Source organism: Chenopodium quinoa, unplaced genomic scaffold (genome assembly GCF_001683475.1).
Source record: "Chenopodium quinoa cultivar QQ74 unplaced genomic scaffold, ASM168347v1, whole genome shotgun sequence".
In the NCBI taxonomy this organism is placed as follows: domain Eukaryota; kingdom Viridiplantae; phylum Streptophyta; class Magnoliopsida; order Caryophyllales; family Amaranthaceae; genus Chenopodium; species Chenopodium quinoa.
The window spans coordinates 1,212,665-1,483,311 of record NW_018744718.1 but is presented as its reverse complement, the minus strand read 5'-3'; the positions used below and the strand labels follow the sequence as shown (position 1 = coordinate 1,483,311).

Below are 270,647 nucleotides of genomic sequence, written 5' to 3'. Positions count from 1 at the left end.
TGTAAGCTGTAAGTAATTACAGATACATTATACGTTTATTTTTTGTCCAAATTCAATCAAACGTCGTATGAGTCATACCAACAAGAACAACATATGAATTGAAAATAGTCCTTACTTTCCCACCTTTTATGATCTTATTAATTACTGTACTTCGTATAAAACATGAATATGTATGAATGTCTGAAACAAGGGAACAATTAACAATGCAAATCTTAATGCTGACAAGTTACAATTCGAAAAGAAACACTTTCAAGGAAATAACTCAAACAAATATTACGGAGTAGTAGACAATTTGCTAAGTCTCTTTTTCCTTTCACATATGAAAACTAGGGTGAATTTGGAAATCATATATGCATACAACACATCCTACTTTTTGAGTTGCAATCCACTATATATATTTCAATAGTATGCATGATCATTATTTATGTCACAATTCAAGTCACAAAAGTTTGATTCAATTGTGTACTACTACTAGTATATTCCTCAATATATAACATCAATTATCAGGAACAAAGTATGATCCCAATGTATAACAACAATTATGGTAGAAGAACGATCATCTTAGGTAAATAGTCACATAGGTTCAACGTGCATAAGTTTTATTTTACCAATTAACATCATACAATAATGTTATCTTTTATTATCACATCTTCCTTGAAAAATCCACCAATAATCATTCTTATGTACGACTGTACTAGTATTAGGGCATGTTCTCATTGACTGAACTCAGCTGAATTGAACTGAACTGAAATGAATATTTTATAAGAGAAGGAAATTAGGAGCTGAACTGAACTGAACTGAATTTCAACGTATGAGAACATACCCTTATTTACCTCGAATAACAACTTATGTTGCTGTTTTACAACTTATTTATGCTAGTTAAAAGTTTAGATTAAGGGCCTGTTCTCATACGTTTATTTTCAGTTCAGTTTAGCTCAGCTCAGTTCAATTCAATTCAATTCAGCTCTTAATTTCCTTCTCTTATAAAATATTCATTTCAGTTCAATTCAGTTGATTTCAGTCTATTAGACAGTCCCTTAGTTTATTCAATACAACTCGTTACAATGTCATCACATGAATTATACGAAGTAGATATGCAAGAAATTCTTTTGCTTTTCAATTGACTTAATTGGTTATTTTAAAATTACTAGTCAAGTAATAATGATATAATCTCACCGTCCTTCCCATGTAAAGAAACATAAAGATTGAAAAACTAAAATAAAAAATAAAATTCTAAGTATCAATTAGTTCAAATGAGATACTATACTTTGGAAAGTGGACAAGTTGAGGTCAATTGGTCTATCTTGAGGGCCTGTTATGATTTACTGAAAATAACTGAACTGATTGAAGCTAAATTGAATAGAGCAGAAATGAATTGTTTACGAGAGAATGAAGTTAGGAACTGAACTGAAATGATTGGAGCTAAAATGAACTGAATTGAGCTGAAATTAAGCTGAAAAAAACAAACCCTGGCCTTAATCGAAGTTGGATATAATTACTTTTCCTTTTTTTTTGGTCAGTTGGTACTTGGTAGTCTCCATACGTTAGTCGAATTCCAATTTTATTGCTCACCAGCATTGAATTAAACTGGTACGTTACATGTTTTCTTACAATAAATTCAGACTTAAACATTTATGATTCACCATCACCGCAACCAAAAGAAAAGTAAAACTCTTTCTCCAAAAAAAAAAAAAAAAAAAAGAGAGGAAAAGTAAAACTAAAATATATGAAAAAAAAAATAAACAAGTGGAAATTAATGCATATTGATAGGTTTTTTTTGTTTTTTTTTAAGGAATATTGATAGATTATCTAATATTAAATATTTTTAGCATACAAGGAGTTAGGGCCTGTTCTGATTTACTGAGCTGAACTGGACTGGACTAGACTGAACTGATTAGAGCAGAACTAAACAGAGTTGAAATGAATTGTTTATGAGAGAAGGAAATTAGGAAATGAACTGATTGGAGCTGAATTGAATTGAACTGAATTAAGCTGAGCTTAAGCTGAAGAGAACATACCCCTAGTACTCCACAGTATTTCTATTACGATATCAATAATATCGTAAGGATATAGCGCTATTGTTTATTTTGTGAAAACAAAAATTTGTTATTCGAGTATGAGAGCATTATGAACAAACATTCAATATTTTTTTAGAAGATGAACAAACAGTTCATATGTATGTAGTATATTGTATGTATTAAATTAATTAGTGATACCGATTAATGAAATCAACTAGTCTATAACGTAAAGAAGCAAGCAATAATACAATAAATAGGCGTATTATATACGCTTGTTATAAATGGTAAACATGGTGTTTTATTTAAGTTCGTGTTCTTTAACACAAATTATTCGCATAAACTATAGCAATCATGTTGGGAAATCAGATAAGAGCAAGTGAGCAACCATTTTTACCAGCTAGCTAACTGAATGTCCCAAAAAATGTGATCGTCAATTAAATGGTATAATTGTTATAATCATATTCGGAATTATTCACTCATACAAGCAATATTATGATGACTGTGACCAGTAATAGCTGTATACTTAAACAAACAAGCAAACTCTATTAGTATATGAAAGTGCTTAGGGTGCCTAGCCCCCATTTTAGTAATGCTTTATGTTCGTATGCACATGACCTTATGTTGATTCTTGTATGTGTTGTATCATAACATTTTCAAACTTTAAGGGACCGTTCACTTCAGTTTATGGACTATTCCTTCAGCTTAATTTCAGTTTCAGTTCAGTTCAGTTCAGCTCCAATCAGTTCAGTTCAGCTCCTAATTTCCTTCTCTCATAAAATATTCATTTTAGCTTTGTTCAATTCAGTTCAGCTCCAATCAGTTTAGTTCAATAAACTTGAGCAGACCCTTAATTTCAGTTCAGTTCAGCTTCAATAAGTTCAGTTCAGCTTCTAATTTCCTTTTCTCATAAATATTTAGTTCATTTCAGCTCCAATAAATTTAGTTCAGTTCAGCTCACTTCAATAAATATAAACAGACCCTAAATGGCATCATTCCTTTATTCAGGATATTTTTACATTAGGACACCATCAACTTCAAATAATGGTACCCCTTACATTGTATGCACTTCCTCTTTTAGATTAGTTAAAATATTTTATATTTTTTTTTTCTATCACATATATTTGTAAATGCCGCATAAGTTTAATTATAAATATCTCTAATTATCATTTATCGAAAATTTTAAAAGTTGATATATTTTGAAAACACAAAAGGTGTCTAATAAGAAATCACGTCATCACTATTTGTTTGTCTATCCAAACATCACAAAAACTAGTGAAAAGGATGAAAGAAAAGAGAAGTTGCTAAGATGAATAACAATGCATGCATATACATGGAATAATGAATCTTCTGACAATTCTTCGATTGAGATAGAATTTTTACATAGAAAATTTCATGAAATTATTAAAATTAGCTAAAGCGACCCTTTTATTTATTTATATTTTTTTTATAAAAAAAAAAAAAAAAAAGGAAAGATACACTGCACGAGTGCTAATAATCTTCTTCATAACCAATGATAATTCCATAAAAAAAAAAAAAAAAAAAAAAAGAAATAAAAAGTGTGGTCACACATTTATAAACGTTGAGAATTTTATTTTACCGTCAACAACTTTTAGGTTGGTTATGCATATGATTTTCATTTCTCCAACTACTATAATTCTCTTCTCTTTTAACAAAATGCATGAATATGGAAAATTCCACTCAAGAAGTATTTACTACCAATTTCATGAATATGAAAATGACCATTTTCATTTCTGCACCATATAGTGTAGTATAGGCTGCTGATTTCAACACATTTAAACGTTTGGTAGATGCTAGAGTTGTAGCATTACATTCACAATCATGAGGTAGACGTGAAATTAAGTAGAATAATTCAAAACGATTACCCTCCTAAACAAATTCGTAGTATATAATTTTAATTGACTAAAGAAAAATCAAATGATGTAGTACAAATTAGTATAGGCTCTAAAAGAAATTAGTTTTGATCTTGCAATTTTCATAATTCGTCACTCTGCCCATCTTTATTGTTGTTTCGGGGTTTTTTGATGTGTCCTGCGGGAGAGTTACAATTCCAAGAATGCCCTTCGACGCTTGTGCCTGCAAAATCACGAAGACTCCTGGGGGTAGGAGCTCCGCCTCCGACGATCAAGTTAGTAAAGATACGGGAGGTAGAATGCACGTAATGTAGAAGTTACTTCTCGCGTAATGGGAGAATTCTGCAATTAATATTGCTCGGGGTAAGTGTTTTTCTTTTTGAGGAGTATTCAATGTGAACAACAAATGTTCCAGCCTCCCATTAATGAGGGTCCTTCCACTATTTATAGTGGGGAAGGGATGGTTTCCCTTTTAGGGTTTAGAGGACACGTGTCAGCAGAGGATTGGAGCCCTGCTGACCAACGGCTGGATGCCACGTGTCACTAGGCCATTGGGCCACGTGTTTAGGGTATTTTTACCCCAAACAATTGTTACAAATGCTTTTAACTTGAATTTTGGGGAATTAGGGCCTGTTCAGTCCTGTTCAGTGAGCTGAATAGAACTGAATTTATTAGAGTTGAACCGAACTAAACCGAACTGATGCGACATGCGAGGTCTGATTTTATAGGAGTAGAAAAAGTAGTAAGAAAAAATTATACAAAAGGGATAATGCATACAAATGGCCAACAAAATTAAAGGGTAGTCTAATTACTTTTTAAAAAGACCCTAGAAATAATTAATTTGTACGGATTTTAATATAAGTAGGGTGATTGAAGAGATACTTTCCATGACATTCCACTGGAGAGCAAAATGAAGGTATGAAGTTTGCGGTTTGGTTACAATTTTCCAATAAAATAGATAACATTGTAGATTTTTAACATTGATCATCTATCAGAGTTTTTAAAGGTTTATTATGAGATTTTTTGGGCGTGTTTGGCGCTAACTTTTGAGTAAATTTTAGGTAACTTTTAGTGGGTTGACCAAGTCAAGTCGTCAAACCACTACTTAACAAAAAATGTGAGTGTTTGATAAAGTAGTGGTTAAGTAGTTTTAAGTGGTGGAGGTAGCTTTTATGAAAAGTTAGAATTATTAGCTTTTGAAGTTAAAGGTAGATTTTGAGGTAGCTGTTGAAAATTTAATATATAGTTTTAAAAATAAAAATAAAATATTGATTCTTATATGTAACAGCTAGTCATCCACTACTTTATTGAACATTCATAACTAAAGGAAAATTTGCAAATTGCAGCCATTTAAAGTTTGTTTTTTGCAACTTTTCAAAAAAAAAAAAAAAGTTTATTTTTTGCAAATTGCAGCCATTTAAATTTATTTTTTTTACAAATTGCAGCCCAAAAGTTCTTATAAATTGTAAATTATTACAGCTCGATTCAACTTTTTCATCGGTTTACAAGTTGAAAAATCTTCGATTAAGGTTTTATGGGCCATTTTAATTCTTAAGGGACCGAATTGAGCTTGGAATTAGCAAAAAAATAACGCAAGTATCTCGTTTTGCGTTACAAAAATGTATCGATTTGTGGAAAACTGTAATATGAGACACTTATGTTATTTTTTTGCTAATTCCAAGCTCAATTCGGGTCCCTAAGAACTTAAAAGACCCCTAAAACCTTAACCGAAGATTTTTCAACATGTAAACAGATGAAAAAATTGAATCGGGCTGCAATTTACAATTTATACGGACTTTTGGGCTGCAATTTGCAAAATACGAACTTTAAATAGCTGCAATTTGCAAATTTTCTCATACCAAAATTATCTATTTTCACAGCTAACGGCTTGTTGATAGCTAACAACTATATACACAACTAACAGCTACCTACATAACTATATTTTACCAAAGACACCCTTAGTACCCTAACATTTAACAAGGTATAGGACTATCACTTTTATGTACTTGTAAATAATGGACTTGATAACAAGAAACATTGTGATAAACTGATAACTGTAAAACTAAGTGAACGATCGATCTAACAAGACTGAGCCATCGTCAAAATGTAGTATAACTACCACTTTCATGTACTTGTAAATAATGGACTCGATAACAAGAAACATTGTGATAACTATAAAACTAAGTGAACTATCGATCTAACAAGACCGAGCCATCGTCAAAATGTAGTATAACTACCACTTTCATGTACTTGTAAATAATGGACTCGATAACAAGAAACATTGTGATAACTATAAAACTAAGTGAACGATCGATCTAACAAGACCGAGCCATCGTCAAAATGTAGTATAACTACCACTTTCATGTACTTGTAAATAATGGACTCGATAACAAGAAACATTGTGATAACTATAAAACTAAGTGAACGATCGATCTAACAAGACCGAGCCATCGTCAAAATGAAATAATTGAATATGTATAAAAAGTTTAACCAATAGAATAGCCTAAATATAAACCAACAACTATCTCCATTCCTATCTATTGGGATACAAATTGGCGAACACCCCCCCCCCCCCCATCACCTTGATAAACACAATTGGTTTATTGAGTTAAAGCAATAAATGATTTTTTTTTTTTTTTTTTTTTTGAAACAGATACAGTATCATTTCTTATTGCACATTTAAAAATCCCATTCATCTTTCCATCTACTTTTACACAAAAACCATACAACAAATCCATAATTAGTCAAAAAAATACTCCAAATGACAGCTATTACTCACAAGTCATAACAAAATCACGGTAAGAATCTTCAAATCAAATTTTAATGAAAAAACATAAATTCCATTTCCAAGTACAATAACAATAAAAATAAAAATCTCCTATGAAATGAGAAATGGGCCCCACTTTGATACATAACACTAGCAGCGCGGGTCTTTTTAAACCTCCCTTCTCACTTCCTCCTACTCTTCAACTCTAACCTCTTTTCCACCACATTAACCGTCGTCCGACACTTTTTCCCGGCGAAACACTACGTCGTAAATTTCTCTATCTCTCTCCTCATCACATTGTTCGCATTCATTTATTATTATTATTATTATTTTCTTTTTAGTCATTTTTATTACTTTTAGGAGTAAATATTTTACAGCTAGCATGACTAGAATAATAAAGATTTCATCATGATTTTATTAAATGTCATTTTATTTCTTTTATTTACATTATTGTTAGTAGTTTAATATTTTGTAACCTGTTTTTTTAGGTCAAATTTTAGTAGCTTTTTCTTCGGAAAATTTATGGGTATCCTCTTTTTTCTTTAATTCTGTTTTTTCTTTAATTTTTTTTTTTCCTTCTGTTTGTGTCAAATTTTCTTATTGATTTTTGTTTTTAGTAGTAAATTTGTTTTTAGTATCTTGAAGAATATAGAAAAAACGCGTATTTGATTTTCACTGAATTTTTTTTTCTTGGAAAATGTTACTTTTTTGTTAAAGAAAAAAAAAAAAATTATTACCGTTTTTGGGGTTTAATTTCTGCAACCCTTGATTTTTACCTTCAATGTTGATAGGTTAGACGATTAACTAAGCAATTCCAGTTACATTGTTGAATTTTGGGTGGTTACAAATTTTTATTTTTATTTTTTTTATTTCACTTAAATTTGAATAATATTACTGGGAATAATAAATATATGAGATGAAATACACATACTTAGTAGCTTAATTGTAGTAATTTTGTTAAAATAAGGAAAATAAATGTTGAATATTAACGGTGTGAATTTTGTTTTTTAGGGAATATTTGATATTGGAATTGGTATAATGAAGCAGCCATTTTATGGGATTGTAAATGATTTCAGTGGAAGATGGGCATGTTACAAGCAAGATTGGAGTGGTGGAATTCGATCCGGTTTCGGGTAATTTTGGGTTGTTTCATGTTTATTTTCATTCAGATTCAATCTATATACATGAAAAATTGCAGTTTCACTTCAGATTTTTAGTAAATTGTTTTAAGAGTTTTTGTTCTGTTTTTTTTTTGGGTGAGGGTATAGGATATTGGCACCAACTACCTATATTTTCTTTGCTTCTGCTCTTCCTGTAATAGCTTTTGGGGAGCAACTCAGCAGAGATACAGGTGAGCGATCTTACCCAAGTACCCGTGTCTGATACTCGACACTTTAAAATACAGAAAATGTATTAACAATACTGGTCAAATGTACCTCATGTGTTTTTCCTGCTATTTGTAGATGGAAGTTTGAGCACAGTTGAAACATTAGCATCAACAGCAATATGTGGGATAATTCACTCAATAATTGGTGGGCAGCCTCTTTTGATAGTTGGGGTTGCAGAACCAACTGTGATCATGTACTCTTATCTTTATAACTTTGCGAAAGGGCGGTCAGGTTTGGGAAAGGAACTTTACCTTGCTTGGGCTGGATGGTATGTATATGATTGACATATATCAATTATGCCTAGAAAAGCATGATGAATTTGATATGTAGTTGCTGAAATTTTTATGTTGCTGTATGTCAGGGTTTGTGTGTGGACTGCCCTCATGTTGATCTTTCTTTCGATATTCAATGTTGCCACGATCATTAAACGGTTTACAAGGGTTGCTGGGGAGCTCTTTGGGATGTTGATTACAGTTCTTTTCTTCCAAGAAGCTATCAAAGTACTCTTAACAACTTGCTAATCTTGTTTGTTGCTGAAAAATTCTGCATTAGTACCCTGAAATATGTAAATTCTGCTTAAAATTTCTTATAATTATTGTAGGGAGTTGTAAGTGAATTTCATATTCCCAAAGATGAGGATCCACACCAAGAGAAGTATCTATTTCAGTGGCGATATGCCAATGGATTGCTTGGAATAATATTTACTGTTGGTGTTTTTGTAATGGCCTTAAAGAGCCGTAGAGCAAGGTCATGGCGCTATGGTACCGGTCGTATGAGGAGCTTCATTGCAGATTATGGAGTTCCATTGATGGTTGTGCTTTGGACTGCCTTGTCGTTCAGCGTTCCTTCTGGAGTTCCAAAGGGTGTACCTAGAAGGCTCTATAGTCCTCTGCCTTGGCAGTCCAAGTCTGTGTACCATTGGAGTGTAGTAAAGGTAATCATTCAATATGCAATCACTAAACTTTTGCTGTTATTTGTTGGATTTCTAAGTCTGTGTACCATGGGAGTTGGAATTGTTGGATTTCTGACAGAAGTGTTTTGTATTTGTATCACAATACGTGACAAATATATATACACAGCATTATATGTTTATATGTATCAAATAATCCTAACTGGCTACTTATATTGAACATCTTTGTTTCAATTTACTTGGAATTGTTTCCTTCTACCACTTATCTAAATGGATTTTAATAAACTTAAATGCAGGATTTGGTTAGGGTGCCAATAGCTTACATCTTTGCTGCCATCATTCCTGCTCTGATGGTTGCAGGACTGTACTTTTTCGACCATAGTGTCGCTTCACAACTAGCTCAGCAAAAGGAATTTAATCTGAAAAAACCTTCTGCCTACCACTATGACATTTTGGTGCTTGGATTTACGGTATGTTAACCAAGAAATGTAATCTGTAATTACATACAACCTTTCCATTACATTGAAATATTGAGGTGACCAATATTCGTGTCTAAACTATATTTTTGTTATTCCAGACTTTGCTTTGTGGACTACTCGGATTACCTCCATCAAATGGAGTTCTTCCTCAATCTCCTATGCATACAAAGAGCCTTGCTGTCCTCAAAAGGCAGGTGAGACTTGTGAGACAGTGAGAGTGTGGAATTTTACAGTGATTTATCGTATTGTTAGCAATTACATGATTCAGCAACTTGTATTTATCATGTGATTGTGTCTGATGACAGTTGATGGGTAGAAAAATGGTAAAATCTGCAAAGGAAAGCATACAGAAAAATGCTAGCAGCACTGAAGTATATGGTCAGATGCAGGATGTTTTCATCGAAATGGATCAGAATCCCAATGTATGAAGTTCTCAACATACTTGCTCATACATTATAGAAACTCATTAATTGAAAATAAGCTCTGTTGAGTGTAGTACATGAATAGGACCATGTTAATTCTTATTTTTCAGCCACATGAAGTTGTGAAGGAGTTGGAAGATTTGAAGCAGGCAGTTATGAATGGAGATAGCAAAGACGGAAAGGAACACAAAGCTTTTAAACTTGAACACATTGACTACTATTTACCTGTAAGAGTCAACGAGCAAAGAGTGAGCAACATCTTACAATCAGTCCTTGTAGCATGTGCTATGTTTGCTATGCCGGTGATCAAGCTAATACCCACCTCTGTCCTATGGGGATACTTTGCATATATGGCCATTGACAGTCTCCCGGGAAGCCAGTTCTGGGAGAGAATCCTCCTCCTCTTCATTAGACCAGCAAGACGATACAAGTAAGTTTTCCAACTACCTAAAAACTAGAGTAATTGCTTGTTTTGTATCTTCACAATTCATCAGTTTTGAGGTTACTTAAAAATAGAACAGGGTTTCAGAAACCACTTGTGGTTTTCCAGTTTAAGGCCTTGTTTTCAGAAACCTACATATGAACATTTTGGCTCTTGAAAACCACAATATAAAAACTTAAACTGATGCCAAATAAATTTTTATCATGCTGATTGTGATGCTTACAACCTTAATACCTGGTATGCTTGCCAATCTGATTAAGCCTATTGTTATCCATCCCATTGAATGCAGGGTTCTGGAAGAAGCTCATGCATCATATGTGGAATCAGTACCTTTCAAATCCATTGCTGCTTTCACAGTATTCCAAATCGTGTACTTGTTGATATGCTTTGGAGTTACTTGGATACCGATAGCAGGGATACTCTTCCCCTTGCCTTTTTTCATTCTCATAAGCATACGCCAACATATCCTCCCGAAGTTTTTTCACCCCTTTCATCTTCAAGAACTGGATGCGGCTGGCTATGAGGAGATTGCTGGTGCACCTAGACGCTCTCATAGCAAGTCTTTCAGGGTAAGTAAATGCTGTCAACTTTGTCATACATACTTACATAATTCTTGCATACTTTAAGCATATCTTGGTGACCTTTGGCTTATTTTGACGTCTGTAATCAGGAAGGAGAAACTCGTCATGATGATGAGGGAGATGATTCTGAGATACTAGATGAGTTGACGACTAGTCGAGGGGAGTTCAAGATCAGAGCTATGAGCTTTGATAATCCTCAGGTGAGAACTAAGAGTGCTGCTTTGTTTTTTTACTCTATCCTGTACTTTTAATAAGATTTCTTGTTCTTAAACTCTTATTCATTAATCCTTTTTTCTTGTGCTTATTCCAGATTCATCCTCAAGGGAATAGTACTAGTTCAGAATAAAAAAACACAAGCATAGTACAAGGCAGATGGAAAAGGCTAATGATGATGAAAGATAGCTTCTATACAAAAGACATTCAGAAATATTTTGCATAAGAAACGTCAAACCTTGAAAATTAACAAAGTTAATCGCATGCCTATGCAAGTAAGCATGCAGATTGGTAAGGAGGGGGATGTCACAATATTTTTTGGTCGAAATTCAGAAAGATGAGATGCACATACATTATAAACTCGAAAATTAACCAAGTTAGCAAGCTTTAGGAAGCATAAATTCATTGTAGAATATTGATAGGAAATTGTCAGTAAAAATTATGTTCAACTTTTTTGCTGCGAAAGGCAAGAATTTTGAAAGCTTCGTCCGTTTCGTTATCTGGAAAAAAAAAGAAAGTGTCCAATTACCATACATTGAAGTGTCCAATTACCAGAGTTAGTATATAGAGAAGATGAACAATCAATCAATAAATAACCCTAACCCTTGTTTAAAAATAACACTTTGAATGGGAATTACCCATCAAAAAAAATTGATATTTGATGATTACAAAAGGAAAACAGAGCTTACCACAAAAAGCAGCTTCAATGGAGGATAGAGATAGGAATATCAAAACACTGCTGTTCAATGGATTAGAGTTTCAGAGATCGTATAATAAACGGATCAGATATTGTAAAATAAACCTCAAGGTCTCAACTTCTCACTGATCTCTTTATCAGAATATATTTTTTTTTTTTTTGAGGGGGTTATCAGAATATATATACAAGGCTAAGCAACCTAATTCACGTAGGAATCTATAGCTTGGGGAATACTTTTTCCTTCAAAATTTAATTCTAATAATCCAATATTTGCTCAGTTATTAATAATCTTACCTTTGACCTATTATTTAATAATCCTACCTTTATAAGGCATCTTCTTCTATTAATATCTTATGACCGGTAACCTATACATTGGGTAATTTTAAATGTTAACCATAGTTAAATAATTAGATTAAATCATTATTAAGGTTACCAATTGATTAGTCATTCTATTTGGGGTTTACCATTGATAATAAATTTTAAGAATATTTACCACTTGTAAAATTAATTAATTGGAGTTCACCGGTGAGAATTTCCCTATAATATTTTATATAATATAAAAAAGTATATGTATATAATATAATATTTTATAACACGTGTCTTCCATATCAAGTGTTTGGTTGTTGGTGTAGTGGTGATTGAGACTACACTTGGTAGGGAGGACCTGTGTTCGCTCCCCTGCAACAACAATTGGAAGGGGAGTGGAACCTAATAGCCTAGAACAGATCCTCAAATCTGGATTAGCCCAAAGGGTGAACCGGATAGAACACCCAAAACTCAATGCATATATGACGGGAATTAACTTATCCTTAATCTATCTTATACAAAACTCCAAAGTCTAATTTTTTTTTCAAAATATAATAATAACATTTGTAAATTTTTGTTAATATGAAAGATATAAACCTATCAAAATGTATATATAGTTAAATTGTTTAATAACTTATATCGAATGCGTAGTTTTATTAAAATTATTTGCATGTAATCATTAAATGTGTTGGATGTTGTGTAGCTATGCAATGTCCAAAACTTTAGTTGAGCGACTTTGATTTAGTGATTGTACGGTAAAAAGATATTGACTTCGATCTTGAAACCTAATAGTCTAATAAATTCTAAATAGAAAAATTAAAACAAAAGGAAATGAAAATAGTAATTGAGGAGGTAAGTGTTTGATTGTTTATTTGAAATTGACAGTAACCCATTGAATGTATTTGAAATTCTATAAATTGATTGTATTTTGCAGGTATATTATGCAAGGATAATGGCTTAGGATGAAAAGGAATTGTGAATTGTGAGAGACATGTTTGTAAATCAATTCAGTATTATTGTAGAGTTGATAATGTATATGTCGATGTCACTTAAATTTGGCCATATAACGATTGATAATTATTGTAGAGGAATTCGCTACTGCTTCCATTATATATATATATAATTTTTTTTTATATAAATAAAACACTATTCGTAACCGGCGTTAGGCTATGCCAGTTACAAGTAATACTCTATTTGTAACCGGCATAACTTAATGCCTGTTACAAATAGTATGTTTTCTAAGTTGGAAAATAGACTATTTGTAACTGGCGCTAGGTTAAGCCAGTTACGAATAGTACATTATTTGTAACTAACATTAGCCGGTTACGAATAATTTTCACTAATTGTAACGGTGGCATTCGCAACCAACAATGCCAGTTACAAAAAGTCAATTTCGCTAGTTACAAATAGCATTTTTTCTACTAGTGAGAGTTTAGGACCATTCCTACTAGCATAAATCGGCTTCCAAAGATTGGCAATGATAGACTCTTCAATTAATTGATTCAACCTTTCCATACATATATAAGACAAAAATATATGGAGAGAGCGGATCACCTTGCCTAATACCACGACCCGGTTTGAACGTTTGAGTGGGCTCACCATTCCATAGAACTCGCATAGAGGAAGTAGTAACACATTCCATAATAAGATCGATAATAAGGAGAGGGGGGGGGGGGGAAATCGAATCTCATATAGAGTGTCACAAATGAAGTCCCATCGTAATCGATCATAACTTTCTTAAAGTCTATTTTAATAGCCATGAGTCCCTTCCCTCCTTACCAACATATGATCCCGACGGACTAAACTCAACTTCAAGCAAATCCATGTCTTCAACCCACTCATTGAAACAGTGCTGCTCGCCTAGATGTTTCGGGACAGGAAGTGCTACACTCATGGGAAAAGCGTGTATCATTAAAATCACTGGCAATTAATCAAGGCTTATTATGAGTTTTAGAAAAATCACCCAACTCACGCCACAAATCACTCCTATTCACAGAATCAGGGCTTGCATACATGGCCGTAAAATACCAAGGATCGCCTCCTACACGCCTAATATTCATAGTAATTAATTGATTATGCTGCATAATTGGTTCAACAGTGACAAGTTCGGGTTTCTAGTATACCTAAATCCCTCCACTAAAACCTTGAGCATCCACCCTAGTGTGACCCATGTACATACCCTAGAATGTTCGAGATACGCTCAGCTTGGTGTCCCCCCATATGAGTTTCAACTAGAGCTAACACATTAGGTTTATGGTTTTTAACAACTTCTTGAAGAGAGCTAATAAAAGCATTACTTCTAGCCCCTTGCACGTTCCATACCATGCAAGAAATTGGCAAAGAATTCGGAGCTAAGTTTGGTATAGTATCTTCCATTAAAACAGGAACAGAAGGTAAAGAACTTACATAAGCTTCGGAAAGAATTTGCATTAGGCGATTAACTTCATTGGGCCGGGGATCCTCAAAGTGACCATCAATTCCATCCATGATTCGATCCTCACTTCCAATACATTCCTCAGGGGGTCGGCTATGCCCAAATATGGTATCTCCATTGGTTGTCCCACGCAAAGAATTTTTTTCCGTCGGGATCATAAGTTGGACTACATCCGATGGTGGGGGAAACATGGGTGAGTTCCTTCTGTGACTCATTGTTCGAAATATTTGCTAGGACTTCAAGAATCTCCTCTGATTTCTTCTGAATTACAGTTTATGGCTTATAAAATTGTACGTTCTCTTTCCCAGGGTTATCTTTTGTAAAGGACTTTTGAGTTTCTTCTTTTTGCATGTTCAAGCTCGTACTAGGTACAAGTGGCTGAGTATTTTTTGTAGGAATTTTATTTGCTTTTGGAGTGTTTTTTTTCTTATTATTTTGTTTCCCTCCAAATCGGTTTTCCTGGCTGCTCTTCCCAAAATTTAAGGGGGTAGGATTAGGCACAATAACCAAAGAATCTTGTGATTGTTCCCCAAGAATAATTGTAGGGATAACGGAATTTCGTTATTAAATTTCGCTTTCAAAACTTTTATTTTATTTTACTACCTATCAAATCCTGTATTTTAAATTTCGCTACCAGATAACGGAATCCGTTAATAATTCCATTAGTGAGATCCAGCTACCCTCATTACCACCTTCCGGCCACCACTCCCTCCTTAGCCACCCTAAATGCCTCCCCTTCAGCCACCAAAAAAATAAAATAAAATAAAAATAAAAACAGCCACCAAGCCCAGCCCCTCCCGTTAGCAGCGCCCAGCTCCGTCAGCAACAGTCTCAAGCAGAGAGTACCGCAGCCAGGCTGCGGCAGATTGCCCCAAACCGCAGCCCAGCTGTGGACTCCCCTATTCAGCAGCGTGCTGGCTCGTCCAGCAGTTCGTGTGGGCAGCAGTTCAGCGCTGCCAGTGCTGGGCAGTCACCGTTGATGGTAATTCGTGGTGGTTTTTAGGTAACCCCTTCCCTTTCCCCGGTGGCCGGCGCCGGCGCGAATCCACCTCCTCCCTTTCCCCTACCCCTACGCAGCCAACGAACCCACCCCCTCCCGTTCTCGCTGCCCCGACCAACCTCCACAGCGAATTTAGGGTTCCGTAAAGAGCTAGGCCTGTAATGTTACGAATCCTTAAGGGTCATGCTGGAAAATTTATAAAGCCTTTTTCCTTGAAAATTTGATTCTAATAATCCAATTTTTACTCGGGTTGTTAGTAATAATCTTACCTTACTTAATAATCCCACTTTTATAGGGCATCTACATCTATTGGTCTCTTATTACCGGTAATATATACATTGGGTGAATTTATTTATTTAAGTGACATGTGTCACTAAGTAATTGATCAAAAAATAAATAAAAAACTCAAGCATAGTACGAGGCAAATGGAAAAGGCTAGTGATGACGAAGATGGTGATGAAAGATAGCTTCAATACAAAAGAAATTCAGAAAGATTTTGCATAAGAAAGTTCAAACCTTGAAAAAGAGGATCAAAGAAATATGTGAAATTTATTCGCATGTCAATGCAAGTAAACATGCAGATTGGTAAGGAGGGGGATGTCACAATATTTTTTGGTCGAAATTCAGAAAGACGACAAAATCCACATACACTATAAACTCGAAAATCAACCAAGTTAGCAAAGTTTAGGAATCATCTATCTTCTATAAGGGCTTATTCTCATTGCCTGGACTGAGCTGAGCTGAACTGAACTGAGCTGAGCTGAACTGAACTGAGCCGAGCTGAACTGAACTAAACTGAACTGATTTCAACTGAACTGAACTGAAATGAATATTTTATTAGAGAAGGAAATTAGGAGCTGAACTGAACTGAATCGAACTGAACTGAGCTGAACTGAACTTATGGTCTGTTCTCATACGTTGAAATTCAGTTCAGTTTAGTTCAGTTCAGCTCTTAATTTCCTTCTCTTATAAAATATTCAGTTTAGTTCAGTTCAGCTCATTCAGTTCAGTTCAGCAGAACAAGCCTTAACTATATACTAAAGGCGAAACCAAAGATGATACGTGTCAACTTTTCGTTAAAATTTTCCCGCCAAAACTTTTTATTTTTATTTTATTTTTTTGATTTTTGGATTTTTTGTCAAAAAATCTTCTTAGAAAAGATTTAAAATACGTAATACAAAGTATAATATTTTCATTCCTTTCTTACAAAAATAATACTTTTTCCTTCCAAAATAATCATTATGTTTCTTCCTTATATATTATACTCAAATATTAACTATTTCATTATTTGATATGTTAAGTATCTTTAATTATAATGGCTACCCAACTATTGTAGTTGGGTAAGTATCTTTAATTATATGTATAATTTTGGTTTTCTATATTTATCTAATAACTATATACTGTAACATTATGATGCAATCGATGTTTTATTTTATTAAGCATACAATATAATTTTTTAATTAAAGATTAAATTAACAAATCTGTCATATTTATATATACATTTATTTCTTTAGATAAAATAAAAAAAATACTAAGTATGTAGGTAATTTTAAACATATTATCATAATAACTTTTTAAGTATTTAAAATAGGAATTATATGGGTTAAGAAATTATTCTTTTTATATAATATTTTTGCATCAATACACCACGGGTTTTATGTTACACCACATGCCCAAATTATTACTATGGGAAATCTTATTGTGATATTATCTATGCGATAATATGGCCTTTCTTTTTTTTAATTACATTTTCACATTTTAAAATTGGTCAATTTTATATGGAAGAAGAAAAAAAAAAGCTACATATATATATATATATATATATATATATATATATATATATTTGTTTGTCAAAAAGAAAATTAGTACAGAGCATCACTTTGTTGTGAATTTTAAAATACTCATAGTCAAAGGAGTATTTTTACAAAACTTATTTTGTTAATAAGCTCTTTGTAATTTGTTTGATTTTTTGTATTTTGTTTTATTAGTAAATATTAGAAATAATAAGAAAATAAAAATATCGTAGTATGTGGTTTATAATACTTTTTGACAATTTTATTTTTGAAATTAAATACGAATTATTATGTTACAAGCACTAACGATAAATATAATTATAGTGTTACACCAATAATAGTCTGAAAGTTATCGTCCATAACACGGGAACTAACCTAGTTGTAGAATATTGATTGGAAATTGCGGTTGTTTCGGGTAAACAATGGGACCTTCGGCAAGGTCTTATGAAATGGGCTGAAGACTGAACTCGGTCCAAGTGATGCCGGGCCGAGGGTTTCCTACACAACAAACATATGTAAACTGGTCTCGGGGCTGTGTCAAGAAAGGCCCCTCCAATGCCGAAGTCAGTACAGTGCGTAAAGAAGAGAAAGCTATGCATGAAAGAGAATTAATTGCTTAAAGCTATATGTGAATGAATGTAAAATTGGACATTCATTCAACATTTTAGATATCACATCCACTTCCCTACGGAAATTGTGTTTAGCCGTGCCTAAGTATGATTATCCTACATCTACAGAAGTTCACAGGGCACATGGTGCTTATCAATGCTCCCAATCTGGAGTACCTTGACTACTGTGATGATTTAGCAAAATATTACTCGATCCCAATTATGCATTGTCTTGTTAAAGCACTTCTGGTGGTAATTCAGATGTTAGATTATGATGAGTCGTGGGTTCAAGTATCTTTTCAGCAAATAATTAACCTCATTAGACCCATGTCTTATGTTCAACATTTATCATTGCGCGGTAACTTAATGCAGGTATATATGTCTCAATCTCTATATTTGCCTGAAGCAAATTTATCTTTTTGGTTTTTTCTTCCTTTGGTAGTAAGAGGAATAATGTTTTATTTAACCTGTGGTTCGTTAAAGGTGTTCGACTACATTGATGAAAAGGTCTTAAAGGATCAACTACCGGTGTATAGATTCCAAAAAAAAAAAAAAAACGCGTAAAAATAGTGTATAGAAATAAAAAGAATATCTAGTTAAAATAAAATGAATATGTTATAGAATTGCAAACTACATAACCTGTTATTAAATAATGTTCTTTATCTACATGTTCTTTGATTGTCAGTATAATGTACTTTTATTTGTTACATAATTTTAATGGTTTATTTTGAAATGTTCTTTGAATTTTGTCTTTAAATTATGATGGTTGAATAAAAATAATGTTCATTTCATTATAATATAATGTTCTTTATTGATATAAAATAACTGAATGTTTTTTATAAAATAGTTATATGTTCTTTACAAAGCAACTATATGTTCATTATAAAATAACTATATGTAATATTCTTTATAAAATAGCTATATATTCATTATAGAACAATTATATGTTCATTATAGAACAACTATATGTTAATTCTGCATTTTTTTTAAAAATAATCCGAATGCACGGAGCATCATGCATGCGCCTCCAAGGAAAAAAAATCATATCTTTGCACTCACAATTGGACTCGTTTCAGATACATCACACAATATCTTCATTTATTTTTGGCTTCTTTTTTTAAACAATTGAAAAATTCAATTGTTCATATAAATTAGAGTTTATTTAGTATATACAGTAATTCAAAATCAACAATATAATGTAATAATAAAGTTGAGTTTTGAACAATAGTTTACTTATTTAGTATGGTCATCTTCAGTAGTTAGAGAAGAGACTTTCGATTTTCTACAAAAAAAAAATTAATAATAGAATTAAGTTCATGAAATTTGAACTTTGGTTTTATTCTACAAATTTCACAAATTATACCGAGTAAGTACAGTAACTAATCCAAGTAGTGTTCATTTTATTTTCCACAAATTTTCACATGTACGAGAAATTGAAATATATGTATTTTAAAATTTTACAAATTTTATTAGTGAATTTAACTAAATACTAGCAAATTCAAAGTAATAATCATACCTCCCTCCGTTTTTAAATACTTGCTTCATTTCTCCATGCGCGGAGTTTTAGGAGAAATTGGAGAAAGTTATAAAATATGGAGGTAGTGGGGGTTGGTGGAAGAATAAAGAATTGTAAAAAGCTAAAGTAGTGGAGAAATTGGAGGAGAGAGAAGATGAAATTAATAAAATATGATATTTGTTGGGTCTATTAGGTGAGAGAAATGAGTTAAATATTGTATAAGCTTTCCAAAGAAAGAAATGGAGCAAGTATTTAAAAACGGCCGAAAGAGGAAAGTGGAACAAGTATTTAAAAACGGCCGAAAGAGGAAAGTGGAACAAGTATTTAAAAACGGAGGGAGTTTAGGGGCGTGTTCGACGCTAGCTTTTGAGTAGCTTTTAGTGGTTTGGTCAAGTCAACCACTACCCAACAAAAAATGTGAGTGTTTGGCAAAATAATGGTTCAAGTAGCTTTTAGTGGTGGATGTAGCTTTTATTAAAAGCTAGGATCGATTATTAGCTTTTGAAGTTAGAGATAGCTTTTGAAGTAGCTTTTGAAAATTTAATGTATAGTTTTAAAAATAAAATATTGATTCTTAAATGTAGCAACTAGTCAACCACTACTTTACCGAACAATCATACCTAAATTATCTTTTTTCACAGCTAACAGCTATCTCCACAGCTCACAGCTATCTCCACAGCTACAGGTGCCTTCAAAGCTATATTTTGACGAACATGCCCTAATATAACCTTTGTGATGGAGCTATAGGATGTTCTTCGATGTCATCATGTTTATTCATGGTTGTGTTCAATTATTTTAAAGATAGAAAAATGGGAGATGAGAGAGGAAAGAGATTATGATTTATGAAACGGGTTAAATGCAAAAATTGGGAGAAGTTGTGTTTAATAAGAAATGAAATTTTTTTAAAAAGAAAAGTAAATAATAATATGGCAGTTTAAATAAAAGGAGGAAGGAGTACCTCATCACAAATTCTTAGCTACATACTCCTTCCGTTTTTAAATACTTGCTCTATTTTTTTTATTTGAAAAGCTTTTACAATATTAATTTAATTTCTTTCACATAATTGGGCCCACCATGATCATATTTTATTATTTTCATATTCTCTCTCTTCCAATTCTCTCCACTACTTTTGCTTTTTATAATTTTTTATTCTTCCACCTACCCCACTACCTCTATATTTTATTACTATTTCCAATTTTTCCTAAAACTCCGCGCATAGAGAAAGAGAGCTAGTATTTAAAAATGGAGGGAGTATTTGTGTAGTTAGGTTCAATAACCCTATATATGAACATGTAGTATTTCAAAAACAAACTTACATTTTTTTCTCATTTTTTTATATTTACCTTTTTTTCTCTTCTTCTTCTTTACCTTCATTAATTATCTCTCTATTTTTATTTCTCCCTTCTTCACATTTACCTCTCTCTCTCTCTCTCTCTCTCTCTCTCTCTCTCTCTCTCTCTCTCTCTCTCTCTCTCTCTCTCTCTCTCTCTCTCTCTCTTCTTCTTCTTCTTCTTCCTTACCTCCATTAATTTTCTCTCTATGTTTTCTTCTCCATTCAAAATTTTCTCTCCTCTTTTTTTCTTTCCTTATAAATAAATTTTCTTTCTTACCTCACTTTCCTTCAATCTTTAAACTTCTTTTATCCTCCTATTTTGAATATGCTCCACTTCCTCACCACTGTAGCATTCTCCATCATCTTCATCGCGATCGTCACCTTTTTTTTCCTCTGTTTTCTACAATATTACGGATTTGGTTGTTATTCAAAAGAGTTCATCAATGTAGGTTAGTTTTCGTGTAGTTGATTTTTAATTAGGTTAGAATTGGGCTAAATTTGTAATTGATTTTTTCTGATTTTGTAATTGGCTAATTTCAATTTGATGAATTCCAATTGACTTCTTGATGAATCTAGTGAATTAGACTATTTAAACTAAATTTTTGAATTTTTTATAAATGTTAATTTAATTAATGAGTTTTTGTGATAAATTATTGAATTTCAGCGTCCTTAATTTTTTGTTAAAATGAATTGCGGTTTTTAATTGTGTTGCTAATTGTATAATTTTTGGAAAAAAAATTAACACAGTGTACTTTAAAATTGAACATTTATTACAATAAAAATGAACATTTAGTATATAAAAACTGAATATATTTTAATGATTCATTTTATCTTTATTTTCCGTTAATAATAATATAAAATGAATTTGTATTTATATGAATATTAGAAAATCATGTTCATTTTTAATATACTAAATGTTCATAATTTTTTTTCAGGTGTTCATACTTTATATACTAAATGTTTATATTATTTTTAAAAAATTCATATATTTTTATAAAATGTTCAATTTATTTGGTGTGCTCCAGCTATTCTATTATTATATGATAAATGTTCATTTTCAATACGCTAATGTTCATAATTATTTTTAACATGTTCACTTTTTATTAATAAATTTTTTTTTACTTGTTCATAATTATTTTTACACTATAAAGTTGTGGCCCAGCTATTTTATGATTATCATGTTTATTTTTAATATTGAATTATCATTTTTTTAACATGTTCACTTTTTAGCATTACATGTTCATTTTGTTAATGTGTTCATTTTTTATTACTGAATGTTCATTTATTTTACGTGTTCATATTTTTTTTTACTACATGTTCATTTTATAGGTAGTGGTGCAACTATACTAGCTGCACTAGAGTGCAACTAAGACTTAGGCCCTGTTGTTGTTGTTGTTGTTGTTGTTATTATTATTATTATGATTAATAAATATTAATTATTATTATAATTATTCAAAATAATAAATTATTATCATTAATATAATATTAATTATTATTGAATATTAATTTTTATTGCTATTGTTAATATTACTTATTATTTGAAAATAGAGCAGAGCAGATTTCTTTTGAGCAGAGCAGAACAGATTTGATTTGGGCAGAGCAGAACTCAGCAAAGCAGAGTAAAGCAGAGCAAGGCAGAGCAGCTCTAAAGAACGGGGCCTTAATGATGTCTCATTTGATTTAATTTGGGTAAATATAATTTATTGGCTGTTATTTGGACCTTGTGTGCACCATGGTGCATGTCCACCCCCCTAGTTAATTTTGTATAGTCTATTGTTGATTTCCAGCTTTACCTATTCTTGCTTTGACACTTCTATAGAAAAAACCCGAAGATTGGTCTCCATACGCATCCCATTTTGACTTTGCTCGTTGTCTCCAATGGATTTCGGATCGGATATTGGATATCCGGGATCCACGATATCTGATATCCGAACCTTTTCGGATCGGATATCCGAAATATCCGATTATCCGAAATTTTTTTTAAATCTTTATATGTAAAAAAATACTCTTTTAGTACTATATATCGAATACGGATATCTGTTATCCGAAAAATATCCGAAAATTTTCAGATATCCGAATATCCGATCCGATATCCATATCCGATTCGGATATCCAAAATTGAAAATATAGCTATCCGAGTTGGTATCCGATACCCAACTATTCGGATAAGATATCCGATCCGAAATTCCTAATCGAATCGGATATCCTAAAAAGTCGGATCAAATTCGAAACGGATTTTAAGATTTTCGGATTTTCAGATAGTTTTGCTTAACCCTGCCTCTTCAATCTCCAATCTTTTTCCGGATCTCTATTGGGCCCAACATTCACTATTTCCTTGAGTTGTTGCCAGATCAGATTGGACCTCTTCCCAATTTAGGCCCAATTTTTCCTTGTGTTGTATACTCCAGGCCCTTAGTTCATTTGAGCACGCTTTGATTTTAGTCGTGGCTATATATTAAGAAGTCACATTTTACTGATTTTAGTCGTAAACAAATCCCCACAAATTTTGTTTAACGAACTTACAAACACTTGCTTCCCTCCTTTTTCAGAGAGTATCATCTCTTTCCCGACTCCTTTCTTGGAATTGACATGGCAAATAATCAAAACACACGTACCATAAGATTAGCTCCACCTGCCATTGAAAAAACCAACTTGAACATACATAAGACTATAAGAGTGTACATGAGGAATTCATCATCCCGGGCATGCTAGCTATGTGTCCGAAGAACTACGTCAGGCGAGCAAAACGTTTGACCCACAATAATCCTGTGAAAATACTGTGGTTTTTTTTAATTCTTTGTTATGGGTCCTTCGCCGCTTTTGTTGGGTTAGTGTGGCCCAAATTTCATAGCCCAACTCATTATATTTCAAGCTTCTCATAGTTTTTAAAAAATTCTAAAATAATCAAGAAATTAATGGCAAAATGTTGGAAGAATCTAAAAACAGTAAATGCTCATAAAGTTCTAGATTTATGTGGACAATTTGAAGAGCTTGTGTGTAGAAAATTCCACACACTTCCTCCATCTCCTTACATCACCTATAAATATAAGAAGTTGGGTATCATTTGGATTATGTATCCACCTACATATCCTCTAATACTTTAGTACTATTATTAAGTGTCTCTTCATGCTTAGAGAGAATTTACCTACAAATATAGCTCTCTAAGATATATATCAGGATCGAAGTTTCTACATACACATAATCTCCCTACTCCACTATTCTTAATTTGTATTACTCCTTTGTGAGTTCCTATAATGAGAGTTCTCTTGTAATACTCACCCTCTCAAGGGTTTTTTTTTACGTTCGTAAGTGGATTAATTTTCTACGTTCGTCGTTCGTAATTTTTTTTGATAATTTTTCCCACGTTAAATATTGTGTGTCCATTTTCACTACTTATCTTGCCTTTATTTTTTCCCTACTTATCTTATCAATCTCTACATCTTTAATTTGTTTCCGATGTGCTCTTCCCAACCCTAACAACTTTTTAGACGTTTCGACAGTAACGATTTGCCGCTTCGACGCCGTTGGAACATTGGTCAACATTGGATACTCATCATTGTGCCATGAAATGTAAATTTTATAATAATATAGTCGCAATTGTTGGCAGTGGTCGTCGACAAAATTGTCCCACCCGTGATGAAAATAATAGTAAATGGTTTATGATGGGAGATACATGCTACTCGAAGCGATACTGCCTGCAATCGGGTGTAGCGATGTTTATTGCTGGAACTATTAGGGTTCAGCAGTTACTCTATCCGCTCTATTAATTAGCATACCTCATGACAATATCTAAACATGCCTGGTTTGATAAATCTGATATGTTAGTTCAAGTTCTTATTCCATGTTAAAAAAGAGATTCAAAGATTGGATGGAAATTCAAAGAGTTTAAAGAAGATATTTATTAAAATAATTAAATGACGATTGAGTGTAAAAGAAAAGAGGAGGGAAAACAGAAAATATAACGCAACCAAGATAATGAAAAATAAAAAAGAAGATGGAGCCTTCTACACTGATGCAGACCTCTATGGCAAGAAGAAAGAGGCTGAGGGAATCTTGGCCCTTGCTCAAGCCCCAGGAGATCACCTTTGTACCCTTCTCAAGGCCCTAGATGGAAACTATGCAGCATTGAGGGACTACATTATGTTCAATTCTGGAACATTCCAAGTAATGGCTGAGATGAATGCTGACGCTGTGCAGGGTTTGCAACCAAAGATCAGCATCAACATCTGGTGGGGCTACATTGTGGAGTGGAAATGGGTATGGTGGATCCATGAGAGATGTGGCTGAGATCTACAGCATATTGCTGCCACTAGTGAAGACGGTCAACAAACAAACTTGGTTGTTGCCTCCTGCTTGGCTTGCCACTCTAACTGATGACACTGATTTTGTTGCTGCAGCTGCCAAGTGAGGTGACATTTGCATATACAAAACTTGATTCATTAGGGGACGAGTTATACTATATAGTCTTTGTCACTAATTAGATGTTAGGTCATTGGAACATCGTATTATGAATGCTTACATACCATACAATGATCATATGTTCTGTTAAATGAAATTTGTTTTCCTGAAAAACCAAGGTCTCATCACAGAAAATATGAACAAATCACCCAAGAATATATGTAATTTGCGCAAGCGCAAGTATCTAAATTTTGTGTCAAATTACCATATATGGGAGATACATTGGAGTCTTCTTTCCTCCATCACATGGACGTCCAGGCCACATAGATTTATATTGACAAAGCAAGACTCAATTTGCGACAAGGAAATCTCGGCCTTAGCACATCACACATCTTAAACGGCCTTAGCACATCGAACATCTTAAAAATTATCAATTATCATATTATCACCAGCATTGGTACCAGCTACAGCACCCTAATAGATAACACTTAAAGTCCACCCTATTGTTGCCGTTCTTTGAGGAACAATGGTACACTAGAAATTAAGTGAATGCCACCAAATTAAACTTCCTGTTTCACGATTCATCGCATACATTTAATCCATCACAAAGAGCCTAACTCTATATTTCATTCACATGTTTATTTCAGGAAGAGAAGATTTTACAAAGCTTGAAAATTTCCTTCCAACAATTAAAGTCTTAACCTATTACAAGATGCTATTCAAATTTCCGATGTGCTAGTTTCAACCAGACCTCACAAAGTTGTATAAAAACCAATCCTCAACAGTGGCGACTACACAAAATACAAAAATAAATCACATGTAAACAATTTAACTACATGCAAGAACAATCAAAGCATGTAATGAAAAAAAATCCATTAAAATGCTACGGTGCACAAGCAAAACCATATGACAAATGATGCCAAGATTGTGATTACATCAGACGACTTGGTAGTTTTCTGTGCAAAGCTGGGTTCTTTGTGAAAATTTGGGAGGAGGTCCACCTTTTAGTGGCAAAATGTTGGTAACCTGCACAATCACAAGAATATAAAAAACAAGAACTAACATAAACAAAACTAGAATAAGCAGCCCATAACATATAAGTAACTGATAAGAAAAGAAACCCAAATCAATGTTTACTCTTCCAAAAAATAACACAAATTCTCAAGTATTGACACAAATCATATATTTCAAGCCCAGCATCAACATTTTAAAAAAAAAAATAAATAAATAAAAGAAAAAAAGAAAAGAAAAGAAAAGGGAAGAACAAGTTATCAGGTACAACATTGACTATATACAATGGTGTTTGGTATTTATCAAAAAACCATACCTTTAAGTCACTGAACGTCTTTGTAGCAGTAAATCGCACAGAGATGGGAAAGAAAGCAGATGAGTCTGCTGCAGGCACAACAAACTCCAGAGCACCACTGCAACATCATAAAAGATCAGTATTCAATGTTTCAACTCTTTTTTCTACTAAAAAACATAATTTATAGTTGCTACATTATCTTTCATAAAGGAGATACTACTCCATAGTAAAATACTCACCTGCGATTAGAATCATCAATCAGAACAAGGGACCACTCCAATACAGAATTTCTGGGATCATATCTGTCAAAGAGATATATGCAAAAGCGTAAGTTTCCAGCACTTTAAACATATATTGGACCCCGACAGCATGAAAAAAAACTACAGCAATGCCAGCAGAAAGCCAAATCATCCATGAGTAGGAATACTGACTATTGATCTCATGCTTGACATCTTTAACCAAGATTATAAAAATTACTTTGTATGATATTAATCACTTTTACTCACCTCCAGTCCCCCTCAATTTGCGTTACATTTGGTGCCTCTCTAAGAGCAGGAAGGGGTACTGAGATAACAACATTTTGTAGATCAAACATTGTTGAAGCTTCATACTCAATGCTGACGTAAGTATCACTTCCAGAAATGGAAGGCCAGCAATTGACTGCCATAAAAGAGAAATCATGAGAAGATGAAAACCAACAAAATCAAAAAGCCCAAGTGTAGATATTATAGAGATAAGTATGCAAAGCAATAAACTCACTTGTCAAAGGAACAGCTGTTTCATCTGTACTCTGCATTCTCCACCTTAGAAGACCAACACCATCTCCTTGGCCAGTGGGAAAAGGTCTGTTAGGATCTTTAAGACCCAAAATACCCTCATTTGAATACAGCTCTTTGTTGATGTTAGGGTGCGTTTTGAACAAGACACTAGGATTGCCACCAGACTCAACCTGCATATTGCATAGCAGACAAACCATTTATAACAGAGAGCATGATATCTAGCATAAATAGTTTAGAATAAACGAAGCATATGCAACCTGAACTACTACTAAATACAATAAACCAGAACAAATCCTATTATGGGGTGTTCGCTTGGAGGCCTATAGGCTTGGTTTATTATTTTATTCCCAACCGCTGGCATGAGTCTTTTTGTTGGGAATGGGATGGGGATTAAACCCCACTATCCCAACAGATTAATATCTATGGAGGGGGACAGGGAGCATGTATTATGAGTGGGATAAGGGATTGGAAACAAATTAACCATGGAAGAAATCTTAAGGTATTATAGTAAATTTTATTACTTATTTCCTAACTTCATCACCTGCCAAATTATAGACTGGGAATTTATTTATGAGATATGGCCTTGAGAGGGAGGTTAAGACTTGGGAAGGCCACCAAGTAGAAAAGTAGGAGCAGAAAGAAGTACCTGAACTTGGATAAAAGCATCTTTCTCCTCAAGAATCTGAAGAGACAGAGTGCCTTGTACATCAAAGTTACTGAGACTTCCATCTTGTTTGAGCGTCACATTGAGCTTCTCCTCCACAGTCAATGTTAGAGGATCAGTAGGAGGTGGAGCAGCAGCCTTAGATTTGCTTAATGTTGGTGGGACATCCTCAACAATCATTTCACCTTCTGCTTTCAGGGATTCCAAGAATTTGTTTGTTCCTTGTGACTTACCAAGCTTCATACCAGAATTCTGTGGAGCAGAAACAGGAGCTGCTGGACGACCTGATACCACCAACCAAACAAAGAGAATCAGCAGTGGTAGAGTGAAAATCAGGTCACCACTTTACCAAGAATAACAGAACAAGCCAAAGAATGTATCATGTACAGAAAAAACATCATACAAGCAAGATCAACAGTTAAGACTGTGATTCATTTATGTCAACCTTTGATATGACAGAGACACGATATCAGACCCCAAACAACTAAACCTTAATTTATACAGTTGGCAGTACTTTCTAGATGTGTAACAATTGGATAGCCATATACTTCAAATGATGCAAGTATTGACAACAAACCAACAGAGTCAGAATTTATAAAGTCAGCTTTAAAAATATGAGAATATTGTGTAATCGCCCCTTCACATTATATATACTTCCTCCATTTCTTTTTAGTCAACACCTTTTGACTTTCAGCACTACTATTCACATATGTTAATTTGACGTCATTGCGTGGTTTATTCACAAGAAACAAACATAGTCGTGTGGATTCTTGTTTGATTTGTCTCAACGTCTATCCAAATATCAAAATTTTATATTTTTTGTTATACATAATCAAAGATATTAATATTTGAAAGTATGCATTGGCAAACATGTTACATGCCTAATGAAATATGTCAAATAATTATGAAATAGAGGAAGTACGAAATACTCATGCGTTATTATTTTTGTTCACTCTGGCTAGCTATCAATCAACATGAAAATCACCCCAAAGCTTCTAAAGAACCTCCTACCTTAATTACTAGAAGGAGTCAAATATTCACAAGGAATCACAACCTTACCCTTACCGTGATATTGTCAAAAGATGAATACTTGAGCCATCAAATAAAGCATCTGAATCATACCTTTTGGCTTGGTGGAGAATGAATCCAGATCAGTTGACGGTCCAAACCCAGAATTACTGCCAAATCCACTAGTGCTGCTAGATATACTCATGTCACTGAAAGTACTTTCCAGTCTTGAAGAACCCATGGACGACATGTAATTACCTTTGTCACCCCTGCTCTTTTCCATCTGCCAAGGTCAAACATCATTTTATTGATAAACCTCCATGTATACAACCACCCAGTTGCCCGTATATCACTGATAGAAATAGCAGAGGCAGGGAGAGAGGCAAAATAAAATGATACCTTGTTTTTCTCAATTTCATTAGCTTTGCGCTTCATTATATCCTTAGTTTCATTAATCTTACTTGCAATCACCAGCTTGTGCAACTTCTCTTCATGACTTTCCATCTCACAGTACTGTTTCACCTGTGCAACGGTAACAGTTTCTTTGTGCCCAAGGGCAATAATTTCATCAAAGGCGAATATGAGCTCAAATGCTGCTCTACATATTCCTTCTTCATCCAAAGAGTAAGCATATTCTGGTACCTTTGCATGCTTAAGGAATAACACTCATAAGACAGTAAGATTTGACTAAAATCACATCCAGCAACATGAAAGAGGAGGAGCTTTATAGTACTGAAGGAGCAATAGAACATACAAAAACAAGAATAACAGCAGCACGGACATGCACATAAGTAAGAAAGGAAATCAACCTAGTTTCCAGCAATTTAGTCAACAAAAATTGAAGTAAATTGTGAGCTCATAGTCTGAGGAAGCACATATGAAGGATACAAGTTTAGAAAGCATTCGTAAAGTCTCCAAGTCCTCCAAAATATTACTTTGCTTGTTAGTAACCACAAGCAAGAAAAGAGCTTCAATAGGTTGGTAAACGTATCGGACATTTTCAGTCTCAACATAAGTATGCTGCTTTCCAGTCCCAACCAGCTTAGGAAAGGCAGCAAGGAGGCCTTCAATTCTTATGCGACTCATGTCCACAAATTGCCTGGAGACAAGAGCTGCAAGGAAGTTGGAAAAAGAATTAATCCCACTACAACAAAAGTCAGACATAAACACAGAAACAAAGTTTCATCAAATATTCTAACTGCAAAAAATTATGCTTGCAACACCTATTTCCATGCTATCCACGAACCATGTCCTACGATACCTTCAATGAGCAAAGAACGGAAACTAAAGAGCCACAAGCATATTTTCAGCTATATGCAGGCACTAATGCTAATCTAGACTAAGCATCAATAGTGAGATTCCTCCAAATCTGCATTTATTTATAATTAAACTGAAACAAAACACAATGCAAAAACTTCAAAACTACAAAGGATCTATGGAACTGCATACATCATCAACATATAAATGAGCTCAAGGTGCACTAGAGCAATAAAGGTCCTTCTGTGCATAAGCGTGTTCCTTTATATAATATAAACTATAAAAAATTACTGAAGTGTGCCTCATGTGCTTTAAGCACGCCTCTTTGAATGCACCTTTCCTAGAGCAAAAAAAGCGCTCTACCCTAAACACCTATCACCTAAGGCACATTTTTTTTAACATGGTACATCAGATATATTTGAAGACACGTAAATGTTTATCCTGACAAGAATTAAAGAATCACAATATTGAACTGCATGGACTATGGTTAGAAGCAACAAGCAAAGTCAACTGAACCAAGAGTTGAAGAGTAGACAATCAAATTAGAACGTTGGAAATCCAGAATAAATGCACAAAAATAACAGCAAAAAAATTTGGCTGTTGTGTTATTCTTAGAGAGAAATTTGACAGTTCGATGGCAGGCTGGGTTAATATAACAAATTAAGAATGATGAAAAGAAGCAATAAAATTAGAGGAATAAGCTTAGATATGAATCATATAAGAATAGCTAATATGACTACTGACCAATGACCTGCAAACCAGTCAGGCACCATTAGAAACATGAGAATTGAGGAAAGCTCAAAGATATATAATTGAAAAACTAATAAAGAACTAGGGTATGAGAAGTCTGAAGACAATAGCTTATACTCCTTGTAAAAAAAAAAAAAAAAAAAAAAAAAAAAAAAAAAAAAAAAACATCAAAAAATGCAAACAAAAAAAGGCGCATGAGATTCAATGAGCGCATATTAATTGAACAGACATGTATCTTACCTTTGCCAGATTTACTGATGATGGAGGCGGCAAGAACAACCTGCATCATCAAGAATCATACAATCAACAATAATGCCAGATAAAATATGCAGAAAGAAACTTATAATTTGTCACATCATCTAACAAGCTAGCAAAATCCTGTTTGTTAATCACACAATCAGGCACTCTGATGGCCCCCAAAAAAACTCAACTTTTCTTCACTAAATAAATGATGTAAAGGTACTCGCTTAGTCGCTTCCATTTCATTTACCCCCCCCCCAAGATACCAAAACATCTTTAGAAGCTGGGCAAAGTGAAGGTCATGTGCTTAATATATAATGCTTCAACTTTCAACAAATTGAAAATCGAATGTGACAAAACAAAGAGAAAATAACTCCAATTCTAGTGCACCTCGTACAAGAAGGCAAAAGGTAAACAATTTAGCTAGAGATCCCAAACAACGGTCATTCTTGTCTAAAATACGTATAAAAGCAGTATTCCTTGCACAATAAAACCTTATCAGCAACAGAGCAGTATCGGACGTTTGACAGATTTAATGTGATGCAAAAGTAGAATTTATATGCTGTTCGGTTGAGTCAAACAGAAACAATCAAGATAATTCGGCTTAATACCATTTCATAAGCTTCATCCAAAATCACTTCGAAATCAAGCAAATTATAGATAAACGCAAAGCCACACAACATTGGCAATTTCATCCAATTAAAATGGAACTGCGAAGGAATTGACTTACCATGATTACGCCTCACAAAATCCAACAGCTCAAAATCAATTGAAAACGAAAGACAAATTCACGCAAACCTCCTGCAATACATACAATGTCATAAATTATTAAGCATAATTCAAAACCCTAACAGTTAGCAATGCAGAAGATCTATGGCTGTAATATCTAGATCACCAAAACAATTGACAAAAAAAAACACTATTATCCGATTAGAAATCACGAATGCGGTATAAAATTAACTGATTTACGATATATTCTCGAAATTTCTAATCCAAAAAACCCTAATCAAACAATTCTGATCAAATTAACACTAAATCAAACAAATTCATTCGAAAATCACAAAATTCAAACAATATAAATCACGAAAAATCAGATCCAATGAAACAATCATAAATATAATCAATCAAATCAACAATGATAGATCTCAAACTGAAATTAATTCGGCAAGAAAAAGAAAAGAGGAGAGAGAAAATGGCTTACTTGGGATGAATCGAATCGGAAGGTGGAGAAATGGTAGATCTCCGAGCAAAAGAGCGAGTGTGGAAGAAAGAGAGAGAGTTTGTTCAGAAGTGATTGTGAGATTTGGAGCTGCGCCTTTTAAATATTTTCATTTTCATTTCTATTTTATTACGAGTAATACTTTTATTGTATTAATTACTCCTTAATTGATTTGTTAACTTTGAATTGAAGGAAATTTTTCTTCAATTTGAGAATTTGATTGATTTTTGTTTGCAATATGTGACAGCAAATCTAACCAATGATAATTGAGAATTTAAATAAACTTTAAAGAATAAGATTAATCTTTGGATACTAGTAATTTAGTTTGAATATTTTACAAACAACACGTTTTTACGTGACATATCAGTATATCACACCATGTGGCTACTTGTAAAAAAATAGAGAGTAAAATAAATCCTATAACACTCACTAAGTAACCTATATAGTATTGATGAACTAACCTCTGTAATACTGATCAAGTGACTCTTATAACACTAACAAATTAAGGTAACCTATATGATTGTTCGCATAGTGTGGCCAACCACATACTACGTACATAAGTTGATAAGGAGCTTTTAAAGTTACTTTTTATAATAATGATGATTGTATACACGCTTTTCATTGTTAGATTAATGAATGTACTACTTTGTGATTAACGATAATTAACAACAATGAAAATAGGGGGAAAAAAAGCAATAAACAAGACAAGGAGAATTTACTATGGGCACCCAAGAACTGAGAGAAAAAAAACCCGCCTATCTATCCACTATAGAGTAATTTTTTGATGAAGAACAATGTAGTTTATATGCAAGCTTTCAAAGCACCATGAAAGTCCCCAACTCAAAATCACCTTTTGCACTCTTAAACCCTAAGAATTAGGGCAATTACATTTAAGGCGCTCTCTTCACTTCGTTCTCTTCATCTTACTCTAATACATGACTAACAAGTTGTTGGGTTTTAGGTATTCTGAGCGGAATTTCATGAATCTCATTCATATGCACCTAAACAGGATCTCATGCATATATAAATAAAGGATCACATAATAGTTTAGAATTACCCTTTGATGCGTGAATTCCCAAGCTTTCTTCTACCTTCTGGCAGAGATTAGAGCCTCAATTGTTGCTCCTCTAATATTGGTCCACAAGTGTAGATCGAACCTGCACCAATGCTAGTTGGACGGGAGAGATTAATCTCCTCTTCTATGAAGAGTTTCTAACCGATTGTAGAGAGAGAGGAAGGGAAAAATATTACGTTGTTTCTTTATGAGAGATGAACGTCGTTATATTTTTCCCCAAGCCCTTTGTTATATATAATCATATTATCTAATTAGGGCAAGACTTATTCCTATCTTACTCCTTATGGCCAGTCATTCACTAAGCCCAACTTTTGGACTCGGTATTCTTGTTCGACCTAACACTGTAATGTGTGATCTCATAGGATCCATTTAGTTGGCATTAGTTTAACCCAATGATCAATATTGGTCTCTAGCAAGGCGTGAAGACGACCCAACTCAACGAACTTATTATCTCCATAATACGATCCATATCATATTAGTAATTGCACGAGAGTCGAGGACACATTTCCTTCACAAGTAACAAGTGCACATGAACTAAACTGAACTTATTAGAGCTAAACTAAACTGAACTTAAAATAATCATATGAGAACATGCCCTCAGATTAAATTAGACCAATTTATAATAATTTATATCTAAAATATTTCATTAATTAAATAAATTTAAATTCTAAGCGTTTAATTTATTCCGAGATTATATAGTTAATTGAAGAAAACAGAGCCTTACTTAATGCGAAAGGAGAGGGAAGATGGGCTTTAGTTCGAGAATGGATATTGGACTATTTGTGTATTCGATTACCGGGGACCCTTTAAATAAATGGGCCATATGCCGGGGGTCTTGTAGCATAATCCTAATATATAGCCAAGTGCATGCATTTGACTCAAGATCTTGCTTAATTAGCGTAGCGTGTTTGCTACTTAAGATAATGGTGCTAGTCTGCTAGATGCCTCAATAGTCAATTTCCCTTTAGTTTTTTCTAACGTGAGGAATAGGGTGCACTTTCAGATGTACTAGTACTCGGTCTATAGGTATTAGGTTTTGTTAATTAATTAACTTCTAATTAGGTGAATTTGATAGATCAGATCAGAGTAAATTTATGGAACTACTCCACACGTATAATGTATATATGTGAGAGCAAAGCGATATAACTAGTTATATATAGCGCGAATTTTTTTTATTTTTTTATTTTTTAAAAGGACAAATCAAGAAAATAGAGTAAACAAAAAGAAGTGTTAAGCATATACGAGTACTTCATAGAATATCCACTATGTTTTTTATTTGCTACTTATCATGCAAATGTTGTGTTTCATGCTAAAAGGTGCAATATCATTTATTCATATAAGGCCTTAAATGCTCCGAATTTTGGCATGAATCGTAAAAACTTATATGAGGCATCTTATGCAATGATTTTTGGTTTGAACCGCAATATATGAACTACCAACTGCTATGATTTTGGGTTTGAACCAAAACATTTTGTGAAGGGTGTGAGTGTTGTGCTTGTCCTGCTTTGACTATTGGCTAAGTGGCTAACTGTATACATGGCACAAAAAATACAACATTAAGCTCATTTTTTACCGTATATATAAGGTCTTTTTCCACTAGTGTAAATGTGTAACTATTTGGTAAAACTACGATGCTTATTTTTTTTGGCTTTTTAATGGTAAAATTTATGAGATTACGGCTTTGACTGATTGAATGATAAAATTGTAGAGTCGTAGTTAGAAATTTAATTTGATTTGTATATTTCAAGCATGTCCCTATAATCAACCACTAGATGTTAATTAGTTTAGAAAATGTAAGACTTCCTTGTGTTTCTTTTTCTTCTTATTTTTTCAAGTTGTTGGTTGAAACATTCAATTGGATAACAGAGAAATATTGAGCATGAATAGAAGTCAATATACTTTGTTAATTCCTGAATTACTAACACAATCAAACATGACACATTTGTTAATGCACTACTTTGATACAAAATAATTATTATCATGATTGAATATTAGTACAAAAAAAAATTAAAATTGATTGTGAAACTTTATGTCAATTATTTTACACGATAACCTTGACTTTGGATACTCCATTAGGAAAAAAAAAACCCTATAATTAGAGTCGGTATATGAACAATGCAGAAAGTCAATCAAACCGTATTAGTAATTCTAAAATGTAGATACTATATATACAAATTAAAATACAATATTTCATATTTGTGTTGCCAAGATCTTGTTGGAATCACCTTAATGTTTATTTTTTAGTTCAAAATATAAATAATCATGTGGAATAAGCAAATTTGTTTGGAGAGCACATACTTGATATATGTTTGTACTTTTTACACTGACATTCTTATAAATAATACAAACTTTAATCATCCTACTTAATAATTTCGATTTAGTAAAATATGTTCTAATTCAATAAGAATAAGTTCTAGCTAATTAGTAAAATATAGTAATTTTAAAGAACAAATATAATAGAATTTGTAAAAATAATTTTTAATCAGTTTAAATTATTTAAGTTCAACAAAAACGTTTTCATTTAAACAAAAATAAGGTAAGGAGAACAAGAATTTAGTTATTTTCCGAGGCATATGAGCAAATACCAAAAATCAAGTAGATGATGTTACGATTAGAAGGTTTTATATACCCCATAAAGTGTAAATATGGTACGAATATGTAGAGGTGTTAGTTAAAATCACATCCAATTCGAAAAATATCCGATTCAGATTTCAACTCGCTTGAACATAATAATTTAACATGACTCAACTTTTAAAAATGAACCGAACCCGACCTCATCATACCCGATTCGAACATCCAAATTCAATAAGACAACTAATAAAGTTCTTTGTATAAAAACCGATTCTAAGCATTCCATCAAAAAAAAAAAAAAAAAAAAAAATCTAAACGGATGGTTGACATATGATTAGTTTTCATTGCAACCACAAGTCCATAAGTATAATAATCTAGGCCAATAATCTTCTTAACGGCAAATATTTACTTGTATCTCTTCTACACGGCTCTACCTTTTATTTTTTCTCCTAAATTACAATTATACCCTGTATATATATACTAACGGCTATTCCCGATTTGGAATAGAGCTATATAGTTGGAATTATTGCTAATTATAGTATAAAAGAGTTTGATAACTATCAACTTAATGTAAGTTCAACTACATAAAGTGACGGTTAATGAAACTAATTATTGAATTTTGTACAATAATGATTTTTCCCAAGAAGATGGATTTAGTCAGCTTTTTAACTTTGTAAAACTTCTATGCTTTTCGAGAACATATTTACTATTCAATATGTTTGGAAATTATATTTTTGCAAAGTAAAATTATACGAAGTAGTCAACTGTTTAACTTTCTATGCTTTCGAGGGCATATATACTTTTCAATAAACGAAATTATTTGATGTTATTTTTTATTCAATTGCCATTTCAAACTTGTCATATCGTTAATTCAAAGTACTCGTTTTGTAATGCTTTGTGAATGTCATACTATAATGAATTTTAATTTCCTAAATAATGTGAATATTTATATTTGGTCATTGCACATGTTATCATTTAGTATCTAAAGTCATTACATATTAGAAAAAAATTAGAAAAAAATTGATAATATTAATACACTCGTTGAGATAATTTAGGAAAACCCCACATAATTATGTAATTTCTAAACTATTGGAAATAAATTAAAAGATAATTCATGTTGTAAATAGTTCCAAACAAAAACATTATAAAGAATTACAGAGTAGATAGAATACGAATTTTCGATTCATATATGTAATATTGTCTCTTATTTTATTTTATGCAGTCGAAATGATAGTATAAAGAAATCGAGTATTTTTTGCGCTATGCAACTGACCATAATATGTAGCCACTTATAAAAACACAAATTAATAATCCTTATAACATTAATAGAGTATGTAGCCCCTATATATTAACACTGATGATAGAGTAATCCCTTATTATATATATTGAGCAACCCTTAAATAACAAAGTAAGACCTACAACAATACGTGATAGAGTCACCCCTATATTACCGAGTTACCCCTATAATTGTAAGAGAGTACATACCGGCATTATAGAGTTATAGGACTAACTGAGCAACCCCATTATACCTGGCCATACGGTGTGAACAGCCACGTACTTTTAAAGTTAGATAAAAATTACACACGGATCGGGTTAGTGGGCAGGACTCCTTAGAAGTAGGAGTAAATAATACCAAGTAATTATTAATAATGCCGTATGAGGATATAAATCTGTTTTTGTAAAAAAAAAAAAAAAAAAAAAAAAAAGTAGTAGAATTAGTCCATTAAAAGATTTTGCTAATAATAGTCCGCTATCAACCTGTTATCAGCAGTCTATATAAACCAATGTAAGATCCTTTGCATTCTTCACACTTTCACACCTTCAATTCGTTTATCTTCTCCTCAAAATTAACTCCCATCTTATCTATTTTCGTAGTCTTCAACCTAACTGTGAATAAGGTATGCATTATACGTAAGCTTTTAATTTTTTTTCTTGCCACTTTTATTTACAAGTATGACATAAGCTATGAAATTGTATGCTATATTATGACGTTGGTTCTCTCTAACATAAACTATACAATGATATGATAGTTGGTTATCTCTAGCATATAAGATATACAATCGTATGATATGACGTTGGTTGTCTCTATTGACTCTATATATGTATATGAGTATATGGAGCATACATATTGAAATCGTATGCTATGAAGTATTTGTTATCTTCTTGCATATTGACTATTGAGCAAGTTAGAGGTGCATACATGATACGTCACACGTGTTTTGTACACTTATTGGTTAATAATAAGGGTATTTGTTTGAACCAAACTTGTAAAGGCTATATGCTTCACATTGTATATATGCATGTATGTTATTGTAGATAGATTAATGGCAAGTTATAAGAAAATGGGTGTAGGTTCTGTATGATTTGACATAGTTTTCTAAGCTAGACAGTGATTGAAGGTTGCTTTTTTAATTAACATAATTCAACATATATAGAAATTTCATATTTTTTGTGAATTCAATACGAAGTATATATTAACATAATTTTAACGTTTTTATTGACATTTACAAATTAAATTTTGTCCTTTTTAGAAATGTTAATGTTTTATCATATTGCATCATTTCATGCATGTAATTTCGTTTATTTCTTTTTACATCAGCAATGACGGATCGATCTAGCTAGGATTGCATCATTGCATGCATGCATGCAATTTCTTTAATTTCTTTTTCCAACAACAAATAAAAGTACAAGTAACAAATAAAGTAAGAGAACAGATTAAATATAAAATAAAATTGGTATTTATGAAGATATAACCAACTCTACTATCTATTTTTTGTGTAATATATACAAAAGTTTAACATATAAACTAAAGATTAACTAAAAAATTATGATCGATGATGAGGTAAGTCATGACTAGGGTAAGCCCGCACCTAGATCTGTCCTTGTCCATAAGTCAAAGTCGAAAGACTATATTCTTCATATAATGTTTTGCATATAAACCGAGTATATATTCATTTACTTTTCTCTTTTTGCACAATTATCATAATTTAAAGGGTTTATATATTCAAATATATTGACTTTTCCCATATATAACATAGAATTTCAAGTTATATGTCTGTCTACACATATATATGTTTTGACACAATGTTTCATGATTGGAGTGTCGATCTATAGGATTTTTTACGAAAGTAAGCTTAATTAGCAAATAATTTACCAATCTAGACGCGTGGCCAAACTATTTACGAAACTGAGCTTCTGACATAAAACGCTGCCTCGGTCAGCGTTTTACCTTTGGTTATTATTTTTTTTTTACAAAATTTCGTATTATGTGAAATACAAATTTTAAAATTTTTTTTTTGGAAATACAGTAAAACGCTGACTCAGTCAGCGTTTTTCTTGTATCCATAACAGAGAAAAACGCTGACTGAGTCAGCGTTTTATCTGCTGGCTGAAGGCAGCAACAGCAGGCCCCCAACAGCAGCCAGTGCAGCCCCCTTCCACATCCACCAACACCACCACCCTCCTCCTCCACATCCTCCACCACCCTCCTCCTCCACATCCACCACCACCATCACCCTCCTCCTCCACATCCACCACCACCACCACCCTCCTCCTCCACATCCACCACCCTCCTCCTCCAAATCCACCACATCCACCACCCTCCTCCTCCACATCCACCACCACCATCACCCTCCTCCTCCACATCCACCACCACCACCACCATCCTCCTCCTCCATATCCACCACCCTCCTCCTCCAAATCCACCACATCCACCACCCTCCTCCTCCACATCCACCACCACCATCACCCTCCTCCTCCACATCCACCACCACCATCACCCTCCTCCTCCAACACCTCCACCACCCTCCTCCTCCACATCCACCACCTCCACCACCCATCCTCCTCCACATCCACCACCTCCACATCCACAATTTATTTTGAACGAAATGAGTCAAACGTGGACAAATAAGGAATTTGAAATTCAAACAAGACATAAATTCATTCAAATAATTATTAAAATAATAATGTAATGTAAGTGTTATGTACAAGTGACGGCAGAGCTTTGAGGAAGAGTGAATGCGTTGCGTGAGGAAGAGTGAGTTTGAGTTTTTAGTTTTGAGAAAGAGTGAATGCGTTGCGTCTGCCTGGAAGAATATACCAGGCAAAACCGCTGACTGAGGCAGCGTGTTTCTAGTATTAATGAAACGCTGCCTCAGTCAGCGTTTTAAGGCCTGTTATAGCCTAACACAAAAACGCTGACTGAGGCAGCGTTTTTGTGTATTTCATTTTTTTTTATTTTTAATTTTGTATTTCACAAAATACATAATTCAAAACAAATTAAATAAATAAAAATGAGGAAAAACGCTGACCGAGGCAGCGTTTTACCTCAGAAGCTCAGTTTCGTAAATAGTTTGGCCACGCGTCTATATTCGTAAATAGTTTACTAATAAGGCTTAGTTTCGTAAAAAATGTCGTGGTAGGCTGGTAGCATTGGGCGCACACAACTCTTGTGTGTTGACATATCTAACACTACCACCAAAAATAGTACGCAACTATGATTGCTACCCCAAACTTGAGACTTATAAAGTGCAACGCGTTATGATGCCATAAATAAGGCTATATATAAGGCCATAGGGGTGCTAATGAAACTGAGTAGCTTGATCGAGCTCAATTATTAACTCAACACGACTTAAACTCAAAAACTATTTTCTCTCTATTTAATTTCTCCAAATATTACAGGTGAAAGATGGATTATATAAAAGCTCCTTTCAAAGGTATACGAAGCGATGTAAGAGGAAGACTTGCATGTTACAAGCAGGATTGGGTGAATGGCTTCAAACATGGAATTGGGTATGTTCTTTTTTTTTTTTTTTGTTACGTTTTTTTTTTTTTTTTTTTTAATAAGGGTATGTATGTTCAATATATGTTGTATTATGAGCTTAAAAGTTACTATGTTGTATTATGAACTTAAATTTAATATCATTTTGAAAACTGATGACAACTAAAATATTTTACCTTTGTTCTATATTCTTGTTTTAACGCTGGATAAATCATTTTAAAAATTAATGTAACTTCTACAAACTTGTTCGGTTATTCTAATTATATATATATGTTTTCAAATGGCGTAGGATACTTGGCCCTGCTGCTTCTATCTTTTTTGCTTCGGCTCTTCCTGCTATAGCCTTTGGGGAGCTGTTGAACAAGAAAACAGGTTAGTTTGGTTTCTTTAAATATAATCTCTAATATATATATATATATATATATATATATATATATATATATATATATATATATTTACACCTAGCTACCATAAGCCATAAGGTTATATTATAAGGACCTAATATATTTATCAGTTATATATATTAAAACTAAAGTCTTGTGTACAATAGGTCACAGATTTAAATCGCACTGAGCTGAGCATCATTTCAAATTAAAGTCATATCAATCATATTTTCTAACAACAATAATATATTTATTTTTGTTTAATAACTTGACAGGAAGAAAAAACCTAAGTTCAGTGCAAACATTAACTTCAGCAGCAATTTGTGGGTTGATACACACAATATTTGGGGGACAACCACTTCTAATACAAGGAGTTGCAGAACCAACTGTTCTTATGTATACTTTCTTGTATAATTATGCTAAAAAAAAAAGATGATCTTAACCCTCTATTCTTGGCTTGGACAGCATGGTAATTTACATGACTTATCATATATACATATTTATACACTTCTACATTTATATTTCCATATTAATTTATACACATTTGAATAATTCAACTCAAATTAAATCCTATGAATGATTATGTGTTGCAGGGTTTGTGTATGGACCTCTCTTTTGTTGCTGCTCATGTCAATATTTAATTTGTGTGCTATCATTGATCGAATCACAAGGATAGCCGAAGAACTTATCGAGATGTTGATTTCTGTTCTCTTCATCCAAGAGGCTATCAGGGTATATATGTACTCTTAAATTTTTCGTCGTGACTAGATGGTCTGATGTCTTATTAGCATGACAATTGCACGTGCTTGTTATATTGTTGAGAGGTGATTTAATAATTGATACTCTCTTCACAGGGGATTGTAAGCGAGTTTCAAGTTCCCAAGGGAAAGGACGACGAGTCAAACCCGGCATATAATTTTGAGTGGCTGTACGCAAATGGATTGCTAGCAATTTTATTCTCTCTAGGTTTTATTTACACTGCATTTAAAACTAGAAAAGCAAGGTCATGGTTGTATGGAACAGGTTAGTTCACTAAGTAAATTTATATACAGTTTACATACTACCTCCGTTTTTTGTTATTTGCAACAAATGAATTTAATATATGTTTCTCAAATAATACCCTTTATTGTAAAATTTATGAAATGAGTTAAACACAATTATAAGGATTAATTTAATTAATTGTATTTGATGTGTTTGCATGCAGGTTTGATGAGAAGTTTCATAAAAAATTTTGGGGTTCCATTGATGATAATAATATGGGCTGGGTTATCATATGCTGTACCAAGCAAAGTTCCCTCTGGAATTCCTAGAATATTATTTAGTCCCCATCCTTGGGATTCTTGGGATACTTGGACTATTGCCAGTGTACGTAATCTCTTCCTCTTTCAATTCGTATATGTAACTTCATCACTGTAAACATTATCACGAGATATTCTAATATTTATATGAGTCACATCATTCATTTATTATCACCTATTAAATAAGCCGTTAATTAAATTTTCCAGTAAGTAATTTAGCTAGTCATATAACTAACTAAATGACCAAAATTAATAATTAGTGCTTATATTATGTGTTTTGATGACTAATAATCTCATAAATCAAGCTACTTGAAATTTTGCAGAAAATGGGGGATGTGCCTACAAAATACATCTTTGGGGCATTCATACCAGGATCAATGGTAGCAATTCTTTTCTTTTTCGAGCACAATGTCGCTTCGAAAATGGCACAACAAAAGGAATTCAATCTTAAGCACCCTTCTGCCTACCATTATGACCTCTTTCTACTTGGCTTAACGGTTAGTCACTCTTCTTAAGTAATCTAACACAAGCTAGGATAAGTGTTTTTTTTTAAAAAACAAAATCGCGCTTATTAGTACTAATAACGAAATCATAATGCTTAATACATGGTTATGATCAACAGACTTTGATTTGTGGGTTGCTTGGACTTCCTCCTTCCTATGCTCTCCTTCCTCATTCTCCTATGCACATCAAGAGCCTCGCCGTCCTCAAAAGACAGTTTATTCGAAAAAAGATGGTCGAAAGTGCCAAAGAAAGCATACATAAAAATGCTAGTACTTCTGAAATTTATGGCAATATGCAAGCTGTTTTCCTAGAAATGGAGAGGAACAAATCGGTAAGATTTCATTTGTATTAGTACTTATAAAAAAAAAGACTAATTTGGATTAAATTTTGTGATTAATAAAATGTTTTATTTGTCATCAATATTTTGTAGATGGATAGAGTGGTTAAAGAGCTAGAAAATTTAAAGGAAGTAGTGATGAAGGGAGAAAGTGATGGTAAAACAACATTTGACCCTGATAAGCACATTGAGAACCATATACCGGTTCGAGTAAATGAACAAAGATTGAGCAATCTATTGCAATCTCTTCTCCTTGGAGCTGCAGTTTTCGCGATGCCTGCTCTCAAGCGATTGCCATCTTCGCTTCTTTGGGGGTACATCGCGTATGTGGCTATTGATAGTCTCCCCGGAAACCAGTTTTGGGATAGAATCCGACTTATCTTTGTTAATAAAAGCAGATTACACAGGTGAGTTGTCCTACATTTTTTTTTCTTTCTTTTGGCGTTTGAACATGATAAATTTGTCTGACTAACCTTGTCTCAAAATAACGTGGTTAAAAATTATACGTGTCAATTAAGCTGGTCCGTGTGTACGACCAATAATGTTTAATTTGTAAATTTTGGCAGGATTTTGGCTAGGAATCATGCTTCGTACGTGGAAACAGTGCCATTTAGATGGATTTTGGCTTTTACACTGTTCCAATTGACGTACTTGCTCATTTGTTACGGCATGACTTGGATACCTTTAGTTGGAATAATCTTCCCCTTGCCTTTCGTTTTTCTTATCATAATAAGGCAGGTTTTGTTACCCAAATTTTTTGGGTCACACTACTTGCACGAACTTGATTCTCATGAGTATGAAGAAATCCTAGGCACTTCAAGGCGTATACCCCTCTCTTTCAAGGTATGTTCGTAATATTGTTAAATATAATAAATTACTTTAAAACACAGTTTTAATTAATACTCACTTTAATTTAATTTGTTCGCGCTTAAAAATAACATTAAAACTAATGATGGTTGTGAGTTGTGTTTAATCTAGTATCTGTTTGGCTTGGCTCATGACTTTAGTTTGCTATATGCCATGTTATGTTGATGTTTTCAAAAGGTTAGATTGGACGGCTCATGCACGGCCTAGGCCCAAGCATAAGCCTGGCTGGTGCGGCCATCTTTAAATGAAACTATTTTTTCACTAATAATGTTAAATGAAGTCTTGTTCTTTGTCCCCAATTTATATAATTAAAGGTTACAGATTATATATTTATTGAACTTACTATTTTTATGTTCCGAATTATCTCTTATGTTTTCTGTCATAAGAATTATCTCTTATGTTTTCTGTCATAAGAATTATCTCTTATGTTCCAAATTAATTTATTGAAAATGGATTTACAAATCAAAAAATTGAATTGATTTTGTTACATTATTAAAAGTTATCAACATTCAACACTCCATATACGTTTTGCTCACTATAATGCATGCTAAATACAATAAACAGGAAGATGTTAATACCAATAATGAAGCCAACAATGGCAATGAAGAAGAAGAAGAAGCAGAAGATGAAATTTCAGATTCTGAATTGTTAGATGAATTAACAACTCATAGAGGGGAGATAAAGATTAGAAGTGTAAGCCTTCGGCGTTTTCGTAGCGAAAGAAGGGCTCCAAGTACAAGTACAGAGATGAACAACCCTAGAGCTGCAAGCTTGAGACATGATTTCAAGGTAATGATCATCTACATATTTGTTATATCTCCTTATATTAATTTATAATTAACATTATAACCTAGCTAAGATATATTTATTATAATATAAATGTCACATAATATGTTTAGTTAATTACATATTCTTGTGGTAGATAGGTTGTTAATTAACACAACATTTTTGTACATGAGCAGATCTTTCCAGAAAATATTGTATAAAAGCCAAGGAGTGCATGCAAGACAGGAGATACCCTTGGGCCTTGGCAATGGATTATAACCAAAGTTACAATAAATTTTTAAACTCAGTTGAAGTTGTTAAGAGGAAAATGTAACGGTGTTTTAAAGTAACAATACACTCACCGTCTCATTTTACTCGCTCTATTTTCAGAAATTTTTGTTAGAGATATGATATATCACATATATTTTCCGATATATTATATCTCTAACAATTTTCATTATATAGTCCTATTTACTTGTTATACTACCTCGGATTTTTTTTTTTATGTGCAATTTAAAAAATAAAATAAAAAATCGGAGGTAGTATAATCTTCATCATATGTAGTACTTCTTTCTCTTGAGTTGGGGTCCACCTTAGCCCACTCATTTTTCTTTTAGTACTTTCATAAAATTTTATATGGAGTACAAATGACCATGTAACAAGTAAATCGAGAAAGAGTTGAATATATATGACTAAACAAAATATTATACAATTGGTTTTGATGATCCTATCTTTACGTGTAGGCTTGATTGTTGTTTTATAATTCATGTAATTCCAATAAAAAAAAATCCTATGTACAAAGTTTTTATTTTTATTTTTATTTTCCAAATTCCTCGCACGGAATTAGAAATAATTAAAATATGGCACCTTAGTTCGAATTTATTATCAACATGCTAATTTTAGGCAAAAGAATTACTTCAAATTTTGGGACATCTTTTTCACCAGGCTCCTTGCCATTTTATTAGGATGAGAGAGAGAGAGAGAGAGAGGATATAAGGTATTTCAAATTTTGGATCCATTTGGCTGAGTAGATAAACACATGTCAACAATTACTGCAAAATTGCTTGATTACCATTTTTTTTAATTGTATACTTCATTTCATTTGCTTGATTAATAAACTTATCTTTGTCTTCATGTTGGGCTATTATTACCATTTTCTTTGTCTGGCAATAGAGAGAGAGGAAAAAAAAAACCTAAATCAATAAGCTGCAAAAGCAACACAAATTACAAATTAAGGTATGAAAATATTAAACTTGTAGCCTATCGTATATAGATCCTTAGGGCTTGTTCTCTTACGTTGAAATTCAATTCAACTCAGTTCAGTTCAGCTCAGTTCAGTTCAGTTCAGTCCAGCTCCTAATTTCCTTCTCTTATAAAATATTTATTTCATTTCAGTTCAGTTCAGTACAGCTCAGTTCAGTTCAGTTCAGCTCAATTCAGTTCAGTTCAATTCAGTTCAGCTGAATTCAGTCAATGAGAACATGCCCTTACTCAGTTACTCTTAATCAAAATTAACTCAAGTCAAGACCTCATTGGTATATATAGCATATTTTGAGTTTAGGTGGGCACCACTTGGATCTTTAACAAAACGGCTAATTTGATAAAAATATTTACCAAAATGGTTAATTATAAAATTTAATTCTCAAACTAGCTAATTTATTAACTTAGAAGTAATTTATCTATACTATTTATTATTTTTCTTTGAACTTGTTTGGTTCACTTTATTATTTTTTAATTTTTTTTTAGTTTTTCTTAATTTTCAAAAAGATTTTTTAGATTGAAAAATTTAAGCAATATACAAAAATATTGAGTATGCAAACAGTGGCAGAACTCTAATTTCGATAAAAAAAAAAGCCCTAAATTTTCTTCTAGATCATATCAGTCACAAAAAGTTAAAATTAAATTTCAAGTAGCTAGTAATGTTCTATCAAGACTATCGCAAATTATACCACGATAAGGGAAATAAAGTATTCATATTAAGACTTGAATGTTCCTACTTGCTTTCTAAAATTTAGGCTTTTATCTTATTCCAATACACGTTTTCTCCCTCAAAGTTCATTAGAAATTTTGGGCCCTTAGACCTTAATATATTTCTATCTTTAAGTGTTTTTTTTTTTATTTTTTATTTTTAAAAAAAATTGTCGATTGGAAGTTTGGATCAATATTTTTAAAAATTGAGAATTGTTGCAAATATATTATGTTGAATGTTATTGTTCAAATTAATGGGATATTTTAAATTATGGCATAAGAATTTCCCTTAGAAATACAAAAATCCAATATTTTTTTTAAAAAAAAGGCATTTTTTTTAAATAAAAAAAAACATAATATGAACCAAACCGGTTCAAAGAAATATAAGAAATAGATAAACTCCTTCTAAGTTAATAAATTAGCTAGTTTGGAAATTTAAATTTATAATTAGCCGTTTTGATAAATACTTTTGTAAAATTAGCCATTTTGGTAAAAGATTCGCACCACTTCCACCCCTCTGGCCCTCTCTTTATTTATACAGTTATACATACTTTGTATTACACAGTTATTTCTAATTATTTGTTTATAAGTCAAAGAAGATAACTCTTCCATCCACCTTTTATATCATGCTAATTAGCTAGCTAGTTCCAACGTGTTGCGCAAAATTATATAAAATAATTATCAAGTTAATCAACAAGCTCATTTTTTTTTTGGTGTTTAGAGAGCCACAAGAGCAGGGGTGAGAATCGATCTCAGGATCTCCTGAAATCGAGAGGGAAGCTCTAACCACTTGAGCTAATTGTTAGAGATGAAGGTGGCTAAAATTTGAAATTAAGTTATCTCCGAAATTATTAATCATCAATTAATGTTTACCGTTAAACTTCCGCTCGCATTGCATCCATTTTGGACGGTCTTACTTAAAGAATAATAGTACAAATAAATAAAGCCAAAGGATTTACTTTATTTTATTACGAGTAATTCTTTCAAATATATATTAAAGTGATTAATAATTTGAAGTTGATAATTTGAATCTAGCTTTAGCTTGATTTTCTTTGACAATGTCAATATTTTCCCATGTACTTATACAACTAATATATGATATATAATCTAATATAGTACGTACGTAAATGACATCACATACATAAATAGCTTATGAATTTAATATCTTTGAATTGATAAGAGGTTTACCATTTCGAGATGACCATTGATAAGCATCTTATCACATATGTGAGTATGCAGTTGGATTTTATATGTGCACACTTTGCTTATCACATAAATTGGAAAAAATTAGTTATTGAATGCTACAATGTATGAACTCCCCATGCCAAAATGTTTAGCTCATCAAAGCATAAGAAATTATTGGGTTGCCATTACTTTATAACTAGTACCAAATTTCGTTACAGTAAAACAGGCTTGAGGTTGCACCCGTTAATGATATTGAAATTTGGAACACATACTCTCGTTGTATTTCTCTTCAACTTTTTCATGTGAGACAACTTAAACTTTTACATTCATTTGATTAAATGGGTTGTTCACGGGATCTCAGCATTTGGCTATTAGCCCTAGCTACAGGCTACATATATCAAAACCGTTGAAAATACAAACTATTGAGTCAATATCGATTAGCTTGCTTCTTATGAGTACAAAGTCAGTTTGGAATATGCAATATAATTTAATATCGAAGCCTACAATCTACTTAGCTTTATGATGACATGGTATAAAAATTTCAATAAGATCATACAAATTAGAAAGAACAAAAAGAATCCTTAGCTTGCTGTCTATATCAAGATGAAATATTCATTGAAATATTGAACTTTTGTAGGAACCTGGCTTCTACAAGAAACAAATTAACGGTATACAAAGTAGGCTGTCAATTTATTAAAAAAAAAAAATCTATTCATTTACATAATTAATTTAAGTCATCTTCTATTCATCTTATAAAAATAATATTTATTAAAAATAATTTTATTTCAGTAAAAATGATTTCGATTTCTTTCAAAAAAAAAAAAAAATTATGAAAAGTTGATATTTTGAAAGTATATAATGTGACGAATCTAACAAGATCCCACATGACTATATTTTTCATTACGTATAAAGCGCAAAATACGGTCAAAGGGAGGTATATAAATAGTGCTAAAGTCAAAATGTGTCAACTAAATAAAAACGGAGGTAGTATCTGCTTATTCTCTTTAAACTACTTTCGCTCAAACTTAACTATTAAAGTCAATGTGACAAGAAAATAAATTACAGGTTTCAAATCACGTTCATCCTTCACTTGTAAAGTAAGATTAGATATTCGTTGGGTATATATAGTGAGTCAATATATGTTGCATCCACTCTTTAAGTTTAAAGGTTTGTATGCGAGGGACTTATTAATATATAGAATATAAAATCAATTCTAAGTGTTTAATAACGTTTTGGTTGTTCTCTTCAACTTAATTTCAATTCAATTCAATTTAGTTAAATTAAGTTTAGTTCAGTTTAGTTCAATTCATTAAGTTCCTAATTTATTTTCTCTCATAAAATATTATGTTCAGTTTAGTTCAGCTCAATAAATCAGAATAGGCTCTTAGTTCATTGATAGTTTTATTATTACTACTTCTACAAGTAAAGTATGAATGAGAACAAGGTAATTGAAAAGAGATGATGGAGACCAAAATATAGCTAAATAGACAAAATAATCATGATTTTAATACATCTTGCAAAAGTTTGATGAATTAGATAATTGAAATTGTATTCTTCAAAAAAAAAAAAAAAACATGAAATTGTACATTACTCCATGAGTCTCCATCTTAGCATGACGATACAATATAATTAAGACAAATATGGTTGATTAAACTCACTATAATCGTGGTTCAATTTTAGGTGACTTTTATTATTAAGATTAAGAGGAAGAAACATTGGAGCTAATTTAGTTATTTGATGTCGGATGGTCTGTAATTTCTAATTATAAACGTTGACTTTTACTAAAAGAGGTGATGATATTATCATCTATACTTTGTATTAAAATATACTTTGATATTATCTAAATTTCTCTTTGATGATCAAAGACTTTGAATCCTATATATGAAGTTAGAATTTAAGAATTAGCTCGCTCCTTCACGCACACAATCTCTTACTCTCTGCTAGAGTAAGTAATTAGTTACTATCTCCCTATTACCTCCGTCCTATAATAAATTTGAAAGTATATGAATGAATTCTTATCTAATAAATAAACATTTATAACTCCGATCAGTACACGATAATGCCATGCATTGCTAAATTGATCAATATAGACATTATTTAATACGTAGTAATTAGGATTGTATATGTCACAATCATTATAGTAATTAAAACCATTATTTAAATGAATTGATGATTTACAAGAAATTATAGGTTATTCAAAAATTGTTAGATTGAACAATAGTATCTTGTAAACTAAAGCTTAGTAAAGCCTGGCCTTTATAAATTTTTCTCTATTGTGAGTGAATTATTTACTATAAGATCGAATTCCCATCCCTAAGAATTATTTAATTATTTTATACATAGCTAGATTCTCCAATCCCTGTATTTTTATTATGTGTACATATGTTGCGATGTGGCACAACATTAGAATATGTACTTGATAAATGTGATACATATCAATTATAAGGTAACTCGAGGTATAATCTTTATTCATATTGTAACGTCAAACTTTTCATAAAATTAAGATAAATTATATTATGGTTATTGGACATGGTAACCCAATGAAGGGATCAAATCAACTTATATACACTAAGGCAAATGACAAGAACTTTCTAATATATTTCACCAGTAACCTTTAAGATTACTCCTAGCCTCCTAGTATACTTCCAATGTATATATGGACAATAAAAATATGGTGATAGCAATTTTATTTAAAAACATAAATTACTATTCTTGTCGATTATCATACATTTCTTTATCTCATCAACGCTTTTATCTTACTATATATTTATCCATTACGCAGTATAAATATGCCGCCCACGTTTCATACAATTAAATAGGAAAAGAACCAGGCACCAAAAAACAAAAAAAATTGGAACATAAAAATGAATTAGCCAATTAGTGGCTTAACCTTGCAAAATAATACTTCCTCCGTTCTTTTTTATTTGACCCGCTTTGACTTTTACACTATTTATAACCTCTTTCTTTGACCGTCTTTTGTGAATAATATGTAAGGAAAAACAAATTCATGTTGGACCATTTTGAAGTCATCTTAATAAGTATTATCATAATATATTAATTTTATGATTTTTACTTATGGAGAATTAAAGTTATTGATCGTTAAAGTTTTACATTGACAATCGTGATAAAAGAAACAGGTCAAATACAAAAGAACCGAGGAAATACTTCCTTAATTAATTTAATTATAGAACTTATTAATTACGAGTAATTAATAAATTGCAAGTAGTTATCATTGACAAACAGCTAGAAAATCGTTCTGGTGTCCACTAGGTTGTTCGTCTTCACTATATAAAGCAATCTTTTGCATTCTTCATAGTAACTCACAATTAGTCCCTTAAACCTTTGCTAATCTTCCCAAAGTCCTCAAAAACTTTTGTTAAAATTTTTCATTCAATCCATAGATTATAGCCTTCAACTTCACTCCCAAAGGTACGCTAACTTCTTTAATATAATCACATGATCGAATGCAATCATCTCTTAGCAATGTAATCGATCAGAAATGTGTTTAAAATGAAATAATAAGTTATTAATTAATCGAAATTACACTAACTATATTTTCTTGCACTTGTACTTCTTGCTCAATGCTCATCATATATAATAACAAACACTATTTCCTCATCATATTTCATGAATAATAATACTACCTCCATTAACTATAGGGGTATTATTTGTGAGACATAAAATATTTCTTTTTTGCACATAATAATTAACGGAGGTAGTAATAATAATATTACAGGCGGAATATATATGGATGATATAAAGGCTCCATTTAGGGGAATTACAAGCGATATACGAGGAAGGCTATCATGTTATAAACAAGATTGGACCAATGGTTTCAAATATGGAGTTGGGTATGGTCTTGATTTGTCACAAATCTAACTTATTAATCTTGTTTAATATAAATTAACCTAGTTAATCTTTCTTCTAAATGTGATTATAGGATACTTACACCCGCTGCCTCCATCCTTTTTGCTTCGGCTCTTCCTGCTATAGCCTTTGGAGAGCTTTTGAAAAAGAAAACAGGTTTGTTTTCTTACATCTTACAATAAATTTGTGTAACAAATTAGGTCTAAATTCTTAGTATTATTATACGGAATAATATAAACGGAATAAGGCTTAGCTTAGCTTTACTATAATAATGCAAATTCAAGTGTCAGTTTGATGTTATTAAATGTTTAGTGTTCGTTTCTATATTGTCATAATAATACGAATGTGAATAATTTGATAGGCGGAAGCCTAGGCTCAGTGCAAACTATTTCATCGGCAGCAATTTGTGGTGTGTTACAATCATTAATTGGTGGACAACCACTTTTAATACAAGGAGTTGCAGAACCAACTGTTCTTATGTATACTTTCTTGTACAATTTTGCTAAACAAAAGGATGATCTAAGACCACTATTCTTGGCTTGGACAGCATGGTAATTTACTAATTTTACTTTTAATATTACACTGCTACATTTTTGTTAATGTCACGTGGAATTTATAATATGCATGCATAAAATAACATCAACTCTGTATCGTTTTTAGTTACACAATTTGACTTTCACGTTTATTAATGTAGAACTTTGACTAAGTATACATCTTTGATTATACTGCTATATAAGATAGAGTATATTGATCTAGTGTCAAAATGAACGGTGAGTTAATTTGTGTTAACATATCGACCTTTGATTATACGTTGCAGGGTTTGTGTATGGGCATCGGTTTTACTGGTGCTAATGGCAATTTTTAACGCGCGTGTTATCATTGACCGATTTACAAGAATAGCTGAAGAGTTTATTGAAATGTTAATAGCTGTTCTTTTCATCCAAGAGGCTATCAAGGTATTATACAAGTCAACAAACTACGTAATATAAATATTGTAAATTAATTAAGATTATACTCATATACTGATCATATATACTTAATTATTCATTCTTCATTAGCTTCTAAGCTTGATAGATCTAATTATCACAGGGGATCATAAGTGAGTTTCATGTACCCAAAGGGAAGGATTTAGATGATATTAACGCATATGAAAACGAGTGGCTTTACTCCAATGGATTGCTCGCGGTCATATTCTCTTTAGGGTTTATCTATACCGCCTTCAAAAGTAGAAATGCAAGATCATGGTGGTATGGAACAGGTTAGTTCACTGAAATCAATTAAGGGTCTTATCACATTTCCTGAATTGAGTTGAACTGAACTGAACTGATTTGAGCTGAATTGAACTGAACTGATTGGAGCTGAACTGAACTGAACTGAGCTGAAATTAAGTAAATGTGAACAAGCCCTAATTTTGGTACATCAATGTCATAAAGTTCAAATTAATAATTAATTGGCTGGTTTTTGTATAGGTTGTATTAGAAATTTTATCGCGAATTTTGAGGTTCCTTTGATAGTATTGGGATGGACATCATTGTCATATGGTGTACCTAGCAAAGTTCCTTCAGAAGTTCCTAGAAGGTTATTTAGTCCTCATCCTTGGGACACAGACTCGTTGCACCCTTGGACTATTGCTAAGGTAAACTTGTGTCTTACACCAATTCGAACCACGAATATTTAGCTTGGAGATTTATTTCAAGATAAACCTTTTTAAGTAGGCCTAATTTATAGAGAGTGCATATATTTTGCAGAAAATGGGGGATGTGCCTGGAAGATATATAGCAGGGGCCTTCATACCGGGATTAATGGTAGCAGGACTATTCTTTTTCGAGCAAAATGTAGCTTCAAAGATGACACAACAAAGAGATTTCAATCTTAAAAACCCTTCTACTTACCATTATGACATCTTTCTTCTTGGCTTAATGGTTTGTCATCACTAACCCATACAATTTTTCCTAAAATTTTTCCTAGAAGTGTAACGACATTTTTATAGTCTTCTTGATTAATTATTAATCACTAATATTAGTGTAATGTGTAAAACAGACTTTGGTTTGTGGGTTACTTGGACTTCCTCCTTCCTATGCTCTTATTCCACATTCTCCTATGCACACTAAGGCACTCGCCGTCCTCAAAAGACAGTTTCTTCGAAGAAAGATGGTTGAAAGTACCAAAGCGAGCATACATGAACGAGCTAGCAACAATGAAATATATGGCAATATGCAAGCAATTTTCCTTCAAATGGACATGAACAAGTTGGTAAGTTTTGCACTACTAAATTTTCATTAATTGCAATTTATACTGCTAGCTAGCTAGCATAGTGTATCATAATTCATACCAAAGAGTAGGTCTAAGATATACTGAGGAAGCCCCAATTAATCAATTTAATAAACAAAATTTATTTATCAAATGGCAAAATGGTAAATAAAACAACAAAAATGCCCAATCATCATGACATTTTCGTAAATATATCAACAACAGTGGAACCCATGTTTACTAAAAAGTTGTTGATTTATTTACAATTTTGCCATTTGATAAACAAATTTTGTTTATCATATTGATAAACTTGTATTTTCTCACATATACTAGTACCGTTAGTACGTATAAGAAAAGATTAAATGATTTAGAGCAATACAAAAATAAGGAAAGTTTGCGAGGAAGGTCCTTTTATGAGGTCGACCTTGTGTGGAAGGTCCTTTTATGAAAAAGATGGCACGAAAGGTCCTTATATGAACATTGGGTTGTGAGGAGGGTCCTTTGACCAAATTCCGGCATTGACCAATTTTTTCCGGTCGAAAATAATTATGTGATGTGCACGTGACCACTTAAATGAGTTTTTTTTTTCCTTTTTCCCTCTTTTCCCTTGATTTTCCTTTCCCCCTTTAAATTAAGCTCGGAAACAACAATTACAATTAGAATTATGGTTGTTAATTGTTATGGTGTTTGATTTCACCAGAACCAGAACCGGCCACCTACGAAAACCACCCATTAAAACCCACACCTCGAACATCCACCACCTAAAAAACCTCATTTAAGTGGTCACGTGCACATTACGTGATTATTTTTGGCTGGAAAATCTTGGTCAACGCCGGAATTTGGTCAAAGGACCCTCATCGCAACCCAATGTTCATATAAGGACCTTTCGTGCCACCTTTTTCATAAAAGGACCTTCCTCGCAAATTTTCCCAAAAATAATTATTCTGTTTCTTATTATTTGCAACAAAAGGTATTATTTGCGAAAAATAAAATAATCCTTTGTTGTAAATAATAATAAATGAAGATAGTGCATTAAAAATAATGGGTTTTGCTAGTGTAGTATACACGTGCATTTGAGAAACTCGCTAGCACGACACTATATCTTTTAGGTATTTCCAAGTGCATGTAGCAAATGAAAAATATTTAATGTCATCAATTTATCATTTGGTTTTATTTGTAGCCAAATGGAGTGGTTAAGGAGCTTGAAGACTTAAAACAAGTAGTAATGAAAGGAGAAATTGATGAGAAAAATGGGAGTGCAACATTTGACCCCGAGAAGCACATCGAGAACTACTTACCGGTGCGTGTTAACGAGCAAAGATTGAGCAATCTAATACAATCCCTTCTCCTTGCGATTTCTGTTTTCGCGATGCCTGCCCTAAAGCGAATTCCATCTTCACTTCTTTGGGGGTACTTAGCCTATATGGCCTTTGATAGTCTCCCTGGCAACCAGTTTTGGGAAAGAATCATACTACTACTTGTCAATAAAAGTAGATTACACAAGTAAGTCCTACATAGATTATAAAACCAATCAGTCAATTAATCAAAGTCATAATCCCATCATAAATGAGGTCGGTTACATGAATCAAAAGTGATTATTCCGTATAGTCATCCACAAAATTATTGCCTAATTAACGTCAAATTTGACTAGTGAACATGCTTAATTCTAAGATCTAGCACTTGTGCTAGAGAAATGTACAAGTAGGACGGGTTAAAGTTTATTTATTTCTCTGTTATCGTGTTATATTATGTGTTATTGATTTTATTTTGAAACGACGAGTACTGATTAGTGTGTTGTATGTGTTAATTGGCAGGGTTTTACAAAGGAATCACGCTTCGTATGTGGAAACCGTACCGTTCAAATGTATCGCGGCATTTACATTATTCCAATTAACATACTTGATCATTTGTTATGGCATGACATGGATACCCTTAGTAGGAATTATCTTCCCTTTGCCATTCTTTTTTCTTATAATTATAAGATTTCTTATATTACCAAGGTATTTTGAGCCACATTACTTGCATGAACTCGATGCTCACGAATATGAGGAAGTCCTAGGGAATTCTAGGCGTTCTTTCCGTCGCATGTCATTCTCTTTTAAGGTACGTACGTTCATATTGCTATCAAATGTTAAATGTACAACTTTATAGTCCGTGTTATCATACACACGTGTAGACGTACGAATATATATAATTTTTATAATTAAGCACGTTATAATAATGTTGCTTAATATTATGAACAGGAAAATGGGACCCTCAGCATTTTTGACAATGAAGAAGAAATGGAAGAAGAATTTTCTGATTCCGAAATTTTGGATGAGTTAACAACTCATAGAGGAGAGTTAAAGATTAGAACTATGAGCTTTCGTAGCGAAAAATGTGCTTTGAGTGGTAGAAAAGAAGTGAAGCCTCGAGCTATGAGACCTACCTTTTAAGGTATGTAAGAAGGAGTTAATTACTCTCTTTGTCTCTAAATAATAATACGAGTAACACTCTGTACGAACTTTGAATGGCTAATTGAATAATATTCGCGCACAGGTCCATCCAGAAGACATTGTATGATTGAAAGAAGAAGAATTTCTAGAAGTACAATCTCGACAAGGGTAAATAATATTGATGATCATGAAGACAATAAAAAGTTGAAAAAATTTGATAACCTAAGTTGATGTTCCGGGAAACTAATGAAATTTGTTATTTGTAGTACATGTAAATAAATTGTATCAATTCTTTTGGTTAGAAATAACACAAAATGTGTTACTGTACAATATTATTTAAAATCAGTATATCGGTAAATAGATTTCTTATTATTAATTTGTTAAATAAGAGATAGAATATAAAAAAATTAAATTAATATTTCCACGCTTTAAAGTGAAATTTCAATAAATCCATGAAAATGAGATATTGATTTGAGTATTTAGGATTAGATTTATTTTCAACTCTAGTTTTGATTGCGTAATTATGAATAATCTTTGATTTTGTTTGACATAGTCTAGTTTTAATTTTGTTAAGTCGACTCAGAGAATTTGAAATCGGATTTTTTTTGTCAAGTCTAGTTTTGATTGTGTAACTATGATTAGTCTTTGATTTCGTTTGACATAATCTAGTACTCTAGTTATGACTCTTGTGATTGTGTTATAAGTTGATGTATGTTCTCCAAAAAAAAGAGGTTAGATGTAAAATGAAACATCGATAGTGTCAGTTTTTTACTCGGGCCTGGATTTAAGATGGAAGTTGGGCTTAGGCGTCATAGACTTGGGCCAATAGTCATTAACTGCAACCCAAACTTTCGTATCTATAAAAACATTGCATCTATTAAAGCCCACTTTTGAGTATTATCGTTCTTAATTTAACACCAAACTAGTTGAGTAAACCTAACCAAACATTATTAAATCTCTAAAACTATAGTTTTCATCTGTCTAATGTTCAATGAATGATTTGCATTGTTGACTTGTTGTAGACAGTATGGATGTAGATAGTTACATATGGTCATATCAATATTAGTTGTAGTCGTACTATCTTGAACTACATTTAAGATTTAACTCGTTTTGTCACATCATTTCATCATTTTTGTTAAACAATTGTATATTAGCTAATTGTGTGTCTTCTGATGCCTCATTTATGTTACAAGCTTTTAGGCCTTCTCAGAAACGTGTACGTTTTTATTTGTCACAGTATGCGAATTATGTGTTCTTTAAGGCTTGCTCAATTGCAAATAAAACTATGGAAGGATTTCCAATCATTACAAAATATATTGATTTTTAAAAAAATGATTACGGAGTATAAAATAAATATGGTTATTATTAATCTATTTTCCCCTTTGATGTTGGAGACTAATCATAGTAGTATTGAATGTTTGTATCAATGCTTAAAAATCAATGATTGATTAAAATTTAACCGTGACTAAAAAAAATTGTTGTATTCATAACAAAACTATCCGTTTAGATCCATATTATTCTCTTGACCATATTGTTTTCTTTATTTTGATGATCACGGTTAGAAAATCATATAGACATGTAGTTTCACCATTATTGCCACTTAATAATACAAATTGCTTCTTAATTTTCCATTTATAAAGTACATTATTATATGAATAATAATTTTCATTATTGGTCAATAGCTAGTTGGGTACGTATCAAGAAAGAATAGTCTTACAACAGAAGGTTTTTTAGCATGTAATAATTGATTTAAATATCTTTGGTTATTTTCAAATTATTACAATTGCAATAATTATTGAGTGATGAGAAAATTTAAAAACTCCCATTTTAACGCTGATTTGCCAGGTGCTAAGACATATAAATAAAGTAATTGGTACATAAGACATTTTAATTTAAAGAGTTTTATTACTACGTAACTAGATTAATCCTGTGCGATGCACGGTTTTAAAATATGAATTGAATTATAGACTTTTAACACGTATTGAAAGAACATAACTTCTTCATTTTTCCTAACTAATTTTTATAATTAAATATGAATATACAATTCTCAAACGTGCATAATTTTCATATTTCAATTAAATTATATTATTAACAATCGTTAACAACTCATAAATAACTAAATAGCATAATATGTGTAGAAAACCCAAATTTTAAAATTTTAAAATTCAAATAGAATATATTTTCAAAGCTATGATAAATAGGGTAGCTTAAAAGGGATAAAAAAAATATATGACATCATCCTTGTATTTGGAGGGAAAAAATTAATTAAAAGAGTATAGCTGTGATTTCTATTCTATATATGTATTAGGGATCGGAAAATACAAGTTGATATTCAAAATAAACAACAATTCATCTAGTACTGATAATATTGTAAATAAGTACTCAAATTTTTTACTGCTCATTAATGAAATCGGGTTTTATCATTTAATAAACATAAATTGTTAATCAACAAGATCAATGGGGCTCCCTCGATCTATTCTTTAATACTTTGTATAAGAGTTGCTAAAGAAAATGGTTTTTTCTTTGTATATTTATATTATAACAGTCCCATATTTGAAATTAATTGTCACAACTGTGTTCTTATTTATAACGATATGCTATAATAGTATAATTTCTTTTGTTGCATATTACTCATCAGCCATCACTACTCCTAAGTTTTAAGTAGTTTAGTGAAGAGAATACTTTGAAAAACTATGACGGATTCAGAAATCCTTTGTTTTTTTTTTTTTTTTTTTGATATCCATTCAGAAATCCTTTGTTGTCTATTTTATATATTTATTTATTTACTATACAAAATATAGTACAAGCACATGTTCACTTAAGCCCACTAAACTCATACTGTCACACTAAATTTTCCACTAGAAAATATACGTGGTATATTGATTTTAATAACAAATTAAATGTCACAATTTTTATCAAAATCAGGGAAAATGTACTTAACTAGTAGGTGTCAAATGCATAATCGTAGTCCAAACTTCAAGCCGAGAAAATACTTTCTTCACAACTCAATCACCTCTAGCTAGAACATAACAATGCATGTACCTACGTATGGCACAAATTATAAATAAACCACCCATTAATACATTATTGCCGACCAGAAGGCAGAAAAACAATATGGAGAATAAATTTAAAGACATATAAAAAAAAAATACAATTAAAAAGAAATCTCAATCATTTTTACACCAAAAAAATTAATTAAAACTCAATAATAACTTCATGTATACACATATACATAAAAACCATGATCTAACACTCCAATGCACATGGAATGCTTAAGAGATTAAGGTCTCTAATTGATTAATTGATCTTTGTATTAATATTAATTATAATTTATAATATAATGTCTCAAAGTTGAATATTAGATAATACCTGGTTTATGTTTCGTTCGTATCTGATATATGTTGACCCCAATTTGATTTTTTCTGAATTAATTAATAAAATCATTTGTGAGATTGATTGATTCCTAAGTAATATTTAATTTAATAATTTTTAGGTTGAATCTATTGCAATTTCTTAGAGGGTTCACAAAAAAATCCAAATACTTCTGCAAATCTAAACTTCCATGTGCCTCATGCACGTGAAATAGTGACTTATGGATTATATCTTTTTCGGTGATTCATCAATTATATTGCATATTTTGTGGCTATTTTGACATCTCATTGGCTTTTATTTTCTCCTTCAATTATTTTAATTTGATTAGCAATGACAAATCCAAAAAAGGTAATAAAGAAAGTTTACCAATGATGCAGTCATACTTTGCTTAGAATTTACTCCAAGTAATCCTTCCTATAACGCTATATTAGTTATTGATATATGGTTAATTACAAAATCTTTTATTATAATGCTATATACATACAAAATATTTAGTTTCATCACTTTGACATGATGTGATTTCCGTACAACTAACTTAGGGTTTGTTCTCATACGTTTATTTTCACTTCACCTCAACTCAGCTCGGTTCAATTCAGTTCAACTCCTAATTTCCTTTTCTTATACTTTCTCCGTTCTTTTTTACTTGACCTGCTTTGACTTTTACACTATTCACCACTCCTTCTTTGACCGTCTTTTGTGAATAATTTATAAGGAAAAATATGTTCATGTTGGATATTTGAATTCGTCTCAAGAAGTACTATCATAATATATAACTTTTATAATTTTTACTTATGGAGAATTAAAGTTATTAATCGTTGAAGTTTTGCGTTGGCAAACGTGATAAAAGAAACAGGTCAAGTAAAAAAGAACAGAAGAAGTAAATATTTAGTTCATTTCAGTTCAGTCTATGAGAACAGACCCTAGTCCTATTCTTACATTAGCTACACACTTACACATACAATCGCCAAAAGTGTACCAAAGTCAATAAACATGTGGCATTTTGGACCACAAATAGTTAATGTTAAAAGATTGTCAATATGTAATTAGAAAATTAATGACAATGGTCAAACTTATAGAAGACAGATATGCTTAGAAGAGCAGAAGATAAGGATAATAACCTAGTCATAATGCATGTGATTGAGTTTTAATGGCGTTGTCCATTAATTAAATTTTCACCGGAGAAAACCCTGGTTTTACGCCTCTATTATGCAGGATTCCATGAATTATTTACCTTGAAATTCCCCCTTCTTCTTCTAGTCATTCCACTTAAGAAGTAATACAATTTAAGCAACGTTTTTTATAAAGAAATTGAGCTCAAATTAGACTTATCTTCTGTCTAAACATTTAATTCAACATTGTATATAATATCTTTGTTTGCTATCTAAGCTATGATATACTCCGTATATGATGTATATATATAACCGAGGAGGTTGGTTTCCTACATAGGCTATATCCAATTATATTCACTACCGACCTCATAATGTTATGACATCTAGAGTATATCACCACAGTTTTTACAACCGCAAAAGTTATTTTATGGTTACACCACGTCAACAAAGTAATCTTTTCTACAGGATGTAATATGTGGAGAATTTGAAAAGGTAAATATTTAAACTAAATAGAATATGTAATTTACTCATTGAATTTACATTTAGGCCTGTTCATATTTACTTAATTTCAGTTCAGTTCAGTTCAGTTCAGTTCAGCTTCAATCAGTTCAGTTCAGCTTCTAATTTGCCTCTCTCATAAAATATTCATTTCAGCTCAATTCAGTTCAGTTAAGCTCCAATCAGTTCAGTTCAGTTTAGTTCAGCTCCAATCAGTTCAGTTCAGTTCAGTTCAGCTCAGTTCAGTAAATGTGAACAGACCCTTAGTTCATGGTGCAATAGAAGATATACAACAATTGCACTGTTTTTGTATAGTCTCCCTTGTTTACAAAAACAATTATTTGAAAAGTATAACACATCTTGAATTGTTCATGTACATTAAAAATGACTTAATATATCATACAAACTTAAGCTATTTCACACTGATACAAAGAGCATGCAAATTAAAGTGTTGTATTTTAAAACTAAAACATTCTTATTTAAAGGACAATAACATTATATATGAAATCATTTAGCAAAAGTCAAGAACTCTATATTGATTATTTGATCTTAATTAGGACTACATATATCATAACCGTTAAAAGTCTCTCCAAAACTCGGGACTATAATCACTTCAAATTTCATCAATAATAGAAATAAATAAACTTGAACTCCCAAACATAAAACTGTACAATATATTCATAAAGATAAATGTTTACTAGAGCTGTTTTAGACCATGAACTGAGCATGTTCTATAAATTACCCGGTTTCATGTAATTAAGGAAAAATGGTGAGGTGTTTTTGCCTAACTTTCAACTAACACCAGTAACTGTCATCATCAATTCTGATTAACTTAACAGTTAACTAGTACTACTAACACTTAATTATTAATTAGCCATTTTTTTAATGAAAAACTACCACTTAATTATTACTGGTCTCAGTTGATTATTGTCAGTCCAAACCAATGGCATTTATGTAATATTCCAATAATATTAAGTCCTTTTTTATAACTCAAAACACATATAAACTCCATGCCACCCCCTCTTAATTTTTCACACTCTCAAATCAACTTTCTCTCTCTTCCTTCACGTCATCTCTTTCTCTCTCTAACATACAATGTCGAAGCTCAATGGGCTTATCGTGGTGCTACTTTTAGCCTCTAGCTTTTGTGTTACATTTGGAGGTATGTTTATATATTCATATTCCTAAGTTTTTATTTCATTTCAATTCATCATCAATGCTAAATTGATAGGGATGATATAATAGTCTATCATAGTTAATAATTAGTTAGATGATGATCTTAGCCCTTGTATTATGTTACAAAACAACATTAGTATAACGTATTCTTTTCAATGTACAAGTATAAATTTGTGTGACACCGTACAGAGTCTAGAACTTGGTATGTCGCATTTAATTGTAGTTTTAAGTTAAAATTAGGAGATAAAATCTTGGTTCATGTAGATAGTCGATTTCATATTTAAGAATAAAATATCGATTGTTGTTATGATAGCCGTTGCTAGTTTATATATATATATATATATATATATATATATATATATATATATATATATATATATATATATATATATATTCTAAGAAATCGATCATTGTGGCAAAACCTTTGTCCATATCATCTAGAAGCTTGGACTCTAGGTAACTACTACAATGTAATAACATTAGTTTAGAAATTTAGGCCGAGAAATATGCAACTACTACTACATGTTCATCATAGGAAGTTCCCGATGAAGTTAAGATTAATTATCATTTTTATTTGCAAAAAAGATTAGTCATCATTTTCTCTCTACTTTCGAGAAAGATTAGGTTGGTAAATGTGGTTGTAATACTACACCCTATTTTGAAACATTTTTTAATTAATTACACTACTAAATGGGGAGTATTATTGTTATTTTTTTTTTTAAAGACAAATGGGGAGTATTATGAATCTAATTACTAATTAGATCTCGATTATCAAGCTTTATGGGTGGATAGATCTAACTAGAGAGTTTAATATTACTGTTCAGTGATATAGTAGATAGTAACACTGTACTACACGTTTTCTTGCATACTCTTAAGTGAATTTTAATTAACCTAATGTGTGCAAGAGATATTTTATTATCTTGGAATAGTTTTATACACATCGCTTTACAATAAATTAGTGTGAAAGGGACTCGTTTTATTGATATTTAATATGAACTCTAATGAGTGATTGAGGGTTGGTTGAGAGAAGGGAAACCAAGCACATGGAGGATAGATACCTAATATAGTACGAAGTAATTTTATTTTTAGGAGGGAAATCTAAACAACCATTCAGCCGAAAATTTTATTTGGTTTATAAGTAGTATGAAGTATAGACTAATTTTAACATCATATAGTAGTTTTCGAATGTTAAAACTATTTTCATTTTCTCATTATATAGATACACAAATCATATACTTCGTATTACACAAGCCATTATACGAGTAGTAAAAACTTTAAAAAATAACATATAATAATATAATAAAGCATAAGAGTGGATATGATTCGATCTCAAGTTTCAAGTAGTACCACAACCATGCACCCTAAGCTAACAACCAAATTATTTAGGATCCAACCCAACAAATATGATTGATTAGCTTACAGTTGGAGCATGGTACCTTCTTATTAGTTAGGATGTTTTATATATGCAAGCCATGTTATTATTATGTGGGATGTCAGACAATTTAGATTTGAGTGGACGAATAATCTCTTTAATCACATGCTCACTTACATTTAATACTACTTTTGCTACGATTTTTAGATTTACTACTAATATACTTTGTCCAATGACTGTAATACACTTTAATTGAATCAAAAAATATAGATAGATACTAAATTATGGGTCATAAACTCATAATTAACTGGGTCATGGTTGTCAGTGGTCCGTTAACTTATAACTTATGTGATTCAATTTCATTTCATTAAGTAGATGATATTTACGTACGCTTAATAAATGCCTATTGAATTGGATTTCAACTATCCTTGATGTGTTGAGATTTAGATAACCCGTCTAAATGTCTACATTATTTGTTATTTGTGACTTTTTTTTTAAAGTGTTAACAACTAGTCCATCGTTCATATACTTTATAAACTTATTAGTGTAAAAATAATAAACGTTACTCATATTATTTTGATCAGCGTTGCTCCCAAATGGCGACTTTGAGACAAGGCCGAACCCAACTCAAATTAGCGGAACAAAAATAGAGGGCAAGTATGCAATCCCAAAATGGGAGGTAACAGGGTTTGTTGAGTACATAACATCAGGAACCAAGCAACAAGACATGGTCTTAATCGTACCAGAGGGCAAACACGCCGTAAGGCTAGGGTCCAATGCTTCTATTAAGCAAAAGGTGGCTACTCAAGCAGGCAAATTTTATGCCCTTACCTTCAGCTTTGGAAGGACTTGCTCACAAGAGGAAGTACTCAACGGTACGATCACCCCTAGCTCTAAGGGACATTCCGGGATCTTGCCCCTACAAACCGTGTACTCTAGTGTTGGGTTTGACTCCTATGCTTGGGGGTTCCGTGCTGAGGCCAATGCCGTCGAGGTCACCCTCCACAACCCTGGCCAGCCTGGTGAAGACCCTGCTTGTGGACCTCTTCTTGATATCATTGCTCTTACTATTTTGGATTCAGTCAAGCCTACCGGAGGTACTATTTTTATCACCTGATTTTTACTGAACTAAAATTAATTTTTTTTTATAACTGCCGCAATTCCACTACTGTTTAATGATGTAAAAGTTGGCTAGCTAAAAATACATGTGATTTGATGTCATGTGAGAAGATTTGATTGTTATTGTGTAAGCACATGCTTAAACAAAAAAGTGACCAAGCATCCTAAATTTTCCATGTGGAAGGGAAACTTCCACATTTTTGCCTTACTATGACAAAATGACTAATAATCATTGATCTATTGTAGGAAACTTGGTGAAGAATGGAGACTTTGGACAAGGGCCATATGTGTTCCATAGCTCATCATGGGGTGTCCTAATCCCTCCTAACATCGAGGACAGTCACTCTCCGCTACCAGCCTGGAGGATCGAGTCCTCTAAGGCCGTCAAGTACATTGATTCCCTTCATTTTTTCGTGCCAGAAGGCCAAAGAGCCGTTGAGCTCGTTGGAGGAAAAGAAAGTGCCATTGCTCAAACCATTAGGACCCAACCGGGCAGGTCATACGCCCTTACTTTCATGGTTGGTGATGGCAAAAATGGGTGTGTTGGTCCTTTGGCTATTGAGGCATTCGCTGAAAGGGCAACCACTAGGGTCACATATAACTCTAAGGGTACTGGTGGATTTACAAGAGGTAAACTTGTGTTTAAGGCCAACAAGGATAAAACGGTCATTAGGTTCTTGAGCACATTCTACACTATGACCATTGATGGTTCTATGTGTGGTCCTGTTCTCGACGATGTTAAGGTTCTTCATGCTCATTCATACCGTAACTCTCCCAATCATGTGTAATAGAATGGTTAAATAATTGGTTTATAACTTATTACGCGATACTAGTACTTAGTAGTACTTTTTATATGCCTATCATCAACCCCATCTAGGAGGTTTTTCAAGGTTTCTAGATGTTAATTTGGTTTAAGAGTTCATGAAGTGTATGTTTCAGGATCAATGTATCTATTTTTACAATTTTTTTAAAATTTATTGTTATAATAAAATTATTCATTTGTTCTTAATAAGGCTCAAATACCAACTCACAATATAGTTTTTCTTTTTTTAACATATATTTTGTGTCATTTTATTCTAACAGTATGAATTATGAGCATCAAGCAGGGTATAGAACAGAGGAGATCAATTGACAACATCCAGGACTAGCTTTCGAGACTTGTACACAGACCATTTTAGTCGTCTATAGTAAGCAGCTTGAAGTAGAGCAAGCGAAAGCACGAAAATCCACTTAAATCCCATCTGAAACAACCAATTATGCAACCATTTTAGAAACCATTTCATCAGCATCATTCATCATTGTACATTTGTACTTAGCTTCAAAGAAGAAAAAAAAATGTAGCCCTGACTTACTAGTTTTCGCTCTTCCATCTCTGGCTCAGCAGCCCATGTCAAATACGTTACAACATCTTTCGCCATCTGTGACAATATTCGACAACAAATAAGTTTCCAGTGCCTAAATATTCAACCAGACTAGTACAGGTATAAAGATGTTTTATCTGGAGGATGCCCCAGTTTCTCACATGACATTTTTGTAAATAAACCAACAACTTTATTCAATTGTAGAGCCCATTATAATGTAATAGTTGTTGATTTATTCACAAAAATGCCCTCATGAAAAACAAATTTCATTTCTCAATATGAGAAACTGGGGATTGTAGTGCAGCCCCTCCCGAACCTATGATAAAAAATTTATAAGCCCAAATACATAGACTCAATTGTACTTATATGACAGAACAGCATGAAAAACAGTTTAGACTGTTGAATGTTACCGAAACACCAGCAGGAGGATCGCGGTAGCCAGTTAGAAGTGAGAAAACATAGTTTTGGCCATTATGCCGAGCCTGAAAATAATGCACAAACGATAAGTAAGCCTTGTATGAAAATTCAGATTATTTCAGAGGAAAATTTCCTTGTAATATAAAAAATCTGATAATTTTACAGTGGAAGTTCATATATACTGTCTGATCAAGCTAATTTTTCCTAATAAAATGAAGTTATTCGCCTTTATTTGAACTTATTATTAATGAATTCAGATTATTATATTGAAGTATGAACCTTGGTAATGAGACTAAGATCAGGAGGATAAGCCCCTCCATTAGCATACCAAGCAGCCTGCTCGTTAGCATAAGGTTGAGGAAAGCGATCACTTAATCTACCAGGACGAGTAAACATTTCTCCCTCGTCGTTAGGCCCATCAACAACCTCAACCTCAGCTGCCATTTCCTTGACCTCGTCCTCTGTGTAGGCTACACCTACTAAATCGCGGTAGGAAATCAGTGACATTGAATGACAGGATGCACATACTTGCTGATACACCTGATGTCCTCGACGAATCCTGTTCAGTAAAACAACCATTGCCCCAAATTACAACTTTTAATATGAATAGGTTGGTGTGACATGATGATCAATTAGTAGTCTAGTAATTGTACTTATGAGGCGTGGTCATAGGAACTGAGGATGCCTTGGTGAGGCCATGGATAGCTTGCAGAATGCAGGCCTTCTTCAGCTTCGTCAGCTGAGGCCACAGTAGCAAAACTGACTAGTCCAGTAACTCCTGCACCAACTAGCGTGAATACTTTGGAAAATTGTTTTGATATAGGAGTTGCAGTATCCAGAGTCTGTGAGAAAATGTTCAATTTGAGTGATGAGTAATGCTGAATGACAGTTATAAGTTCTTAACAATTTAAGTTCTTACTGTCTATTTGGAAGATAAGTACTAGTTCTAAACTTGTACTTTGTAAGTATGTGTTTTCCTAATTTAACGGATTCTTGGTTAATTTTCTTACTAGCTTGATTTTGCCATACATTATTTGATCTATGGTACCAGTGATTTACCTTCATTCGTACCCTAAACAGAAAGGTCACATTTGACTTTAATAACCGAACATACTTATTTAATTAAATGTCTAGGTATTTTCGTCTAAAATTATCTACAAGAGATGTGATGCAATTATATTACTCCGTATCTTTAACATATGTTTTCGTTATAAATTTTTAATATCTAATATTGTATCAAAATTGTGAAAAATTTAAAATGATGGGATTAGACGACCATCCCTTCAAAAAAAAAAATAAAAAAATTAGACAACCAAAAGTCAAACCGCATATGTAATATGAGACAAAGGGAGTATTCTTTGTGATAGACAAACTACACAACCAGTGGCGGACCCAGGAATTTCCGACTGGTGAGTCACAATCGATAATCGAATATGTAAAAAAAAATTTTTACCAAACAACCAAAAAATAGTACTAAAAAATACATCCAAATATTTCGAGCAAAAAAAATCAACTTTTCTGAGCGACTCATATATTGAAGTGAGAACTAATCAAAATTTAGAATTCCAAATACAAGTAAAATCATTTAAACAGTAATAGTATATGAAACAAGGAGATGAAAAGAGAGAATATTCAACTGACCTTAGAGACCACAACAGTTCATCAATCAAATCAACATCCTTAATTATATTCATTATTAGAAAAAACACAAGACTTTAAACTATGCAAGCAAAACCTTTATCAAATTACAAGTTATAAGATACAAATTACTGCAATAATTAACATAATCAAGCATAAAACGTTTGTTTGTTTAATGGCCAATATTTTATTCTTGTAGATTTATTTTATTTTAATCATTTAAAATTCTTTTAATTTGTTTGATAATAGAGACTTCCATTTCTGGTAGGAGAAGAGCTTCTAGTGTTAGTAAACGCCTCTTTCTCATCATCACAACGTATAACTGACAAGGTATGTCTCCCAACATGCAGTTAAGCCAGACACTTGTCAATTCATAATATATATTATTAGAAATTCAATAGAATTATGACAACTTTCATATAGATATTTTATCCTAATTATACTCTAATTATCGTTCGACAAATGTTATATTGTTACGTGAGTTTTCATTAATATTTTCATTGGTTAATTTATTATTATTATTAACCAAAGTTTCAGGAAGTATATTTTTTCACATGCATTCTAGATTTTAATTGGTTAGTTGGTTGCATTTATAATTTTCTACAAGTGATTTAGTTTATTAAGACAGACTACTTGCAATATATTACAAATGAAATGATGAAATGATTCAATAATTTATAAATGTAATCCCAATGGCAATTAAACTTTGTATAATTATAACTTTATCGATTTCTAAATGATAAATCACATTATATATCAGAATGTTTAAATTCAAAATTATTGATTTGATCCCGATAATATGAACTCGAAATTTAATCCAATCTAATAATTTATGTCGTATACTCATAGCAAGATTAAAAGTTTATAATTCATAGTGCATGAGATATTTAAGACAATCATATAATATCCAATACTATGCACTCATTCATTTTCGTTAGGTGAGACAATATGATATCAATGCATGAAAAACTCGATAACCAAGCTACATTATGATAAATTGGTGTATGTGCGTACACAAAGCTAGCTATATGATTACAAGAATGAATATAATTAAGAAATTATTAATATACTCCGTAACATTATTAAGCAATCGATGCAAATTACTACACTTTTTTAGGGCATGAATGTCAGGCAGCAAACAAGGGCACCCGGACAAATATTGTTGCCAAGGAACAAGACATTATGGCCAAATTTTAATTTATTATACTCTTTATGGTAAAATCTATCTTATTACTTCCCTTATTATACTTGTGTAAATAACTAAGTATACTCTTTCTTGATTACGTGTAATGTGTTACCTAATGAAGTATTGCATGTTTATTTTCGTATGATATGTAATACAGAGTACACATTAAAGAATTATATTAGATCCGTCTCTCTATTATTTTTGTGTGCTTTTTCTACATGTTATTGACGAATAACATGTTTTTTTTGTATTATTTTCTCAAATTTTCTTAATTCTTACGTATATTTTTTTTTTTCTTCTAACAAAATGAAGCTTATTAATAATTTAAAAATTAATTAAAATGGCACAAGGTGGAAGATATTTGAAGCCTCTTAATTAGTCTATTCGGAAAATAAGATATTAGACAAAAATTAAATATTATTCCAAAAACAAATTTATTTATTTATTTATTATATATATATATATATTTTTTAAAAAGCAACTTCCTACAAGTTTTTTGAACAAAAAAATTGAAAATGTTATTGTAAATCATGTTCCAAACACAATTGGAAAAGAGAATTTACACAAACTAATTTGGAATTACTTTTGTGTTCCCACCTAATAACGAGATGAGATACAGTATTCCCATCCCTCCTTACATGAGATAAAATCTCCTTCATCTAGCTAGCTAATGAAAGCATAACAAATACAATGCACATCGGGAAATAAAAAGAAAATCTTTGAGAAAATCAGAAACACAAAAGAGTACGGAACAAAATGAGGATTTAATTATCTTAAATAAATTAGTAGATTTTATAAATTAAATGAAATGCACGAACAGATAACATGGTGTTCCACTCTTTAATTCTGAAAAGCTGCACTTCTTTGTTTTGTGTTTTTTACGTTAGTTGTCCAAACTTCAACTCATTCTCTATGTCTAATAAATACAACAACTAAGTTTGTACGTACTTTTTAATTTTAATTAGTTTAGTAAATCATACTCACTTCATTTAATTTTGTACGTACTTAGCCTAATTTACATGCCACCGCCATTTTTGATCTACTAATATCTTCTATTGAAGTTCTCATTTTTTTTTTTAACCCCCAATATTTAGCTGTTCTTGATTGTCGGAGCAGGAACCCATTAAATTGGAGAAAAAAAATTAAGTCAAGTAGTACGTACGTACGTCGTGATTGTTTATGGTATAGTCAAGTGGTCCTGTATACGTTTATTGGGTCTAAAATTTGGTTGTACGTACACCTGATCTGACTATTAGTAACAACATATGAAGTATTTAAAAACAGAGGGAGTACATCCTTATAACTATAAGTAATACTTCCTCCGTTTTTATTTACTTGCAATACACTCTATTGGCACGCGTTTTTAGGTCGAGTTTATATAATGTAAACAGACAAATAATTTTTACACGTGATTCTAAATCTTACTCTAATCCTCTTGTTAAATTTATATTGATAAAATCATTCATTTGCTTTCACTAATCATCTCCTAAAAGGCTAAAATTACATGCCTAAAAGGTGTGTTGTAAGTAAAAAGAAATGGAGAAAGTATTGTATATGTTTCGGCCATTGCAGTGCTAATTCGTGACTAATAGCCATTATTGCTCAAAAACTAACTTTATTGTTGTTAATTTAATTAGAGCATATATATACTAAACACAAAGGACCGTTCTTTTACGTAACTAATTAATTTACGTTTAAAAAAAAAAAAAAAGGAACGTACCAATTCCAAACATAATTATCAGAGAAGTACGTGATTAATGGATCAAAATTTACGAATGTAATATTAGTTAATTGATACTCGATAATCATGTGTGCAGGGTTGCTTTCATTACATAATCCTGAAACTATGAATTACGGCATGGTCGGCATCAATGACTACATAGTACTAGGTTTTATATAATAAGAAAGATTACCATCATCAATCTATGCAATGGTGGTCGTTCTTAACTTGTACACCTCCTCGATTCAGAATTAGTGGTCACGTTATCTTAATACTCTCATAATTGAACTTTTGTGATTTTGTTAAAAATATCCTATGTACTTGATAAACGGGCCTGGGCCGCACGCCCACACCCATCACAAGTATCCACTTTAAACGACCAAAGATACATCCACTTAGTCTTATAAAGTGGACACGACTTTCTCTTTTTTTCAGATTAATGTGGGATACACATCCCAATATTTCTCTTCACTTTTATAATCTTTCAATGTGGGACAACACTTTCACTCACATGCAATGTGGGTTTTCTCATGGGCTCAACAATACTCCCTCCGTTTTCAAATACTTGTTTCACTTCAAAAGAGGATGATCCTAATAAACCAGAAATATGGGTTGAGAGTAGTGAGGGATAGCTCAAGTGGCTAGAGCTTTCCTCAAACCTCGGGCTAATCGAATTCGAAATTGACAAGGAGGTTTATTAGGTTGCAAGTTTTATGATAGACATGATTTACTGTTTTGGTTAGTTTTGATCTAGATATAATGGGTCTCATATTAAAATCTCAAATTAATTCAAATTTGAATTTCAATCTATTCTAATTTTGGACCGATAAACAACATACACTAGTTAGAAGTCTAATAGCTGGGATTACTACTTGAGTTTAAAAACAAAGGACGGTTTAATATTTTAATCTTTAAACAAACCACTGACTTTAAGTTTTAAAGTTGTCAATTTGTATAATTCATTATTTTTTCTGGAAAAAATAAAATTGAAACTAGGCTATACCAAAGGATAAGTATCAAAAACATGGAAGACGTGTACTCTTTCCATTACAGATAACCAGTTACGTAGTAATATTATAAAACTTTTCGCAAGTATATATAGGGTAATACTGTAATAGGGTTTGCATCTTTAAAAATTAAAACTCTTACTATAAAAAATGCTGATACATGACGTGATTTTTTAATCATGATGCGCATGATTGGTCGCTATTTTTTTAATTTAAGGTCAAGCATCCATGTTGTACTATCTATGAAATCTATTTTTTAAGTTGATATTCTCAATTTTTTTTTTTTTATTATTGTATCTTAGGCCTTAATTATGAGTTTTATAGTGTAAAAAATAAAGAACAATAAAAGTATGTTACTCCGTAATTTATACAAGTACTCTGTAATTGTTATGTTCGTCTTCAAATAAAAGTTACATTTCACTCATAAGTGTTGTTCTTGATTTTAGAGTTAAAAAAAAAGAAAAAAAAAAATCATTTTCATCATTTTTTTCCATATTAAATGAGTTAATCTCGAGTCATAAACATATATAAACCCCCATTATTTTGTTTATTGTATCTCGACTTTTATTTCGTCTTTCACAATCAATCCTAATATATACAGTTTTTTTATTTACCTTTTCTAAAAATGTGAGCAAAAGAAAAATAAAATTTTATAAAAGGGAGAAATACATCATTTATAAATCGAGACAATGAATCTAACAAGATCCTATGATTCTTATCCCACATAACTATATTTTTACTTAGGTATAAATCATCAAAACTAGTCAAAGTGAAACACGTTAATAGGACAAAAATCAAAGTGTTGCAACTATAAAAAAAGCAGAGGTCTTATTTAAAGATAATCATTAACCATTGACAAGTATGAAACTTCAAATATAGTGAATTAAAAAATTAAAAGGAAATGCTCATATACTAGTATATGATTTCAGCCTTTGAAGCGGTCTAGTAATAAGAGTTGTTCATCTTTCAATTCTTAAGTTTTTGAAGTGGTCACTGCCATTGACCTTAATATTGTGCTTAATTATTATCATAATATTGAGCTTAATTATTATCATTAAAGTCAATCTATATGATAACAAATACGGAGTAGTATTGGAGGCCTATGAGTTGAAAGCTTTTTGGGAATAAATGAGCAAAAATTTAGGATAAACAATCCACCATTAAGAACTTTTGGACCTTTATGGTAGTACCATACGTTTTGTTGAAATACATTAAAAAAAAATAAAAATATAAAATATAAAATAAAAAATAAAAATTGTTGCATTGGTTGTATATGAGAAAAATAATTGGCATGTTACATTGGACTAGTCCTAGTTTAAAAGATAAGAATGACTAACATATAAGATTGGTGAACTAATTCATTTACTATAATCTAATATATATATATATATATATATATATATATATATATATATATATATATATATATATGGGGGATTTTTTCACGAGTTTTTAGAGAGCCACGTAGGATTTAATTTTTTCAGCGCGCCACGTAGGATAATAAATTTTAGTGGTAGCCAATTAAATACGAGATTATTAATTTCTTTTAGAATAAAATAATTTAACTGACACGTAAGTAAAATTAGCGAATGAGATTATCCAGTTTAAATTAATTAAATATAAAATATTATCTTTTAATATCAGAAATTTTATCTAAATATTTAACAATTTTTAGCACATAAATATGTATGTAAAAATATTATTTTAAAATATTCAAACAAACCGTGCATCGCACGGGCTTCATCTAGTTGATTATAAGATGGAACACTAAAGGCTTATATTTCTTTCGTGTGTGCATTTGATTAACAGTAAGTTTATTGTGCATTAAATTTTCGAATTCTTTATTTGTTGGTTTAAAGTTATTGATTGTTAGGTCCAAAAGTGAAACTATAATTGGTCCTTCATGTGTTTTATACTATCTTTTTTCTCCATTAAAATCAATTAATTAAATATTAAAAAAAATCATATTTCACACAAGCTAATAAGTATTGAAGATCGATAAACAACATAAAGTCAGAAGAAAAAAATAATGATGTTATTATAAAAATGTGAAGAATACATATATTGACCTCTTCTAACTCTTAAGAAATATTTTCATGATGATGACTTGATGAGAGTCCTTGCAACACAACTTTGACATAGCTCTTAACCATTAAGAAAGGGTACTTGAAACATATTAATCATGCACCAATTTTAAATTCAAATATTTAATACAGCTATGTTGTTAAATTAACAGGTCGTTTCCTTGAGCAATGCATGCCAACAATTTTCTTGTTATCATTTACAAAAAAAAAAAAAAATAAATAAATAAATAAAATTACCAATTATTCCAATGCAATTGGGATGACTAAATATATAGTGTTTCCTTTTTTTATTTTTGGGTTAGGGGGTTGGTGGAATACCATTATCACAAGTTTATTGTCAACCTCTTGCATAGAATAGAAAGGATTCGATTCCAAGTCTTTTTATTGTATGGATGCTGGTATGTACCATTTTTGGTCCCTTAACTTTTAGTAGCTTTTTGCCGTCCAATGTACGTGAAAGTGAGAAGATAACAAGTTTTAACGTGTAAAAAACAAAAATGTGTACGTATGAACTATAAAATCTCTAAAAGACATTACATTTTACACAATTTTACCTTTGGTTTTGATACATTAATTATTACTTGATTAAATATTCTTTTATTGGCAAACCATAACACATTTGATCATGTTTGATGGTGTATGTCGTACAGTCTTAATTAACAATCAGAAGGTAATTAGCTATGAGTCTAATCCATAATAAAAAATAAAAAAAAATTCTCATCAAAGACCATTTAGAAAGTCAAAACACTATATTTTCTTAAAAGGTAAGATTAATAAACATTAAAAGGCCTTCCCGAAGAATTCCTGATGAACTCAAAACCATAATTGATGTACGAAATTATCATATACCTTGTGTATGGCACAATCTTGTATATACTTCAATTCCTATGATGAACTCTTGCGTTAGGGTTGAGAGGAGTGAACCCTATAATTCTTTCCCTTTTTCCCCTTACATGCATAATGCATTTAAGGAATAAATATGTCTCAATAAAGCATTCTTTAACAACGAAAATTCAGTATTACTAGATTCATATTGATTTAATTTTATAATTTTTTTTTTAATTTGACAGTGTAATGCTTTTATACTTTTGGTTGTAGCAGCCATAAAAGTCCTTATATCTTCCTTTTGACTTCAATATACTTTTGAGTCTTTCTTCTTTTCACATTGAATCAACCAAGAAATGGCATAAAGGTTTTCAACCCTTATTAGGTGGTCAATTTTCAAATACCTTTTAGAAGAAATTATTGAATGATTTTTTTAATTATTATTAATTGCCCTATTCATAATAACCACAATTATACTTGTATTTTTCACTTGTTTGTAATAATCGCAACAATTTCTTACATGATAAGGCCAGGATCCATTAAAATTTATTATTGTCTCCTTTTTCACACTAATCGCTTATCTCTAACTAACTACTAAACATAACTCAACTACTTCAATTTATATTATAAAATCTTTTTATTCTCCATTATACACATTTCTTAATTTAAATTTCTAGACTACTATTGTGATTAATCTAAAATTGATTGTATAATTACTCGTATTAAAAGTTAATACAATTGCCCTCTTTAAGTTCGGTTTTTTTTCCATATGTAGTATTATAATATGAGGCAGAAAAGTTTAGGACAATAGTAGTTCGTAGCTTATTTTTGTGATTTATTATTATTCCATTGACCTTTTCGTCATTCCCTCCGTCATAGTGCATGATCTTTATTCATACAAAGTACAAGTTTATAACTAATTCTGTCACCTTTTTTTATCCCCATTTTCTTAGTTTTCATATATATGTTGACCTCATATTCTCATATTAATTTATAGTAATAATTAAAAGTACTAGGTTGAAGTTGTTACAATCTAGAGCAAAACCCGAGATCGCAATCTTATGTTGTCCCTGAAAGTAATGAGATACAAATATTCATTGGAAAACTCAACAAGTGACCAGTCATATGACAAAACAAACAACAAAATAAAAGGCAACATTACTATAACTTTACCTCACTCGAACCAAGCAAGCTAAGTACCTCTTGGACTCTTGGTGAGGTTGGTTGATGATCTCTTATCCTTTTCATTCGATTTCAAGTATTGAACTTGTAAAAACTAGACTAAAATACTGTGAGATATATCTAGATTTTAATTTTGAAATGCTATTTGAAAGCTCATAATAATACGAGTAGTTGTTCATTTACATGATGGAGTGACTGTCTTAACTTGGATAGAGGGGTTTGTATATAGCTCAAACCGATCAAAGGTATGGATGTACGTATTTCTCGTGTTAGACAAAAAAAAAGGCAATCTTAGATAATGTGACTGTTAATTACGTAGTACAATAAGTCTCATATTACTTAGCTCCTTTCAATAGACTATCATCTGGCTGCCAATGGGTATTCAGGGTCGGGCAACATCCTTAAAACTTATGGTGTTTGTAATTAGGTGAGTTATAAAATTATTTTTGGCCCAACTTTGATCTATTTTGTTTTATATTTTGTGAGCAGTATATAAACTCCTTAGGGTTTAACCAAGCTAGTAGCTTTTCTGTATATGTATGTACTTTTTTCTTCATCATCATTAAACACTCCTCTCACCTGTCTGTGCAATTAGCTACAAATCATCGTTAGTGAACTACATAATATCAATGTTCTTCTTTGTCGATTTCTTGCATCCTTCATAACAGTGACAACTTTTAAAATTACTGCTCAACTTCAACTACTTTTTAGGTATTCAAATACCTTATTTTTAAAAAAAAAAAAAATAACTTTAGTCAAAATTATAGTACATATGCTCGTTAGAATTGCAAATTTACTACATAGTATTAATTTGCTACTGTAATGAAAATGGTTGCTTAAATCTTATTGAGCTTTCAAATTATTTGCAATAGTAATAGTTTATAGTTAATATCTAATCATATACGTAGTAAATAATAGAGAGTATAAGATTAATTTAGTTTAATATATGATGACTTGTCGTAGAGTTCGAATGCTATAATTTTATCAATATTATAAATTTGAATAACATCATGTTTTATTATCCTGAATATGAAACCGAACTCAGATCATATATTCTATGAATCTTATGAGATCATTGAGTTTTAGACTTCTTTGTCCTTTTTCCTACCAATGAATGTCTTTTGGAATGATTATTGAATACTCAACTTGTGACATTTCAATAAGATCCTCTTTAGATATAGGTGCATCGTTATTGTCATTGCCTAATACAATGGGACAATGGACACGTGTTAGTGTATGATGTGTGATAATTATCCTATACTCCCTCTATCACTATATTTTCGCACAATTTTATTTTTCAGAATCTCTAATACACGTGTTAAAACGTTTGTAGTATCTCCATTTCCATATACGTAAAAGTTATAAAAAATTTATAATAATTAAATATACACTAAGATGAACCAAACGAGATCTTCGATGGCTATATTACCTTCTGTAAAATGAGAAGTTATGGTCAAGTTTAAAATTTTGACCCAAATTTTAGCAGTGGGACAAAAGAAAAAGGTACAAATTGATGGAGTATAAATAAGCAATCTACTAGGTTGTCAATATACAAGTATTATACTTTCTTTTTTCCTACAACAATTATGTGTGGGTTAGTAATATCCAACCACTATTTAGAACATCAAGCAAATTAATTAGATAAATGGTTATTTTATCAATGATATATTCAAGCACAATTAGTAATTTAGTATTAAAGCCAAATATTAGAAGAGAATCGCCTTTTTGTACACTAAAAACACCTAATTGGTATCTTTTAACATATGTATATGAAGAAGTAAATTCCATTATTGTTGTATAGTGAAACACATTCAACTCATACATGCTTGTAACATTACGTTACGTTATTATTATTATCAATTGGTTATAAGATGTATCCTGCTATGTACAACTTGTACACAGTCACTCTCCGCCTATTAAAGTCTATTAAAAATTTGTAAATTATTTCAAAACCAATGACCTAGCTAGCTAAGATCTTGATGCAATTTCAGTATTCATAAGGCCTTCATTCGACAAGATGAAGGACCTAGCTAAGAAGGTCCTATTGAAAACTATTGGAGGACACATTGAAATTTTACTCGACACAAACAAACTCAACAGTATTATGTGTCGAATACGACCACCAAGTCTCTATGACCTACCATGAAAATGAACTACACGTCTACATTACCAAATCAGTCTTTCAACCGTTTTTGCTCTCTTTTAATTAACTCCAATGTACTTAGAAAACTATAATCACAAACAAACTAAAACTAGGTACATACATGAATGTCTAATAGCTACCATATACTTTCTTCATCCCCTTTTGTTGTCTCTGCCAACGAATTACTCATATCTGCCCTCACGAATTTTCTCTTTCATAAATAAAATGAGAAAATAAACAAATATACAAAGTATACCATGCATTATATTCTTTATCATTACCCGATCCATGAAGCAAACAAAAAGAGACGACTAAAAGAGCTTCACCGGCCATACATCTAAATCATTAAACCTTGATTAATAAGAACGTAAATCTATCACTAATTAGACATACCTGAGAAAGTTCAAAATTAAATTGTGTTTGTTGGTAGTTGAGAGTCATATCAATGGACAAAAACAACCAACTAGACAGCTAAAAAAATGAATGATGGACAAAATCTTGTAATACAGATGTATATGTACGTATATGCTTCTGTAAGTAACAATGGCCCCTATCCTATTTCAATTCCATTACTATACATGTTTTTCCACCGCGTTGGTTGTGACATGTATTTAATTTGACTCCCTGGCACCTGAATTTATGGAATATATATAGCTTGTCATAATTTTTCAAGATCATATTTTGTCCCAAGCTTAAATCCCTTAGCTTCAATTCTTGATTTTAATCTTGTCGTGAATAATGTTCGATGATTTTATATATATTTCTCAAAAAGAGATATATGTCTTTATAATATGTGGCGAGAATATTGTTCAGTTATTTTACATCTGTCTATAAAATCAATACATACGTTTCTAAATAAACTATAACGTGATTGTTATAATTTTTTTTTTTTTTTTTTTTTTTTTGATAGCCTAGACACTTTGGATTTAATATTTTTTTTTTCAAAAATTCCACAAAAGGAGGAGAATGAATCACGAATTGGGAGAGTAAAATACACGTACAAGATTTATATACACAAATATAAGGTGCAAAATTTTTTTAAAAAAATGGTGAATGAGATGTAATGTGAAAAATTCTAGCTCCTCCACTAATAGAATGAAAGGGGGAAAAACAATTTACCATCATCATTCAATTAACCAATTTACAATTGTGAAAAACTCTCACAATATCCCTAATCCCTTAATTAATCTAAATTACTGTCCATATCTTTTAAAGAACACTAATTTAGCTAGCATCCTAAGAATGTTTGTAGTAATATCTTAGCTAGCGTTGTTATGCATTGAAGTCTATGTTTCCGTTAACTAAACATGTTTTCAACTTCGTTGGATGTGACACTTATAAGACTTTAGATTGAACCCTAGTTTTTATCTTGTTGTAAATATTGTTCAATGACATTACATCTATCTTCAAAGAGGTTGCCTTTATATTTTGTAACGGCGTGATTGCTTGGATTGCAAATATATGTAGTAATAAGCTATACTCTAAAAATTCTTCAAAAGGGGGAGAATGACTCTCATATAAACTATTGTACGAATATATACATCATTCTTACAGAATATATGTACATATAAACTATACTCTAAAAATGTGCATGAAATAATGAAAAGAAACATTCAATTTAATAGATGATGGAACCCTATTAGGTTTGTAGAATTGTAGGTGATCATATACTATAATCCTATGATGTTTATGTTTAAGTTCATAGTAGACTTAATCTTGGTATTAGAAATAAAGATCATGGCTCATTTGACCCTATCATTAATTAGGAAAAAAATTCATAGATAGATTTGAAGACTTTGAATAACATATGGAAATAATTTGAAATACTGTTTAAACCACAAAAATCCAGTCCAGCAAAACTAGATAATTACTCCAAAACGGGACATTTGACCTTAAGTTATAAATACAAGTACAAAAGTGAACTCGTCGAGAATGTTATAACTTTTGAGCCTGTAAGACAAAGATGGCCTAGATTGGGAGGTAAGAAGAAACTAATTAACTCGTCACATATGAGTAGTGTATGACTTGCATGATATTAGTTGCCTATTCTATTTTATACCAAATGGATATAGGATGAAACTTAGTTTGATTTGTATATAGTCAGACTTTTATTCCGATACTAATTTTTACTTATAATCATTGGATTAAAGAGAGTTTTTATGCCTCTTAAACGAATCATATAAATCACCAAGACTGATTTATATAGACTATCTACACCAAACTTGAAATTTTATCAAAAATAACTCATCATACTCATCTCCATCTTATATTTTCTTTGCTTAGAACTTCTGAATTCAAAATTTATTTCTTGATAAGATCATGTACTAAGTTAATAGCTACTTATTCATAAGCGTTTAATTTTATAATTACATTTCTTATCAATCAATTATATCAATAAAAATTGTGTATAATCAATAGTATTTCCAAATCTTAATCCTTAAAAGAAATCTAGGATAATGTCATATGATTGTGAGAGCATCCTAAAGTACAACTAATAGTTTTGCACATAAATTTGAAAGTATGAGAAAACAAGGGATTTGATGATCTAATTGGATTTTGATTCCCTCTCTTTTTGTTTTAGAGTATGTCAAAACATCATTAAACAAGGTAGATTAATTGGCTTATCTAAATCTACATGGCATGTGAAGCCACAAAAAGAAGAGAAAGCCCCACATCCCAAAACCAAAATCCAGGAGTTGGGGGATTTCAATACGAAAATTATAAATTTGGATCCAAATATAATAAAAAGGTCCCTTCAACAAATATGGACCCAACATGTCTTGGGACTATTAGGACAAAGATTTGGGGGCGGTGTCCTAGCGTGGGACACCTTGTTGCTTTGGGGCTTTCAAGTCATTTCTAGTCATGCTCATAAAATTCACTTTAATTAAACTCTTCCTTTTATCCTTATTAGACTATTAACCTAGCCAAAATCCTAAATTAACCTATTAAATCCTAAATAAATCTATAACAAAGCCAAGGATAAGTGTTAACGTTCTGATGAGTCGTCTATTACAGTGTTAGTAGAAAGTTAATATATCTGATATATAAATTCGAGTATTCAATTCAATTCAACGTGATACATTAAGAATCCCTAAAATTCAAATTCCTGAATTCGTGAAAATATAATTAGTTTTATGCAAATTTAAATCATTTGCACTTAGTGACAAAAAATAAGATCTCACATGCATGAAGATTTGTGATAGGCCTACTCTAGCTAGCACTCTACAAGAGGCTTATCACTTTGCTTATAAAAAAGTTAACCTTTGATTGGAAAATATTGTAAGAGTAGTGACAATAAAAAATCATGTAGGGCAAAAGGAAAAGATAAAAAAGGAAAGGAAAGAAACGTGAAAAGATGGCACAAAAAAATATACAAGTATAGACCCACTTGTAGTTCCCATGTGCTAAATTTTAAGAGCAACCTTCCAAATTAAAAGGCTCCCAACTCCCATTGTGCCCCCTCTACTCGTATATCTTACAAGCATAGACATAATGGATGCTCGATCATATTTCATCCCATCCTATTTCTATGCTATTCCCATCTTTTACATACCTTTGTATTTATATTTCATTGGTCCTACTATTTTTTGTCTCCTTTTTTTTTAAGATTTTGGTGTCTCATAAAATGTTTGTGTATCATAATGACACAAAAAAAAATTAAATAGATAGATGAATAGATAGATAGATAAATGTTAATAAATTTAACACATGTTTAATTGTTAACGTAAATTAGTTATAAATTTCTTCTTTTCTTACCCAAGTAATTCCAAGAAAAAGTTTTTACATCTGATGTTGAAATTGACGTTTGTAATTAAAATTAAATTCAACATATTTCTCACACAATGAACAGTACGGACACTGTGTCTAAGATTATTGCGTTAGGGTACAAGCCCAATTCAAGAAGACTAAAATGGTAAATAAGTCATGAATAACCTTGGAAATCTAGTTATGAAGCAAGACTTTCTAGAAGAAGCTAATGGGTGAGACGTGTAATTTTTTGGAAGAAAAGGTATACAAGAAGTGACACAATCATGTATGTTAGTTGGCAAAAAAGAGTAGTGGTTTTAGATCGATGATGGAGTACACAAGTTATTGTGCTGGAGTACATGCACAAGCACAACCGTGTTAAGGCAATTCAAAGAGCTTTACATAAGTCAAATATTTTAAAGTCATAGCTTTGTTGATTTTGGGCTCTTGTACATACAAAGGAACTAGAGGTAGGTAGGGTAGTAGTAATAAACATAATTGGTAAAATACTTTCAATACAATTTTTTAAAATTAAGGTATGATGAAAGATCCTACTGAATCGACACCTATCACATGTTAAGTCAGTCCAGTCTCGCTAGTCAGTGCTTGAGAGTAGAGAGGGGAAATAAAGGAAACTCCCTACTCCCAAGTGGTAAGATTCAAACTTAAGGTGAGTTACCCACCCATATATTTTCAACACATGTCTTACAATTCTTGACCTAAAATATGTAAATGTAATATATATACCTTGATTCTTAGTAAGACCTTAATGTTTGTATGTAAGATAAAAAAAATATTAGAATCTTAATACAATATATATGTGATGACCATTTGTGATAAAAAGTAAATTTTACTTAGGAGGATTATAAACTTGACTTATACATATATACATAAGTTTAATGTACCGTTTTATAAATAGCGTTACAAGATCCAAGAAATTCATATAAATTTGTCAATTAAATATTGAAAAGGATCATAAATAAAAATCTCAATTTTGAGAATCTTGCACAACTTATTCCAAACCACATAAATGTTAGACTTAAAGTATGGATATAGCATAGACCCATCATATACCTAGTGTTTAATATTCAACTTGGAAAAGAGGAGTGGATGAGATTCGAATACATTCTAATATGTTTGAAAACTAAGTTAACTAAAAACTTAGTTAATGGTTAAAGCTCAAGATTGGTTTACGACATACTATGTCAATTAATCATGATTTGTGCAATTTAGTAAGATTTTACAACCCTAGAACAATTGAATGTATTGATTTAATCATCCACCCTCAACACCCCCCCCCCAAATTGATTCAAAGTAGGATCTTGATCTAGACTACACACCTTAGATTAGCTAGAACATATCATTTCTTAAAAAATACTTCGTTTGATATTTAGATTATTAAAAGACATGTGTATAATGTTTCCTAGTTCTAGTAGAATAAGGTTGGTGGTCAATTTATATGTAAAAAAAAAAGGTATAGAGGGTTATTAATTATGTGTCATGATAAGTGATATTGGTGTGTTTCTACTCACTAATGAAAGATTGGTCATTCCTCATTTTGCATCTCCATTCCACAATTTAAGAGGATCCTCGTGGCATGGATTTGAGAAATTTTACTAATTAATTTAATTAAGGAAAATTACGAATTTTCTAATGCGTGAAACTCGTGATAATATCTCTATATATGCAACACAACTTGTGAAGTTATTGTGTATTGTCATGTTGATGATTAATAATGGAAGTTGTATTAAACAAATTTTACAATGTCAATTTTACAAAAGGGTGACTTCTAAACGACTTGAAATTACTAAGTGTGATGTATATACAAATGTAAGCAGTACAATTTAAAACGAAATTAATCTCTTTCAAGAGATGTTATATATATTTTATTTTTTGAAAGCTTTATGCTTTATAAGTTTAATGCAGCTAGATGCCTAATAACAGCCTTTTTGGCATTTATATTTCCTGAACTTGTCTTATTAAAACTTAGCTGACCGTATATATTCTTAATTAAGTGAATAATTGAAAATTAGGTGAATTGAATAAAGATACATTCTAATAAGAATTGATAAGAGTTGTCTTATTTGTTAATATATAAATTCATGAGATAATGGACTATGGCTATCGTTATGTCCCGTAGATGCCATATACATATTAGACTACAAGTTTACATTGATCAATTCTAGCAAATTGTGTACACACTAAAAAAATTCTTAAAAAGAAAAATAATACTCCGTAATTTACTTACAACAGTCATAATTATAACTATAATACTTGGTATGAAAAATGATAGTATAGTGAGTTTGTGACGTTTCAAGGAGTATAATGCTGATGGCCATCATCTGCCATGCAGAAACTATGGGCATCTGCCACTGAATATGTGAGATGAGTAAAAATCCATTGAACAAATAAGGAAATATTATTTCTATATATACTATAATATTAAAAACATTTTTCTAAAAACTACGTATTTATTTAATAATTCTGTGTGTTTGATCTTTATGTTACATAAGGTTATATACTTATGTAAAAACATTTTATCAAGTTAAATTTGGCTGATCTTTAAATTTTTGATAGTTTGTGAGTGTCGTGACAATTTTGTGTCAAATTAATGTTGTTGAAGTGTAAACTTCCAAATAAACAACATAGGTAATGTTAAATACGGGTCTGGGTCGTACCCTTCACGGGAGAGTGCAAGTCCACCACTTTACAAGACCAAGGAGGTTCCACCTCAAAACCATATGGCAATGAGGAGAGTAGCCCCTTAGCCTTATATAGTGGTGGTAACTCTTGAATTCTTCCAATGTGGGATTTTTCATTACCACTACACGTAAGTATTCATAATGAATCAAGGAAATTTTGACAATTACCACCTTCTGTTATGTCCATTTTAGCAATTACCACCTTCTATTTTTTTTTTTTTTGAAAATTACCACCTTTTATTTTCAAAAAATCAAAAGTTACCACCTTCTTGCCCCCCAACTAGCACGTGACGTCATTTTGGGCCAATTCTTTCCCTTCCCTCCCTATTTCCCTCACATTTCTCATTCCTATTTGGATTCTCATCTCCCCTTTCACTTTTTTCCCCCCAAACCACCAATAATTTTCCGTCAATTTTGATTTGGAGGAGTGAATTGAAGAGTTTCTGAATTTTTGGGGGAAAATAAGTGAATGAGAAGGTAAGAATCGAGTTATGGAAGAGAAATGGGAGAGAAATAGGGAGGAAAGGGAAAGAATGAGCCCAAAATGATGTCACGTGGTAGTTGGGAGGCAAGAAAGTGGTAACTTTTGATGTTTTTGAAAATAGAAGGTGGTAATTTTCAAAAAGAAAAATAGAAGGTGGTAATTGCTAAAATGGACATAACAGAAGGTGGTAATTGTCAAAATTTCCATGAATTAATGATAAAAGATGAGAGAGTTAATTAAATGCTTTATAAGACTAAGAATCGGAGCTACTTCTCCTATTCACATATGATTTTTTAATAGAACCTCTTTGGACTTGAAGTGAAGTCTCTCACTTAGTTGTGGGTGCAGTCCAAAACCCGTATTTAACCCTTGAGATTATTACGGTTGTAGGATAATTTTAATTCCAGCTAGTTTAAGTCTTTCAACTTTGGACCAACCAAAATCTTTCTAAAATTTAGCCTTTTGTTTTTACAGATGTCACTATACCAAAAACCAACTACTCGTAACTTTTTCTTAATTTGCTATTTTTACAAATTAAATATTGATCAATATCAATAATGCAAAATATCATAAAGAAAATCTTCATAATGAAGTAAACAATGCAAGCCATAAATGCAAAATCAAAGTTGGATACCGCATCCCATAGGATTATGCAACTTAATTAGCTTGCATTTAAGACTTACAAACACTTTTTACTTCTATCTTTCTTGGTTTCTTCTCATAATCTACTAACTCTCAAACAAAATTAGAATAAAAAAATGAATCTTCCTATCGAACATCCCCGAAATATTGGATAATCCTTTAAAATATATTAATTTGAGAAAGCATATTAAAATCACACATCGATTAGTGTAATTAATATTTATTTTAAATTAATATTTAAACTTTAAATTTTTATTTTATCCAACGCTTTCAGGATTTGCTTTCGTCTATGAAAATACTACTTCACCAACAAAAACGGTTTACACATACCTTTCATGCATATATGGTCAAATGGTGGTAAAACATGTGCTCATGACTTTCTTCACGTCATATCTGTAGTTTCCACATATACTAATTTACATAATTATGGTACTTTTCTGTTAAAAAAAATTGCATCATTAGTCTTTTTAGGATTAAATTTTAAGAACTTTTACCATAAATTATTATCGGTATATAAAAGAAAATATAGTCAAGTGATGTGTTGTTGATTCTTGATTGAAAGTGTCTCAATATATTTAATTTCAAAGCATCAACTTTTAAAAGTTTAACAATGCACAAGTAAAGATATGCATGATCGAATGAGTACATTAGATTATCGTTAATAAACCGTTTATGCAATTATTAAAAACGAAAAAAATATATAATATTTAAATGTATGGAATAAAACGGCTGACTCTTATTTTAAACTTTTAGTTCATTACAACAAATTTTAATTTGCATTTATTATTTACTTATTATGTGTCCTCCAATTATGCCTTTGATGTGTGCTTGCGTGGTAGTTGGTCAGCATCCTTTCCTTAATACCACACCTTTGACATGAGAATGTAGGCACAAACGTGGTGTGCTATTCTCACTTCAAAATTCTTTCCCTTGGTATATATGTTGCTATATGTCATCACTTGTAAGTTATTTTATTAAGAACGGCCGAATCGGAGTACTTTTTTTGTTCAATATAAATAGTCACATTTCATTTAAGCTATCTTAAAATTGTCTATAAAAACGGTATTTTTTATTTCCTATAATAACTACATTATGATTTATAATCTCATTACCTAATATAATGTGTTTGTGAAAAAAAAAATTCTCATTACCTAATGTGTAGTACTATTTACTTAATAATGATAGATTAATGATCCCATTACCAAATACATGGTATATACTTAATCAAATTCATGTTGATAAATGGTACTCCATAATATAGTTGCATAAAAAATAAATGGTAACATAGTAGTAAATACTCTTCATATCAGATCTTTGTGAATTAATATCAAATACTTGTATTTAATTATTGGAGGTTATTATATTTGATTATGAAACAATTTTAGATGGATGAAGAGTAATTAAAAATTAATGATTTGATTATATATTCCTAATTCTCTTCATACCATCTAATAACGAATGAACTCATTGCCAAATACATTGTATTTACTTAATCAATTTCAGAGTTTTTTTTTTTTTTTTTTGACAAGATCAAATACAGAGTTGGTAATGGTAATACATGGTAGTAATTAAATAACAATTATTGTAAAATAAAATATCTTTGTGAATTAATATCATATTATTGGAGGTTATATTATTTGATTATGAAATTAGATGGAGGAAGTACATTTAAAACTCATAAAACTTAGGATACCAACAAGAAAGAAACTTTAGATTACAAAACAATGTCATATCAATTAGTGAAGGATATGAATAAGAAGCTACTTCTCAAACAAAAAAAAAAAACAAAAAAAAAAGGATAAGAAGCTACATAAATGTAACAAAATAAAACCGTTAATTAATAAGAGGACATATTAAATAAAACGAAATCACGCGTAATTTTGTCATAAATTTCTAAAGATGAATTACTGGTATTTATATATAGAATATTGTTGGTATCAAAGTCATTAATTATGTTATGTACAACTTTCTTTAGTCATTAAGGTGGAGAAATCTCATACGATGTGAATAATAATTAATTTAAAATTCGCCATATGGCAACCAAGTGTAAATTAAATTACTAACACGCAGCAAAAGAGATGTGCTGAATTTATGGAAAAAAATTTGCAACTATCAATAACCCCCCACAAACACAATGGGGGTATTTTAGTCTTTCACCCAAAATCTTTAACAAATAAAACAAATTACAAAAATTGCCCTCACAAGTTGACTCTAATGGCGGCCCTTTTAGCCTTCTCTATATAAAACAAACAGAAAAACATTTCTTCTTCCTACCTTCATTCTTTCTCTCCTCCACTTTCTCTCTCTAGAATTTAAAGAAGAAGAAAAAAATGGATTTTGATCAAGAAGATGGTAAGAATATGATGATGAAGGGTATTTGGGTAAATGTGGTAGTATTGGTAACAATAGCAATAGCAACAAAATTAGTGTTACAATTATGGTGGAGACCAAGAAAAGTTGCAAAGCATTATTCAAATCAAGGAATTAAAGGGCCTCCTTATAATATCTTCATTGGTAATATGAAAGAATTGGTAGAAATGATGCTCAAAGCTTCTTCACAACCTATGACTCTTTCTCATAATATTCTTCCTAGAGTCCTTCCTTTCTACCATCATTGGAAGAAACTTTATGGTAAGTAATTCCCACTTTTTATTTCATAAATTGACCGTTTCATACCAACAGTCAGTAAGGTTGCGTACATCTGAACCTCCTGCTCTTTGGCGAGCATAGGGTGTATGTCTTGCTCGCCCTAAAGCAAGAATTTTGTGTTTTGTGTGTATGATCATGTTTTGCTTGTCATGGTTTTTGTCAAGTGGTGACTAGGGAAGAAAACAAACCTTTCTTTTCTTTTGATTCAAAAGATGCCAAAAAATTGATTTTACTTTTGATTTGAAAGGTTGGGAGGATCTGAAAAATATGATGAAATTCTAATTATTATTGCATCCAACCTTTTTTTTTTTTTTTTTTACAATTTCCTTTCTTTTTCACCTTGTTCCCATCTTTGCATACAAAAAAATTGTCCATTTTTTCATACAATTTTTTTTTGTAATTAATTCTAAGCAATGTATATTGGGTTAAATTTTAAGGGTGTTTTAATTTAATTTGATTAAAAATTAAAAAAAATTCATGGATCATGTTTTGGAAGTACTACATAGGAACTGTTTTTGAGCTGTCTTCTTTCCACCCTCTCACTTTCATCATAAATTCACTATAACATTATTCTCTTTCTCTCTCCTCAATTCATGTTTCCTAATTTCCTAACTAGTTTTTTATCATCACATATTCATGATCATGTAATAAATTTTCTCCTATGTTTTAATAACAACTTAATTAGAAAGTATTATCATTATTATTATTACAGTTCACATGATTAATGATAATTGCACCATAATTTCGTTATAAGTTAAGAAAATTAACCATTTTATTGAATTTTTTTAAATAGGTGCAACTTACCTTATATGGTTTGGACCGACCCCAAGGCTAACCATAGCGGATCCGGGTCAAATAAGAGAGATTTTATCTACCAAAGCAGAATTCTACGAAAAATACGAGTCTCATCCTCTTGTAAAAAAACTTGAAGGTCATGGTCTCATATCTCTTAAAGGCGACGTATGGGTTCATCGTCGCAAGACCATTTCACCCATCTTCCATCTCGAAAACCTTAAAGTAAGTTACACTCTTGATTATACCAGTGCTAATGCACGGAATATTATTTTTTTAATTTAAAAAACAACGTTATTTATTTATTTTAGTTGTTGTAACAAGAAAGATACTATCATGTAAATATGATATATCTATGTTTATTTACATTTATTACAACCCATAAAAATGTAATAAACTTATGGTTAAAAATGGTAAATGTTGAGCAGATGATGATACCCATAATGGGAAAGAGTGTGGCCCATATGTTGGACAAGTGGTCCTTGATTTCGAATTCGGGCAAGGTTGAACTGGAAGTCTCAGAATGGTTTCAAAATTTGACAGAAGAGGTTATTACAAGGACTATTTTTGGAGCTAGCTATGATGATGGCAAGAAGATCTACCAATTACAAGCTAAGCAAATCGTCTTCGCCGCCGAGTCCTTTCAAAAAGTCTTCTTCCCTGGCCAAAGGTATGTAGATTAAAAATGTTGTTGGTACTCGACAATACTGCTGCTACTGCGCTGCTGATGTATAAAACGTACATACATACAGTAGCAGCAGTACTGTATTGTACAAGACTGATATACTCCCAGCCAAGCACGCTTAATAATAACAATATTGTTATTATTAATAATATAATATAGGAAGAGAATTGACGCGTTTTGTTGTTGTTGTCCTTTTTATTTCGTCGCAGATTCCTGCCAACGAAGAGGAACAGAACGACGTGGAAACTAGACAGGGAGATCGAGGCATCATTAATGAAGTTGATTAGTCAGAGGAAAGAGAGTCTATTAAGACGACGGGAGGAGGAAGAAGGAGTCGGAGTCGGAGTCGGAGTCAGAGTCAGAGACGGAGGAGAAGGAGAGGAATGTCATAGGGATTTATTGGAGATACTAATAGAAGCAAGCATGAGTAATAACAATAATAAAAACACAAGTGAAAAAAAGATAACAGATAATGATATAGTAGAAGAGTGTAAGAGTTTCTTTTTTGCTGGGAAACACACAACTTCAAATTTGTTAATATGGACAAGTATACTCTTAGCAATGCACCCTCAATGGCAGCAATTGGCACGTGAGGAAGTTATGAGGGTGTGTGGAGCACGTGATATCCCAACTAAAGATGATGTTTCAAATCTAAAGACAGTAAGTAGTGCTAATTTAAAGTGCTCTTTTTTCGACTAATTTTATTTCCTCTTTTTCTTTTTGTCCGCATGCATATTCTTGTCTAATTTCAGGAAGAAATTAATATAACCATTTTTCAATTTTTATTATTATTTTTTTTTAAAAGAAACCCCTTTAATTAAATAAAAGTGCTTAAAACAAAATTAAAAGGACAGTCCTTAATTAGATAAGAGTACGATCTTATTAGTGCTTTGTCATTTGGTATTTTGGTTAACAAAAAATTTAAAAGTATTGTAATTGTATTTAATAAAAAAAAGTACTTAAACTCTAATTTTTATACAATTTTTTTTTTTCCCACCTATATAATTAGTTTATTAAGAGATTGATTTTGTGGATAGGTTGGATATTCCGAGTATATTACTTAGCTTTGCCAAGCTGATGTTACAAATTTGATTTTATCAAGTACTTCGTATGTTATATCTATATGATAATGTTACTATAAGAAGTCAATAGATAGGATGTGTCTTTTTTACAAAATAAATTAAATAAAATATAAATAAAAATGGCACACTTGGCTTATCGTATGGGTTTCTGCCTCTCACGATTATTCTTCAATGGCCATTGTCTTAAATTATTTTTAGTATGGCTTACATTTTAAGTAATGTAATTAGTTGATGAATAATTAATTTGACAAAAAAAAAATCTACTACGGTAAAATGTCAAATTTGGCAAGAAAATTTAGAATTCTTGTGCATTTTGTGTTATTTCTTTAATTATTGTCTCTCAAAGTACAATTGAATAACATGTTTTCTTATTCATGCAGCTATCAATGATCATATCTGAAGTCTTAAGGCTCTATCCACCAGTAGTAGCAACAATTCGACGAGCCAAAACACAAGTAGACCTTGGAGATATTAACATTAAAGAAGAAACCGAGCTCTTAGTCCCAATATTAGCCGTCCATCATGATACCACAATATGGGGCCCGGATGCATCGGAGTTCAACCCGTCCCGTTTCTCTCAAGGCGTGTCCCGGGCTGCCACCCACCCGACCACCTTTATGCCATTCGGCCTTGGGGGGCGCCAGTGCATCGGGCAAAACCTAGCATTGTTACAAGCCAAATTAGCTATAGCCATGATCTTGCAAAAGTTCACATTTGAGATATCACCCAATTATAAGCATGCACCCACCGTTTTGATGCTCCTTTACCCTCAATTCGGAGCTCCGATTATATTTCGGAGCTTGTAGGATCCTAGATCCGACCTTAACCTACATAAATTATGTCCTACATACAGAGAAAACCCAACAAAATAATTTTTACTCCTTTTACTCCCTTTCTTTGATTTTCTTAATTCCTTTTTTGGTTTGTCTTGATGGTTTGCTAACTTTTTTGCCAAAACACTAACCCTATGTGAAAATATTAGTTGTAGGACTAACTTTTTTTTTTTTCCTTTTTTGATATGCTTCTTGTGTCACTCAATGTAATTAAGTATATATTTGTATACATTTGCTCCTGACTGACACCTTGTAATAATATAACAAAATGTTTATGTTATGCACATCTTTGTTCCGTTAGATGAGCACTTGGCTCTTTTCATGCATATAAATTAGAATATTTAAAAAAGTGTTCATATTTCATAAGTAATTATGGTGTGACCGTGTGAGCGGTTAGGATAATGCACCACCTTAATCCAAGCGACGATGGAAGTAAGCCTTGAGGTAAAAACGAGTTCAAAAGGAGGACAGATACAGTTATCAAAATCAAATTTCGTCTCCATAAGCGCACTTCAATGAGGTACATGTAGAGCAAAGAAGATAAACAAATTTGAACACAACTCTCAAAATCCATTTTATTAAAAAGATATGATATTTCCCCCAAAAAAAAATAGTAAAAATGTCAACGCTTATCATGGTGACATACATTAGAATGTCACAATAATACATCGCTGTCAAGGCAAAGGAATAATAGAATTGACAAATAATAATAATAATAATAATAATAATAATAATAATAATAATAATAATAATAATAATAATAATAATAATAATGTAGACAGTAGTACAGTAGTAGGAGCTAGGAAGAAGCTGATATCAACAACGCGGAAAGCCTAACTGCACACAAAGGGGAACATCAGTAATGAGGACAGCTTATGCTTATCATGCCAGATGATCAGATAAACTAATTTAAGCTTGTCATTAAAATTATTAACAAGATGCAATTAAATAAATATAAGCACAGGAAAATTATTAGAGGAGGATCAAGGGGGGTGTCTGGGTAGCAACTAATCATCATCAAATACTGTTTTCGGAACGCGACGTCGAAAACAACTCGGATGCTTCAAAATGTACAGGGAAAAAAATAGGTATTGACTTTACAATGAGCAAAGGGGTTGCAAATTGGTGTCTTCAAAATGTATGCAAGGGGCATGAATCTTGGTAAAAGGATGAAACATTGGTATATAAATATTAATTTCATGAGAAAGAAAGTAGGTTTCACATTTTTATTGTTAGGATGGATGACAAAAGAGGAGGCACAGCTATTGTTATCTGATAATGTCTGAAAATATAGTAATATTAAGGAATTCAGTTAGTCAAAAGAGCACATGATGTCACATTATTCATTTTTAAACTCATAATTTAAGTACTATTCAGGGAATTATCAATGTGAACCACAGACAAAATTTGGCAAGTTATTAAGAAAGATAATCCTGAAATAGAGGGTATCATCAGCAAAACGTTCTATCAACCACGCGTATGTGTACATATAGATGTCATATATGTGGTGCAACCAATTACCTTTCAAGCAATGCCAGTAGACGTGATGCAACTACTGTATTGAATATTAGTCTTCCGGCTGCAAAACGTTTTAATTGATCATCGTGCACCTGAAGAATTCTAGTGAACATCCTGAATTGGGATTAATAAGAATCGGACTAAAGATCAGAGTCATATATTAAGTTGGGATACATGACAATATAAGTGATTCGAGGACAAGCGACAAGTAAGTTAATCAGAAAGTTGTAGCACAAAGAAAGTAGAAAATACAGGTACTATGATTCCAAAGCATGACAATTAGCAGTAACGTACAGTAATTGCCAGGTTTAGAATCAACATCAATAACAAACAGGAAAGAATTTCTTGAAAGATAAAATAACAATTTCGACATAAAGCATAAATAAACAAAGGGAATTACAGTAATCAAAATGCATATATTGATAAATGAGCAGTAAATAAACAAAATGACACAGAGCACAATACAAAGGGGTAGGTTCAGCTAGTTAAACGAGACCCCAAAATTTGGAGCAAAAATGCCAGGGTTTCCATATTGTACAATTCAAGACAATGATCTAGAGCTTCAAAATAGCAAAGTGTTATTTGTCCCCTTGCTTATTATTAGTTGGAACTACAATATGTTAAGTATAATAATGCACTAGATAAGCACATATACCGATTTTAACAGTGGAAATACCCGTGGTGTATGCCGGAGAGTGGAGCTTTTGATACAACCATGCCATTCTTAATTCCCTTAATCCGATGAAGATAAAGCAGAGAAACAGTTACACTATAAAAACTGTGAAGTTTCTTTCGAAAGCTGGAACACCTTTCCCTACTTTTAAAGCATTTTTAATCATATATTACATAAGCATGTAGATGATTACCTTCTAGCAAGGAGCAATCTGGAGCATACCGATGTGAACGCACATATTTTACATGTCTAAAATTGATCCAATTGAATATCAAGCTGAATTTTGTGATAGGGACAGCATTTTTAACTTGTAATCCAAAACTATCCAAACCTAAACAACCTGCAATTTCTTCAGTCAGCTAATATCAAATCATTAAATGCCAATTGAGCTGAAGCGAAATATGACAAATTAACAACCAGAATTAGATGAAGACCTTTTTGGTCAGGACTTTAGGACTAACCTGTTTGTAAAAGACAGAGAGTGTCACATATGTATGTTATAATCATTTGACATGTAGTTAACATGACTTTTAGACAGTTTTCTTTCTCATATTTGTCTTGAGGTGTTAACAATCAATAGAATGACATTAAGTCTATCAATGTTTCATTTTATAATTAATGACTCATTAATTAGCTTATCTTAAAGTGCATTTTCATAATGCATTCACAGTCACAAGTTTATATTTGGAAATTTGCATATATTATCATAGCTGCAAACTTTGATAGGTCTTCTAAACAAATATTTAAAAAGCAGCACCAACAGATTGCGCTAGCTAGAAGCTTAGAAATAAAAAAATTTGGGTTATGAACAATTGAACATGAATTTTCAACCTCATTAACCCGACCTACAAATTACCAGAACCAATACATTTACATTTTACACCCCACATCCGACCTAAGCAATGAGTTTGCACTATATTGTATCCCATTTCCGTTGCTCGTAATAATGCGTTGCTAAGGACCACCCAGCAACTCTAACTGCAGTATACCAGTTTACATGGCCCTTGTACTACAAACTACAGCCTAGAGCTGACTCAATATCCATACAGACCCATCAAAGGAGGTACTACCCAGTGAATCTGCAATCAACAAACATTACCCATTGAGACCAAATGGAGGAAGCTGAATATAAATGACTTCAATCATCCAGTTCTTCCATCTTTCTGTTTCCACAGTGAACTTAACATTACCTGGCAAGATAGCCAAATCTACCAACTATATGCCCTCATGGGACCACGAGGTTTCTTCTTTATTGATTATTCTATTGTCCTTCGAAGCTGTTTGAACTGATTACTAATTGATGGTCCCCAAAAGGCATGTGGCTAGGAGATCTACTCTCTGTCCTACTTGTAAAGAGATTGTGAAATTTTATACATTTAAAGAAAAAAGAAGCATCATGCCTAATTAGCTCCTAATACCTACTTATTTAATTTCTTAACCAAAATCCTAGCTTCATACATCTTTATCTTAACACCTAGCCTACAATGGTCTACCATTTTTAAGGATGTAATAATGAACGTCGATTAAGCAAGAAACGTGCATCTTCTGAACTTTCCGTAGCACTGAGACACTGTATGAGTGACCATTAAGTTATCATTAACAATTACTAGTAAGTGGTAATAGTAAATGCCTATTTGGTTCTGCTGTTTAGTTTCATGTCTTTATAAAAAAAAAAAAAAAAAAAAAGGCAAACATGTCTGTAGCTTTGATCTGAATAGCTAATAAAGAATCAAGTAAACTACATATTTGGGAGGAAAAAGTTACTGAGTAGGTATTAAAAACAGTTGCTTTTGTACCAAAGAGGCACTATCAAAGACATCAACCTATGACAAATCTACATAAGCCATCAACGTTAAAGTGTGTCAAAAAAATAAATTCAGCAGTGTCTTCTTAAGTTCTTATCCCTTTGTTTGCCAATATCTTTTCAGATGATTTTACATTAAATGTCATGTAATCTAAGCTAAAATATCAACCAAGATCTTAGCATATGCCAGCTTTCAGCTGGATTCCAAACTCCAAAGCACTATCCTAATCTTCTAACCAAAGCACCTTCTTATTCTTCTGACATGACAGTAGGTATACTCATGCAATGAACTTGGCAAAGCAAACATTAACATCATTCAATTTAAATAATTTCCTTTCAACCACAAATCACTTCTACGAAACCCGACTAATAGCATTTAGAAGTTATCTGTTTCCTTTATCTTCTTACATTGATAACTGCTCAATCTATTATTGCCTCACATTCGTGTTTAGCATCATGTATGAAAATGTGCATTTTAAATTCACTCTATTGAACTAGCCCACCAAATCCATCACCAACAGTTGACATAGAAGGCATCAACTCATCAGGATCCTTTAATATGATGTACTTTAGTTAATTGTACTGGGTCAGTAGATTGCTTCTAATATATAATCTGTTTTTAAACTTGTTCCACCAGTCCCTCTGCCGAATCCCAAATAAAACATCTCAATACAACTGATATTCCTAAAAAGACAAAAGCCTAAAACTTGCTTTTGAGTTTTCCTTTGCGTATTTGTGCAGGAATTAACATGTTTAACCGAGTCCACCAAAAACACGCATACATTAAATGTTAGGAACAGTAATGTAACCTCTTATGTTACTTGAAAGTCCAGAAGAAAACGAACACTTCTAGTAGCTCCTGCAAAAACAAAAGAGATCATATTGTTAGAAAACAAATAAAAGACAAAACAGCCCTTGATTTTAAAAATGAAAAAAAATGTAAAATATCGTACATTCTTCTCGGAGCTATCCAGCTCACCAGCTCATTTACCAATTAGACACATCCACAAATCCCTAGTAAATCCCTTAAATCCATGGCTGTAGATGACCTTTCCGCTTAAATCTTAATACTTTAAGAAACATTGTCTCCTTTGGTAACCTATGGCCAAAGCAATTTAACTGGCTTTGTCTAACCTTAATTTAAGCCACTTTGTCGGGCTTTTCTAATTCTCTTCCTATGATTGGCTGTCACCTGTTTTTTAATTTGTATAGCAGCACCAATCTCAGAGGGGCTGGTACTAGCTGCTAATTTATTTCAAAATGACAATGTATCTTTTCTAAGAAATAAAAAACAAGACTTTGGATTTTTATCAGTGAACTTATGTATAAGAAACCTTAGTGCTTGAAACTTACTTCCATTAAGATTACAGCATTGTACAAGATGTTTCCATGTCAATATCACCATGATTAGCTGTAAACAACTGAAAAAAACATTAGACTATTAAAAAAAGCATAATTAACAAGTTACAAATATACAATAAAAAAATACATGATCTCTGCACGTACGCGTGGCCAAGCATATATATTACTCATATAATCATATTGGTTAAAAAATTATATATAGGGGTATCCTTTAGACCCAATCATTACAGTATAATACCAAACATGAACAAGCAAAGAATTATGAACTCCAGTGCAGAGCAGCAAATATTGGAACAGCAGCAACAGTTCTAACAGACATTTCAACTACCAACCAGAACAAATATAATTGTTTAAACCTTAGAATTAATATAGTAATACCTTAATAGGTCCCCAAGTCTTCTTTTATAAACAAATGTGCCAATACTTTTTTGCTTCACCAAGGATTGTCATGTCATCTGATAATATTATACAATAATTTGCCCAAAAGTTTTCTAAGAGAGTGTCGAAACTCAACTAAACAACAAGAAAATAATTCCTATATGGCTTCCTGGTCTCTAAATCAGATGCACATTTCATTTGTCTTCTTCTTTGCTTGCCAGTTGCTAGCAATTTAAAGGGAATCTCTCTCTCATGTGACCAATGCCATATTTCTATCTGATAAATGGGTGTTATCACATGGTTCACCAATGCCATAACCCCCGTCACATAATTACTCAGTGTGCGACATAATATTTGATACTCATCTATTTCGGAGTTATTTGATGAAGGTGAGATGCTTCATACAAGAAAAAACTCCATTTAATAAAAAGAGGATTGGGAGAATGTTAGTCAAATTCATATGTACAATTTAACACCAAACCAAACAATTCCAGACATCAAACATCATAGGCAATGACTCATGATTCTGCAACCAGAAGCATAAGCATAAAATTCTTCATCTCATCCCTAGAGTTAAAGCTGTTGAAAAGTATAACAGACAATTGAAGCTGTTAAAAAGTGATGAACTAGTTTGCCCACAAAGCCCACAAAGTTGTGTAAAACAAAATAGGTGCAGCCCAATACGAAAAAAGTTTAGTTTGGTTCACAAAGACATACGAAGTTTAAAGGATCTATGCCGTGCCTAAATCAAAGCTAGAAAATCTTCCAGTTCCTAGTGTCAGTTAAAAGAATTTGCTGAAGAATTTACTGCCTAAACATATACAAGTCATAACTAGATATGTTCCTCATTATTTGGGTTAGAAAGCTCCAAATGATGTCTCTTTACTCATTTATGCCAGGCAACATACATCTAAACTTCGGTAGACTTTAATAGCATGGGGTTCCTGTAAAATTGCATCAGAATCAGTTACACCTTTGGGTAAAAGATGCAGCAACTACATAGAGTAAAGATAGAAGGCCAATGAAAGACTGGCAAATGATAGCACAGATCATTAACTTGAAAGAACATTAACCAGAGTTGCAAAAAAAGAAACCAGGTAGCAATGCAAATAAATTTCCAACCCTCATCCATTTATTCTGAATACATGCTTTCTTAAGTTATTTCTATTTCTTTCTCCCAAGGTATCCCCAATTCCTTAATTTTCTTTTTACTTGTAATCCATTTCCTGACTCAAGAGGAACAATAAAAAGGGATAAGGCTTTAAGGTTTAGGCACCTCATGCCAGAGAATGTGTAAAAACAAACTTCTGTGAGCACTAAGGCTGGTTTAAACCTTTGGGTTCATTGGCACTCTTGAGCAAAATTTCTCAACCTTCATCAAAACGAACACAGCCAGCAAGCATAAAACAAGGGTAAAGACTAGGAAAAAAAACTGGGATAACTAATATATAAGCAGTGTTACTAAAGCCATACACAGTAGGAGAATATAAAACTTCATATGATACCATTTAGTGTGATTGCATTTACCCAAGAATTCAAGTCCAGACGTCCAAGTAAGCCTAAATTTTCTCATTAAAAAAATCAATACGAACTAGAAACTTCTGTAATGTAACAGCTATCATTAGAATGATAGGAAAAGACAAGAATTCACCTTATAAGAAAGACTCTTTCTATAAAAAGGACCAAAAATCAATTGAGTACATTGGAACGTACATAAAATTATGAGAAATTGAATACTGGAGCATACCACTGTTACCAACATTCTACATGAAAGTAAGAATTTGGTTCAGTGGATAAAGGCTTAAAGCTCGGCTAACACCCAGAGATTAAGCTCAAACAGCCTTATTATACAGCTAAATGGCATAATTAACTTACTTCACCAAACATTTTTATGCCCGCTGAAAACCCAGAGGAAACATGAATTGGCAGATAAAATCAGAGCATTCACTCAACTCTAAAAATAACATTTGTAGTTTTATACCTTCACATGAATTATCCTATCTATGCTGCAGAGTCAAGTACCAACAGCTTTCCTTTACTTCAAACAGGCCGGCTAGCTCAACATACATAGGCTATGTTCACTTCTACTTCCTGTGAGTCATACACAAATTTTAGATGCAAGATCTGCATCCCTACTATTGCCCTTGCTTTTAAAATAAATAAATGTCATTGTTATTGGAACTTATTCCAAATACTTTTAAAAAAGCATGCTGAATATAAGACAAGTTACTGTTCACTAGCTCAGCAAACAAGTTAGAAAACTCTTTTGGCCCCTCAGCATCTATCAAGATGAATAAGCCTATTGGGATGCCTAAAACGGCAACTTACCAAAACTTATCTACAAATTAAGCATTTCCTTTTTGGCCACCATAAAATAGCCCATAAAAGTTTCAAAACATACAGATAAAGACTAAAAGATCCTGACTTCATTATGAAAGCAAAAATGTAACTATATGCATGCACTTTATAAATCCTAATCACCAATTCAATACAAAACAGGATGCTGAAAGTCAATCATTCATTATATATAGTAGCAAAACCCTCTTCTGAGGTAATTATTGCTCTAAGCCTGGCCCATATCTTTTTTCATTTGAAGAAAACGTCACTATTGCAATTGTCTTATCAACTGATCTAAGCTGTCTCACCGTTAGAAAATTACAATGAATAGAAAAGTTCTCATTAACAATTGAGCACGACAGGCTATCCATTGAGGGATGTTTATGATAGTCTACCTTAAAATAATAAGCCTCTTGGCTCTTTCAAACAATTCATGGTGCAGTTACAGCTTATAGCAGTTAATAACGTCATACATTTTTGAGATAAAATAAGTTCCTTGATCAACAAATGTTTAAAAAAACATATCCTAAAAACTTCATCTCCAATAATCAGCCATATATGACTTGGATAGAGCGAGTTAGGAGCAATATGAAAGAATTGGGCTTACAGGAACACATAGCACTAGATAGAAAGGCATGGAGGGAGAGTATCTTGGTTGACAGCTAAAAAATTTGGTTCATGTAGCTGACTCCATCATTGAGCTTATGGCTCTGAGCCTCTGATAATGCTGTAGTTGTCAGCCCATGATTAGCTTATAAAGTAAAATAAACATCATACATATCCCTTCAAATATGTAAGCTAGATATATGGGAATATCTGCTTCAAGCCTAATAAACAAAAATCACTAAAAAGTAGGAATCCCGTTAGCACCATCATACTCTCTCTTCAAATATTGTAACCAAAATAGTTTGACAACTCCTGCTTCATGTTTCTCAGATTATGAAAATACAAAAGCAATAAAGATTAGTGATCTCTAGCATGATCTCCATAGTTCCTGAACCATCATCAAAAAAGTCTGAACCCCATGAGAAAATAAGTGTAGAGTATAGACAACAGTAAATCACCATAAGAAGCTATGTCATCTGCCACATTCTAACCTAAATAGCATTTGTTATCAGATATCCTCTAACTGCTTAGAGAGTAACATCTTTAGTTGTCCCAATTCAAAAAAACAAGTCCCTCAATCTAACTGAAATCATTGACATGTCAGATTGTCAGGTACAAGAAGCGTCTCTGTCTAAAATTAGACTTCATCATTGCAATCAATAGGAGACAATGTTTTTGTGGGATTTTGTAAGGCATTGGACATAGAAGAAAGGCACAATAGGAAATTTTATTATGATTCAGTTAGAGGTAGCTTGAGTAACAAGAAGAGGGGAGCTAGTCCATCAATAGATGAGTTTCTTTTTTTTTGGGGGGGGGGTGTGGGGAGTATATTGATGAGATGGTTTTTTTTTTTTCTTCCTATTCTTAGTGCAAGCATGGAAGCCAATAAAGCTGGGATTGTATGCTCTATTTTTTTATTTAATTTCATCAAATACAATCCTTCAAATCTCTTCTTTTTCATCTCTATTTTTTCTGCATATCCAATCTATAACAGCTCGTCAAACAAAAAACTTTTTCAATGCGATCACAAAAAAACTTAGATCCATAATGCATTTACATAAACAAGTCAGCAAAATTAGCCACCCTTGGCAGTCAGAATATCCATAAATCAACAGCACGATAGTCAGGCTATGGTGGACACTCCTGAATCCTGATACATAAACTCTAGATCCCACCATCTACAGTCCTAAAGTGTAGTTTTCAAAATGACATGCACCTAAAGGATCCTTCCTTCCAAAGATAGAGAATCCAGTACACTACTACACCCACAAACTCTCAGTTACAGGTTAGCATGACCTCATGCCCTATACCTAAAGAAACTACAGACTACAGTCACACCATCAATCAATATTCAACCCACTCTGAAAAATAAACCCTCTCTTTGGCATAAAGTCAATGCAAAGAGCTAGGATCAGCCAGGCAGAAATAGGCCTTTAAGCCTAAGCAAACTACATGAGACAAAAATTGCAACTATAATGAGGGAAAGTCCACTGAGTCTTTTAATAATGCCTTCAAAAAGAAGCAGTGGAACTGTTACTTAGCTTCATATTCACTGAAGAAGCATTGGAACTGTTACTTAGCTTTATATTCACTAAAGATTCAGTAATCTCTTTCTTTTCAAGCATAATAACAACCCAATCGATAACCACTCAGCTCCATACCTCCAATTATGTAGCACAAAGAAACTTAGAACCTCAATTCATAGTTATGAAAAGCCACCATTTCATACACCTGATTCCCATACATTTTTAAGCCCTTTTCACAGCCTGAAAATGTGAACTATTATTTAAGATGAGTGTAAATTCAGATTTGAACCGTACACCCCTCCCCCTCATGCAAAATCATAAGTTACATTGGTATTGTAGTGGGACATCTCTGATATCTGCATTCCTCACCATTCAAAATATAGAGAGAAAAAGAGAGAATTAAATATAAACAATGGAATGACATGTGAGTTCGTCAGTGAAAGAATGTTGATTTTGTTAGAACTGTCACAGTAAATGTTAGGTCATAACACTGTGTTTGGATAAAAAAAAGGAGGAAGGAAAGAAGGGGAAGGAGGAGAAGAGGAAGGGAGGGAAAGGGAGGGGAGGGGAGGGAAGAATGTTTAATTTTCCTTCCAAATCTCTCCATTGTCGGAGGGGTCAATTTCCAACAATTTAATCCCTCCATTTCTCTCCCCTCCAATTCCCTTCCTTCCTCATTTGTTATCCAAATGAAGGATATTTCATCTCTCCATTTCCCTTCCCTTCCTTTCCCTCCATTTCCTTCAATCCAAACACACCGTAAATCTCCAGCAAACTCTGAGTTCTAAGCTAAATTCTAACATCTTCTTATCGGCTATAGCTCCACATGTGCACAGTTTATGGATTAAAGATGAACAACTGAGTAGTAAAGCTTAGGTTGTTACACTTAGCAGATAGAATGCTCCTGATGCAACAACCAAGATGAATGTCCTGAAGCATGTTGATCATCAGACATCACAATTTCACAAAACAATTCCTACTATGACAAAATCATAACAAGCTCACAAGTCACAAGTGCCTTAACTATAATGAGAGGACGTACTATCTAACTTACTACGAATGCTCATTCTTCCAGAGTGAAATTGAATAAAAGCTTAATCTAACCCATTCTCCAGAATTGTAATTTAGTTGCTTCTCATTCCAGAGTAAATCAACTATGAAAGTACCATGTATCAAAAGCAACCCAAAAAAAAGGGTACACTAGATGCATATAATCATTAATCATAGACATAGCATTCATGATTTGTAATATCCAGACGATGTGAAGTACATAGCTTTATAATCATGTGACAATAATTGCCTTTCTAATAAAGCTGCATACAAACCAACTCAACATTATAGTCAATGATAAGTGCCTCACAACTGTCTCTAAAAAATTGATTTTAAAACTCTACTAAATTTGCCAGTGGAAATTTCATCACATAAAGAGGAATGCTCCTGCTATTGCACCACATACATTCTGCCAACAAAATACATAACTTCATCACATAAAGCTCTCAAGACTCGAACCTTCATTCCGATTAAACTACCCACCCCTCCCCCAATCCCAAAATGTAATCAACACCCATTCCACTTTACTAGTCCCAAAAAGAACTCGAAACTTCCATTTTCCCAGTTTACACACTTCCAATATATCACTCTATAATTTACCATCAATTTCAATATTTCACTCTACGTCTAACCATCAATCAACGTGCCTATTTCGAGTGCGAATAGAAGTTCAGGATAGAAGGATCTCAGGAAGTATAAGCTTCTTTTCCTTACAAAATTCACACAAATGACAGAAAATCTTTGAACTCTAAACTTGATTAGGGTTACATATCCACAAAGACTAGTAATTTCTAAACAATTTCCCAGACCAAACGAATCATAATTCTTGACAATCTTCGTATCCTCAATACTCTCCCTTACACTAAATCAAAACTAAAATTCGATCATATCAATATTCAGCATATTTACTCAGAATCAAATCAATCAAATTTAAATAGAAAAATCATCAACGGCTCTTATAACTAATCCTCAATTTCATTTTACAATGCAATTACATACTAGTAATTGATTGATAGCAGCAAAATCAAAATTAATTTTAAGCAACTAAATTACAATTACGGATTACAAATTATTACAGATATCGAATCAAATTAGGGCAAATTATGACTTGAACACTAATAAATTGAAATGCAGAAAATTAAAATTAAGATAAACAAGAAGAATCGTACCTAAGCATTTTGATCACCGATTGTTTGTCAACTTTTTCCTTTTTTTTTTTTTTTTTTTTTTATTCTTCGAAATTTTCTGGAATTTATCATCGGTCGACTTAAATCCTTAATAGGCGGTAAAATAAAAAAAAATTTATAACTATATTTATATTTTATGAACAATTTAACAAAAATGTGGCTGTAGTTTAGTGGTTAGAATTCCACGTTGTGGCCGTGGAGACCTGGGCTCGAATCCCAGCAGCCACAATGAAGTTTATTTTTTTTGGAGAAATTTTAGGGAAAGGGGGGTTGCGGTACTCAATTCTTAAAAATTTCACCTTTTAGCTACTCAATTATTTTTATTTTGCTTTTGGGTACTGAGTTAAGAATTCAGGCCAAACAAATTAAATCAGCCAAAGAATTCAGTACCTTGGGTTAAAGAATTTAGTACCCTTGGTTAAGTATGTGGGCCACACCCGATTAAAAAATTCGCGGGTCAACCTATTTTTTTTCTCTTTCTATTTCTTTATTCCCCTTTTTGCTCCTTCATTCTTTCTCATTTATGGAAATTTGTTGCGCACTGTCGAAGAACAACGACACCAAAAGCAACCTTTATGCTCGAATCTAGGGAAAACGACACCAAAAGCCGCCGTTTTTTTTTTTAGGTAAGCTCAATTTCTCATCGTTTATGTTGTGAATTTGATATAAATTTTGGATTTTTTGCCCATTTGATGATGTTTGTTGCGACCTTGGGTTTTCGAATTTTGGGGGTTTTTTGTAACAAATTGATGATGTCGATTGGTTGTGGTTTTTGTGTTAAATTTGTTGCTTTGTTGTTGTTTGTTGTTCGATTAAGGTAGTGTTGTTGTTGAATGTTGATTTCATGTTGTTTACAATGCGCAAGGGTTGGATTATTATACATGTTTTTCGCACTAAAACAGGGGAGGTTTTGGTGATATTGTGTATATATGCTGAATTTGTGTCCTCGCAGAATATTCGAAGTTTTGGTTGATCATTTGACTTAGTGGCCCATGTCATAGTTTTCCATTGTAGCAGAATTTTGATTTCATGTTGTGCATGTGTGAAATTGTGTATGTGTGAAGTTTCACACTAAAACAGGGGAGGTTTTGCTGAAATTGTGTATGTGGGATACATGGTGTTGTGTGTGTGTTTTTGTTGTGCATTTGAAGTGCCTAACTATCATTTGACTTGGGCACTATTGATGGCTTTGGATACACTATCATGTCTGACCAGCAAAAGGGACTTTTAAAGGTTGTTTCACTTATCTTCCCTAGAGGTGAAACTAGATGTTGTGCAAGGCATGTGTACTGCAACTTCAGGACTGTCTTTGGGGGTGGGCTGCAATATAGGAGAGGATTTTGGAAGATTGCAAAGAGCACAACAGATAATGAATTTGAGGCAAACATGGAGCTCTTCTATGAGATCAATACAAAGGCTGCCCAAGACTTGAGGAAAAGGAATTATGTGAAGTGGGTGAGAGCTTTCTTCACCCCGCAATCACAATGTGATAGCATAGACAATAATATGAATGAGGTCTTTAATGCATATATATTGGCATCAAGGCATAACCCTATTATTACTATGCTTGAAGACATAAGAGAGGGATTGATGGAGAGGATGCACAAAAAAAGGGACTTCATACAACGCAAAGACATTGCAATATGCCCTAGAATTCAGAAGAAACTTGAGAAAGCTAAGATTGATGCAAGGGGCTGGATTGCATATTGGGATGGTCATTTCTCATATCACTACAAGAATCAGGTCAAATAACGACGGACCAGTTCCGACGGACCTGAAAATCCGTCGGAAAAATCGATATTTCCGACGGATTTAATTTCCGTCGGAAATTTCCGACGGGAAATAATTCTGTCAGAATAATTGGACATTCCGAAGGAATATTCCGTCGGAGAAGGTAATTTCTGACGGAACAATATTCCGTCGGAAATTTCCGACGAAAAAATCCGTCGGAACATATACTATAAAAAAAAAGGGAAAAAAATATTTTCGGAGTATTTAACCTCTAACCCTAATCCTCTAGCCGCCCCTTTTTTTCCCTCACTTCTCTTTCCTCTTCTTTCTCTCTCCTTAATCCTCCTCCTTTCCTTTCTTCTCTTTCTCTCTCCTCATCCCCTCCGTCCGCCCTTCTCTCGTCCTCTTTCCTCTCTTTCTCTCTCATTGCTCCTCCTTTCATCTCCTCTTTCACCCCCTACCACCACCAACAACAACAATACCATAAAGACCAAGAAACAACAATGAAGACGACTACAACAACACCGAAGACGACTACAAAAACAACGACGACCACAACAAGAACGGCGATCAAAACAAGAACGACGACCACGTACATGCGCATAATTTAGTTAATTTTTTATGAAATTGTAATGTTAATTTATAAATTTATTAGATGATTGTATAATTATATATTTCGTTTAATTTTTGTGGTTTAATTAACGTTTTTTTTTAATTTTCTTTATGAAATTCTTGCTAAATATGTAGATCTATTGGTTTTGATTTATTTGTGTGGTACTGTGGTGTTTTTCGATTTTTTTTGTCTCAATTTTCGTATTTTTAGGTTGATTTTCGATTATTGGGGTTATTTTCAATTTTTTTTTGCTAAGTTTTGTGTTTTTTGGGGTTTATTTTTGGTGTGGTGGTGTTAAAAGGTGGGAAGGGGCTAGGGTGGGTGTCGGTGGCAGTGTTTGAAGGTGGATTAGTGGCTGTAGTGGGTGTTTTTGGTGTCGGTGGTGGTGTTTAATGGTGGGATAGGGACTGCGGTGGGTGGTGCTTAGGTTGGGGGGTTTGGTTTGGGTGGGTTGTTGAAGTTCGGGTTTAGGGTTTGGGTGGGCTGTTGAAGTTCGGGTTGGGTGGTAGATATGGTGGTTGTGGGTGGGGTGGTAGATTTGGGGTTTGTGGGTGGGTGGTAGATCTGGTGGTTGTGGGTGGTGGGGTGGTTCTGGAATTCCGTTACGAGTTAGGGGTTGGGATGTTGGGTTTTTTGGTGGTAAAAGGTGGTGATACGCCGTGCCGTGGTGGCGCGGCGTATTTTTATTAAATTTCAGAAAAGGAATTTCCGACGGAAATTCCGTCGGAAATTTCCGATGGAACGGGATTATTGCAGTACCTGAAAATATTTTTCCGGCGAAAATTTCGTCAGAATAGGGTTTCCGACGGAATTTTCATCGGAAAAGTTCATTTTTCCTACAACTACTTTTCCGACAACCTCTTCCGACGGAATTCCGTCGGAAACCCTATTTCCGACGGATTTCAGGGTGTTTCATTCCGTCGGAATTTAGCCTATTTTTAGTAGTGTATGGAGTCAGGGAAGGGGGCACTCAAACAAGGTATGTGGTGAGCTTTCTAGAGAGGACTTGTAGCTGCAATGCTTGGCATATTAGTGGTGTTCCTTGCCACCATGCTGTCACAACAATTTGGAAAGCCATGGAGCAACTTGAGCATTATGTTTCCCATTGGTTCACTAAAGACACTTACCTAAAGGCTTACCAATGTCCTTTAGAGCCTCTTAATGGACCAGATGAATGGCCTCAAACATCATAAGTTCCCATCATTCCCCCTATGTTGAAGAAAGTGAACCACAGACCTACTACAAAGAGAAGGCCTTCCATGGGAGAAACAGAGGGAATCAAGCTAGGCAAGAAGGGTGTTGTCCACAAATGCAGCAACTGTGAAGAAGCTGGGAACAAGAAGACAACTTGTATAAGGCCACCAAAGCAGCCTACTCAGAGGAGCACACAAACTGGAGCATCAAGGCAGCATGTCCCAACACAAGAGTCTCAAAGTCAAAGTCAGGGAGGAAGTTCCTCAACACCAAGGCAACATGTCCCAAACAAGGGTCTCAAGCTTATGTGCCTATGCATGAAAGAGGTATTGGTGTATACACCTACCCAAATGGATTTCAGAGAGAGTCATGGGTATGTAAAGCTCAATTATAGTTAAATTTCTGTTTATTTATTCATTCAATTTCAATTTCTCATTACATTTTCAATGCTGCAGCAAACTGGAAACAAAAAGAAGCCTAATTCTGAAGCAACTACTACAACTGAAACCATTACAAGACTATGAAGGTACACCCCACACACTCAAGCTAGTAACAACAAAAATTAGAAAAAATATAACAAGGCTTTGATATGCACTTGTAATTCTCACAAATTTGTCCTTGATATCCTTTGCATAGCCCTTACTGTTTCTGTTTTCTCACATGTATAGGAGGCTGATTTTGTGGTTGGACAGAAGAAGCAGCAGTAGGGGCAGACTTGAGCAGGGGAAGCAGCAGCAACTTCTGTTTTTGTGACCTTTTTTTTTCCTACAAAATTTGGGAAAACCTTGTTGATATGCACCTTGCTTTTTTTTTTTTTTTTTTTTTGACAAATGGTTTTGGATGAATTTGTTAAGCAACAATGGCTGATTTTGTGGCAGAGTTGAAGTACTAGCAGCAGGGGGAAGCAGCAGCCCTTCTGTTTCTAGTTTTTTTTTTTTTTTTTTTTTTCTACAAAATCTGGCAAAACCTTGCAGAATTTATGCCTAAATAACATGCTTAATGAACCTGTTTTTTTGCTGGTTAAGCTGCTATTTTTGATTAATTTTGATGAATTTTCATGCTGTTTTTGATGAATGAATTTTGATGAATTATTATTGATGAATACTGATTCATGGTCTTGTTGTTTTTGATGAATTTTCCGCCAGGTTCATGCCTCTTTAAATAGAGAAACCAACGGCTAGTTTCTTAGCCAAATTTAATACAAAATTTTTTTTATATAAATATTAATTTTTTAATCGGGTGGGGCCCACATACTTAACCAAGGATACTAAATTCTTTAACCCAAGGTACTAAATTCTTTGGTTGATTTAATTTTTTTGGCCTGAATTCTTAACTCAATACCAAAAAGCAAAGTAAAAATAATTGAGTACCTAAAAGGTGAAATTTTTAAGAATTGAGTACCTAATTGTGTGCTTAACTCCATTCATGTAGTCCATTGTACACGACCATTTAGTCAGTATTATTATATACTCTTCAATATACACGGCCATGTGGTTCATGGTACATGGTCGTGTAGTTCTGCTACTACAAGACATGTCACACGGTTGTGTGGGTCAAGGTACATGGTTGTGTGATTTTGGTCTGTGTGGTTATTAATTGGGCTTTGGCCTAAATCAGTTTCTGTTTTGGAGAGCTCTATATATACCCCTTAAGGTTACTCCTAGCCGAATTAGTTAATTTGAGCGATTATTCAGAAATCTGAGAGTCTTTTGTGTATTTCTCATATGTGAGTTCTGAGAAAGATAACATTAGAAATCTGAGGACACTCAATCTGTTTTATGTAATTGGTCTCAAATATGTTCTGAATCTGTATTCTGTTTTCCCCGAGATCAGTAAAACTGATACTCCCACAGTCCCACCTACCTTGGACGTAGCCAACGCATCGTTGGTGAACCACGTAAATTTGTGTCTATTTTTCTTGTTAATTAAATTCGATATTTGTTCTTTCTCACATTCGTTATAACAATAACATTTGCTTGAACTTGAAACAATTGTAGAGTCGATCATAGGAGGAATAAATTTTTTTTTGCCAAAATTGATCGTTGTGATTAAATATAGGCTTTCTAAAGGTACTAAGGGGCTGTTTGGTTGGGTTAATAATCAAAGGGAATGAGAATGAACTAATATCATTCTCTTTACCCATTTAAAATTTTAAGTTTATCCAAAATTAGTCTACTTTGATTCTCCACCCCCAATACTTTTCCATTCCCTTCCTTTAGCTACCATACCCACCACCATCCTACTTGTCGAAACTCGCTCATCCACCTCACCGGACTCGCCGCACCTTCCCAGCCGCACGTCCCCAACTTCTCGTCAGAACCGTCGCACCTTCCTCACCTCTTGTCGGAACCCGTCGCACCTCTCCCCTCGAAAACATCTCCTCTCCCCAAAAACCTTAAACCACCCACGCAAAACCCTAGAAACCACTCTCCCTCCACTTAAAATCGTCGCCCCGACCCTCCCACCACCCTCAAAACCCTAGCGGCGGCTAGTGGGAGGGTCGACCGACGATTTTAAGTGGAGGGAGAGTGGTTTCTTGGGTTTTGCGTGGATGGTGGAAGTTTTTTTAGGAGGGGAGGTGTGGAGGAGGTGCGCCGAGGGCAGAAGAGTTCTATCGAGGTGGTGGATGGGCGGTGGGGGTGACTGCGTGGTGGTTGGAAAAGTGAAGAAATAAGGGGTTGTGTGGTGGTGGTGGTGGTGATTCCCTTTGTTTTTTTTATAACAAACAACATACTACATGTAAGGGTTTCATTCCATTTTCTATTCCCTTTGTTCATTCCATTTCGATTCCCCTGTGCGAACCAAACGACCCCTAAAGTGTCTCTAAATTTCCATAGTCGGCAACTTCATATTTAAATCAATTATTTGTAATCTCTAAGCCCCAACTGTCCCATCTCCACGGCTCCACCCTTGGTATTCTTAAGCTCAATTTTGATACTACTTCATACAATTTCATAGGGCCAACATCAAAAAGTATATGAAAGATTCAATTGTTTATGGATGACGTTTAACAAGTACTTAATCACCTTATGTTAGTCCAATCTTTTTCAAAAATCAAATCAATCTATAGGTTGTGTTAGAGTTAGACCTCTCAATCACTTCACTTAATAAGAATTATTCTATCATTTATTTTTTTAATTCCGGCAAATTATGTTGTATTCTTAAACTAGTTCTTTGCCCGAACAACGCTCGAATATTCACAAAAAAAAAATAATTATTTGTTTATAGATTTTGTATACATTTAATATTATTTATTTAAAGTTTATATTGTTCTATTGCGTATTATTTAGGCTGTAAAATCCTTTTTTTTATTATTATTAATAATCTTATTGTTTTAAAAAAAAAATTATTTTTGACAGGAAATTTTTTAATGTAAACGTGACATACTTCTGGATAATCCTGGTGATTATTTTAGTACATACTTCGTAGTATTTATATTTTTATTTAGGAAAATTTGTAAATTACCACCCACAAAGGGGTCCTGTTTTTAAATTACCACCCATTAAAACTTTTATTTTAAATAACCACCCATTAAATTAAAAAAGTTTTCAGATTACCACCTTTTTTGTAATTCCGGTGGTAAACCCGTTTGAGGGCCCCACATAACGTCTAAAAACGGCGAAATTTGACTCTTTTAAATGTTTCCCTCCTCGATTTTTTTTTCTTTATAAATTATCCAACATCAATTCACAACTTTTTCCTCAAATATCATCCAAATTTCCTCAAATTGCAGCTGGTACATGTCTGAAATTTTAAAATTAGGGTTCCTGGGGCAATAAAATTGGGGGTTTTCTTCAATTTTGGAATTAGGGTTCCTGGGGCTTTAAAATTGGGTTTTTTTTTTTTTGTTTTTTTGCAATTAGGCTACATGTCTGAAATTGTAAAGGGTCCCAATTGCTTACCTCAGGCGTCGCCATTGACATCACCATTTGACAAGAGCTTCACCTACGCGCTTTTGGTCCCTTGAAAACACCCCAAGATGGCGACTTCAACAGCAAATGCAAGTACAAATAGGGTCCTAATTTGCAGGAAAAAAAAGTTAGGGTTCTGATTCAACCCTTAAAGGGTAATTGCAAAGTTTACAGAGAATTAAAGGAAGAAAGAGGGGAAAGATTGATGCTTTTGGAGAATTAATTGAAGAAATTGATGAGAGAAGATTTTTTTTTTTTTAGTTTAATGTTTCAATCAGAAGGTTAGGTCGAGGGAAATGGAAAAAAAAAGGAAGGAAGTTAATAAGGTGGGGCCCTCAACCGGATTTTCCACCGAAAAAGGTGGTAATCTGAAATGTTTTTTAATTTAATGGGTGATTATTTAAAATAAATTTTTTAATGGGTGGTAATTTCAAAATAGAACCCCTTTATGGGTGGTAATTTACAAATTTTCTTTTTATTTATTTATTTATTTATTTAGAATAAAACATACTTCGTAGTAAAAGTATTGATAAGTATTGATGATTGATGAAACATGAAAGCTTTCTTCCCTACCTTATAAAAAGTACAAAAGAACTCTTATGAATAGTGTGATGACTTTTTTACCCCTAAAAATGTTTATTTACCCATATACTCTTTTATGTCATATTAACTCTTATGCTTCCGTATTTATTTCTCTTAGCTTCTTTAGTCTTCCTTCCCTTCCAACTTCCAACCTTTTCCTCTCTTTTAAACCCCATTTTCTCTCTCCTTCTTCCTTTACTTCCCTACTGTCTTTCTCTCCTCCATTAAAGCGAAGGAGCCTTCCATTAAAGCACCTATCGAGCTAAGCCACATGAAGAAGAGGAAGAGGAAAAGGAGGAGGAGGAGGAGGAGAAAATTGTTGAATTCAATGGCAAAACTATTTAACGTGAAAATAATCCTCTTCAAAGGGTGGGGGAATAGTCTAGATATAACCCACTTTGTTACTATTTTCCTTAAAACAAACACACACACACACACAAACCCACTGAATTTAATTACCTAATCATCTAATTAGACATTTTTCTTTTGAATGTTTTTTCGTTAAATTTTTAGTTGTAACATTTTAACTTTCACGCTTGTCAATACATAATTTCAATCTCTTGTATATCTAATTATAGACATATAAATAATCTAAAGATTAAATATTTAAAACATATATATAAATCAAAATGAATCTAATAAGATCCCACATAACTATTTTGCCCAACAAAAAAGTCAATAAAATAAAGATCAATTATTAAAAAAATGAAAAATGTACCGAGCACTGCATGTATTTTTCAAGTGTTGTAACTAAAAGTGACGGATGATATATAATTGTATTTTATAACTCACAACAAAAGCCATATTACACCATAAAAAACTTACAACTAAAAAGTGAATAATGTTTATATATTTTTAAGTGTTACATTTTTATACCTATGTAAGGGTATGATTATCAACAATCTATTTCTTAGTATATGCGTTCAAAAGCGTACCCAATAAATTTTGGGTGTCATGACAAGCTATTATAACTTGACTATAAACATCGATTATGTCGTGCGCAACGCGCGCGTAGACTCCCCTAGTATCATGAAAACATACAAGCTTCTTAACATTTGTATTTCTTTCTTTCAAAAAAAAAAAAAAAAAAAAAAAGGGTTCATGTGTAGGGCTCGGCTAGTGATATAGAGTGGCACGACGTGGTGCATCCCCAAACCAACCATCCAACATTACAACCTCCTAACAAATGCACATTAAACCTAACCCCAAACCAAATGTAACCATAATCTATCTCCTTTTCAAAGGCGCCAAATTTATTAACTTCCCCAAATGCGCCTTCCCCTTTCTCTCTCCTCAAACCACCTCTTCTTCCTCTCTCCCAATTTCAAACCCCCATTTTCAATAACTTCCTCAATTCTCCCAAAAATGGCGGATTCGGGTAATTCTTCTTTAATCTGGTTCAGAAAAGGGCTCCGAATTCACGACAACCCGGCTTTAGAGCATGCTGCTAATGGGTCGGATTTTGTGTACCCGGTTTTTGTGATTGACCCGCATTATATGGAGCCTGACCCGGATGTTTTTTCACCCGGTTCGTCTAGGGCTGGGGTGAACCGGATTAAGTTTTTGCTTGAGAGTTTGTTGGACTTGGATTGTAGTCTTAACAAGATTGGGTCTAGGTTGTTGGTTTTTAAGGGTGAACCTGGTGATATCTTGATTCATTGCTTAAAACAGGTATATTATCATTTAGTGATTGTGAATTGTTATGTATTTGTGTAGTTGCACTTGCTATTTGTTCCACATAGGGATAAGGTTGCGTACATCTGATCAAGGGTACAAAGTTTTTTTTAGTACTCCGTAAAAAAAGTAAGGAAAAAAAGAACATTTGGATTTGGGAACTCCTAGTACGTTAGATATAATGTTGGTTTGTACTTTTAGTAGTGTAGTATTGTCAAAGTATACTTGTATATACTGAAACTTTTTTAAAGGGGTTTGTTTGGAGGGAAAAGATGAACATTAATTTTTAATTATTAGTACTTTCTTTGGTTCAAGTTTTTGACTTTTGCACTAAATATTGAATATTGAACATTCTTTACAAGGAAATTGTGAATGTATGTATGGTCGTATGGATGATCATGTTTCGAAAATAAGTAGATATGTTAATTTGTTGAGCCATGAGCAAAACCATAGGCCAGTGAAAGTGTTGTGCTGTTGTCCCGCATTAAGTGTAAAAGAAATGTTGAGCCCATGAGAAAACCTACATGTGAGTGGTGTGTTGTCCCACGTTGGTTTAGTTTACAAGTAAGAGTTTGTATTAGGAAGTGTATCCCACATTGAAGAAATAAGAAAGTTGTGTCCACATTATAAGGCTAAGTGGCTACTCCCCTCATTGCCATATGGTTTTGAGGTGGAACCTCCTTGGTCATATAAAGTGGACCGTTGTGTCGGGTGTGGCTCAGACCCATTTATCAAGAAATGAGAAAGTTACACTCGTGGCCGAAGCTATTTCATATTGAAGCTTATTTGAGTTTGTTTTGAATGAATCATGGAACAAGTTGTACATTGGTCTTATATAGAGAAGCACATTTGAAGTTTTGCATTGATCTCACACTATTATGATCATGTGTGTTTTTTTTCTTCTTTGTGGATTTTATGCAGTGGAACATAAAGAAGCTTTGCTTTGAGTATGATACTGATCCATATTATCAAGATTTGAGTGCTAGAGTCGAGGTAATGTTGTGTTGAGCTTGTTTCTTTCTCCATTCCACAGTCTCTATATTGCTAGGATCTCGCTACATCTCCCCTGCTGTCGTCTGCATTTGATAATAGACCTGTTTCTGTTTTTATGTTTTGCATTTTGTTGTGTTCAGCTTATTGTTCTTCTGACTACTAGAAATTGATATTCACAGAAATATGCATCTCAAGAAGGAATTAAAGTTTTCTCTCCTGTGAGTCATACGCTGTTTGATCCTAGAGCGGTTATAGCTAAGGTAATCTTGACCTTCTTTTGACTCCTGAATTGCTTAATATTGGAACATGTGCTGTAACTGTTGTTGCAAGATGTATACTCTTTGATATTGTAAATTTGTAATTCTATTTTACAAAAGTTGAACAAAGATACATGGAATAATGCATGTGCAAAATTTAAGCTCCCTCTATTTTGTTGAACAATTATTTTGGCTAATACCTTGAATTGGCTTTTGGTTTACATTATGTTTTAACAGAATGGGGGCAAGCCACCTCTTACATACCAGTCATTTCTGAAGGTTGCTGGTCAACCCTCTTGGGCCTCTTCTCCAGTTTCAACTGGACCATCATCCATTCCTCCTCCTGGGGATATAGGTGATTTGCAAATTTCAAATGTTCCGACAATGGAAGAACTTGGCTATCTAAACATTGGACAGGTATGAAATGTGATACTGCCAACTGTTAAGGAGCTTTTGCTTTTAGTATTTTGTTGAACATATTTGCTAAATAAGTAAAGTAGTTTTGCAGCATGAATTTTCTCCATTTAAAGGTGGTGAATCTGAAGCACTAAAGAGGTTGAAGCAATCACTTGATGATAAGGTATGAATGTATGATGCTACCATTTGTAGTAAATTTGTAGAGTGGAATTCAGTTGCTTTCTTTTGATGTGTGCCTTCCTTGGATGGATAGTTTCGATTAATCCTTGTTTCAGCATTTCTTATGGGACTGTTGTATGAGAATGTACTAAGCCTAATAAAAAAAAAAATAAAAAAAAGAAAAGAAAAAAGAATTGGGGTTGCAGAATTTGCATTTTGCATAGATTGTTCTGCCTCGTAGTATTCACTATTGAATGGACAAAAACAGAAAAATTTCACTTCCTCAATTCTAGGGTTTGAGAACATCTGAACATGCTAGTTTTCTAGATTATGCTTTAAACAATACTTGTCACATCTTATCTTGTTAATTTTTACTAGAAAATTAGAGTGTCTGCTAGTTTAGTAATATAAATCTGCACTTTTAAGTTTCGTTATATGTGAACTTTAACGAGTCAATATGTATAGCAGCTGTACAAACGATGATAATGACCGATGGGGTGACACAGTGGTAGATCATATTGGTACATTTTTTTTATATAATACCATGAGAGTTTGTTCTGATGTAAAAATGTGAGGTTTAGTCAATTGACATGAAATAATAGTTTGTGTATAAGAAATTAATCTGGAAGTAGAATTTTTTGCTCAACTGCTGTTATGTGCTACCTCTCCATAGATCTGGAAAGTAGAAACATCTAGTTTCTCTGTTTCTTATTATAATCATCTGAAATCTCAACCCATTGCCCTGTGATTTTTCCTGACATCATTGTGCTTTTGTCATGAAGATTTCTTCGAATGGAAATAGTATATCTCCTGTGAGCAACTCTAAATTTGCAGCTTTGACGTACTTGATTTCAAATAGAGTCACTTGACTGCTGTTTTAGTGTTTTTTTAGATTTGTTTGTTTTTTCCCCGTCATGATTGACGTGGAATGCTTGTACCGTGTTTAGGTGTCTTTCCCACATTTGTGAATAGTTGTTTGGATTATATGTAATTATAATGCTTTCCAAATTTACTTTGTCTATTGCTGCAGGCATGGGTGGCTAAGTTTGAGAAGCCAAAAGGGAATCCCTCTTCTTTTCTTAAGCCTGCAACTACTGTTCTGTCACCATATTTGAAAGTAAGTGGTGAACTAGGAGTTGCATCAACCTTTTATCATGTGTGCTTGTTGGTTGTGGTGGTCAAGTCTGAAAGACTGGCTAAGACTTTAAACTCTAAAAGCACTTCTAAAATTTCTCTAAATTTATCTTGTGCAGTTTGGCTGTATATCTTCCAGGTACTTTTATCAATGTATTCAAGAAGTATATAAGAGTGTCAAGCAACATACATCCCCACCTGTTTCTCTTCTTGGACAGGTCAGTTTCTGAATTTGTGGCTAAATTGCTTTCAATTTTATTACTCTTGTAAAACGTAGTTCAAAATCTGCAGTTGTTGTGGCGGGACTTTTTTTATACAGCATCTTTTGGCACTCCCAATATTGATCGGATGAAGGGAAACCAAATTTGTAAGCAGGTATGTTACATGGTGCATCTTATATTAATTGCTTTCTTTAACTGCTTTCCTTTCTATATTCAGTGCCACATTTAGACTGAGTAATACAAAGTAATAGCTTTTCTTCGTATGAGTAGTTATGTCATATTGCCATACTTTTTCATGAAGTACTTCAACATTTCAGTAACATTATTTTTTTTGGAAACACAAACTTGAATATAAAGCATGGTCATACTTTTTCCTCAGTATGTATCAGTTTCTTGCTCTATGACGTTATGTTACTTTCCCTTTCCGTGTGATCATTTCTATTTTGGGGCCAGGGGGTTGCTTTAGCGTTTTTCCACAGACATATTTTGTCTACCATCCCCTTCTATCCATCACAACCTTCTTGGCATCTCTTGTTTATTTTGTCTAGTAATAGTCATTGGCTGCATAGGTTATGTTTGAAGATTAGTAGCATACTCGGACTTGTTTAGCTATCAGAAATGAAGAATTTATCTGTATTTATCATTCTTTCTTATACCTGCCATGAGAATCTTAAAATTAATTGTACTTGGTCTTGTTGCTATGAAATTTTGTTGCCAACATGAGTTCCAATGGTAAGTGGTGTCAGTGATGTTTTCGTCTTTACTTTTATTTCTCCGATTGAACCTCCTCTTAGAGACTTAGATTTATCTGTTATACTCACATGCAATTGCATCTTTGCTTAGTTATGAAAGAACTTGTTCTGCTTCATGACATAGATCCCTTGGAATGAAGATAGTGAGCTGCTTGCTGCTTGGAGAGATGGAAGGACTGGGTATCCTTGGATTGATGCCATCATGACACAGGCACTTATCTTACTTTTATCTTCTTTTGGGACTTAATACAGGCTACTTATTTGATGTTGATATATGTAGTCTTTAAAGAGTTTATGTGCCTTGCTTCCATAATATTTTTTTTTTGTCAATGTTCTGCAGCTTCATAAATGGGGTTGGATGCACCATCTTGCACGACATTGTGTTGCATGCTTCCTTACCCGTGGTGATTTGGTGGGACTTGAAAGCTTTTAACTTTTTTTTTTTGTTCTTTTTCGTTCCTGTATACTACGTATTAAACATTCTGTTAGGACTTTCTAATTAATTCTTTCTACTAACAGTTTATTCACTGGGAGAAAGGTCGTGATGTATTTGAGAGGTTATTGATTGACTCAGATTGGTCAATAAACAATGGAAATTGGCTCTGGCTTTCTTGTTCCTCATTTTTTTATGAGGTATGCTCAATATTTTCATGTTGAATATTGTATTTACTGATTTTATTTAGTGTCAAGACTGCCAACATTGAATGTCAAAAGATGTAGCGATCTTCAATTGGGCATATATAGAATATAGACGAGTGGCTATGGATACAAATTTGTAGGATGGCTTTTTTGCTCCTGCCAACTGTATTGCTTGTTTTTTTGCTCCTATGCTGCAGACACCATCACAAATTCTTTTTTACTTATAATTTAAGGATATCTTGTTAGCTTGTTGCTGTATGTGACATTAAGATCTAGGTGCTATCAATTATTATAGTTATGCTGCTTTTACAAAGTATGTGACTTTGAGACTAATCATCATGTCTTGTTTTCTCTGAACAGTATCACAGAATTTACTCACCAATCTCATTCGGGAAGAAACATGACCCAAATGGCGATTTTATCAGGCATTTTCTCCCTGTATTGAAAGGTATGTTGAGTTTATTAATATCGCCTGATATTTTCTATTTTTTTGAAGCTAATGAATGGTGAGTCATTTCAATGATCAGATATGCCAAAACAATACATTTATGAACCATGGACAGCTCCCAAGAGCGTCCAAGTGAAGGCTAAATGCATAATTGGGAAAGATTATCCAAGTCCTGGTAAGTGAACTGACATTCTCCTAAAGACATTTATTAAGCTGAAATACAAATTCATTTGCTCTTTTTTCTTAGTTGTTTGAGTTGGCTCAACCGTTTAATTAAATCAGTTTACCCAGAAGTCAAGTTAGCATTTCACTTGAGCTAGCATTTTTATGTTTGCAATTTTTCGCTGTTCATATCCAGAAATTGCCAGGGATCTTCAAAAGTTTTTTTCTGGCTTATGGCATAGGAGCACATGATCTACTCACTGTATTTGCATAAGTAATAGTGGATATTATAATGAATGTTTTGTTGCCTTAAATTTTGACATGAAAGTAAAGTAAAGAAGTTTATTTCAACAGTAAAAATCTGATGAATTATTTTTCTCCAATACAAAAAAATATTGCATGGTTTTCTTTTGAAAGGGCAATCGTTTGGATGTTTCCATCATTTTCTAGTTCAGCTGTTCTGTCTTTTGGAATATAATATACAGATTGAACCTTAAGTTATGTCAAGTATGTCAGATTGACATTAATTTCGATTATAAAGCAGTCTTGTATTATGGAAAATTGGAAATAGCTAATGTTTAGCAAATGAGATTGGCATTATGATGAAAATAATGTGGGCAATGATAAATGTGTATGATGGCTATTGAGGAGATTATGATAGAGTGGCGTAAGATTTCCATTTGTTTATTCCTCGTATTTGGAATACATGTTTATATATGTACAGTTTTAGTGAGATATTTTACAGTAAAAGTAAAGTCCCCTCCACGGCTCCACCCTCCCCTAATGATGAAGCGTACATGGCAGATTTAGGATGTGCTCAGTTTCTTCCCTTATTTTTAGTTCATGTTCTTGGGAGCATGAAAAATTGTTTTCATGAGCTTGTTTTTCTTATGCCTTTTGTTTTCCTGTTACCGTTCTAGCTTTCATGGACTGTTCACATGTATAAATGACTCCTTTTTTTATGTGTTTTTCTTCCTTGAATATAGTTTTCTTGTGTCTTATAATTTCTGTGTTTCCCTACCAGTGGTTTCCCATGATTCTGCAAGCAAAGAATGCAAACGGAAGTTGGCTGAAGCATATGCATTGAATCGTCAGTTAAATGGTTCTGTCAGTGAAGATGATCTATGCAAGTTGAGACGGAAATTAGAGGAAGATCAGCAGATACAGAAACCTGCTGCTAAAAAGCAAAAGCAGAAGTTAATTACTGATTAACACTAGTATCTTGATCCGTAGCTAGGCTGATGATCTTGATTAGTATAGTAGTGCTGCAGTGCACTAGTTCATATTTATTCTAACATCAAGTTGAAGTTTGTAGGAAGTTGTGATCTGTACTTCCTGTAGTATTTGTTCTGATATAAATGTAAGTATTCAACCAGTTCCCAATTCCTGTGTAGGACTTTTACAAGGTCAAAGACAATGTAACATTTATTAGGAAGTACTACATAGGGTTAATTTATAACTCGATTGTCTGACTTTTAGAAAGTTAGAGCCATAAGACATTAACATTTACTATGGAATGCTGCATAATTTACCACTGGAGGGCTAACAACATCCCCCCCCCCCTCTTACCACTGGAGGGCTAACAACATCTCCACCCCCCCCCCCTAGCCCTCCCCCCTGTTTTGGCCTTTCCTAGTGATACTCTTTGGTTGGCACCAACTTTTGTTTGCTTAGGTACCCTAATGAATCCTGTAACCTAAATAACTCTTGTTGGCAAATGGAGAAAGTATGTTTACCAAAAATTCTTTCTTTTAGAGGAGTTTCATTCTTGGTCATTTGTAGAAAGATTCCCCATCACTCACATGGTGCAATATACATCTATAACCACTTTCATCAAATTGGTCGTGTATAACTTACATAATCCACATAGATAGTTCATTTAATCATTGTGTCTTTTGTTTACAATTCGAAACGTTGACTATGATATTTTCAAAATATCAACTAATCATTGTATGTGCTACATGAATTAAAATTATGAGCTTACTGACGAAGATGTATATCTAAAAGTGACGTTTAGCATTCCCTCTGTTCCTTAATACTTGCAACACTTGTCTTTTTTAGTTGTTTCTAAATTCTTAAAATTGCTTCCTACCTTAGTATGAGATCACTAACCCTACTTTATTGTTTCTCTAACCCTAATTGCACTATTTTTTTATTTTTTTTTTCATTTCTCTTTCTTACAAACTATTTCGTATCAAAACTACCCCCATAAACCCCATTTGCACATCGAATATCCCTTTTGCTATACTATATTACTATCCACGAGTTCTCCTTAAATTATTCGTAAGTATAAATGTTGTACAAGTATAAATTAGCGGAGGGAGTACATTTTATAAAAAATATTATATTTTTTAAAGTTAAACCAATAATAACTCATAGTCGGCATAGGTAGAAGACTCTGTAATTCATAATAGAAACACCTTGACAATAATAACTCATTCACTTGAATTTCATTACTCCGAAGTATTACTCCATACGTACATGGTGCATTGTATTTATTACCACCTACCAAACCGAGCATACAAATTCCGAAAGAATTGGAAAGTCTACTCAAACCACTGCAACCCAAATCTAGCCCCACCCAGCCCAACCCCAAGGAAACAGCCGCCCTCCCTTCCTCCACACCCATTTTCTCTTCTCATTTCTACCCAAACTAAGAGAGAGAAATTTCCCCCAATTCAATTTCCCCCAATTCAATTTCCAGATCAACTCATCGATTCATCATCTTCAACCATTAGGGCGTGACCTAAGATCCAGAACACAGTTCAATCAATCAATCATGTGGCGAAGACTTGTTTTCTCTCACCTCAAATCCCTTTCTTCTTCTTCTTCTTCATCTTCTTCCGCCATTGTTAAACCTTCATTTTCTTCTCTTTCTCATCGTCTTCCTGCTGCTACCTCCGCTGTTCGATCCTCCTCATTTCTTCTCTCTCGTCGCCATTTCTCCGCTGAAGCCGGTAATTGATTTCCCCTTTTTCTAGGGTTTGATTCAGATCTATTGTTGTTGATTTTTTTAATATTTTAAATTGATTGGATTGTTTTTGTTGTAGAAGTTTCAAAGACTAAGGTTGAAGATGTAATGCCCATTGCTACTGGTCATGAGCGTGAAGAGCTTGAAGCTGAGCTCCAGGTTTTTACTTTTTTATCATTATTGAATGAATGATTGTTGCATTAATTTTGGGAGATTATGAAAATTTTCAATTTTTATTGAATTATTTGTGATGATTTTTTTTAGGGGAAGGATATTCTGGAGATTAACCACCCTTCAGGTCCTTTCGGCACCAAGGTTAGTTTTTTTTTTTTTTGGATTTTGCTTTTGCTTACATTTGATGATTTGATACTTATTTATTGTGATGGATATTGGTGATATTTTATTTGTTAATTGTGATGGGTATTGCTGATAAATTAATGTGATTGTCAAATGTGGAATTGTTTAAAGGTTGTATACATTGTCGTGTTTAAGAATTGCTTGAAATTTGCTGTAATTTGACACTATCTAGGAATATAAGAAGGGAGAGAGTGAGTGAAATGGGCAATCATTCATTTTGTTTGGGTTGTTTCAATTAGAGAAAGGGGTATAGCACCCTATGTTACTCGGGGACTCTTCATTTCACCTCGACTATTTGAAATGGGTATTTGACATGTAGATATGACTCATGGACCCTTGTCTTGTGAGTTATGACGCGTTATTGGGAAGAACATGAAAATTTTACTTTCCTGAGCTGTTAGACACTTACTAATACCTGTATTCCATACAAAGTAGCCTAGGCGCTTGGGTGTACCCAATCCAATTACTTTAATCAACCCTGGTAAGTTGGTTTTTAAAATTGCTGCTGTAATACTGATTGTATATTGGCCATTGCAAGGGATGCCTGCATTGAGGATTGTTGATGGTCCTTTTTGTAATGTGGTTGCCTTTCTAATTTATGCGTGTGATGAAATTTTTTCGTGTATGGTATCTCTTACATAGTTACAAGTAGTCGTCATGATGCTATGTATCCCAGTGCGATGAAAATATGTAATGTTTAGAGTATAGACTGCAAAGGACTTGATTGGTATGCTGTCTTCTCATGCCTTCATATTTCTTTCTTGTTTTAATCTCCTGAAATCAGGTGCAATGATTTTATCATGTAGTTGTGTAATATAATGAAATCAGAGCGTATTACTTTTGAACATTATGATTAGGGTTTTCTTGTATTTTCTAGTCTTGAGACTCTTCATCTTTCATTTTAATGTGATGCCAAATTTCGGTGCTTTAGTTTATTCTCTTAGGCCGGCATTAATTTTTATGATTTTTATCAAAACTTTAATTTCCTTAAAGCCTTGATATTCACCCTTCAAGCTTGTCTGCTTCAATTTTTTTATAAACCCAAAAGCTTTGCGTTTTTTTTTTCTTTTCTTTTTTTCCTGTTAATATCTTACCCCAAAGTCCCTAATCTAATATCAGTGCTTCTAAACTGTCTTTAGTCAGGGAACCCCAAAATGGCAGCTCAGTTTCAAAGTCTACATTGATTAACTTTAGAATTTGTTCTCTATTTGCGTTGATTATACTGTAATGAGTAGAACATCCCAGGAGGTTAAATATTTTTTGGTCTTTTTAGTCCTGTTTACTATAATGTGCTCTTTGTCTTCAGTATTCTTCCTATATTTCAATATTGCTTTATTTATTTTCAATATCTTTTTATCCTCCTGTTGGACTTTATAATGCAAATGAAGTAACCTGTAGTAGGAAAAAAAAAAAAAAATCTATGCTCAATTTCAATAAGATGGTTATTATATGATCTATTCATTTTCAAATTAATGGTATCTTGATATTAAAATTCCAAAGAGCATGATGTTGATTTAGATGGCTTCTTTCGTAAACTCTTTTTAAAATGTCAAGCTTGCTATCATTTACGAAGTATTGTACTTCTTTAAAATTTTAAACTGACTAAAAATTTATAGTTAATATGTTGGTCTGTCAACTATGTTGTTAAAATTTATATAGCTTGAAATTTTCTTCACGTCCCATCATTATACGGAGATGATCTACATGTTGATTTTTAAATTTTGTGCTAACTTTGAATTGCTATATATGAATGCAGGAAAACCCAGCTATTGTTAAGTCTGTCTTTGACAAAAGAATTGTTGGATGTCCTGGTGGCGAAGGAGGTCAGTATTAAGTCTTTTTATGTCCTCTTCTAGATACAATGTCATCTCCATTTTATTAATTCCTGAATATTATTTTGCTGTTTCTGACATGTAGTAAAACCCTTTAAATCTGTTTAACTCTTCTTTTCCCAGAGGATGAACATGATGTTGTCTGGTTTTGGCTCGAGAAAGACAAGCCATATGAGTGTCCAGTCTGCACACAATACTTCCAGGTTAGTGCCATACTCATGTAGATCCTTGTCATAACAACTTTGTCAACTATGATGTGGAGAATCTATACTGGAAATTCGGTGCTTTGTCTGTGAATCATACGCATCTCAAACTGGACTTGACATGTACTTTCTCTACTTTTGTACAGAAAAAATTAGATGATGCATAATCTAAAATATTTGTTAAAATGATTATTATTTTTGACAAGTGAGTAATATTAGCCACATTTTTAGATTGAATCAGCTACTTTGAATTTTCTGCATATTTTCTTGATTTGGTCTGGAAGCTGATAGTAGCTATCTGGTTCTTTGAAGAACAGTTCCAGTGTGCCACCAAATTGCATTTTCAAATTCACAATTAATTGCATACTGTAACCTATTTTTAAGTGCCAAATTCATTTACATGTTTTTTAAGGGTAGAATTATATAAATAAAGCTAGATAATGTCCTTCCAACAACTAGTCTTTGATGAGATTGGACATATTCTCATACTTTACATTCTTGCTTTTAGCAAATTAGGGTTATGGGTGATGAGAACATTGTTTTTTTTTTTTTTTTCCTTCTGATTTAAGGATTATTCACGCAGTTTGGCTATTTATTCTCATCCTTTACATTCTTCAATGTTTTTGTCTATAATGTTGGTTTTATTAGAAATGCTTATTAATTGGTTAATCTATTGCAGTTGGAAGTTGTTGGCAATGGCGGTGACCCTGAAGGGCATGATGAGGATGAAGGCGAACACCACCACCACCATTGATTGTAGTTTACGATTTTAGTGACGTAATAAGATCTGGTGAGACAATGAGACAAGTTCTGTGAAACTTCTGCTGCTGCTTTCCAATTGAAAAGCGAAAAAGCTTGTTTGTTTTTTTGATGGTACCTTAGACGGATGCTTGTTGGTAACAATTTAGCCCGCTGCTCTATTTTTGAGATAAATACGAAAATGTTGTTTCTTTACCATTGAGCTGGTAATTGGAAGTATAAATTTCATTCATGATCTTTGCTGCTTGGGCGAATAATCCATTGATCCTTTTGCTGCATCACTCAAAGAAAATCCAGTTTGAATTTTCATGTTGAAATAATGTAATGGTTATGCTCAGTTCTGCTAGGAACTGGCAGGCTTTCTCTAATATTATGATCAACTATTGCAACGCAGATATTGAAACTTCATGGAAATACCAACAGGCCAAAAAACATCTGCATCACAAATAAGTGAATAGCCCCGCTATCATAAAGACCAGGGTACTCTTTAGCCGCCTTCTGCGTTGAACTTCTTATTCAGTCTGCAAATTGTGATTGATTGCAAAAATTTCCGGGTAGAAAACATTATCCAGAATTTCGCTCTGCAGGGGTGTCTTGACCTGTGGAACAAGCATTTGTAAACATCTCCGGGTATATTTTCTATTTCCCTGGATACCACTTGTGTTTGCGCTATGGAGGAGATTTTTCCTCCGTTCTTAGGTTTGAAATGACGGAAGCTTTGCAATGGATCGGAGAAAGTGGAAGAGATTGGGAAGCCCCATTTTAAGATTAATAAGTGCTCTCATAATAAGTAATAACTACTCACTTCGTCCCTTAATTAGATTCCTATTTCTCTCTATTATGTGAGGAATAAATGATAGGCACAACCTATCAAACTAAAAGACAACCATTAAATGACAGAAAAAAATTTAGGCAGCCATTCGCTTATAGCTTTGATCTCCTCCTTCCTTTACTTCTGGCTACTCCAATGCAAAGTTTTCTTCCTTTCAAACCTAAGAATGGAGGGGAGGGAATCTCTAACGTACATAGTACACAAAAAAAGGAAACCAAGAAGATAAGAGAAAAATATTAAATACGTATGTAATTATGCTGAAATGCAACTTATAAAGTCTCAAAATTACATGATTTTCAACTCTTATAAAGAAGCCTAATAAGTGAGTTTAGAACTCACTATCAAACTTTACATAGTTCTATAAACTTTTTTCCACCAAAACTATGTTTGTTTCTAAACATCTTTTTTTCCCATTGAAAGTCTTATAGACTTATAGTAGTTTAACTAATCTTCGTACATTATTTCTTTATCGTATAAACTAATTAGTTTTATTTCAGAGGTATAAATACTTGTTAAAATTTTTCAAATTTCAAATATGCAAGATATAAAATTCTAATCAATCTATTTCGTGTAAACAATCTATCGAGCTTGAACGATTTAGGTCAAAATCTCAAAGACTTGTATTTGAGTATTTCTCGTATTTATAAACTTATAGTAAATTGACAAGTAGCTAGTATTGCTAACATGTTGGGGTGGAATAATACAATTTTGTGGGTTTGAATTTGTTGCTGAGAAAAAAAATCTCCACTACTCGAAAATGTCACTATTTCTTGTCTCTTTCTATGTAGTGTTCAAGTTGTTCCCATGCATGATATTTATCAAGGAGGCAACCATATTATTGTTCAGAATCTACACATACATTTTATTCTCATAACATTATTTAAGCATCCATCTCCATCACATTAATTATTACAAAGGATCCAACATTTTTTTTTCATAATTTTCGCTCTTTTGCCCTCCTGCTTCTTTCTACGTGTCAATTCTCGGCGTAGAAAATTTGTCTAGAAAACATGATTTAAACTATACTTAAGAAAAGATATAGTTAAATCTAGAAATTTTGTCAAAAAATAAAGACTTATGATTGACTTTTTGTAAGAACTTTTTTTTTTGTTTTTTTTTTTTTTTGTAAATATTAATTTTTCAAAAACTTTAAAAATATGGCATAAAATATGAACTTAATTAATTGTTAAATTGTTATTTAGCTAAGGCGGTCTTATTTATGACTATTTTTAGACCATGTCAACGATCAAGCCGTCTGATAGGAAAAATATAGTAACTCCTAATCGTGATTTATTTGTATATTCATTAGGTAAAGGTTTTACATAACATTCAATGACAATAAATTATACTCCAAAAATTTTGAGGGGTACTGTTATTGTGTATCCAATATCAAATTGAACATTTCAACATAATTAAGATGTACCCAAAATCTATACCAAATGTATAAGCCAAATGATTAACAATTGGATTTCTTTTGTTTGGGTTTTTTTTTAAAATATATATAATGAATCAAAAATAAATTTTCAGGTTACTAATTCCATGATAAATCAACAAACATTTATTTGTAGTATTTGCAATCGAAGACATATTTTCGTTTTGTTTATTTATTTATTTTTTTTGGCGGGTTGTGTTTTCCCTACAAACAAAAATAGACACATAGCAATACTTGACGAATAATAAATTTCCATACTTACCATTATTATTTATTTGCTTATTTTCTTTTTTACGAAACTTTTCGAGGAACTTTCTATCATGAAAACTCGTATAGGGTTCACCTTCATATGAACTTTCTATCATATGAATATTAATTAGTCGTTGTATAGTACAGTAAAAAAGTGGGGAATAATATCTGTGTATTGATTCTAAATGAACCGTTGTACACTAAAATGGAAAAAGAAGCTAGAAAAAAAAAACATACAAATCCAAAAATTGATGGACAGAAATATATATCAAATTATTAGCTAGCATATTCTTTTATTTACCTTTCTTTTTCTTGAAATTCTATGTGTGAATTAGCTAGCATTCAAAAAGTTTGGTTTACGAATGAATTGAAGAAGACTTATTATATTATTGTCTTATGGAGTATGGACAATTGTAACGCAAAAAATACAAAAATTAGAAAAAAGGACCTAAACCTTTTTTCTATCTTCGTTTGATGGACAGCCACACCTAGTTATTCTATACATGTCAAGTACTCTATTTTTTTTTTTAAGTTTGGTTCACAGTTGTGAATTTGTGACTATGACAATTGAAATGACTTCTCAAATTATTGAACTGTTTATGAAACACGATTGGTATGATTATTACCTCTCATATCTCATTTTACTTGTCTTATCTGCTTTATGTTTATTTTCAGGTAAGTATAATGAGTTAAGTTAAGCAGTTAATTTAACTTCAGAGAGGACAAATGGATTAAAATACTTTGTATAGAATAGTAATTTTTCCAGGTGTCCTAGGTTTTGTCCATCCTCTCCACCAATTCCTATTATTTACGTTTGTATTATTTATTTGTGAGAATTAGACAATATAAAACTAAGAAGAAAATTCAAACCATATTAGACAAGATTAGAAAGAGACTAGACCACACCACCATATAAAATTAGTGATTCAAAATACACTAGATGATTTCAAAGATCAAAACAAAAAGATTTAAATCTGGTCATACGAGGCTAGGCTAGACCTAGCAAAAATACATACCGGCCAAAACACATCATACAAGATCAAGAGAGCATATTCTTGTTACGAAGTACTGTATAAAATTGAAATATAGTTGTTGTTGAAAATGAACGAATGTGTAACCCTTTAAAAAGTGGTTGCATTTGGTAAGTACATATAACACTTTTTTAAAAAAAAAACGGGAGAAGTATTTTCTTCCTTTAAAATCAACTATAGTATCATGGTTTCAACTTCATTCGTATTATTGTTTTTATAAAAATCAGACTAGACCAAATCAAAAGATACCCAGGATACACACTTATAAAGATACAACAAACAATAAATTAAACCAAAACAGTCTTTTAAATTAAAAAACTCATATCATACTTGATCATGCCAAACCTTATAAAGCTCAAATTAGAATAACCTTTTAAATAGCCTAAGGCATAGGTGTTAAATTATCAATGAATATAATTTTCATCTATTAATAGGAGGGCTAAGGCTTTATTGTCAATAATTAAATAGTAACATCGGATAAAATTACTCTATTTTTGGAGAGTTTTCTACTTTATTCTTAGTACCTTTCCTCATTTCTTTTTTAATTTTAAAAACTTACACTTTACTTAAGTAAGAGAGCATTAAGTAAAGAAACTTGTATGAGTTCAAACTACTAATTTTTTTTTAGAGTGGAGGGCAAATGGATAAAATATCCGAGCAATAAACTCTATTTATATATTATTATATGCTTAAAAAAATACTCCTTGTATAAATATTATGTTTAAAAAAATCAGCCGTCCATAGCATGAATCAAATTCTCTTTTCACAAAAACCAAGTAAGATTCGTGTGATTTATTATTCAAAAACATGTCTCAATAGATCCAAAAGGTCGATGGTTAATGGTTACAAATTAGTTAATTATAATCCCTTTTCTTTTCATTAACTAATTATGCTATTTGCTATTCAAAAAAAAAAAAAAAAAAAAAAAACTAATTATGCTATTTATGGTACAAATACAATGGTAGAACAATAAAAGTCGGGATCTTTTTTTTTTTCTTTTCATTTCACTATTGCTAAATTCTTTTGCTAAACTCCATTCTTTTCACTTAAAATATTGGAAAATTGTACTTCCATGCAAATATGCAATCACTTTTTTGGAACTTTAATCAGAAGGAATTACAGAATACTTTTGCAATAGCGCTTAGCATAATATAAGTAGAAAACACAAGTTTATCAAATAGCAATTTCGTAAATAGATCTACAACTTTTTTATTTAATGCGGACACATAGTTGATATTATATGGATAAAGCTATTGATTTATTTATGAAAATGTCATTCGATAAAAAAAATCTGTTTATCATCTGATAAACTAGAACAAGCTATTATGTTAAGTGTCTTATAAAAAATTTGATGACCAATAATCAATATAATTGATTTCGATAATTTCATTTTCATATGTAGACAAACATACATATATTTATATATAAATAAAACATTGTCTACCTAAGAAAATGTCTTTTCAAGTAAAACATGGTTAATTTTTAGAGTCATACTATTTCTTTTCTTCTTTGACTTGTTAGTCATGCTAATCTTACTATATATGCACATATCTTATAAACCATGTATACAAGTACATGTAATGGTATTGACAATTGTTTAGGCTCTTATTCAAATGTACAAGACACACAATGAGTTTGAAAGGTGCATGCCATGTTTCTTTCCAAGCCATTCACATAATCACGCGCATACTTCGATGTACACGCATAATGTGCATAGTATAGTATCACTAGTCTGGTATATCACAAAAGCTTATACAAAGTATGATACTTATTTTAAGTAAGTTTAAAGAGCATTTATTGGTATATGATTATCATATGATAGTTAAGGAATTTGTTCTCACTCTCATGTGTGTAGCTTATTCCTCTATTAACTAACTAGTGAAAATTAATTTTCGAATCAACTTATAAAGTGAGAATAGACTCAAGCTAGGAATAAACGTTACCTACATGTATATGGTTAATAATATATATATACACCACTTGCCCACAACTTTATGACAACAATATATAATATGATATTATCATAAACAACACTATTAACTTAGGTTACATGCATATTTTGTAGTAAAGATATTCTTTCATGAAATTTTTTCTACGGAGGCGGATGCACGATGCTCCGCGCATCCGTTTTCTCTTTAAAAACGCGGAATGAACATTCCGTTGTTCAGTAAAGAACATACATTTGTTTTGTAAAGAACATATAGCTTTTTGATAAAGAACATCACATATAGTTGTATTTTAATGAACATATAGTTGTTTTATAAAGAACATATACCTATTTTGTAAAAAAAAAATCCAACTTCATATTCTTTATATATTTCTAAAGAACATCCGTAATAATAATTAAAAACATGATAATTAGAGGTGATCAACTTCGGCCCGACCCTACCTGGCCCAACCCGATCCAACCCGAAAATAGGGCGGGTTTAGACGAGCCTAAAAATGCATTTTTAGTTAAAAAATCCAAACTCGGACCGAAAAAAAGCCGGAAATCCAAATTAGAGCTGTATTGTAAAGAACATATAGTTGTTTTTATAAAGAACCTATACCTATTTTGTAAAAAAAACATCCAACTTCACGTTCTTTATATATATATCTAAAGAACATCCGTAATATTAATTGAAAACATGATAATTAGAGGTGATCAACTTCGGCCCGACCAAACCCGACCCGACCCGACCCGAAAATAGGGCAGGTTTAGACAGGCCTAAAAATGCATTTTTAGTTAAAAAATCCAAACTCGGCCCGAAAAAAAGCCGAAAAACCCACTACATTTTTCGGGTTTTTTGGACACGAGATATTATGTTATAGCCCAACCCGACCCGAATTTTTATCACCTTTAATGATAATATAATGTAATGAACATTATTTTTATTCAACCACCATAATCTAAAGACAAAATTCAAAGAACATTTCAAATTAAACAATTAACATATGTCACAAATAAAAGTACATTATTCTGACAATCAAAGAACATGAAGATAAAGAACATTATTTAATTGCACGTTATGTTCTTTACAATTTTATAACATGTTCTTTGCACTTTAACGGAATGTTCTTTACATTTCTATACAATGTTCTTTACAATTCTATAATATGTTCTTTTCACTTAAACTAAATGTTCTTTATATTTCTATGCAATGTTCTTTCCGCTTTTTTTGGAAGAGATGCACCATGTGGATCATGCATCCGCCTGCACTAACCATGCATTGATTCTTTCATAATAAGATAGGGTGCAAAGTTGACAATTTAAAAAAGCCTAACCTAAATTTGTACTCCTTTTCTCTTAAAGAAAAGAAATAATGTCGTAATGTTGACTTATTAATAAAGGTTCTTAGATGCTAATTTGTGATGCTAAAATTTCAACGGGGTACATAATTCAATATTATTATACAAACTTAATTACATTCAAAAGTCAACGAATTCACATAAAAATTAAAGTTAGCTTTAAGCTTTACTAGCTAGACTCCAAAAAACCATATAGTAATTTTACGTCGAGTGTATATTATATTGTTAATAGTTGTTAAATTAATGTTGATGTAGTATAGTAGATAATTTGTTACATTATTAATCATATTTGCATTTATAAATTTATAAGTGGAGATTGTGTATGCAATAACTAATTAATTTATATAAACAAGTTTTGTGTGGATGACAAAAAGAATAATTTGTACAATGGACGGTGCATTGAGTTGTTTCTTATAGGCATCAATAGACGAAGGTGCTTGGAAACCTATGGAAAATTGAAAGGTTATTTAAATTTTAAAAAGAATTGAAAAAAAATTATTGCTTAACAACTATTATAAAGAGGTTTGAGTCAATAAAATAGATGAAAAAGGAATATTGTTTACGTATAGTTTCTTATTGTAAAAAAATGAAAATAAAAGTTAGTACTCACTTTGTTCCTAAAATGCTATTATATTTTGTAGTTTGCTTGGTCTTCAATTTTTTTTTTTTTTGAAAGGGGGAGATTAAAATTCATTAATAATAAGCCATACGGCACTTACATAAGAAATCGTAACCGAACAATACAAAGACAAAAGAACCAATTACAAGTTCGAAATAAAGTAAACTACAATTGCACGCGCAAAATGACTTTCTGAAATACCCTTGGCTCATATAACGCTGTCCTACGCAGCCTCTTGCAAGGGGGTCTGGCAATATGTTGTAGTTTCTAACGTGAACCTTCATTGGCTCAGAATCCTGTACTCCTCGACCTAAAATCAAAATTAGTGTTGTACACTTCACCATTGACAAGACAATCTCCGATTCAAACGCGGATATCAGTATGGAAGCATAACCCTTTAGCCCAAACCAACAGAAGATCAAACCAAAGCCCCATAGCCAAAAAACCCGACTCAAATCCTGCACCAGAAGATCAGTACACCGATCTGCACACCCCATAACACACCAACACACCAACACACCACACAAAAAGGAAAAATAACAAACCTAAATAACACACAAAGACGGAAAAAGGAAACCCAAACACCACACACACCACTAAAAGAAAAAACAGGAAGAAACTTAAAAACAAGGAATACGAACGTAACCCTAACAACCTACCCTGCCGCCAATCCGAGCACCACCACCAACGCTCCGAGGTTCACCAACCCAACCCACATACCGCCGGACAATAGAGCCCGAACCGCCGAGACCCGCCCGAGAAGCCCAAACCCCACACACCCCTGAACCGCGACAACGACGATTTTGATCCTTAGTTATTTTCAATTATATATTCGTAAAAATTATGAAAAATTGATTTAAAAAAAAAGGGAAGAAGAACATTAACATTGTTATAAATTCAACAAGAATATATACATTTATGCATGTTTAATCTATTATCTAAACTTTAATTTTATCATGGTAATTTTTTTTTTTTTTTTTTTTTTTTTTTTTTTTTTTTTGAGCCCGAGTAGTACATATGAGGTTCATCATAGAATGGAGCAAATTGAATAATCTTTTTATTTTTCTCGATTGAAACAAGTACATAAAAGTAATGGAAGATCAACGTAGGCATCCTCAATACGTAAATAATATGATATCATTGCAAAATATTAAGCATATATGAAAAATAATACGAAAATAAAATCATGTTTTAACCTCATCAAATGCCTAAAATTTCAATTAAACTCAGATATCAAAATACTCTGTAACATAACGCACGTGTGTTCTCATGTGCATGTTTGAAGAAAGTGTAAATTTGTACTTTAATAAAATTGCTACACAAAGATATTTAAAGTGCCAATATCTCAAAACTATTCGTCTTTACTAATTTCCACTACTTTTTTTCTTTTTCTTTTTTTGCAAATTTAAAATTGATATTCTTTCATTGTGAACTCAAAAATCGAACCTCTTTAATGGGCATCAATCAACCGTGTTGTTAAAGAAATAAATTGAACCCATTTCAAATTATGTAAAGGACCTTCTTGATTTTTTGCGTCCTGCATGCTTTTTCATTAGAAATTTTAAAATAATCTTGTCTCTAATTGTTTTTTTTATTATTATATTTAACTGTTATAGAATGAAAAAAAAGGTAAAGATAACTTGCTGTCAGTCTGACACAACACGATATGATATAACAAGAGGGTTAAGTTGCGCATGAGTTCTATTTAAACAATCTACATAAGTCTGACATGACACAATGTTTTCTTAGCTTGTTTTAGATACAGCTTATTTGAGCGATGCTTGCTGACATGATAAGTGGACTTGCATGGCTCCATTGTGTACAATTCTATTAAGTATTAACCTCTTGGTTGATGAACATGCTTAGAGTCAAAAGGTGAATCTAAAAGCTAAGCTCTCTTGTTCAATTTATGAGCCCCTTTACCATAAAGTATGACTAATTTTGAGTTCCGGATGTTTAATAACCCAATACTTCAGTAATCTCAAAACCAAAAAAATTGAAAACAACACCTACTACTAAACAAGTAATCAAATCTGGAAAAACCGGACAGTCAGTAAACTCTGTGTAACGATGACTTTTATGTGATTTAGGTGACTAAACATATATGTCACCCGCAAACATATTGTATGCATCAAATTAAACGACACCTGTAAACACGTAATCCGTTGTACACAAGTATTAGCCGAAGTTTGATTACACTGTTGGCTCTTTTTTTTAATGAACAGTTCCCAGAAGTATTAGATTCTCACCCAACTGCAAGAGACTGCAGTCCAACACCTCAGAAAAATTAATTTTTTTTTTTTTTTTAAAAAAAAACAGCAGAGTCCTCTGAATTAGCAGAGACATTAATTAATGTGCTCTTGGAATGGTAATGCTTTTTGATTCTCTTTCCAAAAAAGATTTCCAGCTTTTGTCATTATCTTTTCATGTATACCTCTCCTTTTTACTTAGGCACAAAGTTCAGCTTGTTTACAAGTTTACACACACCTATACTATTTTTCATTGATTTATTGTATATTCATATATTCTCCCACTTTTTTTTTGATATAAATAGACCATCATACTTGGGTTTTTTTTCATCGTATTTTCCTTTCACTTTTATTACATATATTTGCTAATAGGGTGTTTTGCTAGTAATCTTTGTAGCAACTTCAATATGAGCTATTCAAATTACTCAACTGGGTCTGGTGAGTTCGTTTTTCGTGTTCAAAGTGTGTTTGATGCATATGTGTACACGTGTAGTGATAAGATTGCGTACATCTGGACCTGTTAATTAACTCCGCTATATGTGGGAGTCTTCTAAGAGGGAGGCATTGGAGTTGTGGTGTTGTTAATTGTTGTGTTGTGTGTATTGACATTGAATTTTTGAGCTCATTGCTTTGGATTGTATTGTTAGGTGCAAGGAGAACGTTCGAGTTTGGGAGGACACATGTAGTTAGGCCTCAAGGGAGGCACCTTGCTACAATTGTTTGGCTACATGGACTTGGTGATAATGGATCAAGGTCCTCATTCTCTCTTGTTTATCTCTTGTGTGTATGTTCATTTGTTGTAATGACTAGAAATGGTGTTGGAAATCACTAATTGTGTCGCGTTGTTTATCTCATGAATCATGACATTGTTCAATTACACAATATTAATCTTAGAGTTTTAATCATTGTTATTTGAGCCTAAATCCTGTTTTCCTCATTGCTCTTATTTGCATCATGAGTTAGTCTTAATTCTTGCTAAGTTTTGCTTTCTCTTGCAATCTGTTTTCCATGATTGTTGTTCGACCTTTATTCGTTCCTTTTCGTGTCTCTTTTGAGTCCTTGACAACTTTGGAATCCTTTTAATACATATTGCTTGCATAGTGGACTGCTTTACACTGATTCTCTTACATCATTGAGTGAGAGAGGTAATGAAAAACGTTTTTGGTATCGAACTTTTATTCATAATTCATGCCTATAACACACTTGCTAATAGCAGTTCCTAGTAGATCATTCCAAATTAGTCCCCCTTCATCTAGAGCTATAGCTGTATTCCTTTTTTCTTTTCTCTTTTTTCGCCTTTGGAGGTTCGAGTCTTTTTCCATGTCTTTAATTATCTTTTGATGATATTGTTAATTTATACATTTTACAATAAATCATGTTATCTATTGAAGACTTTGAAGTGCCAAGTCAAATTATGGAATTAAAAACTTTCAACTTTCTTCCTGCAATACCTTCTTATTCTTGTGGAATTGGTTTTCTTGCAGTGCTTGTCAGCTCTTGGAATCTCTTCCTCTACCAAATGTAAGCATCCTTGCTTTATACCAAAACGCGGTTTCACCTTCTGCTATTATTTCTGAGAGTCGAATGTTGTTGAGGCGTTGTACAACTCTTTGCTGATACAAATATGCATTGTGATGCAGGTTAAATTTATATGTCCAACAGCTCCAACTCGGCCTGTGGCATTACTTGGTGGATTTACATGCACAGCATGTAAGCCAGCTTTCTTTATTTCCTGAAAAATTTCATGTTATGATTTTCCTATATTACTTGATTACTTTTGTTTTTTCAGTATTTTACTTTTGTGAGGAAAGTTGATCTAAGTTCCTTCTCTGTATTTATAATAGGGTTTGATGTAACGGAGATTTCAGAGGATAGTCAAGACGATCTTGAGGGATTGGATGCCTCGGCGTCACATATTGCAAATCTATTGTCAACAGAGCCTGCTGATGGTATCAGTCTGAACTTTTGCACTGCAAGAATAAATGTAGCAAGAATATGATAAAACCTTATTACATACAATAAGTTTATAATAGCTGTGTGCCTGTGTTTTTTCATATACTAGTGTAACCCAACCAGAATACAAATACAAATGTTTGAGAGTTTCATTTTACACCTGCTGTTAAATTGACCGTCTGATGATTTCTTGCTTTTCTTAACAGTTAAACTTGGTATTGGAGGATTTAGTATGGGTGCTGCTGTTGGTCTCTACTCAGCATCCTGCTTCGCTGTAGGGAAATACGCGAATGGAAACTTTTATCCTATCAATTTGAGGGCAATAGTTGGACTTAGTGGTTGGCTTCCAGGTGCAAGGTATACTAAAGATTTCCTGAGTATGCAACTAATGTGTTTTCATTGTTCTGATTAAAAAAAAGTTTTTGTTTCTCACTTGATGTTCGTTGTTTTAGGAGTTTGAGGAACAAAATGGGAGGTTCAAATGATGCTGCAAGGAGGGCAGCGTCCTTGCCAATTTTCCTCTGTCATGGAAAATGTAAGTCCTTTTGTACATTTTCTCCTTCATAATTCAGTTCAGAGACAAGCAGTCGCGCCATTTTACTCTGTTTGATAATATAAACAATATGTTAATAACTCGGCTATACACTTAACCATAACCATTCTAAACTTGACAAGTATGATAATTCTTGTATGATGTTTCATTTTCTTTGAGGTGATAAGTGTTTAATGAACATCGATTTGCCTCATCCTTTAATCGTATTTTTGGTCAGTCATAGCAAATGATGCATAAAGCACTATTAAAATTGCTGACAGTTGCATACCATTGCTAACATCACCAATTTGCTCTTGCAGCTGATGAAGTAGTTGCATACAGATTCGGTGAGAAGTCTGCTCAAGCCTTGACTTCAGCTGGATTTCGAAATCTCACATTCAAAAACTTTGATGGGTATGTACAAGCCTCAATTTCTTCTGCAACAACTATTAATCACCTGCAGTCCATCTGTTATACCGGGTTTTGCCTTGTTTATCTTTTAAATTTTAGAGGACTAATGTTTGGTCATAATGCAGGCTTGGTCATTACACTATTCCTATGGAGATGGATGAAGTATGCAACTTCTTGGTATCGAGGTTGGGGCTCGAATGCTTCCGCTGAAGGACTCAACCATAACTTCGAAACTTTGTTCAGTACATGCTTCATAACATTCATGAGGAAGGACTTCTGAGTTCTGTTCTGACCTGTAAACAAAAAACAGTGGGATGGTTGATTGAAGAATATAGTTTGAGGGCATACAGTATAGTTTGGTTTGCAGATATTCTATGATACGTTTTCGGCTATAAGCCTGTTATCCAATAAGATTATGTAATTTTTTTTTGAAATTTTATTTGGTTTTTTACATAAGGTTTTTTTTGGGGGATTGGTTTCTAGGCTTATAGCTAATGAGATTGGTTGTTCTACACTTCTACTATATGATTATTAGAATATTTATTTACTTTATTTAAATCAAATTCTAGTGTGTTGCGGCTTCTCTTCATTTATGCATATCACAAAGTATTCTCTTTACCATAGCTACAAAGATATAAAATAATTTTATATACTCCGTCTGTCTCAAATTAATTGTAACATTTGACTTTACATGGATTATGAACACGCATATTATAGTTTCTTTTACTTAAAGTTTTGGAGCTTTTATTTGTCATGCAACAAGCTTAACAATTATAAGATGTAATTGTTTTTTAAGGAATATGAAGTATATTGGAAAAATAAAAATGAAGTTATGACTGGTATTCAAAATTTTTAATTTTGAGAATCATATGTCTCATCTTGTGTCTCACCTCTTTTTAATATTGACGTGTCAAATCTTAAAAAATACATCGTAGGAGATTAATAGGTAGAAACATGTTAAAGAATCTCTTTTGCAATTATATGATGATGAGGTTAATATGATGAGTTAGATGCTTAGATCACATAGGTGGAATTAAAAACATGGTTGAGTAAGAAAAAATTGAAGGAAGAACTTAATAGAAAGTCACAATATTGAACAAGTATCATTTCCTCAAACTACTTTCCACTTCTTTTACTTGCTACCAAGTGCAATTCTTTACCAAAAAATAAAAGCTCAAAGCGTTTTTATACCAAAATCACCATTTTTAGTTTTCTTAGAAAAAATTTCGATTAATTTTCTAAAACATCTTTGATACGAAGTATACGGTAAGAAATCAACATCTGTCATACAGAATACTTTAATCACCACTCAAAAAAATAAGATTGAACGGTCAATTGATCTACTTTATCCAATTCAATATTCAACTACGAAGTAATTATATTTCCCAAAATTGCCCTAATTCAAAAAGTCCAAATTACCCCTGTATGCAACAATGCAAGAAATGCCAATCCCCTCCAATTCAAACAAACAAACCAACTAAAACCCTCTCAAAATTTTTAGGGTTTAACAACCTCCATTGTTGTATTTCTCTTACCCCCAAATTTTGTAGGGTTTAACACAACACTCATTCTCCCTCTCATTCACTCTTTCAGCCCCTAAAACCCTAATCCACCATGAATTACAGGTTCCAGAATCTTCTAGGAGCTCCTTACAGGGGAGGAAACGTCGTCGTTTCCGGCAATAATCAGCTAATTTCATCGGTGGGTAATCGGATTTCAATCACCAACCTTATCAAATCGAATACAATAACATTGCCTTGTCAATTTTCTGCAAACATCATTCGTATCGCGGTATCGCCAGATGGGAACTTCATCTTGGCCGTTGATGAGAATAGCAGGGCTCAATTCATCAATATCCACCGTCGGATTGTTCTTCATAGAATCACTTTCAAGGGTAAAGTTTCTGCTCTTCAATTTAGCCCAAATGGGCAGTTTATTGCTGTTGCTGTTGGTAAATTGATTCAAATTTGGCGTTCACCTGGTTTTAGGAAGGATTTTTTTTGCATTTGAATTAGTTAGAACTTTTGCTGATTTTGATGATACGGTTAGTTGCTTGAATTGGAGCCCTGATTCGGGGTATTTGATTGCGGGTTCGAGGGATTTGACTGTTAGGTTGTTTTGTTTGAGGAAATTGAAGGAATTTAAGAATAATAAGCCATTTTTGTTTCTGGGTCATAGAGATGTGATTGTGGGTGTGTTTTTTGGGGTTGATAAGAAGACGGGTAAGGTTTCACGGGTTTATAGTGTTTCCCGTGATGGGGGGTTGTTTAGCTGGGGTTGCCCTGATTTTGATGGTAGTTTGGGTGGAAAAGGTGAGAAGGATGAGGAAATGGCTGACCCGCCTTCTCCCGGGACACCTGAAAAGATGGACGAGGAAGGTGGCATTGGCGGTGATGGTGTCATTGCTGTTGTTGATGTGAAGAAGAGGAAAGAGTTTGATGAGAAAGAAGGGGACTTTGGGGATGAAGGGAGTGAGTTTCTTCTGCATAAGCTGAAGTGGGAGTTGCTTAAGAAGGATTATTTTATGCAAGCGCCTGCTAAAGTGACTGCGTGTGATTATCACCAGGGGATTGATATGGTAGTTGTGGGGTACTCGAGTGGAGTTTTCGGGTTGTACCAAATGCCTGATTTTGTTTGCATACATCAGTTGTCAATATCACGAGAGAAGATCACAACTGCTGTTTTTAACGACTTGGGTAACTGGTTAACCTTTGGATGTGCAAGGCTTGGGCAGCTGCTTGTTTGGGAATGGAAGTCAGAGAGTTATATTTTGAAGCAGCAAGGCCATTATTTTGACGTAAATTGTCTTGCTTATTCACCCGATTCACAGCTCTTGGCTACTGGAGCTGATGATAACAAAATCAAGGTGAGAGACAACATTGGATATTTAGCAGTCTGTTTTTAAGTTTTGCTGCAGTGCTGCTTATTCCCTCCATTTGTTATCCAATTTTTTGAGCATCAAATCTCTAAATTGGCATATTGTTCTGAAAGGTTTTGAATTTAAATGTACATGTCTTGCATCATATATTGCAGATTTGCATTTGTGCTCTATGATGGCAGCCTTTGCTCATTTGGCAGGTTCCTATGACTAGATGCTTAAGTTTACATCTTTTTTGTAGGTTTGGAATGTTTCCTCTGGCTTTTGTTTTGTGACATTTCCTGAGCATACTAATGCAGTCACAGCCCTTCACTTTATGGCTAATAATCATAGCCTCTTAAGTGCATCTTTGGATGGAACAGTTCGTGCATGGGATCTTTTCCGGTATCGAAACTTTAGGACATTTACTACCCCTTCTTCGAAGCAGTTTGTTTCTTTGACTGCTGATCAGAGTGGTGAAGTGATATGTGCTGGAACATTAGATTCATTTGAGGTAAGCATATACTTTGTAATTTATAGGTTTTGTCCTCATGGTGGTATGTTATTATTTGTTCGAAACATGTCTAACACAATGTATTGTATTGTTTCTGCTCAGATATTTGTTTGGTCAATGAAAACAGGACGCTTGCTAGATGTTCTAAGTGGTCATGAAGGGCCTGTTCATGGATTAATGTTTTCTCCGTCAAATGTATGAATTCTTTTCATCTTTCCTCTGACTTTTTGTAGTTGCATTTGTTACTTAACTTGCCAATTTTTTATTTTTTTTTGATGGAATGAAGGACTTTACACTGTTGTGGTGACCCCATATATCACACCAATTTTCTTCTATGTCCTCACCTATAAGGCTACAAAGTCTGTAAGGCTATGTTGAACATATATGACTATAATTTGATCTTATCTGTAAAATATCCTTAAGAAGAAAAAATATCAAATGAGATGTCATTAGATTCATATAAATGTGCACATTGTTTTAGATTGGTTTTTACACTTTCCTTTTTCATTTGTCCTAAATTAATTTTTACATTTCATTTTTAGTAAATCTCACACTTTTATTTTAGTAAAACCTGGGCTGTTCTAAACATTTTAGGGGCCCTGTTTGAGACATTTGAGTATTGTAATATGTTATGATGGTATTTTAGAATATTTTCAAATAAAGAAAATTGTGTAGAGTATATTTTACTAGGGCCCGATTTCTTATTTTAGAACAGGGCTCCTAAAATGTTTAAGACGGCCCTGACTGGAAGTTTGGAATCACCCATAGTCTTTCTCTTCCTTATTGCCTCCATTAGCCACTCTCTTTCTCTCATCTCTCCCTAAACACCTACTTGCTTTGAAATCTCACATATCTTACCAACACAAACAAATTGAAGAACCCTAATTCTCTACCACCATTTGGGGGTTCTTGAAACCTATTGTGTTTGCTCAAACCCAATCAGAACATCACTCAAACTAAGTTGAAGTGGATTGTTGTATTTAGAAAATTAGGTTTTGAAGAGAATAAGGTTATAGCCTTATTGGTGGAAACTTCTGCTCAACTATGTTATTTGGACTCTTCATTTCATATCTGTGCTTGATTCTTAACATTTCGACATGAGTATGGACTCATTAATACTTCATTTTGGGCCAAAATCATTCAATTTTTCAAAAGATAGTCAAGTTGGACACTTTGACACTTACCTGTGTCAATATTAGTACCTAAGTCTGAAACATTATCTGTCAACCATTTTTCTCCCGCATCACTAGCACAGGGTTATGGTCAATACATAGAAGATCCAAGCATGAAAATACTCCTCTCAAAATGATCTAACCTTTGGCAGCTAAGTCTAAGGATGTTCTTTTTGTGTCCCAAAAAAAAGTTAAATAGTACTCCCTCCGTTTTAAAATGATATTCTCACTTTCCATTTTGTGTGTTTCAAAATGATCTTCCCATTTTCTATTTTAATGCCTCACTTATGATCTTCCCATTTTCTATTTTAATAGTCCCAATCCAAATAAATTGTCCCAATGTACTTTATTCCAAAATAATAAGTGGTCCCAACGTATTTTATTCCAAAAAACGATGGTCCCATTGTATGATGTCCAATTGTACTTTATTTCAAGATTTTTTCCTTACCTTAATTTACACACAACTAGAAGTTGGACATAAAGTACAATTGAGAAGATCATTTTGAAAAGGTGGGAATAAATCCATACTCTCAGGGAGGGTAAAAATTCCTTAAGCTTGTGTTTTTCTTAATTCAAGTTTGAATTTGGTTGAGGATAGTGTGGGTTGGAAGTTTAGAGATTTGTTGATTGGAGGATTTAGCTATAAAATGGTTAGCCATGGAAGGAGGAGGATGAGTAACTCATAGAAGCATTTCTATGTGATAAAGTATTTTGGGGCAGGGGAGGAGTTGGTGTCTGGAGTTCTTTTGAGATAATATTTGAGGCTCTGTGAGTCTTTTTCTTTCACTAAGCAGGGTAAAACCTGCTGGCTGCACTTGATGCCTTTATTAAGTTATTGGCGTTTCTTCCTTGGTTAATGTCTGTAAGCTACTAAACATATTAATGGAAGTTAAATCTTCTAAGACAAAATGTTAAATGTTTTTTTTGGCTTGACCTTTTACTTGCAGGCAATATTGGCTTCGTCTTCATGGGACAAAACTGTGCGGCTGTGGGATGTTTTTGAAGGGAAGGGTTCCGTTGAGACATTTCAACATGTCCATGATGTTCTTACTGTTGTTTACCGTCCAGATGGGAAACAACTAGCTTGTAGTACATTAGATGGCTTAATTAATTTCTGGGATCCTCTTGACGGTGCATTAATGTATACTATTGAGGGTCGTCGAGATATTGCTGGAGGTCGGTTGACGACCGATCGCAGATCCGCAGCTAACTCCACCTCAGGAAAGTACTTTACAACCTTGAGCTATTCTGCTGATGGAAGTTACATACTGGCTGGTGGCAGTAGCAAATTTATTTGTATGTATGATATCGCTGAGCAGGTTTGTCTTCTTCTGCTTCTCCCCACTTCAACTTCCCCTGCTTTTGTTTTCTTTATCTGGTGCTTGTATGTTCTACTTTTTTGTGCTGCCATTTTCTTTATAAAAAAACGTGTAAAGTTTATATGCAATCTTTTCTCAGCAAAATAATTTCCTCCTTGTAGCATGTGTGTCTTGTACCCCAACTGCATTTCTTGTAGACCTACATTAGCTCTCCTGCAGCCATGGAAAAATGCAGCAAAGAGCAAAGTAATGAAATTTTATAAGTAATAGAGGAAAGACGAGACTAAGGCAAATGAGGGGTGGGAGTGTTCTGCTGTATGGAGATTTCTCTCAGACTCTAACTTGATTTGACTATTTAGCAAATGGCAAACACTAGTGCTAAGGCCAAATTTCTCTCTGGCTGTGGTTTTAGCTTATAGATCTGTGGTCTTAAGTTCTTTTTAGGATTATTGGTCATTATGTGGAATAAGGAGGCATATCTCAACTTGCCTTTGTTGCATGGTGGTGGTTGAAATGCAACCCTAATACATAGGTTTCTACTATCAAGAAAAAATTGGATCAATATTTGTGTTTATTGGTGTTTCAATTTTTTGCTTTCAAAGTTCAAATGCTTGACTACAATTTACTCAACTTTAGGGGGGTGAAATCTTTCCTATAATGGCAATAATTTAGTTGTCATATTCCTGGATGCTGAGTCTGAAGTTCTGCGTTTTTTTCTTTTGGTATTTAGTCATGAATGTTCTACTTTCTTCCAATTGTATTCCTTGGATTAAAAAAAAATTATTGTCTATGGGTTACGTTATGCACTTCCTATATCTAGTATAACTTGTTATACTTATTCTTGGATTTCTTCTGTGGCTCAGGTATTGTTACGTAGGTTTCAAATAACTCACAACCTTTCACTTGATGGGGTCCTGGATGTCTTAAACTCTAAAAAGATGACAGAAGCTGGTCCTCTGGAATTGATTGATGATGACAATAGTGATATAGAGGAAGGCATTGACAAACAAACACGAGGAAAACTTGGTTTGGATTTGCCAGGATCTATGCCTAACCGTGGGAGGCCTGTGATTCGAACAAAGTGCCTCAGAATTGCACCTACTGGGCGCAGCTTTGTGGCGGCAACAACAGAGGGAGTTCTGGTTTATTCAGTGGACGAATCCTTTATTTTTGATCCTACTGACCTTGACATTGATGTTACTCCTGAGGTACACACTTGTATTTCTTTCATTTTCCAACATTGCGCCTTTTCTGCTTATTATGTCTTTTGCTTTCACTGAGGAATGATAATCTTTCACGTTCCCTTCCCCATTCTCGGTAGCTATATTGCATTGTTTTGGAGGACAGAAAATGTGTGGAGTGACTTTGCTATGGTTGATTAATGTGTATTTCACTCCATTTGTTTTACTTTTGTTTAGTATCTTGATATTTTTGTTATACATTTTTTCTTAGTTTTGTCTCTGATGAGAGGAAAAATTCCATTGGTGCTGTAATATCTATCCTAAGACAAATGCCTTTCTGCTCTTTTCAGGCAGTTGATGCAGCACTCAATGAAGATCAACATAGCAGAGCTCTGATCCTCAGTCTTAGATTAAATGAAGACTCACTCATGAAAAAATGTATTCTTTCTGTCAATCCTGCTGACATACCAGCTGTTGCTTCATCAATCCCTTTCAGATACTTGCAAAGATTAATAGAGGCATTGACAGAACTTTTGGAGGGCTGCCCTTATTTGGAGTTCATTCTTAGATGGTGTCAGGTTTGTATCTAAGTCTTAACTAATTGAGGTGCAAACTGTTGTCTGTGATACAATCTTTTCTGCTGTCCTGCTGGCCCTAATTTCTATATTCTGTCTTGCAGGAAATCTGCAAAGTTCACGGTCATTCTATCCAACAAAATTCCAGAAACTTGCTTCCAGCCCTGAAATCGCTACAGAAAGCCATTACTAGTTCCCATCAAGATTTGGCAGAGATGTGCTCCTCAAATGAATATTCACTAAGATATTTGTGTTCAACAACCGTGAAGAAATGATGTGGTGGTAACACCATCCAAATATTCACTATTCATGATAAATTTTTTTGTTGCAATTGTATTACTTCTGTATTTATATTTCTAGTTTAGTTCAAAATACAAAAATCCAAGTTTTCCCACAAGCTCACAATTTTGATAACAGAACAATGATTTTCATATAGTGATATGGTATCAATACAAAATTTCTGAGTCGTGACTTGATCAAATTGTTTTAGAGATTGATACAAATTTAATTCTTTCTCAAACGTTTTTGTTATTTTACTTATTTTTTGAGTTTCGGTTGAGCCAAAATGGGCTATTGATGTTTTTCATTATTGAGTTCAATTAATCTTACCACATTTCCATCAATGTGTCCCAAAATAACATATCATACTAAACATAGATACAATTTTTGAAAAATATTTTGTACTTCCTTGCAAAAAATATTTTGTTCTTCCTTTTTTTTTTTTTTTTTTTTTTTGTACTTTAAAAACATACAATTATAAATATGACGTATACCTATTCTTAGGTCGATTAGGTTAGACACAATTCATACAGTATTTCTCAGGTTAAATCAAAATTTTTTCTTTTAGTTTTCTCAAATACGAAATATGTCTATGGAATGTACTCTACATAGTATTAGCTACATGGCAAAATCGCTTCCCCCCACACTCAAAATGCCTAGGCCGGGAGGACCTCTGAGAAGTTCTGGTCTCCTTAGTCCTTACCAATCTAAATAAAAATCGCTACATGGCAGAATTACCATGAAGCCCCTGTGCTAGTGCTGGTCCCTCACTCTCTCTCCTCCATTCTAAATAAAAATCGCTACGTTGCGCCGCTGCTCCCTCACTCTCTCTCCTTCATTGCAGAGCGTACTCTGTATTCTCCATTAAATTGCCATCTGAGCTTTCCCTCCTCCATTGTAAACAGCTTCCAAGGTAAGATATTGTTTTCAATAATCAGAATATCAATTTCACAATTTAGGGTTTATCATAAATTCAATAGTATTCTCAGTTTAGGGTTCTTATACAATATATTATTGAAGAGAATTTTTTTTGCTATTCATGTTTTAAAGCGAGAAGAATTTAATTTGATAGTTGAGTCAAATTTGGTTGTGAATGTGTTGCAGAACCCTTTAAGGTAGGACGGTCCTCTGCCATGGAAGCTTCTGCTAAGAAGAGTTCTATGAAAAAATCAAGTAAAAAGAGAAGGGCACCTGAAATTGATGATGTTCAACTTTCAGAAAATATTATAGCATATGGTAATGATTTATTTACTATATTTAATTTTCTGGGTGTTTGTTTTTTCTTGTTAATTGATTGATTTGAGCTTTTGATGTAGTTACTTGTATTAAATTTGAGATATTTAGGTATTGTTATTTGATTTTTAGTTTATGTCATTTGATAATAGCTTAGTTTTTGGGGTTTGAAAGAAATGTTTGTTTGGTTGAAGGGTATTTAGGGTTGGCACTTGTGGAATTGGCTGGTGAGGATTGTAACTGATTTGTGGTGAGTTGGATGATGAAGTATTGGATGATAGTTAATTAGTTATGGAGTGACTTGGGGATGGCTGTTTAGGTGTAATTTTGAATTAGAGATCGGAGACGGGCTATTAGCTAAGTGGTAGAACACTATGATAATTGTGATTGGAAGTTCACTGAATTTGATTAGTCCGAACTCCGAAGGATTCAGGAGTGGAATTAGAGCTCTGGTAAAATGTCAGAGCAAGTTTACCCTTAATCTGTATTATGATGCTCATGTTTATAATTTTGCTCTATGCTTGCAAATTGCAATTAGTGATCATAACTGTCCTTGATACAGATAAAGGAGAAGACACAGATGGGATTCAGATCGATGATAATCAGCCTACAATGGCTGACAAACTTGCTAGTTTGGGCATTGAAAAGAACGATAACACTGAAATTCAGGAAAGCCCAGAACCTTCTCAGACACAGCCTCCCAGTGCAGACTCCATACATGTTTTGTTAAGGCAAGCATTACATGCTGATGATAGCGCACTTCTGTTAGATTGTTTGTACAATCAAGATGATAAGGTTAATTTTCCCCATTTTCTCTTTCTTCATTTTCTTTAAACTTCTGCTATAAAGTTGGACTCCTTAATTGATTTCTAACCAGAATGGTTATCATTGACAGGTTATTGCGAACTCTGTTTCACATCTAAATGCAGTTGACATTTTCAAGCTTTTGAACTCTCTACTAGCTATTATCCAGTCAAGGTAAATCAACTTTCTATGTGCAATATCTTTATTGTTTCATCTGGAGGTTAATAAAAAAAAAATGTGTGCCTAATATGCTGTAAATTAAAGAAAATGGTGAGGAAGTCCCATTAGCATAGAGTATGTTGAGGCTTGGATTACAACTCTGTTCCACTGCGAGACATGCTAGAAACCTTGTTTGGAAAACATTTATGTATCCTGGACTTGCAACGCAGATAGAGATATCTACTGATGCTTATTCCAAAGTATTTCTTAAGTTCTGAGATATGGGACTTGTTTTGAAGTGTTGAAGTGTACCTACATAAGCTGGCTTCTTAGAGTGGGATATAGAAACTTTTGATTGGATTGGAATTCTGAGAAGTATATGCTTGTGCGTTAACTATGACAAAGATTGTGATCTTTTAAAATCCTCCCTTTAACTGCACGATGTTCCTGTTCCATTCCCATTGGACCTCATATGAGTTCACTTGGATGGTTACTTTTTCCCCCAAACATGTTATCCCCATTTGATTGTTTACTCCAATTTTATTCTTATTATTTTATTATTGTCGCCTAAATTCTTGCGCACCTGAATTATATTGGTTCAGTCTGTCCTTGATTTTACTTCAGCTGAATAGTTGTTGGCTTCAACATTACACTAAGCTTTTGTAATTTTTTAATTAATTTGCTGCAATGGTCATTGAAGTCCAAGTGTACGCCAAAATTAACATATTAGATAAATGATTAGGCATGCATTAATCCACGTATCAATTAGCACTTTAGAAAGAGTAGCAAAATGCCACAATTAGGCTTAGTTTCCCTCAGCTTATTGTTGTTCAATTTTATTATCAATTTTTATCAAGTTCTTATAAAAAACTTTTCTTTGCTTAATCTAACTTATTTAAGCTGAAATTAACTTATCTTGCTGAAGTTTAATTATACTTTGAATTTGCTAACTTATTTTTGATGAAACTATTTTAACAAGTTGAAGTGAATAGAGCCTTAGTTAGGAAGTTAATATTCACCAATATACATGCTCGTCCAAAGACTTTAAAAACTAAAGCCATGAATGTTTTCTCCATTATTATGAAAACCTGATTGAAATTGTTTGTCCATGCTTTCAATACTAAAGTCAGAAATGTTTTCTCCATTCTAATGAAAGCCAAAGTGAAATATTTTATTATGTATTCACAGTCCAAACTTAATTATCCTTATTTTTAGGAATAATTTGGTAGAAAACTGAATTGATTTTATATTAGGGACATTATGTAGCTTTTATACCAGACAAATTCAGCTTATGTTTGTTCCAACAGCTCAGTTCAATAACTTCAATTCTAGTGGAAAAGTACATTCTGTAATCTGACTGTTTTGCTAGCAGAACAGTATTATAGATCTATAGATGGTGATGTCATGATGCAAATATGCTTTGTAAAGAGCTATGGTGGATATTTTCTTGTTGCAAGTAGCTTCAAGCTATGGTCACTGTATAAGATGGTGGCCTATCAGTTCATTGCTGAACATTTTTGAATGCATTGCAATTCAACATGGCTGGAAGCCTGGAAATTTTTATCATGGTGTTGGCTAGAGTAGGATCAAGTCTAAAATGTTATTTATCTGTGATGACAGGGGTGCTGTTTTGGTATGCGCTCTTCCTTGGCTAAGGAGTTTACTTCTCCAGCATTCTAGCAGGATAATGTCCCAAGAGTCTTCATTAGCTGCTCTTAATTCGTTATACCAGGTAAAGGTTTCTATCTTACATTTCACATAAATTGAAGTCGAATTTATTGGCTATCTATACCTACTTCATGTATGTTACATTAAAATTATATTATGTGTAATTCACTTTGTTATGTAACATAAGAAAGTACAATGTATTCTCATAATCTCATGTAAAGTTGAAGCATACTATTGTATCCAGAATAAGAAGCGATTTAATAGAAAATAGTTGAAGTCATTTGTATTTGCTCAGGGCAGTTAGGGGTGTCAGTGTATGCTTCTTTGTCCATTTTTTGTAGTTTGAAGTGAAAAGCTGTTTTGGTTTTGGGTTGCTGACCTTGTTCTTGGTTCTTGACAGCTCATAGAATCTAGAGTTGCAAATTTTAATCACTCACTTCAATTGGCTAGCAGTTTGGACCTCCTATATGCTGGGGTAAGTTTTTTCTCGGCCAATGAGTTGTTAATAGAATGTATATATAGGTATACAAGCTCATTATTTTTTCCTTATCGTATTAGGTTGCCGATGAAGGAGTTGACGAGTATGACTCTGGTCCTCCTGTCATTTACGAGGACAAGGATGAAAGCGAAGAAGAAGAATCTGAAGAAGATGCAATGGACACAGATGAAGAGAGTAAAGAACCGGAAGATTTTAGTGGTATAAGCGATGCTGATCTAAGTGAAGGCTTTAGTGACTAAATTACATGACCTTATGTTGCTATTTATAATCCCTTTTTGAGCCCTCAGGGTGGAGGAAAATTTTGTAGTAATTGTGGTGAAATAGGGTATATCTTAAAACTTTTTGCTGGAAATTAATTACCTTTCATAATCATTTATCATATATCTTTATGTATTAAATTCAGTTATCTTCGGTAGAAATTGTGGGAAATGATTTTGGCACACCCTTACATGAGAGTACAATTATGTTAGAGGTATGAGATATCGGAAAATAGATGTATGCATATATTTTCCGATATCTCATATCTCTATTAAATTATCTATGCTATTCTCGTATAAGGGTGTGCCAAAATCAATTAGGGTTTGTTCCATTATGCATAATTTTAGTTTAGCTCAGCTCTAATGAGTTCAGTTTAGTTCCTAATTTTCTTCTCTCATAAACCATTCAATTCAGCTTAGTTCAACTCAACTCAATTACAATAAGCTCAGCTCAGTAAACCAAAATAAGCCCTTAGTGGTGTGCCAAAATCACTTTCCACAAATTGTGCGCACACTATCAATCTATCATAAGGTAGAAATTGTGCTATCAATCTATCATAGATTCATAGGCCATAGACTAGTATCAGTGGTATGTTGTGCAATTTACAAATGGTCTTGTGAATTGTAACTGATGTGTCATGCTATATCAAATCAAAGTCAAAGTGCATTCAACAAATCTTATTGAAATTTAGTACTCGTACTATAGAAGTAATTTTTGACATACTTAAAATAGATCTACAGATTGAGGGTGTGATTTGATGATATCTTAACAAAATGGACAAAAATTATATAAATGTACATAGTAATGCAAATAAGAGTCAGAAATAGAAGAACACCAAATGAAACTTGGATCACAAGATATTGGAAAATATAAGTGCATCAAATGGTGTGAACAGTTAGTGTATTTAACGTGGTTGTTTCATTGAAAATGAGTTAAAGTCAAATACTTTCTCTAAACTAAGGTAATGTAGTCCCTTAACCATCAAGGAGTACTATTTTCGACCAAATAGTTTAAAAATCATATCTAGTCATCAATAGTGTTTTTTTGGTGTTACACACGGTTCACCCTTTGGGCTAATTCAGATTTGGGGATCAGTTCTGAATGGTTAGGTTTCAGTCGGGGTCCGGTTATAGCCCTGTGCAAAGAGACCAACAGCACAGGGCCCCCAAACTCAAAGGGCCCAATTTTCCGTAGCAGCCCAATCCCTTAAAAAATAATAATAAAACGATCCTCTTTATTTCCATATTACTTTGTCTGTAGCATACGATATTACGGTGTAGGTCTGTAGGATGCTCCTCTTGTGTTGTAGACCCACTTCTTGCGTAAAGTAAAATCTAGTAAAGTAATTATTTTATCCTATTCATACTTTCCAATTTCCATATGTTCTTCAGTAATGCCTAGGAAGTAGGAACTTCAAGAGTTTTCGGTTTTTCTTTGTTTTCATATTTCATTTACTACGAGTAACTTTCTTCTTCTTTATTTTTTTTTCTTTTTATGGGACATTTCCTAACTCTCTTGTTTCACCCAATTATAATTATCTATTTATCTTACCAATTTACCATCCTCTTACCTCTTTTAATTTTCAGCTAATATAGGGGAGTGCTAAACGCAACCTGACTTTACTTAGCGCAGCCTCTATTCCACTCATTTATTAGATGTAGGGAGAAAATAATCATTTTATTTTTTTTCCTCTCAAGTAATCTCTAATAACAAGAGTGCATTAATTTAACTTAAAATACATTGAATTTGCAATGGGTAATGATTTTTACATTAGCCTCTTCGAATTTGATAAGAATCATACGAATCTATTATGTGTAGAATCAATAAAACCACTTTTCATCCTTAAAAAAAAAAAAAAAAAAAAAAAAAAAAACCACTTTTTAATATTTCGTTCAAATTGTATGAAATGATTGAGCCTATTTCGTGTGTCACCCAACTTCATCCGATTCGTGTTCATATTCATTAGATCTCGGAATATTGTTCGCTAATTGATTATGTGAGTAATTCGAATAAACAAAGGTATAAATTTCTGAAAATTAGGTGTGGAAGAAGGTGGAATGGAAAGCAAGCAAAAATGTCGTGAAGATGATTTTAGCTTAGAAGGGTATTTATGGTATTTAGGAGGGGTGTATAGTAGTAACTAGAGGTTGCGTTTAGCAATCATGATCATATATTGTGACGTGTCAATAATATTCATTGTAAATAATATTTTCACAATCCTTCAATAATCTTTAATATAATATGGAGTAGCACTTTCAAGATTTCATACTTAACAATTACATCTCCTGATTTCCAGCTATCATCAAATTCACCTCTTATAAATTTTTAATCAAGTTAATTGTTTTAATTAACGTCTAACTACTCAAAATGATTTAAAGTTAGACATTGTATAATTTTCAGTATATATTCTCAATTATTGTTGGTGAAATTTTGAATTTCAATTTAAATATATATTGTAGTAGGGGCCAAATTTATTTATTTATCTATTTCATTTTTTTTTGTTGAGGGCCCTTTTTAGTGATTAGAACAGGGCCCCGCAATGGAATGGGACGGCCCTGTTCCAGTCCCCTCCAGATTGTTGTTGCGGGGGATCGAACACGAGTCCTCCCTACCAAGTGTAGTCCCAATCACCACTACACCAACAACCAATTGGTTCTAGTCATCAATAGTTTAGGGAAGGGCAAACCCATAGTCATATCCCTAGGTCATCATTTATATCAAATAGTTGCATTTGAAATTACATTTTTTTTTCTCATCCACAAATATTAAAATTCTTTTTTACCTAGGGCGTGTTCGGCAAAATATATATGTGAAGGTAGCTGTAGCTGTGGAGGTAGCTGTTAGCTGTGTAGGTAGTTGTTAGCTGTCAACAAGCTGTTAGCTGTGAAGATAAATAATTTAGATATGAGTGTTCGGTAAAGTAGTGGTTGACTAGCTGTTACATATAAAAATCAATATTTTATTTTTAAAACTATAGATTAAATTTTCAACAGCTACTTGAAAAGCTACCTCTAATTTCAAAAGCTAATATTTCTAACTTTTCACAAAAGCTACCTCCACCACTAAAAGCTACCCTAACCACTACTTTGCCAAACACTCATATTTTTTGTTGAGTAGTGGTCACTAAAAACTACCTAAAAGCTACTCAAAAGCTAACGCCGAACACGCCCCTAATCTTGATAAATTACATACTTTTTTTTTTCCCTTTATCATGTCACGAAAAATACTAAAGTCGAGTACATCGTCATTTTATAGGAGGGGTCATCATCATCTTTATTTATTTATTTATTTATTTTTTGTCACTACTTAAAGCTTTAATTAAGTTGATGAACACTCACTAGAATTTTATTTTGAATCTCGTGAAAGTAGGAATTTTCGTCGAGTATTGCTCTACTAGGCCGCTGTATCTTGGCACTTTGGCAGATTCCATAAATAAAGATATCTTTTTGAATGGTCCAACTTCATGCATGACTTTGCTACGCACACTATATCCTTGATCCCCAAGTAAACTTAAAGCGTTTTAAGTTTTTTTAATTTGTGAATGACGAAAGTTGGACTCATTTGAGGCAAATACTTTTCTATAATATGACTTCTTAATCAAGTGGTAGTGTAAATCATATAAACAATGACTTTATTTGTGATATGATTGTGACTACCTAGCCAAAGACATATGATATCAACAAATGAATTAGCTCTGTTTTCATTTAATTTTAATATTTACAATAAGTGAAAATACGATTGAAAATTGTTAGAAATATAGGAAAATATACTATTGTGATAAATTTTTTTTGTATCTTATGATATTATTTAGAAAAAAATAATAATATACCTTTGTGATATTTTGAGATAAAATTAGATTATCAAAGTTTAGGGTTTAGAGTATTTACAAAAATGTATGTGGTTTTTTTATTAGGGGATAATGTATGTGGTTTTACAAAAATGTATGTGGTTAAAGTAAGAGAGACAATTTAAAAAAAGTGGGTGAGTATGCAAAAAACCCACATAAAGATGTTGAGTAGAAATGTAAAAATATTTAGGTAAAAGGAGTTTGCCCTACTAGGACAATGTATCATAAATTTTTAACAACAAGACAAAATGAACAATGTTGAGAACCTAAACGAGTTTCTTAAAAATTGCTTAAAGGTAAATTAATTCGCTGTTTGCGTCGGTTTAGAAACTTATTCTCACAATATTATCCACGTAGAATTAGTGGAAGGTTTGCAATTTCTTTTTTAAAAAAATTTGTTTAGTAAAGAACAATGGTAATAGCGTGATATACATTAAAATCGCAAATGCCAAACATGGATGTCTCGTCGAATTTAACCTCTCCGCGCAAATTGAATCTTTTTTTTTTTTTTGGTGTTTAGAGAGCCACTAGGACGGGGTGTGAGATTCGATTCAGGATCTCCTGAAATCGGAAGAGAAGGGAGAAAGTTTTAACCACTTGAGCTATCTTTCACTCTTAAATTAAATCATTTTTCCTAGAAATTATTTTTGTAATTTTTTTTTTTGTTCAAATTTGTTTTAGGTGTCCATATTTTCTGGTACCCTAACAATAATTAACTAGTACGGAGTACTATGTGACAGTGTGTCCCGTTTTCTCTTTGACTGTTTTCCCCATAGCCCGCTCTTTCCTCCTCTTTCCAAAACACTATAAATTCCATCTTTCAAGCTCTCTTTCCTCCACTCTCTATAACAAACTGACAAAACCCCATTTATTTAACCTCTCTATTTCTCTAATTTATTCTTTGAAGAAGAATTAACCATTGAATTGAACATGGCTATTTCACCAATCTCATATTTTCTCTCTTCTTTCGAAGACCCATCTCTTAATTTTCTTCAAAGTCCAATCTTTTTGCGAGATTCCTCTGTTTTCTTACATTTAATCCTATTATTTGGTCTAATTCTTTCATGGGTTTACAAATTATTCCGAAGAAGTGGCGATGAGCACTCCAAAGATAGAAACTTTTGGTATTATAAACCTGTTTTCTTCCCTTCTTTAGCTCTTTCTTTATTCAATCTAGCATTATTTTGCTTAAATTGCTTTTATTGGTATAGAAATGGCTGGTCAGATGAAAAACTAGCTACCCTTTTGGATTTAGCATTGAAGGTGTTTGTTTGGTTGTTAGTTTCTATTTACTTGCATAAGCAATTTAGCTACCGCTTTAATGGTGTAAAACTTCCTGTTCTATTGAGGGTTTGGTGGGGTTTTTATCTTGTTATTTCTTGTTATTGCCTTATTGTAGACATTATCCAATTTAGAAGAACTCAAAGTTTGCCAATTCAAGTTTTGGTATGTGATGTAGTATATGTTATATCAGGAATCTTGCTTTGTTGTGTTGGGGTTTTCGGGAGGTTTACTAGTGAGGAGAGTGATCTTCAAGAGCCTTTTTTGAATGGTAATGGCAGGGTTGACTCAAGTAAGAGCGAAGGGAGTGAAGCAATTAGTCCTTATTTGAATGTTGGGTTGTTTAGTAATCTAACTTTTACTTGGGTAGGCTCTTTAATCTCCAAAGGTTATAATAAAACTTTGGACCTTGAGGATGTTCCTTCCCTTTCGGGTAAAGATGATGTTAGTGAATCCCATATGATTTTTAGAAATTGTATGGAGTCTTTTAGAGATGGTAGTGATAAGAAGGTGACAACTATGATGCTTGTGAAATCTTTGATCTTAACATCATGGGTTGATATTGTTTTGACGGCTTTCCTTTGCCTCATTAATACATTAGCGTCTTATGTTGGTCCGTACCTTATTGATACCTTCGTCCAATACCTTAATGGGAGAAGGGAATACAAAAACCAAGGCTATGTACTAGTTTCTGCATTCTTCTTCGCGAAGGTTGTGGAATGCCTTTCTCAAAGGCATTGGTTCTTTAGACTTCAAGTAGTTGGGATTAGGGCAAAAGCTGTGCTTATAGAGAGTATCTATAATAAGGCATTGACCCTCTCTTGTCGATCGAAGCAAGGTCATACAAGTGGGGAGATGATCAATTTCATGTCTGTAGATGCAGAGAGAATTGGTAATTTTAGTTGGTACATGCATGATCCATGGATGGTCATATTGCAAGTTGCATTGGCCTTGTTGATCTTGTATAAAAGTCTAGGGTTGGCATCACTAGCTGCACTTGCTGCAACCGTTTTCATCATGTTAGCCAATTATCCTTTGTCAACTTTGCTTGAGAAGTATCAGGAAAAGCTAATGGAAGCCAAGGATAAGAGAATGAAGGCGACATCTGAGATATTGAAGAACATGAGAATTCTGAAGCTTCAAGCATGGGAAATGAAATTCTTGTCTAAGATTGTTGACTTAAGAAATAATGAAAATGTTTGGTTGAAGAAATTTTTTAGTATTTCAGCTGCAACAGTTTTTGTTTTCTGGGGTGCTCCAACATTTGTGTCAGTTATTACTTTTGGGACATGTATGATCATGGGTATCCCTCTTGAATCTGGTAAGGTTTTAACTGCACTTGCAACATTTAGGATTCTTCAGGAACCCATTTACAATCTGCCAGACACAATCTCTATGATCATACAAACAAAAGTTTCCCTTGATAGAATTGCCTCTTTCCTTTGTCTTGATGACTTAGAACCCGATACTATAGAGAAAATTCCTAGAGCTACTTCTGAAGTTGCTGTTGAGATAAATGATGGAAATTTTAGCTGGGATCCATTGGCTCCAAGCCCTACATTAAAAAACATCAATCTTAGAGTTAAACATGGTATCAGGGTGGCAGTTTGCGGTACAGTTGGTTCTGGAAAGTCTACTCTACTTTCTTGCATTTTAGGAGAAGTTTCAAAGATCTCTGGAGGTTTAAGATTGAGTGGATCCAAGGCTTATGTCCCACAATCCCCTTGGATTCAGAGTGGCAAGATAGTCGATAATATATTATTTGGCCAGAAAATGGATCATGAAAAGTATGACAGGGTATTAGAGGCATGTTCCTTGAAGAAGGATCTTGAAATATTGTCTTTTGGAGATCAGACAATTATTGGTGAGAGGGGTATCAATTTGAGTGGTGGTCAGAAGCAGAGGATTCAACTCGCTCGTGCTTTATACCAAGATGCTGACATATATCTGTTTGATGATCCTTTTAGTGCTGTTGATGCTCACACTGGCAGTCATCTCTTCAAGGTATTAACCTTTTCCTTTTACATAAATTGCATTCAACTTTGTTTTCATTTTGTTGTACAAATAGTGGTGATATTCACATTATTCTTAAATTTTTGTTTTACACAATTTGTATGTGTTTTCATGGATGTACTTGCAGGAATGCCTGCTTGGCCTTTTAGAATCCAAGACTGTGATATATGTAACACACCAAGTTGAGTTCTTGCCTGCTGCAGATTTAATTTTGGTGAGAGATCTTCAGAAATTTTCTTCTTCCTCCAATTGCAGTCATTGTATTTTAAATCAACTTCTGATTACTCTCTAACTCACATATCATTGAAAGGTCATGAAAGAAGGGAGTATATTGCAAGCAGGAAAGTACAATGATATTCTTGCTTCAGGAACAGACTTCATGGAACTTGTAGGAGCGCACGAACAAGCCTTATCTACACTTGATTCAGTTGAGCCTGGGGTTTCAAAGCCAAAAGTTGATGAAGAATGCAGTGATCAGAAAGCCTTAGAGGAGAGCAATAAGATTGAAAAAAATGATGATATGTCAGGGCTTAAGGCACAACTTGTTCAAGATGAAGAAAGAGAGAAAGGTAGAGTGGGACTCTCAGTCTATTGGAACTATCTCACCACAGCATATGGAGGAGCTTTGGTACCCTTGATATTGTTAGCTCAAATACTTTTCCAGACTCTTCAAATTTTAAGCAATTATTGGATGGCTTGGGCAACTCCTGTCTCTTCTGATGCTGAACCCACAGTCAATGCGAAAACTTTAATACTTGTCTATGTTGCTTTGGCCATTGGAAGCTCCTTTTGTATCCTAGCAAGGGCAAGTCTCCTCTATACTGTTGCGTACAAGACAGCTACTTCACTATTTAGTAAGATGCACTCGTGCATATTCCGTGCCCCCATGTCATTTTTTGATGCTACCCCAAGTGGGCGGATTTTAAATCGGGTACATAACCTTCCCCTGCTTCTCTTTTATTTTGCATTCAGATATTTCTGAAAACTAATGGTATAAGAAAAATAGGAATTTGTTAATTATTTTGTGACATCTTTAAACACTATAAGTTTCTTAACCGTCTGCTGCAACTAGAGTTGAATTGAAGTAACTTATTGAACCATAATTCCTTCTCATGATTCAGGCATCTACAGATCAAAGTGCTGTAGATTTGAACATTCCATCTCAAATTGGGTCTTTTGCATTCTCGTTCATACAACTTCTGGGAATTATTGTGGTGATGTCACAAGTTGCATGGCAAGTTTTCGTGATTTTCATCCCTGTCATTGCAATCTCTTTATGGTATCAGGTAAATTTTGCTGAGCTCTGGATTCTTTTCATTATACTTATTTGATGAGCTGTGGTTTTGCCATCCAGTGTGATTGATATTTGTTATTTCATCACTACAACATTTGGACCCCAAATTAAATGGTCAATTTTTCATTTGGTTGTTATCCCTTCTGTCTAATGGCCACTGATCAGATTAATGCTATAGTCAGGCTTAGGTTTCTAACATTAACCTTCAATAACAATTCAGCTTGTAAATATCAGCTGAACTGAAATTCACAATTGAGTCGCAGCTACAATAATTTAAGTACTACCACTTGATAGTCAACTGAAAATCCAAAAAGCTCGGATCTGTTGCTGCTTGCTGGCACACAAGCTCTATTATGCCTAGCTGTGTGATTCATCCAGAGAAGTAGAGAGCTTCTGCAACCCGATGCCAGCAAGCTCCCTTTCCTTTGTAGTGGTGTTGAGAGCTCTTCACCTAAGCTTTAGCATCACATTCTCAGTTGGCCAGATGAGGAGCTTTTTTTCTCTCTTATTTTGTCCTTTTTCCTTGAACTAACCAAACCTTAAATATTTTGATTTATTAAGGAAATTGAAAAGTCATCAGATGGCACATTTATGCCAATTGCTTAATACCCCAGGCGACTAGTGTGCTGCATGGAAATGACAATCGAAATGGGAAGTGGACATGAAATGAGGAAACACTAATACAAAACTTCCAAAAAATAAACAATTAATAAAATACATGAAATTCTTTTTTGTGCTACAAACATGAAATTCTTTTTTGTGCTTTTACCAATAAGGCAATAATAAAATTAAGTTGAGTTAGTTGAATTCATTGAAAGAGAATAAGAGATTATTGTTAAAAAGAGTTTATTTAGGGACTTTAATAATCTACTAGAGTGAACAGCTTGCTGGTCAAGAAGGGGCTTTGCCGGATTTTGTTTTGAGTTTCGGACTTTCTGAAATGAGAATATAACCTTCATAATAGTGTAAGCATCTTTGGCTCTTAGCCAGGTGCTACACTCAAATCCTGTCTTTCCACTGCCCTGATATCGAGTGATCATATCTATTGTTAATTATTGTGTATGCATTTCAAAAATATGGATTCTTAAATATATAGACTGTTAATGAAAAAATCTTGTGGTTGTTGAACCTGCAGACTGCAGTAGCTTTCTTTTGACTATTACTCAATCAGATGGTCTATTTCTTTCCAAAGCCATTATCAACTACTTTTTGTTATTTTTTCCTTCCTGAATACAGTCATTGCTTCTTGCTGCACATTAGGAACCCTTATCAAATCAAGAAAAGGCTAATTAGTGTGCCAAAATGGAAGCAAATATTAAAATTCCTTAAAATTTTAATTTCACTGCTTTTTTTTTTTTTTTTTAAAAAAAAAAAAAAAAATCCTACTAAAAACCTTAAAAAAATATATCTTGTGTACAGATACATGAGACCTGTTATTCCCATTTTTGTAAATCTTAAATTACATTATTTTGCAGCAATATTACATACCCTCAGCACGAGAACTTTGTCGATTGGTTGGGGTAACTAAAGCTCCTGTGATACAACATTTTGCCGAGACTATATCTGGAGCAACAACTATTCGGAGCTTTGATCAAGAACCTAGGTTCTGTGCTACAAGCATACAGCTAGTAAATGGATACTCAAGACCAAAATTTTACAGTGCTGCTGCAATGGAATGGCTTTGCTTTCGCTTGGACATGCTATCTTCAATCACATTTGCCGCCTCTTTGATCTTTTTGATCTCCATTCCTGTAGGATTAATTGATCCTGGTATGTGAGCCCCATTTATATCCGTACTTTATATCTTATTTCCAACCTTCCTACAACATAAACATTCTAACATTCAATACTTTATGTATGAAGGAATTGCTGGTTTATCTGTGACATATGGGCTTAATCTGAACATGCTACAAGGCTGGCTGATATGGAATTTGTGTAATATGGAGAATAAAATCATCTCAGTTGAGAGGATCTTTCAGTATACTTGTATCCCAAGCGAACCCCCACTTGTTATAGAAGAAAATAGGCCAGACTCATCTTGGCCGTCTTTTGGAGAGGTCAATGTTCAAGACCTTCAGGTAATTTTAGTTTCATTTCACTCTCATTACTTCATAAAAATTTGGAAACAAAATAAAAGAAATCAAGGCATGCTAGTTGTAATGTTGTGGAAATCTACAGATTCGTTATGCTCCACACATGCCACTTGTGTTAAGAGGTATTACTTGTACTTTCCATGGAGGGAAGAAGACTGGCATTGTAGGGAGGACAGGAAGTGGTAAATCAACCCTCATACAGGCACTTTTTCGAATCGTTGAACCTGCAGCCGGGCAGATCATGTTAGATGGTATCAACATATCTTCCATTGGACTGCATGATTTACGGACCAGATTAAGTATAATCCCACAAGATCCCACCATGTTTGAAGGAACTGTCCGAAGCAACCTGGATCCTCTTGAAGAATACTCTGATGAACAGATTTGGGAGGTAAAGCTTACATATTGGTATTTGGTACACAACTTTGCTCTATATAAATACTTTTCTTCTCTAAACAAAAATGCTTTCTTATGTTTCAGGCCCTTGATAAATGCCAACTTGGAGATGAAGTTAGAAAGAAAGAAGGAAAGCTCGATTCAATAGGTTTGTTTGTTACTTCATCTAGGACATCTACTCTGATTGTTCTTGATTTTGGTCTTATTTTTCTCCTCTTCAACTTCCAACTTGAATTATCAAAATTTCAGTTACGGAGAATGGTGAGAATTGGAGTATGGGGCAGAGGCAGCTAGTTTGTTTAGGCCGCGTGCTTCTTAAGAGAAGCAAAGTACTGATTCTAGATGAGGCAACTGCATCAGTCGATACAGCAACAGACAACTTGATTCAGCAAACACTAAGGGAACATTTCTCAGATTCGACAGTAATTATCATAGCACACCGGATTACATCAGTTATTGATAGTGATATGGTGGTGCTTCTAAGCCATGGACTTGTAGAGGAATGCAATTCTCCTATGCAGTTGCTAGAAAACAAGTCATCGTCGTTTGCTAAACTCGTTGCAGAGTATACAACAAGATCTATATCAAATTCAGAGAATGCAACATAACACTACACCATAGTGAAGTCCAAAGAACTCAACTATATCTTCCTGGATGATGGCGAAAATCATTACAATAAAATTTTGGATAAAGTGCTAGCAATACAAAATACAATTAGTGTAAGTGGTGGTGTACTGGTGTTGGTGCTATTGTTGAACCTGTAGTTGATTAATGATGGTAATTGTCAGACATGCATGTAAGAGCAAAGCTTTTCATGGTAATAGCAAAAATATTTATTTTTGTGTCAAAAAAAAAAAAAAATTGATTATGATGGTTAATTTTTTTTTTTTTTATTTGTGTGTATCATGTCGTTTATTTTGCTAATTATACATTTCGGTACACCGTGTATGTATTTGTTTATTTCGAACAATTAAGTGGGTGTATGGTTACAAAGTGATATTAGTTTGAAATCAAGACTAAAACTGGGATGATATATTGCTAAAACTGAATTTTTGATATCATGTGTTGTAGATGAACATTTTTTTCTTTTATTATCACCCCCCTAATCCTAAGAGTTTACAGAATGACAAATAAAATGAGGGGTCACTCTTTAATAGTTTTATGTCATAAAGCCTAAAATGGGTCCAAATTAGAAATACAACAAAACAAAACCACCATAACAAACAACCAAACTAAAAAGCCCAATTCTATTAAAGGGGCCCAACAAACTAATACACTGATCTACGGCCTATTGGGCCTAGTATTCCTAATGGGCTCATTCAATTCATCTTCCTCAGGCTCACCCATCCCAAAAGTACTCTTGACAGCATCAGCTGCACCTTGAGCCATACTCTTCACTTGTTCACCGGTTCTCTGGAGTATTCCTCCAGTCTTCTCGCTCCCGGCTTCCGCCGTCTCCTTCGCGGCTTCCGCCATTTCCGAGGCCTTCTCCTTGGTGGCTTGGGCCGCGTTATAGGCCTTATCCTTGGTTACTTGGGCTGCATTATAGGCCTTGTCCTTGGTGACTTGGGCCATTCCAGCGGCCCCATCCTTGGTTGATTGGGCCTTATCAGCTACGTACCCACTGGTTTGGTCCTTGGTTTCCTGGGCTCGGCCCTTTGTGTTTTAGGCCTTTTCAGAAGTCTTGTCTTTTGTTGCTTGGGCTGTGTCCATTGTTTTGTCCTTGGCTTGTTGGGCCTTGTCCTTCATTGCTTCTGTTGCCCCCCTTGTCTTTCCCATCACTTGATTAGCTTTTTCCTATGAATCAACTCAATTGTGATTAATATACCAAACAAATGAACGTGTTTAACATAGGTTTTACTCTATTACATACTCTCAAGTGTACCTAATAATTGCGGATTAAAAAACCGAGAATATAAATCCACATAAACCAAGCTAGTTGCCATTTTTACAAAAGAAGAGAGATTACCATGTCCACACTCAACATAGTCTAAATCCTACCATATTTTGTACATCATGGTCATTTTGTTAGAATAATATCTCTCATACAATCCTAATATCATCTTAGCTCGACCCCTTATATTAATATAAGTACACGAAATACATACTACATTTAGTAAAATTCATAAAATAATCCGATTATAAATCATTACTATCCTAATAATAAAGTCCTAAACATAAAAGAGCTAAATGAACAATATTATAAAATAGTGCAACTACAAAATGTTTTTGTGTGAGAGTGAGGGATAGCTCAAATAATTAGAACTTTCCTCCCAACCCAAGAGATCGTGAGATCAATTCTCATCATCTTGCCCTTGTGGCTCTATAAAGGACATGGCTCTATAAAGGACAACAAATGATAAATCGAATTGATAAATCCAACCATACTACATACCATAGTGTAACATACATATAAAAATATATCAAATTAAAGATATTTAATTAAGTACTCCTTAACAAATAAAGGCAAGTAATTAATTATTAATTAAATTACCTCAGCTTTACCAGTAGCTTCACCAGCTCTGTAACTCTGACCATGAGACGCCACATATATACCTTTTACTAACTCAAACTAACTACCAAATTATCTAAGATTAAATAAAAATCTTTGATTAACAATAAAACCCGAAAATTATTGATTATGAAATTTTATATTTTAATTTGTGTTGAACTATTACTGTAGGTTGTATGAATCCTATATTTATAGACGTGCATGGTTCTCCCAACCTAGACACGTGTCTTGTTATGAGACACGTAACTTGTCACGTGCCATGCAACTATTAGCTTCTACTATAATACGACTACGTGTTATCGTATTTAGCTGACTTAGCTCCACTTCTCGCGTACTCTTCTAGATAACGTTTTTTATGTGATCAAATTGATTAGATTTGATCAGAAAATTATTGCTCGATCCATGAATTTTATTATTTTATATTAAGCTTTGATCATAAGATAATGATTTCACAATAATTGTGCATGTCTATTAGTTTTCTTCTTGTACAAATGAGGCCAGGTATACTATTCCTAAAATATAAAGTCACTTTAAAGGGAGTGGCATGCAGAACCATGGATTTTTGTTACAAAGGTGTCGACATAGAAAGTAATTGTATGAGACTATGAGAGTAAAGTTGTTTGTTCCTATGAACATATATGGTATGTAACAGTTTTTAAAGAATACCCTTTTGGTAGAGGTGATTATTAGGCGGGTCGGATCAGGTTCGGATCGGGCCAATGCTTAAAATTTCAACCCATTTTGCAAGTAGAGTCAAACTTTGAACCGAAAATTTTGTGCCCAAATCCACCCAAAATGACCGAGTCTTACAAGCTTTTCGAGCCATTTTTGGGTCGAGCCAAAAAAAAACAACTAAATTTGCATAAAAATGCTTTCCCAAGCCCACTCATTTTTTTAATAAAATGGGCCGGGCAGGGTTAAACCCAAATTTGATTGGGAAAAGGCTGTCCAAAACCCGCCCAAAGTCGGGCCAGGCCAGGATTTCTGGATGCACATGATCAGCTCTACCTTTTGATGAAAAATGGGGCAAACAAATAGGGGATGGAGGAGTACTAATAATAGAAAAAAAAAATATTATTGTATATAAATAGACATGACAATTAATCAATGATATAATCCATATTACATGACAATGAACACTTATTCATTTTGAAACAGTGAATAATTAAATCAAAGAGAGCATGTGAATAATGCCCAAGTCAAAATTAATGTGTATGTAATATTAAAAACGGAGGAAGTAGTCTTTTTGAAATGAGAGGAAAAAAAAAATATTATAATCAAACATCTTTGCTATTACCATGAAAAGCTTTGCTCTTTAGCCTCTTACATTTATGACAATTAGCATCATTAATTAGCTAGAAGTCCAATATTAGCACCAATACACCACCACTTACACTTAACACAATGTTTGCACTTTCTGTTGCTTACGTACACTTTATTTGTACATTGTATTGCTTACAATTTTAGTCTTTTATACAAAATTTTATTGTAATGATTTTTGCCATCATCCAAGAAGACATAGTTGTGTTCTTTGGACTTCACTGTAATGCTGTTATTTTACATTTTTACATCCTCTGCATTTGATATAGATCTTGTTGTATACTCTGCTACGAGTCTAGCAAACGACGTTGACTTGTTTTCTAGCAACTTCATAGGAGAATTGCATTCCTCTACAAGTCTATGGCTTAGAAGCACCACCACATCACTATCAATAACAGATGTAATCCGGTGTGCTATGATAATAACTGTCGAATCTGAGAAATGTTCCCTTAATGTTTGCTGAATCAAGTTGTCTGTTGCTGTATCGACTGATGCAGTTGCTTCATCTAGAATCAGTACTTTGCTTCTCTTAAGAAGCACGCGGCCTAAACAAACAAGCTGCCTCTGCCCCATGCTCCAATTCTCACCATTCTCGGTTACTGAAATTTTGATAAAAAATCCAAATAAGTTGAAAGCTGAAGAGATGAAAAATAGGACGAAAATTAAGAAAAATCAAAGTAGATGAAGTAATAACAAACAAACCTATTGAATCGAGATTTCCTTCTTTCTTTCTAACTTCATCTCCAAGTTGGCATTTATCAAGGGCCTGAAACATCAGAAAGCATTTTTGTTTGGAGAAGAAAAGTATATATATAGAGCAAAGTTGTGTACCAAAATGTAAGCTTTACCTCCCAAATCTGTTCATCAGAGTATTCTTCAAGAGGATCCAGTTTACTTCGGACAGTTCCTTCAAACATGGTGGGATCTTGTGGGATTATACTTAATCTACTCCTTAAATCATGCAGTCCAATGGATGATATGTTGATACCATCTAACATGATCTGCCCAGCTGCAGGTTCAACGATGCGGAAAAGTGCCTGTATGAGGGTTGATTTACCACTTCCTGTCCTCCCTACAATGCCAGTCTTCTTCCCTCCATGGAAAGTACAAGTAATTCCTCGTAAAACAAGTGGCATGTGTGGAGCATAACGAATCTGTAGATTTCCACAACATTATAACTAGCATGCACTTAATTCCTTTTATATTGTTGCCAAATTTTTATGAAGTAATGAGAGTGAAATGAAACTAAAATCACCTGAAGGTTTTGAACACTGACTTCTCCAAAAGACGGCCAAGATGAGTCTGGCCTATTTTCTTCTACAACAAGTGGAGGTTCGCTAGTAATACAAGTATACTGAAGGATCCTCTCAACTGAGATGATTTATTCTCCATATTACATAAATTCCATATCATCCAGCTTTGTAGCCTGTTCAGAGTGAGCCCATACGTAACAGATAAACCAGCGATTCCTTTAAACATAAAGAGTATTGAATGTTAGAATGTTTATGCTGTACAGGATGGAATAAGATAGCGAGTCAGAAATAAATGGGGTTTAATTATATACCAGGATCAATTAGTCCTACAGGAATGGAGATCAAAATGATCAATGAGGCGGCAAATGTAATTAAAGAAAACATATCCAAGCGAAAGGTAAGCCATTCCATTGCAACAGCACTGTAAAACTTTGGTCTTGAGTATCCATTTACTAGCTGTATGCTTGTAGCACAGAATGTAGATTCTTGATCAAAGCTCCTAATAGTTGTTGCTCCAGATACAGTCTCAGCAAAATGTTGTATAACTGGAGCTTTAGTTACTCCAACCAATCGATAAAGTTCTCGTGCTGAGGGTATGTAATATTGCTGCAAAATAATTTTGAATTTATATTTTTCTTCCCTCATTTCATAATTTTGCTTCCCATTTCCATGCATATTAGTTGATATTGAGCTACACTAGATTCAGGTCATAGTTTCGATACAAGCTTTTGAACAGCTCGTAAAGCAATTTGCAATATGTATAATGACAAGAGTACAAAGCTCATCAAAGTTACCTGATACCATAAAGAGACTGCAGTAACAGGGATGAAAATCACGAAAACTTGCCATGTAATTTGTGACATCACCACAATAATTCCCAGAAGTTGTATGAACGAGAATGCAAATGCACCAATTTGAGATGGAATGTTCAAATCTACAGCACTTTGATCTGTAGATGCCTGAATCATGACATGTGAATATGGTTCAATAAGTTGCAGTGGATGCTTTAAGAAATTTATCCTGTTTAGAGATGTCACAAACAAATTTTCCACTTCTTATATGGTTATACCATTAATTTTCAGATATATTACAAAATTGAATGCAAAATAAAGGAGAACCAGGAGAAGTTTATGTACCCGATTTAAAATCCGCCCACTTGGGGTAGCATCGAAAAATGACATGGGGGCACGGAATATGCACGAGTGCATCTTCCCGAATAGGGAAGTAGCTGTCTTGTATGCAACAGTCACGAGGAGACTAGCCCTTGCTAGGATACAGAAGGAACTTCCAATGGCCAAAGCAACATAAACAAGTATTAGAGTTTTCGAGTTGACAATAGGTTTAGCTTCAGAGGAGACAGGAGTTGCCCAAGCCATCCAATAATTGCTTAAAATTTGAAGAGTCTGGAAAAGTATTTGAGCTAACAATATCAAGGGTACCAAAGCTCCTCCATATGCTGTGATGAGATATTTCCAATAGACTGAAAGTCCCACACTACCTTTCTCTCTTTCTTCGTCCTGAACAAGTTGTCGCTTAAGCCCTGTCATATCATCATATTTTTCAATCTTACCAACATCGCTCTCCTCCAAGGCTTTCTTATCACTAGATTCCTCATCAACTTTCGGCTTTGTAACTCCTGGCTCAACCGAATCAAGTGCAGATAAGGCATCTTTGTGTGCTCCTACAAGTTCCATGAAGTCTGTTCCTGAAGCAAGAATATCATTGTACTTTCCTGCTTGCAGTATACTCCCATCTTTCATGACCTTAAAACAATGTGAGTTAGAGAGTAATCAGAAGGTGATTTAAATACAATTGGAGGAAGAAGAAATTTTCAAAAGTTCACTCACCAATATTAAATCTGCAGCAGGCAAGAATTCCACTTGGTGCGTTACATATATCACAGTCTTGGATTCTAAAAGGCCTAGCAGACATTCCTGCATTAGCATCATAGTTATAATCAGAAACTACCCAATAAGTTATGATCCCCGAGAGAAATAAATAGCTAGAGATTGCAATCGAACAGAAAATTTGCAACAGAACAGTGAATCTAAAGACCAAAAGATTCTAAACAAGTCAATGGGTTCATACTTCATAGCACAAGCCTGAATCTCAGCTTTATACTCAATGCGGACTTTGATCTCAAACCTTAAAATTACATTTAAAACAATGGGTTCAGCACTTCCAATTACTAAGCATGTAACAAGATCAAGCATGAGAATAAAACTTGCACAGCAAATGATGGTCTAGCCTGAAGCTATAATTGTCCAACCAATTTATACTCCAAATATGACTATAGCTTTTATAGTGATAATTATATAATTCATAACACATATTTAGGGATAATGTGAATATTCTGCAGTATTCGTACAGATAAATGAGAAAATAGAATGCAATTTATGCAAAAGGAAAAGATTAATACCTTGAAGAGATGACTACCTGTGTGAGCATCAACAGCACTAAAAGGATCATCAAACAGATATATGTCAGCATCTTTGTATAAAGCACGAGCGAGTTGTATCCTCTGCTTCTGACCACCACTCAAATTGATACCCCTCTCACCAATTACTGTCTGATCTCCAAAAGACAAGATTTCAAGATCCTTCTTCAAGGAACATGCCTCTAATACCCTGTCATACTTTTCATGATCCATTTTCTGGCCAAATAATATATTATCGACTATCTTGCCACTCTGAATCCAAGGGGATTGTGGGACATAAGCCTTGGATCCACTCAATCTTAAACCTCCAGAGATCTTTGAAACTTCTCCTAAAATGCAAGAAAGTAGAGTAGACTTTCCAGAACCAACTGTACCACATAATGCCACCCTCATACCATGATTAACTCTAAGATTGATGTTTTTTAATGTAGGGATTGAGGTCGATAAATCCCAGCTAAAATTTCCTTCATTGATCTCAACAGCAACTTCAGAAGTTTCTCTAGGAATTTTCTCTACAGTATCAGGTTCTAAGTCATCAAGACAAAGGAAAGAGGCAATTCTATCAAGGGAAACTTTTGTCTGTATGACCATAGAGATTGTGTCTGGCAGATTGTAAATGGGTTCCTGAAGAATCCGAAATGTTGCAAGAGCAGTTAAAACCTTCCCTGATTCAAGAGGTATACCCATGATCATGCATGTCCCAAAAGTAATAACCAACACAAATGTTGGAGCACCCCAGAAAACAAATACTGTTGTAGCTGAAATACTAAAAAATTTCTTCAACCAAACATTTTCACTATTTCTTAGGTCAACAATCTTAGACAAGAATTTCATTTCCCATGCTTGAAGCTTCAGAATTCTCATGTTCTTCAATATCTCAGATGTTGCCTTCATTCTCTTATCCTTGGCTTCCATTAGCTTTGCTTGATACTTCTCAAGCAAAGTTGACAAAGGATAATTGGCCAACATAGTTAAAATGGTTCCAGCAAATGCAGCAAGTGATGCCAACCCTAGACTTTTATACAACAGCAACAAGGCCAATGCAACTTTCAATATGACCATCCATGGATCATGCATATACCAACTAAAATCATCAATTCTCTCTGCATCCACAGTCATGAAATTGATCATCTCCCCACTTGTATGACCTTGCTTCGATCGACTAGACAGGGTCAATGCCTTATTATAGATACTCTCTATAAGCACAGCTTTCATCCTAATCCCAACTACTTGAAGCCTAAAGAACCAATGCCTTTGACATAGGCATTCCACTAGCTTCGCAAAGAAGAATGCAGAAACTAGTACATAGCCTTGGTTTTTGTATTCCCTTCTCCCATTAAGGTATTGAACAAAGGTATCAATGAGGTAAGGACCAACAAAAGACGCTATTGTTTTGATGAGGCAAAGGAAAGCCGTAAATACAATATCAACCCATGATGTTAAGATCAAAGATTTCACAAGCCTCATACTTGTCACCTTCTTATCACTTCCTTCTCTAAGAGACTCCAAACAATTTCTAAATATCATATGGGATTCACCAACATCATCTTTACCCGAAAGGGGAGGAACATCCTCAAGGTCCAAAGTTTCATTATAGCCTTTGGAGATTAAAGAGCCTACCCAAGTAAAAGATAGGTTACTTAACAACCCAGCATTCAAATAAGGACTAATTGTTTCACTCCCTTCGCTCGTACTCGAATTGACCCTACCATTACCATTCAAAAATGGCTCTTGAAGATCACTATCCTCACTAGTAAACCTCCCAAAAACCCCAACACAACAAAGAAAAATTCCTGATATAACATATACTACATCACATACCAAAACTTGAATTGGCAAACTTTTATTTCTACTAAGTTGGATAATGTCTACAATAAGGCAATAACAAGAAACAACAAGGTAAAAACCCCACCAAACTCTCAATTGAACAGGAACTTTTACTCCATTAAAGTGGTAAATAAATTTTGTATGCAAGTAAATAGAAACTAACAACCAAACAAACACCTTCAATGCTAAATCCAAAAGGGTAGCTAGTTTATCATCTGACCAGCCATTTTTATACCAATAAAAGCAATTTAAGCAAAAAAATGCTAGATTAAATAAAGAAAGAGCTAAAGAAGGGAAGAAAACAGGTTTATAATACCAAAAGTTTCTATCTTTGGAGTGATATTGCCATTTCTTCGGAATAATTTGTAAACCCATGAAAGAATTAGACCAAATAATAGGATTAGATGTAAGAAAACAGAGGAATCTCGCAAAAAGAATGGACTTTGAAGGAAATTAAGAAATGGGTTTTTGAAAGAAGAGAGAAAATATGAAATTGGTGAAATACCCATGTTCAATAGGGGTTTTCAGGTTTTGTTAAGTGGGGAGGAAGCTTAAAAGATGGAATTTATAGTGTTTTGGAAAAAGAGCGGCCTACCAGTTAAAGAAAAAACGGGTTACAGACTACAGAGTATGAGTACGTAGGTACTTGTTAATTATCGTTATGTTCCAAGAAAATATGGACACCTTAAACAAATTTGAACAAACACACAAAATTACAAAAATATCTTCTAGGAAAAATGATTTTATTTGAAAGGGAGGTTGGACACTTCGACTTGGCGGGTGTGGGCAGGAGTGAGAATCGATACCAAGATCCCCTGGAATCGGATGGAATATCTAACCACTTGCCACTTGAGCTATTCCTGATTCTCGTCTATAATTAGGGTATGTTCTCATATGATTATTTTTAGTTCAGTTCATTTCAGCTCTAATAAGTTCAGTTCATTTCAGCTTCTAATTTCCTTTTCTTATAAAATATTCATTTTAGTTTAGTTTAGTTTAATTTAGCTCTAATAAATTCAATTCAGTTTAGTTCAGTTCAATTCAATCAATGAGAACAGGCACTTAGATTATCAAACAATGTTGAAAAAAAAAATTATATACAACCTATGGATTCCAAATGATCTTAACACTTTCCACATTAATTAATTTTTTTCACAAACACTTTCCATGTTTGTTTGTTATTAAAAGTTCTATAAACAACATTATATTTTTCATGTATGGCAAATAATTCCCTTTACCCCATAATATTTTCTCGTTATATCTACTCAACCCACTTAATTTATCTAGAATTTTTGTATATTCATTCACTTTTTTACATTGTCTCTCTTTAACTACAATTTTTGATCTTACTTTCACTTATCGTAAATGTTAAGATTAAATGAAAAAGGAGATAATTGTTAATATCATATGACACATGTTGCCTAGGCACAATCATAGCACAAATGAAGTCATTGTCCAACCTTCCTCGTTCACAAATTAAAAATCTTTATGACCCTTTATCTATACTTGGGAATCAAGGATATATATAGACCATATGCATGAAGTTGGACTATTCAAAAGGATATCTCCATTTATGATGGAATTTGCCAAGTGCCAAGATACAGTGGGCTAGTAAAGCACTATTCGAGTGTTCGACGAAATTTCATACTTTCACGAGATTTATAATAAAACTTTAATAAGTAGTTTTCATCACATAAAAAAAGAAAGAAGATGATGACCCCTCCTATAAAAAAGATGATGAACGTATTCGTGAAAGTATGAAAATCACGTAAATAAGAATTATGATATTTGTGGATGAGAATATAATTTGAGTCCTTTCAATTTTAGTTTGAAATCAATCCCTTTCAATTATTTTTGAAAAGTCTTTTTAATCAACAATAATCCAAAATTAATGATATCAGATATTAATTCATGTGATGATATTTAATAAGTTCCCGCCTAAACTCAATATTCTTTAACTGATTTAACTCGGTGAAATTGGCCTCACATCATGAACTTTTAACAAGATGTAAGCACAACATGAACTTTGATTAGTAGCTAGCTATAACAACACAAAATTCTTTATTAGGTGCACAAAATATCATAAATGAAACTTACCAAAAATTTTGCCGAATACATGGTATCTAATATTTTTATTATCATAAGAAATCGTTTGGTATTACGTGCCTCGAAATTTATGTAGGAAAAAAAAAATTATCAAACGAGGTTTTGGAGGTCAATTTAGTCATATTTGAAATCAAATTTAGCAAAAAAGTTACAAAAAACTCAATTTGCGTGCTATAAAAATATCTCGGGAAAGGTCTTGGGTCAATTTGGACCTTAAGGACTAAATATGATATCAAAATTTGCAAAAAGTTGATAAAATATTAATATTTGATAAAATTTCCAATCCTTAGTCCCTTTCATTTATGATATTTTGCGCACCCGATGAAGAAATTAGTGTTGTTACGAATAATAGTCAAAGTTCATGATGTTATATGCACCTTATTAAAAGTTCGTGTTATTAAGGCCAATTTTGCCATTTAACTTTGGAAAAATTCCATCCCCGCCTAAGTTCAATGATTTAACTTTAAAAGCAAAGTTAATTGAATTACACATATTCCTAAAAATATATATTCCCAATAATGAACTACTCCTTCATTTTTATTTTTTCCTTCCTATCAAATCTTGAATAATACTCCACTCCGTAATAAGGTAATGAAACATAAATATTGGTGAAAGCAATCATTTAAACAATACAAAAGTCAAAGCAGAACACTCATAAAAATGGAGTATCTAAACGAGGTGAAATTTATTTATTTATTTATAAATTTTGTTTAAAAAATAAATAAGAAGTGAAATAACCATTGCATTTAAATAGGGGTAAGCAAAAAATCAGTAAACCTGAATCGAAATCGGAACTTGTTTGGAACCGCTGGTTCCAGTTCCAAGTAGCAAACTGGAGAACCCGTTGTAATAGGTTCCGGTTCAGGTTCTCAATTTTTTGAAACCGGAACTCATAGGGTACCCTGTACCTGATAAAAGTATCACTTAATTTCAAATTATACACTAATTCTTACGGAGTACTCAATTTTTAAATAATAAATATAAAAATTATAATTATAAAAATATATATATTAAATTTGTTATACAACTACTATTAGTTTGTCTTATTTGCAAGTTGCAAACATTATAAATTAGTGACCAACCAGTTTTTATTAAAAAAATCCGCGAAAAAGTTAGTGAGTACTCCGTATATTATAATACAGGGTACCCTGAATCGGAACTAGAACCTGCAGGTTCCGATTCCGATTTTCATTTTCCAAGAACCTGTTCAACAGGTTCCGGTTCCCATTTTCCAAGAACCTGTTCAATATGTTCCGTTTCTCATTTTGAGGAACCTGTTGCAACAGGTTCCGGTTCCGATTCTGGCTCCCGCTCCTGGAATTTATATACGTACCCTGTTAGGCTGTTATGCTCACGGCTCACCCTACCCCTACATTTAAATACGTCGATCGAGAAGCAAAAAAGTACAGTAGGTAAAAGGGTTTGCAAATACACTCTGGTTTTCTCACGCTATCAGCAGACAGCAGCCATGGTAATTCTCTCTCCTCACTCCCAACTCAATTTTCTTGTACTGTATTCCATACTTTCGATCAACTAAAAAAATTAGGGTTTGTTATTAATTCTGAATTGCAAATTTGGGTCTGTACTGATTAATATGAATCTTTCTTCCATTAATTTATTCAATCATAATGGTTTTGTTGATTATTGTAAAACCCTAATTAAATCTGACATTTTGATTATGACTTTAGGATTCGTTATAAATTTCATGATCATTGATTTTATTTCTTTAATTTCAATTTTCTTTGATACAACAATCTATACATTACGGATTCAGAATTATATATATACGTGAATTTGGGTTTGAACATTAATGTTCTTGTTCATGGGATGTTTAAATTTGCATTTACTATATAATTTGCTCGAGGAAAAGTGTGATAATTCATTTTTTTTTCTTTTGGGCTAATTCGGATTTGAGGATCAGTTTCCAAATTATCTTCTGATTGTTATTGTGAATTTGTGATTAAATGCACTTTCCAAATTTATATATCAGTCAAAGCAATTTATAATAATTCCATAATTTAGGGAAGTCTGAGATTATGTTACATAATAGCGCAAAATAAATCGTTCACCAAGAATGACAAACTATGTTTTTCGGCGTTGAATTATATTTTGCCATGATGAAAAGAATCACCGATAATGTTCGTTTGATCATGAAGTATATGTTCGGATTTGTGTTTAAGGTTGAAGATTATGTTCTTGTTCTTTTAATTATGATCTTCTCGACTTTTTTATTTTAAAAAATGAATATAAATTGAACTTGTTCTTTGGGTTTAGTTGAACTTTATATATGTTCATTTCTTTTTCTTTTGAGTGTAAATTACATGTTCTTTATATCTTTTTAGGTTTATGTTCTTTTGTTTAAACTCTTATATTGTGCATCTAGGTCCACAAACCAATAATTGACACAATATCCTCTAATTTTTATTGTTGATCTCTATTCAGAGATCAAGTTTATGTATGTGTTTGAGTACAAAACGCTATCTGACTACTGTACTGCTATAATTTCCTCACAGGAAGTGCAAAATCGCAACGTTAGAACAAGGGTAGATAGGCTCACCAGTTTACCTTATGATTTGTTGATTAAGATTCTTTCTCTGCTTCCTACCAAGGATGTAGCTTCTCTGTCTGTCATCTCTAAACGAATAAGGCGGATTTTCCCTTTAATTACAACCCTCGATTTCGACAGTTTACCTGCATCACATCGTTTTAAAGCATTGAAACACCCATATGCAATTCAGCGTTTGCCCGCTTTTGTCACCTTTGTCAATAATGTCCTCCAACAATATCGTTCTCAGCATCTCAAAAGGTTTAGACTTCATATCAGCAGAGCAGACCGTATCACCACCCCGTACTCTAATGGTTGTCGCCATCTCCTTGACTTGGAGTTCACACATCTTGAAAAATGGATCTCTTTTCCATTGACCTTTTCTGGCCTTAGGGAGCTGGACCTCTGCATTCTGGTGAAGAAACCAGATGAAGCTCAGTTGCCCCCGGCTATATTCACATGTGAAACATTGGAGGTGTTGAAGCTTCAGGTTAACATTGGTCTTGATCAAGTAATCACTATGCCAGTTTATCGACTTCCAAACTTGAAACAACTACTCTTGCTCACTTCGTTCATTCCTGATGATGACCTTCTGCCCAGGCTAGTTTCAAGCTGCCCCTCACTTGAAGACCTCACATTTCAAGCCTTACCAAACCATACCCTCAAAAAAATTATCTATCCAACTTCCCTTCGGAGATTGTGTATGTATATGAATAGACTTGAGAGTATTGCGAGTGATAACAATGACTTGGTGCATTTCAGCTATCCTGATTCGGAGTGTCTTGAATTCATGGATAATTCAAGATGCATGTGCTCAATCCCCAAGATTCCTAGTTTTGTTAAAGAAGCACTAACCTTTCCTGAGATCTTATTATATGAGGAAATTCAGTTTTCTTGTAAGCAGATAAGTACCCTCCTCAAACCCTTGTCTTATGTTCAACATTTGTCTTTGCTTGGCTGGTTCTTTCTGGTACGTACGTCACTCTGATCTAAACTCTGTTTATAGCTAAATTATTTTTTCGTTATTTTGTGAATCATGCAATTGACCAACTGGTTGTCAAATGTTTACCTTTGGCTGAAGGGTTTTGACTGTGAAAACGAAAAGGTCCTAATGGATCAACTGCCTGTGTTTCATAATCTGAAGCATCTGGAGCTGTCTTTTTGTGGTGAAAATCACTGCTGGGATAAGTTTTTGCAGCCACTTCTTTTTCATTCGCCTGTCTTAGAAACACTTGTTTTGCCATGGGTAAGTCACTGTAAGTGTATGGTTTTGGTATTATTTATACAAGTGTAATGCATTAGCTCTTTACTGTAAGCAAATTATGTTTTTGATTGTTGTCTACTAATTTGCAGGGGCTTATGAGTTCTGATCCTCGTCAATGCTTCGCATACCCTGGATATAGAAGCAAGTTACAGGAGTTAAAACTAGAGTGTTTCAGAGCTGCTAGCGCAATTCCTTCATGTTGCAGGTATCATCTTAAAAGAATAGTGATAAAAGAGTACTATGGGTCATTTAACCGGGAAGTAGAAATAACCAAGTATTTCCTAAGACAAGCATTAGTTTTGGAGGAATTGGTCATATTTCGAGCCCAAAAATCTAGGATTCCATTTCCAGATAAGAGGTCGATTGAGACTACATTAAAGAATTATCCAAGAGCCTCATCCACTTGCTCAATTCAAGTATTGTGATCACCATGAATCCGTGATAGTGTACATGGTTCGACGATTGTGATCTAGTAGCAAGTAATCTGTTTAGGACAATTACTTGTAATGGGAAAACAAAACGCGAAATTCAGTAGTCTACTGTCGAGTTTTAGTTGCAGTACAGTGATCTTAATTACAGAGTATTATCAATGGGAAAACCTCTCTGGCTGGTCTACTGCTTCTAAATTAGGAGAAATGATTATGTCATGCCTGCGTTATGAAGATGTCACTAAGTTGAATCTTAGTTTTCAAGTACACAATTTACAGTTTATACTATTTTGACTTCATAATTGAGAAGGGGGTAGAAGTTAAGGTTGGTAGCATCTTGCTTATACCTTCGATTTTTTTTAGTTACAACTTTGGAAAATTTTATTTTCTCCTTTATTTTTTTAATAATTTCGATATTTTGAGTTTTAAACTATATTAATCGATATGTCTCACACATATGTACTCCATATACAAACTATAAATTCTGGATTTAAAGTATATGGATCATATGATGATACTTTTACGGACTCTTCTTTTCCATCAATCTTGTCATCCTTGATGTTTTTTTCTCGTTCATTTATTTCTTTGCTACTCTATTTCGTTCTTTATGATTTGAAACTCATGTAATGTGATGATCCTATAACTTGGGAATATTGTTTGAAATACCCACTAATTGATAGTCAGATCAAAGCCCTACCAATTTGGGGCATGCACGTAGATTTTTATAATATTAATACTATTTTTCAAAATCAAGTACACAATTGTCAATTATTTGCCTTTGACTTTTATACTTAGCGTTTTAGAAGCCTGTTTTGATTTAGATTAGTACGTAATAATATTCTTTATTCTTTATTTAATAAAAAATATATATATTTATAGAGCAATCCATATTAGACCTGCAGAGAGAATCGAAGACGTACATTTTATCCATCAAATCTTAACTAACACCGTTGGGTTATGATTAATATTTTATTATGTGTTACGTATGGAAAATTGTAAGTTATTTAATGCAAGAATATGAGCAAATACTACATTCTACGTGATTATTAATCAAATTAGATTATATGCGACTTTTCTTGCCTTATTGGAATTGTAATGAAGCCTCAATTTATTCCAAGGTACTGTAATGTAGCAACACTTAAACACTGTACCCCATATAAGATTTTGCTCAAAAAATCGTTTAAATTAGTACGTGTATAAAGCAAAAGTCAGCAGCTACATATTTATAAAACAAAGTATATATCTAATTTCATTTCACTAGTCAACGTATTATTCGATCTTTGGTTTGCATATACCAATCTATACTTTACATACCTACCAATTGGCTGTTGATATAGTGGTGATTTGGATTACACTTGGTAAAAAGGACCCGTGTTTGATCCCCCACGACAACAATTGGGAGGGGATTGGAACTTAACCACCCAAAACTGATCCCCGAATCCGAATTTGCCCAAATAGTGAACCGGTGAAACATCAAAAAAGAAAAAAAAAATAAAAAATCTACTTTATGTCTTTACATGCCTAAAACCTTTGATGGTGTTACTAGCTTGATTTAGGATCAATTATCATCCATATTATTAATTTATCATTTTCGACACAAAAAATAGTAGGCCTTGTTTGACAATTATTTGGAAAAACAAAAAAAAATAAATGACAATGAGAGTTGTGAGTATGTCATATCATACGGTCGTACATCTTATTCATAATTATGACTAAATTATCATATTTTGGGTGTAATTTTCAAACAATATTCAGTCTATAAATAAATATTCTTTGGCAGCGCACAACTTTTAACACAATAAAAACAAAGAAGTACACACCTGGAAATTAAATGGCATTATTATTAGGCAGAAATTCCACTTCAAATAGTAGTATGTTCTTTTTCATGTTGCTTCTGCTTGCGCATTTCAGCGCAGCTACTGATGTTTGCGCACCAAACACACCTCCTCAAGAAGGTTAGCTAGCATTTTCACTCATTTCTTCTTTTTTGTATTACTCCATTTCTTGAGTTTATTGCTTCATTTCTTCTCATCTTCTTAAAGATTAGATCTTGTATGTATATTTACAACAACAGGACTCTAACTTAGCTTGTATGTAATTAACTAATTATATAAGTAACAAACAAGTATGGTGGAAAACTGATTTTGTGACTCTGGGATCACGAGTTCAAGCCCTACCACGTATTTGAGAGTAGGGGATTTCTTTAACTCCTCCCTAGTCTCAACAAGTGTTAAACTCAGCTCCTCTCTACTCCCAAATGTTGACTTGTAGCTTATATTCTATGGGCGAAGTGAGTTTTGATCATATCATGCATGGGGGTTTGTCTCTGCATGCATGATGCATGTAGTCTAACAAAGCTATTGCCATATTGGCATGCATCAATCCATATTCAAATAAACTTTTCATTAATATTCTTGGAATCGAAGCATATACAAGTTCAATATGATTTCATGTTGGATGTATAAATATTCACTAGGCAAGAACAACCCAAATCGGAGGAGAGTCTGACTCCATGTAAGCTCAGCAAAGTTCTATCCTATAACCAATTGTTGATTCGTGCCCATTAAACTTGTATGTTAGATTGTTAGTCATTTTCCTTCTCTTTCATACATGTGGGACAATTAGTCTCAACTCGTGTGTACGTATTGACTTTATTCTCAACTCATACACAGGTTATATACTACCTCCGTTAAATGTTATGTGCAACTTTGAAATATTTTATATCTCACAAATTATACCCCAAAGTTGCACATAACAATTAACGGAGGTAGTATATATATATATCATCTAGTATTTGTCTATTGTGATGTATACACTAATAACACATTGGCAAGTTGCTCTTATCTTGTCTTTAATAATTCTAAAAGGTAGTGCAATTATAACATGCTTCATAAAAAGATTATTGGGGACATTTGAATGAAATGTTTTGATTAATCATTGATAAATTATAATCCAAATTTGAAACGTTATTGTCCTTAAAGACTTTTTCAACTTTGTTGAATTGTGTATGAATCAAGAGATGTACCAATGTATATAGCTAGTATTCTAAAGGACATTTCAGATCATATAAGACTATTCTAAATTTATAACGAAATTCCTATATATATGCTTTTTATATTTGGTCTCTGATTAAAGGGAGTATAGTCCCTGGTATGAAATTAATGAATTTAATGTGTACCAAAATTCTGTTTTGTCTGCTACGTTGTATTTGATCCGACTGTCATTATCCTTGTAAACCTCTTTTTAGTCATGTAAGAATAAGACGTTGCAACCTAAGTGTAAGGTTGAGACAATGTGACAACTAATTTTAGAACGAAGGAGGACTTTATGTTAGTTGAATCCTGTATCATTGTTCCCTCGTATGAATGTATGAAGATAGTTAATGAGCTTAAGACGTCACAAAATTCTAACTTTTCTTATCCCCTATAAAGTAAACTTACTGTAAGCTATAAGCTAAGCCATTTAAGAATAGTGTTTGATGAGAAAAGATAGAAGTTTTTCAATTACTATTAGTATATCGGTACGTGTGAATGAACCAGTGTTTTGACCCTGCTGCGATTTCTGAATCCTGTAACAGCAGATGTCAAGAACTGGTGCAATAAAAACATATCTATCAATACAACAGTGAAATTTGACCTTGATAATGCAGCATGTAAAATATACAGGTCTATAAGTATTTATTACAACTTTTTACGATTTAAGAGGTTGTAGTTAGTGGAAGGATTCTTACATATGCAATGTATATTAATTAGTGCATGATGCTAGAAAGAAAATTTCTTTTTTTTGTTTGGAATTTCATACATAATTATGGACAGAACAAAGACACCTACATACAAAGATTGAAAAATGAATTATGCTTTGATAAGGCCTTGTGTGGTTAAGTAGTTGTAAGTTGATACATACGAGGACTAACACAGGCCGTAATGGACAGGGAGGTATGTCCAATTTTCTATACTGTCTTAAGCTCAGAACAAGTTGAATAATATGTTACTCCGTATTATATGCAGTGATTGCCCTTCTGGAAGTTGCTAGAGAATTGAAGAAGCCTGACATGAATAACCGTACAAAGGATCCTTGTGACAAAAACAACACCTGCTGGTTTACAGAAGTTGATCCGAGCAGGCATAGTTATGTCAACCAAGTCTTGTTCATGCATTGACGGTGTAACACATGTGACAAACATGTAAGAGCAATTATAAGATGCTTAATTAGTGTCTTTCTGATCTTCTTCTTTATCTTGTTAGATTGATTCATTTACTCTTACACAAAGTTTTTCTTTGCTGTAAAACAGTTCATGGAAGGGCCAAAGTCTTAGCGGTGTCCTTCCAAGATCTCTTGCAAATTTGTCTTTCCTAACAACCTTGTAGGAAGACTCTCTCAGTTACACTTTTGTAAGTTTTTTTGCATAATGAATGATGATACTTACATATGACAATAATCTATTCCTTGTATAATCTTAGAGACCTTTCACGGAGTCTCCTTACTGGAACTATCCCACGAGAATGGACAGCTACAAAGTTGAAATTCTTGTAAGAAACTGGCCATATTAATTTTCATGTTCCAATAATGTTTCTGTGTGCTTGAATTCTGATATGCAAAAGGGATGTTGTCTGTTATTGCAGGTCTCTTTTTGCAAATCGCTTGTCAGGACCTATTCCTGATTACTTGGGAAATATTAGCACCCTTACATATTTGTATGCTATCCTCACTTTTAGTTCCCTTTTCACCACTTATTAAACAAGGTTGTGCATGTTTCTTACAACGTTTCATTTCTTTTTTGAACACGCGACACCAAATTATTCAGAAGCCTTGAGAGTAATCAATTCAATGGAACTATTCCTCCTCAACTTGGAAAACTGATCAACTTGAGCAACCTGTAGGTCAAATATCGACTTATTAAGATATAGTTAAGATATATTTTGCAGCATTTACTCTATGCTAATGCTAGCTACTAAATTTCTTTTGTGTTATTTGAACTTGCATGTACTCTTGGATGGAAGAACTCTAACTGACAATGAACTTACAGGGTCCTTGCCTGTCGAGTTAAAGAACCTAAATAATTTAACAGAACTGTAAGTATACACTGTCAATTGAGATTAGACGTCTTAGATAAAACACTTGTTTCCTTAATTTGATACTTGATCTCCTTTACCATATAACTTATCATAGACTAACTCATTTTCCGTCTTATAAGTCTAATCTAGTAATCTCCCATGTATTGTAGTCGATTAAGCAGTAACAACTTCAGAGGGCGCTTGCCTGATTTTTTTCAGAGTTGGACAAAACTCCAAGCCCTGTAAGTTTGTTTGTTGAGAACACTAATTCTGCATATGTTCCAGAAAATGATTCTGATCCATCTAAATTATTCTGTTTTCAGAGAAATTCAAGGTAGGGGCTTTGAAGGGCCCATACCATCTAGTATTTCTCTTCTGAATAATTTACAGGAACTGTAAGTTATCTACACATCCCTATTTATAGCTTTCTTATACTTCCAAATTAAAGTATACATGTTACTGTATTACTCACATATTTGTCTGCAGGAGAATCACTGATTTGAATGGAGATGGTTCTGAATTTCCACCATTTGAAAATTTGAATGAATTGAATACATTGTGAGTCATTTTTCATATATATACAGAACTAATTCAGAAAATTGGAAATAAAATAAAGTTGGAACACAGTATCTTGAGCAAGTACTTTATATTTAATTTCACAGGGTTTTAAGGAGCTGTAACATTACTGGGGTTATCCCTCCATACATCGGACGCAATATGCCACAATTAGTCCAACTGTAGTTCATCTTCCTTTCTTTTTCTTTGTATATACTCCTATGCATCTACTGATCTACTTCTCTGCATTTTAAATATAATTTTTTTACATTCTTTGTTGCTATATTGCAGGGATCTTAGCTTCAACAAGTTAACAGGCGCCGTTCCAGATAGTTCCTATATTTGTACTCATTGCGAAAACTGTAAGCAACTAATCTCACATGACTGCACAACTAAAAGTATCTAGAAACCTCACCTAGCTAGAACAAGCTTAATTTCAGTAAAGTTTAGTCCATCATATATATGATCCTGTACAAATTTTTCCTCGAGTGTATTCTTATGTATGAAGCATTTATCTGACTGTCAATTGTCGCTTATGTTTAGGTTTCTGACAAGCAATATGTTAACTGGAACCATTCCCAGCTCGATCACTGACACAGATGACAGTAGGTTTGGGCTTACAACCTTAATGTCACAGATTATATATTCTTAGATTTAGTTGTGATAGATGCTTTTGTACTTTGGACTCTAATTTTATTTTATTTTATTTTTTCCTTTCAGCCATATAGACCTTTCTTACAACAATTTTAATGCTACTTCTCATTGTGATAGATCAACTCTGTAAGTGTACATTAATATCTACATGAATACATCGTCTTGAGTATTTTATAATCCTTTTTGGTATACTCCATTAGTTGAAAACTGATTCATTCTTTCCTTCCTTTCTATTCAGAAACTTGTACAGAAGCAATGCAAGGGACTTCAAAACGAACTTGTAAGTAAATTTCATTTTTTCCATTTATTTTACATGTTTAATACAAGTTTGTTGAAGCTGATGCTTGAATTATGATGTCTTTTTGGTTGCTGAAATCCACAAAAGAGATACAAGCGCATGCCTAACAAACTTGAAATGTTCTAAAGGTAAATGATCTTTTAGTCGCGTCTTGAGCTATATAGGAATAAAAGCATGTGACACCTTAATGTCTATGCACCTATCCTGATCTGTCAATAATATAATCATCTGTTTTCGTGTGGTTGGATCAAGGATGACAAAAGCTGGCTTAGCTTGAGATTCTAATGATAGTTTTCTCATTGTGAAGCTCGGTATTCATTACATATCAACTGTGGAGGAGAAGAAGCTAGGATTGGAAAAACTACCTTTGAGCAAGATAATGAGTCTGATGGTGCAGCTAAATTTGTTCCGAAAAAAGCAGAGTGGGGATACAGCAGTAGCGGAGAGTTCTGGAATCGGAGACTTCCTACTGATCTTTATATAGCAGAAAACAAATCTACACTACTGATGAATGATACAGAGCTTTATAAAGATGCAAGACTTGCTGCTACATCTCTCACTTATTATGGTCGTTGCCTAGCAAAAGGGAACTACACCGTGACACTATACTTTTCTGAGATCGTCTTTGCTGACAACAATTCGTTTGTGAGTCTTGGGAGACGATTTTTTGATATTTATATCCAGGTTTTTAACAAAAGCATTTACAAGTTAAGGAGTATTCTTAATTACTTACAAGTATTCCTGTTTGAGAGGATTTCATAGACATGAATTTTGGTGCAGGAGAAGTTGATTGCCAAGGACTTTAATATAGAGAAGGAAGCGAATGGAACGAGTAAGGCGCTCATTAAATCTTTCCCACATGTAGCCGTAACCAATTATGTAGAAATTCGCTTCTACTACGCAGGGAAAGGGAGCTGGCAGATCCCTGTAAGAGGCAATTATGGTCCTCTTATCTCGGCTATTTCAGTGGAGTTAGGTGAATATATATGCATGCACACATTGGGATTTCTTTTGATTAACATAATGCTAATGCCTAATATCATTTTCTTCATTCTGTCTGTCTTAATTTAGATATTTAAGCTGTTCGTCGTGTCATTTCTTGTAGAGTTCAACCCTCCTTTTAATTGGAAAATACTCTTATGGATCTTTATTGGGGCTACACTGTGTGTAATCAGTATTGTTCTTGGTATACTCTGGTGGAAACACCGTATGGAGTTAATAGCATCAAGGGAACAAGGTAAGTACATGTGTTTGTCCGAAGAAGACTTGCCATTTTATTGTGTGTGTTTAATTTCTGTTAAATATGGTTATTATTACCATATTTAATTGACATTTTTTGTTGATCAGATCTCCTAGGACAAAATCCACAAATAAGTTTATTCACTTACAAACAAATCAAGACTGCTTGTAATAACTTCAGTGTATCTAACAAGATTGGAGAAGGTGGCTTTGGTTGTGTGTACAAGGTCTATCTGCCTGTTATTCTCTCTTTCTCGCGATAATTTTACTGCTAGAAAATCATTACGTGTCCTGCATTTTTATTCATGGACAACTCTATCAGGACTCGAAAATTAAACCTTGTATTTATGTGCAGGGGAAATTGTTGGATGGTACTGATATTGCTGTGAAACAACTGTCTTCAAGATCATCCCAAGGAAACCGAGAATTTGTAAATGAGATTGGTTTAATTTCTACCTTATGCCATCCAAATCTTGTAAGACTGTATGGATGTAGCGTTGACAATAGCCAACTTTTCTTGGTTTATGAATACTTGGAGAACAATGACCTTGGACATGCTTTGTTCGGTATGTACTTTGTATATTTGATCCTGGCTATATACTGTCTGTATCAATTCAAGTCGCATGACATTGTAACTTAATTATGTTACAGAGGAAGGTGGCCACTTGAGATTCGATTGGCCTACTAGGAAAAAGATTTGTGTAGGCATAGCAAGGGGTTTGGCCTTCCTGCACGACGAATCAGCAATAAAAATTGTTCATAGAGATATCAAAGCTACAAATGTTTTGCTTGATCATGACCTTAACCCAAAAATCTCCGATTTTGGATTGGCAAAGCTCAATGAAGAAGATAATACTCATATCAGCACTAGAATTGCAGGAACAATGTAAGTTGGCTAGACTCATATTATGTGACAAAAAAAAAAACGGATGTTTGTACTTGGTCTTTGTGTTATTTCATTTAACAAGGCCATCATATTTATCTTAACTCGTTTGTTATAATTTCGCCTTATAGAGGATACATGGCTCCTGAATATGCAATGCGGGGTTACTTAACAGAGAAGGCGGATGTTTACAGCTTTGGGGTTGTCGCGTTAGAAATTGTTGCCGGAAGAAGCAACATGAAGTTTGAACCAAGTGGAGATCTTTTTTGTCTCCTGGATTTGGTAATTCTTTTTTCCTTTTGTTCAGTAACATAGAAATCTTAGCTTAAATACACGCTCTATTTGGAATTATAGTGATTTAAACTATCAACGTGACAATTAAATCTAGACGAGATAGCATGCATGATGTTAATAAGTAAAAGCAATATGGTCTTTAAATTTTGTACATGAAGAGATAAATACGTTTTAAATTTTACTTCCCAGGCTTTCATTCTTCAACAAAATGGAAAATTGATAGAACTGGTGGATCCAAGATTGGGGAGAGATTACAATGAAGACGAAGCATTAACAATAATTCAGGTTGCATTATTATGCATTAATCCATCTCCGGCGCTTAGGCCAACAATGTCCAAGGCGTTGAGCATGCTTGAAGGAAACATAGAGGTAGAAGAACTAATTCTAGAGCCAAGTAACTCATATGGTCATGAGTGGGTGTATAAATCATCTAAAAGTTGGCAAACCCAAACAATCGAAACCGATACTCAAAGCCTGTTACACTCTCCTAGTGTACCTATGGTCGAGTTATCGACTTCCTCGTTTCTACGTGATCTTTATCCAGTTGATAATTATTCCTATTAAAGCATATATGGGCAACCATGAAGAACATTTTTGCTAAGATTATGACGAAAACATATTATGTCATTCGTTTATAGATTGTGACAGAAAGCATATTGTATACACATCTATAGAGAGATAATGTATGGTCATTATAGATGCTAAAATACTCGAATCATCTAATCACGGAATCAAATCTTGTCTTGATCATTGTTGATCTTAGCTTGCTTTCTGCTCCTCCTTTTCTTAAATTATTACTTCGTATGTCATTGGGAGCTGATACACATAGACTTCACATAGACAACCAATAATATTGCAACACATCAGCTTGCTAAAAAATTGATAAAAAGAAAGTTGAGCGGGAAAATTAAGTTGTAAAAGTTTGTGTTGTGAGTGTCCCGCCTAAGGAGAGAGGAGCGCTAAAAGTGATGATCTTATCCCGCCATTTTCATAAAAAAAAAAATAATAATAAAAAAAATTACTTCTTCTCGAAGGTAGTTAAGTAGTTTTAGAAACCATTTGTATGGCAATGACAAACAATGGTGAAGAAAGTCATTGATTTGAAGCTGAAGAGTTTCATTTGATAGCTGACATTCGAAACCATTTTTTGGCGACATCGAAACCAATTCACCAACAATCACATACCCACTCTTTCTTCTCAAATGTTTTCAACTACTATAGTTACATAGAACTCATCTTCAAAAAGATCTACAATAATTAACTTATCTAATTCACAAACTCTTATCTAAATTTAGAAACTCGTTTCAAGTTGAAAATCAAATATTATACAGCCACTGCTAAGAATTTTGGAACATAATTGACCAACAAATATCATAACAATTTGTGATATTTATGTCCATAAACAACCACAACTAAGAATTTTATATGAATTTTGTTTATAAAACATTCTTTTTTATACTAATATAATACAAATAATACTAAAACAATCAGTTTTGATACTAAAATAATACAAATGATGAATTACAAAATATTTTCAAAACAATTTCAATACTACAACAATACATTTGGTCTCCGTCGTCTTTGTCGCTCTCTCACCCGTGCCTTTTATTTCACCCACCATTGTTTCAGACCATCTTATGGACTACATCGCTCTCTGATTTCGCCGACCACCGTTCATACTCTAAACCATTCTCTCTCATTAAATCGACCATCGGCCCTTTATTTCCTCTCAACCACCTTACTCACCTTAAAGCCACCTTCGTCGACCTTCGCCTTAAAGCAACCGTCGTCCTCCATAGTTTCTTCTCGCAAATCCTCCAACATTATTCACAGCCAAAAGTACAATTAAATTCAAATTAAGAATTCAAAATTTTTCATTTGCAAAACATTCAGCGAAAATTTTGAAAATATTGAAGTGGGACCAAGTGGGCCAACTGTTCTAACCAATAAAAACCATTGTCTATGTGGGGTACACATAGACAATAGTCTATGTGTACCTTTTCGGTATGTCATTCTTTCTCCATACAATAAAGCATATTGTCTCATTCAATCACACTATCCAATTAAGTTGGAAAAATACAAGTTATCCTAAATAGTAAATCGTGGACTTGGGAGTCAATAGCATTAAAAGATCGGAAAAAGTAGTTGAGGATACACAACTACTACGTACCCTACATAGCTTGAATATAGAATTTCTATTGTACGGGATTATCTAGTGTGTAATGTTATCACTTACGTTTAATTTCTCAATTAGAAAGTTTTTCTACGAGGAAGGGTCCTGATTCCTGAGTCTGGCATTGAATGGATGTGATATGGCTCATGACATTCAGTGTATCCATACATATTGGCCTGGATAGGGATCAACTATCAAGTCAATTTATATTTGGTTTCGGTTATTTTTGGAGTCCGTTTTTACAATTCTATTTACAGCTACAAATAAGGGTCTGTTCACTTCAACTTAATTTCAGTTCACTTCAGTTCAGTTAACTTCAGTTCAACTCCTAATTATCTTCTATCATAAAATATTCATTTCGCCTCTATTCACTTTTGTTCATTTAGTTCAGCTCCAATCAGTTCAGTTCAGTAAATGTGAACAGGTCCGACCTAAAAGTCTTGTTATTTCAAACTTTATTTGTATTAATGTATAATGTTCCTTTCGTTCACTTTTAGTTGCAACAATTGGATTAAAATGCTCTCATATTTAGTTCATTCTTGCTAGGTTTGCTTTCATAATAATGATACTCCATAGTCTATACTAAACAACTGTGATCAAAATACTTAATAATGATACTCCATAGTCTATACTAAACAACACCTCGTTTGGTTTATACCTGAGTACCTTTCTATTCTACAATCTTTTACTTAAACTAAGCTTGGTTATAAATTATAATGACTCTTACAAGTGATCAATTCAAATCCTTTAAATCTTTTACGTACTAATTGTTATTGAAGTTATTTTAGTTAATTTGTCTATAAATTTTCTTTAATTTCTAAACTAGTAGTTATTATAACGAGATAAAATAAATTCTCTATTACTTCGTATTAGCTTAAGAGTAAAAAAATTTAAGTGTATGAACAACCGACGCTCAAACTATTATACGTCACGCATAATTAGAGTTCGAAACCAGAGCATATTGGGGCCAACTGGTTCTAGCGCGGATGTGCGGGGTGCCTGCCAATTTTGGGCGTTAGCACCTGGCTACCTGCCTATAATTTATTTTAAATTTAGATCTGATTATTATTAATGTGCATTTAATTTGAATGAGACAATGAGTAAGGGCCTAATAGTCTCTTCATATGAAATGTTGACGTTTTGACTTTTGATCAATTTTGTTGGCAATGTTTAGCGATTTTTTAAGATTCTTGGACAGAATTGGTATATAAAAGAACCATCGTAACAATTTTCCAAAATTAAAACTAGTATTAATCAAACTACTCGTAATAACGACAAAGTCTTTCGGGCTTGGATTGCTCGGCTCAACGATTGTCTACTTGGGCTCACCGTCGCCTTGGATGCTTTTATAATTTGTGGATGTTTGAGCTCTTAAGGGGTGTTAGTATGTGGGAATTGGGGGTGCTTGTTTCATGGGATTGGGAATAGAGGTTGGGGAAGAAGGGGAATATATGCCTCTATTCCCAACAAAATAATACCAAGGGGGCAAGTATTAGGAGCTTGGAATTGGAAATGGAGAAAACTTACAAAAATGTCATTAAAAAATTAAAAAATAGGTAAGAAAAAAAAATTTTAATAAGGATAATTTTGTAAATTTATACTTCGAAATATATTCCTTACATATTAGTAATTTAGTGTCATTTACTATCAAACAAAGAACAACCGAATTGGTTTCATTTTTATAAATTCCAAAAAATATTACCTATCATCTATAGTAGGTAAAATTGAAACCTCAAGTTTTTTATTTAAAAATTACCACCTATTTTTTTTCTCAAAACTTTGTAAACTCCCACCTGTTTGACGAATGACGTCATCATAGGCCCAATTTCGCGTTTTCCCTCTCTCCTCCATCGAATTCCCTTGTTTCATTGCCTTCCTTCTCCCTTTTTTTACATTTCTGCAATCTTACCTATTTCGAATTGAATTTAATATTGTAATTAGGGTTTGAGGGTAATCAATTTGGAGGTTCTGCTAATTGAAAAATTAGGGTTTATGAAATGAAAATTGGACAATTAAACAAATAATTGGGACGAAAACACAATTAAATCATGCAATTTGGGCAAGGGAACAGGGTAATTCGAGGGAGGATAGAGGGAAAAAGAGGGAAAACGCAAAATTGGGTCCTATAATGACATCATTCGTCGAAACAGGTGGGAGTTTAAAAAGTTTTAGAAAAAACTACTTCCTCCGTTCTTTATTATTTAACCCGCTTTGACTTTTACACTATTCACCACCCCTCCTTTGACCATCTTTTGTGAATAATATGTAAGGAAAAATATATTCATGTATGATCTTTTTGTATTTGTTTCAATAAGTACTATCATAATATATAACTTTTATAATTTTTACTTATGGAGAATTTAAGTTGTCGATCATTAAAGTTTTGCATTGGCAAGCGTGATAAAAGAAACAGTCAAGTAAAAAAGAATAGAGGAAGTAGGTGTTAATATTTTTTAAAAAAAACTTGAGATGGTAATTCTAATTTTACCTATTATACATGGTGGTAATTATAAAATTAAGGGGTATAAAGAGAAAAACCTGTAATAATTACCCTCTTGAAATAAGTTGTGTTTGAAATTGATCCATTTTCTATAATAATCTAACGCAGCTCAATTCAATACTGTAGAATTCAATTGAGTCGATTGTCAGTTTTTTTCTATTCAAGTCACATCTCACAGTAAAACGAAGGAGAAAAAGAGGCAAAGAAAAAACTTGACTTTGGCTTGGCACTTCAAAGTCTGCAATTACTACTATAAATTAAAGCCTTTTAGTACCATCAAAATGATCAAATTAGCGCAAAAAAAAAAAAAAAAAAAAAAAAAAAACACCTTATTCTTCGTAGTATAAATTACTGTGCAAATGGCAGGTAGTTTGAGTTTCAGCGGTTTCACTGCCGCTGTAATTTTACTAGCGTTTTTTGTGGGTTTTGGCGTTTGCACTGATTGCTCTTCCACTCTTCCTGAAGAAGGTTAGCTGTTTAATTCTTGTTTTTTTAATGGTACTCTTTCTGTTTTTTTTTTTTTTTTTTCATTCTATGTACCTTGATTTGTTGTGTAAATTAGAATGTATCCGTGCTAATATATATCATTTGCAAATAAAGATACTTTAACGGTTTTGAGATTTGAATGTTTGGACTATGGGAGTGTTGTTAAACATTATGCCCATCAAATGCTTGATTAAACGCTACTCCCTCCGTTTTTAAATACTTGCTTCATTTCTCCATATGCAGAGTTTTAGGAGAAATTGAAAAAGTAATAAAATATGGAAGTAGTGAGATAGTTGAGAAAATAAAAATTGTAAAAAGCAAAAATAATGGAAGAATATGAAGAGAGAGACTCTTATGTTGAGTCCACTAAGTGTGTGAGAAATGAATTAAATGTTCTAAAAGCTTTCCATAAAAGAAAATGGAGCAAATATTTAAAAACGGTCGGAAAAGAAAAGTCGAGCAAGTATTTAAAAACGGAGGTGTACTTCCTAAGGGGGTGTTTGTTTAGAGGGATAAAAGAAGGGGAATAGGATAAAAGAGGAGGGATTAAACAAGTATTTTGTTTGTTTAGAGGGATGGGGATTATGAAGGGGGATAGGATGTGGATAAAAAAGGGAGTTATCCCTCCAAATTAGTAACTAAGGGGGGTGGTATAAGGGACATGGACTAAATTTAATGGGTAAAAGACATTATTACCCTTAATGAAATAGAAAGAAAAAGAGGGTGAAGAAAGGATAGTAAGAGTATTTTTGTATTTTTATTAGTTATTCCAATTTAATCCCAACTCATACCAAATAATGGAATACACTATTTTTATCCTTATCCCATCTATTAATTTCACCTTTTTATCCCACCTTCTTATCCTACTTAATCCCATCCCTCCTACCAAACGCCCTGTTAAAGTGGTAATTACAAATGAGCCAAATTTGTGTACACGGGGTTATAATATGACTATGCTGGATATTCCAAGAAAGAGTATGGGACAAATAAAAAGGGACAAACTCCGCCCATTGTGTATGCTTTATACTTGAATTTGACATATACAAGCTGCTACGAGAGAGTTTGGTTGGATATAAAATATTTCTCGAATTTTATTTATTTATTTTTTCTTTTGAGGGGTGGTTTAAAGGAGTGAAATTATTAAAATTGCTCTTTTGCAAAAGGAAACCATTTTCTTTTAAATCTTGTCCTTTCTACTCTTCACTAGGCCTTTCTTATTCTATCCTCTTTATGAGTCCTATGACTTTTATCCATCTTCTTCCTTGATTTATTTTCACTTCTTTCTTTTTCTCTGTACTTCTCCATTCCTTTTTGTTCTTCCCATTTCTTTTTTATATGTTTAACAATGCAAAAAAAAATTATCATTGCTATCTTTAATTACACATTAGTAAAACTTATAGAATTTTGATATATCTATGCTATGTCCAGTTCACCTTAATTTGATGTGATCTAAAATTTTCTGATCTTGTGGTTTTCAATTAACAACTACAATATAATTGAATTAAAATTGGTTAAATTATTTTGAGGTTAATAAGTTAAATCATGGCTGATGAATTCATATCATTTTTTTTTGGTGTAAGATAAGGTCAATAAAATTGCTTCTCTTTGGCCCCTTTTGTTTTGAGGCTAATACATGTATAAATTTGAACTGTAGTTGTGAATTGAGCTTAGGTACTCCTTTGGTTCCCTTTTGTTTGCCCATATAAAAAATGTACTAGCTACTTTTTTTAATTTTTGGCTTGTGGAGTTCATAAGAAAATTTGTTTATGGTCATTTATTGTATAAAGCAAACTCAAAGGGACACCCAAAAAGAAAAGTGGGGAATACTCTATGTAACATAGCAACTTAGGAAGTATGTAGCATGCATGATTTAAGCATGGTGCATAAGGGTCGAGAAGGAGAATCCAATTCAACCATCAATGCTTTCCCAAAACAAGGACAAGCATTGGTTGTAAACTTGTAATGTTAGTCCTTCTAGCATATTATATTGCGTCTCTATTAGGCCTTAGCATATGCTTTTGTTATATTTTTTCAACCTGTTCCGGGTAAGTTCCGATACCGTGATGTCTTGGGGTCAGTAAAGGTTTACCGTCCAATTCCGTGCCTGCACAGTCAACACAGATTAACTAGCCCGGGGGGTTATTCGGGAATAACCGCTCCGATGCTAAAGTTAGTGACCTGGAGAAGAGGAAATGAAGAGAGAGAAAGTGATTATGTAGAGAGAGAAAGAAAAAGATCCTACCTTCATATGAGAATAAACTTGGGTATATATATAGGGAAGGAACCAGGCTGGTGCCACCTAACGACATAAGGTGGCAAACCGACCTTATATGTAGCAGGTGCCTACGTGGCCGTAAGCAGCTCTCCACGTGGCCGAAAGTATTCTCATGGTCAGGTTCTACTAAATAATAATACGAAACTTTACTTTCGGCCAATGAGCATTGCTGTCGGTATTATCCCGTACGCTGTCGGTATTATCCCGTACACAACCCTTCCTAGAAGGTGGAGAGTTTGTTGGTTATACCATGATGGTTCCTGTAAGGCTAAGTTGCTAACCTCCGAATTGATGTTTCAAGTTCCCTTTTTTATATAACGAGTTAAACTTTATAGAAAAAAGTTGGTCCATAGTGGTTGATCCCTTGCTAGATCTTATCTTACACTTTTGTTTTATTAAAGTTTAAAGGTGAAGAGAATGGAGGTATGTTGGTTATGGTAGTAGACATTGTAATTTGCAAATGATAACTTTATACGATACCAAAATGAATCCATGATCAGCACACAGGATACAAATTTGGTGTTTGTATCGAGTACCATCTGTTCTATTGTTTACATAAATCATCCCAACTTGGCTGTCTTTGTGCTATTTCCAACTAGCATCACATTTCTTTTCTTGTCAAATGTCTAAATCCTTGATCTCCTATGAGCTGGTTCATTCTAACTTAACTTTTATTAGCACAACTGACAAGATAAATGGAAGAAGTCAAATGGATCACCATTCACTAACTTCTCTCATGATCACAAAGTGATGTATTTATATCTTGTTTGGTGTGTGCAGTGGAAAGTCTTCATCAAATTGCCAGAGAAGTGCAAAAAAAGGACTCAGATTGCTCAACAGATCCTTGTAGCCAGAGCGCAAGTAACACTTGCTGGAAATCAAAAGATGACCCAACTAAGAAGTATACCAATTTGGTCAATTGCACATGCCTAAATAGCACATGGCATATCACAGATATGTAAGTTGCTCAAACATACAAGTTGCTTGCTTAGGCTTTGGCACTTGATACATAGATTTATTTATTCATTTTGATTTTTTGAATTAGTTCTGCGTTCTAGCGATTATATTGTCCTTTGTTTCTTAACTCACATAGTAGCTTTGTTCGAGGTATACCTTAACATTAGCCATGCCATGTCCCTCCAATGGTACTTGACATTAAAAAAAAAAAAAAAAAAAAAAAAAACGCAATAAAAGGTTATTAAGATTGTATGTGTTCTGTTCAACTTGATTTAATAAGTACATATTTAGTTTAAATAAGCTCTATTATTACGGAGTGACTAAGTCGTGTTTTTGGAGAAACTTGGCTCATGTTATATTAAAGAGCTTATGATGTGATGTAAAATTATTGAAGCTTGGACAGAAAATAAAAGCGCAAACTTGGCTAGAATTGGTGTGGATCACCAAGAACCGGAGTGGGATCTCACTAAGGTGTTACAAGGTTTTAAACCCAAGAAACTATAAGGGAAAAAGGTAGGATCCTCCAATGGATCTCTTTGGAGGAAGAATCATAAACCTTGATTGGATTAAAAAGATCAAAAGGGGTCAGCCATAATGACTAATCCATATCATGGTCTCATCTCTTAAAATCAATAAAGTTGACCTGTGTGCATTGATATTTTCCCATTTGTCACAATACACTATCCTAAGGATTCCAAACCTACTCCAAGCATCTAAAGCCATAAGCCGTGGCTTTAAGTGCTCCAAAAACGCTTTTAATCCTTTCTAAAGAAGATTATATCCAATCGACCCATGAGTATGTATGTTATCTGAATGAACGAGCTGTCTGACTTAAAGAATCTCTTCATCTGAAGAAAAAATTGTTTAAGATAGAGAAATAGAAATACTATGTAGATACCAACCTGCAGTCATTTCTGTACTTCATGTGCCAGCATTTTTGGTAATTATTCTATGATTTTCGTAGATGACATAGTCTAATTTAAAGCTTATTTCTTGCATAAAGTTACTGGAAGGGGCAAAACCTTGCTGATGTCCTTCCGAAATCCCTCTCCAAGCTGCGTTACATTAAGACCATGTAAGAGCAGCCCTTTGTGATTTTTTTTATTTTTTTTTTTTTTTTTTTTTTGTGCATATATGGTCATTGATACTTCAGGAAGCCATTAACTTGTCCTCCTTATTTTGTTTTAATCAGTGATCTCGCGAGGAATGTCCTTACTGGAACAGTGCCAGTTGAATGGATTGATACAAAGCTGAAATTTGTGTAAGAAAACATGCATTTTCTTTTCACATGTATTCATATTTTCTTAATGTCTTGTTTTTGCAATCTATTCTATTTACAGGTCTCTGTTTGCCAATCGACTATCAGGACCAATTCCAAAGTATTTGGGAAAAATCACCACTCTTACACAGCTGTATCCTCCTTGTTCTCCCTATTTCCCTCTTTAAGTGAAAGCACAAACATGTAGCATATATATCTTACCTGATTCTCAAATTGTGTATGGACATCAGAAGCATTGAGAGCAATCAATTTGATGGAACTGTTCCTGCTGAACTTGGGAACTTGGTCAGCTTAACCAACTTGTAGGTACCTTTTTCGTTTTTCTTTTTTTAGTGATCGGCCACATTTATTCGTTCTAAATTTTCATCTGTTACATGATAATTAACACCGGAACTTGTGTCTCTTCCCTTGTTGATGAAAGAACATTAAGTGACAACAAACTTACAGGGCATTTGCCTTTGGAGTTGAAGAATCTGAGAAATTTAACAAAACTGTAAGTAGTTTTTATATTGGAGAGTTTAACTATATGCATAAAGTTTTTGTACATATTTATCTGTCTCCTCTTTCTCAATCATTTCTTTTTCTGGTGTAATTGCTAGTCTATTAAGTAGCAACAACTTCAATGGAAGCTTACCTGATTTTATAAAGCATTATTCTGAACTTCAATTCTTGTAAGTTATCTTCCTTGAAAATCTGAATGATGCAAATGTTCCAATCACAGTTTTGATCTGCCTAAATGTTTTAATAATATTTATCTGGCAGAGAAATGATAGGCAGTGGCTTTGAGGGACCAATACCATCGAACATATCTTCTCTGCATAAATTACAAGAATTGTAAGTAATTCTACTTGATATATGTTTCTCATGTTTTTTCTGATGAATACTTTTCTTGAAGGAGTTCAACATGATTCTGCAATTTCTCCTGTACTGTATACATTCCATTTGTGCAGCATGATAGCAACACGCTTCTTTTTAATTATGTCTAGTGAACTCTGTCCTCATTTTATGTGTATCCTTCTTTTCTCTTAAATACAGAATTTACTTTCAGATAATTATGTAAAACAAACCTTTCTTATTCAGAAAATTATGTAAAACAAACCTTTCTTATAGTGTAAGATGGAGCCCATATATTGAACAAAAAATACCTTTCTTTGAACATGATTACAATTTTATTGTGATGTGAATGATTTTTTTTTTCTAATGAGCTCTTCAAGAGACAATTTAGTGTATTATCGATGCTTCAATGGCCAGATAGTGTGACAGCATTTATCCCATGTACTTTCTGCAGGAGAATCAGTGATTTGGGCGGAGAAGGTTCTAATTTTCCATCACTTAAAAACATGAAAAAATTAACTAAACTGTGAGTTATGTTTTGTTATTTTTAAGAAAATACAACTCAAGGTCCAAATTAGTTTTTTCATAATCTAAACATCGACCTAAGCAATTTATTTGATTTGTGATAGGGTTTTGAGGAGCTGTAATATTACTGGTGAAATATCCTCTGATATTGCATCTTTGCAGGAATTAAAAGTCATGTATTCTTTTCCATCCCACACTTCTTATATGGCTATTATAATCATACGTACAAACGTACCTCCATTTCTGAAGTGTTTTTTTTTTTTTTTTTTTTTTTTTACTGTGTTATTTTGCAGCGATCTTAGCTTCAACAAGTTGACAGGCTCTGTTCCAACTCTCTCTTCTATAAAAAACTTGTAAGCACTCCCAAAGTCCCAATCAATTTTACACAACTTGTGATCTCTACCATCCCATTATCTTTCAATTTTATCAAGGAAAGATAATAAGATTCATCGATTAATCTAATATACATCTGCAGACTTCTAACAATCTGAAATAGGTATATTCAGAGCTTAGAAGATGTAATAACAACAAACTACAACTCCTAACTATTGTGGCTGTTCAGTTGGCATTCCATGATCATAATCATATTAGTCAAACTGGCCTTGAAAACCTGTTTTAGTGTTATATTGTTGGAAAGTAAGGGGTAGATACAAGGATGTAGAGCATAGAATTAGCTCAGCAACAGATGTACATACCTATCCAGTCCCTTTTGCGGTAACAAATTGTGGTAATGGTAATGAGTCTGTATGTCAATCAATAAGAAAAGTCTTTTTCAATGTCCATGGTTATTGTACTCAACCCCAAGATACTGAGTGTCTCTAAAGTGATACTGAGTGGTAATGTTTACACATGAAACTCAAGGATAGAGGTGTATTACCGTGGACAATTGGACACTGTCATAGACTTGTGTTGAAAAAATAAATAAATAAATAAAAAATTACCATTATGCCATTGATTCCGACACTGCCAAAAGGATTGTTTGACCTGAAAGCCAAATGATGGGGACTGTGATTTCTCTCTTTGACATAGCTGTATATGCTGTGAGCTTCATGCTCTTAAATATTGTCAATCATTCATGTTTCACAAGAGATCCAACAGTGTGTTTTGGACTTTGTTTGGTGGTACCTTCTTCGGAGCCTACACTTATTTGCAGCATAAGTCTGGCTTCTGTCAAGGGAACCAGACATGAATCAGTTTGTAAGATTTTCTTTTGGCAAGTAATAATGATTCCATTTTTTGCTATGTTTAGGTATCTAACAGGAAATATGCTAAATGGGCCTATTCCCAACTGGATTGCAAGTGCAGATGATACAAGGTACAATCTTTACCCTTAATTAATATTCCCTCTGTTCACAAATAAACTTCATGTATTTCTTTTTAGTAAATCCACAAAAACTCTCAACCCATGTGATACAGATCCCTCCATAAAGGATCGTGTTAAAGGTGTTTGGAGACAGAGGACTAGTTTGCTAGATGATGTGATGAACCAAAAGAGAACTGTCTGTCTACAACATGGTTTTGTCAATTGAGTTTCGAATTTTCACGAGTTTATGTTAGTAGTAAAAATGCTGGCCAACATTGCATGACACTCATTTGCTCATGCTAATTTTATTGCTATTTTGAGCATATTATTATTCTCCTGACAATATGACAATTGTGCTTTCAGCCAAATAGACATTTCATACAACAATTTTACTGATAACCCTGAAGAACCTCTTTGTAGCAGACATACTATGTAAGTTTTATGCTGTTTATTCTGCTGCAATTTCATATCTTCATCTCACACTTAATCCTTAGCTTAATAAGATACACTCTCTTCTTCTACTCGTATTTGCTTCAGAAACACATATAGGAGCGATGCAAGCCTTACAACCTTGTAAGTATAGGATACTGTGTAAATAGATTGATAAACATTCTTTGTACAGTTCCTGACTATTAATTAATATCCCTGGTGACAATTGGCATAGAGATTCAAGTGCATGCTTGAAGAGATTAAGGTGTCCAAAAGGTATATTATCTATTTGATTTATAGCAAAGAATCTTTTTTAGTTTATTGTACCGGCTTCTTCATCAGTCTTAATCTATACTGCCTATTAGTGCCTCCTGCTTATCAGGCTCTTAAGCTAATGTTAAACTGCAAATATCCTTAGTTTTAAAAATAATATACTAGTATGATGATGATACTCAAATTTATATTTCAAGATCAATGATGCTAAATTTTATATTACTTTCAAAATAATGTTATCATATATTAGTCAAAGATTATGGTTAAGGTTTCATTTTGATGTATTGTTGTACTTGTAGAACGGTATACATTGCATATTAACTGTGGAGGACCAGAAACCAGAATAGGAAAGATCACCTACCTGCAAGATCATGAGAAAAGTGGTGCTGCAACATTTTTTCATGAAAAGCCTGACTGGGGATTCAGTAGTAGTGGAGAATTCTGGAAAGCTGATACAAATCATTATATATGGCAAAGTACTTCAAAGATAATAGGAAAGAGCGATGAAGGGCTGTATAAAGATGCACGACTCTCTGCTACGTCTTTAACTTACTGTGGCCGTTGCCTGGCAAACGGGAACTACAGTGTGACCCTTCACTTTTCTGAAATCATCTTTACAGATGGTGATACATACATGAGTATAGGAAGGCGAGTGTTTGATATTTATATCCAGGTTGTTTATTACTGTCTTTTTACCTCAGTACTATGAAATTGCTGGAATTTTTAGAATATTGCATTTAAAGAGTTGGACTACTTTGTGCAGGAAAAGCTGTATTTCAAGGATTTTGATATTGTAAAGGAAGCTAATGGAACACATAAGGCTTTCAAGAAAGTTTTCAGTAACATATCAGTAACAAATTCTACAATAGAAATTCGCTTCTACTATGCTGGAAAAGGGAGCACACAAATTCCAGTAAAAGGACATTATGGACCTCTTATTTCAGCTATTTCAGTAGAGTCGCGTAAGTCAAGCATCATATAGAAATTTTGTGCTCATTTTAAGTCATTTTTTAAGGAAACGTTTAATCCTATTGCTTTGTACTCATGAAATAAATTCATTATTGCATCATTACCATTGATCAAATGAACTGTAAAATTAGCAAGTACATCTTCTGCCATAAGTTTCCTAATTTTTTAAAATTGGGGCACGACGTTGATAGAGTGGTTAAATTTGTTTGTGTATCAACCTAATCGTCTAGAAATAAGGTTTTTTTATTTTTTAAAGGTTCAATTAGTAAGTGTTAATTTTTTCTTTGGGCAGAGTTCAACCCTCCTTTTGACTGGAAAATAGTCATGTGGGCTCTAGTAGCAGCTACATCGTTCCTCATTGGAATTGCACTAGTTGCTTTTTGGTGGAAACGCCGTAAGGAAATTATAAAATCAAGGGAACAAGGTCAGTGTGTGCTGTGCTACCTGTGATATAGGAACATTTTGCTTATGTGAGATGTTACAGACTTTTAGTTGCAAGTGTTTCTAACTTATCGCTACATTAACATGTTTATTAGAATTCAACTGATGAACAAATTAATTTTACTGCTTAATATGCCTTAAATGACCATCCACATCTTTTATACTTTCAAATCTTCTATCTTTAATCACGTAGACAGGGGCATGAAAAATGATCTTGAGCATATAAGAAAATAAAGCGCTGCAAGTTGCAGATAATCCACAACATGAGCAAAAAAAAGATAGTGATTGTTCTAAATTTTATATTATCAATGTACCACTTACTTTACTTCCTATTTAATTTAATTACTTGTAGAATTGTACCTTTCTGAATACTATTGATTTGTGCTCAGAGCTCCGTGTACTGAATCCACAAATTGGTCTTTTCACTTATAAGCAAATCAAGGCTGCCTGTAACAACTTTAATACTGCTAATAAGCTAGGAGAAGGTGGGTTTGGATCTGTGTACAAGGTATGTTACTAAGTACTTTGTTTTTTCTTAATGAATCACAGTGTTGGTGTGTAATTATTCAACTTATAAGTCATGGACAACTTGGGGAGTGAAAAGCACAAAAACTTATACCAACTCTTATGTAGGGAACCCTGTTAAATGGTACCCATATTGCTGTGAAACAACTTTCAGCCAAATCTTCCCAAGGAAATCGAGAATTTGTGAATGAAATTGGCATGATTTCAAGTATGTGCCATCCAAATCTTGTGAGATTGTATGGATGTTGTGTCGATACAAGCCAACTTTTCCTGGTGTATGAATACTTGGTGAACAAGGACCTTGGACATGCTTTGTTTGGTAAGGAGTTATATTGTGTTTATCTCTTTATCCTGTTTGCGTTGCAAGGAGTACAAAGTGGAGTCAGTTGTAAAGCTTTCCACGAAGATTTTAACTTATTAGTTATTTTCTAAATGAAGGTCCAGATGATGGCCGGTTAAAATTAGATTGGCCTATAAGGATTTGCATTGGGATAGCTAAAGGTTTAGCTTTCTTACATGAAGAATCAAGGATAAAAATTGTTCATAGGGACATCAAAGCTACAAATGTATTGCTTGATCGCAACCTTAACCCAAAAATCTCAGACTTTGGGTTGGCAAGGCTTAATGAAGAGGAGGTTACACACATTAGCACTAGAATTGCTGGAACAATGTAAGCTAAGTCTTTAAATCTCTATTGTCTTTATCATAGAGTTCATAGGACCTCGTACCTATGAAAGCCAAAGTACTTTTACTTTTACTCATTATTAATTTCTATTACTCAAATCTTATGTACATTATAAAATGGTTGATCTTTTTTCTATAATTCATAGTATAACCATTATCTGGTCTCCTGCACTTTGTTTCTTGGGATGGCAAACTATGTAATTTTGAAATGATGATATCATTATATGGAAATAATAGTAATATATCGGTCAATGAATCAATGAAGATGAGAGGTTAACTCTGATTAAGGGGCAAGGCAATCTTTGAATTCATTCTTTGAACTAGGATTTTTTGTTTGTTTGCAGAGGATACATGGCTCCAGAATATGCATTGTGGGGTTATTTGACACCTAAAGCTGATGTGTTCAGCTTTGGGGTTGTTGTATTAGAAGTCGTGGCCGGAAGAAGCAACATGAAATTTGAGCCTAGTGAAGATCACTTTTGTCTCCTTGATTGGGTAAATTTAATTTCTTTAGCCATGTACTTCTTTGTATGCAGGATAATGTTCTGCATTCTAAATGGAAAAGATATCATTTATATTAATCTAAAGATATCATGTACTTCTTTGAAAGAATGAAAATAAGTTTGATAATTCATCTATTGACTCCTTGAACAGAAAAAGGTATAGTCTAACTTGAGGCATGGCTGAATCTTTAAATTTATTTCTTGAACTGTGGTTTCTTATTTTTCTTGCAGGTGATACATGGCTCTAGAATACTATGGTTGTACATACACTAAAGTTAGGTTATTATAGATTGAAAATAATGCATTAAAGGGATAATAAAAAAAAAAAAATTAAAATAAAAAAAAATTAAAAAATAAAAAAAAATAAAAAATTGAGACAGGTTAATGTGGTTGATAGTATACACATAATTGTTTTCCTAGAAAAAAAATGTAATGATCATTAAAATTGATCTAAAAAAAAAATACTCTGTATATGATTATAATTTGTCCAAGAAACGAGCCCAAATGCACAATGTTGAATACTTACACTTTTGTGTGAAATGGTCAAAAGATGGCTTAACAAATAACAATAAACCCCATTTACCGCAACAAAGACCATTAATTACCATCAAATTGTTGGAGAAAATTATGCAGTAAACACCCCAAAAATAGTTTCATTGGTGCTTTGAGATATTAAATTATCACTATAAATACAACTCTAATTTACATTATTGTAAGAAACATCAAATATCTTTATTAATTCAAGTTTCACAATCATCTACATCTCTTCTAATCTCATACTTTGCAAACAAAATGGCAAGCAACCAACAAACTCAAGAAATCAGCCACAAAGCCAATGAGGCTGCTACCCAAGCTCAGGTATAAAATTTGTTCTAATTAATTGATCTAGCCTCATTTAGTCGTCGATTTCACGTATATTTGCATTATTATTATTATTATTATTATTATTATTATTTCATGAGGCCTTAATTATTGATTTTGATCTGATATATATTTCAGGAGAAGAGTGAAGGAGTTATGGCCCAAGTCAGCAGTGCAGCATCAGGAACTGCTCAACAAGCCACTCAGATTCTTCAACAGGCAAGTCTTTTATAATCTTATTCCGAGTTTTCAAAAAAAAAAAAAAAATATCATACTCCCTCCGTTTATTAATAAATGTTCTTATGTCATGCTGCAATCCCTCTGTCTATAAATAAATATTCTATTACATTTTAAACTTCAAGAGTTAAAGTGATCTAAATAACTAGGCAATATATGTTTTAATATAACTTTGTTGGAAATAATTTGTGAGCTAATTAAAACTGAATTATCTATATTACACAGACAGGGGAGCAAGTGAAGAGCCTTGCAACAGGAGCAGCTGAAACAGTAAAGAGCACTTTGGGATTAAACAACACCAGTGATGCAGCAGGCAGCAACCCTACTGCTGGCACCACGACCGACACCACCACCACCCCAAGCAATACACCAAGCACCACCCCAGACAATGCACCCATCAGCAACGCGTCGCCTGCCAATCCAAAGAATTAAATTTCTAATATGGGTTTTGGATTTTGGCTCTAAAATTAGTCCATATACACTCTTTTGTTTCATTTGTAGTTAATTAAGCCCAAAAATGGCAAATAAAAAAAATATGGACTAGGTATGTTTTTTAGCTTTCTTTATTGCATGAGAATTTTCTCCTATATATGTAGTTTTTGTTTCCTGAGTCTGAAAATAGGCTCCCTAAAGGAATTATAAAGTTGTACTCATTTAATTATTTGATTTGATTTATATTAAAATCAAATGAAGATAATTTAGAGAAGATTAATCTTTCTTGAATCTTAAACATATATGCATTGATCAATCATCTCCTCTTTTCTTTTCTTTCATTTTCTTTTCTTGTTTGTATATATTGCAAATATTTTATATACTTATAGTAAGTTATGTCATATTATTTTGTCTATTTTGCAAAGAAAGGTCCAAAATTTAGTGAATAAAATACGAAAAATAGAATTTAATTAATCAACAAAAGATTGAGTAATCATGAAGTACACATACATTGGCTACTTTTATGTAATGACTTGAGCATTGTCCGAAATCAAAAACTAGTTATTTTTTTTAATCAGAAGAAAGAGTTAGGGTATTACAAGAAGATCACCTCAATACTTTCCTTGCAGAATTGGAATTTTGCAACCCAAACCTTTTAAAGTTGTCTTAACTCCCAGATATTATTCCTCCTACCTTCTCCCTATTTATCAATTACTTCCAACTGACTATTGTATTCAATTCAGTTTGTACAACATTATAATTAATTTTCAAATCGTCCTGTTTTTATTATTTAAGCCATAAGTAATTGATTGCATGTATGTCATGTACTCATGTGTCATCTTCAAGTTAAAAAGAACCAATGAAGTCACGCATCATGAAAAGCATTATGAATTTTGAAATAATTGTACAAGTTATGTTTGCGTAATTATCCTCCCCATTAATATTTGTTTTGTTTTAAAAGGCATTAATATACCAAGATAATGGACAACATGCATTGCTTGATTGCCTAAATTTTTTTTTTAAAAAAAATATACAAAAAAATAAATCAATAATAAAATAAAATTGCAAAATATTCTCACCTGCATACTTGCTAGAGTACTTTTATTATAATGGGTTTTTTATCTTCTTTTTTCTTAAGACGGAACTGTAAAACTGGTAAAATACCTCTAAAATGGTAAAAACGCCCTGACAAATAACCTAAAAAAATATCTAAATATGGTTTATATTTATATGGTTTAAGTTGTGGTCTTGATTGTGGACGAAAATGCACAAATATTTTTCTACTTGTTAAGATATGGTGGTTGAACAAGTATTTGAAAATGACATTTCTAATCAACTTTTCCTTTTGTCAACAAATTAAAAGCTTGCTTAATGATTTATAGAACCTTTCAAATCCTACTTTTTTTCTCATTGACAACTTCCATAAATTTACAGTTAAAAGACACAACAATCAAGCAAACAAAATCACCAACAACAAAGACAAGCAAGAGAAAATTGAAGATGTCAATCCTTGTTACATTACCAGAAGACTTGATTTCAGAGATCCTACTAAGGCTGCCTGTTAAGTCCCTGCAACGATTCAAATGTGTATCGAAATCATGGTATGCTCATATTATTGATTCGCGCTTCATGCTCAAGCACTTTGTAAGCTCAAACAATCATGAGCTTCTTCTAATTAGCCATGTTAAACCAGCAAAGAGGCAACTACTTTCATTGATCTCTTCTGAGACATTTGACATCAAAAATAAGCATTTTCAACTATCTTTTCCTAGCTCAAATGAAGAAAACCGTAGTTTTGCACATATTTTAGGACCTTGTAATGGGATCTTTTGTGTCTTTGATGCTAAAGATGGTGCAATATCACTATGGAATCCTGCTAACCGACAGCTGAAAAACCTTCCGAGGTCATATGTTAAGCCTCCTCTTGATGCATACACTTTCGACTTGTGTGTTGGTTTTGGGTTTGATGATGAAAGGAATGAGTACAAGGTTTTAGCATTCAAGCACATGTGTTTGCCCTCGTCTTCAACTATAGCTCACGCGGAGCTATACACATTGAGCACCAACAAGTGGAAGGAGATTGATGTTGGGGAGGAATTTCAGCCAACTGGGAATCTACCTTGCTCGTCTTCAAGCCCCTCAATAGATGGTATTTTCAGCTGGTTTGAGATTGATAACCATGTACAGAAAGTGATTTTCTCGTTCAATATGAAGAACGAGGTTTTCACAAAGACCCAACTCCCCTATTATAATGGCATCCCTTCAAAGAGAGTACATGGGTGTTTGGCATCCTTAAAGAACAACCTAGCTTTCATTCATGATTACCCTCTTGCAGGAGTAAGTAAAAGTTTCGATGTGTGGGTTTTGGGCGAGTATGGTGTTAGAGAGTCTTGGATGAAGCAACTAACTATAGGACCCGTAGTGGGGGTAGCAGCACCCTTGGGGCTTTGGAAGAACGGTGAGCTTCTTTTGGAACATGCTGAAAGAAATCTAGTTTCCTACAATCCCATTACACAAGACATGAAAGATCTTCAAGCTCGCGGGTTTATTAATGTATTGCAAGTTCTTCCATACAAGGAGAGCCTAGTTTGTTTACAGGAAGCAGAGGAGATTAATCACAACAGGGAAGTGATCCCTTTCTCTGTCTCAGAATGCGAGGATGAAAACAGTTTACAGATACCGTCTTCATCTAACAGCTTAAACTCTGAAAATAATTCTTCTGCGGTGTGAAAATCCAGCAGGAAATAAGTAGAAGAATGCTAAGAGGAGATCTGTATATTAATATAGCTTGTTATCTTGTATGACCACTATTTATACTTTTAGCTATTGAAAGTTATAAGATGTGCAATTGTGTGTAACGAGTGACCCTGTATTCTATATTCTATTCCAAGCACCTTCAACCACCATATTCCGGTATTCCCTCTCTCAACTTCATTCCAAAACCGACTTCCAAAACCTTCGACAGACATAATCCTCCTCTCAGCTACACCCCATCAAAACAGCTGCTATGACCAAAGCACAAACAAACATCACTGGCCCGATGTTCAACACAGCTGCCAAGTAACCTCATGGTCACTGATCCACAAGTTCAAGATAAACTATAAAATTGAATCTTTGACAGACCGGTAAGTATTCTTTCCGCAAGGGAAAACATGTTTAAAAATGACTTTACAAAGATCAAAGGAAATAAAAAAAGGAAAAAACTCGAAACAGAATGAAAATAAGAGGTTTGGAAAATAGAGGGTAATTATTGAAAATCACATAATTTTATGACCACTGAGCTATCAAGTGCTATTCTATATCACTACTGCAACAACAACAAAATGAGAACAAAATTGTAGCCAATCGTGTACAACTTGTCACAATTAGGAGACAAACATGAGTGACAAGTCCTATAAATTTATCACACTCGATCAAATAGCTCGAGTACAAAAGTTATTAAGTCCACACAACATGAAGTACCTATCTATTTCTAAATTAGCATTAAATATGCAGATTAAAGATGAACAATATGGTAGGAAATGAACAATTTGATTATACTGAATACGTCCTAAAAGAAAACTATGACGGTGATCTGAGCACAAGCTGTCTAAGAGGGGTATATGTTTAATGGAACATGGTGATACAAGGCATGACCAGTGCTACTACCAGAAACACAGTATCTTCCGCCAATAACCTGGTCTCCACTGGAGAATTGGTACATGAGAAGCATTTGCGGAAATTTTCTTCTTGAATCTGTTATTTTGTTCTAAACAATGCAATGCCCCACTGAAGATGCAGTTGGACTCAAAGTGTCTAATATTCCCGTCCTTTGTATGGCATTTCCTATGGAGAAAAATGACATCATTAAATATGTAGAATTGAGCTTATTTGATGCCAACTACAAAAGGAGGAAAATCTCACCATCCACAAGCCAAGACAGTGAATCGGACTGACTGACAAATGGGGACATTTTTTTTTTATCTAATGATAACACAATCATCTAAAAAAAGCCATTAACTTACCGCAGGGTAGCCTGGCATGTACATGACTTGCCTGGGATGGCCAAGAATCATCTGTTGTCCATACTGCAGATGGTTAGGAGAAATCAGAAATTCATCAAGTCTCCTACACAAGGAATTTACACATGATTGCTATTTAGCAGGTATGTAGTAAAAATCTCACCTGAGGGCCATTTGCAGGAAAATATGCCTGTGGTGATTGCATCCCTGCAGCCTGAGGATTAAAAAGCATTGGCTGAGGCCCAACAAAGGATGGCCCAACCTGTCAGAATATCGAAAAAATAAAAGCGATTAGGGCTCTGATCAAGGCAGCTGTAAATCTTGTTGCATCTGCAAGAGTGCAACACATAAAGTATTACTGAAGGAATCCATAACCTTATCTAACAATAAAAAAATCAGAGAAGATACTTTTGTAGCTTCTTTCAGCTATGGTCAATTACGGTAGGTAATCCAATGCATGGCCATAGTTAAGTTGAACGTTGCAGAAATTTATGTGCAACTATACAAGACATGTCTCATGTAAAAGCTCGTTATGATAAAATTATACTCCAAAGTAAATTCTTGAATTGATTCTCATTACTGATATAAAGTAGCCTAGCAATAAAAATCATTACCATCAGGCTAATGGGCTACTTAAAATACCGTGGGGCCTCACCTCATTTTCTAATGATTAATAGTCTCACATCAATCATTTCCTCACTAGATACACAACCTCATTACACTATCCCACAGGTGCAGTAGGCAGGGGCAAGCAGTAAAAGATTATTTTACTCCCTCTGTGTTTCATTTTCTAACGATTAATAGTCTCACATCAATCATTTCCTCACTAGATACACAACCTCATTACACTATCCCACAGGTGCAGTAGGCAGAGGCAAGGAGTAAAAGATTATTTTACTCCTTCTGTGTTTTTGTAAATGCAACACTTCTTATAATCAGCCGATTTTTTAAAGCAACATTTCCTTAAATCCTTATATGGCAATACTCACACGGTCCCCACTCTTCTCACTATTATTATTTTTCTTCTCACATCCCTTACTTGTACCTAAATTATTGGCCAAACTTGAGGCGCATTGTTTGGACAAAAGAGGATCAAGTTTGGCTTCAAGTGCTCATTCCTTAATCACCATTCCCAAACTTAATCGACTTTCATACTTGCAGACTATCCAAACAACAAAAGTTGGACCACCAGCTATCTTTTAAAAAGAGAATATAGCATTCATTCCACCTCATTATTATGCAGACCGGAAAAGAGAGGGGAGGGAGGGGGGGATAAAATTCAACCTTGTATTTCATTTCGTATCCAATTAGGAAAGGAAGATACCACCTAAATATACTCTCGCCAAACACTACTACTACCTTTTTTTCAAAATACTGACCCATTTTGCATTTTGGGTTTATTCAAAATACCCACCTCATGTTCTTTTTAAGCTTAAGTTCCTAATAAAAAAAAATGATTAAAACCTTCCACCCAACCTCTCTCTTAAAGGTATATGATTTGACAATTGTATAATTTTTAACTCCTTTACCCACTAAACAGAGCCCATCACATCTAATATTGTGAAAAATTATGACAGCGGATAAGGTATAAACCAAAAAAAAAAAAAAAAAAAAAAAAAAAAAAATCATGGGATACTTTCCATTAAGCATTTAATCAATTACTCACCCCCATACCAACTGGCATGCCATGCATATGAGGCACTGTAGGCATTGTGGATGGAAAATAGAATGAAGCATCATTAACCGGGGAAGGTGGCCTTAAAGGACTTTGTGTTGGAACAAAACATTTCGCATTGGGGTTAAATTTGAATTCCTGCAAGTAAAACAAGTAAAAAAAAAAACAAAAAAAAAATGCATCATTGCATGAATTTGACCAATGTAAAGCATAGGTAATTTTTGTAGACAGAAAATGTGATCCACACAAAGCATGAAAGCATATTTAGGCAGACATAAAAACAAGATACAGATCATGCACCCAAAAAATTGTATACAGAAAATCAATTTTAATATATGAAGAATGTACAGAAACCTTTGCATTAGGATTCAATGTTGACTTTTCAGAAGATAATGAACCCATAGATGAGCTAGGTGATAGGGCGGGACCACTTGGAGCTGTGGTAGCAGCTCCTGTCTCCGAAGTAGACGATGCAGAACTGCCTGGCCGTCCTCGAGAATTTGTAGGTTCAGTAAGCACATGTCCTTTGCCAGAGCTATCTTCTATGAGCTCACTAGAACTGGTTTTCTCTACAGGTTTCGTGTTGACATCTGAAGTTGTTGCTGTTAATGAAGACACATGAGTCTTCTCAGAGCCACTTCGCTTCGCATTCCACGATGGTTGTAAATCTACAAATATGCATGTCAATAATGAGTCAGATCTAACATATATAAACAAACTAATAATCTTCCAGGCAAATATAGCTGAAGGACCATCAGATTTGAAGAAAAATCATAAATGAAAAAAATAGTCTGGAACATATATACAAGTATATATTATATACCCACTTTTTTTTATAAAAAAAAAAAAAATGCTTACTTCTCCTTTATTCTAAGTTTGGCAAACACATTTTACAATCTTACCCTCCCTACCCCACAACAATATTTACATCTTTTCAATCTCTTACCTATTTCAGCTCTTACTTACACCCTCCCAACTTTTAACTTAATCTCTCTACTACTTTATCCATCATTTCTAATAATTATTAAGTGTGCCTCACATTCATGAAGTGCACCAAGGCATGTCTAGGTGCAAGCAGGCTCCCCAATGCTTTAGTTAACCTTTGGCTTTTATTATATTGCTTGCACCACAACAAGCTCCTAACACTCCCAATCACCAACACCGGACACCATAGAATTGAATACCTCCCTTCGGTGACATTCTCTGTGAAGAATTAAAACCCTTGCATTTCATAATACCATCATAAGAGCCAACGTTAAATTAAAATTCCTCAAAATCACCATAAGCATTCGCATCCGTTCATTTTTTTTTTTTTTAATATTTCACCACTTGAATACTTGCATAACAGGACAAGAGTCAATCCATACTCAGCATAGGCGCTCGAATTCACTTTTGAAAACAAGACTAAACGCACTCTAGGATCGCAAGTACAAATCTCCCCCTACATTTATCACATCACCAAAAAAATTGTAGAAAAAAGTCCTTTTAACTGGAATACCCTTACTCTATGCTTGGAAAATTATAGAATACCCCCAACTTTCAAGTGTTAATTTATTGCTATACTTGATTATATAAAAATTCATATCGGCAAAGATGCTACAATAAATTTACTTGATCCAGTTCTTTTCCTTCAGATGATCACTGAAAGCAGCATTTCACTCACCCGTCAATATTATAGATTACATCACGTTCTACCTTCATGTTCCAAAGACCCTAATCCATAACTCTGACCTTTCGTACTGACTCCTTCCAGACCCCCCTAGCAAATCAGTATAATTTAATAAACAAGGCTGCGAGGTAACATGAGCAAATCACTTTAATTCAGTTGGAAACAAATTGTGTTCACAGGAAGTTGGTAGAAGTGAGTAGAGAAGATTGATTATAATATAAGAAGAGGAAATGGAAGGTGAGACTCGTGTTGATTGCATGACATATTTTAACTTTTTGATTCTTGGGAGAAAAACAGAGCCTCTTGAAATGCTTAAAGCATTTGCATGCAACCATCATCAATTACCGACTAAAAATATACCTCTTATTATCCTACCTTACACTACAACCAAGCATACGAAAAGAATGTTGGGTTTAATAGCTTCAAAGAGGCAAGGGTTTCCCTAGTTTTGCTATCACTCCCAGTATATTCATATTGAGGAAGATCCAGTTGATTATTAGACTAAGTGACCAACCCATAGTTTCATTAACTATAGCAGCATATAAAGAGAACATAACCAGCCTTTATCCTCAAAAACTGATGATAGGATTAAATAAGAGCGAGTAAATGATAAATGGTTCAATATCATTGTTAGCTGATCTTCGCAAGGGGAGTGATGCGGAAAGCAGAATTAATGTAAGAATCATTGTTACCTAGCATATGACTTTAAGGGTCTTTAACAATAAACCAAATTACCATACTATCCTTTAGTTGTTCATTCCAAATGCTTACAAATGACAAAGTGATTAATTCAAAAAAACTAAGTGTCCATTTTCCAATCAGTCATTCATGTTTTTCACTAAGTTCATTTAGAAAAGATACAGTAGTTTCAAAAACCTAAGTCTGGAAACAATTCCATAAAACTACACAACAAAGAAGCAATAAACACCTCCTAAGCACAAGAAGCCTTCCAAATAGAAGATTTCCCATCAAAGTATGGCCAATCTTTATTATCCAAAACCCCAAATCCAAAGGCTAAGCCAGATTCCTACAGCATATTCTAAATTGAAAAAAGGAAAACCATTACGCCAGGCAATCACACATAATATACTCAGAACTAAGTTGTGAGCACCATAACTATTTATCATAAATATTAATCAAGAGAAGATAAAGTCAACACACGGAGTTTCCCACAAAAAATTTCAATTCATATACATAATAGCATAATTTAATAACAATGCAATGAGGTGCATGAATAGTTTAGTTTGAGATCCCAGATCACAGCATTAATACATCACAGCTTTTGTTCTTTCTTCCCTTTACCACTCCCACCCCAAAAAGTTTCCCAGCCCCATTCATCATAAGAAAAATGATGTTTAATAGGCAAGGCCTGTAACTTCTTGAGCAAGACAAAGCACAGGCATCAGCCAAAATCAAATATATACCTGATTCACCATCAGCTTTTCCGCTGTGAGCATCCTCACTTAACTGCGTGATGGAAACCAAAAACATATAAGAACATAAACAAGAAAAATGTTATAATACAAGTTGGTTTAAATGCAACAACTAAAGAATAAAATAGTCAATAAAACTCATCATATGTGCTCTTACAGTCTCCTTAAATAATATTTTTCCGCCTTGGTCGTCGACATAATTTCCTTGCACCCTAATGAACAAAAGTTTTCAGAAAGGAGAAAATGAAATATCAGCACTACTACATACTAAATTATGCCATAAAATCATAGCGCCAACTTAAGAAAATTCTCAACTCAATAATATAACTTAACAGGAGAAAGAAGACCTGTTGTCATCTTCAAATACATCAATAGCATTTGAACTATGATCAGACGCCAAAGAGCCAGAGCAGTGGAAATCTTGGTTGGCATTAAACTGGGTTGGGTGTATTTCGTCCTGCATACACCACAGCAAAATTGACCCCTCAAAAACATCAGTTCCCAAGAAAAACATATTAATGCTGAAAGAAGATTAGAAGAGATGATACTCACACACACACAGAACTGATATTTCCCCAAGGTAAAGGACCAAATGTAAACCTAACTTTGAGCAACCAATCTCTCAAAAAAAAAAAAAGGTTTCAAAACAGTTCAGGAGGTTAACCAACAAAAGGTAATTGGGTAAAACGCTGACAGAGAAAAGTCTAATAGCTTGTCATAAGTATGCCTATGACATGTAAAAAATTTATTCCGTTTAGCTATACCTCACCCATCCACAACCACAATTGACATAATCCGCCACGGATTTGCAGCCTATGCCCCTAAGGCTCTAACTATAGGACTTCATGCACATAACACACATTAAACTAGCATTCTACATTAAAAGTTGGAACTGGAGAAATTAGGTTAGAGAAGACCAACTTAAAATACACAGAATGATGCAAGCAGCAACAAGTGAAAAGAACAGAAAAATTAAGGTAAACCATCTTTAACCAAATTATATCAAGTATAGGATACAAATACTAGACAAAAAAGTTGAAATCAACCTCAAGAAAAGAAATCTAAGCCTTAGCACCCAGATACACAGTATTAAAAAAGGCTTGGAAAATAAACAATAAATGACAATTGTGATAACCATTCAAGCTCTGGCTGCACAAGATCATCACAATACAAGCCTCTGAGACACAATATTTCCAAAAAAAATAAAAATGCCTCAGAGACACGATGGGTAGCAATGTAGCATAACGGTCCTTTTCATAGTTACTCTATTACACTTTTATGCCTACATGGATAAACTATAAAGTGGACCAAAAGATTTCTAATATATAGCAGATCTGCATAGTTTGAGTGAGTAGCTCATTTGTTCAAAATATTAAACGTCTTCTTTATCATTATTGCTTGGTAGGTTTCTGTAATAGACTAACTTATTGCAATTATAATTTAAGACAATTTGCAAGAACCAAGGCTTAAACTTGAGTATTTGATTCACTGATGATTGAATTACAAGGGATAGGCATAACTTGAGGTTATGAATCTCACAGTAGCTTGAGGCCACAAGTCTCTCATGTATTTTCACTAATTTCCGATAGTCTCTACTGTCCCCTAACTACAATACATATACTCAAGACTTAACTAGAACATGTGACATTAATTAACTAAAATAGAAACCCACAAAGGTTATGATTAAAGGAGGCTGCCTTCTTTCCTCAACTTCCCCTTAATTGGCCTTGTCCTGTTGTTCATTGTTCCTTCTCACAGACCCTTGCTGCTGCCCCTGTTTTGCGCGCCTGGAGTACACCAAAAGTGGTGGTTGAATTGGTCCGATAGCTTTGTTGACCTTATTGACCCGTTCCATAACATTTTCAAGTATCTAGATAGGTCCACAAAAGCAGCACTTATACTACAAACTGAAGTTAAAAGAATTTACAGTAAGGGAAAACTCTTATGAAGAATCTTCACTGTTTTCTGGTGTATACAAGAAGCATAATGCAAGAATCTCAGGAAGTTGAGAACTTGCGACTTGCAAGTTTCAACACAGTTTTAATGGTGCACTACAGAATAAATGGTTTCACATTAACGCCATACAGCTACCTTTCTTTTCTTTCTTTTGGCCAATCAGTTATGATTTGAAACCTACACAGACTACTCTCATATTGTCAAACAATACATGTCTAATTAACAATAATTAGGTTGTTGTCACAATAACCAGCTACATAGATCTCTAGCATATACTTACTTTTTTTTAGTGGACACATTTCTTTTTTAACATTTGCCAACGCATTATTTCAATGATTAATAAGTAAAAATTATAAAAAGTTGGTATCATAACAATATATTTTGAGACGGTTCAAATAAAAGACCACGTGATTATGTTTTATCGTAGCTATAAATCACAAAAACTAGTCAAATAGATTTTGTGAGTAGTGTCAAAACTCAAAAGTCAAGCCGTGTCAACTTAAAAAAAAAAACAGGGGAAGTAATAAACATATCAGCAATAATGAGGTAACTTAAAATTGCACCAAAATACACAAGGCAAAGGACTACATAACATCACACTTTTTTTTTCTATCTACATAATTCTAAATGAACCAATAGACAAAAGAACAAAGCCTTAAAGTGAATAACCATTGATGGAGAACAACTACTCCCTCGATTTTTTCTGCAACAATTCCTATAATGGAATTAAACCTAAAGTATTTATTACATCTCTCTCCTCTCATGGTTGTCACTCAAGCCCCAATAATGCTCTCTCTTCCCTTATCTCTTACTTATAAAAGATCTATGCCTTACTACCTCTTTTTTTTTTTTTAATAACACAATATCTTAACAAATTCAACTCAACCACCTAAAAAGTGTTGCATTTAGAAAAAATAAAGGGGTACGTGCTTTTCAAGATCCTAAAAGCTATGTTCGACAGAACTCCTTTCTTTCTCAAGTCAGATTCCCTATTTCACTGTAATGAGTAATCATATACACAGGTTATTTGCTAGGTAGACACTTGAAAGGATTTTTTATTACATCATAATTAAACACAAGTAGTAGATAAACTAATTTGAAAATATATATTTACCTTCCCTGTAGATCGAGAAGGCACTCTACCTCCTTCAAAGCCTTTTCCACTTTTCCCACTAGCGACATCAGCAAAGGATCTGCCAAAAGCAGGCCCAGTAGAATCTCCAAAGGTCTCTGCGTCACGTGAATTTAACAATATATCCTCATCTGCACACCCACTGTCATCAGCACCCCTATAAACTGCGGAATACTTTGTCTCTTCATCAATATCAAAGCCATCATAAGGATTTACACCACGCTCCTGAAATAGAATACATGTCCACCAACTAAGACTGAATGTTCCAAAAATTAAGACTTGAATAGTTTATTCAGTGCAACCTCACCTCTGCTAAATGAAGATCATGTGTTTCCTCACCCTCAATTTCCCTAGCTATTCTCCTAGCTTCCTCCTCTAATTCCCTTGTTCGAGGGCCCTTCTCCAGTTTTGTGGTATACAGTTCCTCGTTGAATGTGCTTTTTACACCAAACAGTTTCTCATTAACCTTGAACTGGTCCCAGCTCCTATTGAGTGAAGATTAAAAAAAAAAAAAAAAAAAAAAAAAAAAAAAAAAAACTTATGTCAGGAATTTAAAATTTTTTTTAAAAAATAAATAAATAAATAAATAAAAAAAACATTTGATAAGTTGATAAAAATTTAAAAATGTGCAATGTAATAGGAAGTAAGCAAAAATTTTGGAAAATAATTTATAGATATAGTTACTATAACAACCCAGTCCAAGAGGAATCAAAAACGTTGTCCAATTCAGGGCACAGTGGATCATCCTTATCAGGCATCCAGGGCTCGAGCTCTCGTCCCCCCTCAACATGACGAGAATGAGATATGTAGGAGTCCAACATTATATCCTGCCTACTTTCACCTCGGAGCTCATTAGACAATCCATCCCTTGTAACAGGCACATCCTGCCAGAAAATCATGTCGGTTGAGAGAATCATAAAATTTTGTTCCACAACGAAGCATATTTGACAGGAATTGAATCATTAAAAAATCAGGAAAGTAAGACTAAGAGACAATAAAAAAAAAATGTAACAAAAACAGAACTAGAATTCAATCATGCGTTACCTATATATATATATATATATATATATATATATATATATATATATATATATATATATATATATATATATATATGTATGTATATATATATATATATATATATGTATATATATATATATGTATATATATATATATGTATATATATATATATATATGTATATATATAATCTATAAAACAAAGAGAGCAGATGAACACCTTAGCCACAATTTGCACAAGTTCATTAGCTGGTATTATAAGAGTTTTTGACGGAGCCTTGACAACTGAATCAGAAGTAACCTTTTGTGCCCTAAGAGAGACATCTTTTATCAATCGAGCCATTTTCAAGACAGCCCCTGAGAGTGAACCAAAAGGAAATGTCACGAGGCAATGTTCCCACAACAGTCAATTTTGCAGTGCTGTATGACAGCAGAAAAGCATGAAATACTAATGCTTCACATCTAGGACTTACCAAAATCTTTATCGGCGCTTGTTGCATGGAAAATTCCAGAGTATACCGATCCATTTTTGACCTGGACTTCTACATGATGTCCAATTAGACAGGTTGTCAAATACACAAGCCGATCCCGTGAAGGACTCTCAGACCCTACAATTCTGCTGCCACTTGTTATACCTGCATCAAAAATAAAATTATTAAGTTGCAAATGGAAAAATAGTAGAGCACTTATATTAGAGATCTTCACCTGCACTTGTCACTCTATCAGGATTTGACTTGCCAGGCTGTGATTTAATATCCATCCTATTGCTGTTCTCTTTTTCAACTCTGCGGCGATTAAAACCATTGGCAGAAGTTCTTGGCTGTGCAGCTTGCTGCAGGTTCATGCGGAGCAGACTGACACAACCCCCCTGATGGCAAAATTATTAGGGTTAGAAGCAGCAAATACACTGTGAAAGTGTAAAACATCATATCACCAAGACCAGCTAAATGCACCCTGAAAGTAAAGTTCATCTAAGGACACAAAGGCAATACGTAATAGATTGCCTCCCTTCCACTTTGTCTACAGACTTCAATTATGACACTCAAACTAATATTTACAGCAGAAAAGCATCAAATACACAAATGTATCATCCACTTGTTTGTAGTAAATCAAGATGATCACAAACACAAATACATAATATAAAACAAAATCACTACTCAAAGAGAATCCTGCTGCTGGATAACCAGCAAGAGCACGTTAATAACATTAAAGGCCTTAGGTTAGAGTTTTTGGGGGCACTGGTCTATAAATTATAGTAATCGAGCTTTTATAAAACAAGTCATAAAGTTAATTGTAAAAATATTAAAACTTTAAAATTAAAATCTCACCCTGAATGGCTGAAATGATGATTGGACAAAAACAATCATCGACTAAATATAGATAAATCACATCAAGGGGGGAATAAACCAATCACCTAAAGTCAAATGTATGATACTAAATAACAAAAGGAAGGGGAAAAATAAAGCCTTTCTAATGTATTCCCAAATCATTACATGGTTTCACCTTCTTTCTTTTCTATTTCTTGCTCCTTACTAAACCTTTCAACCAAATGTCAGTCCAAAACTTCTACTAAATCAAGTTCTAAGCTTTATAGTACAAGGACATTGTCGATTTGTTATCATGCCATTTTTTTACCAATTTCATGATGCATGGTTAATTGAAATGTTCAGAATTATCTGAAAAAATCAAGACGAATATCTAGTTAAGACTGGAATTCTATGCGTAGAATAATAGATGTCTGATTCTGTAATTTCTAGATTTGGCAATATTTGACTATTTATTCACTTTTATGACAATCAAACTAACATGAAATTAACCTTACACTACTAATTATATTGAACTTCAAAATGATAAAATTATTGTTATAATATCATAATAATAAATCATCACAACTCACACTTTCTTTACAAAATTCTTAAGCTATGATCTGATCAACAGAGGCAGAAAGAAATATTCAAACTTCAACAAATCAAACATTAAGTAATGGTACACAATTCGAATAACTTTTGTATGGCTTAAATTTACACTTTTATCTTCAATTTAACCTATATAATGCTCCATTTCAAGAATCACCCAAACAGCACGGAACCCGCTTAACAGCCACCAAATAACAATCGAACAATAATGCTGATCAAATCAACGACCGTTCTTCGAAATCTAAACACATAGTGCTACTTACTTGGCAAAAACAAATCAAATAAAATACTAGATCACTTAATTAGTTTATTAATCATACTACTACTATTCCAACTCAAGCTCGACTCATGCTTAAATAACCCCAAATTATTTCAGATCGGCTTGATTAGGCTCATAAACATCACACAAAATTCATCTCGCTAAAGAAAATCAACACAAATTGCATAAAACAAAATTCTTGCAACAAAATCGTTTGTTTTAAGCTTCCACAACTTCAGTTATTATAATCAATAGTTCAATAATCAACCTAATAAGAACCCTAAATTGATAAACTATACTAAAAAAAAAAAAAAATTAACGATAGTGTGAAATTAAACCCTAGATTGAGCGATTAATAATCGACGAATTGAAGAATAATAATAATCTTACCTCGGAAGCAGCTTCAATGGAGGATAGAAAGCTTAGAAGGCGCTTCAATGGAAAACTCGAAGTACGCTTCAATGGAGGGAGGAGAGAGAGAGAGAAAGGTGCAAGCGTAAAAGTGAAATGCTTGAAATTGGAAAAACATTGAAAACAAGGATTAATTACACGCATATAATCTCAATCGTTAGATCTAATCATATCGACGGTCATTATTCATCCTCATATAAAATTGTATTCCAAATAAATTTGGATTTGTACATGAGGATTAGGATTGATATTTACAGTTTTCAAAAAAAAAAAAAAAAAAAAAAAAAAAAGGATGATATTTACAATTTTCAAATCAAAAAAAAATGATATTTAACGAATATTATTATTTAATTTTTTTAAAACAAATACTATTATTTAATTAATACTACGGAGTAATTATAATGAGCGAATTAATCATTTTAAATTAGTTTCATTTCAATAAAATTTAAGTTCAATAAAAATTGGTCAAGGGAAAGTATTTGCTCTTTAACACATGAGACCATACAACAAAAATATTGGTGAAGAAAATATAGCCTATCGGGTGAGGTACTGATTATTTTTTATTTTTTTAATGAGAATAAAAAGGATTTCATTAGTGAAAGATAGTCAAATGGCACTTACAAAGGGCTTCTTCATATTTACTGAATTAGGTTGAACTGAATTGAATTGAACTTAATAGAGTTGAAATGAATATTTTATGAGAGAAGAAAATTGGGAGTTGAACTGAAAAGATCTAAATTAAGCTGAAGTGAACATGTCAATTCTTATAAAATCTAAAATTCCAACACAAGTACAACTTGTCTTATAAATAGTTTATTTGATAATTTAAGTTAGGTAAATAAAAAATAAAATAAAAAAAGGATGTTATTCAAATTAATATTTCAATTTATGTCATATTTTTGTCACCTTAAATTTTGTTTAAGGTTTTGCCAAACAATCTAATCATTAAGGGTCTGTTTTGATTTAGTGAACTGAGATCAACTGAACTAAAGTGAATGGAGCTTAAATGAGTTGTTTATGAGCAAAGGAAATTAGGAGCTGAACTGAACTAAACTAAATTGATTGGAGCTGAACTGAACTATTAAGCTGAAAAAAAACATGCCATAAGTCATCTTAAATATTGAGATGTACCCAGTTAATTCCCCGAATAAACAAAATTTGTGGGGATTATAATTGTCTTTTCAAGTACCAGTGGAGAGATACACGCGCCTTTTTATGTACTAGTTGAGGGGTACAAGTGTAATTTCCTTTCCAACAGTAAAAGCAAGTTGCAAACAGTAATTGAACAACTCACCAAAATACTGAATAAATAACTACGCCTTTTCAATATATTTACAAAAATGCCACCAGATTAACAAAATTTCGTTTATCTAGCAGCTAAACTTGCACTTGCCCTTAAATATTTTCATTAAAAAAAAAAAAAAACCGTCTTAAAAATCTTACACTTGATCATTTAATGCCTTAATGGTGATGAAAATGTGTTATCAAACATAACATTAATCTACTTAGATCTACCTCAAGAGAAAAATAATATATTGTACGCAACTATGATTCATGATAATTTCTTTAAAAGTTATTTTTATTTTATAATGACACAATTTTACTTTTAAAACATAATTTTCGATTAGTATCTTAAATTATATACTCGTATCTTTCCTACTGTCCTGTCACTAAGTTCCCAAATTTTTATATGTACGAAGTAGTATTCTAATGCACATTCTAATCATTTACGGTGCATGTTAATTCTCCAACAAAATCTTACACATGCATAATATAGGATGAATTACATTTTTCGACCATTTGGAGTAAGAAAAATACAATTAGCTAAACCAAACAAATTAGCTTCACATTGTCACCATCACGATCACCATTGACATGACGGTGTTAAAGATCAAAGGATTTGAGACTTATGTTTAGAAGCTTAGGAATGAACTAAACTAATTTATTTGTGTGTCAACAATTTGAAGTGAATTTAAAAGTAAAGAGGCATGGAGTTTTGATAAAGGGTTACAAAAGTGATATACTTTGTAATCAACTAGAAATCTTAACATAAAATTTGCTAAAATCTAACCTACAATATGGATTTTTTTTTTTTTTTTTTGTCTTTTTTTTTTAAGAAAAATAAAACGCGATGCATTTAATTAACAAAAGTGATTAAACCTTTTTTGTTTTGAGCAAGTTGACTATTGAAACTATTGTACATCATTACATACACATTTAGGGTAAAAAAAATATCAACTGACTTATATATTTTTTTTCTTCTTCTTTATATTTATTGTTAAAGCTTAAAGATGACGTAATAGTTTTAGCGGTCATATATATAATCAGCTTAACCTTTTTAAAATGAACAAAGTTTAATTTTTGAGAGACAATATGCTTTGTACAATTTATCAAAAAGGGAATAAAACCAAACAAAATAGAATAACTAAAATGAATAAAATTCAAAAGTGTTAATCACGAAAGGGGAGTTCATTATTCAAAATATATAAATAAATAAATAAAGTGGAGTTCATTTAAATACGAATCTAATTTGGCAATGACAATAACTTAGCTAAAATGAATTGCTTAGTCAAAAGCTTATATGATATGACAAACTAATTTGAATTAGAGTTGCTTTAATTTTTATGTTAATAAAATTTATACTAAAAGGACGTGTCACTTAAAAACAGGAGTATATCCCCTAAGACCCAAAGTCGAGAGGGAAACAACCCAAATCGTATCTTGATCTAACCCTACCAGCAGGTATGAAAATGCATGTCACTTGATTTGCAACCTTTTGTATGTAAATATGTAATAAAAATCGCAAGGGGATTAATACAAATTTCTCCTCGACTCTAACGCGATAATTATTAATTACCCCCTTGACCTGGAGAAGTGCAGTAACGTTGCGCCTGCATTCCCTCTCTATTTCTATTCCACAAACCACAACAATTTCAATCTTCTTCTGTGATTTGAGGGAGAAGTAGAAGGGGAAGATGTCACTGACAAATGTAAAAATGTCGGAAGAAGTGTGGTTAACTTGCGTAACCCACGCATTTTCAACCGAAACAGAAGAGATCATGGGTCTTCTTCTTGGAGACATTGAGGTTTAGTCTCTCTCTTTTGACTCTTTCTGTAATTTTTGTCCAGATTTGGTTAATGGGTATTTGAATTTTGGTTATTTTAAGGTTTATTTTCTTTGTTTTTGATGAAAGTTATGTTCTTGCAATCTTTGGGTGTTTTTTTTTTTTCATGGGTTTCCTTAATTTTGTCATTTTCATTTCAATTTGTTTATTTGATGTTAATCTTTTAGCATGATGAAAGATGTAATTTTGTTCTGAATTTAAGAATTTAAAGGTTGGATTTTTGTTGTTTTTTTCAATGTGTAAGAAATAATTTGGTTTAGGGTTTGAAATTTGTTGAATTTTGGGAGTAAGTTAGGTTAGGGTGGGTTCTCAGACTTGTTCACTATTTGGGGTTTACCATTTCTCATCAATAAGGCAGAATTGGTTGTTTAATTTGGGCAGAATATGAAATTAGTGAGAGAGTTCTTTGAAATTTGAAAACAAAATTAAAAAGGTGGCAAAATTTCCCTTTTGGTTTAGTACTCGCCACATCTTTTGTTGTCAGATTTTCAGTATACTGATGCCATGATGGTAACTTAACAATTTCAGTGCTCGAGAGGTGGAAAAACAACAGCTTTGATATGGGGCGCAGCACCGCAGACTCGGTCTGATAGGAGGAAGGACAGAGTGGAAACTAACCCTGAACAGTTGGCTGCCGCATCAGCTATGGCAGAAATATCCTTTGTTTTTGTTTGTGTATGTTCAGCTAACGTCTTTAAATCCCTTTACTTTGTGTGGGGCTGTGAGCCTGTGAGTGATGAAGGAAGTTTCTCTTCATAAATTTGGTAGGTTAGGCAAAGTTAATTGGATTTTTAAAGATTGCAAAAGTAACAAATGGGAAATGAGCGCATTGAAAGAATATAAATCTACAGCCACCTGTGTAATCTTGTAAACATCTACACATGAGTGAACTTTGAAGTTTCAGATTTTTGAAAAATGTGCATGGAATTTTGGACGATTTGTGTAATTAACTAAATAGCACAGAATGAGCGCTTCAACTGGAAGACGAACAAGAGTGATTGGATGGTATCATTCTCATCCTCATATAACTGTACTTCCATCGCATGTTGGTAAGTATGGAATTGTGACAATTGTTACTTTCATTGTTGCTGTGGCCATAAGGGGCAGGAGCCAACCAATTCGACTCCTTGTCTATAGCTCTATACAAATCAGTGGTTTTTGGGTGCACATAATCTAGGTGTGGGACATTTATTAGGTATTGGTTATACTACATATATTCTGCATATCCAATAAAAAATATATATATTAATAAAAATTTAAATTTAGTGACATGTCATCTCCTCCCTACCTCTTCAGATTAAAATACCACCAAAAACCACTCTGTGTAAATCCTGCCTACTATGGGTCTGGGATTAAGGCTAAGTAGTTATCTCTTTAATATACTTACCATTTTAGGCTATAATCTAATTAGGTGTAGTTTTCTTGTCGCTCTCAATCTTGTTGAGTAATGTAATTCTTATTCTCTGCATGCATTACATCTCAATGTAATTGAAAATTTATTTTTATCTGCTTTGGAATACAAATTTTGGATTCTATTGACGTTTTAGGCTTTGCCTCTGGTAATTAATTGCTTAGTCTAATGCTGTGGTGGCTGAGATGATAATATTTGGTTGATTGAATTATTTTTAACATTCAAATGCACACACACATATGCAATGTACGTACGTATATGCATGTAAATTTTTTGTTTTTCAGAAAGGTGAGGTTGTTTGACTAATCTCTGCTGCATTCTATAGCCAATTTCTAGTAATTCAAATTCCAAACCGAAGTATATATTGCGCTCTAAGATTGGATAAACTCTGTGTTTGTCTTACTTTGTCCCGTGAATTGACATTGACTACCCTCTGCAGATGTGCGTACTCAGGCAATGTATCAGCTTTTAGATTCAGGTTTCATCGGGCTTATATTTTCATGTTTTAATGAAGATGCTTATAAGGTTTGTGTCAATAATATAAAAAAAAAACTTTAAACCCTTATTCTTGCACTTTTGTTGGAGCAATTTGTGAATTTTGTTGGCCAATATTCAGGTTGGAAGAATTCAAGCCATTGCATTCCAATCTTTAGATGGGAAGCAGAGTTACAATTCTAGGCCTATTACTATATCTCCTGTACAGAAAAATAACATTATAGATGTTGAATCATCTTTGAGTTCTGATGATGCATCAAGGTTAGGCTCTGGGAAGGGTGAAAAACCTGAACAGGACACAGGTGATTCAAGAACTGCTGCAACTAAGGTTAGACACAGAGTTGGGTATTTTCATTCAAACATGATGCCTTAGTGAATGACTTGCAATGAAAATGTTACATAGTTGCTGTCATAAGTGATGTTAAGGCATAATCTATGCTAGGCTTTGCACTATTCTTTAATGGATGCTCTGGGCAAGCTCTTTTGTTATTATGCACTTCAATACAAGTGTGCTGTAGTTTTCTTTTTCCACATGCTCAATCACTGAAAGATTAGTCTCCAGGGCTTCATCATTTTGGTTGTTATGAGATCTTGATCACAAGTGGATTTTATATATCCCCTGTATATACTTTATCGCATAATCTTTTATTTGTTTATAGTCCATTCCTTTGAGTTGTTCTTACCTTCAGCTTTTTATTACCCTTGTTAGTAACAATTGTTTACTTTCTTCTTCTTCTTCTGATATATATCTATGGTACTTCTTTTTGATGTGAATGACCTTTGATTTCGGAAGGATTATCTTGTGAGCTTATTCTTAAATGAAGGATTTACGAAAGTGCAAAGAAATTTGTTTTATATGAATGCCAATAGTAGTTGCTGCTGGTGCTTGTGTCAATAAAACATATAAGTTAACTCTCATTCTATTTTGATTATGTATTTTCCTCATGTATGTCCTGCAACTCCTGTCACTTGACTGAAGTTGCGTATCAGGAAGTCAACTAGATGCTTCTTCTGTAATTAGGAATTTTTTTGAGCTCCTCTTTCAATGGGTGTTATTTTAAAGTTTATCAACTAGCTGAAATTTTAATCCCCCTCCACCTCTTTGGAACATCTATATATTAAGTTTCTATATGACATGCATTTAGAAATTCTGCACTTATTACATGTGGAAGTAGCACCTTTTGGAAGAGAAGTGGTTTCAGTTTGTCATGTGTGTGACAGTGAATATATAATGACTAGCATGGGTTTATATGAAATGTTGTGTTGAAAATCCATGTGTACGTAATTCTGGTGGACCTAGCAAAGGATGGAAAAAAGTACGCTGGCAAAAGGAGCATTGTCTTGAATATAAGAGGGATATTGATTTGCAAAATTGGCAGTTGAAACTTATTCTAAAGAAGGATTAATGAGGGTTCCTATAAAGGCTATAATTTGTAGTTTATGATACTTTTTAACAATGGTTTGTGAGGAATGGTTTAACTTTGAATTACACACATTAAAGTAATCGACACTCAATCGGTCAATTGTGGTGTTTGTACTTCCATCTCCATGAGATGAGTGTTTCTCTTTCTCTTTAAGGCTTGAACGTGTAAGAATATATTCCCTCTTCTAGTGTGTGACATGTCAGAGAGCCTTTTTTGAGTTTTTTTTTTGGGTTGTCTTGATTCGACTTAATAGCATGACCTCCTTTGTGCAAATCTGTGTTGTGATTTTTATCAATTATCTTAAAATCTAGATGAGTTGGAACCAGAATAAAGATAAATGGGTCTCTTAAGGAACATCAATCTATAACTTTTTGTTGGGGTAGGTATAAGGGTAATTTTTCTTAATTTTTTATGATGCTTCTTTTGCTACATTCTAAACTCCCTGTTTGTCTACCTTTGAATGATTAATGTTAAAAAAAATTGAAATGTAGGCAGCTTCTTTATCCATTTATATGAAAATTTCAGGGCTCTGATAGAATAGGAGGGAAATTTCACCCTGACAGCGTCAGTAATGCTTTTGGTGACATTGATCCCATGGATATGTCTGATGGCATGCAAGAAGCAATGCATCGCTCTCATTTGGAAATGAGGTATATATGAGTACGTGCTCATCCTTTCTCTAGTGTTTTATCTCATATCTTCTACAATGCCAATTCTCTATATAGTGCTGGCACCATTATTAAAGGACTTATTTTCCCAGAGCAGTATTGTGGTATGCATCTTTTTCTATTACACTATTATGCTCTGCAGACATGCAGTATTTGGTTTTCAGTTGCCTATCAATTGATTCTGTTTCTGAAAGACTTGTTCTAGTATTGTTATAGCTAGGGAAATGGGAGGTGTTTGCGCTGTCCATACAAAGAAAGTATAGGATTGACAGTGGTAGGAGATGCAGAGGGGACAGAGAAGGAAGAGGGGGGGGGGGGGGTCGTTGTTGTCATGCTACTGTGCTGTTGTTTTAGCAGCTCTGGTGGGTGAATGAGAATTTGGTGTTTAGAGTCAATTTTCCAGATTCAGATATTGACGTGATTAGTTGTAAAAGTGTGTTTTTCTAATCAATATATCATGTCATTCTTTTGACAGCAATTTCTGTTGTCATGACTTGTTGAGCTTTACCATACATCTTTTATTTATTATTTTTTTAAGAGTATGATGAGAGTAAGCGCGCCTAGGCGCCTAGCAGCTTGTAAAATTTGCCAATCTTTGTGTAGAGAAACTTCAAAAGAGACATCATTTCTTGTCCTGTTTATATTTTGAAAGAAATAACTTTATTTCACATTTATTCAAACAATTTAACTTTTTGGGGGTCTCTGAAGTTTTATATAATGGCAAATTTAGGATGGAGAGTGCATGTGGTTTTGAAGTTTCTGCAGCTAGTAGATATCGTACAGATTGGGGATAATAAGGTTGGGGATTGAAATGTATTCTTGCAAGTTTTGTTGTATTGATTGTTTTGGATTAATGAGAAAAAAGGTGGAAATTGCAAAACTGTTTTGAGAAGCTCTCTTCAAAATTTATAATTACGTATTTCTTAGGGAGTTGGTATTTTCATGTGCACAATTGTGTCGGGTTATAGGTTGTACAAGCTAATAGGCTATTACTTGATGTTTCTAAAGTTATTTTCCTTGCCTGCATTGGTAGTGGAGCAGAGTATATCCGGAAAGAAATCCCTCTTGACGTTCTTCCTGCATCTTCCCTTCTCAAGCTAGATTCACCTTTGGCCTCCTTTACGGATTTGCAGCGTGTGTTGTATGAAGAGGAGAAGGCTGCTTATAACCAAGCGATATCCCAGAATATGAGGTAAACTTCTGATGGCTTCTTTTTTCTTTCCTTCTTACAGGGCATTTCTAAATTTCCTCTAATAGGTTGTTATTGTATAAAAACTTCTATAAAGGGATGGCAAGTTGCATCCGCTTACTTTCATTCATCATACATCAACATATCAAGCTTCAATGTGCAAGTTAATGGAATACTGGTGAGTAAGCTGATATTCAGGAGTACCTTTATTCTGGTCGTAAATTTTGTATATTCACTTGATACTATATATTGCAGCCTTACTCCTGCTATTGAGGCTCTTGAAGATCATCTCCGAGAAAATGAACTTCGGGTAATATTATTTTCCTCCCCACCTCTTCATCCATTGCTCTTTCTTACTTGAAACTAATAATGAAGCTTTGCCTATGAAGTTGGGGATGTTGACTGAAGAAGCAAAAGTTCTGGAGGCTGAAGCCTCCAGAGGGACTGAGGGCACAGTAGGATCTCCTCTTCGAGTTGATGGATATCGAGGCAGTCCTGCTCGTGCTCATAGTTTTGGTGAATCTATGAATGCAAGAAGTCCTGCTCCTGCTAGTCCAAGTAGCAGGAGTAGAAAGGGTTTTTGAAAATCCAACAGTAGAAAAGGTTTCGTCGAGTTTTTGAAGGTGATGCTTGCTCAAGATAGGTTTTGGGTTGGAGGATAAATGTATAATTTCACTATCATACTTCCCCATTTCGGTGATGTGCAGCTTATTGAAGCAATGCTCTGTAGCAAGGTTGTGTTATATAGATAGTGTCTTGTAAATGTTGATGAATCAAGCAATGAATGCAATTGTTTGTTTTTTTTTTTTAGGAATTGTTTAATGGAGTAGAGCCACATCTTTTGGACTTATATCATTCATAATTTCACTTTAGTTCAGTTTAACTCGTTCAGTTTAACTCTTTAAGTCTAGTTTCATTTAGCTCAACTTAGCTCCATTCATTCTGTATGTTTCCGATTGCCAAATCCATAACTCCGTACATAAAAAAAAAATAAAAAAATAAAAAAAATAAAATAAAATCAAATACTCCCTCTGCAAACAGTTATCTGCAACAACTATACCTTTTACGGACTCCTAGACAAAACTTTTAGAGAAGTTTAATTACATTTTGGTGTGTTTAATTAAGTTTTATATTGGAGGGAAAGAAGAGAGAGAAAGTGGTCCAACTTGATTTACTTTATGCATGTGGGTACTTTTGAGTGGGAAAATGGAGAGAGAAAGTGGTCCACTCAATTGTTTTGGGCGGAAATCTGTCACCAAAATGTAGAGGGAATGTACTTTTCCCTCTATTTTTTTTATGTGAAAAATTGAAAATTTCAGATTTCCACCAAAACTTTGAAAATTTTCAAATTTCACCAACATTTCACACATTCATTCACACTTTCAGCAAGTTTAAAACAATTCAAGTGCCATATAAAAGGGCACCTACCATAGAGTTAGCAATAAATACAGACCATAAGAATTCAGTTTCTTCCAAAACAAACCCCCATCAAATCCTAACATAATTAGTCCAAAATATATACTGCCTAAACTAAGATTAGTCCTAAACTAAGGGCAGCAGTAGGGTTCCGCTTCTTTGAGGTCTTCACAAAAAACTTCAGCAAAAAAAAAAACTTCATCACCTTCATTCACCATCTGCAAAAAAAAAGAGAGGGGACCACACACATGGAAGAATATTTTGATCAGGATTTTTTTGATATAAAACAACTACTCAACGAGAGACCATATCAGTGCTGATGAAAGCATGGAAGAAGACTTCAGTGAAGGGGATAACAATGACCAGGAAGGGGACAACACTGATGAGGAACATCAGACACAAGTACAACCACAAGCAAAAAGCAACTTAGTGTTGATACAAAAAGGCAACTGGTAGATGATTTTCTACTCAACATGCATGAGGGGGAACTCAAAAGGGGATTTTTGTCACACATTGTAAGAAAGTATGGAATTTACAGAAGCACATCACAAAGGGTCTGGAAATTTGTTAAGGAAAGCATAGCTCAAGGGAATGTAATTGATGTCAGAAGCAGAAAACTGGGCAAAACTGGTCCAAAACCTAGGGACATATCAGATGAGTTCTTGCAATCTGTGCCTTTGTACAAAAGGACAACAGAGAGGAGCTATGCAGCTGCTCTCAAAATCTCCCATGGATTTCTCCACAAGCTAAAGAAAAAGGGCAGATTAAGAACACATACAGCAGCAAACCATTCAGCACTCACATCTAATCACAAAGTGGCAAGGCTGAAGTGGGCACTGGGGCACATTCATCCCATTCCAGCAGTTGGAAATCCAACTTTTATTGACATGCAACAGGATATTCACATTGATGAGAAATGGTTCTACATGAACCCTGAAACTAGGAGGTTCTATCTTTTACCAAAGGAAGAAAACCCATACAGATGTCAGCAATCAAAGAGGTATAAAATCAAAGCAATGTTCATGGGGGTCATTGGCAAACCATTGTATGACAGCAATGGAAACATGCTACATGATGGGAAGTTTGGTATTTTCCCATTCATCTACCAACAGAGGGCAAAGAAGAAAAGCAAGAACAGAGATACAGGGGTATTGGAAACTAAGGCAACAGAGAGTGTGAACAAGGAAGAAATCAGGAAGATGTTGTTGAACAATGTTATACCAGCAATCAAAAGACAATGGCATCCAAGTCTTCCTAAAGATATTAACATCTAATGGGACAATGCAAGGCCTCATCAGATTCCTATGGATGAGGAATTCAATGCAGCCTGCACATCTGATGGGTTCAACATTCAAATGAAATATCAACCACCACAGTCACCAGACCTTAATGTGCTTGATTTGGGACTCTTTAAGGTCATACAGTCATTAAAATATCAATCATTCCCCCACCAAAATTGAGGAATTAATAGAGAAAGTCTATGAGGCTTATGAGTGGTTTGATCCCATACTGAACAAGTACACATCGATCACTTTGCAAGGGGTGATGCAGATGATTATGGAAAAGGAAGGGGGCAACAACTTCAATCCACCACATATGGGTAAGAAGAGGTTGGACAGCCTAGGTATGCTTCCTGAACTGTTGGAATGTGATAAGGGACTCATTCAACAAGCAGTGCACCACCTCAACACACTTTTCATTGAATTTAATCAAGACATTCCAGACAATACTCAGCTGGAGGTGGATGCAGATTAGGGACAAGGGCAGAACACCATTCAAGCAAGACATGACTTCCACACATAACCAAACAAGCTAAGTGATCAAAACAAGTTTTTTGACAATGTAAGCAACTGTATTTTGTTTATGCTTAGACTGATTTGGTTATGTGTATTTTGCTAGATTAAATTTTCAAATTTAAGGCAGTCATGTGATGAATAGGTATGATCAGAAACTTTTTGAGTTGTAAAATATTGTGCTGAAATGAATTAAGTATGGATTGACATAGTTTGTTTATATTCCATCAGTTAGGTTACTTTGTTTTCATTGGAATGGTGTAAGGTGGATACCTCAACAACAACTGTGAACCACACTTGTTGGAGCAAAGCCTCCTAACACATTCAAGTCAAAGTGAGTCCCTTCATCATTTGGAAGTTCTGCATTAAGACATGAATCATAGGGGGACTCAAACATTTATAGCACACCAACACAATTGCAAGAACTAAAGGCATCAATTCAATAGGATTGTGTAGGCACCAACACATGCCTCATCATGCATCAAACTACCATTCCCTTGGCCATTATGGGACTGATTCAACAAGCAGCAACCAAACACACTTCACAAAGCCTAATTCACCATCACATTGAACAAAAGCTACCACAAAACAACACCATAAATACAGCAAACCATACCACATGTTGAGAGCAAGGTTAAACCATCATCATAGAAGCAACATCATAGAAGCAACATATGTCAGAGCACTCAACACACACACAAGGTAAAACCAGCATCATATAAGCACCATATATCATAGCATCAACTCAATCACCAACAATGAGTACTAGAGACTGCCACAAACCATAAACTAACATAAGAGACTCAATAAGCTAGCAAAAAAATGTTCAAAATTAACCAGCATATGCAACAACATTAAAAACCAAAATTAGGGTTCAGAAATAGTTACGCTGCGCAGATCAGTTGTTGGGAGGGAAATCATTAGGGTACTTGGCCTTAAGGACAACCAAATAGTCAGGGTCCCAGTCGCTGTAGTCCCGGTTGAAGATAGATCCGACTCTTTTCTTCCCCGGTGAGTTGGAGGAAGACGCAGTGGACTTCAGGGACTCAGGCAAGACCCTCCCCCCATACACAGGAGAGTCAGGGAGCACCACAACCTCTACAGGGGGCTGCGCAACTTGAACCTCAACACATTCAGAGTCATCAGCAGATTTCTCGACCACCGCTAGAGCGTTGGAAGTGCCAGCATCACCCTCCTCAACATTGTTGAGGCCCATCTCCCCACCCGATGCATCTTTCAAGCCTAGATCTGGCCCCTCCCCCTCCATAGAAGCCTCCTTCTTCTGCTCCTCTTCGTCGCTGGACACGTACTCTGACAGTTTCGCTCCAATTTTCCCTCGAACGTATCTCCGGAAGTACGATGTGCAACGACGAGCTGGTTTAAGTTGACCACTACCTCGCTGCAGCTTATAAAGTGTAGATCCCTCAGATATACGAGAAGGGGTGTTGTTTCGAGGGGACTCATTTGGATCTGGGTTCATTTTCGAATAGGGAGCAGAGAAAATTTGGAGTTAGGGTTTCGCAGGAGTGAGAACAGGAGAGAGATCAGGAGAGAGAACAGGAGAGAGATCAGGAGAGAGAGTGAGAAAATGAAAGTGAAACGAGGGGTTTTTATGAAGTTTTGGAGATTTCTCCAGAATTGATGAAGGAGGCATCGTAATCGAGAGAAATTCAATGAAGAACATTGAATGAGGCAGTTGGGAGATGAGAGGGTGTGGATGTGAGAGAGTGTGAAGGTGTTAATTTTTGGTGGGAATCATTAGAGTGTAATAGATGATTATGATGTAATTAAAACAAGTTACACAACATTAAATTTAAAAGTAAGGGTAAATCAGTCTTTTACCACTTACATTATTACTATAAAAGGAAACAAAAAAATTTGTTGCACATAATAGAAGCAGCCATTTTTGACAAATGTTGCAGATAATTGTGGGTGAAGGGAGTATAACGAGTCTTTACCGTTTTGCCCTTTGTGCATAATACTATAAAATCTCATTTCTACTCAATAATCTTGCTCAGTAGTTGAGGGTGTGTTGGACCAATCTTGGAGGAAAACATGTTTTATCAATATCCCTTACTATCATAGTGTTGTATTGAAACACATTGCCACAATTGGATTTCAATGTCAAATTAGAGTTTAATATACGTTAATGTATTTTTATACGTTTAATCGAAGTAATATCTATTGCACGAGCCACGATGTCAAAACTAATATTTATTACATAGGATCTTGCTAACGAACGCCCCCGGGACGTTGGATAAACATTTAAAATAATACCTAAAGTGGTATTAATTTGGGAAAGTATGACAACATCACGCGTCGATCGGTGTAATTAATGTTCATTTTAATTTAATCTTTCTACTTTTAGGTAATTTATCCAACGCCCCCGGGATGTTCGTTAGCTTTTGCCTATTACATATTATACCAATAATTTATATACAAACGCCTACCAACATACTCGTATTATAAAATTTGCTTGTTATAAATGAATAATTAAAACAAAATCAGGTGAACTAATTCCAACAGATTTCCTCAAAAGCTAGCATATAGTTGAGTAATTTTGGTCTAATATTGACCATAATTTTTATTTATACACACTAGTCCGAACTTTTTTACTTTGTATTCATAGCTCCATAGGGTTCTTCATCCTACATATCTACTCCCTCCGTTTTTAAATACTTACTTTATTTTTTATTTCAAACTGTTTTTAAATACATATGCTATTTTCTTATTTGGAAAACTTTTGCAATATTTAATCATTTATCTCAATTAGTTGACCTAATATAAAATATATTTTTTAATTTTTTTTGTTCTTCCACCTATTTTGCTACCTCAACAGAGAAATGAAGTAAATATTTAAAAAGGTGGTGAGTACTCGTTAAAATAGGGAATAAAATATTGGTATTTCAATCACAGCAAATTAATTCCATAAAAAAACGGCTAAACCTGAGCTCTGCAGCTTTTGGGTTTCATGCGCTTTCACTCTCTCCACCAGTTTCTCTCTCCTACTTTCTCTCTCTAACTACTTCGAATCACTGCCATGGCTGCCAGTAAGTCCCTCTTTCTCTCTCCTCTTTCAATCAAACCCTTCAATTTCAATCAAGTTTGCATCTTTCTGCTGTGATCATCACTTTCCCTTGTGTTTATATACCCATTGTCTTGTTATGGTTGTTGATTTTGCTCTTAATTTTATGAAATTTGGTTTATGGGTTCTGTTGAATAATGCTTATAAATTAGTGGGTGAATTAGATTTAATTTTATCACGCCCTATAAATTTGATTTATTGTATTCTTATCTATATTGCATGATTTTTGTTGTTGTATTGTTTGCATCGAAATTGTGTTTCAATCGAATGAAAAAAAAAATTGTTTCTTGAAAATTATTCAATTGAATTTGGTAAGTTCTATCATGCTGTTGGAATTGGAAATGGAGCTGGAATTGAAAGGCCTGAACATAGTAAACGTTTCTGTAGTTTAGTTACTTAAATGTTGGTCTTCTATTATTTTTCTTCATGTAGGGATTGTAAATTTAATTAGTAGATTGACATTGTAACTAATTAAGTCTAATTTCATATATTGTTAGTTGATTCTATGAGCCGAGTTCGTTAGATGTTTGCATTTGGTGTTAGTATGAAAATCTTTGAGAAAAAATTAACCAATGGATATTAGTTTTTACCTGCTTGGTTGTGTGAAAAATTAGAATGACATGAAGGTTATTTACATGGCTTAGTGTTGTATGTCGTAGTATGTTTTGGCAAATGTTGGATCAACATGGCTTTTATATACCGAAGGGGATGATGTACTTTAATATTTAACAAGTGCCTTGCTACTTACTTGGCAAGTGGCAACTGAACCATACAATAAATCTGACCCGAACCTAACCTGTTGACCCAAATTGCCACCCCTATGCAACAAGGCATAATTTGTAACCTTTTGAACATGTTTGTGATCGGGTAGCATTGAAAACTCGATAAGTAGTTTATTTGCAATTTTGGCTTGCTACTGTTCCATCACCTCTTATTCCCACCGAAGATGAAACCTTGTCTTTCCATTATCCCATGGAAGTCAGTATGTGTTTGGAAGATATCAATCCTATTATAAGCTCATCAAATCACAAATTTATCTTTTGCCTGATTTCAGGTAGCTTAGGTATTTCAAACACACAAATTTTGAGCTCGAAGCTTAACTACAGGAGCAGCTTATCTTTGACATCCTTCCCACGTGTTATTCGAGCTGGAAGTAGGCCAAAGTCATGGAAGCAATCAGGTTTAAAAATGTCACAAACTTCACATAAAGAATTAATTATATGCCGTGCTCAAGCATCATTGACCACTGAAAGTAAGTGATAACAGAATCCTTTTTATCCTTTGTTACTTGTTCTTTACTTTTGCTACTATTACAGGCTTGCGGCTAATGCTATAGTTTTAACTTGAAATCATATCATCAATTTTATCATTGCTGTTGCAATGCATGTGTAGTCCGAAACAGCTTCTCTCCCTGGATTTATTTTCATTTGTCTTCTGGTATTGCTTATTTATTCTTGGTCTAATAATTCTGCAACTGAGATAAAGATGTAGTAATAGTATGGTGTGTAGGTGCTCTAGGCTAGTAGGCCCTTCTCCAATGCCACATATGTCAACTTCTTGATGCTTGATAACTCTCTTCAGTCTGTGAGTAAAAAATTTTGCACAAAAATTCTGGGAATTACATAAATATCATGCAAATGAAGATATAGAATAGTGTCTTACTGTCTTATGAGTTTATGAGAGGAAAGGATGGGTAAAGTCAAATTTTTAGCTGTATGATTTACTGCAGATCTTTTTATATGAAAAGGGTAACCTGTGTTTCTTCCAGTATTATTACAGGAATTTCTAAGGTGGTAATGGTGTGGACAGGTACCATAACCTCAATGGCACTATGATAAGTTTGAAAATATGTTCACCATGAATGAAACCCAAAACATAAGAAAATCCAAAACTTTAGTTGCAGCATTTGGAGTTTTCTTAAATAACAAGAGACCTAGTGTAAAATTGTGGGCTATGTTACATTAGTATTAATTGTAAACTATTTTTTCCATGAGGAGTTTGTTGATTAGCAAATTAATTTGACAAGATATATCAATATAAGGGTGCTAATTTGTTTGATGCTGATAGTCTCAAATTCTCATGTTATATGAACCAGTTAAGTTTGAATTCTCCAGAAAAAGAAAGTAATTATTGGAAAACTTTTTGTCTGTCTGTCTAGATATCTAACCTGCATTTGCTGGGAAGGAATAAAACTATGAAAGAGAAAAGGAAATACTATGGAATCTCCTTATAGGTATCCTTTTCACCATACCTGCACGTTTTTCACACTGTCATATGAATGTTTATATAGGTGAGCCAGCTACTTCAACGTTAGAAGAGGGAGAAGAGCAAACTAACCTTTCTGGTCCGGTTAGCCAGCTTATTCCAAATTCAGACGAGGTTATATTCATTTCTAAGTCTTATTAAGTTTAACCAAATTCTTTATCATTTATTGTTCAGAAAAGGTGGATTCAGCTCAATGCCTTCTTATTTATTTTTGCTGGTAGAACTTTCATGCCTTGATGTATGACTTTTGGTCCATTTTCTAATATTTTGGAACTTGGTATATGTGCATCCAGAGAGGGAAGTCCCTCATGGACATTGCATCGGCTTCTTGATTCTGTGAGTCATTCACATGATTCTTACCTGTTTAAAATAAATGCATTCTGTCAGAGTACTTGCCACACCTTTCAAGTCTGCGATTGAATGTGTTATTTTATATCATGTTTCAGAGGCTGAACAAAATTAGACTGTTAATAATGTTTGTGAGTTTCAATTTGATATCCTTTTACCTGGTACCCTATATTAAAATTTGTTGGGAATTCTATATACTGTATTGTATTCTGAGTATTGTGGGATTTGGTGTAGACAAGCTAGCAAAATAATCATATTTTTTTTTGTATTATGGTTATTGAGAAATTGATTTTCCTTGGTTAATTTCTATCTCTGCCTTTTCTGTTTTTACCTTCTAAATCCCCTTTCTGACCTGTGCTCTTATTTCTTACCCTCCTTTTCTATCTGAGCTTTATTAATCCGTTGATTAAAAGTTGAGTAAAATTTTATGCTTTTCCCCCCTCTATCTAGGTGAAATTACTGCTGACAGAAATATGCGATACAACATCAATTGCAGAATTTGAACTGAAAGTAAGTTTCCTTTGTTCCTTTATATTTTAATTTACCTTTCTCATATTGATAAGAAATAGGATGATATGGAATCACATTGCTTTTTGGACCATGGATAGTTGGTACATGGAAATACAATTTTATTCGTTAGTTATGATTCCAATAATGCTGGATTTGAAACATTTTTTTTTATGGCGAAGCATGATACTTTTGGATTTCTTCTAATTCTATCAAAAAAGTGTTGAAAGATGAATTTGATTCTAATTCCTAAAATTAATTTGTGCTTATCAGTGGTGCTAATACATTTTCTTTAGAGTGTGTCCTGTAGGTTAAGCCTATTTTTGTTTTAAACTTGAATACATGTTGGGTGCTGGTAGTGTACAGTTGTTTGGGCGCTGGTAGTGTACAATTGTTTTTGCGGTTACTCTTGTGTGTAGAATATCTTGAAAACTCAGCTCATCATGAATGTTGAAAATCTCACTTTCGAGCTGTAGCAACTTCATACCAATTTTCCATTTAGCTGGCAAACTTGGCATTTTCAAACGTCAAATTTTTGAAAAAATATATTTCTGGACTCAATTATGGTTATCTCAGAATTAAATGAAGATTTGAAAGTTTTAAAGGCCATAATTATGCTACCTTAAGCCATCTGGATTAATAAAGACTTTCAATCCCACAGAATAGCTCCATTAATTTGGTCATTGGCATGCTGCAACCAATTTCAGTGACAACATCAAGTGTCGCTGGACTTTAGTTGTGGAATCTCATTTTAGATTGCAACACTTTTTGGAATGGCTCCACGATTCTTTATCACAGATAGTGCTGAGATACCTGTTGATGCTTAAATATTTTCAAGGGATGGGGTACAGTTTAAGCTAAATAGTAATTGGAGTTGCATGCTCAATTTACATACTTGATTACTTTTTTTGCAATTATCTTTAACCTGTTCTAGGCCTCGTTTGGCAGTACGTGGAATATTTGTAAATGATGTTAGTATCTATAAAAAAATATGTGTTAGTTTACACTAGGATATTTACAAATATTTATAATAATTTTATTTAAGGTCAAGTTTTTGTGTAAACGCAAATCATCTTCACATTTCTAATAGCTTTAACGTTCTTGCAAGATTAGCTTAATGGTTTTCACCTCCATGTGACAAGGGAGTTGTCTAAGGCTGTTGACCTTCCACCTCTGCCTCCATCTGGTTCAGCTTCTATGAGTTCAAACACAGCAGTAGAGGCACCTTCTTTGAATGGTCCAGTCTCGCCATTGTCACTAGCCATCGCCAAGGCTGAGCCTCTAGACATTGTTGCTGACACCTTGCTTGAGAGAGCGGCAAATGAAGGATTGGTAATAATTCAATCTCCAAAGGTAAAAATCCTCATATATATTGTCTCAGTGTCTCTAGTTTAAAGATAATTAGAGTAGCAATTTTAAAGCCATTGATGATGCAGGTAGGGTTTTTCCGGAGATCTCGAACCATAAAAGGAAAGCGTGCACCTCCAGCTTGCAAAGAGGTAGATTATTTCATCCCTTGCCTAATCCACTCTTAATTCTTGTGATTGTCCCTTTTATGTGGAGCCTCTTTGGGTTTGTTAGAAAGGGAGAGGAAACATGGAGGTTTCCATTTAGGTGCTATCTTATGCTGTTACTCCTACAATCCTGCTATGAGGCCAAGTTTTCATCTTTTTAATGTTTGTCGAAGGGTCAATGTATTTGAAGTTTACTGTATGTCATGGATGGTCTTAATGTCTTATGCTGACATCAGTTGCCAAGTTATTCATCATGTACTCATGTCATGTGTTGGTTCTATATTTATACTCTATAATTTGCTGTTTCACTGAGGCTACTTGATTTGATTTTGGAGAAGGAATGATTTTTCAGAACTCGAAAGTTTATGAAAATTCACATAAATGTTCAAGACATATCTTTGTTATGGTTTTATGGACCATGTTATCAGCTTAACATTCTCTATCTGCTATATGAGTTTCTAACATTTATTTTTGACATAAACAGAAGCAGGTCGTGAAGGAGGGGCAAGTGATTTGTTACATTGAGCAGCTAGGTGGCGAGATACCAGTTGAGGTATTTGATTTACTCTTCAGAATATGCTGTTATTTATTTACTTTCTGTTTTTTTGGTACTTCGTATAATTCATCGAAGATGGTTGATTTCTCTTAGCAAATTGTGAATGCTCGGTGTTTGTAGATTCTGGCTATTAGCAAATTTTGTGCACTTGAGAAAGCAACATCTATTTTTCCAATTTCATAGCAACATCTAATTTTCCAATGTCATCATTCCAATTGCAGTCAGATATATCTGGTGAAGTCACAAAGATCCTATGCAAGGATGGCGGTACGCTCATCAAAATTTTCTGCTATGCTTGATAAGCATTAAAGTGATTTTTTACTCAGTATTATTCCCTTTTGCTCCTGCTAATCTTAGTTTTTCAACAGAACCTGTGGGATATGGTGATGCTATAATTGCGATCCTCCCATCTTTTCCTGGGATAAAGAAGCTACAACTGGAAGGATAACACGCCTCATTTCTATCCGTTGGTTGAAACAGGAGCACAGAGCATTGATGCCTCAAAATCTGTTTGCTTTGCCTCCAGGAAACCAATGTTTAACTTTATTTTAAATGTAATTATTTTACAGGGTTATTGGATTTTCCAGTAGTATTTCCAGCCCATTTTGGTTGGGATTGCATAAAGCTGTTTATCCTTTTCACCTTCTGTAATTATACTCTCCATTTTTCTACAAACTAGATTTTTTTGGAACTATTTCCCGAGGACAACAGACTCTGCTGGACTCAGCTCTAACGCCTCTAAGTCTAACTGGATTCCGCTAGTCAACAACTTAATACAGACAACACGAAAGTTGCAAGCTCTCACCATGTTATTTACACTTGCAAGCACAGAGAACAAGAAAGTTGCGAGCTCTCATTTTGTTATTTGACACTTACGAACATACAGAAAACATGAAAGTCGCAAGCTCCCATTCTGTTATTTATACTAGCAAGCATACTGAAAACATAAAGTTGTATATATATATCCTATTTCCAGAATACTAAAAAACTTTTTTCAGGGGTAACTTCTGATGTTTCATAGTAAGCTTGTGTGAAACAATCTAAGAGACTTGAAAGAGTTTGCAAAATAGCCAATGAATTTTGAACGACTTCAAATGGATAATTTTAGGACACCAAAAAGGCAGAATAAATTGACACAAAACAGTCACATAGATCATGGACTTGTTACTTAATGCATATACATAGTATATACGTTACATTGTTACATATATCAGAAAGGATATGAGGCTCATATATTGAATTTACAAAGGAATGAAGAAACTGTCCAGCATGCTATGTGCTTATTTTACAAACAGCAAATAAGTACTTTTTTCTCCGAAACATACAAAATAGTACCAAATGGAGTGAATCATTGCATTTGCATAAAATTGTTACTTATAAGGCATCATTGCCCTCGGGTGTCTTTTTGGATGCGTTTGCTTTTACTTCAGTCTCTTCACCTTCAACTGATGACGAAAATTTACGACGTTCCTCTGAAGTAGCAGTTATAACAGGCATCCATACATCAGCAGTACTACTCAATAGAGATTTTACTTGAGGATCTGTTGATGAAATCATCTTATCCACTTCATCAAGCTTCGATGACAAATTATCCATTTTACTGGCCAGCTCCAACTGAGTGACACAAGCAACAGATGATGAGAATCAAGTACCTCAAACCCAATTTTGCAAGGAAAAAGTCCCAAGAGAAGGAAGATACCTCATCATCAGTATGTTGTTGAGATAGAGAAGGTACTTTTGTAACTTCTGATTTAAGAGCTTCTATTTTAGCACGTAAATCAACTTCTTCTTCATTTGATAATGACTCCACCTACACAGCAGGCAGCAATGAGTGATTTCGAAAGGGGAAAAAAAAAATCCAACAACACAAATATTAGGGGACGGATTCACCGTAGAAGACAACTATTTCCTCCCAGAAAAAGATAATATAATAAAAGAAAAGGAACATGTTAACAAATTAAACCTTAAAAGCCAGCTGGAGAATGGCTTCAGAAAGCCGCAGATTAACAAAATAGAACTATTAGTACCAAGTTACCAACTAAAGTTGTCCCATACTATAACTAGTGTCTTCAATTTGAATGCATGTGTTACACAGAGTACGCAACAAAGGAGTGATTCTCAATTATCATACCAAAGAGACACAACTCTTTCCTTATAAGGAAATAAAGAAAGTCCCAACTGGTATCAGTAAGAGGTATTAGAGCACAGTGCTAAAGCGCAAGGTGCTGGCCTCTCTATTTTATCAAAATATTACAACTAACATTATCAAAGGCTTAAACAAATAAAGTGTACAAAACAAACAATTAAGGATTCTTTTCTGGCTAAAGAAGAGTGTGATGTCAAGCAAGCAGATGAAGAAACTCCAGTATGGAACTGTCTTCCAGTAGCCAGGAGAGAAATTTCACTGAAATAAGTTTATCACTCATAAGCCATGAGTAGTAAGGCACAGTACAACTTGTTGGTACTTTCTTCCATGCCAGCTAGGAGCAGCAGATCAGTGTTTTGTTTCGTCAGAGTGAATCTGATCCCCAACAAATAAGAAGGGTACAAAAGATTCGACCCACTTCCTTTATCCTCACCTTATAGGACTTTTATTACTCACTAATTTCTTTTTTAACCTCAAACATAAGAATTACTGCAATTTCCAGCTAATTAACTGCATGGGTTGATTGTTGGACAAACAACGGATTCTGAATCTACACAACTACACATCCTCATGTATGATTCAAAGAGATGTGGAAAAAGGAACTGAAAAGAGCACTGAGAATGCCAAGGACGGTTGGCTTTATGCGTAGGTTTCAAGAAAAGGATAGAAACTTAAGTTACAGTTAAAGATTAACAGGAGCTAGCAGCTACAATCAGGGGAAGAACAGATAGAATATTACAATCATATAAAGTCACAATAGATCAAATAATTCCCTTTCAGGAATTCCTTAAATAAACTCAACTGACTTACTGAAGGTTTCATGATTTGGCTGTGGAAGCTACAAATATGGGCCAAAATTTTTATAGAATCGTTCTATTGTAATATACTTATACTCACCATAGCTTCTAATCTAATGAATTTTGTGAAACAAACTGGACAAAAGTAGGCTGGTCTAGGGACAAAGTATGCCTGAAAGATGCATTCTGTGACATCATGCAACTAGAGTAATTACGTAATTTAGGTGCAGAAGCTTGAACATGATCAAATTAGATGCAACAGCCCCATGGTCCCTTGTAGTATTTTGTTCAGAAACAATCATTAGATAGTGCTCTACAGCTGCAGCAAGGAGAAAAAAGTATACCCTGATTCCAAGTGAATTGCAGTCAAATGCTCTACCACTGAGCAATGGACCCGATTCCAAGTGAATTGGAACACTGTTTACGAGGGCCAAGATTCAACATAGAGGCTGGGTCATGGGGAAATTATTAAAAAAATGCTCTTCCGTGGCAACAAGGAACGATCAAAATTATGTTAACTGCTTAACTCCAAGCTAATTTAGACACTGCTCATACGGGAACCAAATGCTTGAAACAAAATGTTAAGTTTCCAGAGTTTCAGGTGATAAGCAGATAATAGCTTAACATTCAGCAAATTCAGCTTGTAAAATAAAAGGTTAATACTAGAATTTCAAACGTGATTATTATACTTTTGAAGTGAGAAACTAGCGGGATTTTTAACCTAATTAGCCAAGACAAAATAGACATTAATCCCTTAATTCCAGCTCCCCATACATGCAAACAGCCCCAATGTTATATTGTCCATTTGGAATGAATATGTAATGTAGGGGATATAGGTATCACTCATGCCAAATTTAAGTAGATAAGAAACCCAGATATGATAAGAAAATAACTTTGTACATCATAAACCACAAAATTCGATACCAAAACTGAAGATTAAAATGACAAGAATAAGCACAAACCAATCCTCAAACCGAGTATCACCCACGAGATTGAACAAATCGAACAATCCCCACGAGCCAGTAACGACACAATTTCAATCCTAAGTAGTTTCCTATAATAGTTTGAGTTTATAGTTTGACTATTTCTGTTCAAATCTTAGTAACTCAAACTGCTCTCTCAGCCAATAGATCAAGCAAAACCCAGTCATTAGTTCTCTCGTTACCACAATAACCAGGTGCATTGATATTTTACATTGAAAAACTTCCTCTAATAAAAGATGTGAAATTCGAGTACAAAACATCAAAATCCAAAAGGGTTCTTTACATCTTCAATAACACCTAAATCCAACATGTTCTATCAACTAAATTACCCAAAACATTCTACAAAATTTAAAATACCCAATTCAAAATTAATTGAATTCCATTAAATCTACAAATTGTAAGTACCCAATTCGAAATTAAGAGAATTCCAACAAAAACAAGGTAGATTGTAAGAGTTTAGCAAATTGACAGATGGAAAAGATTAATGGGGTATACCTCATTGAGGAGAGAAGAAAGAAGCTCAAAAAGCTGTTGAGACATAAATCCTCTAAAATCTTCTACCTTTTGAATCTGTTTCGTTAGTTGCTCCGATCACCTCTTCCAATTCGATCTCTGGTTTCTGATACACACCTAAAACAATCTGAATTTCAGTTTGTTAATTTCTATTTATTTATTTTTTAAGGGATTTAGGCCCTGTTCACTCCACCTTAATTATCACCTCCGATTTTTTTAATTGTAACATTTTACCCCAAAATTGTAACTAAAAAAAATTGGACGTAGTATTATTTTTTTCGGCTATTTCACCAAATGCCACTGACAAATTTAAAAATTCGTCAAATGCCATCGCACTTTTCAGAATTCACCAAATGCCACTCAGTTTTTTAAAAATTCACCGAGTGCCATTAATGACCAACGACCGTTAACTCCGTTAGTCATTAGACGTTATCATGACACATGTCATGATATTATTGGTCCATTTATCTTTATTAATAAAAATTAAAAAAAAAGCTGAAAATATATATAAAAAAAATCAGAAAATTAAAAAACAAAACCCCAAAATTATTTCAAAAACCCCGACCAGCCAAAACCCCCATCAGCCACAACCACCCTCCCCGCCGCCGTTCCCGCCGTCCCAGCTACTGGATTCTGTTGTCCCACAGCACCGACGCCGCCCAAGAAGCTCTCCCGCAGCGCCGACGCCGTTTCTCCCCCTCCCCCTCCCACGAAACTCCCTCCCCACCAGCACGAAACTCCCTCCCCACCGCCACGAAACCCAGTCCTCAACCCTCAAAATCCTTTCTCTGTCCCGATCCCAGCCCCCTTCCCTTCCCCAATCCCTTTTCCGGCTACCTCCCCTTCCCCACGCTCCGATTTCGACCCTTATCCCCTTCTAACTTGGCGATTTTGGCCCTCCTCTTCACAACCTTGATTTCGTTAATGGTTGTGGTGGGTAAACGGGTAGGGGAGGGTTGGAAAGCAGCTCCGAGTTGGAGAACGGCGCGGCAAATCTGGCTGCTTTGGGCCTCGTCTGGCTGGTGGTAGAGGTGGCGAGGTGGTTGAGGTCACGGTGGGGCTAGGATCTGGGGTTAATTTTAGGTTTTACAGGGTCGGGGAAGTTTGTGTGGGTGGTTTTTGGGGTCGACGGTGGGTCAGGTGGGGCGCAAAAGGGCTGGCCTGTCGATTTTCGGTGGTTAAGGTGGTGGCCGGCCGTTTTCCGGCGATATAAGGGGAGGGGCTAGGGTTTGGCGGTGGTAGGGGTGGCTGGGAAAATTTTGGGGTTTTTTTTTTTTTTTTTTTAATTTTTCTGTTTTTTTTATAATTATTTTCTAATTATTTTCAGCTTTTTTTTTAATTTTTATTAATAAAGATAAATGGACCAATAATATCATGACATGTGTCATGATTAACCCCTAATGACTAACGGAGTTATCGACCGTTGGTCATTAATGGCACTCGGTGAATTTTTAAAAAACTGAGTGACATTTGGTGAATTCTGAAAAGTGCGATGGCATTTGATGAATTTTTAAATTTGTCAGTGGCATTTGGTGAAATAGCCGTATTTTTTTTGACGGGATTCGCATAAAAGGTCTTATTTAATTTATCTTATTTTTACTTATTTTATAAAAAATAAGTTCAAATCAGATCAGAAAAAATAAGTTAGATCATATCATTGATTTTATGTGCAATTTTTTAGCGCTAAATATCTTTACTTTCATAATGAAAAAAAAATAATAAAAATTACATATCAATAAAATACACATTATTACAAATATATCAAGATCCCATTTGATATATTTTTTCGTTACAGATTATCGTACACTTTAGGTCAAAGGGCATATTCACATTTACTGAATTGAACTGAACTGATTGGAGCTGAACTGAATATTTTTATATTTTATGAGAGAGAAAAATTAGGCATTGAACTGAACTGATTAGAGCTGAACTGAACTGAAATTAAGTGAATGTGAACAGACCCGAAGTCTGATCAAATTAGACAATAAGAGTAGATCAGATAAGATTAGATCAGATGAGACCATATTAAATAAGTTTATATAAGCAAAAATAAGGTGAAATAAATAGGGTCTTAAGGTCTGTTCTAATACGTTTATTTTCAGTTCAGTTTAGTACAGTTCAGTTCAGCTCACCTCAACTCAGTTCAGTTCAGCTCACCTCAACTCAGTTCAGTTCAGCTCAGCTCAGCTGAGTTCAGTCTATGAGAACAGACCCTTAGCTATTAGCCTGACCCGTTTCCCGCCCAATCCCGTAAATGATCACCTCTATAGTATGTTATTGATTTTTAAGAATAGGCAATTAACTATTCAATGATAGTTTAATTTTGTTATAAACAAGTACATTCAACTTAATTTGATTTTGTTATAAACAAGTTTATTTAATCATTCTTTCAGGAAAATCTAATATAGAAAGTCTTATGAATGACTTAATGAACGAGATTTGAAAATATTTTGAATTAATGCATGTATCGCGTACATATAAAAAAAGTATAGAATAACCCTTATGGGAAAGGTATAATCAATTTGAGAGGAAATACAAAAATAATCCAATACAATAAAATTAATTTCCTTCTTCCCGGGGAAAAAAAAAGAGGACATTTATAACGGAACAATTTCTAATGTTACAACAATAACACTCCCATTTCTGTCCAATTGTATTACTCCCAATTTTTATCACTTTAATAAAAATTCTCAAAGAAACAGAGAATAGTTTTCTTAGCCATTCTTATACGATCTTATACTTGTATCATCTTAATCTTGAAGCCTTCTTGTTCAAAAACTTAAGGAGTTCGTCAATCTCAGGCAAGAAATTTTTTTATCTTTATTGGTAATTTGAGTCTTATAATCTCATCCATTTTATAATTTTTGAGTATTGTTGATTAAAGTAGAAGAAAGCTTGATTATATATGTTTTATCTAAGTCAATATGTGATTGTGGGTCGAAATTATAATTCATAAAAAGGGGTTTAGATGTTAATGTATGTGTTAATTATTTGATAATTTAAAGAAGGGTGGGTTTGAATTTTCTTGGATCATGTATTTTTCACCCATTTCTGCTAATTATGGGAATTGAATTCTTGAATTATGGGTTAATATTTCTGGGAATTTTTAGTTATCTGAAATTGTTACAGTATTATTGTTACATTGTTTAAAAAGAAAAAAGACAATGCAAGTTGTTCTAAATTTCTCCTGTCATTCTGTCAAGGTGTAGAGTTAAAAGAAATTCAATGGGTGTTCTTGATTTTGTGAAATGCTAATTTCAAATTTAAACTCTGATTGAATTTGTGTTTCTGTTTGATTAATCGAAAGGAAATAAAAATGTTGTTGCAGTCTGCAGGCGAGTTACAAGACCGCCTTCTGTTGCTGGTTATTTTTTTCTGTCAGGAACTGATTACTGATCTCCTGTGAGAAACTTCAGTATGGCCGAGAGACCCTCAGAAGCACCGGTTCCTGCTAATAGAGGCTCGGTTGCTGATAAATACAAGTACAGAAAAGCATTATGCAGGACTTTTCAGTCTACTGGAAACTGCCATTATGGGGACACATGCCCATTTTCTCATAATACCTGCAAGTTCAACTTTAAGAGCAGATGCCCATATGGTGAAAAATGTGTTTTTTGGCATACAGAATCAGATTATAACGCAGAGTCGAGAGAGGGCAACAGCAGAAGCAGGAGAAGAGCAAGAAGGCTTGACGTCCGTAGTCATGGTTCTGTAAGCAGTAACGCTCTTGGACAAGAAGGTAATAGGCTGTGTTTTATGTGCACTTTGAAATTTGGCTGTTTTCCTTCAGCAAATTAGTAAGTATTTGTGTTCTGTAGATTGAGACTAGAGTTCTTTGTAAAATTACTATGCTGTCTAAGATAACATGTGAAACTTCAATACAGTAGGTTACTGCTTTATTGTTTCTTAAAATTTGACATAATGTATCAATGTATGAGTGTATGAGAACTGAAATATGTGAGATACATTCGTGGCAAATGAACTGAATGATTTGAATTCTTGAAGATGTAAAGTCATGTAACGGGGTATGAATCTGAATTAAGGAATGAGCATTGTTGGTGGTGCAGACATTTAACTAAATGTTGCAACTAAATCCCTGAAAATTTAGGCAATTATAGACCAATGTATGCTTTCTAGTCACAGCTATGTGTTAGCCGTCATCGTCGGTTTGTTCACTTTATTGCTAAGAATTGCATCATGGTTTGGATGGTAGCTGTGACACCATGTATCTATAAAATTGCTGCTTCAAGTTCAGAAACCAAATCCTGTCAGTATTTCGAAACAGAAAGTTTGACACAGGCATTGTGTTTAGCCTTTTGTACTAATTGTAACCAAACTTTAATTTATAGCTTTGTTTTAATGTATATATGGGATATAATTGTGGTTATGTTTATTAGACTTATGTAAGAATAATAGGCTTTCTTCTTACCATATGTCCATATTTCTCGAGTTTTGTTTCAGGTTCGAGTAGTTCTGCACCTGTACTTGCATCAGAATCAGGAAATGCACAAACTGCTCCTAAGACCTTGGTCAATGCAGAGGTTCAGAATCCGCTCAAACTAACTGGTTCCAAGCACGAAATGTCACCACGAGAAGTGAGCACATTCAAATGGAAAAGGTCCAAGAAATATGTAGGCATCTATGCTGATTGGATTGATGAGGAATCCTCGGTGCCTGGTTCGGCTAGTGGGAGTCAACAATAAGTATTGGATTTGGGTTTGGTACTTGTGGTGGAACTTGGCAACAGTATGTATGTAAGGGGAGTTCAGATATACCGTTATAGAAGTGCAGAAAAAAGGTCTTGAAGTGTATGTATTAGAATCCATTCAAGTTTTTGTTAGCAAGATAACGCTTGGATGGTGTAGATATTGTTCTGCAACTGTATTAGACATATAGAAGTAGATAAACCGCACATGCCATAGATTGATCTTTTCATTGACAGGGAAAGTCTGATATTATTCACAAACCCGACTGGAATTTATAATACTTGCCCGTAAGGGATAATAGTGTGTTTAGTGTTTAAAGAAGAGAGGATGTACTAGAGTATTTGCTGTGTTTTTGTTGTTTTGAAGCTTGGTGTATATACTCGTAGTAGAGTAGAAGCCAACGACCACCATAAGAAAAGGGTGAAAATATCACTTAAAGGTGCAATTAAACATCCATTAAGTTCCTAGGTCGTAACAGTTTGCAACAATTTGACTTTATTATAAACAAATTAATTTAATCATATTTTTAAGAAAAATCTAATATTGAAAGTTTTGAGAATGATTTAGTTAACCAGATTTGTAGAAAATTAAATTATACTTGTAAGAAGTATATTGAATCAATACATGTATCACATACGTATAAAAAAGTATATAAAAAAAACCGTTAGTACGTAATCTATGGGTAACCCGTATAATTAATTTGATACAAAACTCATCTGATACCAAAAAAAATTAATTTTCTCATTCCCGGGAAAAAAGAGAACATTATAAAACGGAACAATTTCTAATGTTACACCAATAATACTCCCATTTCTGTCCAATTGCATTACTCCCATTTTTGTCACTTTAAAAAAATTTCAAAAGAAAGCAAAGAATAGTTTTCTTAGTCATTCTTACATGATCTTAATCTTGAAGCCTTCTTGCTCAAATACTACAGGAGTTCGTCAATCTCAGGCAAGAAATTTATTATTGTAATTTGAGTCTTATAATATTAGCCATTTTATGATTGTAAACCCAAATGATCTTTAACTTGTTATAATGTGTTAAGGATTGAAAATTGATAAAATGGAAGAAGCTTGATGAAGGGGTTTTAGGGGTGTTGATTTTTTTAAAATCTAAGTTAATATGTGATTGTGGGTCGAAATTATAATCATGAAAAAGGGCTTAGATGTTAATGTCTGTGTTAATTTTGATAATTTTGGGAAAGATTAGGAGTTAAGTAACCCCAAGAAAGAAGGGTGGCTCTGAATTTTCTTGGATCATGTATTTTTCACCAATTTCTGCTTATTATGGGAATTGAATTCTTGAATTATGGGTTTTTGTTTCTGGGAATTTTTTGTTGTTTGAAAATGTTACTGTGTTATTGTTAAATTTTCAGGGAAAAAAAAAAAAAAAAAGACAATGCAAGTTGTTCTAAATTTCTCCTGTCATTCTGTCAAGGTGTAGAGTTGTTTAAATGAAATTCAATGGGTGTTCTTGATTTTGTGAAATGCTAATTTAAACTCAGATTGAATTTGTTTTTCTGTTTGATTAATTGAAAGAAATAAAATGTTGTTGCAGCCTTGCAGGTGCATATGTGATAGATCCTGACTTAGTCTGCAGGCGAGTTACAAGACCGCCTTCTGTTCATCTGTTGCTGGTTTTTTTTCCCCTCTCAATCAGGAACTGATTACCAATCTCCTATGACAAACTACAGCATAGTCGAAAGACCCTCAGAAGCGCCGTTTTCTGCTAATAGAGGCTCTTTTACTGTTAATTACAAGTACAAGACTCTTCCATGCAGGAACTTTTGGTTTACTAGAAGATGCCATTTTGGGGACAGATGCAAATTTTTTCATTTACCTGAGGAAAGTCAGAGAAGTTGCAGGTACAACTCTAGGAGTACATGCCCTTATGGTGAACGATGTATGTATCCGCATAGAGAATCAGATTATTATGCAGGAAGGAGGGAGGACTTGTATACAGAGAACTCTGCTAATAACACTCAGCCAGTGGATGTTGATTCATGGTGCAACACAAGGGAATGTACAAAGTTAATGATTGTTGACAATGACATCAATACTAATGGTTCCGTATGCAATTATGCTCTTGGACAAGAAGGTAATAGGGTGTGTTGGCTGTTTACCTTCAGCAAATTATTTAGTATTCGTGTTCTGTAGTTTGTGACTGGAGTTCTTTGTTAAACTTCAATACAGTAGCTTACTGCATTATTGTTTATAAAATTTTGACATGTATGAGAACTGAAATATGTGTGTCACATTTGTTGAACTACAATCCTTGATAATTTAGGCGAATATGGACCAATTTATGCTTTCTAGTCACAGCTATGTGCTAGCATTCATCATCAGTTTGTTCACTTTGTTGCTATGAATTGCATTGTGATTTAGATGGTAGCTTGCCTGTAACACCATGTATCTATAAAAAATTGCTGCTTCAAGTTCATAAAACAAATCTTGTTTAAGTATTTCAAGCATGAAATTTGAAGCAGAAAGTTTGACTCAGTTTCAAATGTGTATATTATGTTAGGCTGGCTTCAGTGCATTCATCACTAGCTATGAAAATTGGTTGACACAGGCATTGTCTTAAGCCTTTTGTATTAATTGTAACCTATTTTGAGTTATCTTAAGCTTTGTTTTAATGTATTTATGTGGATATACATGTGTTTATGCTTGACTTGTTCACATTTAAGAAAAATTAGATTTCTTCTTACCATATCTCCCATGTTTCGTTTCAGGTTCAAGAAGATTCGCACCTGTACTTGCATCAGAATCTGAAAATGCACATGCTGCTCCTAAGACCTTGGTCAAGAATGCCTTTCCTAGTGAGGTTCAGAAACCGCTCAAACCAACTGCTTCCAAGCACAGACTGCCACCACCACGAGTGAGCTCATTCAAATGGACAAGGCCCAAGAAAATTGTTGGCATCTACGCTGATTGGATTGATGAGTAATACTCGGTCCCTGGTTTGGCTAGTGGGCGTCAACAATGAGTAGTAGTATTAGATTTGGTTTCATGTCAGGGTAACTCTAGATTTGGGTTTGGTACTTGGGGTGGAGCTTGGAAACAGTACATAAGTAGAGTTCAGAAATACCGTTATAGAAGTGCAGAATTAAGGTCTTGAAGTGTACGTATTAGAATCCATTCAAGTTTTTGTTAGCAAGATACCACTTGGATGGTGTAGATATTTGTTCTGCAACTGTATTAGACATAGAAATACATAAATTGTGTATACCATAGATTGATCTTTTTCATTGAGAGGGAAATTCTGATAGTATTCCTGTTTCTATCTGTTGTCATTGCTAAGTTGTGCTAATTTCCCAACAGTTAGGTCGCAATACAGTTTTCTTTATGACATTTCACCCCCTGTGCCTAGGTACGCAAATGGACTTTACCTACGATCAGATTTTGATGAATTCATTCATTCAACGGACTGGCTGTATAAGATAATATGAACCAAAAAAAAAAAAACCGAGGAATGGACTGAATTTCACTTGCAGAGGGTGGAATATCAAACAATTGCAGAACTTTGCCATTAAGTCTACCCTTACAATCGTCCTTCACTACTATGCCTGAAATCAATACAATTTCAATAAAATCTGTAAACAGACAAAAGTCCTGCATCAATAAATGGCTATAAAAGGAGGCATTTACATAATGATAATTCAGATTCATACTGCTTAATGAAAATATAAGATCTGCTCACTAAGAACTTCTTTCCACAGATTGAGACCATTTGATAGTTGACCTCACCAAAGCATCAATTGGATCAATACATTTCTTAAGTAGAGGGTCATCAGGGGGTAAAAGCTCATGCATGTCATGAGATGCAATGATGACCATGTTTACGGCCCTCACTAACAGAACCTGAAGCGCAATTCTTAGCAAGTTCCGAGCCCCTTCAATGTCTTTCCTGTCCAAAGCTTCAATGGCAGGACGCACGGTGTGTTCCATGGTTGCTTTATCTGGAAGCACGACCTCAAATCCCTACCAAGGAATTCAGAAGGAAGACAAATTATTGGTATATTATGGTGGTGTTATATTAACCCTGATCACTCATAAGAGCAGGGGTTAAATAAGAGAGATCAAGTGTCACACATTCATAATGCAAAGCTACAAAACCAAATTGTATATAAACCATAAACACACATTGTACTTCAACAGATGCCCCAGAATGCAGGCAAACCAGGGTTAAAAAAAAAAAAAAAATACCATTGTGCATCTTAGAACTTGATGCCCAAGAAAATTGCAGCAACTCATCAGACATCTAACAACAGAAAAGGTTGTAGAGAAAATTCAACACTCGATATAGAACAGAAAACTCTACTCATAACCCTGATGAATATATAGAAAATCACAACAAGATTGCTCAAATTCAAAGTGCTGCTTGTAACTAAAGCAAAAACTTCTCTATCAGAATTGATCAGCATAGAACAAACCTTTTAAACATGCTAAATGTTATGGGAAGCTCAACAGAAAGGGCTAAGCAGTGGTAACGCAAAGGCACTGGAACAAGAAGAGATGTGTTATTTTAAAGACTCATGAGATACTCACATGTATCGTTTCTTTAACAGTTTGACTTAAGTACATTCCAGCAAAACCCAAAACTTATATCCCAATCATACTGCCAGCACATTTCATCATTATAGAGTCATAGACTCCAAGAAGAAAGCAGATGAAAGACAAAAGAACTTTTTTCTTCTTATTTTATACTTGGGGAGGTAGGGTGCGTTGAGGATTCAAGGAATCAAAAACAGGTTTTTCTTGTATACTTCTACATTTGGACATTACATATTGTCTACACATTACTGTGAATAAGAACCTTAAAAGACTAGTGCTCAACATTCTACAAGGTTCAACAATTATGTACGTAAAAGCTCCAGCAACATTAATGAAACTTTTGAACTAAAAAGACAAGTTCCGATTCATACTTATACAACTACAAGTTTCATGCAAGAGTTTAGTTACTTCACAAGATCAAAATACTTCAGCACTTTGAGTTCATGTTTCATTCACGGAAATTATCATGATATGTCAGCTTGCATGATCAGCGCCTAAAATCCTAAAGCAATGCAAATTCTTAGTCATTAATTCAAAACAATATGCAAGTTCCACCTAATTGATAATGGCACATTCCAACAATAAACAAGCTTTCGTAATCAATATTCTCAATCCAGACTGTATGAAGTGCACAGTAAAAGGAGCAAAGCATCGAAACCAATACCTCATTCTGTAGCTTTTCCTGGTAGAACCCTGATTTCAGTACAGCATCACTACCAACCACACCAATCCTCAAAGGACATCCAGTTTCAAGAGGCCTTAACTTGGCTTCCTTAAGTTCCTTAGCCACACACTCAGCCATATGAAGAATGGGCACACTGCATCCATTAGAAACATCAGCATGCCATGAATGCAACAAATGACAAGGCATCACAAGGCACTGGGCACCCCCTTGCTCCAGAAACGCCCTTTTGCGCTTCAAGTTCTCTACAATCAGAGTATGATCCAAATTAGAAGGCCTCACTTGAACATACAACGAAGGAAAAGAACTTCTCTCATAGATCAACAACTCCTCCATCAGCTGCGGATCAGAACAAAGAATGAAGGGAGGACAATCTTTCCCCTCCTTTGATCCCCAACGAACAAACTTATTCACGAAATTTAATGTAGAATCAAGAGATACTCCTCCTATCACACCAATTGCATTTCCTTGGTTAAGTATGGAACTAGTACTAAAATCTTTCTTTGATAAAGACATGTTTGGAACATAATTTCCCCCACATTTCAAAGAGTTGTCACTTTCACCAGTGTGCACAAGTATTGAAGAAGGGGGAGTAGCTAAAGCAGGAATTACTCTTGAGCTTTTTAAAGTGCCATGTTTATATATCCTCCCTAAAAAATGTATTGGACAGTTCAATGTATGAAAAGACATTGTCATAATTCCATCAAACATCTCTTATATACCATTCATCAATCAATTGCTTGCATCTATAAACCAATAACCTTAATCAATACCCAAGTGTTGCAGTTCGATTGCTCGAATCCTAACACCAAGGCATCAAACACCTACTTCTAGGTTTGCCTCAAATTACTATAAAAAAGCATTCCTTCACAATCAAAGTTTCATGAATGTGTATATGAAAAAAAGACATTTCTACATCATCCAAGCAAAACCCACTTCAGAAACTATTTGATTTTACCTGTAAATCACTCAGAAATCTGCTACACTGAACAAACCCCACTTCAGAAATCTGAAATTTGCTCCAAAGTTCTTATCTTGTTGACAGCACTGTAATTTGATTACAAAACTAGTGCAAGCAATCTGCAAATTGGGAAAATCCAACTCAAATATTTGAATTTGAACCCTACCCAAATTCTTTTCCTGTAATATTGATCCCAAAACTAGTACAAACACTCAGCAAATAAAAAATTTGAGAAAACCCAATTAATTTTTTAAGAATTGAGGCCTTTCCCAAGTTATGAAAAAGTGCCCAGAAAAAATGACAGTAAATTGATAGAAATTTCAAAACCAGAAAAAAATTGTGGCTCTCTATGATGTTTTTGTCATGATTTTTGAGAACATGAAGCTAAAATTCTCACCTTTCATTTTCAACATAAATTAAAGGGAAATTGGAAACATAGGACAACAAAAGGTGGGATCGTGATGGGCAGATTGATGAGAAATTAGGAGAGAGAAAACCTGTGAAAATGCCATTAAATTCACACCAAACATTCTAGTCATGGGGATGGTCCAATACAGAGAGCCAAAATCAGATTTGAGTTTTAAATGTGTAATTAATAATTAATCAATGTGATTTTTGGCTATATATGGTAACAAGAGTTGCAAAATAATTGATGATCATATCATATTTGTTCCAACTTGAGCAATTTTTGATATGGCCAGTTGGACAATGAATGATTGGTGCCTTTGATGGTAATGTGACTAATGTCATTGTGACTTGTTAAGGTAATGTAGCATCAAAATAACAAGAATGAGAGAGATGAAGATATACAATTTAGGTCATGTCTTGACTTGCGTGTCTAAGTTTCGATACTATCAGTAGGTCCGACTCGCTAATTACGGATCATATTCCAGTTTATGAATGGACAACCTAGACGAGAAATGACACATCCTAGTTGTATATCGGTTTGTGCTTATGCCTAGTTCATTATCATATTTATGTCTATAAAAAAATTAGCTTAGGTATGACTTGTGACCCAACACGATTGATAATACATCTCGACAATGCCTTTGTCAACTTGCTAAACTCAATGCCATAGTCACTCGCTACCACTATGTATTTGAATTTATATATCTTTTGCTAGTGGGTAATTTATCCACCGAGTAGAGAAAGTTCATTTAATTCATGGTCATCATGGAGATGGATCTTCTCTAGTTTTCTCTAGTCACTTAACCACTTAAGCAAGGGAATGTCTTCATGCAACATGTTAAGTTGTTAGTTTGTCACAGATTCCTCACTTGCTAAAAACTATCAGTAAGGAGAATAAAATTGTTATCATCATTATCAATTTATCCCTTATAATCGTCTATCAAATGAACCATCTTTATCAATCTTAACTCGCAAATCACTAGTGTAAAGAAATGAAGCTTGCACCCCAATGGTAATAGCTGATATGAACGCCTACCCAAACTCAAAATTTTCAATGAAAAAAATTGCAAACTGATGTTGTGTTTCACTGCTAAAATATATGCCATCACACAAAAATGTGATAGAAGATTTGGATTTGTAACAATTTTCGCCTTCCAAATAAAAAAGAAACCTAGAAATCAACCAGGAAAAACCCCAAAAACTAGAAAATACTAACAATAAATGAATAAAATCATACTTGTACAAAAAAAGCAGAGGAAAATTCAGTAAAAAGTATTTTTAATTCCTTGTTGTGCAATTTTTGTAGACCTAGGAGTTGTAGCAGTACTGCTAACATAATTGACATTCCATTCAAGCCTCTTCATCTCCCTATCCTTCTTCCTTTTCTTTATATGCTCATCCAAATCAACTGCTGCTGTTGCTAATTGGTGTGCTTGAAAGCTCTTTACGACAGCTCTTACATCGCTTCTGATAGATGATAACGCGGTAAAGAGAGCTACTAACATGATTGGAGAAACTTCAACTGACTGACAATAGTCTAAACAGGTAGATTTTTGCCTCATGATTTCCTTAAACAAGCCCCATATAAGCAGCAAACTCCCAAATAAGCTTAATCTGCCATTCTTCAGCAGACCGAGTATTGCCCCAACCACACAGAAGTAGCTCCCTGCTAGAATCTGAATCACAGTCCTCAGAAAATTGTTAAGAGTTATTATCTGTTATACTGTCATAGGAATACAGCAAAAATGAAAACATCAGCAGCACTAACGCGGTGATTAAGATTAAGGTGTCATTCTTTTCACTTAAATTCACTAATCGAAGGTGAAAAGAACAAAATCTAAGTCATATGATGATATCAGAAGATCAATAGTACAAGTTTAAATAGTAATTAGTAGTAACAAACCTCAAGATGCCTAAGATCAATGATTGCAGAAGCCTCTTTCACATGAGTAAAGTTATATATTTCTAGCAAATCATCATAGTTGGGGATGTTTATACCATTAATAAGAGCATTAACAATAGCACCCGGGTAAAGAAGGATCTTCACAAATGAAACAGGCAAGACTTCGCTTGCTATTAGCTGAGAAGATGTTACTTGAACCGGAGTTATGCATATTCCACTTCGACATGGTACCCTGTAATTCATAAGCAAGAATAATATTTCTCATGATTCTAGGATTTGGCCATTGTATATGTTGTACTCAACATTTTTCTAGCTATAAACTCAATGTCAAGAAAACATTCATCAAAATATCCAAATATGTATTTTTCGAAAATTCTAAATGTCTTCAAATTGGCATAGCACTTGTTAGATTTTTTCCATCACCTAAGATAGGTAACTATATGAATTGAATTCCAATTACTTTCTCATAAGCCTCATTTTTGGAGGCGGAGAATTTATTAATACAGAAGTATATGATTTCACCATTTCCATTCTATTTCCGCACCACATTAACATTATATGAACAACTTTAACCATTAGCTATAGATGGAAACATGTTACAACAATTATCCACCTTAGTTGATGCTAAATAACACACAATCTTAACACATAAAATGGACATTGATCAATTTCTTAACTATAATAAGTCTATAAACGCGATTTTATAAACAAATTTGAACATTGTGACTATTGTAGCAACAGTTATCGTGTCAAATTGATTATAACTACGAATAGATGTAAAAAAATCAGTGTATGTGTACCTGAAAAGTGGGACTTGAAAGATGATGAGAAGAAAATAAAGGCAAGAAGAAATAGAAGAAATGGATTTTGCCCATTTTCGAGATGATTTCATGTTTGTTTTTTGCATTCTTCTGTTATTTTTGAGGTTCTTTTCTTAGTAACTGACTTTTAGTGGACCAGCCCTTTTTTCAACCCATATTTGGTAAGTCAACCTCTTCATGGATGGTTAGTGGTTCTGCACTTTCACGATCTATGAGGCTTTTCCACCAATATTAGCCTAACACGTGTCATCTTATTAATCATCGATTTTCTTTTAACCAAAATCTTACCTTGCTCTATTTAAGGATTGTTACAATTATTTCCCTAAAAAAGGTATATTGCAATTATAATTCAAAAATAATATATGAGGTATATTACAATGTGATTTCATAAGTTGCAAACATTTAGCATTAGGAAGATAAACTTGTGTAATCTTATGAGGATGGTCATATGACTTGTCTTACTTCAAGAGGGCCTATAGGCTATATCACAATGACTTTATAAAAAACTACAGTGATATCAAGCATAATCCAATAGTTACTATTGCGACATTAAAAGTTAGCCATGTATCGATTACAATAATACGGAGTACTAGTAATTTTGTTAGGATTAGGCTTAAAGTATGAACCTCTAATAATGAGGATGGTCAAATTACTTGGACTACTTCAATTCAACGAATCAGGCCACATCCACAATGGGTTTTAAAATGTAGTCTATTATGTAAATCAAGTATTTAGTTGGTTTTGTTAGGTCTATACAACAATGATTCATACTATATTTCGTAATGGATGCACGCACTAAGGTAGCCATAAACTCGTGGTTGGGTGGTCGTGATTTGGGTTGTCGTGGTTGGGTGGTTGTGGTTAGTGACCGGGAAATATGGAGGAGAACGAAAGAGAAAGGAAGGATGAATTGAAGGAGAAAAAAAAAATAACCTGTTTAACAGGTTCAAGGTCAAATGGATCTGTGGGAGAATGTGGGGTATAAAGGTTGGATTTTTATGAGATTAATTGAAGGTTGGATTTTTTTTGTCAGACCGCCAAAAGGTTGGATTTTTACTTTTTTAGTTTCCATTTTTTTCAAAAAAAAAAATCTAAATAATCCATGATAATCACATCACATTAAAAAGAAATAAACAAAAAAAAAAAAACCTAACCAACATCTAGAAGAATGCATAATAATTATTGTTTTATTTAGCCATAAGGATGTCATTAATATTTATAATAGATTCAATTTGTTTTAGCATACAATTAATTTTCATTCACTAATTTGTGCAGGTTCTGGTCAGCCACAACCTCTGGAAGGACAAACAGTTTACTGTTGTCTTACATATAAATGTTATTGTAGTCAAGCCGCTTGCTGCCAAGATTTCAATTATGGTCATTGTATGAAGTCATGAAGTAATCATACATTTAGAGAATTAGAGCATAAGAGTAATCCTTGTAATAAAATGAGGAAAATTTCTCATAATCATTTTGTATTTCCCCTTGATCGGTTATCATTAGAATTAGTCATTATGATTATACTTTTCTTTTAAAAGTTAATTTGTTTTCTATGAACAAATTGAACTTCATTTAGCACTTTTAAAAGCTTGACAATCTTGCTTATCTTGTTTGTTATACAATAATTATGTGTTTCCACCACAAATCACAATTTACAAAATTTACAAAATCATATCAAGTAATAGATAAGTGAGAATTTAAACTCAAGTCAACAAAGCTCAAGTCCAAGTCAAAAGTACAAAGCCAGCATTGAGAAGCAGTTTACTGACCTAAACAAGCAACTAGGCTAGATTAGGCAGCCCAACTCCACATGGGGTACAAGTGAAGAGTTTGGGCTGTTGCAATTTGTTTTATTAGACCGCTTATTTCATCAGTTTTGTTTTTGTTGGGTTTTGATATGAAAATTTGATGTTTTTCTAGACCTGACCAAGGATAGCCCGACCAATTTTGGGAGGGTTTTGGTAAGATTTTTCCGACCCAGAATCGGATTGGGCCTAGCTCGGACCGAAATTTAATTTTTTTGGGCAAGTTTGGGAATGCGGTTTTATGCATTTTTAGTTAATGTTTTTGGCCCGGCCCGAAAAGCTCGCACGACCCGACCATTTAGGAGGGTTTGCGCATAAATAAAAAATCCGGCCTGAAAATGTATAATTATGTTTTTCTTTATGTATTATGCTTGTAGATGCTTATTTAGGTGCGAAGGGATATGATTTGTGAATTCTGATATATGGTACCTAAATCCCTATAATCGGGTAGGTGATCAGGTATCATTATAAAAGTAATAGTTATCCGATCCGAGCCAATAAGAAATTCTTATTGTGTTACTTAATTTCAATGATAAGTAATATTATTATTAATTTGGTCAGCATGCATCTTGTTGTGGTGTTGTTGTTAATTAGTCTTGAATTAAATGATATCATAATACTTATTATTAACTAAATAATAAAATCTTAATTTTAATTATTAGATATCATATTAGGTATTCGATAACCAATCTGGTACTCGAAGTTCGAGCAATCGAACTTATCGGTTCGATTCATGCATGGATATCATTTTTTTTTTGTTATTGGCTACCTGAATCCATAGTGATATTGTGATAACGATTCGGATACCTAACTCATGCTCATCCCTAATGGAAGGGATGTGTTTTGTGTTTGGGGGGGGGGCAGTGAAAGGGGAGTGGGTTTCATGATGGGAGATATGTTGGAGGTGGTAAGGGGGCCTTTGGAGGTGATGCAATGGTGATGTGTGGGCGGGTTGATGTTTATTTAATTAATTAAGGTTTAAAAACCTCTAATTATAATTTGGTTGAATAATAATGTCATTAAGATAATTAGTATCCGTCAAAAAAAAAAAAGATAATTAGTAGGTTGATTAGAGAAAAAGATAGTTGTTGTTAGAATTATACTTTAACATTTTAACAATATACAAAGTACAGTTTTTTATGGGTAGTAATTCACAAATGACATTTTTAAGGTTAATAATTTTAAAATTTTAAAATTATAATAAAGTTCTCATTTTTTATACTAAGCAACAATCATAACAAAATAACTCTATTTTATTAAGAAACAACAGAATAAGATTACACGAGTATACAACAGTACGTTTACGTATATATGATTATTGATTATATGGTTCTTGTTAAGCTTAATTATTGCGAAGCTAGTAATTAATTAAATAATACACCATTAAGTACTTATTTTGCTTATTACAAGTAGTGATTTGGTTCTTAATTATACATTGAGTCATTGACTTCTTTTTGGATTTTTAAAATCAATTTTGACACATATATAAAAGATAATGAAATAATAGTACAAAGCTACTTTCTGCCTTAACTTCTTGGGTGTTTGATTAGATCATCAAGCTTTTATACTGTTAATAACTTTATAATTATAAAATATTAATGATAATATGGTACACATTTGCAGAAAATGGATCATAAGGACAGATAGGAGCATAAAAACAACTAACATTTATTTCGCTAGGACGAGCATTATAAAAGTAGTGACCATAATTTCATAATTCACTAACATAACAGTAAGTTGTAACAAGTTGGCCATCTAATTAGCATCAAGCAAGTGATTATTGTCAAATTGTCAATTCAGCCTTGATATGCAATACACCATCAAGTAACTAGATTGTTCGATAGATTGTACGATGAAATAAGGTATGATTCTCCCATGATTATACCAACTATTACTCGAGAGCAAGATTGATTTCAATGCAATCATATTAATATGGGCAACTATTTTACTTGGGAGAGCCATCATCAAACACAAAATAGTACTATTGAAGAAAGATTCAATCTTTATTTCATCATTCAGTGAAAATAACGGCGCAGCCAGAAATATTTCCTTGGTCATGCCCTAGGAGGATTCTCACGTTCATATTTATACCACTAGTGGAAAAATTGTCATTCGTAACAGGCTATTTGTGACGGGCAAAGCTATGCCCGTTACATAAAATATATCCGTAACGGTCAAAATAACTGTCCGTTACAAATATATAATATTCGTAACGGGCAAAATATTGCCCGTTACGAATACTTAGTTATTTGTAACGGGCAAAATATTGCCCGTTACGAATACTTAATTATTCGTAACGGACACCATGTGCCCATTACGAATACTAAGTTCCTGATAGTCCACTAACTTCGAAAACTTGGAGCAAAATAATGAGGCTTACCTAATACCCACCCATGTTTCAACTTAGAAAAGTAATTAAAAGCAGGCAACTAACATAATCTCACAATAAGTTACACGTGGATATCTTACAAGCCAGCCTTGGACCCAACGACCATCATTAAATTGTACAAAAAGAACATGATGAATTAGCAAAATGGATTAACAGCTTGGACTCAATGTTTCCGTCGAATTATTAATTGATTAATGTTTATTGTTGTTGTTGTTGATGTTGTGCTAGGGAGTGAAATTCATGGTTGAACTTAAACTATGTTGTCTTATGCAGTGGACCCAGAGAAGATGCAACCAGAATTGGTTCTCCTGGTGTTGTTAGGCGTCAAGCTGTTGATATCTCTCCACTAAGGCGTGTTAATCTGGAAATCTATCTTCTTACTACTGGAGCTCGTGAGAGTGCTTTCATGAACATTGCCGAGGGCCTTGGTGATGAACTCATCAATGCCGCCAAGGGTTCATCCAACAAGTAATTTCACTCTACCCGTAACCACTGTTGATGAATTAAAAAAATCATTAATGTTGCTACTTGGGCTTTAGTCAATAAGCTGTCTGTTTTGATGAATGCTCTATCGTTAGCTGTGTATGCTCGTTGATGTATGTGTGGGAAACTGACTAGCTGTACAGTTTTTGACATGCTGAATTCAATGTTGAAATGTCATTGTTTGAAAACTGTAGTATTTTATTGTATGTATTCTAGCTTGAATTAGTAGGGAACTAGGGAGTAGGGATAGATCAAGGTGCTAGGCTGCATTATTTCTTATTGGACTGGTTTCATGTAACGTCGTAATTCTTAAGTAATTGCTTCATGAGCCATGTATTAATGCTACGAGTATAAGATTATATGGTAAATTTACTCTCTATATTTATTTATTTATTTAATATGACAAATTTACTATAATACCAAAGCTTATACGACCAATTGACTCTGAATCCTAGGCCTTTAATAGTGCAATATGGTATGAAATGAACAACTTTATCCGGGGATTTTCTAATAAATCTTTCTACTATTATTCTTTAATTTTTTATAGTGTAGGATGATCTTCAAATTTTCAGGTTATTAAGTTTCAATGTAGATATTTTTTTATTAGTTGTTTATATATTCAATTTCACGAAATAGTGATGGTAAAGTAGAAATATGTATGGATTTCAATTAGTTTTTGTCATTAATTTTAGTATTGTAAGGTTCTATTGGTTTTAATCCAATATCCTAAGCTCATTATTAATAATGGCTTATTGATTACTGCAAATTTCAATGTTTATTTCAGGCAGACTTGAAGTATATATTGGTTTGAATAAAATTGTTTTTCAATTGGGTATTTGGGTTGATTTGATTTTTATTCCCCCCTCCTCTTCAAGTCTCTTATATGGTCTTAATTAGTTTTCTACATGTTGTACTCCTAATTAACCTGTTATGCTTAATTTAGTTTCATAATTCTGTATTGGTGAGAATGATCTTTTTGTAGGACTTGGCTTAGCTCACATTTCAGCCCACTGTTGTGTATCAATATTAGTTTAGACTTTAGAGGATCATGCGTCTCTAAACACATAGCTTAATTAAGTTCATTTAATGATTTTTTTATGAAAGCACATGAAAAAAGTTGGACAATTGGTTGGTAAACTACAAGTAGACAAACTGAATTAGTAATTTGCATGATAAGTGATTTTGTGGTAACTGTGTAACCCTTACTTGATTTTCCCTTGGTTGTAAAGTGATAACTAACTTGATTTTCCTTTATCTTTCTCCTCACTTGCCTTGAATATTGTACTACAACCTAGTTGTTCTAAGCAAATCAGTACACTTTGTGCCATATTTCCTGTTGAACTCGCATTTTCATTTGATAGACTTCATCCATTCTAATAGTTTAACCTTTTTTTTTTCAAGTCAGTTTGGACAGAAATCATGAATCGTTGCTAAAAAGGGTGGAAGATATGGCTGTACAAAATTTGTTAAGCAAGCTTCATCAAGACAACATAAAATTCTATCTTTCAAGTTCTTTGTCTACTAAGGAATATAAACTTGTTTAAATTTTCATGTTGTATTATGGAGTAGCTTTTGACTCATGTTAGCGAGTTGTTGTAAAGTCAATTTGGACATTTGTGAAAGTTGTATTATTGATTTTTATAATTAAATATTGATAATTTGTTTTTTGAAATCAATTAAATATTGATAATAGTAATTAAAGATTTGGCATCATAGCATGTTGGCAGTATCACCTACTGCATATTTTTTTTTTTAATTTGGCTTCAATTGTATTTGTAACGGGCAGTCAAACAGTCCGTTACAAATAACGGCATTTGTAACGGGCAGTCAAACAATCCGTTACGAATAACGGGTTATTTGTAACGGGCAGTCAAACTGTCCGTTACGAATAACGGGTTATTCGTAACGGGCATTTGAAATGTCCGTTACGAATAACCCGCTATTCGTAACGGACACTGTCCGTTCAAATAACACTAGTTATCCGTAACGGTGGCATACGTAACGCCCGCTGCCCGTTATGGATAGGCCTTTTTTGCCCGTTACGGATAGCTATTTTTCCACTAGTGTACCAACATTATACCATTCATAGTGTGACAGCACACCAAGCTAAAAGAGCAAAAACAAGACAGCTAGAAAACTCTGATTTACAGAGTGTATTACACAAATAGACAAAAAACAAAAAAAAGCTTATACACCCTGATATACTAAGGGTATATTTCTACACTCCCCCCTCAAGTTGGACTTGAGATAACATACCAAGTCCCAACTTGGAAGCAAGAAACCAGTGCTGGTTGCCAGGCAACGATTTAGTCATGATGTCTGTAAGTTGAAGAGAAGACTTCACATGAGCTGTAGTTATTAGCCCTGCTTCAATGTTTTCACGAATGTAATAACAATCCACCTTAAGATGCTTGGTTCGCTCATGAAAAGCAGAGTTATGAGCAATGTACTCTGCAGATTTGTTGTCACAGAAAAGTGTGACAGGTTGTTCAATGTGTTGCTCTAGATCTTCAAAGACTCCAGTTACCCAAGCTACTTCACTTGTAGTTTGAGACATGCTTCTAAGGTCAGCTTCACATGAAGATTTGGACACAACCTTCTGTTTCTTAGTCTTCCATGATATTAGACATGATCCCAGAAAGACACTGTTAAGGATCTCCCACTGTAAGCACAGCTTCCCCAGTCTGCATCAGAGAAAGCTGTCAAAACTTCATCACCTCTGCTTGGATAGAACAATGCAAGGTCAAGAGTTCCCTTCAAATATTTTACCACATGTAGAGCAGCCTGCATGTGAGGTTTCCTAGGGCAACTCAAATACTGACTGAGTTGCTGGACAGAGTATGAAAGATCTGGCCTAGAGAGATTCAATTAGAGTAGTCTTCCAATTAGTCTTCGATAACTCTCTGGATCTTCCATCAGTTCACCTTCTTCTGTAGATAGTTTAATCCCTTTCGGAAAGGGAAAGCTTGTTGTAGTACAATCTCTCATACCACAATCCATAACAATGTTTGTGGCATATTTTCTCTGGTTAATCATGGTTCCTTGACTGCTTCTGGCAACTTCTATGCCAAGAAAGTATCTGAGATGTCCCAGATCCTTTGTAGTGAAAACTTCATTCAATCTCTTCTGAATATGCTCTATCATAGATTCATCATCTCCCATGATCAAGAGATCATCAACATACACCAAAATGATACAAATTTTGTCATCAGTCCTTTTGTAAAAGACTGAATTGTCTCTAACACATTGTTTGAAATTATGTTGTAGAATAAATCCTTTCAACTCCAAATTCCATTGCCTTGAAGCTTGTTTCAACCCATATAGGCTTTTCTTCAGCTTGCAAACATTTCCTTCTTGTGAAGTGTGATATCCAGCAGGAATCTTCAAATAAACTTCTTCTAAGTGCCCATGAAGAAAGGCATTGTTTATATCCAACTGGTGCAAATTCCAGTTTCTCAAGGTTGCAAGAGCAATCAATAATCTCACAGTAGCAAACTTTGCTATCGGGGAAAAAGTTGATTTGTAATCCTTCCCCTTCACTTGCTTGTCCCCTCTAGTAACAAGCCTCGCCTTTAATCTCTGAACAGTCCCATCTGGATTGAATTTCACCTTATACACCCACTTTGTGTCTATTGCAGCTCTACCTTCTGGAAGAAAGGTTATTTGCCATGTATCATTCTTTTCTAGAGCTTCAATCTCTTCTTGCATTGCATCCACCTATTTAGAATCCTTACAAGCTTCATTATAACTTGTTGGCTCTTTCACACTCATCACATTGTTCAAGGATGCTACATATCCTTCATCATAATATTCATGATTTTCAAGACTGGCCATCACTAAATTGGCTCCAGTCATATTTTCTGCCTTTCCTTCTCCTTTTCTTGCCTTTTTCTCATCCATTAAGAATTCCTTGAATTTTTCTGGAATTCTCCTGTTTCTGTCTGATCTCTTCAATTCATCATTACCTATCATTAAGCATCCTTGGCTTATATACAAGAATTACAAGCGTCAAGCTAGGCTGTGACTAGCTATAATTAAGGGATACATATCAAGCTAATTATCTACCTAACAAATATAACAACTAATATATACAAAGTCGGAATATATCCCAATATATTCTAACAGTTTTAGTGAATACATTATGGGTTTAACTAGAATTGAATTTATAGACAAAAAAATGTTTGTAATCTTGGAAGGTTAAGTTTATTTACCTTTCTCAATTGATTGCTTTCTGTAATTTTAATATACACTTGCCTTATCTGCAAGCTTCAACCTACATAATAAAGATATGCATATTCTAAAAAATAATTCATATGTGCTCTAAAAGTATTACCGATTTTTTTTTTTTTTTTTATTTTTGAAGACTGCTCTAAAAATCTTACTTAGGCATCTCGTCTAGAAATTTTTTTTTTTTTTGACACGAAAATTAAAGATTTCATTTATAAAATAGCCAAACGGCACTTATAATCAATCGATAATAGCCTTAACAAAAAACTTCATTCAAAGCAATACAATTTGTGAGTTCGCTCTAATTCGGCATAAGATCTGCAGATGCATAATTTTTTGGATGAATATCCTTCCTTGGTCTTCTAAACTCCGGTAGAACTTGTGAAACCTTCGATCTTCATTCTTCAATAAACAAGTAATTAAAATCCCTACCATGAACACCATCTTAATGATGGTATCTTTTTATTGAAAACAATTAAAGAGATTTTGGGGCTTTCCATCGGTAAAAACCAGTGGAAGCCCCTACAAAATTCACAAATAAAAATCAAGAATGAAGGAGATTACGAAAAGTAGGGAAGGATTGAAGAAAAAACCCTGGCAAAAGAGGCTAGGAAAAACCCTCCCAAGGGAACCCTAGAGGGAATTATCTCTTTAATTGTTCTCTCTATCTCGTCTAGATTTTTGCAGTAATATATATTGTACGTCAAATTATTCCTAACTATAGGTTAATCGTCTTTTCTAGTTTCTATTAAAGATATCAAGAGAACATCTCTTGATTTCAATACAATATCAAATCATTTAATCTTTGGTATAATAAGATTATATGTTATGTGAATATATTTGATATTATATTATGTGATTCTTGTGAATCATAAAGATTGTATTAGGATTATAATATTATTTTATAGGCATATTGCTTGTCAGTAATATATGAGTATATTTTATCAAAATATTCCTAGTTAACGATACACTATTACACTTTGTACTTCGTATTAAGCTAATTAAGTCAATCACCTTTTACAGTTTCGTAATATATAATAATACATTCTCCTCAAAAAAAAAAAAAAAAGCAATAAATAGTACAAATGTACAATGCGGGCAAAGGTAGGGTTAATGGGTTGTAGACCCTAAAGTAGTAACTATTGGTATATAATATTTTGACGAAAAGTATCGGTATAATAGAACAATGTATTTGTACAAGCTACTCTATAACAATAAAGTTTATACTTTTTGGCAAAAAGGATAATCCTACTACTAGATACTTTATTTTCAAAATAATAATAAAATAAAGGTTCATTATTAATACATTGATTGATTTAGACCAAATGAGAATGTATAGTATTTCCCTAGTAAATAAATTGACATTAATTAAACGAGGAGTTCATAAAAGATTATAGTTTTCAATTTTGATTGTTGCTATAATGTACAGCGAACAAATCAGACCTTCTTCCTGCAATCATGTCTGAGTAGTGAGTACACTGTACACGGTTAGTTGGTATGTTATGTTCTTGTGTAGTTATATACTTCCTCTGTTTTTTATTACTCGACCTATTGCAAATAGGCACAAGTTTTAAGGCAGAATAGGAAAGACCAAATTACCCCTCCATTCCTACCCTTCCCCTTCACCCACACATACAGCAATACAAATTATACAGTACTACATCTCACTACCACAAACACCTACACTACACTGCAAGTCCATAATAATTTACATTTCACTTTTAGTAGCAACAATTCAAATCTTCAAGGCCAGGGAGCAAATTTGTACACTGAAAGTACTTTTGATGGCAGCACTCTAAATCTTCAATGGACCAATTTTAATTTGTGCCCTTCAATAAAAGTTCCTATAACTTTCAAATAAGAGTTCTCTAGTTAAAAAATGGAGTACTAGTAAATCATTTTTGATAGTTCATGGATTTCATGCAAATCACAAACCTTGAAATTTGAGCAATTCATTGACAATTATTCACAATTATTTTTTTATTTTTTTTTGAAAGATTTTATTTACAATTATTGGTTGTAAATAATTAATGGATTATTGTGAAAGTCAAAGTTGACCTTTCTTTTCTTAATTACTTTGCATTATGAATTTATGATTATGACAATGTATCAATGTATGGCAATGATGCTATGATAGTGTCAAACGAAAATGAAGTATATGCTATATTATGGTCGTTTAATTTTTGTGCTGTCTACCAAATTTTAATTTCCATCAACATTCAAACAAAGCTTAATTAATTAAATAAATAATCAACAATGGTTGGTTTTAAAAGTAAAATAAAAATAGCCCAAAAAGTCGTAGTCAATCAAGTAATCTATACTTAGTATTTAAAAACACAAACCACGCATTACTCATATGCCACATGTCATCACAAATCACTCATATGCCACATGCCACTTTCTTTATCAAAAAATAAAGTTTATGCCTTTATGCATTCTGTAACTTGCAAATTTAAGTAAGGAAATTAAGTATTTCAACTACACCAAATAAAGTCGTAGTCTTTCATCTCCTAAACTTAAAATAAAGTAATAGTAAAAAAAAAAAGTTGAGCTAATTAGTCCCCATTATATAAACATATAAAGTACAATAAAACAGTGCTGACTCATATAACATAAATAAGCAACACATTACAAGGAAAATATTCTAAGTAATAACCCGTGCATGGAACGGGCCAGAAGGCTAGTTTCTTTTTAAATAGACTTTCCATTCAATGGGTTTCGAACATTGACCTTGAGAATATAAGATCTAACTCTTTACCATTTTAGCTAATAATAATTCATGTCATCTATACAAATAAATATAACTATAAATGACACGCACCAATTAAAAAGAAAACGAGATAAGCAGTTTGAAAAAAAATTAAGAAGAATAAAATCAACATTTCTCAAACAATAGAGTATTAAAAATTGTTTTCTATACTCTTTGTTAATTAGTAACATTATGTTTAACATTTATGCATAACATACATAATAGATGCTAATACATTTCATAAAGAAACAATTTAATCAAAGTGATAATCCGATGCAACGCCCGCGCCACACACTAGTTATTGTTATCAATTAGTCAATGATTTTAAATAACCGATATTTACTTATAAAATATTAGGGTATACTTATTAGTTTTGAGTAAGAGGTAAAATATTTAAATCCCGACCCTATTATATTTTCGGACAAGATCCACTACTGTATTATAATTAATATATTATGCCGAGCGTAATAATTGTAAATAGTCATTAGGTAGTCATTAATAATATCAAATAATGACATAGGTCATACTATAGCTAATAATTAAGCTATAGTAAGCAAATTAAATTACATGTTGAATTATGCAAGACTATACCTGAATAAATATGTTAGTTTCAGACAATAATCAAAGTTTGTGATCCTACATTTTTATTTATTTTTTTGAAGAAAAAGTTTGTGATCCTACAATTTTTATTTTTTATTGTTTTTTTGAAACAAGTTTGTGATCCTACATTTCATATAAGTTATAACAGATTATGACTTGTTCAACCTATATTATATTATTATTTTTTAATTTTTAACCACTGGATAATTTTAAACCTTTTTTTTTTTCAAAAACACTTGTGTGGACCTGAGGTCTATACACACGCAACTGACATTATATTGAATATAGTGATCATTAT

The 270,647-nt window shown here is 33.4% G+C and overlaps 22 protein-coding genes, 2 long non-coding RNA genes, 1 other non-coding gene and 5 pseudogenes across 36 annotated transcripts; 21 read left to right on the top strand and 9 right to left on the bottom strand.

Moving 5' to 3' along the window:
- The first annotated feature begins 6,536 nt into the window (after positions 1 to 6,536).
- LOC110703290 (boron transporter 4-like) lies at positions 6,537 to 13,195 on the top strand. Of its 2 annotated transcripts, XR_002507666.1 has the most exons (14): positions 6,537 to 6,923; positions 7,668 to 7,789; positions 7,925 to 8,007; positions 8,120 to 8,312; positions 8,406 to 8,544; positions 8,646 to 8,978; positions 9,251 to 9,424; positions 9,532 to 9,627; positions 9,739 to 9,855; positions 9,966 to 10,285; positions 10,587 to 10,866; positions 10,968 to 11,078; positions 11,189 to 11,382; positions 13,029 to 13,195. XR_002507666.1 is itself a non-coding variant. In XM_021881068.1 (13 exons), exons 2-13 carry the CDS (start codon positions 7,695 to 7,697, stop codon positions 11,222 to 11,224), a joined length of 1,977 nt encoding a protein of 658 aa, XP_021736760.1. In that variant the 5' UTR covers positions 6,537 to 6,923; positions 7,668 to 7,694; the 3' UTR covers positions 11,225 to 12,281. The 2 variants fall into 2 exon arrangements, 1 of the variants encoding a protein (XP_021736760.1); XM_021881068.1 differs by lacking the exon at positions 13,029 to 13,195 and having other exon boundaries at positions 11,189 to 12,281.
- A 12,574-nt stretch (positions 13,196 to 25,769) lies between these two features.
- On the bottom strand, positions 25,770 to 32,537 carry LOC110703289 (coatomer subunit delta-like). Its single transcript, XM_021881067.1, has 12 exons — positions 32,382 to 32,537; positions 31,911 to 31,981; positions 31,181 to 31,220; positions 29,822 to 30,045; positions 29,333 to 29,575; positions 29,048 to 29,216; positions 27,908 to 28,209; positions 27,242 to 27,431; positions 26,989 to 27,142; positions 26,722 to 26,784; positions 26,504 to 26,600; positions 25,770 to 26,202 (listed from the first exon to the last, which is right to left on the bottom strand). Exons 2-12 carry the CDS (start codon positions 31,911 to 31,913, stop codon positions 26,113 to 26,115), a joined length of 1,575 nt encoding a protein of 524 aa, XP_021736759.1. The 5' UTR covers positions 31,914 to 31,981; positions 32,382 to 32,537; the 3' UTR covers positions 25,770 to 26,112.
- Positions 32,538 to 40,617: 8,080 nt separating this feature from the next.
- On the top strand, positions 40,618 to 45,807 carry LOC110703287 (annotated as a pseudogene).
- A 6,072-nt stretch (positions 45,808 to 51,879) lies between these two features.
- LOC110703162 (boron transporter 4-like) lies at positions 51,880 to 56,811 on the top strand. Its single transcript, XM_021880904.1, has 12 exons — positions 51,880 to 51,983; positions 52,073 to 52,155; positions 52,361 to 52,550; positions 52,817 to 52,955; positions 53,089 to 53,257; positions 53,469 to 53,635; positions 53,748 to 53,921; positions 54,040 to 54,252; positions 55,430 to 55,752; positions 56,064 to 56,352; positions 56,493 to 56,626; positions 56,778 to 56,811. Exons 1-12 carry the CDS (start codon positions 51,880 to 51,882, stop codon positions 56,809 to 56,811), a joined length of 2,019 nt encoding a protein of 672 aa, XP_021736596.1.
- Positions 56,812 to 62,673: 5,862 nt separating this feature from the next.
- On the top strand, positions 62,674 to 66,344 carry LOC110703286. Its single transcript, XM_021881066.1, has 3 exons — positions 62,674 to 62,825; positions 64,796 to 65,308; positions 65,577 to 66,344. Exons 1-3 carry the CDS (start codon positions 62,759 to 62,761, stop codon positions 66,116 to 66,118), a joined length of 1,122 nt encoding a protein of 373 aa, XP_021736758.1. The 5' UTR covers positions 62,674 to 62,758; the 3' UTR covers positions 66,119 to 66,344.
- A 22-nt stretch (positions 66,345 to 66,366) lies between these two features.
- On the bottom strand, positions 66,367 to 68,173 carry LOC110703097 (annotated as a pseudogene).
- Positions 68,174 to 88,447: 20,274 nt separating this feature from the next.
- Positions 88,448 to 92,812, top strand: LOC110703285 (cytochrome P450 734A1-like). Its single transcript, XM_021881065.1, has 5 exons — positions 88,448 to 89,102; positions 89,914 to 90,137; positions 90,341 to 90,582; positions 90,807 to 91,257; positions 92,060 to 92,812. The coding sequence occupies exons 1-5, from the start codon at positions 88,802 to 88,804 to the stop codon at positions 92,483 to 92,485; spliced, it is 1,644 nt and encodes a 547-aa protein (XP_021736757.1). The 5' UTR covers positions 88,448 to 88,801; the 3' UTR covers positions 92,486 to 92,812.
- Positions 92,813 to 93,262: 450 nt separating this feature from the next.
- Positions 93,263 to 106,000, bottom strand: LOC110703284. Of its 7 annotated transcripts, none has more exons than XR_002507662.1 (6): positions 104,936 to 106,000; positions 100,229 to 100,338; positions 97,861 to 97,928; positions 94,897 to 97,366; positions 94,034 to 94,762; positions 93,263 to 93,349 (listed from the first exon to the last, which is right to left on the bottom strand). It is a non-coding gene; the product is annotated as an uncharacterized LOC110703284 (long non-coding RNA). The 7 variants fall into 7 exon arrangements; XR_002507665.1 differs by having other exon boundaries at positions 94,034 to 94,144; XR_002507663.1 differs by having other exon boundaries at positions 94,034 to 95,782; positions 97,317 to 97,366.
- TRNAH-GUG lies at positions 105,110 to 105,181 on the top strand. The gene has a single exon. It is a non-coding gene; the product is annotated as a tRNA-His (tRNA).
- A 156-nt stretch (positions 106,001 to 106,156) lies between the features above and the next one.
- LOC110703095 lies at positions 106,157 to 108,490 on the top strand. Its single transcript, XM_021880851.1, has 2 exons — positions 106,157 to 106,667; positions 108,243 to 108,490. Exons 1-2 carry the CDS (start codon positions 106,157 to 106,159, stop codon positions 108,488 to 108,490), a joined length of 759 nt encoding a protein of 252 aa, XP_021736543.1.
- A 193-nt stretch (positions 108,491 to 108,683) lies between these two features.
- Positions 108,684 to 109,385, top strand: LOC110703161. Its single transcript, XR_002507651.1, has 3 exons — positions 108,684 to 108,864; positions 108,947 to 109,017; positions 109,370 to 109,385. It is a non-coding gene; the product is annotated as an uncharacterized LOC110703161 (long non-coding RNA).
- A 4,265-nt stretch (positions 109,386 to 113,650) lies between these two features.
- LOC110703283 ((6-4)DNA photolyase-like) lies at positions 113,651 to 121,299 on the top strand. The gene is made up of 14 exons (XM_021881064.1): positions 113,651 to 114,655; positions 115,580 to 115,651; positions 115,831 to 115,911; positions 116,146 to 116,325; positions 116,417 to 116,488; positions 117,515 to 117,601; positions 117,738 to 117,836; positions 117,910 to 117,993; positions 118,716 to 118,802; positions 118,932 to 119,003; positions 119,111 to 119,224; positions 119,591 to 119,678; positions 119,758 to 119,853; positions 120,865 to 121,299. Exons 1-14 carry the CDS (start codon positions 114,254 to 114,256, stop codon positions 121,050 to 121,052), a joined length of 1,722 nt encoding a protein of 573 aa, XP_021736756.1. The 5' UTR covers positions 113,651 to 114,253; the 3' UTR covers positions 121,053 to 121,299.
- Positions 121,300 to 122,406: 1,107 nt separating this feature from the next.
- LOC110703282 (cytochrome c oxidase subunit 5b-1, mitochondrial-like) lies at positions 122,407 to 126,240 on the top strand. 2 transcript variants are annotated; one of them, XM_021881062.1, is made up of 6 exons: positions 122,407 to 122,797; positions 122,894 to 122,970; positions 123,076 to 123,126; positions 124,925 to 124,991; positions 125,124 to 125,203; positions 125,883 to 126,240. In XM_021881062.1, exons 1-6 carry the CDS (start codon positions 122,620 to 122,622, stop codon positions 125,955 to 125,957), a joined length of 528 nt encoding a protein of 175 aa, XP_021736754.1. In that variant the 5' UTR covers positions 122,407 to 122,619; the 3' UTR covers positions 125,958 to 126,240. The 2 variants fall into 2 exon arrangements, with proteins under 2 accessions (XP_021736754.1, XP_021736753.1); XM_021881061.1 differs by having other exon boundaries at positions 122,410 to 122,797; positions 122,891 to 122,970.
- A 9,728-nt stretch (positions 126,241 to 135,968) lies between these two features.
- On the top strand, positions 135,969 to 139,129 carry LOC110703281 (acyl-protein thioesterase 2-like). Its single transcript, XM_021881060.1, has 9 exons — positions 135,969 to 136,100; positions 136,310 to 136,415; positions 137,147 to 137,183; positions 137,303 to 137,372; positions 137,507 to 137,611; positions 137,822 to 137,972; positions 138,068 to 138,150; positions 138,468 to 138,561; positions 138,684 to 139,129. The coding sequence occupies exons 1-9, from the start codon at positions 136,070 to 136,072 to the stop codon at positions 138,766 to 138,768; spliced, it is 762 nt and encodes a 253-aa protein (XP_021736752.1). The 5' UTR covers positions 135,969 to 136,069; the 3' UTR covers positions 138,769 to 139,129.
- A 677-nt stretch (positions 139,130 to 139,806) lies between these two features.
- LOC110703280 (periodic tryptophan protein 2-like) lies at positions 139,807 to 146,657 on the top strand. Its single transcript, XM_021881059.1, is given in 8 exon segments — positions 139,807 to 140,547; positions 140,549 to 141,424; positions 141,678 to 141,929; positions 142,032 to 142,124; positions 144,049 to 144,420; positions 145,284 to 145,628; positions 145,952 to 146,179; positions 146,281 to 146,657. Coding segments are annotated over 8 exon segments (2,712 nt in total). The 5' UTR covers positions 139,807 to 140,172; the 3' UTR covers positions 146,452 to 146,657.
- Positions 146,658 to 147,137: 480 nt separating this feature from the next.
- On the top strand, positions 147,138 to 151,220 carry LOC110703278 (WD repeat-containing protein 43-like). Its single transcript, XM_021881058.1, has 7 exons — positions 147,138 to 147,368; positions 147,560 to 147,691; positions 148,251 to 148,483; positions 148,584 to 148,666; positions 150,272 to 150,383; positions 150,720 to 150,794; positions 150,878 to 151,220. The coding sequence occupies exons 2-7, from the start codon at positions 147,589 to 147,591 to the stop codon at positions 151,055 to 151,057; spliced, it is 786 nt and encodes a 261-aa protein (XP_021736750.1). The 5' UTR covers positions 147,138 to 147,368; positions 147,560 to 147,588; the 3' UTR covers positions 151,058 to 151,220.
- A 4,101-nt stretch (positions 151,221 to 155,321) lies between these two features.
- Positions 155,322 to 162,861, top strand: LOC110703276 (ABC transporter C family member 3-like). The gene is made up of 9 exons (XM_021881057.1): positions 155,322 to 158,208; positions 158,345 to 158,431; positions 158,528 to 159,148; positions 159,339 to 159,503; positions 160,987 to 161,281; positions 161,375 to 161,589; positions 161,690 to 161,995; positions 162,085 to 162,148; positions 162,250 to 162,861. Exons 1-9 carry the CDS (start codon positions 155,854 to 155,856, stop codon positions 162,606 to 162,608), a joined length of 4,467 nt encoding a protein of 1,488 aa, XP_021736749.1. The 5' UTR covers positions 155,322 to 155,853; the 3' UTR covers positions 162,609 to 162,861.
- Positions 162,862 to 163,033: 172 nt separating this feature from the next.
- On the bottom strand, positions 163,034 to 164,670 carry LOC110703277 (annotated as a pseudogene).
- A 1,096-nt stretch (positions 164,671 to 165,766) lies between these two features.
- On the bottom strand, positions 165,767 to 171,991 carry LOC110703275 (annotated as a pseudogene).
- A 2,745-nt stretch (positions 171,992 to 174,736) lies between these two features.
- Positions 174,737 to 178,076, top strand: LOC110703274 (F-box/FBD/LRR-repeat protein At5g56420-like). The gene is made up of 4 exons (XM_021881056.1): positions 174,737 to 174,926; positions 175,969 to 176,970; positions 177,082 to 177,246; positions 177,354 to 178,076. The coding sequence occupies exons 1-4, from the start codon at positions 174,924 to 174,926 to the stop codon at positions 177,687 to 177,689; spliced, it is 1,506 nt and encodes a 501-aa protein (XP_021736748.1). The 5' UTR covers positions 174,737 to 174,923; the 3' UTR covers positions 177,690 to 178,076.
- A 485-nt stretch (positions 178,077 to 178,561) lies between these two features.
- On the top strand, positions 178,562 to 203,911 carry LOC110703094 (annotated as a pseudogene).
- LOC110703093 (late embryogenesis abundant protein 29-like) lies at positions 203,618 to 204,355 on the top strand. The gene is made up of 3 exons (XM_021880850.1): positions 203,618 to 203,683; positions 203,825 to 203,905; positions 204,149 to 204,355. The coding sequence occupies exons 1-3, from the start codon at positions 203,618 to 203,620 to the stop codon at positions 204,353 to 204,355; spliced, it is 354 nt and encodes a 117-aa protein (XP_021736542.1).
- Positions 204,356 to 205,679: 1,324 nt separating this feature from the next.
- LOC110703273 (F-box protein At3g07870-like) lies at positions 205,680 to 207,478 on the top strand. Its single transcript, XM_021881055.1, has one exon. It carries the CDS (start codon positions 205,727 to 205,729, stop codon positions 207,083 to 207,085), a length of 1,359 nt encoding a protein of 452 aa, XP_021736747.1. The 5' UTR covers positions 205,680 to 205,726; the 3' UTR covers positions 207,086 to 207,478.
- A 201-nt stretch (positions 207,479 to 207,679) lies between these two features.
- Positions 207,680 to 219,983, bottom strand: LOC110703272 (polyadenylate-binding protein-interacting protein 3-like). 2 transcript variants are annotated; one of them, XM_021881052.1, is made up of 15 exons: positions 219,804 to 219,983; positions 217,944 to 218,106; positions 217,712 to 217,873; positions 217,459 to 217,595; positions 216,915 to 217,105; positions 216,529 to 216,706; positions 216,204 to 216,446; positions 213,481 to 213,590; positions 213,291 to 213,345; positions 213,125 to 213,167; positions 210,386 to 210,699; positions 210,023 to 210,169; positions 208,520 to 208,618; positions 208,360 to 208,422; positions 207,680 to 208,180 (listed from the first exon to the last, which is right to left on the bottom strand). In XM_021881052.1, the coding sequence occupies exons 1-15, from the start codon at positions 219,966 to 219,968 to the stop codon at positions 208,151 to 208,153; spliced, it is 2,100 nt and encodes a 699-aa protein (XP_021736744.1). In that variant the 5' UTR covers positions 219,969 to 219,983; the 3' UTR covers positions 207,680 to 208,150. The 2 variants fall into 2 exon arrangements, with proteins under 2 accessions (XP_021736744.1, XP_021736746.1); XM_021881054.1 differs by having other exon boundaries at positions 208,360 to 208,410.
- A 2,610-nt stretch (positions 219,984 to 222,593) lies between these two features.
- LOC110703271 lies at positions 222,594 to 229,027 on the top strand. 2 transcript variants are annotated; one of them, XR_002507658.1, is made up of 10 exons: positions 222,594 to 222,910; positions 223,478 to 223,603; positions 223,911 to 223,998; positions 224,800 to 224,885; positions 224,977 to 225,183; positions 226,805 to 226,929; positions 227,981 to 228,139; positions 228,205 to 228,314; positions 228,392 to 228,446; positions 228,526 to 229,027. XR_002507658.1 is itself a non-coding variant. In XM_021881051.1 (10 exons), exons 1-10 carry the CDS (start codon positions 222,800 to 222,802, stop codon positions 228,718 to 228,720), a joined length of 1,233 nt encoding a protein of 410 aa, XP_021736743.1. In that variant the 5' UTR covers positions 222,599 to 222,799; the 3' UTR covers positions 228,721 to 229,027. The 2 variants fall into 2 exon arrangements, 1 of the variants encoding a protein (XP_021736743.1); XM_021881051.1 differs by having other exon boundaries at positions 222,599 to 222,910; positions 228,234 to 228,314.
- Positions 229,028 to 230,025: 998 nt separating this feature from the next.
- LOC110703092 lies at positions 230,026 to 230,826 on the top strand. The gene has a single exon (XM_021880849.1). The coding sequence runs from the start codon at positions 230,026 to 230,028 to the stop codon at positions 230,824 to 230,826; it is 801 nt and encodes a 266-aa protein (XP_021736541.1).
- A 3,422-nt stretch (positions 230,827 to 234,248) lies between these two features.
- On the top strand, positions 234,249 to 240,314 carry LOC110703270 (biotin carboxyl carrier protein of acetyl-CoA carboxylase-like). Its single transcript, XM_021881050.1, has 9 exons — positions 234,249 to 234,395; positions 235,485 to 235,682; positions 236,721 to 236,809; positions 237,494 to 237,553; positions 238,664 to 238,903; positions 238,987 to 239,049; positions 239,549 to 239,617; positions 239,842 to 239,887; positions 239,989 to 240,314. Exons 1-9 carry the CDS (start codon positions 234,386 to 234,388, stop codon positions 240,066 to 240,068), a joined length of 855 nt encoding a protein of 284 aa, XP_021736742.1. The 5' UTR covers positions 234,249 to 234,385; the 3' UTR covers positions 240,069 to 240,314.
- Positions 240,315 to 240,739: 425 nt separating this feature from the next.
- On the bottom strand, positions 240,740 to 244,202 carry LOC110703268. The gene is made up of 3 exons (XM_021881049.1): positions 244,042 to 244,202; positions 241,320 to 241,430; positions 240,740 to 241,234 (listed from the first exon to the last, which is right to left on the bottom strand). The coding sequence occupies exons 1-3, from the start codon at positions 244,084 to 244,086 to the stop codon at positions 240,995 to 240,997; spliced, it is 396 nt and encodes a 131-aa protein (XP_021736741.1). The 5' UTR covers positions 244,087 to 244,202; the 3' UTR covers positions 240,740 to 240,994.
- An 8,038-nt stretch (positions 244,203 to 252,240) lies between these two features.
- LOC110703267 (probable amino-acid racemase) lies at positions 252,241 to 255,568 on the bottom strand. 2 transcript variants are annotated; one of them, XM_021881048.1, is made up of 3 exons: positions 255,362 to 255,568; positions 253,986 to 255,083; positions 252,241 to 252,748 (listed from the first exon to the last, which is right to left on the bottom strand). In XM_021881048.1, the coding sequence occupies exons 2-3, from the start codon at positions 254,712 to 254,714 to the stop codon at positions 252,467 to 252,469; spliced, it is 1,011 nt and encodes a 336-aa protein (XP_021736740.1). In that variant the 5' UTR covers positions 254,715 to 255,083; positions 255,362 to 255,568; the 3' UTR covers positions 252,241 to 252,466. The 2 variants fall into 2 exon arrangements, with proteins under 2 accessions (XP_021736740.1, XP_021736739.1); XM_021881047.1 differs by having other exon boundaries at positions 253,986 to 255,568.
- Positions 255,569 to 256,396: 828 nt separating this feature from the next.
- On the bottom strand, positions 256,397 to 258,167 carry LOC110703091. The gene is made up of 3 exons (XM_021880848.1): positions 258,076 to 258,167; positions 257,276 to 257,507; positions 256,397 to 257,087 (listed from the first exon to the last, which is right to left on the bottom strand). The coding sequence occupies exons 1-3, from the start codon at positions 258,165 to 258,167 to the stop codon at positions 256,635 to 256,637; spliced, it is 777 nt and encodes a 258-aa protein (XP_021736540.1). The 3' UTR covers positions 256,397 to 256,634.
- Between the last annotated feature and the right edge of the window lie 12,480 nt (positions 258,168 to 270,647).

Coding starts and splice junctions, on each gene's coding strand:
- LOC110703290 (XM_021881068.1), top strand. CDS start 7,695: ATGAAGCAGCCATTTTATGGGATTGTAAATGATTTCAGTGGAAGATGG. Junction 9,628..9,738: donor TTGCTGTCCTCAAAAGGCAG/GTGAGACTTGTG, acceptor GTCTGATGACAG/TTGATGGGTAGAAAAATGGT. Junction 10,286..10,586: donor AGACCAGCAAGACGATACAA/GTAAGTTTTCCA, acceptor CATTGAATGCAG/GGTTCTGGAAGAAGCTCATG.
- LOC110703289 (XM_021881067.1), bottom strand. Junction 26,785..26,988: donor CAAATTGAGGGGGACTGGAG/GTGAGTAAAAGT, acceptor TCTCTTTGACAG/ATATGATCCCAGAAATTCTG. Junction 26,203..26,503: donor AGACGTTCAGTGACTTAAAG/GTATGGTTTTTT, acceptor GTGATTGTGCAG/GTTACCAACATTTTGCCACT.
- LOC110703162 (XM_021880904.1), top strand. CDS start 51,880: ATGGATGATATAAAGGCTCCATTTAGGGGAATTACAAGCGATATACGA. Junction 51,984..52,072: donor GGTTTCAAATATGGAGTTGG/GTATGGTCTTGA, acceptor ATGTGATTATAG/GATACTTACACCCGCTGCCT. Junction 56,627..56,777: donor ATGAGCTTTCGTAGCGAAAA/ATGTGCTTTGAG, acceptor ATTGAATAATAT/TCGCGCACAGGTCCATCCAG.
- LOC110703286 (XM_021881066.1), top strand. CDS start 62,759: ATGTCGAAGCTCAATGGGCTTATCGTGGTGCTACTTTTAGCCTCTAGC. Junction 62,826..64,795: donor CTTTTGTGTTACATTTGGAG/GTATGTTTATAT, acceptor TATTTTGATCAG/CGTTGCTCCCAAATGGCGAC. Junction 65,309..65,576: donor TTCAGTCAAGCCTACCGGAG/GTACTATTTTTA, acceptor GATCTATTGTAG/GAAACTTGGTGAAGAATGGA.
- LOC110703285 (XM_021881065.1), top strand. CDS start 88,802: ATGGATTTTGATCAAGAAGATGGTAAGAATATGATGATGAAGGGTATT. Junction 90,583..90,806: donor GTCTTCTTCCCTGGCCAAAG/GTATGTAGATTA, acceptor ATTTCGTCGCAG/ATTCCTGCCAACGAAGAGGA. Junction 91,258..92,059: donor ATGTTTCAAATCTAAAGACA/GTAAGTAGTGCT, acceptor TTATTCATGCAG/CTATCAATGATCATATCTGA.
- LOC110703095 (XM_021880851.1), top strand. CDS start 106,157: ATGTCTGACCAGCAAAAGGGACTTTTAAAGGTTGTTTCACTTATCTTC. Junction 106,668..108,242: donor CTGGATTGCATATTGGGATG/GTCATTTCTCAT, acceptor TATTTTTAGTAG/TGTATGGAGTCAGGGAAGGG.
- LOC110703283 (XM_021881064.1), top strand. CDS start 114,254: ATGCGCCTTCCCCTTTCTCTCTCCTCAAACCACCTCTTCTTCCTCTCT. Junction 116,489..117,514: donor AGCAATCACTTGATGATAAG/GTATGAATGTAT, acceptor CTATTGCTGCAG/GCATGGGTGGCTAAGTTTGA. Junction 119,225..119,590: donor GTTCCTCATTTTTTTATGAG/GTATGCTCAATA, acceptor TTCTCTGAACAG/TATCACAGAATTTACTCACC.
- LOC110703282 (XM_021881061.1), top strand. CDS start 122,620: ATGTGGCGAAGACTTGTTTTCTCTCACCTCAAATCCCTTTCTTCTTCT. Junction 124,992..125,123: donor ATGTCCTGGTGGCGAAGGAG/GTCAGTATTAAG, acceptor TTCTTTTCCCAG/AGGATGAACATGATGTTGTC. Junction 125,204..125,882: donor TCTGCACACAATACTTCCAG/GTTAGTGCCATA, acceptor AATCTATTGCAG/TTGGAAGTTGTTGGCAATGG.
- LOC110703281 (XM_021881060.1), top strand. CDS start 136,070: ATGAGCTATTCAAATTACTCAACTGGGTCTG. Junction 136,416..137,146: donor CTTGGTGATAATGGATCAAG/GTCCTCATTCTC, acceptor GTTTTCTTGCAG/TGCTTGTCAGCTCTTGGAAT. Junction 138,151..138,467: donor TTTCCTCTGTCATGGAAAAT/GTAAGTCCTTTT, acceptor TTGCTCTTGCAG/CTGATGAAGTAGTTGCATAC.
- LOC110703278 (XM_021881058.1), top strand. CDS start 147,589: ATGGAAGCTTCTGCTAAGAAGAGTTCTATGAAAAAATCAAGTAAAAAG. Junction 147,692..148,250: donor AGAAAATATTATAGCATATG/GTAATGATTTAT, acceptor TCCTTGATACAG/ATAAAGGAGAAGACACAGAT. Junction 150,795..150,877: donor TGGACCTCCTATATGCTGGG/GTAAGTTTTTTC, acceptor TTATCGTATTAG/GTTGCCGATGAAGGAGTTGA.
- LOC110703276 (XM_021881057.1), top strand. CDS start 155,854: ATGGCTATTTCACCAATCTCATATTTTCTCTCTTCTTTCGAAGACCCA. Junction 158,432..158,527: donor CTGCTGCAGATTTAATTTTG/GTGAGAGATCTT, acceptor TATCATTGAAAG/GTCATGAAAGAAGGGAGTAT. Junction 162,149..162,249: donor AGGAAAGCTCGATTCAATAG/GTTTGTTTGTTA, acceptor TCAAAATTTCAG/TTACGGAGAATGGTGAGAAT.
- LOC110703274 (XM_021881056.1), top strand. Junction 176,971..177,081: donor TGCTTGGCTGGTTCTTTCTG/GTACGTACGTCA, acceptor CTTTGGCTGAAG/GGTTTTGACTGTGAAAACGA. Junction 177,247..177,353: donor AAACACTTGTTTTGCCATGG/GTAAGTCACTGT, acceptor ACTAATTTGCAG/GGGCTTATGAGTTCTGATCC.
- LOC110703093 (XM_021880850.1), top strand. CDS start 203,618: ATGGCAAGCAACCAACAAACTCAAGAAATCAGCCACAAAGCCAATGAG. Junction 203,684..203,824: donor AGGCTGCTACCCAAGCTCAG/GTATAAAATTTG, acceptor TATATATTTCAG/GAGAAGAGTGAAGGAGTTAT. Junction 203,906..204,148: donor CCACTCAGATTCTTCAACAG/GCAAGTCTTTTA, acceptor TATATTACACAG/ACAGGGGAGCAAGTGAAGAG.
- LOC110703273 (XM_021881055.1), top strand. CDS start 205,727: ATGATTTATAGAACCTTTCAAATCCTACTTTTTTTCTCATTGACAACT.
- LOC110703272 (XM_021881052.1), bottom strand. CDS start 219,968: ATGCGTGTAATTAATCCTTGTTTTCAATGTTTTTCCAATTTCAAGCAT. Junction 218,107..219,803: donor CCATTGAAGCTGCTTCCGAG/GTAAGATTATTA, acceptor TTTTGCCATCAG/GGGGGTTGTGTCAGTCTGCT. Junction 208,619..210,022: donor GCATGCCAGTTGGTATGGGG/GTGAGTAATTGA, acceptor ATATTCTGACAG/GTTGGGCCATCCTTTGTTGG.
- LOC110703271 (XM_021881051.1), top strand. CDS start 222,800: ATGTCACTGACAAATGTAAAAATGTCGGAAGAAGTGTGGTTAACTTGC. Junction 225,184..226,804: donor CAAGAACTGCTGCAACTAAG/GTTAGACACAGA, acceptor TGAAAATTTCAG/GGCTCTGATAGAATAGGAGG. Junction 228,140..228,233: donor GCGATATCCCAGAATATGAG/GTAAACTTCTGA, acceptor ACTTCTATAAAG/GGATGGCAAGTTGCATCCGC.
- LOC110703092 (XM_021880849.1), top strand. CDS start 230,026: ATGCATGAGGGGGAACTCAAAAGGGGATTTTTGTCACACATTGTAAGA.
- LOC110703270 (XM_021881050.1), top strand. Junction 237,554..238,663: donor TTGCAGAATTTGAACTGAAA/GTAAGTTTCCTT, acceptor TTGCAAGATTAG/CTTAATGGTTTTCACCTCCA. Junction 239,050..239,548: donor CACCTCCAGCTTGCAAAGAG/GTAGATTATTTC, acceptor TGACATAAACAG/AAGCAGGTCGTGAAGGAGGG.
- LOC110703268 (XM_021881049.1), bottom strand. CDS start 244,086: ATGTCTCAACAGCTTTTTGAGCTTCTTTCTTCTCTCCTCAATGAG. Junction 241,431..244,041: donor TTTCTTCTCTCCTCAATGAG/GTATACCCCATT, acceptor CCTGCTGTGTAG/GTGGAGTCATTATCAAATGA. Junction 241,235..241,319: donor AACAACATACTGATGATGAG/GTATCTTCCTTC, acceptor TGTGTCACTCAG/TTGGAGCTGGCCAGTAAAAT.
- LOC110703267 (XM_021881047.1), bottom strand. CDS start 254,714: ATGTTTGATGGAATTATGACAATGTCTTTTCATACATTGAACTGTCCA. Junction 252,749..253,985: donor AGGAAAAGCTACAGAATGAG/GTATTGGTTTCG, acceptor ATTCCTTGGTAG/GGATTTGAGGTCGTGCTTCC.
- LOC110703091 (XM_021880848.1), bottom strand. CDS start 258,167: ATGAAATCATCTCGAAAATGGGCAAAATCCATTTCTTCTATTTCTTCT. Junction 257,508..258,075: donor TTTCAAGTCCCACTTTTCAG/GTACACATACAC, acceptor TATGAATTACAG/GGTACCATGTCGAAGTGGAA. Junction 257,088..257,275: donor TTGATCTTAGGCATCTTGAG/GTTTGTTACTAC, acceptor ACAGTATAACAG/ATAATAACTCTTAACAATTT.